The sequence below is a fragment of the Lutra lutra genome, chromosome 14, assembly GCF_902655055.1.
Source record: "Lutra lutra chromosome 14, mLutLut1.2, whole genome shotgun sequence".
Classification (NCBI taxonomy): domain Eukaryota; kingdom Metazoa; phylum Chordata; class Mammalia; order Carnivora; family Mustelidae; genus Lutra; species Lutra lutra.
The window spans coordinates 80059980-80346109 of NC_062291.1; the positions used below are offsets into that span (position 1 = coordinate 80059980).

A 286130-nucleotide genomic window follows, 5' to 3' on the forward strand; every position below is an offset into this window, starting at 1 on the left:
TTTGGTTTAGAATTCCATCAAAGCAGTCTGTTCTACAAAGCCACTGGGTTCCTCCCTGTCTCATGTGTGTGATGAGTGTCTGCCTGTTACTTAGAGGTGTTATAGAGTCTGCCGGGCAGAAACAGCACAGGCACAGCTGCGTGAAGATGTGTTGTTAGACACACTGTATTAACAAACATGGTTCATTAAAATCATCTGAACTAAGGCAGGGAGAATCAAAATTTTTATATATGAGAATCACATTCTTTCATGTTAAAATTCATTTTGAATTGAAGTATCTCTGGAAACAACTTCCCTTTTCCAACATAAGTCTTTCTTCTCCCACATATTCACAGAGACTGAGTACTTCAAGCCTGCTTTGGGTAAGTGCATGCTTTTGTTTTATCGACATGCCATTTTTCATTCTATGTGCTACCTGGCCAGGTAATACGTAGATCATAAAAGAAAAAAAGGGAATAATGGTGGAAGGGTTTGGATTGCCATATTTTAACAGTCATTATTTGCCATTTGCACACTCCTGGCCTATTAAGATGATCCTACCATTAAACTGAAAATATGGTTGGGCCACTTTCTTCCTTCAACAAAATTTAGCTTGATTTTCATTTCAGTCATGAGGGTTTTAATGTTTTCTCTGGTATTGATCTTTTCACCCAGTGGGATTGCAGTTAAAAGCATTGTTAAGGAAATACCTTGGTAAATTATTTGTGTAGCCTGTACAACTCTGCAGCGATGTTCTTTCCCACTGTGTGTCTTTTATGACTGGAGGAGGGAGTGAATACTTTCACAGGTTAACAGCCACTGAATTCTCAACCCCTCTCCCTACAGAGAATGCAGAGGAATCACCACCAGCACCCCAAGGTAGGAAGTATTTTCATATTGAATTTGCAGTATTTGTCCTTTCTTCATGCAAATTTTCCTTTTGGTTTAAAACCAGAAGGTTTTTTTTGTTGGGATTGCTGAACCAAACTTGAAGGGAGCAACATATCACATATTTTGTATCTAAAAGATCAATTTATCGGTGTACTAGGAAACTGGTGAGTTCTGAAACTAGTAAACCCAGGGGGAAAATGTTCAAGATAAGCCTGTGTAACCAGCCCCAGTGGGCCCTGGGATGAGGGAAGGACAATGGGTTTGACGAGAGGTGGTCCTCTCGTCACGGTGCCCCGTGCTTGGTATGACCCTGGGCAAGCCATTCTTCCCTTTTTTAAAAAAGAAGATAAAAACACTTCACAGAGCTCCATTTGAGTTAAAATGAAGTCATGTACTTGGAATGAAAACAAGAGCCAAATTTCATTGAGTGCAAAGGATATCCTAGGCATTTTTCTAAGACCCTGGCCTGCACAGTTATTGTTTCATTCTCTCATTCGGGGATCAAGAAAACTTCTCTGTAAGAGTCAGATAGGGAATCTCCAAGGCTTTGTGGCTGGATGTTCACTTCTCTGTTTCTGCTCCGCTGCTGCAGCATGAAAGTAGCAGCCAGCACAGTTGGTAAGCTGCTGGGGGGCATACCTGTGTTCCCAAATACTTTACTTGCAAAATAAGCACTGGGCTGGCTTCAGTGTCCCAACTCCTGTTTGAATGAATTAATTCTAAACGCTTTGCATGCATGACTTATTTAATTTTCATAACAACCTTATGAAGTAAGTATGACTATAATTCCTGCTTTATCTTGGTGAGCATAGAAAATGGAGCATAGAGAAGTTAGTCAACTCGAGTGCCCAAGGCCAAGAAGTTAGCAAGAGGCACAGTTGCTGGTCCGTTAGATTATGATAACTTGCTTGGTTTTCATGGAGGGTTGATGTTAAAAATAGACACATTCTTCCCACTCTGTTAATTTCTTGAACCAGAAGCCATCCCACCTGTTCGCTTTCCCTCCACACACAACCAGTGCCTCAGAAACTTCTCAGGCTCTACTTCCGAAATGTATGTTAAACCCATTACCATCTCCCAACTCCGCTGTTAAAACTATTCTCCAAAACCAGCATCTCAAATTACTGCAACGACTTTCTAAGTAGTCTTCTGCATTCTCTCCTCTCCATCACACATGGAATCTGTTCCTGGCACAGAAACTAGAACTGGCTGGTAAATCATAAATCAGACCATTCCTCTTAACTCAAAGCCCTCCAAAGGCTTTCTGTTATATTTGGAACGATGTCCAGATTTTTCACAGGGACCTGCAAGACTTGACAGGATCTAGTCCTCGTCTATGTTTCTGACCAGTGAGAAAACACCTCATCTTGTGCTGTGCTTCCTACTGGATTTTTTTTTCACCATCCCTTGAAACTGACAAGGTAGTACTCACCTTTGGGTCTTTGCACTGGCTCTTCCCTCTGTCTGGAAGGCTCTTCTCCCAGATTTTTCCTCAGCTGACTCCTTGTAATCAGGTCTCAGCTAAGACATCACTCCTTCAAGAGAATTCCCCCTGAATATACAATCCAAAATAGATTCCCTCTTAGTCATGCTCTGTTTTATCAACCTCTTGCTTATCTCCTCATAGTATCTAGACCATCTGGGATTGTCTTTAGTTTCCTTTTGTTCACCTACATCATGTGCCCTTTCCACTCCACTTTCCAGAACATGACTTTTATGAGAGCAGGCTTGGCAAGTTTATGTCAGAGCCAAGGACAGTTCCTGGCATGTAATAGGTTCTAAATAAATATCTACTTAATGGAAAAACAAGAGACACATGCTAGCATGCTGCCTCTCCTATAAAACTGGTGTTGAAGGCAATGTATTAGTCACTAGCCTGCTCAGTGATCCTCAAGCAAAGACAATAACTTCATTTAGGAAGATATCACTTATCAGGCAATTCTGCCTCCTACAAATTATTTATTAAGGATAATTCCATTGTGCACCATGAATTCCATCTCCCTTCAAATTCCAGGAATTTCAGAGCTTAGCCAAATAATCAGTTCTAATAATTAGCTAAGAGTTTTGTTGGTTAGCTATTGGCTGAATTAGTTAGTTGGTTGTTTTTCTACTAATTTCTCTTTTGTTCACGTAGTCACTAAACTTGTATTCCTATTTCTCTGGTTTTGCTATGAAGATATATATGTTCTACTATCAATCATTGGAAATCTGTGGGAAGATATATTTACTCAGATTAATAGAAATGTTCACCAATGGTCCAGGAAGAACATACCATGCCACTGGGTCCTGTGGGAAGCATGAGCTGAGAAAGCAGGTCAGAAGAAAAGAGGCCATGGCCTTCCTGCTTACTTGTTGTTGGGAACCACTTCCCTGAACAGGCAGGGGACCCCAGCTTCCAGGAATCCTGGCTTGCTCTTGATGTGTGGGCACCCTGAAGACTAGCATCACATATTAAAGCTATTACCTCCAGAGTCTCTTCAAAACAATCAAATCAGTAAATACTTCTGAGATTCTCTCATGTCCAAAGGACTATATTTTGCCAGTTCACTAAGTTTTTTTTTTTATTATTAACATATAATGTATTATTTGTTTCAGGGATACAGGTCTGTGAATCATCGGTCTTACACAATTCACAGCACTCATCATAGCACATACCCTCCCCAATATCCATAACCCAGCCATCCCATCCCTCCTATTCCCCTCCCCTCCAGCAACCCTCAGCTTGTCTCCTGACATTAAGAGTTTCTTATGGTTTGTCTCCCTTTCTGGTTTCATATTGTTTCATTTTTCCCTCCCTGCCCCTATGATCCTCTTGTCTTTTTTCTCAAATTCCTTATATCAGTGAGATCATATGATAATTGCCTTTCTCTGACTGACTTACTTCACTTAGCATAATACCCTCGAGTTCCATCCATGTCATTGCAAATGGCAAGATTTGAGGGTTTTTTATGGCTGCATAATACTCCTGTGTGTGTGTGTTGTGTGTGTGTGTGTGTGTATACACACACCACATCTTCTTTATCCATTCATCTGTTGATGGACATCTAGGTTCTTTCCATAGTTTGGCTATTGAGGACATTGCTGCTGTAAACATTGGGGTGCATGTGCCCCTTCTGATCACTACATTTGTATCTTTAGGGTAAATACACACCAGTGTGATTGCTGGGTCATAGGATAGCTCTATTTTAAACTTTTTGAGGACCCTCCATACTGTTTTCCCAAGTGGCTGTACCAGCTTGCATTCCCACCAACAGCATAGGAGGGTTCCTCTTTCTCCGCATCCTTGCCAACATCTGTCATTTCCAGACTTGTTAATTTTAGCCATTCTGATTGATGTGAGGTGGTATCTCATTGTGGTTTTGATTTGTATTTCCCTGATGTTGAGTGATGAGGAGCACTTTTTCATGTGTCTGTTAGCCATTTGGATGTCTTCTTTGCAGAAATGTCTGTTCATGTCTTCCGCCCATTTCTTGATTGGATTATTTGTTCTTTGGTGTTGAGTTTGGTAAGTTCTTTATAGATTTTGGATACTAGCCCTTTATCTGATATGTCATTTGTGAATATCTTCTCGCATTCTGTCAGTTGTCTTTTGGTTTTGTTGACTGTTTCCTTTGCTGTACAAAAGCTTTTGGTCTTGATGAAGTGCCAGTAGTTCATTTTTGCCCTTGCTTCCCTTGCCTTTGGCGATGTTTCTAGGAAGAAGTTGCTGAGGCTGAGGTCGAAGAGGGTGCTGCCTATGTTCTCTTCAAGGATTTTGATGGATTCCTATCTCACATTGAGGGTTTTCATCCATTTTGAGTCTATTTTTGTGTGTGGTGTAAGGGAATGGTCTAATTTTATTCTTCTGCATGTGGTTGTCCAATTTTCCCAAAACCATTTGTTGAAGAGACTGTCTTTTTTTCCATTGGACATTCTTTTCTGCTTTGTCAAAGATTAGTTGACCATAGAGTTGAGGGTCCATTTCTGGGCTCTCTATTCTGTTCCATTGATCTATGTGTCTGTTTTTGTGCCAGTACCATACTGTCTTGATGATTACAGCTTTGTAATAGAGCTTGAAATCTGGAATTGTGATGCCACCAACTTTGGTTTTCTTTTTCAACATTCTTCTGGCTAATCAGGGTCTTTTCTTTTTCCATATAAATTTTAGGATTATTTGTTCCATTTCTTTGAAAAAAGTTGATGGTATTTTGATAGGGATTTCATTAAATGTATAGACTGCTCTAGGTAGCACAGACATTTTCACAATATTTATTCTTCCAACCTATGAGTATGGAATGTTTTTCCATTTCTTTGTGTCTTCCTCCATTTCTTTCATGAGTACTCTATAGTTTCTGAGTATGGGTTCTTTGCCTCTTTGGTTAGATTTATTCCTAGTATCTTATGGTTTTGGGTGCAATTGTAAATGGGATTGACTCCTTAATTTCTCTTTCTTCTGTCTTGTTGTTGGTGTAGAGAAATGCAACTGATTTCTGTGCATTCATTTTATATCCTGACACTTCACTGAATTCCTGTATGAGTTCTAGCAGTTTTGGAATGGAGTCTTTTGGGTTTTCCACATAAAGTATCATATCATCTGCAAAGAGTGAGAGTTTGACTTCTTCTTTGCTGATTTGGATGCCTTTTATTTTTTTTTGTTCTTGTTGTCTGATTGTTGAGGCTAAGACTACTAGCACCATGTTGAATAGCAGTGGTGATAGTGGACATCCCTGCCATGTTCCTGACCTTAGGAGGAAAACTCTCAGTTTTTCCCCATTGAGAATGATATTCACTGTTTGTTTTTCATCGTTAGCTTTTATGATATTGAGGCATGTACACTCTATCCCTACACTTTGAAGCGTTTTTATCAAGAAAGGATGCTGTACTTTGTCAAATGCTTTTTCAGCATCTATTGAGAGTATCATATGGTTCTTGTTCTTTCTTTTATTAAGGTGTTGCATCACATTGATTGATTTGTGGATGTTGAACCAACCTTGCAGCCCAGGAATAAATCCCACTTGGTCATAGTGAATAATAGTATAGTGAATAATACTATAATAGTGAATAATCCTTTTAATGTACTATTGGATTCTTTGGCTAGTATTTTGGCAAGAATCCATGCTCATCAAGGATATTGGTCTATAATTCTCCTTTCTGATGGGGTCTTTGTCTCTGAGATTTGTAAATTTTACTATTAGATGATGGGGTGTTGACCAATTTTTATTGATTTTAAAGGGTGTTCTCTGTGCCTCCTGTATTTTGATGCTTGTTTCCTCCCCCAAATTAGGGAAGTTCTCTGCTATAATTTGCTCCAATATACCTTCTCTCCCTCTCTCTCTCTCTTTTCTTCTTCTGGGATCCCAGTTATTCTAATATTGTTTCATCTCATGGTATCACTTGTCTCTCAAATTCTCCCCTAATGATCCAGTAGTTGTTTATCTCTTTTTTTCAGCTTCTTTATTCTCCATCATTTGGTCTTCTATATCACTAATTCTCTCTTCTGCCTCATTTATCCTAGCAGTGAGATCCTCTGTTTTTTATTGCACCTCACTAATAGCTTTTTTTTTTATTTCGACTTGGTTAGATTTTAGTTCTTCTATTCCTCCAGAAAGGGATTCTCTAGTATCTTCTATGCTTTTTTCAAGCCAAGCTATCATTTTTTAAATCGTCGTTTTGAACTCTAGTTCTGACACCTTACTAATTTCCATGTTAATTAGGTCCCTGGCAGTTGGTACTGCATCTTGGTCTTTTTTTTTTTTAGTTGAATTTTTCTTCCTTGTCATTTTGTCAGAAAAGAATAGATGAATGAGAGAACAGAATACTAAAAGTGTAATAACGACCCTAAAAAAATATATGGTAACCAAATCAGAAGAGACCCAAAACTGGGAGAAGAAGAAAAGGAAAATAAATAAATAAACAAACAAATAAATAAATAAATAAAGATAGATAGATAGATATACATACAGATATATATGATTAGGCTGGTGAATAGAACAGAGCCACACAGTTGATTTGGGGTGTATTTTGGTCTGTTAGAAGAAACTGTCTCCCAAAATTTTAAAGAAAAAAAAACTTTTGTATGTGTGTGTGTGCGCATATGTGTAAACATGGAGAAGGGGTGGATGACTAAAAAGATGAAAATTTCAAAATATTTATGGTTGCCTGGGTGGCTCAGTCATTAAGCATCTGTTTTCAGCTCAGGTCATGATCTCAGGGTCCTGGGATCAAGCCCCATATCAGGCTCCCTGCTCTGCCAGAAGCCTTCTTCTCCCTCTCCCACTCCTCTCTTGCTGTGTCTCTCTCTGTCAAATAAAGAAATAAAATCTTTTTTAAAAGATTTTAAAAAAGGAATTGATAAGCAGTTGGTTGAAAAAGATAAGCAGTTGGTTGAAAAAAGAAAAAAATAATAGGAGAGAATGTGATCAGTCTGGAGACTAGAACAAAGCCATATATTAGATTTAGGGTATACTTTGATCTGTGAGAAAAAACTCTATCCCAAAATTTTAAATAAAGAAAAACATATGTATACAAAAAATAAGGTTAAAAACAATGAAGGGATAGAATACGACTATAAAATTGAAAATTTGTGAAAAAGATTTTTTAAAAGGTATTGATTGATAAGATAAAATAGTGAAAATAGGTTAAAAGGGGAAAGGGGAAAAACTAAAAAAATAGAAAAAGAAAAAATAATGAAAAATTTAAAAATTTAATTTTGAAAGTCTAAAGAATCATGGGGAAAAAGCTATGAATTCTATGTTACTTCCCCGAGCTCAGGAGTTCCGCAGTTCTCATTGATTGGTGAGCTTGGTCTTGGCTGGATGTTCTTGCTGATCTTCTGGGGGAGGGCCCTGTTGCCATGATTCTCAAATGCCTTTGCCCGAGGCGGAATTGCACTGCCCTTGCCAATGGCTGGGCTAAGCAATCTGTTCAGGTTCACTTTCGGAGCTTTTGTTCCCTGAATGCTTTCCGTAGAACTTTGGAGGATGGGAATGAAAATGGCTGCCTGCCATTCTCCGGCCCAGAGGAGCTGAGAGCTCAGGACCCCACTCCTCAGTGCACCCTCAGAGAGAAGCAATCAATCAATCCCTCCCATCTCCCTGATCTCTGGCTGTGCTCCAAGCTCACCCGGCCTGTGACCGAGCATTTCTGTTTCTGGAACATGGCCCCTTTTGGAGTCTCCAAACCCAGCAGACTCCTGCCATGTGCTCCTGTGCTACTCCTCCCAGTGGAGAAAGGGGGGATCTCTCCAAATCTGCCACTTCTGGGGTCACTGCTCCAAGAGCAGTGGTCCAACTGTGCCTCAGATCACATTTAAGGTAACCCTGAGCTGAGACCTCACTGCTCAGCTCTGTCTCTGCAGTCAGCTTCCCCACTCTAATACCTGGCAACTCTGCCACACTCAGCACCCTGGGTCTTTCTGTGACCCCCGGGATCCTGAGACCACACTATACCCACAAGGACTCCATCCCCAGCTTAGCCTCTGGAGCAATGTCCCTCAGTGGAACAGACTTCCAAAAGTTCCAATTTTGTGCTCCACTGTTCTACCACTTGCTGGGAGCCAGCTCCTCTCCCTGCAGTCTCTCTTCCCATATGTCACCTCAGATTCACTTCTCCGCACGTCCTACCTTCCAGAAAGTGGTCGCTTTTCTGTTCCTAGAATTGCTGCTCTTCTCTTTGATTGCCTGTTGATTTTGTCGGTCTTCAAAATGGTTTGATTACTATCTAGCAGAATTCCTGGGACCAGACGAAAATTAGGTCTCCTGCTCCTCTGCCATCTTGCTCCTCTCCACCCCCCGAGAGTTCATTATATTTTACACTTTTATATTTGGACCTGTCACATTGAAGTTTTGTTGAATATCACTAAGTATGTAAAGTAAAAGCTGTTCAATTTAATTGAATAAAAAACAGGTCCATTTATTTGTACCAATAGGTGATGGAAATTCAGCAACCATATTATCAGATAAGAGAATACTTTTGTGCTGTTTTCTCTGGGAATATTTCTGTTTACCCAACCAAATTCAGAAAAGAAATAAATGAGTCACTGTTGAGTTGTTTTGCTGAGTGACGCATTATAACCTGCCTCTTACTTGTGAGTATACGTGGAGCTGATTTCCAGGGTGTTGCCACCAATTGATTCACTAACTTCTTTTAAAAAAATGAGTTTACAATGCCATTTTTTGAATAAAGACTAGAAACCATTTTGAACATAGTGTTCTTCTAATTGTCTTTAATTTCATTTTGGCCAGCTGCTCTGAGAATATCCAAACTCTTTTAACTTTTATAAATGATATGTCTCAAATTTTCTTTGGAGGAAGCATCATTTGGTTACATGTAATATTTGATTATTGTAGGTGTTTTGAATGGCTGCTGTAACAAATTGTTAGTTAGTGGCATAAATAACCCACGGATATTATCTTGTTGTTCTAGAGGTCAGAAGTCCAAAATAAATTTCACTGAATTAAAATCAGGGTGTCATGTGGCACCTGGGTGGCTCAGTGGGTTTAACCTCTGCCTTCAGCTCAGGTCATGATCTCAAGGTCCTGGGATTGAGCCCTGCATCAGACTCTCTGCTCGGCAGAGAGCCTGCTTCCCCCTCTCTCTCTGCCTGCCTCTCTGCCTACTTGTGATATCTCTGTGTGTGTGTGGGTGTGTGTGTGTGTGTGTATGTGTAATAAATAAATAAAATCTTAAAAAAATAAAATAAAAAAATAAAATCAGGGTGTCAGCCATGTTCATTCTGGAGACTCTAGAGGAGGATCCATTTCCTTGCTTTTTCCAGCTTCTAGAGGTGTTCGAATTCTTTGGCTTATGGACCCATTTCTCTATCTTCAAAGATAACAGTGTAGTGTTTTCAGATTTCTCTCTGAGTATCTTCTTCTGCCTTTGTTTCCTCTTTTAAGAATGCTTGTGATTACATGGGGCCCACCTGGATAATCGGGATAATGTCCCTTATCTTAAGACAGCTGATTAGCAACTTTAATTCCATCTGCAGCCTTAATTCCCCTTGCTGTGTAACAGGACATAGTCATAGGTTCCAAGGATTAGGATGTGGACATCTTTGGGGATCCAGTATGCTGCCCCCCCCACACACACTTCAATACAATTCCATAGTTGCTACGCTCAGTGGCACAGAGGTGGACACATCTCTCTGAATGTACACTGAAATATGGTGACCCAGAAAGCAAGCAGAGAAGAAGGGTGCGATAAAAAAGGGGCAGCTTCTACCTGAGTTAATACAGGAAGAAAAGCAACGTTGGCATCCACGGTTGTTTCTTCTGTCAGCGTTCCTAAGGGATATTGTAGTAATTCCCAGGGCTACACAGTGCGCAGAGTCAGGTCTGGAGATAGGAGACATTGTGGGGTTGTGTGGATTTCTGGAGAGTTAGCATGCTGGGACAACACCTATCACAGCCGCAGAACCACACGTGAGTAACGAAATAGGCTGAGGGAGGAAACAGGCAGAGAAAACCAGTGCAAGTCATTCAGGGGTCCTGACAGTCCAGACCACCACCCAGCTCTCAGGGAGAATACTCAGATCCAACGCACATCGTTCTTGTCACAAAACACCAAGCACCTGCACCTAAACATCGAGGATGGGAGGGAGGGGATGCAGCTGACTGAGCTGGGGATCCACGGGGCCGAGGGTCAGCAGCTGAGAGGTGACCTAGGCTCTCTATCACTTATGTTATGGTCACTTCAAAGTTGAAGCAAAACGACCGTTTGCGAGACGACAGGGAGTCCCTGGTCATCCACATCTCCAAGCCGTTGTGAGCGGTTTCTTACAGCTAACAGACGTTTCTTCATTACAGTTCTACCTACTGCCAGCTCAGCTCAGCTCTCTCTCATGACTCTGGCACGTCAGACATCGCCAGGTAGGAAACCCCCCCCCCGGCCCCACCCACTACCACTGCCGCCATTACTGGATTTCTGGTTCCTCTTGTCATGAGAGTCAGCTGTTCTGCCACCACCAGTAGACCCTGCCGATGTTCTATTTGAGGCTGAACGATTCGAGAAGGACCCTGAGAGAGCTGGGATTTCATGCTGTTCGGCTTCATTTTATGTTTATTATCCATGGCTTTACAACCAAAAATCATCATAACATGTTTCACAAATTTCCCGTGTTTCACAAATGTAAGGAGTAAGAGGAAAAGAGGTAGCGGTGTTTGTGTGTGTGTGTGTGTGTGTGTGTGAGAGAGAGAGAGAGAGAGAAAGAGTAAGAGGGTGATAGTACTAAAAGCGTCACCTTCTACATTTTGAATTTAAGAAAGACAGCATCTGGCCTTATGTCTGGAAAGTGTCCAACCTGGAAAGACTTCATTATTTTCCGTATCAGTGAAAGGGACACCCTTCCTAGTCGTGGGGAGTGGTGGTCACGATTATTTTATCATTGGGCTCCTCGATGCTGACTCATCTGTAACTATTGACATTTCAATTATACCATCAAATAATCCATATTCTGCCAATGATGACAACAACCCCGAGGGAGCCCTCATACCTGCACTGTCCATGTGACTACTGACTCCTTGAAATGTGGCTCCGCAGAACGGACACCTGCTGTGCGTGTCCAATACACGCTGGGTCTTTCAAAGACATGATATGATAAAAAGAATGTAGAATTCCTCTGATTACCATCTTTATATTAACTACATGTTGAAATGATAATATTTTAGATATATTGGGTTAAATAAGACATATTGTTGGGGCGCATGGGTGGCTCAGTCAGCTAAGCATCCATCTCTTGATTTCGGCCCAGGTCATGATCTCAAGGTTATGAGATCAAGCCCTGAATCAGGCTCTGCACTGACTGTGGAGCCTGCTTGAGATTCTCTCTCCCTCTCCCCCTCCCCCACCCTACTTACACACACATGCACAAAGGCATGTGCACTCTCTCTCCCTCAAAAAAAAATATATTGCTGAAATTAATTTCACCTGTTTTTTTTAACTTTTTTAAATGAGGCTATCAGAAAATTTTAAATTACATATGTGGCTCACATTTTATTTCTAGTGGACATGCCGTCTTATGCCACATCAGACAGCATGACATGAATTTTCTTACCTGACCTTCCCAATACCTGGAGATGGAATTTCTATTACCCCTTTTTCTGAATGGGAGAAACTCATGCTCAGCTAGGTCAGATACTGTCTCCAAGGTCGATGGAATGATTAATATAGGCAATCTGACTTCAGAATCCTAGAGCTTAATCTCTGAACTATCTTAACTCTCTAAATCACTTTAAAATCCTCAAACTACTGGGAGCCTAGGTGGCTCGGTTGGTTAAGTATCTGCCCTTGGCTCAGGACATGACCCAGGGTCCTGGGATTGAGCCAGGCATCAGGCTCCCTGCTCAGCGGGAGTCTGCTTCTCCCTCTCTGTTTATCCACACCCCCTTCCCCCACTCATGCCCTCTCTCTGTGTCTCTCTCAAATAAATAAATAAGCAAAATCTTTTTAAAAATGCTTCAGTGTAAGCATTTTTAATAGTTTCTAAAGAAGACTGACCGGGCATGTTACCTATTTAGAAACCATGAGGATCCCTTTGTGGCAGCGGAAGCTGAGAGTCAAAAGATGGGCTAATATCTGAGCCAGGCCTGCATTTATTTTCTTATTCTTCCATTTCTCCAACACCCACATGGCCACTGCCTATCAGTGGTCCACTAGGACTCCAGTGTCTTCCTCCCTGCACACCTTGTCCAATCTTTCCCATCCCAAGCTGGCAGCAGTACTCCCCCTTCTAGATTCCCAGCTCTGTGTCCATCCTCACTTTGAGCTTTTATTCCTTTCCTGATTGTTCTTTGTATCCACTTGTTGCTCCAATGACATGGTCAGCTTCTTGGAGCAGAAAATTCGTATGTTTTTCATCCATGACATTGTCTCCACCCCCACTCCAGCACCCCCCCTCCCCCACACAGTCTCAAGAACAATGCCTACTCGCTGACGGGCATTCCGTGTTTGTTAAATGAAGAAATAAGTAAATGCTTGGATAAATGAATCCCATCTGACTGATCCCAGGTTGCATATCTATGTCTACTTCCAAATATTAACAAAAGAGAGATGAAACACATTAAATTCTTATATCTTATGTCTAAGTGACTAAGGATTCTTTTGAAATCTGAGTGACATATTCCATTCACTTGCCAGTACAATGGTCAGAGCCAAGTGCTGGACCACGGGGTTTGGGGCCACTCTCTCCTACCTCCCAGCTGTGTGGCCCTCACCAGTTTTTCTTTGCCTCTTTGCACTCAATTTTCTTATTGGAAATGGGGGTAATAACTATGCATTTCAAGGAGTTGTAAGGAGTGTATCAGTGAATTTGTGTAAAGTACTTGGAGGACAGTGTGGTGCAGCCGTGTGATGCGTGTAGCCGTGTGATGTGAGTATAGGCTTCTGTGCCTTCAGGTGTGTTCTATGGAACAGCACTGTTCAAGGAAGAAGGTTTCTGCTCCATGACTGCTAAGTTGGGTAATTTGGGTACAGCATTCCTCCTCTTCGCTTATAGTCATGGCCATTTTGTCCAAATTCCTCTCCCAGCACCTGGCAATCCCCAACTTACTTTTATCTCTACAGATTTACCTGTTCTTGATATTTCACATGAATGGAATCAAGCAGTGTGTGGTCTTTTGTGTCTGGCATGATATTTTCAAGGTTGCTGTTCCCTTTAAAATTCTCTATGTTGAATGAGCTCATATAGAGCTAATTGAATTCTTCTCCTGGAAACACGAAGCAGATGAAAAAAGTCCTTACCTTTCTATTTGGTGTCAAACATCAGGGCTCATTTTCCTTGTATTTTTTCCCCAACAGCACTCTCAACATCCACCATCCCAGAAAATGTTAATCGCCCAACCACATCATCGGGAAGGCCAACAAGCTATGAGCTACGAACCCCCAAAATGGGTATGATACCTTGTATTTGCCACTCGCAGCATTCAAACCCATAGGAAGGATGAACTAAAACTTAGGGCCAGGGAAAATCCACGACCAAGAGATCCAGGGGTAATGTGATGCTAGTGTTAGGTTCCATACCAGATTTTATGCTCCGTGAGAACAAGGGCTTTGTCTGCCTAGCTCAGCACTGTACCTCTAGCAGCTATCACAGTGGTTGGCACACAGTAAGCACCCAACAAATTTGACAGAATCAATAAATGAATGTACAAGTGGTGCACCTGTGGATCTGCAACTTAACCCCTCTTGGGGTAACTTCAGTCTTGGTTAAGAACCATCCTGCTAGTCAGTGCAGAGGCCAGCGTGGAGGCAAATCCCTCCAAGAAGCCAAATCCTTCTACCAAATATTTTTTCTCAAGCTCGGCAGATAATGCAAAGTTACCAACTATCCTATCAGGTAGAACAATGATTCCATCACCTGGTCCTTCAGACGGGAGGTACAAACAGACGGGTCATACCATTAGGTTATGTGATGTCCTCTGAGCAGTCATCCAAGATAATCAGCATCCTGATAAATAGAATCCTTTTAAAACTTTTGTGCAATTCAACAATGACTTATTTTACTGCTGCAGAGCATATGCTGAACCTGGAGTTGATGTAGGGCCAGAAAAGCGAGACATTTGGGGGCAGCAGGATCACACTTAGGAGCTTCCTATCAGCAGCCTGGACTTGACTGCAATCTCATTAAAAAGTCACTCTTAATCTCACAAAACAAACTGAGGGTTGATGGGGGGAGGGGGGTTGGGAGAGGGGGGGTGGGGTTATGGATATTGGGGAAGGTGTGTGCTATGGTGAGTGCTGTGAAGTGTGTAGACCTGGCGATTCACAGACCTGTACCCCTGGGGATAAAAATATATGTTTATAAAAAATAAAATTTAAAAAAAAAGGAAAAAAAATGTCAAAAAAAAAAAGTCATTCTTCTTGAGTGTGTGGCCAGTCCAGATGTTTTGGAAAGGTGTGGCATAGCTGTTGGCTCTTCACCAGTCATTAGTTGAGTCCTTTTCTGTATGTTGTCCTGTGCCTGTCTCAGGAAGAGAAATTTCAGTTCTTTTTTTCTTTGTTTAAGTAGGTATTCAATAATTTTTTATTTAAATTCAATTAATTAACATATAGTTTATTATTAGTTTCAGAAGTAGAGTTTAGTGATTCATCACTTGCTTATAACACCCAGTGCTCATTACATCAAATGCCCTCCTTAGGGGCGCCTGGGTGGCTCAGTGGGTTAAGCCGCTGCCTTCGGCTCAGGTCATGATTCCAGGTCCTGGGTTCGAGCCCCACATCGGGCTTTCTGCTCAGCAGGGAGCCTGCTTCCTCCTCTCTCTCTCTGCCTGCCTCTCTGCCTACTTGTGATTTCTCTCTGTCAAATAAATAAATAAAATCTTTTAAAAAAAAATGCCCTCCTTAGTGCTCATCACCCAGTTACCCGTTCCCCCATCCCCCTATCCCCCCACCCCTCCGGCAACCCTCAGTTTACTTTCTGGAGTTAAGAGTTTCAGTTCTAATCACTGTTTCCATGTTGTTCCAGTTCTACCTGTGGTTGACTCACTGTCTTCCAGCCGCAGAGCCAATGTTCCTTGGCCCAACCCATCAGGTCAGCAACCTTCCCCATAGGATGCACCATTGTAGGAATTGCCATTGCCCTTGAAGACCCAGGGGTTCACCACAATGGGGGAAGGAGCCTGGGGGCTGCAGCCAGAGGCCTGGAGAGTGCCCAGGGAAGACGACAGTGAGAGGAGGAAAGATCACCACCTCCAGGACGGGTCTGGGCCTCTTACCACTTTGGCACCTGATCATTCTCACTCTCCTGCTGTTCCAGCAAAGCATTCTAAAGTTCAGAAAATACAGAGATTAAGAAATCACATAGCCATGTCCCCTTTACCTACAGATGACTAATGCTTACATTTTGTTATATTGGTTTTCCAGCCTTACCAAAAAATAAAGCATCATAGATAAACATGAAGTTCCCCCAATTCCTCAGGCCCAGTCTCTGTTTTCTCCTCCTTCCTCAAAGACAAACACCCTCTTGAATTTTGGATGTATCTCCAGCTTTAGTATCTTTACAAATGGGAATTATATGATCTCTCCATATGTTATTTTGTGTTTTTCTTTCACACAAATTACCTTAACCCCTATATGTCATTCAGTACCTCTTATTCTTTACTCAGAGTTATGTTTTCGATATTCACCCATGTTGAGATATTTATGTATATTTCCCTGCTTTTAACTGCTGTGGTGTTACATTTTTTGAATAAGCCATTTAAATTTCCCCACTGATGGAAATGCATTTTCTTAATTTTTCATGTCTTCCCTGTTGATGTCAAGTCCTAAAACACCAGTGCTTGATAAATACATATTCCACATATGTGGAATGGAACGGAATATGTATTTTTATTATTATTTATTAAATATTATTTATTTTATCTAATCTGCTTTGTTCAGTGACTGGTAAAAAGCACATTGCACAGTGGAGTAACCACTAAGCAATATTCTCCTAGAATGCTCTTATATTTGTGGAGTAATCACAGGGTTCCCCTTAATCTGTAAGCAAGGCAGATGGGGTGAGTTCAAGAGGGAAGCTTCAAAAACTTACCTTAGTTTTCATTTCCACAGGAGACTGGCCCACACTGAGGCTGGTAAATGGCCCCGGGAGATGCTCTGGACGGGTGGAAGTTTTCTACCAGGGCACCTGGGGGTCCATGTGCAGTGATGGCTGGGATCTGAAGGAGGCGCATGTCGTGTGCAGGCAGCTTGGGTGTGGCCAGGCGGTGTCTGCCCCCTTGGGCGCCCATTTTGGTCCACGCTCTGGAAAGATTCTCCTGGACAATGTGCACTGCAATGGTGAGGAGAGCCACCTGGCCTTGTGCGTCCACAATGCCTGGTTCACTCACAAGTGCAGTCAGGAGGAGGATGTTGGAGCCATCTGCTCAGGTGAGAGGTCTTTGTGTGGTCTGAATGACTCTGAAAGAATGGGTTATTACAGAAACTGAGCAATGAGCCTGTGGTCCCATCCAGCAATGGTAATGGCTTCCTCTCTTTACACTAACAGGTTCTCTGATGACAACCTCCTCCCCTCCAGGTAAGGCTGACTCCAGCCATTTTTATATCCCATTCTTAGTTCTAGTTCTGGAAAGCTAATATTTTATATGTGTGATAGAAGTGAAATGAAAATGACCCCATTAAATCAAGCTGTGAGCAGTTTACAGAAGTTGCTTTGATTGGTCCATATAGCTTGAAACCTAAAAGGTTTTCCCAGTCTATAGTTCAACCCACCATAACACAGGGAACTCAGAATACAGGCAGGGTGCTGACCTTGCTCTGATGTGCTCAGGTTCTCTCTGAGGAAACCTGCTAATCCTGACCTGAATGACCCTTCTTCTGGGCAAATGCTTGATGGTAGATCTCAGGCACAATTTAGGTGCGACTTGGTGGAGAGCTCAATAGAGAAGAGCAGTATCAGCAAAGGAACCAGCTAACCACCCCATCACTCAGGTGTAGGAATCTTTCTAAGTTAGATTGAAATGACCAGGTTTCCAGAGTAATTAGATCAGAAAATAATCCTTCTGGAGTCTGTGGGACCTTGCCCTTTCCAACAGGTGAAGAAAGAAACAACAACAACAATAAAAATTTATCCTTATGTGCCTTTAGAGTTCCTCTGCCATTAGGAAGAACCCTGAGCCATTGCAATCTTTTTTCTTTTTTCATCCTAAAGCAGTTGGTGTTTTATTTTATTGTGTATCATAATTATCCAGAGGGCCTATGAAAACACAGGTTGCTGGGCCACAACTCCAGAGTTCCTGATGCAGTGGGTCTAGGGTGGGGTGTAAGAATTTACAATTCCAACAAGTCCAGGATGCCTATGCGGCTGGTCTGGGGATCACAGTTGGAGAACCACTGTCTTAAAAGAAAGAAGGAATCTTTCTTATCCTAATAAATAGAAGCAAAATTGCCATCATCTTCATCATCATTATCATCATTCTCACTATCGTTGTCATCATCATCATCACCACTGTCATCGTCATCATTATTGTCATCACCACCATCATCACCATTGTCATCATCACCACCATTGTCATCACCATTATTGTCATCATTACCATCAGCACCATTGTCATCATCATCATCACCGTTGTCATCATCACCATCATCACCTTTGCCATTGCCATCATTGCTGTCCTCATCACCATTATTGCTGGCATCGTCATCATCACCATTGACATCATCATCGTCATTGCCATCATCATTGTCATCATCACCATTATTGATGTCACCATCCTCAGTGCCATTATCCACATCCTCGTTACCAATACCATCACTACCATCAGCAAAAGCTATTCTATCTGGTAAGTCAAACTTTGTATTTATGCATCACATCTCTGGTTGTTTTTAGTTTACATGCTTTTTAACTGTTATGTATATACAAAGCTAAGCATCCAAACAAGAGTATGAGTAAATTATTAAGATATTTGCAAATATCTGGATATCCATGAATATGTAAGAAATCAGGTCTCTGTGGATGATTCATTTTCTATTTATAGCTAGGAGTCTGAGGTTGCATTCATGGCCTCTTCTTCATCTGATTGCTACTGTCCTAATCCAAATCCTCATCACCTCTTTCTCCCTGGATGAACACAGACTTCTTTTAACTGGCTTCCCTGCCTGCTTGCTCCCAACATTATAGTCCATTGTTTACATGCAATCAAAGTTACCTTTCAAAAGTAAAAGTCAGAGGACATCTGAGTGGCTCAGCCAGTTAAGTGACTGCCTTCAGCTCAAGTCATTATATCAGGGTCCTGGGATCTAGTCCCATGTAGGGCTCCCTGCTCAGTGGGGAGTCTGCTTCTCCCTCTCCCTCTCCTTGCTCATTCTCTGTCTCTCTAATAAATAAACAAGATCTTTAAAAAAAATAAAAGTCAGACTTATTGAGATCTAATTTATTTACAGCAAAAATCACTATGTAGTTTAAAGAATTTTGATAAAAGGTTAAAGTTGTGTAACCATCACCACCAAGATATAAAATATTTCTATTACCATAACGAGTTTCCTCATGCCTCTTTGTAGTCAATTCCCTCACTTAACACCTAAATCCTGGCAACCACCAATATTATTTCTGCCCCCATAGGTTTGACTTTTCCAGAATATTATCTAAGTTAGTCATATAATATGTAACATTTTGTGTTGGGCTTCTTATCATAATACTTTAGAGAATCACCCATGTAGCTCCATGTATTAGACGCCCATTCTTTTTTATTGCTGAGTAGTATTCTACTTTACAGATGAGCCAAATATGTGTATCTATTTGCCACTTGATGGATATTGAGTTTATTTTTAATTCTTGACTATTATTAATTAAGATGATTAAAACCTTCATATACAAATTACAAAACATTTTCCAAGGTGGGTATACCATTTTGCATTCCCACCTAAAATATATGAGATTTACAATTGCTCCACATACTTGTCAACACTTGGATTTTCTACTTTTTTTTGGTCATTATAGTCTCTCTCCTATAATGAGAATGATATCTCGTTGGGGTTTTAATTTGCTTTCCCCTATGACTAGTGATACTAAGTACATTTTAATGTGTTTATTTGTATCTCTTCTTTAGTGAAGTGTGTGTTTAAATCTTTTATTTTTTTAAAGATTTTATTTATTTATTTATTTATTTATTTATTTATTTATTTATTGGACAGACAAAGATCACAAATAGGCAGAAAGGCAGGCAGAGAGAGGGGGAAGCAGGCTCCCTGCTGAGCAGAAAGTCCGATGTGAGTCTTGATCCCAGGACCCTGAGATCATGACCTGAGCCGAAGGCAGAGGCTTTAACCTACTGAGCCACCCAGGTGCCCCTAAATCTTTTATCTTTTTTTAATTGAGATATCTTATCATGTTGTAAGATAGGTCTTTATATATCAAATATTATACATTTTAAAATACTAGATACAAGTATTTTCTCAGATGTGTGTGTGGCAAATATTTTCTCTCAGTCTATAACCTGCCTTTTCATTTTCTTAAAAGTGTTTTTTGAAAGACAGAATTTTTTAAGTTTTAATGAATTCTGATTTCCCAAGATTTTTTTTTCTTTAGCCAAATAGGCTTTTGTGTCTCATCTAAGAAATCTTCCCTTGACCAGAAGTCTGAAAGAGTTTTTTCCTGTTTTCTTCTAGAGGTTTCATAGTTGTCGATTTTACATTTAGCTCTATGATCCATTTTTGTTGATTTTTTAATTTGGTTCCAAGGACTTTTTCCATATACATCTTTAATCATTTCAATACCATTTGTCTAAAAGACTCTCCTAATTCCACTAAAATAATTTGGCACTTTTGTCAAAAATAAAATAATAATTAATACTTGGGCGTATTTCCAAACTCCCTCTTGTTCCTCTGACTTACGTGACAATTCTCATGCACATATCACACTGTCTCAAGTCCTGCAGCTTTAGAATAAGTCGTGAAATCAGGTAGTGTGGATGCTTCAACTTTACTCTTTTTTCTTCTTTTTTAAAAACTGTTTTGGTTAACCTAGGTTTTTGGCCTTTCATATAAAATTTTAGAGTCAACTTGTCGATCTCTACAAAAAATATCTGCTGGAATTTTTAGTTTGGATTGTACTGAGTCTATATGTAAATTCAGAGAAAATTGACATCTTAATAATACTGAGTTTCTGATCATCAATAAGGCATATCTCTTCATTTATTGAGGTCTTTCATTTATATCAATATTTATTTTTCCATGTACAAATTTTGCTCATAGTTATCAGACTTATCCATAATAATTTCATGGTTTTGGATGTTATTGTAAAACATATTTTTAAAACTTTCTATTTTGATATTTATCTTTGTGGTTATGGAATTAGTTCTTTTCCCAAAACAAGGAAGTATTTATCATCGGAGATACTATGGTAATTTTTGAATTTATTCATTTCTTAGTTTATAAAATTCTTTCCTGGGGCGCCTGGGTGGCTCAGTGGGTTAAGCCGCTGCCTTCGGCTCAGGTCATGATCTCAGGGTCCTGGGATCAAGTCCCACATCGGGCTCTCTGCTCAGCGAGAAGCCTGCTTCCTTCTCTCTCTCTCTCTCTGCCTTCCTCTCCGTCTACTTGTGATCTCTCTCTGTCAAATAAATAAATAAAATCTTTAAAAAAAAAATAAAATTCTTTCCTATCCATTATCAGATTTGATTCCCAGTTTTACAGATCAGAAAACAGATGTTCATTTGTAATATGTGGTAGAGTAAGAATCAGGTTCCAGAGTAGAACACTCCTGTCTTTGGACTGGAAATTCACTAAAGCCCTTTAGAACTGGCTTTTATATTTCACCAAGAGATACTAGAAATTGGTTTGGCGTGCCAGATAACTTTCCCTCTTCTCAGCTTCAGTTGTGCATCTATGAGGGGCTGTTCATCACTAATCGTGTTTTCTTTTTATTGTAGCTGCTGAAATGACAATGACACCCATTACCTCCGAGGAAGAGCAAACACCAATAGGTATTTAAAAATGCAGCTTTTTTGAGTTTATACTGAAATCTTTTATCTTATAATTTATTCAAGTTTCCAAGTTATTTTGTGTTTCTAGAAAGAAGAAGAAAATAAAAATTAAAAAATAAAAATAAAATTACAGATTAAAAAAAAAGAAGTTTAATAGCAAACATTGCTGGTAGTCTCCAGTCCCTACCAGAATCCTTTAGGCAGTTAAATAAAGATATTTCTGAGAATATGCTCCCAGAACTACCAGATCAACATGTTAAGATGAATTGTACACACATACACACACACTCCACATAGGCTCAATGGTCTGATGAATTTGGGAAACATTGCATTAAAAAAATTAAACAGGTTTCTTTACTACAGGATGTCTAGGAGCCTTTAATATACAGGTAATCCTATAAATGCCCACTAGAAGTCATATCAGGTCATGGTCATGAAATATACGTGACCCAAATTCCTTTTCCTTATGTATCATCTCTTAGGAAGTTTTCTGCATAATATCAGTAAGGAAAATGTAAAAATCCTAGTATCTGGGATGCATACATATGCTACCACATTATTCTAATCAAATTAAAATGCGGGGCACCTGGCTGACTCAGTCCGTGGGGGCAGGTGGCTCTTGATCTTGGGGTTGTGAGTTTGAGCCCCATGTTGGATGTAGAGATTACTTAAAAATAAAATCTTTAAAGAAGTACCTATTCCTTCATGTCCCTGAATGTCTGAATTCAAGGTCACTATCCTCTAATACCTGTGCTGTCTGAAAGAGGTCTACACCCTCCCCTTCCACACATTTCTCAAGGCAGCTTCTCCTGGTCTCCACAAGAGGACATTTCCTGTATATTTCTGTCTTTTCTGTTAACATCCCTCACAATCCACCTTATATTATGTTCCTTGTATACATATCCTAGCTTCTGAGTGAGATATAAGCCTTTTGAACGCAGGTACTGTGTCTCAGTTTCTTTGTATTGAATAAGTATTTGTTACAAATGGTAGCTCGCAGCATTATTAATTTGCAAAGCTGATTTTATTGCCTTTAGGTCTCCTTAACTATGATGTTCTTAAGTTTATCTTATTTCTTAAGAATTTATTTCTACTGGGCCAAGGAGTCAAAGATAAGTTTACCATGAATATCTAATGCATGTCCAAAAAGCTAAACAATCTTATTTGATGGTGATGATGGTGACTTACTTAGATGAATCAAAAGAAAACACAAAGTTCCAGAAGGCTCTTATAATGGATCCTTCCAGCAGTCTGCTGCCTTTTTTCTTCCTTCTTGACTGACTGATAGTGACCTAGCTTTGTGCTTCCTCCTACTTGAAAACGTCTCAGAGACCTCACTGATCATAGCCCCTGAAGACTTCACACCTCCACCCGCAGGTATGGGAAGTAGTTCCTGAGAATTTAAGGATGATGGAAATCATAGAGAGAGGCATTTCTCCAAGCTGGAGAGAAACCACAGTTAGAGTTAAAGTGGGAGATGGCCCACTTATAAGTCATAACATTTAGAGCAATTTTCTTCATCATTTTTCACCTTTTCTGTTGCCATAACTTCCTCATCTGTAAAATGGAAAACCACGCCCACCACATGGGGTTGAAAAGATTAAGAAAGAAATGTTTAAGTTAGTGGCTTTCTAAGACTCTGGCACTTCACAGACCAACAACAAATGTTAGTTCCTGTCTTAGTTTCCTGTACATAGCAAACCCATAAAGAAAGATTATGAGACAAAGGCACCAATTTGCTATAAGACTAATATAGTCTGACCAAAAAGGGGGACTACCTAGCAATGACCTACATAAGGATAGTCTAGTTTTCTATTTTGTCAATACATTAACATCTCATATTTCTACCCTTATTAATGGCAGAGGAATAACATATAGCTAAAATGATCAGGAGACCTTAGGAATTCTGAAAATTTCTTAAAGAGTTTCGTATTTTGAAGGGGCACCTGGGTGGCTCAGTTGTTAAGTGACTGCCTTGGGTTCAGGTCATGATCCTGGAGTCCCAGGACCGAGTCCCGCATCGGGCTCCCTGCCTTGCAGGGAGTCTGCTTCTCCTGCTGACCTCTGTCCTCTCATGCTCTCTCTCTCTCTCATTCTCTCTCTCAAATAAATAAATAAATAAATAATCTTTTTTTTTTTAAAGATAGAGTTTCATATTTTGATAGGAGGATTTAGTAAAGACTCATGTAAGTGATGTGAAATTGAAGACTGTTCTGGCTGTGACTCTCTGGATACATGAGAACTGTGTGATCTTGCATATTTAAAAGCGGGGATATGACCACAAAGGATAAAGGGAACCTTCCAGATGGGAAAGCCAGTACGCCACTGTTCCGCCTCCTTGTGCCTCCCCAGGCGCCTGGATGGCTGTGAGGCTGGTGAACGGCACAGGCAGGTGCTCAGGCCGGGTGGAGGTTCTCATCCAGGGCACGTGGGGAACCGTGTGTGATGACCTCTGGGACCTGGCTGAGGCCACAGTGGTATGCCGCCAGCTGCAGTGTGGCCGGGCCATGGCGGCCCCCACAGGGGCCCATTTTGGGGCAGGCTCCGGGAAGATCCTGCTGGACGTCGTGCAGTGTGCCGGCGCTGAGAGCCACCTGGGGCAGTGCGTGCACAAGGGTGAGGCCGGGCTCAACTGCGGGCACCTGGAGGACGCTGGTGTTGTCTGCACAGGTAAAGAGCTGGTTTTTTGTTTTGTTTTGTTTTGTTTTGTTTTTACCATGACATCACTTCTTTGTCTCTCCCCTCACATATTTCTCCATGATTATTTTAATGACACTTATGTTATAAATGGCACCATAGACCTTAGCATGTGTTTTTTCTTCTGGCAATTAGGTGGTGATGATTCACCAGGCCCCACTCTAACCACAGAGCCTGAAAGTGCCACCTCTTCATACACATTGTCAGGTAAGTCCATTCTTTGCTCGGTTCTTTTGCTTCAAGACTTTCCTCCCTAGAATGTCCCTTTCTTGAGGCGTGTTAGGAGGGTCTTCACACTGAACAACTTCAGGGGCACCACCCTCATAGAATGCACTGTGGAATTTTGTCCCCATGGAGGTCATCACATGTTATTTGTGAATGGTAATTCCTGGGGTGGTGCAGCTCAGTAGCCCACGTGGTTGAGTCACTCCAGGGTGGAATTGTTATCAGCCACTCTACATGGTACCACACCACACAGAGGGGCCCAGAGCAGAAGGGGAATCAGGTTTCTCACTTCATCACCTAGACCTCTTAAATAATTCCTGACGTTGCTAAAACGACGCCTGCATGTTGAGAATATTGAGTTGTCCCCAAAGGGTTCAGAGGCTCAGTCTATTAAAATTAATTCAGTTAAGTTTGAGTTAGTTTCTACCAAGTGTTATTTATGGTGATCAAGACATATTTTTAAAACTGCTTAAAGATTCACATATCAGTAGATATTTGTGTAATCATTGTATAGCATCCTTTTAATTTCAAGAATCTGGAAAATACAGGAACAAATAAGTGGTTAGAAGAAGACACAGCATATAAAAATGAATAGTTCCGGGGCGCCTGGGTGGCTCAGGGGGTTAAAGCCTCTGCCTTCGGCTCGGGTCATGGTCCCAGTGTCCTGGGATCGAGCCCCGCATCGGGCTCTCTGCTCAGCAGGAGGCCTGCTTTCTCCTCTCTCTCTCTCTGCCTGCCTCTCTGCCTACTTGTGATCTCTATCTGTCAAATAAATAAAATCTTAAAAAAAAATGAATAGTTCCTCTCTCTGTGGGAGAGCAGTGAAGCCTGTTTCCTTAAGTACACGATACATGGATGTCATCATAAAACTGTTGCTGGTGAAATTCTCACTGACATCAGCCAGACCCTCACGAGTCCTCTTCTTTACTCTGATTGGAACTGAGTCCCAGTTGCTTCACCATTAGGAGTAAAGCTTCTGGTGTTTTTGACATATTAAGACTGATTCTACATTATCCTATGGACAATGAACCAGAAGTCCAACTAAAAAAAAATAAGTTATATGTATTTTCCCTTTTCTATTCCAGACCATTTTAAATAACAAGTTTGGTGGCTTAACAATGTCTAGATAGTCTAGTTACAAATTATTTAAACAGATCACAATAATGAAGTGACTAGTCAATTGTTTTTATATATAAAAGAATATTATGAAAAATATCAAACTCACTGACAAATGTTAAGGACAGCATCATGGAACTCCTTGGTACCCACTACTGAGCTTTATCAAATTGCTCGAGATCTTTTTAAAAAGAAAACCATACAACAGCACAATTAAAGGGTCATACATTGTGATCAAGTGGGATTTTTTCCCTGAGATGTAAGGATGATTCAACATATACAAATCAATAAGAGTGATATGCCACATTAACATAATTAAAGATTTTAAAAATGGGTGCAATCAATGAAGGGGATTAAGAATACACTCATTGTGATAAGCACTGAGTAACATATAGAATTGTTGAATCACAATGTCGTACACTTGAAACCAATATATCACTATATGTTAACTATACTGGAATTACCATTTTAAAAAACAATTAAATAATTTTATTTTTTTTTAAAGATTTTATTTATTTATTTGACAGACAGAGATCACAAGTAGACAGAGAGGCAGGCAGAGAGAGAGAGGGAAGCAGGCTCCCTGCTGAGCAGAGAACCTGATGCGGGACTCGATCCCAGGACCCTGAGATCATGACCTGAGCCGAAGGCAGTGGCTTAACCCGCTGAGCCACCCAGGCGCCCCAAAACAATTAAATAATTTTAAAAAAAGAAATCACAGGAGGCAGGAAAAGCATTTGACAAAATTTACCACCCTTTCATGATAAAAATGCTTAACAAACTAAGTGTAAAAGGAAAGTACCTCGACATAATAAAGGGTATATAATGACAAGACCATAGTCAATATCATGCACAATGGTGAAAATTTTAAAGCCTTTCCTTAAAGATCAGAAGAAAAGACAAGGATGTTCACTCTTGCCACTTCAATTCCATATAGTACTGAAAATCCTAGCCAGAGCAATTAGACGAGAAAAATAAATAGAAGAAATGAAATGGGAAAGGAAAAAGTAAAATTCTGTTTCCAGATGACATGATCCAATTTGTAGAAAACTCTAAACACTCCACAGAGGGAAAAAAAAAAATGTTAGAACTAAAAGAAATCAGCAAAGTTACAAGATACAGAATCAACATACAAAAATCAATTGTGCTTTTCTACACTAACAATGAGTGTAGAAATTAAGAAGACAATCCCATTGCAATAGCATCAATAAGAATAAAATGCTGGGGCTCCTGGGTAGCCCAATGCTGGGATGCCTTCAGCTCAGGTCATGATCTCAGGGTCCTGGGATCAAGCCCCACATCAGGCTCTCTGCTCAGCGGGGAGCCTGCTTCCTTCTCTCTCTGCCTGCCTCTCTGCCTGCTTGTGATCTCTCTCTGTCAAATGAATAAATAAAATCTTTTAAAAAAGGAATAAAATGCTTAGGAATAAACTTGACCAAAGTGGTGAAAGAACTATACACTAAAAACTGCAAAACATTGGTGAAAGAAATTCAAAGAAATACAAATAAATGTAAAGACAACCCATATTCATGGATTGGAAGACTTACTGTTGTTAAAATGTCCATACTAGGGGCGCCTGGGTGGCTCAGTGGGTTAAGCAGCTGCCTTCAGCTCAGGTCATGACCCCAGGGTCCTGGGATTGAGCCCTGTGTCAGCCTCCTTACTCAGCACAGAGCGTGCTTCTCCTTCTCCCTCTGCCTGCTACTCCACCTGCTTATGCTCTCTCTCTCTGTCAAATAAATAAATAATTTTTTAAATGTCTATACTACCACAGAGATCTATAGACTCAATGCTATTTCCACAAAAATCCCAGTGGCAATTTTTATAGAAATATGAAAAAAACCCCTAAAATTCCTATGAAACTACAAAGACCCAGAATAGCCAAAGTGGTCTTGAGAAAGATCAAAGCTGAAGGCGTCACGTTTCCTGATTTCAAAGTGTATCATAAACCTGCACTATGGTACTGGTACAAGAATAGGCACGTAGACCCGTGGAAGAGAAGAGAGAAACAAACCCACACATAGAGACTCAACTGATCTTTGACAAGGATGCCAAGAACACCCAGTGGGAAAAGGATGGTCTCTTTGACAGATGATATTGGGAAAACTGAATATCTATAGGCAAAAAAATGAAATTTGACCCCTACCTTACAGCGTACACAAAAATTAACTCAAAATAGGTTAAAGAATTAAACATAATGCTTGAAAATATTAAATTCCTAGAAGAAAACAGGGAAGTCTTTTTCACACTGGTCTTAGCAATAACTTCTTGGTTATGACACCCAAAACACAGGTAACAAAAACAAAAATAAGTAAATGGGATTGTATCAACCTGAAAAGCTTCTGCACGGCAGAAGTAACAATCAACAGAATTAAAAGGCAACCTATGGAATGGGAGAAAATATTTGCAAACCATATATCTGCTAAGGGGTTAATTTCCAAAGTCTATATGAAGCTCCTAAAACTTATATTTAAAAAATCAAATAACCAGATTTTTTTAAATGGGCAGAAGACTTGAACAGACATTTCTCCAAAGAGGACATAAAAGCGTCCAATAGGTATATGAAAAGATTCTCAGTATCATTAATTGTTAGGAAAGTGCAAATCAAAACTACAATAAGGTATCACCTCACACCTGTTAGAATGGCTACTAAATTTTTTTAGTTTTATTTCTTTGAGAGAGAGAGACTGCACACATGCGACGCACATGGGGGTGAGGGACAGAGGGAGGGGAAGAGAGAATCTCAAGCAGATCTGCAACCTGAGATCACAACCTGAGCTGAAATCAAGAGTCAGACACTTAACCAACTGAGCCACCCAGGCACCCCAGGATGGCTACTATTTTTAGAAAAGAGAGATAACAAGTATTGGTGATCTTGTGGAGAAATTGGAGCCCTATACACTGTTAGTAGAAATGTAAAATTGTTCAGCTGCTATGGAAAGCATTTCAAAGATTCCTCAAAAAATTAAAAATAGGACTACCATATGATCTAGCAATCCCACTTCTGGGTAATATATCTAAAGAATTGAAATCATTCTTGCTGCACTACCATATTCATGGTAGCACTCACAATAGTCAAGATATAAAAAACCCACACGTCCACCAACAGATAACTGGATAAAGAACATGTGGTATTCACATACAAAGAAATATTATTCAGCCTTAAAAAAGAAGGAAATTCTGCCATTTGTAACAACATAGATGAACCTGAAGGACATAACACTAAGTGAAATAAAGTAGTCACAGAAGAATAAATACTGTGTGATTTCACTTATATGAAGCATCTAAAATAGTCAAACTCGGGGCACCTGGGTGGCTCAGTGGGTTAAGCCTCTGCCTTCGGCTCAGGTCATGGTCCTGGGGTCCTGGGATTGAGCCCCGCATCAGGCTCTCTGCTTGGTGGGGAACCTGCTTCCTCCTCTCTCTCTCTCTCTGCCTGCCTCTCTGCCAACTTGTGGTCTCTGTCTGTCAAATAAATAAATAAAATCTTTAAAAAAATAAAATAAAATAGTCAAACTCACAGAAGCAGAGAACAGAATGGGATTGTCAGGGGTTGAGGGAGGGGGAAACAGGGAGTTTACTGGGGAAGAAGTTTCAGTTATACTAGATGAGTAAGTGCTAGAGATCTTCCATACAACATAGTGCCTGTAGTTGTGCACAATACTGTATTGTGCACTTCAAAATTTGTTAAGAGGATACACATCATGTTAAGTGTTCACACGAAAAAAAAAAGGAGGGGAAAAACACAGAGAAATTCTGGGAGGTGCTGGGTGTGTCTGTTACCATGACTGTGGTGATAGCATCAAAGTGTTTTCATATATTCCAACCGAACAAGCCATACACATTGAACATGTGCAGCTCTCTGGATATCAAGGATACCTCGGTAAAGCTGCTTTAAAAAGGAAACAATACAGTATTCTATTACCGTTTTATGAGTTAATAAGATGAAAACAGGGCTGCCTTAATGTCCTATTGAAGGCTCATATGGCTTAGGTTACTCAGAGCCCAGATAAAGACCCCACAAATAAATGGAATTCAGCCATTCAGCCATTAATTGATTGCGTGTCCCTATGGTAGAACACATCTGGATTGCTCCTCAAAGGAAAAGAGGGAAAAATCCATAATTGTTTCTGTGGGCACTTAGCAAAATGGCCCACCGTCCAAGTATGAGCATTTTCATCCCGCAGTGAGTCTGAGATCCAGTGTTGGATGAATGTGGCCAGAAAGGAGGTGGGAATGATGACTAAAAATCCTAGTAGGACAGATTTGTGCCTAGCCTTCTCTTTGCACTTGTCAGAAATTCACTTTCTGGTGTTTTCTAGCAATGACAGGGTGTCTCTTTGTTTTACACGCACAGGTGATGTACTGACAGCAGCCGTGCCCACCACAGAGCCTGCTACGCTTCCTGTGACAACAACTCCAGCAGGTCGGCTGGCATTTCTTCTATAGGGAATAGAGGGAGGGCACCGTGGGCCAAACACTGGGCTGTCCCCTTCCCAGACCTGACACCATGCGGAGTGCTGATCACAGCCTTGGGAGGACTCCTTGCCTGCATAGGAGCAGAGCCAGGAAATGACATTCATGTTTGAATGTGACCTTCAAGCTGGGTTGGTGTTGGAACCTTAGTCTTTCTAAAGTTGAGATTCGGGGATGTCCCGATTACTAGAGATGCTTCTGTTTGTCCCCACCCACAGGTGATGGATTATTTGCAACCATAGTCACAGCAGAGCCTGCAGCCCCACTATCCACACCTACACCCCTGGCAGGTAAGTCCTTGGGAAAAATCCGGGAAGGAGCTAATGTTTGTGGAACAATCAAAAAGTGATGAAACGGAGAATCGGTGCATTCGTAGAATGGACAGTTCGTTGAGCACTCACAACAAGCCACTAGCCTTATTCTCCCCACAACTCCATCATTGTTCCACAAAACGAGAAAGGATCACTTTCTAGCATCACCCACCCACAACATGATGAAGTCAAGATTTGGGCACATTATCAGTCTGACTCCAAACCCACATGATGACTAGCCTTTTGGGTCAGGGGATAGCATGTCCAAAGCTACCTCTGGACTACTGAGAAGAGAACATTCTTGCAAGTCTCATTGCTATGGGGGAAGTTCATTAAGACCATAGCCAGGAAAGTGGGGATTCAGCTGTGGGTCCTCACTTACTCTGTAGTTTTTAGTACAAAAATCCTAATAGGAAAAACTTTCAAATTCACATTTTCCAATGTGACAGTTGGGCAAAATGGCAAAATATATCATTTTAGTATCCCTAGCACTCTGTATCGGAAATGAGCCCCAATCTGTTTCTTCCTTCCTCATCCTGGTGGACCTGCCTGCATTATCTATGATTACAAAGGGGAAACGCCTATTGTACCATTTTGGCATCTTTAAGATTGGTTCTGCAGTAATACACATCAGCAGTAACTGGATTTTTCCAGGTCAAGTGTAATCACGTGCGTGTGTTTAAAATAAATGCTATGGCAGAAGTTGGTGGCTGTGTGTAGTCATTCTGCTGCCTTCTAAAAGAGCATCACACAGCAGTTACATATGACCTCTGATGTTTCAGACCCTGGCTTGAGCTACTTCTTGACATCCTTGGGGCCCTTAGGCACTTTTGTCTTCAAGGACCCCTTTCTCCAATTATATGTATAAACATACACACATCTAATAATATTTTATGACTGTGTTGGTATAAAAAAAGTGGAAAGCAGACTAGATTGTAGTCATCTTTTTATTCTAATTTTAAAAGAAAATAGGACATTTGGGGGGCCTTTTAGAAGTCATATAGCCCCAGGCAGTGGGCCCACCACGTCCGATCGATGAAGCTATCTGCTGCTCTTGGTTGTTCTGAATATCGAGTGGTCTGAACCCACCACCAGCCCAAGGCTGTTTGGGGAAGAGGGAAGACATGACACTTTTGCCCATCACAAAGCTATTTCAAATTGGAGGAGAGGGGATTCTGAGTTATTTTACAGCTTCCTGGGGGAGCAGAATTGACTAGTTGTGGTAAGAGCCATTCCAAGTCCACAGACGCAGAGCTGGGCTCTGTAAGCCAGGCTGCCTATTAATAGCAGTGGTTCATAGCAAGGCAGCCTATTCTTGGACCAAGTTTGCTCACAGGAGCTTTGTTGAAAAGAGAGGTTCGTCTTTTAGGGAGCAGAGCACACAGTTCCTGGTAGGACCAAGTGAAGAACAGTAGGCAATAGTCACACTTCGGTGTTTCCATGATTTTCCAGAATGAGGTGGAGAGGAAGGTGTCCACAGAACAAATATTGACACCCCGGGAGAACTGGGACTTTGGGGAAGCTTGACCGACAACCTCTCAGCAGGCTTCCTCGCCTTCTTTTCTGAGCATAATCTCCTTGTGATTATACTAACAGTGCACATTCTCACCTGCGATTCTACTTGCATGTATAGGCTAACTGATCTCAAAAAAGAACCTGTATGTTAGAGAAATATTATTACTTCTGTTATTTGCATTATGTTGTATTATATTATACTGTATTATATTTCTACTCCTATTTTGTAAGGTAAAGAACTTCACACAATGAGACACAGAACTCTTAAACTTTTCATTTAACTAAGAAATCCAGTGAGGCAGTGGGTTCTGCTTCTTATCTCTTCCGTGTAGGGAACTGAGACATGCTGAAGATCACTGTTGACGTAACACAGAACCCACCAGGGTTTTGGGGTTTTTTTTGTTTTTTTTTTTAGAACATTCTAGAATGTAGAATGTCAATATCATGGCCAGGGCAACAACAACAACAACAAAAAACAACCATGAGAATTGCAGACCCTTTCACTTGACATAAATAATACAGATTATTTCTCCTTTATTAAAAATTTCATCTGTGAAGACAGCTTTATAATGCAAAATAGTATCTGTTTTTCTGTATCTAACTGAAAAAAAGGACTTTTTCTTCCTTTCTACCTTGCTGAGAAATTTCTCCCAGGCAGCACTGAGGAGCTGTTAGAATCCCTCTGGTTAGCAGTGAGGGAAAAGAACAAGTCTGAGTAACTCTGCACTTACAGTAAGGACCAGAAAACAAAAGAAAGAAAATGTTGATAAAAGGAATGTTAGCATATATATTTTGCATCTACAGAAACAGATCTTCATCTCTAATAAGTTAAAATTTATTATAAAAATTCTGTAGGCTGAGGGGTGCCTGGGAGGCTCAGTGAGTTAATCCTCTGCCTTCGGCTCAGGTCATGATCCTGGGTCCTGTGTTCAAGTCCTGCATCGGGTTCTCTGCTCAGCACGGAACCTGCCTCCCCCCACCCCGCCCCTCTGCCTGCCTCTCTGCCTACTTGTGATCTCTGTCTGTCAAAGAAATAAATAAATAAAATCTTTTTTAAAAATCTGTAGGATGAAAAGTTATTACTGCTTAATAAATTCCTACATATCATGGGCAGCTGCTCTCTCCAAAAAAAAAAAAAAGAGTGTCTTTTGTTTAAGTAAAAGACATTGTCTTCATTCCTTTTGACTCAGTTGTTTTTTGTTTGGTGTCTTGGTATTTCTATTTTTACCTTAGCTACTGAATTATTAGCTCTAAATTAGCCTATACTTAGATGTATAGTAATATAAATTTAAGGTATAATTTGGTACCTTATGTCCTGAATACATATTTATATTTAAATGTTTCAAAAATAAAATGCACCTTATTACTAAAGACAAGAACAGGAAAAAAAGAGCATTAGTCATTATTTCTTTTTTATCATTATTATGTTATCTTAGTCACCATACAGTACATCATTAGTTTTGGATGCAGTGTTCCATGATTCGTTGTTTCCATATAATACCTAGTGCTCATTACACCACGTGCCCTCTTTAATACCCATCACTAGGCTAACCCATCCCTTCTCCCCCGTACCCTCTGAAGCCCTCAGATTATTTCCCAGAGTCCATAGTCTTTCATGGTTCATATCCCCCTCTAATTCCCCCCCTTTCCTTTTTCCCTTCCTTCCCCTAATGTCCTCCGTGCTATTCCTTTTTTCCACCTACAAGTGAAACCATATGACAATTGCCTTTCTCTGCTTGATTTACTTCACTTAACATGATCCCCTCCAGTTCCATCCATGTTGAGGCAAATGGTAGGTATTCATCCTTTCTAATGGCTGAGTAATATTCCATTGTGTATATGGACCACATCTTCTTTATCCATTCATCTGTTGAAGGACATCTCAGCTCCTTCCACAGTTTGGTGATTGTGGCCATTGCTGCTATGAGCACTGGGGTGCGTGTGCCTCTTCTTTTCAGTACATCTGTATCTTTGATGTAAGTACCCAGTGGTGCAGTTGCTGGGTCATAGGGTAGCTCTATTTTTAACTTTTTGAGGAATCTCCACGCTGTTTTCCAGAGTGGTTGCACCAGCTTGCATTCCCACCAACAGTGTAAGAGGGTTCCCCTTTCTCCACATCCTCTCCAACACTTGTTGTTTCTTGCCTTGTTAATTTTTGCCATTCTAACTGATGTAAGGTGGTATCTCAATGTGGTTTTGATTTGAATTTCCCCGATGGCTAATGTCGTTGAACATTTTTTCATGTGTCTGTTAGCCACTTGTATGTCTTCTTTGAAGAAGAGTCTGTTCATGTCTTTTGCCCATTTTTTGACTTGATTATTTGTTTTTGGGTGTTTGGCAAGTTTGGCAAGTTCTTTATAGATCTTGGATACCAGCCCTTTGTCTGTCATGTCATTTGCAAATATCTTCCCCTATTCCATGGATTCCCTCTTAGTTTTGCTGACTGTTTCCTTTGCTGTGCAGAAGTCATTATTTCTAAGAAAAATTTTGCTTTAGTTTTGTTATTAGGGTATGTTGGTGTTTCCTGAAATGTGTTGTGTGGAGTCTGAATTTTGCAAGACAGTAACACTGACTCAAACCAGGGCTCCGTTTCCAAATCTCAGAAGTTTCTATTGCATTCATGGGATGAGTTCTTGGTTTTGTTGTAGTTTTACCTCAGGACATCTAAGGGATTTTATTCTGTGAATAAGCTTGTGGATTCCCAAAAGGGGTTAAGTATCCACCATTTTCCAAAATTATCTGGCCAGGGAACAGTTTCATTTTTCAGGAGGCAGCTCTTAAGACCAGTATTTGGCCTAATGTGTATTAGTGAATGGTTGTGTTCTAAATTATTGAATTCCTCCATGTGCGACCCTGAATTATTCTAAACAAATTTGGGTGAAAAAAAATTGCTTTCCAGCAGAGACACATTTGTAAAATTAGGCCTAGTTAATGTTGCAGTATAACAGGATTCTACCCCCCCTCCCTTCTTCCCCCCACTTCCTGCCTTCCTTCCTTCCTGCCTTCCTCTCTCCCCCCTCCTTTATTACTCTCTCCCCCCTTCTCTCCCTCCTTCCTTCCTGCCTTCCTTTCTTCCTCCCTCCCTCCTTTCTTCCTCTTGCTTTTCTTCCCACCCTATCTCCTTCCTTCCTCTCTCCCCCCCTTCCCTCCCTCTTTCTTTCCTTTCTTCCTCTCTCCCCTTCCTTCCTTCCTTCCTTCCATCCATGCATCCATCATGGTGTTCTATGCACATGTGCTAAAATTTCACAGTGTTAACAGGCTTACTGTCATATAGCCTTCCTTCTCCAACTTCACCCACTACCTTGGTTCAATACCTATAAAATATCAATCTGATTCTTTTGAGATTGCTCTCCAGTTTTCGTTTGTTTTGTTTTCACTAAGTAAATTTTACTAAGATTTCTTGCATGGACCGTGGAACCAAATGGCCTAATTTCAAATACTGGTTCCCCAGAACTGTGTGATCTTGGGCATGTTTTTCAACTGCTTTGTGCCTTAATTCCCTCACCCACATATAATAATAATGTAATAATAGAATATGTTTGTATATAACACATCTGTGAGTGTGTCTATATGCATGTATACACACTATTATTTATATACACACATCTACACATGCACATAGATACATAGATGTGGTTTGAGGACCATGGTGGAGGTTAAAGGAGCTGATGGTGTCAGTTACTTAGTGCTGGACACTAGAAAGTCTATATAAACATTAGCCTTATTATAACTGTCGTCATCATTGTTGTCATCAAATATTTGCTTTTTGCTGAAGTGAGAGAACTGGCCTAGAGAAATTTAAACACATTGAGAAATGGCTTTCAGATGTCAACATCTGCACGAGGCCTGGCCTTTCTCCCAGGGTGGTGGCCAGGTCCCAGGCATGTGTCCCTAGAGAAACAGAAGGTGAGTGCATGGCACTTCCCTCACTGTGGGGTCAAGAAAGTCACAACTCACCCAGGTTTGAAGGGATGATGCAGAAGGTCCTCCTTGGCACATGGGACTCTCAAGGTCCAAAAGGCCTTGAGGAATGGGAGATACTTTGTAGACATCTTTCAGAAACACAATTGACCATGATCCTCTTCTTCCTCAGCATCTCAGGCCTACGTTGGTTAGCACCCCATTGCTCCAAACATCACCCGCAAGGTTTCTCTGGGGTGAGTCTGCTCACTTCTGGTGGGTAGCCACCCCCACCTAGCCCACTACAGCCCAAGTTAATGCCCTGCAAACATCCTCCTGACCCCACCCTGTCTGCTCTCTAGTTTCTACAAAGAATGTGCTGAAACTTTCCATCAGCTCTTATTATCCTTCCGTCTTCTTTATCCTTGTAGATCACAGCGTTCACGTGCCTTTCTTATGCTTGGGGAAGGAGAAGCGAGGAGTTCATTTAATCAAATCATGTTGCAGTTGAAGACCCCACAGGTTTCCCTCCTATGTGAACTTGCCCTTCCCTTCACTGTGTCTGGAGCTAGCCCCCTTCCCTTATGATCAACCTGCAGAAATCGTCTTCATGTTTCAAAGCCATTTCTTCATGAACTGATCTCCCAAAATAGATAAGTGTCCATCACCAATAACACTATTAGACTCTTAGAGGTATTCCTCGTTATTTGTCCTGATAGTGCAATGTGTGTGGCTTCTCCATCCTGTCACTGGTTATAAATCCTGAGGGATGAACTTTATCCAGTTTTGCATCTTAATAGACCTTAAGTGAACATTCTGTGGTTAAAAGTACAACCATTCTGGTAAAAAAGAAATGTCTCTAGAGCTGAAAAGAGTGCCCTATAATCTCCAGATTACATCACACTGGGCAACTTCCATAAGAAGACTCTAGTCAACTGTCCACCAAGGCATGGCTGTCAAAGGGCCCCCATCCATGCAACCCTCAGGTTAAGGGTTCCCTGCAGTTCTTTTGCTATAGGTGGGATGAGGGGACATGTGTAAGGTTGAGAACCCAGGGCCTCTGGCTTTCCCCCTCTAGAAGTCAGATGCTGCTGCCTACTGGGGTCTTCCAGCACTTCCAGGAAGAAGAAAGACTAGCCTTGATGTTCCGAGACCGTAGAGGTCTCTATCTGCCCAACCCAGAGGAATTATGACATCAGCAGTATATCAGAGCACTATAACAGGATCAAGGCAATATGCTGACACAAAGGCCAATCTCATAATTTCCCATTGCTCTGTGCCTCCGCAGGAGATTGGATGGCCGTGAGACTGGTGAATGGCACAGGGAGGTGCTCAGGCCGAGTGGAGGTTCTCATCCAGGGCACATGGGGAACCGTATGTGATGACCTCTGGGACCTGGCTGAGGCCACAGTGGTGTGTCGCCAGCTACAGTGTGGCCAGGCTGTGGCAGCCCCCACAGGGGCCCACTTTGGGGCAGGCCCTGGGAAGATCCTGCTGGACGACGTGCAGTGTGTCGGCGCTGAGAGCCACCTGGGGCAGTGCATGCACAGGGGTGAGGCTGGGCTCAACTGCGGGCACCTGGAGGATGCCAGCGTTATCTGCGCAGGTAAGGGGTTGGCTGTCAGCCCTCATTAGGAAGGCTACTTCTATCCCCTCACTTCTCATTCTTCCACACACACAACATAGCATAGCCCAGAAAAGTCAGTGGATTGAGGCAGGCAACTGATGTTGTCTACATCCTTTCAAAGTTATACATCAGCCTCACCATCCCCTTGCCTCTTGTTGAGTATGGCTCACGATCACTGATCCAGGCTCAGAAGTGGCTTGATGGTTTGAAAATTTGGGCTGAACTTGAATTCAGCCAAATCAGAGTAGCTGGCATAAAAATCCAAATTCTTGCATTTGTGAAAAAAATAAAACAGAAGTTCAGGCTCAAAACAAGAAATTATTTGATTACATCAACTGGCTGGATCTGAGAAAGAGCTGACCCTTTGGTCAAGAAACAGCTATCTAGTTCACACAGTCCCCATCACTCAAATCCCTTATCTGTTTTATTCCCATGGCCCTTGGAAACTTTGGAGTTTGAGTTTGTGACTTCTAGGTGATGACCAGATTTGTCAGCTGATGTTCCAGGTCCTCCACATCTAGACCTGGTGACCTTCCCAAATCTATGGGTCCTGCTAGTTGACTCTCTGCCACACAGAATCTTTCCTGATTCCATCCTACTGGCAGCTGGAACAAATGTCCCCACAAATGACAAGCTCTGCCAGGCTGCACCTGGCCCTTCCTGAGCCTCTCAACACCTAAGAACCCTGGGGCAGGGGGTGGGTACTGCCTTCTGAAGCTCCCCTAGGGCACTCAACATTTGCTGCCTGGTCTTGTGTCTCAAATCCCCAGGGAAAATACTGAGACCCTCAAGGTCACGGTCTCTGCCTCTCCCTGCTTCCCACAGCTCCCTAAATCTAGGATAATCCCAATAAATAGTCCCTGAATAAGACATGATAACATGCACAATCTCTCTTCATGCTGACAGGTGCTGACTCCACAGCTGCTCTGCCTACAGGTAGAACCCGTGTTACATTTGGCATCATCTACTAGACCTGGCATGACGTAAGAAAGATCATGAGGTTTAGAGTCAGATCCTGGTTTGATTCTCAGCTTCATTTATTCACTCATCTGTTCATTCAGTGGATACTGACTGAGTGTCCACTGCGTACTACTCTGTGCCAGTAAGCACTGGGGCCACAGCAGTGATCAAACTCCCCCCCACCCCCAGCTCTCTCCCATCACAGGGCCTGCACCCTAATGGGAGGAACAGACATGATATAGGATCACTCTCAATTATGGGACCTCAGCCAAGTTATAGCATCTCTTGATCCCGTTTCATCTCATTTTTCTTCACAAGAGTAGGAATAACAGAGAATTGAATGATGGAGAATTAAGTATGACAATGCCCAAAGACACCTAGCACCTGACAAGCACTCACATAGTTCCTCCTTTTGGTCTAATGCCGACTAAGGGAGGTTGTGTGAGGGGTGCAAAGGGCCCTGGGCTGGAGGAATCTGATCCTGGCTGGTCTCTCTCCAGATGAATGACCTTGGCCCTCATTCTCCATGCCATTAGAGAGAGATGATGGCCAACTGATGAGCTTTCTTATGGCAAGCCACATGGGGCAAGTCGTCCATGAGCTTTGCTTTTCTGATGGCCATGTGGTGCATGTTCGTTTGTCAATGGGCAATAACACTATGTTCTGTCCTAAATGAAGATCTTGGGGCTATGAGGCCATTGGCCTTAGAAGGCAGTGTCATGGTTATCCCTGGTGAATCCTGGGAGGAGGCAGATGACCCCTTGAAGCAACTGCTTCAGTGTTCTGACTGCTCCCTGATGACAGCCCTTCCTTTTTACCCACCAATAGCCTATGAGAACCTGCTTCCCACATCATTGGTGATATCAGCAGCTCAACACCCACCTTCTTCTGCACCTCCAGGTAAGGCTGTTTCTTTTTATATTATGTCTTCTGAACAATTTTTTTCAATCTGACGATGGATGAGTGAATAAAGATGTGTCACTAAGGATATATAATGTCACTGGGGTTATATATAACAATAAACAGGCTGACCCTCAAGTCATCTAAGTTCATGGGGGAAGGAGGGTATATCCTGTTACAAAAAAAGTGTGGTGATTGCTCTGATAGGGGAGCACAAGGTGCCATAGGTGCTCAGAAGAGGGTCTCCATCTAGAGCCAAGGGGTCTGGGCAAGACCTGAAAGGTGAAGGGACAATAAAATTATGCCAGGCAGGGAAGAAACTGGACAAACTCCCTTTGGGCTTCAGGGTGGGAGACATTAACATGTGTTCCAAATTAGAATATAGGGCTGCCAATAGCATACAGAATTAGTGAACAGTTTGATGGTTTGAGGTGGTTTTCTGTGGTGATCAGGGATGAGTAATATTTCAGGATATTCCACCTTGAATTGGGTTTTTTTTTTTTCTTTTATGATTTAGGCCTAGTCTAAGGTCAGATAAGGTAGGAGTAAAACATTGAACCCCCGAGTCTTTTTTAATCTAGCTGTATAGTCAAAAGATTCAGGGAGGACAGAATGGAACCATTATCTCTCCCCAGGGTCTGAGCATCCCTGGTAGAAGAATGCCCAGCAGGTGCCATAGCTCCTAGACATGGGGCATGGTGTGGCAATTACCAAAGGTGCTGTTGTTGGCTGTGTGAGTTTCAGTCACCTGAAATCATATCTTTCTATTTTGTGTTTTTTATGTTAACATTATTTTTATATCTATCCAAGCTCTTTTCTTTGCATACAATTTTTATTGAGGTATAAGTGACATGTAACATTAATATTAGTTTTAGGACTACAACATGAGGATTCCATATTTGTATATATTGCAAGATGATCCCCGCAAAAAGTAACTTATCTAAGGAGGGAGTATGGATAATTGCCATTGCAGTGTAAAACCATCCCAAGATACAGTTGCTTAAAATGACCACCATCTGTCACTGCTTATGGTCCAAAGGTCAGCTGGGTAGTTCTGCCCCTCTGGGATGGGCTTGGCTGGTCTTGGCTGACTCTGCTGGGCTTGTCCATGCATCTGTGTCTAGCTGACAGGTCAGCTGAAGGCTGCCTGACCTAGGATGGACTCCCGTATATGTCTTACTGTTCCATAGCTCTTATACAGAGGTGACAGAGGTGATGAGGCCACCTCACTTTGGTGTCCTCAGCTGCTCTGACAACCATCTTTTAGCGCAAGCCCTGAAGTGATTCTCCAAGGAAGCTGAGCAAAATACTACTCCTTTGTCACCCACAGACTAGCTCAAGCTTCCTCACAGCATCCCTTCAGTGTTCCCACGGAATGAACTGAAGCCTGTCATGCCTCTGGAGGCCTCAGCTCCACAGGAGTACACATTACTTCTGTCCCATTCTGCTGTCACGTACCACAGCTTAAAGTCAAAGAGTAGGAAAGTAAACTAACCTCTTGACCGGCAGGGCAACAATGACACATTGTAGAGAGTGAGGATGTCAGGAAGAGAAGCAGTGTGGTCATTTTTGTAAACACTCTACTACAAGCAAACTGTCTGAAACACGAGTGTGGATAAGGAAGACATTACAGGCTTCTTAGAGCAGACTTAGCTGGAGAATGGCATGGGAGCTCACATGACTGCGTGAAAAGTGTGGATAGCAAAGTCATGGAAAATAAGAAAAGCTAGGTTGGGTAACAGATAGTCCAGTCATCGAAAGGCAGAGAGAGCAACCATCAGCCCATGACCCACCGTTCTTTCCCAGGAGGCGGGGCCCCCGTGCGGCTGGTAGGTGGCCATGGGAGGTGCGCAGGCCGTGTGGAACTCTTCTACCAGGGAGTCTGGGGGACTGTGTGTGATGACCTCTGGGACCTGCCAGAAGCAAACATCATCTGCAGGCAGCTGGGGTGTGGCTGGGCCATGTCAGCCCCAGGTGAGGCCCACTTTGGGGAAGGTTCTGGGAAGATCCTCCTTGACAACGTGCACTGCAGGGGAGATGAGCCGCGCCTGGAGGAGTGCTCCCACATCGGCTGGTTTTCCCACAACTGTGGGCACGGAGAAGATGCCGGCGTGATCTGTTCAGGTAAACCTCGGCTCCCCTCCCAGGCAGAGCCCAGCCCTGGCTCTTCCTGAGAGAACACTTTTCAAAAGGCCATGTAAATTTAGCTGTTGAAAAGGAACCCGTGCATTATTTGCTCACAGTGGATATTTTAACCCCTCGTGTTTACAGATGCTGAATACTCAACCGTCTCACCCCTGGGTAAGGAAGGCAATATTTACATGTGCAGTTTCCCAAAACCTTGGGGAAGAAGTTCTTCTGGAAGTTGGATGTGTCATCCTCCAGGCCCATGGAGTGGCTGGGACATGTGGAGTCACCTGACTGTCCAGTGGGAGAACTGGATAGTACCTTAGAAATCATTTGATCCAGCCTCACTTTCAACTTCTCCCCCATTCTGTACACAGGAAGCAGATTCTAAATTTCTCAGACATGTGTATAGCACTTGTTGCCAGCTCTGAGGGTCTATGGGTAGGGGGATGGTTAAGGATACTTCCTGGCCAGGGGCAAATGGCGGGTGGGCTGGACCTGGCCAAAGTCAAGGTGACCATTTCCACCCTCTCCCTGCTTCTGCTTTGTTCCTGGTGCCCACAGAGCTATTAGTTTTCCCACAAGGTCTTAATGCCAGCACCCAGAGTTTTCCATGCCAGTACCCCCTTTCCTTCATCAAACCCCCAGGTTCCCTGATGCCCTGCCCTCAGCTGGCTCTTGGTCAGAGAGTGAATCATGAATAAATCTGAGTAGAAAAGGTCTGATAAAGCCTCAGGCACATTCCTTCCTGGGTTGTCAACTCTAGCAGGTCGAAATGGATTGGTCACAGGAAAGGTCTCCAGTAGGGGTTTCTGGGTCAGGTGTCCCTGGTAGGAGATATGCAGGGGGCATAAAGGAGGAGCCACAGCATCCTTGGGTGTTGGCCTCCCATCTCTGAGCAACACCAGGTGAAAGGAAAGGGTGAATTGGGGTCTCTTCCTATTCTTACCTCAAAGTCTCCTAACTCCAGGCCTTGGGTCACTGGAATTGGCTATAGTTGGCAGAATTTCATGTCTTCAGTGTTCTTAAATCCCCATTTTTAAAAATATCTCATTTGTGTGTATAACAAGAGGATGATACATCAAAATCTGGAAAGGATCTAGATCAGTGCTTTTTCCATCCCACACATTAACGTCCCCTGCCTGTTCTGGCCTTGCCCCCAGAGAGGACTCAGCCATTCTGGGAGGGGCCCCACACTGTATTTGTTATGAGCTCCTCAGGGGATCATGTGCAGCTAGTACCAGGACCTCAGTGCCAGCTGACAAGCCACATGTCCTTTCTGTGTTTGACAGATCGCCCACTGGCTGTCATAGCAGGACCAATGGCCACAGGTGAGACTTTGGTGTCCTTGGTTGCTCTGACCACCATCTTTTAGCTCAAGCCCCAAAGTGGTTCCCCAAGAAAGCTGAGCAAATTACCACTCCCTGTTTGGGTGATCCCTTTGAACCCACGTTCTGAGTGAAGAGTCCAATAATGAAGGCAGATGGATTTATGGTTCCAGTTCCATTGCTATGTAGTCACAGAAGGCAGTCCAAATAATCAAGTGACACCCGCATGCTTGGTCTCCAGCATGGACAGTTCCTGTGAAGGGCAGGCACATGGCTCCTAACAGCAGTGTTGGCCGAGCGCTACCCAAGAGCATCACTGCAGAGGGCTGCCGCCATAACGACCATGTTCTTCTTCTCCACCCTTGTCCCTTCTCTGACAATCTCTTTCTTCCTTGTTCATCCTTTCTTTGCATCTTCCATTTCCCCCCCTCTGTTTTTGCCTATATCTGGGGCTTCCAGAAACTCCACTAAAATTTTCTTTCTTTTCTTTTTTTTTACTTTTCTTTTTTTGTTTTTTAAGATTTTTATTTATTTATTAGACAGAGACACAGCGAGAGAGGGAACACAAGCAGAGGGAGTGGGAGAGGGAGAAGCAGGCTTCCCGCTGAGCAGGGAGCCCGATGCGGGCCTCCATCCCAGGACTCTGGAATCATGACCTGAGCCAAAGACAGATGCTTAACACCTGAGCCACCCATGTGCCCCTCTGCTAAACTTTTCTTGACACCACTTGGAGATAAAGGGCTAAAATAATACCGATGCCTGGACAGCCTGGCTGGTCCTTCTATGGAAGAGCCGTAGGTAGATGACCAGAGCCAATCGAGTATAGGTCCAATTCTTGCACAGCCAGATAGTCTGATGGAGAAAGCCATTGCTACAGGCATTACTTTTAATTTTGCACTGAATACTGGACAGATGGATAGACAAGCAGATGGAAAACAAATGGACATGTGGTGAACAGACAGACACAGAATGATGTCAGTGTTGGTGGGGTAGATGACTCAGGGGAAGTCCTCTCCACTTAGTAGTGGATTTTTAATAGTGTAATTTTAATAAATTATAACAGATGGCAGATGGGACACTGACATGTTCATATACATAAAGACTCCATGTAGACTCAGCTTTACTAGGGGAAATGAAGCCATTTACTTGTTACTTCTGGTGGCCTGACAAAAGTCAAAGCCACAGAACCAACCCACAGAACAGAACCACGAGGGGAGCGACAAGCAGAAGGAAAGATTCTGGCTGATACTGGATAACTGCTCTGCCCACGGCCACAGCCACATCAGTGATAGATTTCTCAAAACAAGTGAGAGATGTGTCAAGATCCAGACACTCTCATGCCCTATTTTCCTAAGTTTATAAGAGTTTTTAGACTGGCGTATGCCTCTGACATGTCCTAAGACTTACCCACAAGGTTAATGACCAAAGAGATCTTTTTGGGAAAAAAAAAAAATGAAAGGAAAAGAAAGTGTGAATTCCAAAAGTAGTGAACTGAACAATGAAAAAAAGACCTGAAATCTTAAAATATTTTTCTTCTTTAGAAAAATCTAGGTGTGGCAGAGTAATTACCAACTCATCTGGAGCGATTAGGAATCCCCCGCAGAACGAAATGCATGACAACATAACCTGTGTGTGGGAAATAAAGGCCAATGCTTCTGATCACATACTGCTGGCATTTCCATATCTTAAGTAAGTCACAAGCACATGACTGAAGTACACCGTGTAGTTTAAAGGTCTGAGCATTTTCCTGTGCTTGATTCTCACAAGCAAAAAAATTCTTCATGCCCTTTTTAATTTTGAATTTTGACGTAATTGTAGACACACAGGAAGCTACAAAAATAATACATAGAGTCCAATGTACCCTTCACCCAGCTCCCCCCAATGGTGGCGTCATCTATAACTGTAGGACAATATCAACCCAGGAAGTCATGCAATACTGTGCTAAGCCACAGACCTTATTCTTTTTTCCCATCTTCCACATCCACTTGTGTGTGTGTGTGTGTGTGTGTGTGTGTGTGTGTGTGTGTGAGAAAGAGAGAGAGAGAGACAGAGAGAGAGAGAATGTTTCAGTCTCTGGTTAAAGATGCAGATTCCAGGGAACCCCCAGACCTCATAAATCAAGAAATTTTAGGTTTTAATATTATAAATAGTCAATGTTGATGTTATCGAATGTCCCAGGAGCAACCTAAATTATTTATTGCTATTGAATTTTGCTTAATCAAAAAATGACTTGGAATGGATGGGTCATGAGGCTGAGGCTTGGGGATGGTCTTCTGACTCTAACCCTAGGGGCATCTGGACAAAACTTCACCAGGAAGAAGAGTGGACAGATGGGATGGCTTGCACGGAGCAAGCTGGGCAGACTTGGTAGCTCGCTTCCCTCTAGGCAGGTCACCTGTGGAGTTCCTAAATAGGTTGATTGGAGCCTGAAGCCCGTCCTACAGGCAGGCTGCTGCCTGATCCCGCCCTTGGCCCTGGGTTTCCAGGTACCTGCAGCCCCAGGCCTCAGCAGGGGCCGACCTCATACTCCAGCCTCCTCTTCACTCTTCCAGTTAAGATCCCATCCCCTCAAGAAAAAGTGGGATGAAAGGATTTTATACTATGTTCAAATGACTGACGGGCTTTAATCTGTCCCCAGTTTTATTGCCGTGAAAGACAGATGCTGCCTCACAGCATCCCTCTGAGATCTGCTAATGGGGAGGCTAAGAGGTACCATCGGTCTTTGCTTCCCTAGCCTAGATTGCACCAATGAATATTTTGAAATCCTGGACGGCCCTCCATCCTCAACAAAGTCCCTGGGGAAAACCTGCTCTGGGTCTTACCTCACCTATGCGTCCTCCTCCAGCTCAATGACCCTCGTGTACTTCCGAAGCTTCAACAACATAGGGAAAAACTTCGTTGCTTATTATTACTCTGCACCCAAAGGTATGGACGGTGGTTAAAAGCAGGAGCTTTGGAGTTGCAGCTAACTGCCTTGGGGCCAGTTATAGCCCCATCACTTACTCTGTGACCCTGGACAAGAGACCCAACCTCTCTGTGCCTCAAACCATTCCCTGTGTAACAGGGATTAGAGAAGCTTCCTTCCTAGTCTTGTCATGGGGCTTACCTGGAATGACACAAGTAAAGCCCTTGCACAACGATGGTACATCATGTGCTCAGTGCTTGGCAGATTCAACCCCAAGCCTGCTTCCCCATAAATATTCGGTACAGTTTGCCCAATGGGACACCGCTTCTGGAGTTACAATGAATCTAGTATGAGGCGGGTGTTTCAGGACCTACAGAAGAAGCAGCTGTGGTCCCAGCCTAAGAGGGGCTCATGTACAATCTGGAAGCAGTTTAAAACAAACCCGTGTGATGCAATTAGAGGACAAGTAGAATAGACTAAATGAAGGCAAACAAATGGGATAGACTAGAATATACTAAATTGACATACACATGCATCTCAGCCAAAGACGTTAGAAAAGAGAGAGAGCCGTGCAGGCTAAAACACGAAGGAAACATAGGAAGAGACAGCCTTAGATTTGTCTTTAAGCCTGGCCAAGCTGTGAGTTGAGAAATGGGGAGGGGGCATGCAGGAGAAGGAGCAGCGTGAGTACAGAGATGGGATGTACAGGACATGCAGCGAGAAGCAGACAGAAGCTGAGCCAAGGTTTCAGATATAGCACAGGTACTCAAGGTTGGGTAATCACAGCAACAGTGATCAACATAGTAACGAACATTTACTGAATGCCGCTTTTATGCGAGGCAACCCCGTAAGCACTCTGCATGTGTTACTGCCTTTCATCCTCACACGAACCCATGGTTCTTCCCCTTGTACAGTCGGGGAAACTGAGGCTAAAGAGGTTCCATAATTGTTCTGAGGCCACCCAGCCATGGATCCTGCACTATTTACCACTGAGAGAAAAGAGTCTGTCTCATGGACCCCATGAGCAGTTCTATCATCTGTCTTGGCTGAGATGCTGTTCAGATCAGTCTCCAGCCCTATTAGGGAGCGCCAGGGTGGCTCAGTGAGCACCCTTGGGAAGTATGCTATGAAACGGGGAGGAGGCTCTCTGTGTCACAAAGTGGGTCGGAGAAAGTCATTGTCACTGTGATTGAGCAGTTACTGATGAGGCTTCCTTGTCGTTGCAGAGGCGAGTTCAAGGACCCCACATCTAATCAGTGAGTCACATTTACTGTTGCTTCTTTATCTTCATTCCTCATTTGTGTGTCTTCCTCTGCCCCCCCTCCTGGTGCTTGGAGTGTCATAGTTTGATCTCTGCTTCATATTTTTCCTAATTTCCTGCATCTTTCCAGCTAGCCGAGAGATTCTGTCTGTACATGTTTTGCACAAGCATAACTCCCATTCACCATAGAACCAAGTTCCACATACCAACCGTTGGGTGTCTGTAAATTGGTTATTGCCAATTTGATTTCTTAATTCCTTGCTTTTATCAAAAACAGTGAGACACACCCAATCAAGCCCTGCACACTTAGGGAAAGTTAACAAAACAGAAGCACATGGAAGAAATGGCTTTTTCCCTAGAGGGGCACCATACATATTTGCATTCTGGAACAGAATGGCACAATTTAAGTGTCATCATATTCCCAGTGACTGGACAGAAAGGAATATTACTTCTGTTGGATCCTACATGTCTGAGGAACAACATAAACAGAATGCCATTTGGGAGACCCTTTATTATAAAGATGCAAGGGAGAATGAATCAACCAGAATCTTGGTATTTAAGGGATGATGCCATCTTGACCCTTTTTATCTGAAGGGTGTCGTCTTGTATTCACAGCAATCCCAACAGCAACACCCAAGACAGTGACAGCAAGACCAGGTAAGCCCTGGGATGCATGCATTCACTTACCAACTATCCTTTCCTCTTGGAACCTGCATCTGTACCTGCTTCAGGGGCAGAAACTGGACCAACTGCGTGTACTTCATCTATTTGAAAAATGGACCAGTTGACTCTATGCATATTTTTAGGACCATCCAAAACTCTTGGGATCCTTTAGCTCTAGAATCATGAGCAAAGTTCTTTTTTATTTTTTGGTGTTTTTCAGTCTTCAAAGCCTGACCAGCTTCCAGGTGCCTTCTAGTGGGGTTCTCTATATTTTTTTTTTTTATTTGGCCAGTCTTGCTCTTGGTTAACCTGTATCTGTGTAACTAATGGGCTTTTTCAAAGTGAGTGGAGTGTCAAAGTTATTCCAGAGGCAGTGAGATAGAATAGCAGAGAAAAACAGTGAACTTTGGAACCAGGAGAGCTGACTTTAGATCTGCTACATCCCAGATGTGGGATTTTGGGTGAATAGTTTCACTTCTCCGACTTAAAGTCTCCTCATGGATAGAAGTGGCGTGCTGGTACTCTTCCGCCTGCCTTCTGAGTTATTACAAAGGTGAAGATGAGCACATACACACCCACCCATTCTAAGGCACTCCACAAAGCCACAAATCACTGTGAATATTATATATAATGTTTTTCTGTACTTAGCTGAAATAGATTGGCACATTCCTCTGGCCCAATACATACTCGATTAATGAATGTTTTAGGCTAAAGTAATTTTGACTATCTTAATTGCATATTAACCTCCAAGTAAGAGGTTGACCAGTTGGCTGGCTCTTTTATCAAGTTCCCTTCCCTAATAGAAGTGTCAGGGTGGAGAGCGTAACCAGTTCATGGGCAACGTGTAGTGTCCCTAGAAGACAATGATCACCAGGTCTCTGTCTGCAGGAGACTGGCCAGAGCTGAGGCTGGTGGGCGGCTCGGGACGCTGCTCAGGACGTGTAGAGGTCCTCCACCAGGGGGCCTGGGGCACCGTGTGTGATGACCTCTGGGACCTGAACGAAGCCGAGGTCGTGTGCCGACAGCTGAGGTGCGGACGGGCCGTGTCCGCCCTGGGGAAGGCCCACTTCGGCCCGGGCTCTGGAAACATCTTCCTGGACAACCTGCAGTGTTCCGGGGTAGAGCGCTACCTGGGCCAGTGTGCCCACTCGGGCTGGTCGGAGCACAACTGTGGCCACCACGAGGACGCCAGCGTCATCTGCTCAGGTAGCCCCTCCCCTCTCAGTTGGTCATTGCCAGTCCCACTGTCTACAAGACCACCCTGCTAGAACTCAGAGATGGCCAGGGACAAAGGGCCCTCAAACACATGGCATTTGATTTTTGCTTTATCTCTTCTAACCTGGTCAAAAATACAAGATTTTGGGTGCCTGGGTGGCTCAGTTGGTTAAGTGATTGCCTTCGGCTCAGATCATGATCTTGGAGTCCTGAGATCGAGTCCTGCATCCGGGCTCCCTGCTCAGCAGGAAGTCTGCTTCTCCTGCTGACCTCTCTCCTCTCATGCTCTCTCTCACAAATAAATAAATAAAATCTTAAAAAAAAATACAATATTTTAACTGCCAGCCTCCCAGAATAAAACCTACTGATTTTCTAATTTGGTAGTAAGATTTACCAAAGGCAGGTGGGCTTGACTGAAAACTAACATGTGCGAAGAACATATTTAACTACGGGAATGTTTAAGGAATTTATGTAAAGGTCTTTCATTCAGAGGCAGTGAGAAGACATCAGAGCTGAGCTGAGCAGATTAGGGTCTGGATGCCAGAGCTGGTGCCGACACTCAGACTGCATTTGGGCAGCACATAAGCTCTTAGAGCCTCAATTCCCCCGTCTTTAATAATGGGGACTGATGGCTCTCTTGCAGGAGTGCGGAAAGGCTTTGAGCCGTCTTCCGTAACGCACTTTCAGACACCTGACCAAAGGGCTGCATATCCGGTCATTTTTCCTGCCGTCTTCCTCACTCAATTCCCCATGGAAATCGGTGGACTGGAATGGCTCACTTTAATCACCCCATGACGTTACAATTTTTTCAGAGACTTTGAATTTATGCATGTGCACAAATTAGCAAGGAGCAAGGTAGTCACCTCTGGAACATCTACTAATAACCCCTCCCAACCCCAAGAAGCCTTTCGGCAGACCAGTGCCTGGTGAGGTTTAAAAGATTAGTACCTGCCACTCCAAGTGGTGTTCGTGATCTGGAGCTGCCCCGGGAGAAGCAGTACCCCCGCTCTCCAATCTGAGATGATACTTCCACGCACGTGCTTTGCTCCCTTCATCTGTCCGTTTGCTTCTGGGCGTCCTGTTCCATGTGGCAAGACTGACCTAGTCGCAGCCTCTCGGGCCCCCTGTGATTCCTCTTTCCCGGGTTCTGGAGGGTGATCATCTACATCTGAGCTGCCCCCAGTGACTCCCCAGAGTGAAACCCGTCCGCTACAAAGTCAGCAGTTCAAGTCGGGCCCCACACGCGCCCTTCGTGGCTGGCCGCTTCCTCACGGTGCAGGAGGCAACCAACAGCCCGAGAAAAGCTCTCCTTTATGTCCACGATGCACCTGGCTCGCCCAGGCCTGTGTTATTTAACGGGACTAATTCTTCCCAGATCAGAGCAATAAACTCTTGCAAAGATGTAGTTCAAACCTTTGTAGTCAGTCTCTGAAAGCAGGAGCTCTGAAACATGCTGACATAATTATTCTTTCTACAAACAGAGGCTGATGAGTCGCTCATGGAGAGTCCAGGTAGGTCACGCTCACCTTGATGGGACTCGAGCATTAGCTCTCCCTGACTTTTCCTTGGGCCGTTTGTTTTCTTCCAGCTCTAAGTTCACTCTCTGTCTGAATTGCCGAGGTTTTCACACCACTGAGATGCCAATGGAATTATTTCTATTGAAATTTTTGCATGTGGGGATGGCTCTGTGTGTGCGTGTGTGTGTGTGTACATGTGAGTCCGTATTTTTGGATATCCGTGCGTGAGGAAACGGCATGTCAGTGTCTTTCTGCATATGCTCTTCTCTCTGGCTCAAAGGCCTTCCTCACCCCACTTCCTCCCTCGCCCACTCCTCACTGTCTGGATTCTTCCCAGGTGTCGCCTCTAGCCTGTTCATGACACAGCACCTGTCCTCCCCTTCCATGTTTTTATCACACCGAGGAATAGCACCTTGTCCCGGTGTCTATATTTGATTAAAGGACTTTAGGCGCCTCAAGGGCAGGAACCGTATTTCTTTGGTTTATAGCAGTATCATCAATGTCTAACAGGAAAGACAATAAATTCCTTTGAAATCAGGTTAAACTGGTTCAAGACCCACCCCCACTCCCCCGCCCACAACCTGCAGCTCAGGAACACGCCTCAGGAAGGTGAGGACCAGGCCCCAGGATTCACGATCAGGCATGTCCCTCTGCAAACCCACAGTCCTGCTGGCCTCTGAGGCCTGGCACCGGTGCAACCCAGGTGGGTCATCTGGGCACTCACGCTCTCCCCCTACCTCTGTCTGCAGGGGACTGGCCAGAGCTGAGGCTGGTGGGCGGCTCGGGACGCTGCTCAGGACGTGTGGAGGTCCTCCACCGGGGGGTCTGGGGCACCGTGTGTGATGACCTCTGGGACCTGAACGAAGCCGAGGTCGTGTGCCGACAGCTGGGGTGCGGACGGGCCGTGTCCGCCCTGGGGAAGGCCCACTTCGGCCCGGGCTCTGGAAACATCTTCCTGGACAACCTGCAGTGTTCCGGGGTAGAGCACTACCTGGGCCAGTGTGCCCACTCGGGCTGGTCGGAGCACAACTGTGGCCACCACGAGGACGCCAGCGTCATCTGCTCAGGTAGCCCCTCTCCTCTCAGGCAATCACGTCTAACGTTGTTATTGAAGACATTTTGAAACCATGCATCCCAGATGGAATCTACCCATCTGCCCACTCACTCATGGTTTCATGAAACCATCCTTGAGCGTCTGCTCTGCGCCAGGCCCTGGGCTCACACACACCCTTGGGCAGCGCCGGGCTGCACGTGGGAGGTCTCAAATGTTCACATACCCCAGCACCACCCGAGGCATTGCAGTGCAGAGTCCTGGACTCTGGCCCCAGAAATCTCGACTAATTTGGGCAGGGATGTCGGAATCTACATTTTCACAAGTAGTCCAGGTGACTCAGCAGAAGACGGGCCATGGGTGATCCTGCACTGCTTGCCGTGGGGCAGAGATGACCCCCGTGCTGTGCCCCACCCCTCCCAAGGCCAGGGACCCTGCCAGAGGACGGCTGAGTCCTGTGCCCTGAAAGGCCAGGGTCCTCTCCCCTCATTCCCCGCTTGTACCCTCGTTATCCCGCCCCCTCCATGCTTTGGATTCACTAAAGAGAGTGACCTGTTGCCTTTCTTTATGCATTCAGACGCAGAAGAGCTGCCTCCCCCCACACCTCCAGGTATGTCCATATTTTTTTCTAGTCTGGACAACTTTCTGATAATAATAATAGTATCAAACTCACTGTTTTGAGCCCCTCACATATACAGCTCATTTAATCCCACAATAACGCGTGGAGGCAATTACTTTTCTAGATAGGTAAACTGAGGCAAAGAAAGTTAGCAGTGTACCCAGGGCTAGCCAGTGGATTTGAACCCTTGGCCACCAGTCTCATTGACCATATCCTTTCATTGGCCCTGGCTCCACAAAGATCAGGTAAAATTAGCACAAAGATGGGGAGACATTTTGCTCAGATTATTGCTAATCCTGCAAAACATCCTTTGCTTTACAGAAGAGAAATTTGAGGCACAGAAAGGGTGAGTAACTTTCCTGAGATCACTCAGCAAGTTAGTGGTGGAACGAGTATTGACACTGATCAGTCTGTCCACGAAGTACATGCTCATGGGGATCCTATGACTTTTGCCTGTTTTCAAAGATTTTCAAACTTAAGGACTGAGTGATATTCATCTGTAATAAAAGCCAAAGATTAGAAAAATCAGAGCAACATATGCATTGTAAATTCCGAAATGATACTGGAGGTAAAGGAAAAGGCATTTTGTTTCATTGCAATAGATGTTTCTGAGCACCTGCATGGGAGCAGGAATGATCTCTGTATGAATATATGTATCTAATTATCAGAGCTGAGGGTTAAGGAGATCCAAAAGCCTGCCGAAGATAACTCAGGTAGAAAGTAGTGGAACTGGGAGCACCCGGGGGGCTCAGTCAGTTAAGCATCCACCTCTTGATTTCAGCTCAGGTCATGATCTCAGGGTTGTGGTATCGAGACCCATGTCGGGCTCTGCGCTCAGCAGGGAGTCTGCTGGAGCTTCTCCCTTCCTTCCTCTCCCTCTACCTCACTGCCAACTTGTGCATGCTCTCCGTTTCTCTCTCAAGTAAATGAATAAATAAATCTTTGGGAAAGAGAGAGAGAGAAGGGGGGAAAAGTAGCAGAAGTGGACTTTGCAGACCCCATCTCTTGCTCTTTGAATGAACGTGGCTGCCTCCACATACACAAGTCATAAGTCATTGTCAGAAGCATCTCTCTTGGACACTTTCTTAGAGAAGACCTTGATGCGTTCTGGGTGTTCCTGGGATGAGTGGGAAGGAAGACCGTCCAAAGTTCAAAGGCCATGGATGGAGGTCAAGGGCAGGGGATAGTCAAATGAAGGCCTACCTAGAGTTCTCATTTTATATAACTCAGCTATGCTGAAGACTACATAGATAATGGGGAGATGAGGAAGACCATGTTGAGTGAAAGGAGCCATTCTGGTTCTCTGTTGCTACTCTAAAAGCAGAGTAGTTTACTACAACAGTCATTTAATGACGTGTTTGTTGTTGTGGGTCAGGAATTTGGGCATGGCTCAGATAGGAGATTCTTCTGCTCCATGTAGCTCTAAGCAGGGTCACTCAGTGGGTTTCACCTATAGGGTGGTCTGGAGAGTTGAGCACATGCTAGATGCTTGGAGGAGACAGGGGTGGGCTCCTCCAAGGCCCTCTTCCCCTCTGGTGGTCTCGGGACTTTTTCACACGGTCTCCCCAGCAGGCTAATCATTCTTACAAGGTGGTTCCAGGTGCACAAGTGAGCCAGTGTTTCCAGAGACAAGAAGTGGAAGCTTCCAGTCCCACAGTGTCACTTCCACCATATTCTGTTGGCCAAAACAGAGGCCACCCAGGTTCAAGCAAGGAGACCTAGATCAAACTTCGTGACAGAAGGCATGTCCAAGAATGTGTGGCCTTCTTTAATCTGCCCCAGGATAATAGAAATATTCACTCAGCACCTTCAGACCTTTCTCAGTTGGCACTAAGTACCTTGACATTTCAGAGAAAACCCTTTACATTTCACTAACTTGTAGATGAAACTCAGTACTTCTCCCCTGAATGTCAGCATGATCTCCCTTTTTCTTTTCCTTCTAGGTCTTTCCACAGCTTCTCAGGATCATATAACAGGTAGTTACTTGTTTAAACTGTGATGGTAACTCAACACCAAGAGAACCGTCATAGCAGATGCTAGGCAGAGTGCCCAGGATGTGACACAGAGAGGCAGGCACAGCACAAGTGAGGGGCTGCTTGTCTACCTCCCAGGCCAGTCCTGTCATGGCCCTTTCCATGAGAACACCAAGGGAGTCAGCATCCCAGCCAATGCAGCCCCTCTGTTCCCACTATAGCCTCCCCAAGGGACATGCATTTGCATGACTAAGGCCTGTAAATATTGACTTGCTAGCCCAAGGGGCAGGCTGGGAAAGGGATATGTGGATCTGCCCAGGTCAGAGTAGGCGGGAGGGTGACAAGGGACCTGAAGAGAATGTGGTGGTCATACCCAGCCTGCCTTCTAAGAGTGCAGTCCTGGAGGGAGCACCCACAATGGGTGTCAGCTCACCAGTAGAGGTTTCAAGAAAACCAGTCCCAGGGTTCTCGTGTCTGTCTGACCTGGCCCAGTTGTAACTACAACACAACTAACAGGATAGCTCCAAGCTAACTTGGTGCACCCCTACTTGCCAACATCTGTCACTTTGAAGACCAAGAATCTTGGAATTCTGAGAGCATGACAAGTTAGTCAGGCAAAAACAGAAAGGAGAAAATTAAGCAACTTGGTAATTTAGGAAACAAGGTCAACAACTCATGTTGTGTTTTCAAATTTCCTCTAAAATAATTTGATGATTCTAAGATCTCTGGTTTTTTGTGTGGCATGCTACATGTGTGTGTGCACGTGTGTGTACATATGCATGTGTATTGATTTATATGAATATATTTTATATAACAAATAATATATATACAAATATAATTTGTATTTATTTATATGAATATAATATATTGTATATAATATAAATAATATAAACATATATAATATATTTTACATAATATAATATAGAAGAATTAGATTTCACTTATGTAACTCTTACAAATCCAAAGACCTGTAAGTTCCAGTCTCTGTAGATACTGAGTTAAAGGAAACACAATCTACCCAGAAAAGGGGGTGAAAAAGAACTTAAGGGGACGGCCAGTCATAGCCTCCTTCAACAGGCCACGTCGTCCCCTTCTCCCCAGCTCATCAGACACCAAAGTTGTTCTGGAGCCTCTTGTTCTGCAAACCTTCCCAAACTCTCACTTTACCTAGGCTCAACAGCGTCTGTCCCTTCGTCCTTCCTTCCCAATTCACCATGTAGATCCTCTCTGCCTCTCTCCCCACAAGCAAGAATCCTTCCACCTTAGAAGAATGAGGGGATAGTGAATAGACCTGAAAAATATAATATTTTCTTTAGCAGAGGGTAAGGGGAGAGGAAAAGACAGGGACCTCCCATATATTAATATTCTTGTTGCATCAGAATGAGATCGAATGGACTCTCCCTCCCTGGAGACGTTTAGGCTAAAAATCTGTACAGACAGACTGTGTGTGCCCACTGGGGGGACCACTGCCTGACTCACCCAGGTGTGAGTGGGTCATGACTGGGGTCCCCTAGGGGCCACCTCAGGGACACATGCTGGCATCCTTCTTCCTCTGGCTTCAGGAGGAAGTAGCTCCTGTGGAGGGGTCTTGTCGAGTCTGTCTGGCTCCTTCTCCAGTCCGCTGTACCCGGAAAGCTACCCGACAGACATCCAGTGCGTCTGGGAGATTCACGTGGACAAAAAATTCCGCATAGAACTCATGATTCCGACTTTGAAGTAAGAAAACAACTTTTTCAGAGAAGATTCTTTTTAAATAAGTGTATTGGTTTGTGGATTCAAAATAAAGACATTTCTTTTAGTGGGAAACATTTGGGGAGGAAATTCTTCCCAATTTGAAGGTCAAATTAATTTTGTAGCCCTATCCAACGCGTTCCTTCTACTTGGAAAAACTGAGTAAATGGTTTACTGACAAATTCAACCTCATGAGGATAGCTTTTTCTTTTGACTTTTTTCCTAAGAATGTCATCCAAGTCCTCCTTACCAGCATTGCCCTTGTTATACAATGGGTACCAATACTTAGGCTCTTAGAATTTCTTTTTCCTTTTTCTGAATTTTAAACAAGCAGTAGGAGGCTTCCCATTCACCCACGTGAGCCGCCTACTCCAGCCCCAACCCCGAATCTTCTCAATGTTGCCTCCAAGTGAAAGGAGCCAGAGGAGGCCTGGACTTATCTCTGACACACAGGGGATTCATCTCTCTGAGGCACTGACTTTTTTTTTTTTTACCTCCACAGCATGAAATAACAGCCGACATTTCTTTTAGTGTTGCCTGTGCATCCAGGCTCTGTACTATGTATTTTGTTTTGTTGGTTTTTTTTTTTTAGATTTTATTTATTTATTTGATAGAGAGAGACACAGTGAGAGAAGGAACACAAGCAGGGGGAGTGGGAGAAGGAGAAGCAGGCTTCCTGCTGAGCAGGGAGCCCAATGTGGGGTTCGATCCCAGGGCCCTGGGATCACGACCTGAGCCGAAGGCAGACACTTAACGCCTGAGCCACCCAGGCACCCCTGCACTATGTGTTTTGTATGCCTTGTAATATTCCAGCATCACTACAGCCCAAGGGTATATGCCCCTGTCATCTCCATGAGAGATGAGGAGCTTGAGGCTCAGAGATGGTAACTGACTGGTCCAAGGCTGACCAGCTAGGTCTGTCCGGTTTCAGAGCTCCAGCTCTTCCCCAGCATGTGATTCTGTGGGCGGAGTCCGGCCCAAGCCCTCCCTGTTGTATATGACATGCTTCAAGCTGCTGACATTATGCAACATTATGAGATGCTATGAAAATCCAGCTTTAGCACACACTGACTTACTGCCCGGTCCGTGGAGTTAGGCAGGCCCTAGGCCAAAGAATATCCTAGAAACGTGTAATCTTTGTTGACTAAAACCCTAAGGACACAGAGAGCCCACAAGGAAGTGAGACCCTTGAGCCCACACCTCCAACGTCCATTCTGTTACAGGGAATTTGTTCCTTCAAAATCAGCCTCAGGCACATCCCTCATCAGTGCCTGCCAAAGTGCAGACACTCAACATGCTGACATTTTTACTTTAAAATCGAGTTTTTTCTCTCCAAGAATTTGAGTATGGAAAATGTTGTGAAATAGAGAGGTGGGAAAATCTGGCCATGATGTTGGTTACACGCTGATCGTTGAGGGACTGGCCTGGTAAGAATTCATTGGCCGTGGACACCAGCACTTTTAATATTCCATGGAGATGGTGACTGGCCAGAGCCATTAGGATTTTTAAATTTCTGTTCCTAAGTCATAACCACAGTCACCACAAGCCTCCCACAATCCTCAGACAAAATAAGACTTCTGTAATAAGGCATCTGCAGTTTACTGATACTTTATGTATGAATATGCAGTTTAAAGTGAATCCAAATATTTAATCCTATGGTTGTCATCCTTTTTTTAAATTTTAAGATCTAGGAGGTTTGAACCTGCCACTAACCCTCCACTTTGATACCCCCAGCCTGGAGGATATCCTTGGATGCCCCTACGACTCCATTGAAATCTTTGATGGCCCCAGGATTGCCTCACTGTCCATGGGGAAGTTCTGTGCCTCGGTGGCTGTGATATTTTTCTCCTCCTCAGACATCATGACCGTGGTGTTCCGAAGTGATTCTATGATCACCAACACTGGCTTTTATGCTCTGTTCAATGTAATTCCACAGGGCGAAGGAAAATCAGGTAGGAAGCTTCCGGTCCTTAAAAGGCAGAACAGTTTTCTAACTTGAGAGACTCCCCTGTTCGCAGAGGCCTGAGATTCACTTTTTAAAACACCCCACTATTGGCCCCATAAGCCCTGCTGTGTAGCTGTTAGATTTTCCCACTAAGAGCATCATGTGGGCAATTGAAATCAGGCAGTGGTGTGAGGCTGAAATGACACGATGATTTGGGGGTAATGGTAGCACCTGGGAAGACCTTTCTCACTGTCGCCTCTAAGGGGAAGAAGCTTTAAATGTGTAGATGAGAAAGGAGCTTTAAGTGTGTAGAGCCTGGGGGACAGAAGAGAATGCCTGAGTGGGGAGGGTGCTCCTGCGGCTTGAGTGGGAACGGATGACCTTACTCAGGGGACATGTGATGGGTGACAACGAGGAGGCATTCTAGGCAGAGAGAAGAGCAAATACAAAGGCTCTTGAGGATATGCTGGAGAAACAGAAACCAAAGTGAGTGTGGCAGAACTTGTGAACTCGGTAAGGGAAGGTCTCCAGGAAACAGCATGCTGTTCCAGCTGGCCACAGCCCATCAGCCCAGAAATAGCCATCCCCATGGGGCTTTATGAAGTCCTAGACAGGCTGGTGGCCCAAGTCCTTCAAAGCATTAAATTGACATTTACCCAAGTGACATCCAAAAACACAGGTGGGGACCCCTTCCTCCAGGGCCCCAGGATTGTGTCAGAGACCCACACGGTAAGACCTGCAGAAACCAAGATGTGCTGGGTGCTGAGCACTGTGCTTTGTATCCACACTCCCACACACTCATCACCCCTCTGAGATGCATGCTGCTGGAGTCCCCATTTTACAGATGAGGAAACTGAGGCCCAGGGAGATAAAACAACTTGTCAAAGGTTACACAACTAGAGAGCAGTAGAGCTGAATTCAAACCCTCTTCTGTCTCACCCTTATGCCTGGAAGCCCTATTAATGAATAAGACAGCCTTGGGCTTTGTTCTTGCCTTTATTTACCTGAGACACAAATGCAGGAGCTAGAAATCCTTCCTACTTAAAACTTCCCAAGTTTAAAACTAAAACCCTGCTCTATTTAGAAGATGGACCCGAGCTGCAGCTGGTGGGCGGATCTGGGCAGTGCTCCGGACGCGTGGAGGTCCTCCACCAGGGGAACTGGGGCACCATATGTGATGACCTCTGGGACCTGAATGAAGCCCAGGTGGTGTGCCGACAGCTGGGGTGCGGACGGGCCATTGCAGCCCCTGGGAAGGCTCACTTCGGCCCAGGCTCCGGAAACATCCTCCTGGATAACATCCAGTGTTCGGGAAGGGAGAACCACCTTGGCCAGTGCCTCAGCTCCGGCTGGTCAGACCACAACTGTGGCCACCATGAGGACGCAGGTGTCATCTGCTCAGGTAGCTCTCCTCCCAGGGCACGTTCTTTCTGACCTTTCGACCAGCGGAATTTGAGTGACGGATGGAGGGTATGCACAGAGCAGGGCCAGGGGAGCTGAGAACGGCAGCCCCACAGATGAGCGTCCCCAGGCTGACGAAGAATGCTGAGAGCCTGACTTCCCTCTAAAGAAATGCATACCAGAGCCATTCAGTTGGCAGGTCCTTTTCTCTGCAACCTCTCCCGGGTCCGAGCTCCTTTTCCAGAATCTAACATGCTCGTGTTCCTATTTATGTAATGAAGCTTACCTGTTTAAGACCCCCTCACACTAAGAACCCACCACTTGTCTTCATAAAATGTAACTTAGATTTCCTAAATTTACCTTTTTTTTTTTTTAATTCATGCAGATGCTGGGGCCTGGGCTCCAGATGTGATCCCCACATCTCCAGGTAGGTCCCATACCTCGAACTTCTAATATCTCTGCAAAGTGAATCAGAAATCTAATCTGTCTTGAGCTAGACGCTGCTGGACAGTGACCTAGACACTGATCTCCCAGGGAGCTTTGAAATCCTTGATGTCAGGCTACGCCCAGACCAGTCACATCAGAATCTCTGGGCTCACACCAGGCCGACTGGTCATCAGTAGTATGTAAAGCCTCCCATGTGATCCCAACATGCAGCAAGTTGAGAGCCAGTGGCTGGGACAGTAAGCTAAGAGCCACATTTCCCAAATGAGATGGCATGCAAAACTCCGTTCTGGACAGAAGAGCAAGGATGGACAGGAGGGGAAAGGGGGAAGAAGTTCCATCTCCGTGGCTGAGAAGAGGGTCAAGATGGAGAGGCGAGAAGGTAAGAAGGTTTGCCTTCCAAGAACATGAGTTGGAAAATGAGAGCATGGGAGAAAACACAGATGAGTCTATGCCACACTCTCCCAGTGGGTCAAGAACAGGCTGAGTATGAGAAGTGAAGCCATTTGGGGCTACTCTGGGAGACTTTGGACTTCACCGATAACTCAGGAATAGAGAAGGGTACACGTCTGGTAACCGACAACGAGTCAGTGTGTGGCAGTGACCTCCAAACTCAACACTCCACTGATATCTGAGCACATGTGGTCCTGCCTCCTGCAGCCGCTGGTCTCTCCTGGACAGGCTCTCAGCAGCCCACTTCCCCACCTGCCGGCGCCCTGGGCCCCACCCAGCCTCCTCCCCAGCCCTCCACAGTGGCTAATTCCACCCTCTGCCTTCACTGGGGGCCTGGGTGTGGGGAAGGTCAAGGTTGAGGTGCACCCTACAGGGTTTGGGGGCTGGGCAAGGTGGCTAGCAGCCTCTCCCTGCCAGGGTCTGGCACCACTGTGGCACACTTGGAAGGACACTTGGTGGGGGGTCCTTTTACCTACTCCAGTACAGATCTCAAGGGCATCCCAGGTGGAGGTCGCCATGCCCTGGAGACTGCCCACCTCATGTAGGATGCAGAAGTGAACCTACAGGAAGGGGCAGTTGACTTCCCCAGCTCCAGCTGAGGCCCCACATTTTCATTTTGCATGAGGACCCACAACGCATACAACCAGTGGGGGGGTGTTAGAGCCCACAGAACCATTTCTCAGGGACTGACAAGCAGCTACCTCCCTTTGGTGGCCTCTGGCTTTTCTTTTCTTTCCCAGTGAGGAATCTCCCAGAGTCTGGAGCCAGAGAGGAGGAGGGAGAGGGAGAACCCGGCTTCCGGTTCCTCAGACAGCTCTGTGCCGAGCCCACTTGCCATCTAGGGTTGCAGACCTCAGAAGCCAGTATAATGTCTCTTTTCTCCCTGCTACGGTATTCCTTTCCTGAGGCAGGTGTGCATAGCCCACTGAATAAGAGAAGGCATCATGGAATAAAAGACAGTACAGGGGAAAATGAAATCTTTATGTCAAGTACTATCCACCTACGGGTGAATCACTTCTCCATAAAGCATTATGTATTTGCAGGGACACACACAAAATAAGACTTTTGCCATTTAACTCTCTCAGGGAAACACTGCATCTCAAACATTTTAACAAAAGGGAATTGCCTCTTTTTTATGATTTATATATTTATTTGAGAGAGAGAGGGGGAGAGAGAGTGTGAGCGGCTGGAGATGCAGAGGGAAAGGGAGGAAGAATCTTAGGCTGACTCCTCGCTGAACACGGAGCCAGACGTGGAGCTCAGTCTCACCACCCCGAGATCACGACCCCGAGATCACCACAAAAGGGAATTGCTTCTGAGACAAATTTATGTCAGAAGAAATTTACTCCACTGCTGTCCCGCACCCTTCCTGGCGAAGGACTAAGAAGGAAGGACAGCAGAGGGGTCGCTGTCCTCACTGCTCTGCAGCCCAGGAAGGACCACGGAGACAAAGAAAAGCTCGAATGCACCTGACCCATAGGCTTCAAACTCCATGCCCTCTAATCCCTGGTGTAAAACTCTGACAAGCACCTGCTTTCAAAACCTGCCCTGTCCTCGACCTGCCAGGCAGTGGTGCCTAAGGACACATCTAGAATACAGAAATACATGCTTCACAGAAATCAAAGCCAAAAGGACGCCAGAAAGGAGGAAGCTCCCCCCACCCAACCCCCGGGGGCCCCACGACCTCAATGGAAGGCTTGTCCTTTCCCCACCGAGGCTCTCCGCTGTCTGGTTTTTGTCCTTTGTCCCTATGCATTTCTGCACGTTCTGCAGTGGTGTGCGCTCATAAGCCCAGTGATGTTACTGTGGGTGACACCTCGTGACTGATCGATCTCAGGACAGCCCGGGGCTTGGTGGACCCTAAGACAGAAGAGAAAGCAAGTCACGTAGCTGTGCGTTGTCTGTGGTTTCTTGGTGAATCACTGAAAGAAGGGGAGAGAAAAGAGAAATGAGGGAGCCCAGTGTAGTGGGCTCAAGGTAGTAACAGGTGCATTCATGTGTATGTAACGGTAAGATGCTTTTGTGATGCTGAGCTCCTTCCTGATCTTCTTTGGTTTCGGTGTTTGCAGCTCCCATCCCTCAAGGGCCTCCACCGCAAGGTAACTCTCCTTCATTGAAAGTATAATGTGTCGAGGATGGAATCAGTCTTGGTAATTCATGAGAGCAGACTAGATGTCCGCCTGTCCTGGCTGCCTGAGGGGAAGGAATCAGCGGGACGGAGCCCTCGGGGAAGGAGGGATGGTCTACGCTGAATTGAGCCGGTTTGCACGGCAGGAAGCTGGGCATTAATGATATAGAGCCTTAATGGTGTATCAGCCGGACACCCCACACCTGCCATGGACATGTCCCATCCCATTTCCAGTCTCACCTACAATCATGGGGTCCTGCCCTGGTACCAGCCACACATCTTTTCTTCCCCTCATTCCCTCTCAGAGGTACAACCACACACCAGCCAAGCTACAACAATGTCTACACCACCATGATCCTTTCCCATTTTGCGATTCCCTGTTGAGCTTGATGGAATTCTGGATTCTACTCCCGGGAAAAGACAAGGTGCACGCCTGGGAGCCAACCAGTGGTCTCTTGTCTGCCCACAGGAGGAAGTAACTCTTGTGGAGGACTAATTTCAGGCCTCTTGGGCTCCTTCTCCAGTCCTTGGTATCCAACGAACTACCCCACTGACATGGAGTGCATCTGGGTGATACGTGTGGCTGAGAAGTTCCACATAGAACTGGTGATCCCAAGCCTGAAGTAAGCAGCTTTGCCTTTTTCTACTTCAGTGTCCCTCGTGCCCCTACTAAGAGTTTTCTTTCCCAGATTAACCAGCCTCAATTCATTCATTCCTACTTCTTTCTCTACCTGTACCCATCTTTAAAGGAATGTATCCTATTTTAATGCACATTTATATGCATATATATTTACATATTCATATACACATCCATATACCCGAGTCACTCTTTTTTTTAAAGATTTTATTTATTTATTTGAGAGAGAGACAGTGAGAGAGAGCATGAGCTAGGAGAAGATCAGAGGGAGAAGCAGGCTCCCCATGGAGCTGGGAGCCCGATGTGGGACTCGATCCCGGGACCCCGGGATCATGACCTGAGCCGAAGGCAGTCGTCCAACCAACTGAGCCACCCAGGCGTCCCCCGAGTCACTTTTTAATGGAAATATTGCTTTTCTTGATAATGTTGAACCTGGTTTCATGTTTCTACATCAGGTTCCATCTGGGTCATTCCCTCTTCCTGACATTATTCACAGTCTGTGCCAAACCTCCACCACTGTTCCCACCCCGGCGTGTCAGCCTCAGGTCGTCCAGGAGCGGGATGATTAAATGCTGTCCTCAAAGGGGAAGTAGGTCTGTAGCGGAGTGAGGGATGCATCCGACCGTCTTACCCGATGGCCAAAGTTCCTTTCAAAGCAGGAGAACAAAAACCAGTATCAGGGAGCATTGCCTACTGTGAGGGAAATGCATTTTTCATTCCTTCCTTCCACACCCATGAATTCAGTGAAAGCAAGGTGAGCAGATTTGGTACGGTGGATGCAAACCTATGAAACCCACAGTTCTATGACTTGGGGGCTCAGAGCGTCGTTTTGTCACTTCGGGACTGTGCTTACTGCAAACAGCTGTACTGACCCACTCTTCCCATGGTCTCAAGGTGACTTTCCCAACATAAATTTCCTACTATAATTTCAGGGTTTACAAATCAAGGAGCTGCTTCCTGTGTTGCCTACAATCAGAGCTTAGTTACTGACTTCCAGGTTTTGTTTTTAAGCCTAGAATTATTGATATTTGCCTTTTGTGTCTAAGGACACGAAGTTAGTTATTTTGCACCAGTGAGACTCAGCTGACAAGGACAGACCCCACGGGACATCTGGCCGTGCCTGGAGGCATTTTTTCATTGTTCAGGACTGCCTGTTCAGGACTGGGCAAGGAGTACCAGAGTCACACAGTGGGTGGAGGCCAGGGACGCGGCTAAGTGTCCTGCATTTCCCAAGACAGCCCCCCCGACAAAGAAATCTCCAGCCCCAGATGTGGATAGCTCTGAGACTGAGAACCCCTGCTTGAAGCTTGCATTGTTTGGGTTTTGTTTTTTTTTTTTCTATTTCAGCTTCTATGCGGAACTGTCTTCACACTCGATCTGCAAAAATTATATCCATATTTAAAATATGCCATTTCATTCTTGCTAAGTCAAGTGTGTCCTGTTCTCGTGAAATCATTTCTCAGATTGCAGTGTCTCCTGTTGTGGTCACACTGTTGTTGCCCTACATATAAATGTTATCCTTTATTTTCTTACTTTAAAAATAGGTCATGGGGCTCCTGGGTGGTTCCGTCGGTCGGGAATCTGACTCTTGATTTCGGCTCAGGTCGTGATCTCAGGGTCCTGGGATGGAGCCCTGTGCTGGGCTCCATGCCCCGCAGGGAGTCTGCTTGCGATTGTCTCTCCCTCTCTTTGCCTGTTCCCCCTACTAGCTCGTGATTACCCTCTCTCTTTCCTTCTCTCTTGCTCCCTCTCAAAAAAAAGTTGGGGGAAGGGGTTGTTTTGAGGTACTTGGCTCTTCCTTCATTGAAACAGATGCGTGCTTCAATAAACCGGTTTTCAAATTCGGTGAATCTATAACATGTACAAGTGTAACTGTGTATGTCTTACACAACGAGCCCCTACAACGCATGCCTCAAGGGTCACTTACTATTTTAATGTCAACATGCACACTTCCCATTTTTATCCTGTTAGATTAGAGCTGATATTCTTTACAGTATATTTATTGAACCTGCTTTCTGTGCAGGCCCTGGTCTAGGAGCAGACTTCTAGTGTCAAACAAGACAGGTCTCTATCCTCACGGAGGATATATTCTAGATGGAGACACAAATAGTACTTGAATAAACCAGTAGTAACTCAGGGGACAGGTTCCATTAGTGTTAAGTTGATATGTGCTATGAAGAAGAATGTTTATACATATATGGTATAGATAGAGATAGGTATAGATAGATAGGTAAAGATGGTATAGATAGAGATATCCTATAGATAGGATAGAGAATAGAGGGGGTGAGGACCACATTTGGTAGGATGGTCAGGGACAGCTTGTCTGAACATCCAGGTTGGAACCGGACGGTCTGGGGCATGGGAGGGAAGATTCCTACTCAGCAGGCCCTGGGAGTTTCGACAGGAGGCACCATTCCTCCCTGCTCCAGATCCCATTATGTGTTTTACTCAATGAGACCCTGTGGATGCCTGCCCCCGCCCCAGGCAGTGGCAGGTTTGAATAAAGAGTCAGGGGACATTCAGGATACACTCAGGGTAGAGAGGAAGATGGTGGGAAAGACCAAAAACCAAAATACCAGAAGGCGGCCACTAAAATAGAGCCAGAGAGACACAGAGAAAGGCTGACTGACCTGAGCCAGTTCCCAGAGGGAAGGACAGAAGGACAAATTCAAGCAATATTTAAGGAACCAAGTCCACTAGCGGGACATGTGGTTGGAAGGAGGCAACAGCAGTGACTGCAAATGGTACAAATGATTTTATTTAAGTCATTTCTGCAGATCTCCTTGGGGAGATTTACTGTGCCTTTACCTCCTCAGATTAGAGGACATCTATGGGTGCCCTTATGACTTTATGGAAGTGTTCGATGGACAGCAAGTCGCCTCACTCTCCATGGGCAGATTTTGTGCTGGGACAGAGCTCTCGTTCCTCTCCTCTTCAAACATCATGACTGTGGTGTTCAGAAGTGATGCCATGATCACCAACACAGGGTTTTATGCTCTGTACAACGCCATTCAGCAAGATGAAAGGGAGAACGGTGGGTATCCTGATATGGACCTTCGAGGGAAGTTAGATCTAATTTGTGTCCTTTCTCTTTATGAGAGTAGATGCTTTCTAAATCTGACCCGCAGGGTCCACTGTCACTAATGACATCCTGAGCAATATCCACTCTGACACTAACAGCCCCAGCAGACCCCTCACCCTGCTCTGCCACTCGCTGTCATTTTCCACCACCACAACGTCCTGGCTGAAGAAACAGAGGGCTGGGTCTCATGCCTTGCGTTGGCTGGGTAGATAGAGGACCTGAACGAGGGTCTCTCTTTTCCAAAGGAAGGGAAGACGCACTAGGGCAAATCCTTCTACAACAAACCTACCTCAAACTACAACTACCAGCCCACCTGATTCCAACTTAATTCCATACAAAAACCACCCAGAACAAACCTCTTGGATTCTGTAGCAGGGCATAGGGAATATTCTAGAGCTCTCAGTGGTTTATGCTTAGGGTGACTGTGCAATTTATTCTCTAATCAGGATACTTGTGAGGGTTTAAAAGGGACTCTAGAATAATTAAGAGGCATTACCTGATCTGCAACCATTGTAAATCCAGATTATTATAGGCAAATCAGGACACAAGGCCACCCTACCTAGAATCCGATAGCCTAAGGTGAGAAAAATGTGCCCAGGTGCTGAGCATTCTGTAACTGCAGAAAGTCCTAGAGTTTGGAGACAGCACCACAGCTCAGAAGCCTCTGTTTTCCTGTCCTGTAGGTGCATCCCTGAGACTGGTGAATGGCAGCCACAGGTGTGAGGGCCGGGTGGAGGTCTTCTACAATGGCACCTGGGGCACTCTGTGCGATGACAGCTGGGACCTGACAGATGTCAGGGTGGTATGCCAGCAGCTTGGCTGTGGTGAGGCCTTATCAGCCCCAGCTCAGAGCTACTTTGATGGAGGCACTGGCCACATCATGCTAGACGACGTTCAGTGCACAGGGAACGAAGCCAAGGTGTGGCAGTGCACACACAACGGGTGGTTCTCCCACAACTGTGGGCACCATGAGGATGCCAGTGCCATCTGCTCAGGTGAGACCTGTAGGGCCCGGCACACCTGGGAGAGGGTCTCGCACATCAGCAGCCTCTGGGAAGGGAGAGCTCAATGCCAGAAGGCCATTACTCAGAAAGGACTGTAGGACTTCAAGCCAGCTTTCTAAGTCACTTTAAGAGTTAGATTTCCCTCTTTCCAATTAGTGTGTCTATAAAATGTGCCAGGTCTCCCCCCCACCGCTTAAAAGTTGTGATAATTAGATAGAGGATTTGTATCATCAGACATCCCATTCCTGGATAGACATGCCACAGTGTTGGGGACAGTCCCCTGTCCCTGAATAGGAGTAGTAGCTGGTGTCCAAAGACAGCTTAGCGTGTGCCAAGCTCCACGCTGAAACCAGTGCAATCAGACTCTCATTTGACCTTCCCAGTCTCTAATAAAGGAGACTATTACTTTCTCACCTTACTGACAAGACAACAAAAGCATATCTAAGGTCACACACGGTTCCTTCTCTGCTCAGTATCGTCTCCAAGATACTGTAGGGAAGACTGAGCTTGGCTCGGTTACTAAATGTCCTCCAGCCCCATAACTGAGCAAAAGAAAAGAAATACCGTATTTTTTTATTTGCTTTCAGTTTTAGTATCTCCGGCAATTAGATGAAATATCATGAGGCTGAAAAGCAGAGTGCGCCCCTGCACCCAGTGGGCCCTGACCTGGCTGCCAATCCTTAAGCAGCATTGATGGGTTTGGTACTACATTCTCAACTGCCCACAAAGAATGTGTTTGATCCTTAAAAAAAAAAAAAAAAAAAAGACCTGATTTTCTTTTGTGAACCACATGACTGTCTTACTCTTTCTTTCTTTCGGTCTTTGAGTAGGTGTGGATGGGAATCCGAAAGTAGGACCAAAAGGTACAGTCGCTCTTGTGTACATTTCAACTGCTGTCAGGTCTCCGAGTGACGTCTGTGACCCTGGTTACTGGTTAATCCTGTAATCCGGGCACAGGTGACAGCATAAACCTTCTTTTGCTAATGAACCAGAGCAACACAGCCCACTGGGGTTGACCTATTGGTGGCGCTGGCTGTCCGCAGAGGGTTGGGAGAGGGCGGGTTGGGGGGGGGGGTCAGCGTTCAGGTTCACCAGCAATGCCATATGTGGGCCCCAGGGCTGCGGTGAGTCGGCTGCTGCTGTGATAGAGGGCTAGCTGCTTGCAGGGATCATCATGCCACAGATGCTGCGGAGGAGAGCAAGGAAATGGGAACCCCAGGCCAGCCCTCAAGGAGCTGTATCCAACCTCTCCCATCCGCACCCTTAGTGCGCAGACGGCCCAGCTCTTAAAGAGACAGCCACCTCTGCCCAGAGCAGCCACAACTTTGAATATCAGTATTTTTGAGGAATATCCTGGATAAAAATCCTAGCTCACGTATCGTTCTTCCTCTGTGTGTTTTCACAGACTCCGCTGGTGATGGTCCTGCTGCAGGTGCGTCAACTTTACGTAAACCCTTCGCGTGGTTTTAGATTTGCCTTACCCTCAGTGTAACCCTTCCCGCAGCTAGATGGTGCTCTCTTCCTCTTCTATGTGAGAAGCTGCAACATCGAGGAGACTTTAATTTAAATTTCGCACCAAACCCAGTATTTCAGCCATAAAATGGATGTTTTATGGGACGTGGGTGTCTGACGTCAGCTGGGATTGATATATAATACAAGGCATCTTCCAACACAACCAGCCAGTGACGCACCCTGAGAAAGGATGCTTTAGGCTCGCGTTGTCCTTGTGACTTTCCACGAAAACACGCACTCAGCTCTGTCTGTGCATCTAGGTCCAGAAAGCCCTGCCAACCCTATGGCAGTGTCATTTCTCCTCACGAAGGCCAGAAAGCTCAAAGGGACTGGTGTAACCCTTTTATCTGACGGAGAACAGCATCAAAAACTCAGAGGGGTCCCCAAAACCAACTTTTCTCTTATCAGGCAAACCAGCCCTGGAGTAAACTCCCCTCGCTCCTCCTCCCTGTGCCCTCTGACCCCTCGGAAAACACAGCACGGGTCAGCGCCTCCTCCTGATGGGGTCTCTTCGCTCTTTCTTGCAGATGAAAACTTCCACTGTGGCGGTTTGCTCACAAATAATTCGGGCTCCTTCTCCAGCCCTTGGTATCCTAAGAAATACCCTATAAATGTGGTGTGTGCCTGGGTCATCCACGTGGACGCCAGGGCTCGTGTCAAGCTCACATTTGAAGTGGTGAAGTGAGTAACTGTCTCCCACTTTGCTCTGTTTTGTCAACACAGTTATTGTATGGTGACTCACATAACACAATAAAAAATAAACATAAAATAAAATAAAAATAAAAAATAAACATAGTTATCCTACCCACTGCCTCTAGCGCCACCAAGAAACAAACGAACAGACAATAGAAAAAAGCCACCTTCCACAGTTAATTCTCCAAAGCAAGGAAGGCATTAGAGGCCCATTGGGTGGCATTGATCGAAACTTTAAAGGCGAAAGTCTTTTGATGCTGCAATTCCAGTTCCAGAAGATGAGTCCACTGATAGTCTCATGTGCTGAGGGTAATCATGGCAATGTTCTTATAGGAGCATAGATTGGAAACGATCTAATCGCCGTCAGTAGGAGATTGTTAAACACATCTGGGTCCACCACACACTAGGGGTATATGGCCATGGAACGGTCTGCAAGAAAACCTTGGACAACAGGGCAGCGATTGACATCTGGACTTAGACTCTAACTGGAAGGAAGCTGTTTATAGTAGCTGCTTCTTAGAAGCAGAATGAAGCCAGAGGGACCAGTCAGGGGTGGGAGAAATTTTACTTTTCACCAAACACCTGTCCATACCACTTAAATTCTGGTCTCTGTGCTTATAATGCGTGCTTAGGAAATGCAATTTCATGGAAACTTTACAAAGTGGAAGGTTTTTATAAACAGGAAGATACGTACTGCCTGTCAGCAGGGTCATACTTCCCTCCGAACTGTGTGAAAAGATGTGGGTCTCAGTTGGTTCTTCCAGAACCATCCCTTCCTGAACCCATCTGTGCAGTGCTGGGGGAGGAAAAGCCCCAGCAGACAGATTCTGAGTGATGTTGTTCCTTCAAAGGTTGGAGAACTTCTACGGCTGTCCGTACGACTTCGTTGAAGTCTTTGACGGCCCGCAGAGTGAATCTTTTTCTCTGGGGAGGTTCTGTTCTGGTACAACCCCAACATTCACCTCCTCCTCAAATCGCTTGACGGTGGTCTTCCACAGTGACGCAATCATCACCAACATGGGCTTTTATGCATCCTATGAGTCCATTGTGCAAGACGAGATCAATACTGGTAAGTCCTTTGGTCATTTTGTTCCTGGCCCTGCCTGGTGGAAGGCGAGGGCGGGTGGGCAACTCGGACAGGACACCAGGGATGGCCAAGGGTCCCCCCGCTTCCTCGTTTACCCCTGAGGTCTGACTGGGGAAAGTACTTGAAGACCCACTTGTGGGCTATGGAACAACACATCCAGTCACATCTTCCAATACTAAAGCCCAGCACAAGGCGCCGGCCGGGGCTCGCACCTGACGCAGGCTTGGAGCCTGTTTCATTCCACACACGTGTCGTCTCTACACCTGCTTCCGGTGCTGCCCACCAAGAGTGGTCACAACCAGGGTCAGTACATGTGGTGCTGCCCACCCTACACCGCCCTTTCAGGGGCCTCCTTTTGCCTCTGTCAGGTAGACAATCCTGTCTAAGGGGAAAAGCTTTAAAAACAGCCTTCAGAAAATCATACAGAGGGGCACCTGGTTGGCTCAGTGGGTTAAAGCCTCTGCCTTTGGCTCAGGTCATGGTCCCAGGGTCCTGGGTCTCTGCTCAGCAGGGAGCCTGCTTTCTCCGCCCTCTCTCTCTGCCTACTTGTGACCTTTTTCTCTCTGTCAAAAAAATAAATAAAATCTTTAAAAAAAAAATCACACAGATGTGAGAGCTCAAACCCATATACCCTTGGCCCACTTTAACCCTCAGTGGCTCCCTCCCCACGTCGGAGCCGAGAGCCCTCGAAAGCTGGTCAACTCCCAGGAAATGCCCAGGCCCTTCCTCAAAGGCAGGGGCAAAGGTGGGGTGTCCAGAGCATGACCCAGGCGTGTCTCCTTTCCCAGATTTGGCCCTCAGGCTGGCCGGCGGCAGCCACCGGTGCGAGGGCCGCGTGGAGCTGCACTACAATGGCACTTGGGGGACAGTGTGTGATGACAGCTGGGACCTGCGTGACGCCCAGGTGGTGTGTGGGCAGCTGTCCTGTGGCAGGGCGGTGTCGGCCCCCAGCAGGGCACATTTCCGCCAAGGCTTGGGCCCCATTGCCCTGGACGACGTGGAGTGTAGGGGGACAGAAGCCAGGCTGTGGCAGTGCCTGCACCGTGGCTGGTTCTCCCACAACTGTGGCCACCACGAAGATGCCGGCGTCGTCTGCTCAGGTGGGTCTGATTCTGACCCAGGTGGGTGGGCAGAATGGCGTTCCCAACTGCACTCAGAGCAGGAAGGGATCTTAATGTCACTGTTTCCCAAGCTTTCGCCATTCCGACACTCCTGCATGGCTTCTGCCCATCCACCACCCACTGCACTTTCCCCAATACTTTCTTTCTCGTGAACTCTTCTTTCATTTACATGAAATCATTTTAAAGGAAGTTCTATATTCCCCCCATACGTGGACAGCCAGGATCACTTACTGTAAACAGACAATACATACCAATAGACACTGTGGCAATAAAACAATGTTAAAATGTTAAAAAAAAATTAAAACGAACAATGAACTCTCTAATCTGATCAATTCATGCTCATGCATATCTGAAAATATCCTTAATCAAAATGGAACTCAACTTAAAATTTTAAATTATAATGCTTTATAAATATATAACTCTTAAAATAGAAGATGCACCATCTCAAATTATCTCACGTCTCACCAGTGATGAGTCATGCCTCTGGGAAACATCTCTTTGGTTCATCCCCCTTGTTGCCCAGGTGACACAGAGATGGCTCTTAAAGTCACAGAGCTGGGAGCCCAGGTCCCAGCCCAGCGCAGTTATTCCTCAGTTTTATCCCAGTTGAGTTTCTGGAAATGAATTCCAAAGCCCCCATTTATCTCTGCTTCTTTCTGGGTCTGGCTGGGAAGCGGCAAAGTTGTTGATCAGCCAGACCTGTCCACGATGACCAGAGGATAGAAGAGTAAGCAGGGGTGGGGGGTATTAGAAGCTTCTGAGAGGAGAAGAGAGACATCAAGGGGCAGAGTCAGTGTTGAAGCAAAGCAGGAGTGGAAGTCATGTGCTGAGTATGACATCTGAGGACAGGGCTAGGGGCCGAAGGAGCAGGGAGGTGTGGAACCAGAACCGTGGACAGAGTCACAGGAGGTGGGTGCGAAGTGATGGGGACAGAGTTCACCTTCACCCTGGCTCTGCGGCTCCTTGGCTCCCTCCAGGTACTGATGCTCCCAGTGTGTGTCCTTGACACAAACCTAGTTCTGCATTTTGCAAACTGACACTTGCTCTGGGAGGCAAGATCCACATACCCAGGAAGAATTACAAAAATCAAACCAACTGGAAAGTTAGGACTCCACATAAGGCAACCAGCACTGTGACCAGTTTGGGGGTGAGGAAGACACTGTGATGGCCACCAGCTCGACAAAAATGAACCCAGTGACCCAGGACATCTAGTGCTTGCAATCATGGCAACTCAGGGCCATTCTCACCTGCCCAGATTGGGTGCAATTTCTCCCCAGAACAAGAGATGGACATTTCTGTTTCAAATAAGTAGATCAACTTCTCGGGTTTGAGAAGAATGAAAGGACATGACATATGCTCACCTTTTGATCTATGTCTCTCCTAGCCTCTCTGCCTCACTCAACACCATCGGCTGATACAAGTCACCCAATTTCAGGTAATTTCTATTATGCTTTATTGAGTAACTGTAACTTATCTTGGCAAAGTCACCGTGGGCAGTACGGCAGTGGTTTGGGAGCCAAAGGCCCTGGATCTGCCATCCTGGCTTCATCAGTTACAAACTGTGGGATCTTGAATAAATCTCTGAACCCCCTCATGCCTCCTCCTGTAGATATGGATGAGGAGGAGGATAATAGCCTTTGCCTCCTAAGGCCGCGCTGGGACACAGCGCTCTCTCTGTGTAGGATGGGCGAGGCAGTGCCTGCCATGGGTGGGGGACACTATTTAGAGGCAATGGCCACCTTCCAAGCACTGCAAGGAGTCATCTCTGTGTGTACTACTTTCTGCCTGACAGGATGACAAAGAATGAAGAGACTGAACACCTAACTTGGTCTTTCCCTGACTCCATGACCAGCTCAGTAGTTGTCATATTTTAAATTAGGTCAGCCCCCCTGTTTGTGGCAGAGTCTTCAAGAGTAAAATACAATATGCAGGGGAGTTAGGGAAAAAAAAATGGCCCCACACCTTCGAAGGAAACATCAGAGCAGGTTAGGCTAAAGGAGGAATGCTTTCTTTAAAATCTCTCTGCTTAAAAAAGAAAAAGAAATGTATTAACGACCATGCTCTGATTTTCTAGAATGTGCCTCAGTTGCTTGTCCTGCTGGTACATACACCAGCTGAGCGATGGCAGGGCACACCCCCACCAAGCGAGGACCAGGGAAGGGACTTGATCTAGAATCAGGAACTGTACGTGACCCACAAGGCAGAGGGCCCGCGGACAGTTCACCGGGAGTTCAATAGGTCTGGCATGTAAGATGTGGTATCCTGTCCTTTTGTGTTTCGCTCTGCCCTTAGCATCTTTCCCGGAGCCGACAGAAGTTCCCACGTCAGCAGGTAAGCTGTTCCTCTCTCCTCACTTGCCTTCGCTGACTCGCGTTTTAGCTCAGAAATGCTCCAGCGCGATGGCTGTGGGAGAAAATGTCGCCACCGGAGACACTCCCCGCCCCCCCAGCCTGAGGCGGGCGTGCAGGGGGCTGCTGCCAGCGGAGGGGGCTGAGGATGCCAGGGTTTGCCTGGAAAATCTGTGGTTGGCAAGTGAGTGGCAAGAAGCTAGATGCACATACGACTTCTGGGGACGGGTCTGGAGGGCTGAGGGTGGCCCGCTCAGCCCAAATCTCCCCCCCCCCGGACTCCCACCATGAGCTGTCCTTGGCTGTGTTCTCAGCATAGCTCACCTCTGTTCCCTTCTGCAGCCCTGCCCTTCGAGCAGGAGGGGCAGCCAGGCACGACCGCTCTGTGCGCTCCCCGGAGCATCCGCACGTATGTGCTGTGTTGTTCCCAGCGATGTGCTATGTTCCCACGTATGTGCTGTGTTGTCCCAGCGACCCTGGGAACAACACAGAGGAAAGCTATTGTTGTCAGATGACCAGCGTGTGCAAGGGCACACAGAGAATATCACACACACACACACGCACACGAAGTGGTATGTGCATGTTAGCTTCTCAGGAAAAACCCAACAAACCCTGTGAGTGCCAGAAACCAACACTTTGCCACATACCGGAAAGACACGAAGCAGCTTCACAGTGAGGCGGGTCCGAGCCAGCCGGCTAAGGAGCAAAACCTTCTGGCAAGCAACTGTAACCTCCAGAAACGCAGTCATACCCAAGTCAAGAAAGAATAAACGAGGGAGACAAAGTGAAGTGGGGAGTAGATCTGTTGTCACCGGTTATCAGCGGACACTCTCCAAGAAGTGCCATCGGAAGTGTCCACCAAGGTCCAGGCCTGCGGCTGATGAATGGATCAGGCAGGTGTGAAGACCACGCTGACACCTGGGGCACAGTGCGTGATGACAGCTGGTCCCTAGACAATGCCCACGTGGTCTGCGGACAGGTTGGCTGTGGCCCGGCTGTGTCCACACTCCCGGGGGCCAGCATCCGCCCTGGGTCAGGCAGCATCCTTCCAGACAATGTCAACTGCGCGGGAAGCGAGTCCTCCCTGGGGCAGTGTCCTCCCGGCGGCTGGCTCGCTCACAACTTGGGGGCACCACCAGGACGCTCGTGTCTTCTGCTCGGGTGAGGGTGGGTCCCTCGCGGGTGGGTCATGGAGCTGCCTGGGCTGAGCCTGAAATCTGCACGGGGAGTCTGGAAACATCTCCATGCCTTAAAGCTTCCCCGCATCCAGGACAGGTTCCTGTTCTCACTCCGGAAGGGTTGCCAGCTGCTTCAGATATGGGAGGGCCCCGTTCCACTCAAGGGACTCCAAAGGTTAATCTGCTGTAAAATAATCAGTAATGGTACTTATAAAGTTGTCGGTGGATGAAACGAGTCATCCCACATGAAGCCTTAGTCAAGCATATGACACACGGTGAATGTACGACACGTTAACTGTTTCACTGGGATTTTAGTTCCTAAGGCAAATTCTCGAAGAATCACTGTCTTGGAGGTTCGGGCCAGGCCGTAAACACCCGAGCAGAAGAGCCCAAGAGAGGAGAACAACTGTTTACACAGGCTTATTGGGCTGTTCTTGAACAGAGACAATGATTTTCAAACCACTCAACCATCCTCATTTCTATTATTTTTTAATCTTGATGAAGTCCCAAAAATTCATTTTTGTTTTGTTATTTTTTAAAAGATTTTTTTTTAATTTATTTATCTATTTATTTGGTTATTTGGGAGGGGGCAGAGGGAGGCAGAGGGCAGAGGGCTGCATCTCACGACCCTGAGATCCTGACCTGACTGAAAAGCAGAGTTGGACGCTTAGCAGGCCACACCCCCAGGTGCCTCACCCCATTTCTATTATTAACCCTCCCCCCATTTTTCCTTATCTCTGCAGATTCTGCAGCTGCTGGGCGTCCAGGGATCCGTGAGTTCACTCCCATTTTATCTGCCAATGGGTGACGAGCCACCTAGTGCCGGGGGCCCCCACACTAGGTCCCCCTCACCACCCTTCACTCTCCTTGACAATGCTCTTCGCTCCAGACCTTTCCCAGAGGGCGAAGGCCCGGAGCTGTTTCCCAATCCCATGAGGCCGTCCTCTGGCCCCCGAGGAAAAGCTGTCTGGGGTGTTGGCAAGTTTGAGGCCATCCTTCCCGTATAAGAGATCTGCGTGTCAGCAGGACTGAGACCCCGGCTCCTGAGCCGAAGTGGGGGCTCATCCACAGAGGGGGTTACAGGCCAGAGAAGGCAGGAGGCTCTGGGGGCAGGCAGTCCTGGTGGCAGCAGACTTTCCCGACTCCGCCACGCCACCTGGACCTCTGGATGTTACGGCTGAACCCTGGGTTCTGAGAAACCCTGTGGGCCGATGGGGCCATACCCTCCCAACCCCAACATCCACTTTATTTCTCTTGTTGTCTCACTCCTCACCAGAACAGTATGTACACGTGTGTGAGCCACCATCACGTTTTACATGCTAACCATTGGATTAGACTGGATGGGGTCGTTTAAAGGCAAACCCACGCCTGGGAAGGAGAGGCTGTTGAGACAACTAGGCAATTGCACGGATGGTTTGGAGTGTCCTTATGATGTTTTCTCTTCCCCACATGCAGCTTCTTCAGCTCCTGGGGAGCAGCCGCGTGTCTTCCATCCAACAGGTATCTTTTCCATTCTTAGATTTTGTGACTTCTTTTCCTAGGCTGGCATTGGTGGCCCACAGAAATGTAGCCAATGTAGTTTTCCTGGCCCTGAGGCTGTAGGGAATCAAGCCTGGTGAGATGGTGGGTTGTCCCCACACGGGGACCTTTCCAAGGAGAACCAGCCACCCCCCCAGCCTCAGTGGCATCACTGGACGTCTTGTAGGAAGAGCCTGACCCACACAGTACTCTTGGGGGCCCTACTCTAAGGGAACCCCAGGAACCAGATCAACTTCTGGGGCTCAGAATATGAGAACCAACCTCATTTGCTTTTGGTTCAGGGGCACGCTTCACCCAGTCACCATCCTACCTTCTGGTAGGAGCAATGCTCCCCCCTCTTCTGCTCAGTTTCCCAGCCCCAACCTTCTCCCTCAACCTCCAATAAATACTTCAACCTTTTTAAAATTCAAGTAAGGTGAAATTAATTTTGTTCTGAGAGCTCCATAACATTTTTCGAGACCTGGGTAAGAAATAAGAAGTCTGAACATCAAGTGTTCTGCTGAATGGTTTTGAATTTGTAGAGAAACCATATGGCAAATGACACTGCAGACAGGAAGAAAGCAGAAGGCTGTTTTTAAGTGTGTCTTCTACAAGGTCACCATTTGGCCCTGGTTCCCATAAAGAAGTGGCCCAGTGAGTGTGAACCACTGTAGAGATGGTGCTAAATTTCAGAAACCAGACGCAGTCCTGTGGTCCCCTCTGCATCTATGGTGTCCCCGTGGACACAGGCTATGCAACCAGTGGCCAGAGGGCTGGGGCTGGGGTAGAATTCTCTAGCAGGGAATGCTGTCTCATTTGAGAGTGGCGAGAACCTTCTCCAGCCCCTCTGCCCTTGGCCCCTGCAGATCCGCCCCTGGTGCGACTGGCGGCTGGGAGGAGCAGGTGTGACCGCCGTGTGGAGATCCTCTAGGATGGCCCCTGGGGGGCGGTGTGTGACACCTCTGGGGCCTACCTGCTGTGCAGGTGGTGAGCTGGCAGCTGGGCTGCAGCCTGGCCCTGGCGGTCCTGAGGGGCAGTCTGTTTGGTGGCAGCTTGGGCCCCATCTTCCTAGACACTGTGCAATGTACAGGCAACGAGAGAAGCCTGGGGCGGTGCCACCACCTCGCCCTGTCGGTCCATAACTATAGACACCACGAAGAGGCTGGGGCCATCTGCTCAGGTCCCTGAACTCTCCCTCAACCCGGCTTCCCACCCTAAGCAGCAGAGCTGGACCTGCCAGGAGGCCAACCCCAAAAGCCTCCTTGGGCTTCCAGGTCATGAAAACAGCTGGTCCCATCTGCCTGGAATTTTCCCAATTGTAGCGCTGGAAGTCCCCTGTCCCGGGAAGCCCCTCAGATTCGGCTAACCCAGGACACTGTTCGCACTAGTCTCAGGTGTGTCGGATATCACAGCCTGTTCCCCTGCTCCAAGGAGAGCAGAGATCCTCGGAGCAAAACCTGTGCCTGGGAAGGGGGAAGTTGCGCCCCTGCTCGGGACGGTTTTTAATTTCCAGGAATGATTTTCTGATGTGTGTCAATCCCATAAATTTCTCATGAAGCTATTTCTCAGAGAGAGCTCCATATGAACGCTCTCCTGATTTGCTGTTGCCCGACTAGGGCTTTTCTTACCATTAGGGACAATTTTTATTTCAAAAAAGCTGAATGAACACTTAAAAACCCTGTTTGATTACCTTCTCCTACTAAATGATACATGCAGCAAACATCTGTGACCCCCACGCCATGGCCCAGAGCCACGCCCTTCTCAGAGGGTGGGGGGAGACAAGGTCCCCAGGCAGGTGAAGAAGCAGACAAGGTGAGGATCCTTCTCGCCTCCCGTGTCATTGGGTAGTTCTTTCCGTCCGCAGAGGGAGCCTTTGGTGCTCCAAACACGTCTTGGTATCTCTCTATGAGACTCAGAGTCAAAATGCCATCAGACACTCATGTGTCCTATTTGTGTTAGCTTCAGGTCTAAGTGGCTATGGATGGCTCCTCCCTGGAAAAGCTCAGCTAGAGCCTTCGGATTAGTGTCCATACGCCAGGGTCTCACCAACGGGGGGAAAGGTGGTGGTAGAAATCCAGTCGCCTCTGCCAGTCCGTTCTGAACTGGCAACTGGCACAGATGTGGGTTCACACACCCACTCAGCTGGTGTGTCTGCTATCGTTTTGCAACTATGCACTGCGCTAATGTTAAGTGCCTTGGGTTTTCTCTTCCAGCTGCAGAAGCTGTCCCAGAACCCACAGAAACAAATCCTACAGCCGGTAATCCTTCTATTGCTTCTTTCAGGGCTTGCTAGTATTGACTCTTTCTAGTGGATTCCCTGAGGCTACAACCAGGAATGTCAACCACCAGAGGGTTCGGGCCCAACACTGTGGAAGAGGTTGCAAGCAGGGCTGGCTCTCGGTCTAGTCTCTGCTTCTAAAATTTATCTGTGAATCTGGTGTACCCGAACCAGTGTATAAGTTTTGACTAAAGAAAATAATGAAAAGTTGACTTTGACCTATTTCCATGCTGTTGCTTAGCAATTTAATGACCCAGTTCTAAAATTAGTATCTATCCTTACCCTTGCAATTATCCTATTTCTTTTTTTTAAGATATTATTTATTTATTTGACAGACAGAGATCACAAGTAGGCAGAGAGGCAGGCAGAGAGGTGGGGAGGAAGCAGGTTCCCCGCTGAGCAGAGAGCCCGATGTGGGGCTCCATCCCAGGACCCTGAGATCGTGACCCGAGCTGAAGGCAGTGGCTTAACCCACTGAGCCACCCAGGTGTCCCCAATTATCCTATTTCAAAGGAACAAGTATCTGAAATCAGAGCTAGCCCAGAAAAACCAGTCATTGCATTTGTGAGCAATAATGTAACTTTTCCCTGTGAGACTTGGGAAAAGGAAGCAAGAGATGGTAGAGTAGTGGACTTCAGGGTTGGCTAGGGTAAAAATTGCAGAAAAGTCCTATTAGAAATTACTTGCCAGAAGAGCTAATCCCATTCCAGTAACAACCTGAGTCTTGCCCAGACTTACCCACCATCAGGTTGGCGGATGGGAGGAGCCATTGTGAAGATACACCACAGTGGCACATGGGTGACCATGTGGGATGACCTCTGGCCACCGATGCAACCGATGTCATGTGTTGGCAGCCAGACTGTGAGGAGGGCATCGGAGCCCTGGGGAATGGCCACTCCATGGAGGGTGTGGGGGGCGTCCTCCTGGACAATGTGCAGGGCCGGGCAATGAGGCCACAGTAGGCCAGTGCTGGCACTGGGCTTGCCATGCGGCCACCATGGATGCCGGAGTCCTTGGTTCAGGCACTCACTCTTGACTTTCTCTTGACATTGCCGGAGCCACGGACCTGGGGGTAGGCAAGAGGGATGTGGAAATGAATATGCAGAAGCTCAGGTCCCCTTGGGGTCCTCCAGGCACCTGTTATGGTCCATTCTGGTTCCCAGAAGCCTCTGGGTCCTTCTTAGCCTCTCTTAATCTGCTAATTTACCCAACGTTTGAACCTACACTCATGGGTTCACTTTGGAGCCCTCAGTCTCTGCCCTCTTCAAAGATTTACCAGATTCCCTGTTATCCACCCACTGGGGTAACTGCTCTTCCTAGTCTTTGGCTTAAAATTATGTTTTGAGCCTGAAAGCTGCCTTTCTGGTGCTGCTTTGGGAGTTCCGTGAACAAAACCCAGTCCCTCCCACTTGGGCCCTTTGTGAAAGCATCGCCTATTTCCAGGTGGCCCCTGGTTTGAGATGGTTTCCCTTCCTCTTTTTTTTTTTTCAATTCAGCCCATGTACGCATTATTTCAGGCTGCCAAGCCAGTATGACTACAAAAGCAAATCAGATGAAATGAAAATACCCACTGCCCAGGTACTCTTAATTTTGTAGAGTAAAGACAAGAATAATGGGATTCAGCGAATGCATCCATTTACTTAACAAATAATTCCCGAGCTCTTTCCCTGCGCCAGGTGCAACTCTATGGGAAGACACAGAAGTGAGCATCGCAGGTGACTATCCTGCCCTCATCAGGCTTCCTTACCAGGGCGAGGGGTCAGGATGCCTTAGGTGTTTCAGCCATAGTAGGTCACTCACAATAGTGACATTGAATCTGATTACATTGAGGAACCACTCTCCTTTCCTATTCAGACATTGGTGCTATGGTATCAACTAGGTAGGTCACTGAAAATGAGCAAATCAGTGCTGGAAACCTAAGGTCAGAATTGGGAAGGTTTCTATACTCTGCAACCCCAGGAAATCTTTGCTCTGCACAGCATCAGAGAAACAGCCTTTCTGACCCACGCGGGGTGATTACACCATCCTCACGACCAAAGATGCTTCTCGCCTCCACCTTCACGCAGCCCTAGCTCCCATTCAGTCTCATCCAAGAGGCTTTTCTTATTTGTAATTTCACATTTCAGAAGTCATTTTTGTGTCTAATTTTAGTACATCTGAGGCATAAATGTTTCAAGTAAAAAGGTAGCTTCTAAATTTTCTGCTGGTGGGTGGGATTTTTGTTTGGATTTTCTCTTACTTTGGTTTTGGTTTTGCTTTACAGTTTCAGCACAAGCCGCAGAAATGACCACTTCGCCTGGTAATTTTATTTTCATTCTTGCTTTATAGAAATCATAGATGGCCAGATGGTCCTGCTTATGGTTAGGGTTAAAGTTTATCCATCACCAGAAACTAAATATTGAGCTCATATCAAACTAATATAAGGTGCTCACATATTCATTGAATGCTTAGTAACTTGGGCAGATACAGCTTACATCCCTTCTGTATGGAGGACATCACTTGCCCAGTGTGTGCTCTTGGCCCTTGGTGCACCTGCAGGTCTCTGAGATCATATTATAGTGACATGAGACTCCTTCAGATTCACACATTTGGGAATTCAATGAGTTCCTTTTTTGAACAGCACAGGACTTCGGGCATCATGGGCAAATTTATCCCTGTAATCTGCATTTTCAGAAAATAATAGAGTACCACATCTCCCGTGTATGTTTCACAATACAGTACACCAACCCAGTCATATGCAAATTTTAAAAAATAATATAAATAACTAAATAAGTCAGGGGAATATCATATCCTTCTCTTGAAGATTCTGTCTGTTAGCCCATTAACATCTCTGACAAGTCCTGCAGTAAAGGATCTTTTTAACACTTGTTTTGACCCAGGGTTTCTCAAAATTCTTTGACCACTGAAACCTTCCGAGTAGAAATACAGCATCACAGAATTTGGAGCTCAAGAATCTTGGCTTATGTTCTGGCTCTAGCCTTTACCAACTGGGTGACAGTGGGCAAGTGCCCTTACCACCCAGAGCCTCCTTTCTTCATCTGTAGAACAGGAAGAGGAAGCTTGTCCTGGAGATTGGGTGGCACACACCAGTGCAAGCACACACACCAGTGCAAGCACACTCACCAGTGCAAGTGCACACACCAGTGCGGGCACACACACCAGTGCAAGCACACACCAGTACAAGCACACTCCAGTGCAAGTGTACAGTGACGGGAGCCTGACAGTCACACTACAAAGGGATGTGTGTGCTGCTCTTGGCTGAGTATCTGGCTCTCTAGTTTAAGCAACACATGTGTCTTTTTGTGAACTTCCCTCTTGGGGACTTTGGGGATCATCCTAGAGCTTGAGTTAATCAATATATGGCTAAGTAAGTGGGAGACATGCCATCTCAGAACAAATCAATTCAAGTCAAGTTTTCTCCAACGGAAAATGCTCATGAAAGTAGTTCTTGGTCCATGTTTCCAAAAATCTCAGAACCCTCTGCCAGGCTCCGGAGAAACCGACCTCTAAGGAAATCAGATAATGAAACCTATTTGTCTCTTTGTGGTTGGGTTTGTGAGAATCCGCTGCCAGCGCTCTCAGGCAAGGTCAAGTTCAATATGGCAGCATCACCGTATAACGTTTTTTTCAAGATTTGGAAGAAACCTCAGAGACTGTTCAGACCTGAAATCACAAACAGGCAGCCCATTGAATAAGTTTGGACATGGGGGCAGTTTTGATTCAGATGAAAGAGTTTTGCCAATCAATGTTTAATTTTCTTTTAATACCACATTTTACAAATGAGTGATTTCATATAAAAGTCCAGATTTCAAGCTCTTTTGGAGAACCCACAGAATAGGAAATGCTAGAATGAATTTTGTCAAGACACCAATTGTCCGGGGTTGAGCAGGCAGGGGACCCTTTACATGGGCAGTGCTATCTGGTTTCTTCCTGGCCTGTGCCCATTATTTCTGGGGCTAGCAGCATCTCCGCATGAATGCTTGATACCTCCCAAACTTCAGTGTTCAAATAAATCACCTGGAGATCTTTTTACTTTTTTTAAGATTGATCGATCGATTGATTTTAGAGGAAGAGAGAGCAGAGAACATGAGTGGGAGGGGCAGAGGGAGAGGAAGAGAGGATTTCAAGCAGACTTCCTCCTGAGTGCAGAGCCCAGCCCAGGGCTCCATCTCATGACCTTGAGATCATGACCTGGGCCGAAACCAAGAGTCAAACATTTAACCTTTTAACTGACTGAGCCACCCAGACACCCAGCCTGGAGATCTTTTGAAATGCAGGCTCTGATTCCATTGTTCTGGGGTGAGTCTTGAGGGTTTGCATTTCTAACAAGGTGATACAGATGCTGCTGGTCCATGGATGGGCCATTCAGATGCAGCAGAGGAAGCTGAGAGATGCAATGGGACGTGTCCACAGCCACACACCTGGTTACACAAAAAGCAGAGACTCCAACCCAGGTCTCTTGGATCCCAGACCCAAATACCATCTTCCTCATTATTTATTTCCCTTAGCTTAATGATACAGAGAATAGGAAAATCAAATAGGAACGGAGCATAATCAAATATGAACACAGCTGAGGCAGAATTTGTAAACAGCATGATTTTTTTAAAAAAATACTATTTACCAATAAACTGGGTGGACAAGGATGGTATTTAATTAAAATTTCCTTGAATTACGCTTGCTTTGACAGTTCCTGATTCCACTGCTGCCACAGATTTGGTCCTTGGAACTGGTAACAATTCTTCTGCTGATTTGTCCTCTTCCCGCCTTTCAGGGATATTGCTGTGTTGAAATTCTACCTAGATAGTACACTTTTACTATTTGTCCAGGGTGGCTTGGCTGAGTTAATCTCTTGAAAAATAGACTATAATCCAGAAATAGACACAGAGGGCCTCTACACAGCCAAGTTTAGGTCCCAACATTCAAGCTCACATGAGAGTATCCACAGAGCCTGTGGTTCTCCCTTCCTACACACACATGGTGTCCCCACTGTGTATTATGAAAGACAACAAACCAGGGAGGGATACGGGGACAGGGAGGTAGAAGAGCTACTCATAGAACAGCCACAGTGGCAATAGCAGGAAATGCTAACAGATTGTCTGACAGCCATAGAAGTGTTCCAAAACCCAGTAAACATCACCAGACTCTCTAAATGTTACGATATGGACCCCAAATGCCTACTAACCTCAACATCCCTTGAGGTACCCCAGTATGACAGCCCTGAGCCACAATGATTTCTTCCCCAGGAGCCTCAGTCATGCAGGTTGGACTATGTCTTCTGCTTAAAAGGACAGGACAGGGAAATGTGCTCCATTTCAGGAAAGTTTTCATTTATAATGGTTCATGTTTTGCTTTGGGTGCCTCTACTTTTATTCAGGAGGTTGGGAAGTAACTCGTCCTCACACTTGAATTTTTCCAACAACAAAACCAGGTAGATGAGATCATAGGAAAGGCAGAATTGTGTAGAACTGGAAAATGCATAAAAACTTTCTGATCCATTGATTTTCCTGTTTGTGTTTCCTGTTTAGGCATAATGTCTACTTTAGCGGAAGTGACTTCTTCACCTGGTAATACCCTCTGCCCACTGCAAATATAGACAGATGGGTCAGCAAGACTGCCTGTGCCATGTCAACCAGGACAGCTTAGGAGGGGGGGAGTGCGGAGAGTGTCAGGTTGTCACTGTCTTTGAGCAGAGTGCCCGGTCTGGGCCAAGCCCTGTGACAGGCCCAAGGTGGTGGTGTTGCCTCTCATGAAGATAGATATGGGAACTCGCTGGCAGGTGAGATCACCTGTCATAGGTTCTCAGAGCATCACATATCTCCCCTTCATAGCACTGGTCACAGCTGCCTTTGACAGAGTAGGAGCCCTGTCTTGATTTCTTTGTTGTTTGACTCCAGTATCTAGCACAGTGTCTGCCATAGAAGGAAGGGATGAATCAAAATCCATTGTTAAATAAATGAAGTCCTTGATTCCTATGCTCCAGGGACAGAGAGAAGAAAACAGGTTAACTGTAAAACAATTATTTTGCCATTTGGCAGGTTTTGATCAATTGTCTTTTCTCATTTCCAGAATCTTCTACTATTACTGTAACCACCTCAACAGGTAATTTTGGTGTTATTGTGGGTTCTATTCATCTTACTTGCTATAAATTATCATGTTGGTTTTCCAGGGAGCTCATTTCACAATTGTTTCTGTCCTGATCAAATTATTTTATTCTTTAGACTTTAAATATGTTTCTATTGACCTGACTCACATAGGCCACCTCTGTACCCTGATGGGGAATGAGTTCCAGGAAGCCCAGCTAAATATGTGGGCCAAGGGAAAAATTAGTTTAGCCAATTCCCAAACTCAAAAATAAGTCATTCACTGGATAGACTGTTGATCTAACATCAGCTGCCCATGGTGGGAGTTCCTCCTGGAAACCAGTCTTGGCATGGGTGTTGGCAGGATGGTGGAGAGCCAAACCACGGCTTTGACTGATCCTCCTTAGACATTCGTTCAGCATTTGGTGAGGATGGTCATGTGCCAGGCTCTGTGCCAAGGTATTGAGAGATGCAGAGTTGACCATGGTAACAAGTAACTTTTGTCTTATACGATAATCTTGAGTGATGCTGGTTGCAATGATATCTGAGGAGTTCCTAATGTGACTTAGGGGTGAACAATTTTACAAATAGAGTGTTAGAGGTTTATTTGTGGGGAGGACAATAAAGAGGGTGCTCTCCCCTACTCTAGGTGCTAAAGCAATTAAGTAAGACATCAGAGTCAAGACCAAAATATGGCCCATACTCCTGAGAAGGCTTGGATGGAGGGCAATCCTTAGTACAAGAGGCAAATGGACCTGCCATCCCCTCCTTACCCTCAGTCTGGGTCTTGGGACAGTCCAAGAGCTCACCCTTTCCTGTGTCACTGCCTTCCAACCATTCAAGGAGAAGAGGGAGGACCAGGTGTAGGAATCCCTCCAATTACAGAATCTCTGTTAGATAAACACATATTGGGAGAAACTTGGACCAAGTGTTGTTGCCCTCTAAGTAGGTAATGTTCACCTTCTCCAAGGGGAGAAGTAAAGGGTGGGCAAGAGGAATGGAAACCCAAGAACTGGAGAGGTGGCCTGGAGGCAGTGGAGGATCTAGGGATCCCCCTGTCTGGAAAGCCGGAAGACAAGCCAGGCCAGTTATACTGATCTAGGATGGCCACCTTTATGTCTCTTGTATTTAGCAACACGTAGACCTGATATGGCTGTCTTATTGTTGCTTTATTTTTGTTCTCCTGTAGATTTAGTAGCAACCACTGTGACCTCCACACCAGGTAAGACACTGTCTCCTGCCCTATTAAGTGCCTCTTCTTGGACTTCCATTCTTCAGTCTAGGCTGTTCCATGGAAAGCTTATCCCCAGCCCAGCCTCAGTAAGAACAAACTCCCAAGTGTCCTCTCCTCTTGGCTGGTTTTTAGGTCTTCTCTTCTCTTTTTTACAGATACATCTTCATCCTCAGCAGAAGTGACCTCTCCCTCTGGTAAAATCTCTCTTGTCGTGTGGTTTAAATCATGAGACCAGCTTCTCACTTGCCATATTCGATTTTGAAAATGAGCCCACATAATGACCATGTTGACCACAAAGTAGACTGAATGAAAAGACACACTGAAGAGTCCTTTCTCCCATTTTTAAGTGTCCTATTTTCTCTGTCCCTATACAGATGTATCTTCAACTTCAGCAGAAGTGGACACACCCTCTGGTAATGTTTTCTGTCTGTCACATTTCTTAAGTTAAATATGATCAACTCTCCCTCTTTCTGTTGGACAAATGAACATAGGTAGTGAATATTTTGTCTGTGGCAGAAGCTCTGATATATAAACAGAAGTCCCAGCATACTTTTCATAGAAATGAAGCTTCATGTTCTCTTCATCCATCCATAGTCACAAAAGTGGTCCCTCTGCTAGGACATTCCCTCAGCTTGTTGGCTTGGTCCTAATCAGATGTGCTTCTGGGAGGCAAAGGCAGGGCCCCCCACCTCCACTAGCCTGGTGATCTGTGTTAGGTTACAGGTGGTGCTTTGACCCATCCCACACACCAAAATGCAAGAGAACTAGATTGTGATAGTGTTGGTTCTACCCATGTGCAATTCCATCTTCTACCACACTGTTGTTCAACCCAAAACTTTCCATTGTCTTTTCACTGATATTTGAGTTTGAGTCTTCTTTGTTTGCAGATACAACTCCCACTCCAGGAGAAAAGGCCTCTTCACCAGGTAGGGTCTCTACTTTCTGCAGTAGCCCTGGTGAGTGACTTTCTGAGAAACCACAGCCCAGCAGGAGCGGACACAACTCAGAGAAAACACACTCTTAATTTCCCCAAGAGCGGTCAGGAGAGAGGAGAGGGAGGTCTGGTTGGTTCCAGGCCACTGGAACCCACAGTGGTTATGATTCTGAACACAGTGGAGGCAGGTGCAGGGACAGGATGAGTAGGATAAAATAGCATTAAGCATCAATCCTGGATGACACGTTAGAGATGGCCCATGGCAACAATTCTCAAATGTTCATGTACAAGTGAATGGCCTGGAGAACTTGGTAAAATGCAGTTTGGGATTTCATGGCTCCAGATGGAGGCTGGATTCTGCATTTCTCACAGGCTCCCAGGTGATGCTTATCCTGCTGGTCACAGGCCACATTCGAGGAGTAAAATGCTGAACCACTCCCCTTGTTTTGGAGGAAAATGAGGCCCAGAGGAGGAGGAAACTTGCCACTGTTTTAACTCAGGCAGCCATAACTAAGTATCACAGACCATGTGGCTTAAACAGCAGAAATTTATTTTCCACAGTCCTGGAGACTAAAAGTCTAAGATGAAGGTGACAGCAGAGAATGACTGCCATGCCCACATTTTATGCTCCTGAAAAGCAGAGTGCTGTAGAAAGGGTGCATGTTCTGGAGTGTCCCAGGTCAGAACTGAAGATGTCCTGGGCATGTTTACAAGCTCTCTGAGTCTCGATTTCCTCATCTCTAACATACAGACAGTACTTCCCGGGAACAGCTGCTGTAGGGATTCGAGAAGGAAATTATAGGACACAGTATGGACGCTCAAAATGGGAATGGTTTGTCTCTCTGGCAAAGTGCCAACTTCTCATATACTGTTTTACTCCTGGATGTGTACGTCCACACGATAAATAAGCAGGGTGGGTTCTGTTCTATGCAGCTTATGGGTCAGACTTATTTTCATAAACTTGGAGTGTACAGTGTGAAATTTCAATGACATGCGATGTTAATGCTTTCTTTGAACTAGAAAAAAATTTTTTCTCTCTTTTTTTTGGCAGCCGTAAATCTGATTTCAACAAAAGTGACACCATCACCTGGTAAAGATCATATGCCTGTTGCTAGATTAACCCTTAGTTGTATAGTAATTTATACAACCGCACTCTATCCTAAAATTCACTGTCACTTTTTTGCTTCCCTCTGTGTATTTCACATGGAAGTACACCTCTCAGATATGATCTTTCTCTTACCTAAAAATGTTTCTGAGAAATCTGATTGGTTTGCTTCATTTAATTGTCCTGATCAATTATTTTATTCTTTAGAGTTTTAAAATACATTTATATTGACCTGACTCACATAGGCCACCCCAATAAATATTTTTCCTACAATATCTAACACTTTCATACTCTTCCTATAAAAATTCTGTATATTTGAAAGGCTTCTTTTCTGACCACTTATCAAATCATTTTCTTTTTGTAGAATAGCAGGACACACCACTTGTTACATTTCGATAAGAAAATAAAACTTAGTGGGCAGCATTTCTGCACCTAAACCCATGCAGAAACTCAAACAAAACGACTAGTGCCTAAACCTTGAGAAAATGTGTGGCTCCTTTTCAGGTTTGACTATAAATATCTGACTTTGATGATATGTACTTTTTAAGCTTGGCCTTTCTTTCTTACAGTTACAATTTCAATTGGCGAAGACATGACCCCTTTACCTGGTAATTCGCTTTTGTTCTCAGCACTTAAATGATCAAATCATTATTAATAAAGGGTTGTATTTTTTTTTTCAAAGTTGCTACTCTCTACAGAACACCCTTATGAGCTAATAAGTAGATATGTGCAGACACAGATGTGCATGTACACACACACACACACCCCTTTGGGGGTCAGAAGCCCCACATTCACTTCCTGGGACCTTGCAGAAAAGATATTTGCCTTTATTCGTAGTTCAGGCAAGCATGGTTATCTTGCTCCAAAATCACAAGCAACAAATTAAATGAGGAGCAAACAATTATCCTAAACCAGGATACCATAACCCACCGCCAGTGGCATTTATTAGCTATCACGAAACATCTTCTGTGGGCCAAGGAAAGCAGGAAGGTTGGAAAACAGTCACCAGCAACCACTTTATATGAAGACAAATCATTTTACACACATCTACAGGTGTGGCACCGCCAACATAATATAGATTTTTAAAATTATTTTTACTTTTTAAATCCCATTTTGAAGTACATTTATATACAATGAATTGCACACATCTATGAGATTTTTCTAATGCATCCACCTATGCGACCACCACAATCAAGACACAGAGCATTCCCATCACCCTGAAAAGTTCCTTTGCCTCCCTTTGCAGTAAATCCCCCAGGCAACCACTGGTCTGCTTTCGGTCCCTGTAGATTAGCTTTGTGTTTCTAGAATCTCATATAAATGGAATCAAATAATAAGTGCTCTTTTGTGTCTGACTTCTCTTGCTTAACAAATTGTTTCTGAGATTTGTCCAGATGGTTCCTATGGGTACTTTGTTCCTTTTTATTGCTTATTAATATTCCATTGGGTAGATATTCTGCAATTTATCCCCTCTCCTGCGGGTAGACAGGTCGGTGCTCCCCAGTTTTTTTCCTCCGGTGGAGAATTCTGCTGTGTGCAAATCTTTCAGTGCACATTTTCATTTATCTCCAGCAAACACCTAGAAGTGGAAAAGCTGGCTCACAGAAGACACATTTTACAGCTCCAATGTTGGCTTTTATTCATCAAGAGTAAAAGAAATTTCATGAGATAGATTTTGTTCACTAAGTCAAGCCAGTGACTCAACAATTCTACTCCAAAGATGGGAGGATTTTGCAGTTTTGTTTTCTTTCTTTCTAGTATTTTTAATGATTAAATTCTTAGGTATCTGGGCAACTAGGGTGACAATACCCTCCGTTCTTTGAGGGCTTTGCTTAATGTAGGTTTGGCTTTTTATGAGACAGGGAGTGCCATGCGGTGGGGGGAGGAAGAGAGACAGAGAGCGAGGGCAGCACCAACAGACATGGTGGGTCTCATCGCAGTGTCATTTCTTCCAGGGCAAACAATGCACCACGCGGAGGTGCACGGTAGCGGAGGTTGACTGTGGCGCCTGTCACCGCTGTCCCCTGACTTGCTTTCTCTCCTCCCGCAGACCTGCCCCTGCGCTTGGCGGATGGGCGCAGCCGCTGCGAGGGCCGGGTTGAGATCCGCCACGAGGGCGTGTGGGGCACAGTGTGCGACGACCACTGGGACATCAGGGATGCTCGTGTCGTGTGCCGGCTGCTGGGTTGCGGCCGAGCTCTCGCAGCCCCAGGGCGCGGTCGCTTCGGCCTGGGCTCGGGCCCCATCCTGCTGGACGACATGCGCTGCTCGGGCACCGAAGACGCACTGGACTACTGCGGCCACTCCGGCTGGGCGCAGCACAACTGCCGGCACCAGGAGGACGCGGGCGTGATCTGCGCAGGTGTGTCCCGGGGGACTGTGCCTCTTCCTCTGCCCGTGCTCTGAAGGTCAAGGGACTGCGTGTTGGCCAAGACGCCAGCTGCTAGGGTAGCAAGGGCGTATTTGTCACACAACTGCTGTGCTGAATATTTTCATGGCACAGCCTTGTGGTTTTATTCATCACTTTTGTCGAATTCCAATTCAGGGCTGTATTTGTTCTGAAATAGGGCTACAAGATTATGAGGTCAAAGGAAGAAGCGGCCGTATAATGCAATGATTAAGGACACAGAACTTGAGGCTGTCAGACCACAAAGACCCTTATTCAATTTCTGACAGGGTCATCAAGGGCACAATCTTAAGTGGACACCCTTGACCCCGCCCTCAGAAGTCAGAACCCCACAGTACCTTGGGCTGCCTTTGTGTCCCTTTCATCCAAGATGTGGCCTATCCCTCTCCTGGAGGACTTTTTATTACCACCCGATACCCATCTTGGCGTTTGACCTCCAGAGGTCGGCCCTCTTCTCTGTGGAGTAGTACTGTCTTATATTTGTCCTAAATTTACCCAGGTAAACCTCAAAAAGTCGCAGAATTCTAAGATTTGATGAACAAGTCCAAGCTCCTTTGTCTGTTTCATACTTAGTTTTTCACGGGCAAACAAAGGAATCACTCCCAATGCTTTTATCCTTGTGGGGGAGGTACTCTTGCCCTTCATAGGATTGATCATGACTAGAAAAATCATCAGAGTCCCCTAGACAAACCATCCCGCAGACAGCCTTATGAGCAAGTCAGCCTGGGGCCCTGGGATCCTTATCTCCCAGGCCCTCACTTTCACTGTGTGTATTCTCAGTTCCAACCTTTCCTTTTGCTATCAGCAGGCCCACTGGAAAGGGTAATTCGTTTTCCACTCTTGGATTATATGCCAAGGGGTTTCCTTTTCATCTGGGTATAGCCGCTAAAGGACCCGAGGTCTGGGGCCAACGGTATCTGAAGGGGTTGAGTGAATGTGGCCAGCCACGCTTCCTGAGCTGAGCCCCGGCCCTGGGTTGCTGTCCTGCCTTCCTTCTGAGCTGGAGAGGCCTTTGAGAGCCACAGACTGCCTGTGTCCCAGGCTGAGATCCCAAGCATGCCATGAGCATGGAAAGGGACATCTGCCAGATTCCTTCAAACGATGGTGTTTAGCACCTGCAAAGCCTGAATTGACTATTCTCTTGCTCTAACAAATGTCAGCATTGACGACACCAGTATTGTCAACACTGCACCCGCACAGAAATCCCTTTCTCGACTCCATGAGGAGGCCTCAGGCCCTCTTTCCCTCCCCATCGACCTGAAGTATGTTCAAGCCACTGTACTCCAGCTGCCATAGCTAAATCCAACGAGCCCATTTCCCGCACTGCCGTTCTGCTGCTGGCCACGGCCTCCTCCTCCAGGTCAGGGTGTCAGCACAGCTGACCTTGGCTTCTCACCCATCTCCCCTCACTAGGTCCGGCTGCCTCTGCTGTACCCAAGGACAAGGGTAAGCCCTCCCCTCCAGGCTGCGGGAAGTGGGAATGGAGAGAGCAGGTGTCCCGTGGAGAAAGAATGTGCTTTCCTGCGCCTCCACGGAGACCTCTGGCATCTCCAGCCACTTGTGGGCCTTAGGAGTTTGGGGAAGAAGCCTCTTCACACACACACTCCCTCCTGCTTTGCTGACACTCTTTTCCCAAAACATCTCTCATACAAAGTCTCGGATAGGTGTGCGCTCAACCTCGGGGGTCCTCAACATGGGAAGTGGGTTGTCCTTTAAATCGTTAGACAAGGCTCTGACTCAGACCGCAGGACACGTGCCGTGGGTAGGACTCCCAGGATCTGGTGTGACTTGGAGAATGAGGACATAAATTCAGTGAGAGTCAAGTCAAGGGTAGGGGGTGATGAGAGCTGAAGCAGCCCCCACCGGAGGCACCGCCCATGCTTTGTAAAGCAAGCGCACACCCGCATGCCCCTGCACGGCCGCTGGGCCAGACTGTCTTTGTGCGTTTCTTCCCGCGCTCCTGCAGCCCAGCTCTCCTGCCTGCCTCATCTCTTCCGAGTCGCCATTGACCGAGGCTATCTCCGGAGGCTGGGCTACTCCTCTTGGGACATCCACTTAAATGATGAGCTGTGCCGCCCCCAAGTCACCGGGCGCTACCTGATCTTCAACATCCCCTACGGTCGCTGTGGCACCGTCAGACAGGTAAGAAACTGCCGAGGGGGTGGTGCCCTTCTGCAGACGGAGGCCAAGGAGAGCTACTTGGAAAATTCAACCCCCTGTCCAAAACCTGACAGGGACAGTGGAAAGGCACAGCTGCCAGGACTTTGTTTCCGAGTTTGGTGAGACCTGGAGCACTCAGTAATGTGTCCGAAATTTTCCTTCCTTTTGGGAATTTGGAACACATGCTGAATTTGGAATACTCTGTAATAAGTGCTGAGAGCTGGTGGGTGCCTGGATGGGTAAACATCTGACAGATGGACGGACAATGTTCTCTTAGCTCCAAAGCCAAGCATTTCCCATGACATGCTTCTTTATTCACCTTCAGTGCACACCTCCTCCGGGCAGGCCACGGTGCTGCGCATGGGGGAGAACCAATGATCTGTCCATCTGACTGCTGGGTTCTAACCAGGCAACCAGCTGTATTTCCACACATAGAAAGCATATATCCAGCACAGGAGGGGATAATGAAATGTATATGTTTATTTCCTGTTCCTTAACCACCACCTTATTTCACAGAACAGTGTCATGGAAGTTAAGGAAACAAGTAGACCGAGGATATAGGAGAGTGTCTAACTATGAAATCTTCTTCTTGGTGTATCTAACAATGTAGCACATTCCACAGCAAGATCTCCAGGTTGTTCCTCTCTTCTTCTGTTTCCATATTTAGACGCACACACGAAAACAGCAAACCTTTGGCACTGTTGGAAGTTAATTCATTCAAACAGTCTGCATGGTGCCCAGTGAGCACGCTGACTCCCGACTTCACATTGTATCTATTTGATTATGTAGATCACGGTCATTCTTACCCTTTTTGCCCTGAAATGTCTAGTTTTTACCTCAGAGGTTTCTGCCCCAGGGGCCATGCCAGAAGCCCCCTGGTGTCTGGGAGGCGGGCACCCCAGAAACTTCTGGGCCATCGGAGAGAACCCTGCCGCTGTGTATGGCTCTGGCTGGCCCAGCTCTCACCGCACAGGAGCCAGACGACACAGCAGGTCAGGAACCCCTCTGGGTAATGGCCAGTCCTGGGCTACCCACGGCGAGCACACCTTCACAGAACTCGTGATTTCAGTCAGTGGCTGAACAACCTTCTAGGTGCTGAGGACACAATGGAAAATGGGACTGACGGGGTTCCTGCTCCACAACCCTCACGTTCGAGAAAAGGGAGACAGGCACTGAACAAGCGCACATAAGAGAATCATTTTACAGACGCTCAGAAGACAGCAAAACAAGGAAGGGAACAGGAGATGGTGTGGGGTGGAAGGAAGGCCTCTTGGACTAGGATGGCCAAGGAGCCGAGGCCTGGGGAGGAGTGCAGCTAGGGAGAGGGGAGCGGGAGGAGGGCCCCTGCAGCGGGCAGCCTGTGCCAGCCGCAGCAGCAAGCTTGGAGGGCTCGAGGAGGAGAGGAAGAGACCAGAGACCCTCCGCGCCAGGAAGCGCTGGGTCCCCTGGGAAGGGGCAGGGCCGTGTGGTCAAGGAGTTGAGCTTTCCCTCTAAGCTGTCCATCAGGGCAAGACCTGCTTCAAGGGGCAAGGCAGAAACTTGTTCTAGAGGGGAACAAGAAAAAAATCTGTTTTTCTGGATAAAGCACAGGTATTCGTGTGAGAACGCAGTGTCTTCATTGTATTAAAATTTCATACTGGGAACTGGGAAGGGGCAGGGGAAGGAGTAGGAAAGGAAAGTAAAGGTCTAGAAAGGCAGACCTGGCTGGAGCTGACGGCGGGGGGGGGGGGGGGGGGCAGTCCTCAGAGCTTCCAAGGCAGAGCGTCGAGGATCTGAGTCACACAACCAGGGGCTTCCTTGAACTAGCGTCGCGGGGCAGGCTGAGTCTCTGGGCCGCACACGGGGCCGTGGGGACCCGGCTTCCAGAGACAATGGCACTCTGCACGACAGCCGTCAGCACCCCCTTAGCCCTTCAAGTCACGCTGGATTTGAAGGAGCAAGGCTGAGCCTGAGATGAGCAGGGGCAGGCCCACAGCTCCCAAGGAGCCAGAACAGGTCTGAAGCCAAGAAAAGGGAGGAGCTGGAAGGGAGGAGACGGGCACCAGGGGGCCGTGGTCTGTGCTCTCCTGAGACTACCACAGGCTGACGGGAGGGCAGGTGGGGGAGACTTCAGCAGAGAGAGCACCAAGTAGCCAGCACGGACCTCCTGCCCACCTCACACCAGCACAGCTTGGCCCTCACAGGAGGGAAGAAGGGAGTCTCACGGGAGGCTCCTGGCACGCGCTCTGAACTCCCAGCATCGAGGACATAGCATCACCCCATCCGGGCCTGATATACCACAGACTGTGGGCCTGAGGCCTCCGGCTTCCTGCTCATCGTCGAGCTGGCGCCGAGCAGGGCTGTGAGGGAGAGGCCTCTGCGCCTGCAGAAAGGCGTCTGTCAAGCCCTGGCCAGCAGCTCTCCCCTTTCGTCCTCCCAGGAAGGGCTCGGCTCCCTCAGCTACTCCAACTCCGTCAGAGGCCGAATCCAGGGACACCCCGGCCGAGTCTTCATGAGGCATAGGGTACCTCAGCTCAAGTTCACCTGCAGGGTGGATGGCCCGTCTGCAGCTGAAGTCACTCCTGGGGCTGAGGTCCCCAGGGAGAACGCTGGCTATGACGTGTCCATATCCTTCCTTGAGTTGCCCACGTCCCAGCATGTGAGGAACCTGGGGCCACACTACGCCAGCCCGAAGAAAGCGGTCTTCCTTCAGGCCACACTCCACAGCCCCAACCCCACCCTGAGGCTCTTCGTGGATACCTGCGTGGCTTCTCCAGATCCTCATGACTTTACGACCGTCAAGTACGATTTGATCCGGCGAGGGTAAGGAGAATGGAAAGCCCTCCACGACTGGCTGATCTTCACGTGGCATTCCTTTGGGGGACCTGTGGCTTCTCAGCTGAGCAGAGTCCTTGTTGTCTGGGACCCTGGGGTCCTGTCTCACCCCTTCTTGCCTGTGCCTCCCTTCCCTTTGTGTTTTATGACTTTATTAGCTCACCATTTGTTTGTGGTTCAGGCTCTCAGGGCATCTGGTCTACCTTGATGGGTTGTTGGGTTTTCTCGGCCTAAACTCTTAGAGTGATGAGATTTATTCTGGCTCCTTTAGTTAAACAAAGGATTCACCAAATGAGGACTTCGGGAGGTTGTTTGCCTCTGTAGCTCCTTTGCCCTCTCACAGGAGCAAAACCCTTATTACGGATGGGTGATTGGCAACCAGTACGAAAGGACAAAATTGCATCACTTACTGGTGGTAGCTTTGAAGTGGGGAGAGCCACGGGAGATGCGTCATCGTGGTACCTGTTTCCAAAAGCCAGGGGCGGGGCAAGAAAGCGTGGTGTAGAGGAAGCGTGAGCATATGAAGTGCACAGATGAGGCGTTAAAGTGCACAGAGTCTCTGAACGAGAAAGCTCTTCCCTTTCAATTCTCCTTACAGAGAGATCAAGGAGGGAGGCACAGTTTGGTGCCAGAATATAACAACTAACACTTTATTCTTCTGTCTGCTTTAGGTTCAAATTACTCTTTTTTGGTCTAATTTCCTCCGGTAGAGTCTTAGGTTATTGACTTTAGATCTTTCTTCTTTTCCAATTCATGCATTTGATTTGATCCTCATAAATTGCATATTCAATTTCGCTCAGCTCAAAATGGCATGTAAATTTTTCTTGAGACTTTTTCTTTTACCTCTGGATCAGTTAGAAGTGTGTTGTTTCATTTCCAAATAAGAATTTTCCAACAACCTTTCTGTGACTGAGTTCTAATTCAATTCCACTGTGATCAGACTATGTCTTTGGTGTGATTTCTTTTCTGTGAATTTGCTAAGGTGTGCTGTGTGGTCCAGAAGGTGTCTGTCCCAGGAAATGTTCCGCATGGGCTTGAGAAGGATTGTATTCTGCTGTGGCTGGATGGAGTGTTGTACAGCTGTCAGTTAGTCTAGCTGATCAGTGGTCCTTTCCAGATCATTAGTGTCCTTCCTGATTTTCTGCTGGATGTGTCAGTTCTAGACAGAGGGGTGCGGAGCCTCCAGCCATCACAGTGGGCTTGTAGATTTCTCTTTGCAGTTCCCTTACTTTTTGTCTCAGACATTTTGACATTCTGTTGTTACATGTGTATACATTAAGGATTGTTATATCTTTTCATTTTTTTTTTTTTAATGTTAGTCCCCACACAATACATCATTAGCTTTTGATGTAGTGTTCCATGATTCATTGTTTGCATCTAACACCCAGTGCTCCTTGCAATCTGTGCTCTCCTCAATACCCATCACCGGGCTAACCCATCCCCCCACCCCACCCCGAAACCCTCATTTTGTTTCCCAGAGTCCATAGTCTCTCGTGGTTTGTCTCCCCCTCAGATTCTCCCCCTTCATTTTCCCCTTCCTTCTCCAAATGTCCTCCATGCTATTCCTTATGTTCCACAAACAAGTGAAACCATATAATTGACTTTCTCTGTTTGACTTATTTCACTCAGCATAATCTCCTCCAATCCCATCCATGTTAATACAAAAATGGGGTATTCATCCTTTCTGATGGCTGAATAATATTCCATTGTGTATGTGGACCATATCTTCTTTATCCACTCGTCTGTTGAAGGGTATCTCAGCTCCTTCTGCAGTTTGGCTATTGTGGACATTGCTGCTACATGTGCCCCTTCTTTTCACTACATCTGTATCTTTGGGGTAAATAACCAGTAGTGCAATTGCAGGGTCATGGGGTAGCTCTATTTTGAATTTTTTAAGAAATCTCCACACTGTTTTTCAAAGTGGCTGCACCAACTTGCATTCCCACCAGCAGTGTAAGAGGGTTCCCCTTTCTCCACATCCTCTCCAACACTTGTTTTTTCCTGCCTTGTCAATTTGTGCCATTCTAACTGGTGTAAGGTAGTATCTCAATGTGGTTTTGATTTGAATTTCCCATGATGATGAACATTTTTTTATCTGTTAGCCATTTGTATGTCCTCTTTTGAGAAGTGTCTGTTCATGTCTTCTGACCATTTTTTGACTTTATTATTTGTTTTTTGGGTATTGAGTTTGAGAAGTTCTTTATAGATCTTGGATATCAGCCCTTTATCTGTAGTGTCATTTGCAAATATCTTCTCCCATTCCATGGGCTGCCTCTTTGTTTTGTTGACTGTTTCCTCTGCTGTGCAGAAGCTTTTTATCTTGGTAAAGTACCAAAAGTTCATTTTCACTTTTGTTTTCTTGTGTTTGGAGACATGTCTTGAAAGAAGTTGCTGTGATTGCAAAGAGTTTACTGCCTATGTTCTCCTCCAGGATTTAGATGGATTCCTGTTTCACCTTGAGGTCTTTCATCCATTTTGAGTTTATCTTTGTGTATGGTGTAAGAGAATGGTCGAGTTTCATTCTTCTGTATATAGCTGTCCAGTTTTCCCAGCGTACTGTTATGTCTTTTGAGAGGACTGATCCCTTTATTGTTATGCAATATCCCTCTTCATTCCTGATAATTGTCCTGGCTCTGAACTCTGTTTTGTCTCAAATTAATGTAGCTACTCCAGCTCTCTTTTGATTAGTATTAGCATGGTAAATCTTTCTCCATCCCTTTTCTAGGGCTTTATATTTAAAGTGGGTGTCTTGTAGATAACAGTAGTTGGATCTTGGGTTTTCTTGTTTTTGTTTTCATTTTATCTGCTCTGGCAATCTGTATCTTTAAAGTGGCATATTTAACAATCACATTTAAAGTGATTATTGAGGGACATCTGGGTGGCTCAGTGGGTTAAGCATCCAACTCTTGATTTCAGCTCAGGTCATGATCTCAGGGCCATTAAGATTGAGTCTCAAGTAGGGCTCCACACTGAGCATGGAGCCTGCTTAAGATTCTCTCTCTCCCTCTCCCCCCAGCTCGCACTCTCATTTTCTCTCTCCCTCTCTCAAATAGATAAATAATTTTTTTTTAAAATAAAGTGATTATTGATAGAGTTGGATGAAAATCTGCCATCTTGGTAACTGTTTTCTACTTGTTGCATTTGTTCTTTGTTTCTACCCCCTCTCTCCTTTTGCTGCCTTCTCTGGATTTAATGGAGCATTTTATATTATTCCATTTTATCTCCTTTCTTGATGTATCATTTATGCTTCTTACTGAACTTTTTCCATAGTTGTGTTAGGGTTAACAAAACACATTTTTTAAAAAGATTTTATTTACTTATTTGGCAGAGAGAGAGATCACAAGTAGGCAGAGAGGCAGGCAGAGAGAGAGGGGAAAGCAGGCTTCCTGCTGAGCAGAAAGCCTGATGCAGGGCTCGATCCCAGGACTCTGGGATCATGACCTGAGCCGAAGGCAGATGCTTAACAGACTGAGCCAACCAGGCGCTCTAAGAAACACATTTTTAAATAATCTAAGTTTCACCATCAAATAATATAACCACTACCTTTAATCTCCCCTTTGGGCAAAATAGAATAGAATGGGCCTTCGGAAGGCAACAGCTCTAGTTAGAACTTAATTACGTTGTTTTTTATTACGTTTATTTTACTGTTAGCTTCTACTTCTGGTCAGAAACAGTGGTTTTTCTACTCCTGGTAGTATTTTAAGTTTCTTTATGAAAGAAAGAGTGGGTAGGGGGAAGAACTCTGTTTGGAATTAATTGGTCTGATTATTGGAGTCAGGGTGAATTCCCATCATACTTCAAATTAATCCTTGTGGCTGGGGGTTTTTCTCCTATCAGGTGCATCAAAGACAATACCTATATCAACCTGCACTCCCAACAGAAGAACACAGCCCAGTTCAAGTTCAACACCTTCAACTTTCTGAGCAACTATGATGTGGTCTACCTGCAGTGTGAGATCGCTGTGTGCAAAGTGGGGGACCACTCCTCCCGCTGCTCCCAGGGCTGTGTAGAACGGAGTAAGAGAGATGCAGGCCGTGTGGTGACCCCAGAAGAACAGACTGAGCATTTCCAAGTGGTGGGGCCACTGGAAATCCACAGAGGGACTGGTCGGAGTAAGACCCTTGTGTGATTTCTTCACTTTTCGCACAAATCTGTTATTAGAAAGAAAAGCCTATTTCCCTGAATAAAGTGATAAGTTTGACAAACCAGAAGCTGCCCATGGAGCCACAGGTAAAATAAACAGCTAAGGAGGTTCTCTCTGAGTTTCGATGCTACATAAACCTTCTCTGATTGTTAAACTTGTAAGGCAGTCACTCTGTTTGCAGGCTAGAGATGCTACATCTTCTAATTCTTCACTACCAAGAACTACATATGTTCTAAAGAACAGAGTTCTCTCTATATACCAAATTGTCAATTTAAAGATTTTGTTAAATTGACTCCTTAACGTTCAGATGCTAGTAGATGGATTTTTTTTTTCTGTCCCTCGGGTGGTGTGAGAATTTCTTTTCAGATCTTGCTAAGAGTCTTATGAAAAATAAACTTAAGTGTTGGGAAGTCACTGCTCTTTTTTTTTTTAAACCCTAATAACTGGTTAGTTGAATTGAATACGTCATTTGCTTGTTTATTCATTGTCACCTACTCAAAACAAGCTCTTCTTGCCCGTTCCAAAGGGAACACACCGTGCCTCGCTCGGCTTTGTTGGGTTTGGGTGACAGCTTTGACATTGACCACAAATGAGATTTGGAGACAAAATCACATGAACCACCTGTGACTGCTTTTATCACACACTCAGTCTGTGCCCCAGATCCTCAAGGCTTTATAGGAAACCTGAGGACACAGGAAACCTGAGGAACACAGAAAGAAAGGTTTGCATATCCCACACCCTCATAGAAAAAGCAGGCAGCACCACTTTATCCAAGTTCTCTTTGTATCTTAACAGAAAGAGGTCTGGGCTGTACTCAGTTCCCTCAAAGCTGTCTTTAAAGAAACTGTCTTGGGGCACCTGGGTGGCTCAGTTGGTTAAGTATCCGACTCTTGATTTTGGCTCAGGTCAATCATCTCAGAGTCATGTAAGTCCCCTGTGCTGGGCATGGAGCCTACTTAAGATTCTCTCAAAAGATGAAAAAGAAAGAATAAAGGAGGAAGGAAGGGAGGAAGGAAGGAAAAGGGAGGGAGGGAAGAAGGAAGGAAGGGAAAAAAAGGAAGAGAGGGAGGGAGGGGAAGAAAGTAAGAAAGGGTGAGTTGAGTCTTGGACATAGTTTAGTTTTGTTTTTTTGCTTGTCAAGAAGTATTCAATAGCAACACTTAAAATGAGTCCTCAAGTCCAAGAAATTGTTCCCATCTCTGCCATTCAATAGCATGTATAAGATGAGAGTACAGTATGGCCAAGGCTCCCAGAGGGGAGAGCAGAGTTGGGGGGAAGCTGGGAGCTAACCCTGAAGTCCTGATGAAAATCTGACATGTGACCCGAGGGTGGACATTGCCTCTAGAGGGGAACATCTCAGTCTCATGCCAGATGTGCCCTTTATCGGTAGCCATCTTGATAAATAGGATACTGACGGCATTTTGATGGTGTTCCCTGCTTCTACCTGGTAGAAGTTGATGAGATGTAGTTGCTGGTCAGTCTGGTGAAGGCAGCATCTTTAAGTCAAAAGGGAATCACTCGTCACCAAGCACCTTCATCTTCAGTCACGTGATCTGAGTGTCAGGCGTCTATTTCACACGAGCGCCCCAGATGAATTAAGGGGTTTTCCAAGGGCCTCTGAGCTGCTAGAGCTTCTCCTTTCCGAAGCTTACCTTCCCATTAACTGCATCTATCCCGTATGCGTTGAGGAAGTGGGAAGCCAACAGCTTCCAAAGTTAGCATCTTATAGCTTTTAACAAATGCCTCTTGTGAAAAGTGTTGAGAGTGAAAGGACTGATCTTTTAAGAATAAATAAATAAGTGTCCAGTGAGCTCCCGGTGAGCTTCTCCAGGTGTGGTTCAGCAGGCGGAAGCCAGAAAGCTGCCCTCTCCAACAGCGTTCCAGCGGATTCTGAGAACGCTGAAGTGTGAAGGCCATGGTCACTGCTGAGCAGCCATGCTTTATGGATCAAAAAGCACTCAACAGGGAGAAACCTGCAACCCAGAAAAAAGCCTCAAGAGAAGCCTGCGCTCTCTAGCCAAAGGACTGGTGAAGGGGTACCCAGGCAAGATCGTGAGCCATGGGTAAAACTGTGGCCCTACCTCAGCCCAGCCAACAAAGGTGAAGTGGGGAGCCTAGACTTCCTCCTGCCCCCAGGATCCCTTCCACCTTCCCTCCCCTCCCTAGGTGCTATCATCTCTGCGCAGTAACCGGGGCCTCCCCAACACCCCCATGTCAAGTGGAGACCAGGTGGGGAGGCTGGGCTTCCAACCCCACCAGGCAGGAAGACCACCCCTCTGAGACTTCTCTGGGGTGGTGTCAGAGGGGACCTTGTAGAGAGCCAGGACCTCTACCCCTGACCCAGAGGTAACAAGGCGATGCCACCTTCCTGGGGGGAGGGGCAGCAGAGGCCATGAAGGTAGCCTGGCTTCCGCCCTGCCCTGTAGAAATGAGGAGACCCTCCCATCTTGTCCGCACATGCTGGTATTCCATCGCACGTTTTGCTTTTAGCCTTGCTGAAATGCTCTGTTAAACATATCTCTTGGGGGCACCTGGGTGGCTCAGTCTGTTAACCATCTGCCTTCAGCTCAGGTCATGATCTCAGGGTCCTGGCATCGGGCCCCGCATCAGGCTCCCTGCTCCACGTGGAGTCTACTTGTCCCTCTCCCTCTACCCTCCCTCATGCTCTCTCTCTCAAATCAATAAATAAAATCTTTAAAAAAAAAAAAAAGCATGTCTCTTGAATACAGCAGAGTCAGAGTAGAATAGAGTCAGAGTGGAATGCTGTGGGACATTCAGAAAATCCTGTTCCTCTAGGAAGTGAGCATGGTGGCCACTCTGGTGTGATAGCCATATCTCCCTCCGGTAGAACCATTGTTCAGGCTGCCGGGAGTGTGGGTGGCTGATGGCTCTCAGCCCCAAGACTCTGTGGGGATTCCCTCAGCTCAAGGCAGCTGCCTTGGCCACGTTTGCAGCCTTCAACCAATGGCTGGTGGATAGAGGTGCGTCATGTGGCAGGGGTACCGAGCCCCAGTGTGGGGACGTCTCTGACAGGCCAGCCGAGCCCAGGATGCAGGGCGTTGGCCAGGCTTTTTGCTGCCCCTGCATCGCCACTCACCAACCCCCTGCCAGGCCTGCTTACCTTCCCCTGCCAGGGCTTGAGGCTAGGCCCATGCCCCAGGAACCCTTCGGCACACAAACCTCTCCACCAGAGGTTGTCTCCCAGGACCCAGCCCACGACGGTCAGTACCAGGCGTGGTCCGAGGAAGCAAATTCAGAAACAGGACTTGGGGGCTGCCCGGGAGGACTCATCACCAGCAGCGAGTGGTACAGAGGCAGCCCCTGAGCATAGCTCATCTCCTCATTCAACCCTCATGAGCACGAGTTGGGGGTGGGGGCAGCTGCTACCTTCCTCATTTTAAATTGTGGAAATCAAGGCTGAGGGTGACCTGGCCAAGGTAACCCACCAGGTAAGGGGAAGAACTAAAACCCAGGCCACCCACTTCAGATCTGGGACCTTTACTTACTTTACTGCCGTTTCTCCTAAAGAAAAACACTTTCTGCTGTGTATTATTTTCTATCCCTGATGCGCTGGTATAGCTCAGTAGGTCCACTGCAAAGGGTTTGTGACTCATGGTGATACAGTTTTACACTATCTCCCAAGTCACACTATGCAACGGTCTTCTTGGTATCACACTGCTGTGCCTGGCCACCCACACAGCTTCACGCAGTTCCTGACAGAAAGTCGGCGCTGGGCCCGGGACCACACTGCCTTGACTGAATCTGACTCGCCTGTTCTCATTACATTCTCAAGTGCTTTCACGTTAGGTTGGAAAAGAACTTTGCAGTAGCTCCCTTTAGTCATATAGACGAACACAGAGGAGACTGGACCACATGGCCACATGGGGCAAGGGCTTAGAAGATCCATGTGGAAATACTAAAAAGAAAATGGGGAAGATCTGTTTTCATTTGGAGGTGGAAACCCAGCAGGCCCCTAACAACTCGTGCGATAAGAGATGCTCTTACTCGTGGTGTACTCCCTGGGCATGCGTGGTATCAAATCCAAGTGTCCGGGAGTCAAGGAGTGTCCCTGGGTATTCAGAAATGTGGTTGCCTCTTTGGATGTGTATTAGAACCTGAAAATATGTTGGTGTTGGATGGTGGGGACGAGTTATACTGTCCTCCTAGGACAAAGAATTCAACATGTGTGGTGTGAGTAAGTTTGTGCACATGGAGACTTCTATACTGTGGATAGGAAAGCGTCAGCCAGAACGGACTTCTCCTTTTAGGGTTACATTTGGCTTTGGTGTTTGGTGGTAAATGGGAGGAGAATTGTTTTCATTCATTAACCTAGAAACCACACAGAAGGCTCTCCTTTTATAGTCAGTTTCTTCTTTCCTGTCCTTAGATCATGAAATAGCTTTTTTCTTTCCAGAGCCCTTCTCTGAGATGTGTTCAAGTTGTAAAATGCCGAGGCTCTGAATTAGAGTGAGGCATGTGAATAAACAAGATGTCAGTCTCTCTGTCACACTTAGTTTCAAAAACTGTAACCCTCGTGTACATTTCAAAAGGTAGCATATTTGCATCTAGGAAACAAATACATCTAATGCTGAAGATTTAAGTAAAAACAACCTTCTTCTTTTCACCTAATATTGATGGAGACTGTTTCATGCTTGTGAAAAAGGACGTTTCTAATTCATCTGGTATTTTGGTGGCTTTCGTTCTTAGCATGGACATAATGTTTGTTCACTTCAATCACGCCTGCAAGGCAGCGAGCTCTGACCACAGTGACAGCAGGAACGGTGTCATTTTTATGCGGCTCTCTCCAATTTATTCATAATGTGTAGCCAGGGGAAATTTCCTTTGGCATTTGGGAAAATGGGTCTCACTGAAGGCTGAACGGTCAGTTAATATTATGAAGCTTCTCGTATTTATAGTCTGTTCTCTGATTCACAAAATGCCTTGCTACGATCACGGCCACCATCACAACATTCAGAGCAAGGACCATGAATGAAAACAGATGCAGACTGTCAAAAGATTGACTCTGAGTTTCTTCTCTGTGTATTTGGTCCTGAAATCCTGTAAGTGGAAACCAGATAAAAATCATTTAAAGTATTACCTGGCATTACAAAATTTTTGCAAATGGGTATCTCTCCATAGCCTCCGAGTCTTAGGCATCAATGAAGGACCTTATGATACATAATGCCAAAACAGCCTACAGAAACTTCTAGCAACTCTTTCAATTAATGTATGTTTCTGTTTCATTTAAAAGACAAGATGTGTTTACATTTGTTTATTTAAATAGCTACTTTGTTGCCCTGACATAAGGAGAGAAACTTGTGGAATTTAAGCATCAAAACCAAACAGAAGTGCAGGTCCATCTACTGATGGTCACTATTTCCCAAAGTCCCCAAAATACATTTGCTCTATGGAGACACAACTAATTTCTTCTCTTCAAACAGGAAAAGGGTACTCTTCTAATGTGCATGATATTTCTATAACTTTCATTCACAAATTTTCAACTAATCTAGCCCAATATCCATAGATGCACTGTCTTTTTAATGACTATGTTTATAAAATTACTGGATTTAATTTTTGTTCTCTTTTGTTTTTGTCATAGAAATATTTTGCTACAAACTAGAATCCTACTCCTTCCCAATTCATTCAAATAACAATAAAGACAGAGGTCATAAGATTCTCTTATGCCAGGATCATTTTCATATGAGATGAATTCTCATAAACACTTTTCATGTAACTATGTAACTACGTAATTAAGTAACCATGTAACTATGTAACTACGTCTATCGAAGCCATTCAGCCATAGCTTGTCCTTGGGCATTCACTGTCCGGTGACCTGGCAGGGCTCATGTTTCCAACCTTTAAAAAGAAGCAGGGCTGTGTTAAAAATATGCTATTTTCTCTGTTTTAGAAAAAAATCTTTTTGTTTTCCCAAAAAGGTGATTTGTGTGAGATGCTGGTTCATCTGATTCAACTCATTTAGGAATTAAAATACATTGCTTTTGATTCTGTTATCTGCCATGGTGTGGCTATAATAAGTCAGAAAGCTAAGGGAAACTGTTGTTTTTAGAAGTGAGGACATTACATTTATCCTGAGAAGCCACAGAAATAATGGTGAATTATCAGAGCATCATATGCTTAAAATGTACATGGCTTTCATTTTATCCACTAACGGAAAGAAAAATTAACCTTGTGTGCTTACCTGATTACGGGCTTTCCTACAAATACTATAAATCTCTAAACTATACAGGCTTAAGAAGGAATACATTTGAGCAGAATTTTATGAACCATGAGGTATTCTTAGTTCACGAAATAGCTTTTTTCTTACCTGGATTTCCACTTGCACTTCGATCCCTTTTCAGACGAATAGGTCCTATGACAGAATCAGTCTTCCACTTGTACGAAGAAAGGTCTCTTTTCCTTCTAGAGACACAGCCTTGGTTGCAGCGAGACTGATGGTCCCCACTGTCACATATCAAAATCTTACACTGGAGATATACGGAGCCCAGACTTCTCAAGAATTTAAAGGCGTTAAATTGGAATCTTCCATAGTGTCCAGATAACGGATACATCATACAAGTGTCATCTTGAATACATCTAGAACAGAATTTATGGCACATTTAGAAAATTTCCAGTTCAGTCTTTTCAGTATTGAAAAGAGATGATACAAAGTTTTCTTTGAACTGTCTGATCTGTGGGTCAAAAATTTCTCCAGAAAGACAATGTCTCCCATCCAAGTACAAACCAGGCCTGACCCCGCTTAGCTTCTGAGATCAGATGAGATCAGGTGCATTGTATGTTAAGTGATGAATTGTTCAAATCTACTCCTGAAGCTGATATTACCTATATGCTCTAACTAACTAGAATTTAAATAAAAATTTGGAGAGGAAAAAAAATAGTAAAAAAAGATAGTCAGTGTCTTTAGCTCAGACTGTATTGAGCTAAGGCTATGGACCTGATTCCTGGGTAAAATAAAACTCCCTCCAGCAATAACATTTCTAGTCCACATGAGTTAGTTAGAAAATCAATTCAGATATATTAGAGCTCTTACACCTTACCTTAGACACTTGCTATGAAGATATCAATATGGTTGATATAGTTTAAGTCCATCAGCTTATAGAAAAAAAAGGAAACCTTTCCTTTAAAAAAAAAAAAAACTTAAAAAAATTTTTTTTTAAAGTAGGCTCACCCAATGTGGGGCTTAAACTCATAACCTTGAGATTAAGAGTCATAAGCTCTACCGATTGCAACAGCCAGCACTCCTTCACTATTTTGTTTTGTTTTATTTTTAAGGAAGGAATGTCCCATATACTTTATAAATTTCATTACCCTTCTGTTCTGAAGTTCAAACAAGTGAAATACTCTTCTGGGATTTTGTTGAAAATAACCAAAATGTGGAGAAAAAAAGTAAAAATGAAAACATAAATCATCCTCGACAAAAAATAAATTTGTTTCTACCAGCAAATAAATTTTGGAAATAGACTTAAAATTCTAGGGGATATGGGCTGTGGTTGTAGAAATGCTCTAACTTATCTGTAATTAGTGCACAGTAACTATATTTCATAAAATGATTACATTTACTAAATTCCAGGGTAGCAGTACTAGAAAAAAATTATACAGTATGCATAGATGAATTGTGGATCCATGCACAAACAACACTACCTCATTCAAATCACTGTTAATCCTCGGCAAAGCATGTCACCCAGCAGTACGTACCCACTCCTGATCAGGTCATAGGTTGGAGATGCAAAGTCAGGCGTGGGAGAGGCAATGCAAGTATCCAGAAATACCACCAAATTTGGATCGGAGGTGCGCAGACTGACTTGCACAAAAAGAGTTTCGTTCAAATCCACATAATATGGTGACTCCAGTATAGGCTTTTCGAATGAACTGGATTCAAAAAGAGCCATGCTTGTGTTGTATTTTCCCAGGGCGCTTTGATTTTGTATTACATCATCTTCCGTTACATACATCATCTCCACAGTAGAATTCGATTCCATTTCACACTTCAGAATGATCTGGAGATGCTTCTGGCGGGTGATCACTTCCGAAGTGGCAGACCGGATGAGAGTGATCATGTTGGTGTAAGTGACTGAGTGACCCTCCACCTGCAGTGACATGGAATTCAAACGCTGTACGGCAAGGCCGGTAATCGTTTAGAGCCCAGATATGAAAAACATCTGCAGACAGAGACATGATTTCCTGAAATCACAAGATAGCCGCTTTCCTATCAGGGTACTCTTAAGGCTCCAAAGTGCTTTATTTAAGAAACATTCTGGGTAGGAAGAAAAGGTGTGAGGTGAGAGATAGAGCTTGGCTTAGAAAGACCTGAAGATAGAATTGGAACCTTTTTCAGTTATATTAAAAGTAATTCTGAACACCAACTTCCACCCCTAGAAAGACTTGAGACCCAGTAATGCAAGGGCTTCTTCCATAAGTAGCTTTGTATTAGGGTGGCTCCCTGGGCAGTTTCCCAAGTGTGTGCAGACAGAAGTCTTGCTGTAGGTTTCCCCAGGATGCCTTCCCTCCGGGTGTACAGATAAGGGCCCGGGTGTTCATTTGGAGCAGAAAATGATGATTTACTTCTATTCTTATCCATTCTCTGCAGTAGTTGCCATTCTTCTTGATAAGGTTGTTGTCTAATGACATGAGTGGCAAGTTTAGGGTATACAGCCTAAAGGCACTTACAGGTTGCAAATGTTTGAGATCTTAAAGTTCTAGAAAATGGAAAACAAATCACAAACTTATGTTCTACACCTTTCAAACAAGGATCATGTTTTTACCTTCTCCCTTTACAGGGGAAAGAAGGAGATCATAACAATCCAACTAGATCTTTGCTAAATGTGAGCTCTAATCAGTTTCCACACAAGTACTGCTGCTGGGCTGCGACACCCGCGGCATCTAGGTGTCCAGACATTCTTCCACGAGTTCTCTGAGTTCTTCACCTTCCAGGAAAGAGAACCACCTCTAGTTACCCTGAGACTAAATGTGGTGACTTGGCAGTCATGTTTAAATGAGTGAGTGCACGCAAATGTTCCCACAGGTTTGCCATGAGTTGAGCCCTAAAGCTTTGGGACATGTTCTTTAGGCCACCAGAAAGCCCTGCATTGCCAGCATCACCCAACACACCGCTGGCATTTGACAAAACCCAGCTCAGTGCCTCACTTTACCTTTTTGATCGTACCACATCCATCAAGAGGAATAGAAAATTCCACCACATTTGAGATTTTCGGTCTGCAAGTTGGGTCATTCAGGTGTAAGTTATTCTCTCTGTATTTAAGTGACTCCAGGTAGGATTTACTTATGATAGCTCTCATCTTGTCAGAGGAGCAAGTTAAAGATGCTGTTCAGAAAAAAAAAAAAAAAGGATGATTATGTTTATGGCAGCTAGAACTTTGGATCTTGAAAAGCTGTATATACAGAAGACAATATAAAAACTCAAAACCCTTTTTGCTTTAAACCATAATCAGAAGCCTGAGCCAGCAGAGCAGTTCGTCCGCCTTCTACAAGGTTCACTGTGACCTTGTCTGCAACTTGATTCTGCAAATCTATTATTTTTGGTTGTGCCTTTAGGCAAGGCATTGCAGAAAACAGCTCATATTTTTTACAGAAATCTTTTTTAAGTTAATAAAACCATTCATTTCCTCTCATACTAAGCAACATATTTCTCAAGGTTCAGATTATGAGTATATATTCCAAAGGATCTATGACAGGCTTGCAAATAGGGATAGCCACATGTAGGCTAAGAATTAAGGAGCAGTTTCTATGGACACAATCTTCAAAGAGCTCCAAATAGCTAAGGAATGTGACTTACTAGTGTTGATATTTTCTGCATAAATGGAAGTGTAGGAAGCAGAGAAGCCCCGGTAGGAGTTGGCGTAATCTGTTGATAGCACCACGGTCAACGAGTCTGACGAGGATTCAAAGGTGGGCCTCGTGCGGCCACACACTTGTCCAATCAGGCCAGAGGAGGTGGAGGGACCGTCATAGACAGCAATGAAGTCAAATCTGCAGTGTTCATCCACTTCTAAGCTAGAGGAGTAGGGCCTCTGGTGAAAAGCTTTCCAAACCAATTCAATTCTCAGCGTCAGAGTCAAGTGATTAAAGAGTTTTCCTTGTGATGGTAGCTCAGGTTTAGGACAAACCTAGGGCTTTGCCAGTCCCTGATGTGACTTCAGAATCTTCAGCAAAATAGGCAAACAGGGCGCCTGGGTGGCTCAGTTGGTTAAGCAACTGGCCTTCGGCTCCGGTCATGATCCTGGAGTCCCGGGATCGAGTCTTGCATGGGGCTCCCTGCTTGGCAAGGAGTCTGCTTCTCCCTCAAATCCTCCCTCTTCTCATGCTCTCTCTCTCTCTCCCTCTCTCTCTCTCATCCTCTCTCTCAAATAAATAAAACCTTTAAAAAATTTTTTTAAAAATAGACAACCTAGTTCACTGTAATAGTATCGGTGTTTTCTCTATACACCAATGCTATGAAAAGTGCCCATCTATGAGGGGGCTCACATAATTTCTCTTCTCCAGGTTCCCCCTTTGCCAGGTGGGCTCTCTGCTTTTCGCCAACAGCAGAAATGGACCACAGTACTTACAAAATGTCTCTGAAGTTTAGTTTTATCTTGTAACCTTTCTCCACTTGTATGTGCCACACGCAGTAAGCCAGCTCAGGATGCGGGTTCGGGTAATTGGGGCTGGTAAAAGAGGCTTCCAAGGAGTCCAAGTAACCACCACAGTCTGGAACAGCTGAAAGGGGTGTGAGGGTGACCGAGAATGTAAATCAAGAGAGACTTCATTTAGTTTCCCTGCTGTTCACTGAGCTGAATAAGCCATTCCCTACCCCACCCAAATTTCACTCCATTGTCCTCTTTCGAATTGGGAAATTTTCATCCTTTATCACTGGATTTTCTGACCACTGCTCCAGGGCAAAGGGACACTGTAAGATCTGTCCCGGCTTTAGAGACCCTCCATGGCATGGACTAAGCCACAGAAAATGACATCATGCTCTCAGGACTGTCATTGGAGACTCTTCCTTACTTGGCTCCAGCCCCGCTTTTCAGCCTCATCAACACTCCTCGTGACCTGCTATGCCAGCCTGTCCTTTCTTCCCGCAGCTCCTCGGACTGTCGGTTTCAGCAGACAGGAGTCCTCCTCCTGTGGTTCTCACCTCCCCCTACCCTACACTCTCTTTCCAAGTCAGCTCAGATGTAGCCGACACGAACCCACGCTCGGTGGCCCCCTCTCCCGCCATCGGGAAGCAAGCAGCTGGACAAGAGAAAGACAGGCAGGCCACACCAAAGGCTCTCTTTCGGGGGACGTAAGACAGTCGAGGTCAGCTAAAGCACAGGAGGCACGTCAGGTAGTGGCCAGAGGTAAGGCCTGAAAAGGGGGCCTGGGTCTGTCTCCGGAAAACCATGCCTGCTCCACTCCCGAGATTGGCGTGGTTTAAGAGGAGAGTGACGCGATCGGCTCCGGGCCTCAGGAGGCAAACCAGAGTGGAGCTTTGCTCACGAACCCACTTGCAGAATTTCTTAGCGTTCTGCTTTGCGTTGTAGTGGAATCTGGGTGCTGGGAATGCAGAACCACGGTAACATCTGATTGCCTGACGAGTTAGGTCAGCATTTCTCATCGTTTGCTTCCTAATCTTTGTCAAAGATATGTGGGGACCTTGTCAAAGGTGAAGGTTCTCGAGCCCCAACACAGATCTTCTGAACCAGACCAGAGAGGGAGGAGCGGTCCCTGAATGGGGGTTTCAGGGGATCTCGTGGTTATTCTGAAACAGGCCGAACTTGGAGAGTCTGCTTTGGGCTGTCACGCAGTGCACCCCGGCGTGCAGCCATCTGATCAGCCCCGTCCGTCTGCCTCACTGGGAGCGAGTTAGAAAGGCAAAGTCATGGGCTCCATCCCAGAACCAGTGAAGCAGAGTCACTGGGGTGGGAGGGGGAAGCAGGGATCTGATTTCACAAGCTCTCCGGGTGATTCTCACGCACGCGAGTTAGAAAACCTCTGCTCTCACAAACGGAGAACTCAGACTTGAGGTTATGACAAACCACGCAGGAGCATGTGTAACTTTCTATGCTCATAGGTGGTCGGTGCGTAGGTTGCACAAGTGAAAACTCACAGCTGCCAAAAGAGAAGAAGTAGTAGAAGATGAAGACGCTTCTTTGAATTCTTACAGAGTCAGTGAGGATTTGAATCGTTAATGAATTGGAGGATGATTCAAAAACAGGAATGTAGTCATGTTTACTGCAGACTTGCCCCAGCAGAGAGCCCTTGGTAGAGTTTCCATCAAAAACTTTAATGTTGGGGAGGAGTCAAGATGGCGGAGAAGTAGCAGGCTGAGACTACTTTGGGAGGCGGGAGATCAGCTAAATAGCTTGTCTAAGGATTGCAAACACCTACAAATCCAACGGGAGATTGAAGAGAAGAAGAACAGCAATTCCAGAAACAGAAAATCAACCACTTTCTGCAAGGTAGGACTGGCGGAGAAGTGAATCCAAAGCGACGGGAAGATAGACCGCGGGGGGAGGGGCCGGCTCCCGGCGAGCGGCGGAGCAACGGAGCAAAATCAGGACTTTTAAAAGTCTGTTCTGCTGAGGGACATCGCTCCAGAGGCTTAACTGGGGTGAAGCCCAGGCGGGGTAAGCGCGGCCTCAGGTCCCGCAGGGTCGCAGAAGGATCGGGGGTGTCTCAGTGTCGCAGAGCTTACCGGTATTAGAACGGGGAAGCCGGCTGCAGAGACAGAGCCGAGGAGTGACTCTCAGCTCAGGGTTGCCTTGAACCGGTCGCAGGCTCGGTCAGCTCGGAGCGCGGCCGGAGGCCAGGGTGACGAGAGTCATTCGGCACTGTTCTCTGAGGGCGCACTGAGGAGTGGGGCCCCGGGCTCTCGGCTCCTCCGGGCCGGAGACTGGGAGGCCGCCATCTTTATTCCCGTCCTCCGGACTCTACGGAAAGCGCTCAGGGAACAAAAGCTCCCGAAAGCGAACCCGAGCGGATGACTCAGCGCGGCCCCGGGTAAGGGCGGTGCAACTCCGCCTGGGGCAAAGACGCTTGAGAATCACTACAACGGGCCCCTCCCCCAGAAGATCAACGGGAAACCCAGCCAGGACCAAGTTCACCTACCAAGGAGAACGGCGGAATTCCAGAGGAGAAGAAAGCAAAGCACGGAACTCATGGCTTTCTCCCCATGATTTTTTAGCCTTGCAGTTAATTTAATTTTTTTTTCTTTTTCAATTTTTTTTCTTTTTCTCTTCTTCTGCTAAATTTTTTTTAACTTTTACCGTTTTCTTTTTTTTAACGTTTTTTAAATAGTTTATCTAATATATATATATTTTTTCCTCTTTTTATATATTTTTTTTATCGGCTTTCTTTTTTTTAATAGTTTTTTTTTTTCTTTCTTTCTGAACCCCTTTTTATCCCCTTTCTCCCCCCTCACAATTCAGGATCTCTTCTGATTTGGCTAAAGCATATTTTCCTGGGGTTGTTGCCACCCTTTTAGTATTTTACTTGCTCCTTCATAAACTCTTATCTGGACAAAATGACAAGGCGGAAAAATTCACAACAAAAAAAAGAACAAGAGGCAATACCAAAGGCTAGGGACCTAATCAATACAGACATTGGTAATATGTCAGATATAGAGTTCAGAATGATGATTCTCAAGGTTCTAGCCGGGCTTGAAAAAGGCATGGAAGATATTAAAGCAACCCTCTCGGGAGATATAAAAGCCCTTTCTGGAGAAATAAAAGAACTAAAATCTAACCAAGTTGAAATCAAAAAAGCTATTAATGAGGTGCAATCAAAAATGGAGGCTCTCACTGCTAGGATAAATGAGGCAGAAGAAAGAATTAGCGATATAGAAGACCAAATGACAGAGAATAAAGAAGCTGAGCAAAAGAGGGACAAACAGCTACTGGACCACGAGGGGAGAATTCGAGAGATAAGTGACACCATAAGACGAAACAACATTAGAATAATTGGGATTCCAGAAGAAGAGGAAACAGAGAGGGGAGCAGAAGGTATATTGGAGAGAATTATTGGAGAGAATTTCCCCAATATGGCAAAGGGAACAAGCATCAAAATCCAGGAGGTTCAGAGAACCCCCCTCAAAATCAATAAGAATAGGTCTACACCCCGTCACCTAATAGTAAAATTGACAAGTCTTAGTGACAAAGAAAAGATCCTGAAAGCAGCCCGGGAAAAGAAGTCTGTAACGTACAATGGTAAAAATATTAGATTGGCAGCAGACTTATCCACAGAGACCTGGCAGGCCAGAAAGAGCTGGCATGATATATTCAGAGTACTAAATGAGAAAAACATGCAGCCAAGAATACTATATCCAGCTAGGCTATCATTGAAAATAGACGGAGAGATTAAAAGCTTCCAGGACAAACAAAAACTGAAAGAATTTGCAAATACCAAACCAGCTCTACAGGAAATATTGAAAGGGGTCCTCTAAGCAAAGAGAGACCCTCAAAGTAGTAGATCAGAAAGAAACAGAGACAATATACAATAACAGTCACCTTACAGGCAATACAATGGCACTAAATTCATATCTCTCAATACTTACCCTGAATGTTAATGGGCTAAATGCCCCAATCAAAAGACACAGGGTATCAGAATGGATAAAAAAACAAAAACCATCTATATGTTGCCTACAAGAAACTCATCTTACACCCGAAGACACCTCCAGGTTTAAAGTGAGGGGGTGGAAAAGAATTTACCATGCTAATGGACATCAGAAGAAAGCAGGAGTGGCAATCCTTATATCAGATCAATTAGATTTTAAGCCAAAGATTATAATAAGAGATGAGGAAGGACACTATATCATACTCAAAGGAACTGTCCAACAAGAAGATCTAACAATTTTAAATATCTATGCCCCTAACGTGGGAGCAGCCAACTATATAAACCAATTAATAACAAAATCAAAGAAACACATCGACAAGAATACAATAATAGTAGGGGATTTTAACACTCCCCTCACTGAAATGGACAGATCATCCAAGCAAAAGATCAACAAGGAAATCAAGGCCTTAAATGACACACTGGACCAGATGGACATCACAGATATATTCAGAACATTTCATCCCAAAGCAACAGAATACACATTCTTCTCTAGTGCACATGGAACGTTCTCCAGAATAGATCACATTCTTGGTCCTAAATCAAGTCTCAACCGGTATCAAAAGATTGGGATCATTCCCTGCATATTTTCAGACCACAATGCTCTAAAGCTAGAACTCAATAACAAGAGGAAATTTGGAAAGAACCCAAATACATGGAGACTAAACAGCATCCTTCTAAAGAATGAATGGGTCAACCAGGAAATCAAAGAAGAATTGAAAAAAATTATGGAAACAAATGATAATGAAAACACAACAGTTCAGAATCTGTGGGACACAACAAAGGCAGTCCTGAGAGGAAAATATATAGCGGTACAAGCCTTTCTCAAGAAACAAGAAAGGTCTCAGGTACACAACCTAACCCTACACCTAAAGGAGCTGGAGAAAGAACAAGAAAGAAACCCTAAACCCAGCAGGAGAAGAGAAATCATAAAGATCAGAGCAGAAATCAATGAAATAGAAACCAAAAAAACAATAGAACAAATCAACGAAACTAGGAGCTGGTTCTTTGAAAGAATTAATAAGATTGATAAACCCCTGGCCAGACTTATCAAAAAGAAAAGAGAGAGGACCCAAATAAATAAAATCATGAATGAAAGAGGAGAGATCACAACGAACACCAAAGAAATACAGACAATTATAAGAACATACTATGAGCAACTCTACGCCAACAAATTTGACAATCTGGAAGAAATGGATGCATTCCTAGAGACATATAAACTACCACAACTGAACCAGGAAGAAATAGAAAGCCTGAACAGACCCATAACCAGTAAGGAGATTGAAACAGTCATCAAAAATCTCCAAACAAACAAAAGCCCAGGGCCAGACGGCTTCCCGGGGGAATTCTACCAAACATTTAAAGAAGAACTAACTCCTATTCTCCTGAAACTGTTCCAAAAAATAGCAATAGAAGGAAAACTTCCAAACTCATTTTATGAGGCCAGCATCACCTTGATCCCAAAACCAGACAAGGATCCCAACAAAAAAGAGAACTACAGACCAATATCCTTGATGAACACAGATGCAAAAATTCTCGCCAAAATACTAGCCAATAGGATTCAACAGTACGTTAAAAGGATTATTCACCACGACCAAGTGGGATTTATTCCAGGGCTGCAAGGCTGGTTCAACATCCGCAAATCAATCAATGTGATACAACACATTAATAAAAGAAAGAACAAGAACCATATGATACTCTCCATAGATGCTGAAAAAGCATTTGACAAAGTACAGCATCCCTTCCTGATCAAAACTCTTCAAAGTGTAGGTATAGACGGCACATACCTCAATATTATCAAAGCCATCTATGAAAAACCCACCGCAAATATCATTCTCAATGGAGAAAAACTGAAAGCTTTTCCGCTAAGGTCAGGAACACGGCAGGGATGTCCGTTATCACCACTGCTATTCAACATAGTACTAGAAGTCCTAGCCTCAGCAATCAGACAACAAAAGGAAATTAAAGGCATCCAAATTGGCAAAGAAGAAGTCAAACTATCACTCTTCGCAGATGATATGATACTCTATGTGGAAAACCCAAAAGACTCCACTCCAAAACTGCTAGAACTTGTACAGGAATTCAGTAAAGTGTCAGGATATAAAATCAATGCACAGAAATCAGTTGCATTTCTCTACACCAACAACAAGACAGAAGAAAGAGAAATTAAGGAGTCCATCCCATTTACAATTGCACCCAAAACTATAAGATACCTAGGAATAAACCTAACCAAAGAGACTAAGAATCTATACTCAGAAAACTATAAAGTACTCATGAAAGAAATTGAGGAAGACACAAAGAAATGGAAAAATGTTCCATGCTCCTGGATTGGAAGAATAAATATTGTGAAAATGTCTATGCTACCTAAAGCAATCTACACATTTAATGCAATTCCTATCAAAGTACCATCCATTTTTTTCAAAGAAATGGAACAAATAATCCTCAAATTTATATGGAACCAGAAAAGACCTCGAATAGCCAAAGGAATATTGAAAAAGAAAGCCAAAGTTGGTGGCATCACAATTCCGGACTTCAAGCTCTATTACAAAGCTGTCATCATCAAGACAGCATGGTACTGGCACAAAAACAGACACATAGATCAATGGAACAGAATAGAGAGCCCAGAAATGGACCCTCAACTCTATGGTCAACTCATCTTCGACAAAGCAGGAAAGAATGTCCAATGGAACAAAGACAGCCTCTTCAATAAATGGTGTTGGGAAAATTGGACAGCCACATGCAGAAAAATGAAATTGGATCATTTCCTTACACCACACACGAAAATAGACTCAAAATGGATAAAGGATCTCAATGTGAGAAAGGAATCCATCAAAATCCTCGAGGAAAACACAGGCAGCAACCTCTTCGACGTCAGCCGCAGCAACATCTTCCTAGGAACATCACCAAAGGCAAGGGAAGCAAGGGCAAAAATGAACTTTTGGGATTTTATCAAGATCAAAAGCTTTTGCACAGCAAAGGAAACAGTGAACAAAACCAAAAGACAACTGACAGAATGGGAGAAGATATTTGCAAATGACATATCAGATAAAGGGCTAGTGTCCAAAATCTATAAAGAACTTAGCAAACTCAACACCCAAAGAACAAATAATCCAATCAAGAAATGGGCAGAGGACATGAACAGACATTTCTGCAAAGAAGACATCCAGATGGCCAACAGACACATGAAAAAGTGCTCCATATCACTCGGCATCAGGGAAATACAAATCAAAACCACCATGAGATATCACCTCACACCAGTCAGAATGGCTAAAATTAACAAGTCAGGAAATGACAGATGCTGGCGAGGATGCGGAGAAAGGGGAACCCTCCTACACTGTTGGTGGGAATGCAAGCTGGTGCAACCACTCTGGAAAACAGCATGGAGGTTCCTCAAAATGTTGAAAATAGAACTACCCTATGACCCTGCAATTGCACTGCTGGGTATTTACCCTAAAGATACAAACATAGTGATCCGAAGGGGCACGTGCACCCGAATGTTTATAGCAGCAATGTCTACAATAGCCAAACTATGGAAAGAACCTAGATGTCCATCTACAGACGAATGGATAAAGAAGATGTGGTATATATACACAATGGAATACTATGCAGCCATCAAAAGAAATGAAATCTTGCCATTTGCGACGACGTGGATGGAACTAGAGGGTATCATGCTTAGCGAAATAAGTCAATCGGAGAAAGACAACTATCATATGATCTCCTTGATATGAGGGAGAGGAGATGCAACATGGGGGGTCGAGGGGGTAGGAGAAGAGTAAATGAAACAAGATGGGATTGGGAGGGAGACAAACCATAAGTGACTCTTAATCTCACAAAACAAACTGAGGGTTGATGGGGGGAGGGTGTTGGGAGAGGGGGTGGGGTTATGGATATCGGGGAGGGTATGTGCTATGGTGAGTGTTGTGAAGTGTGTAAACCTGGCGATTCGCAGACCTGTACCTCTGGGGATAAAAATATATGTTTATAAAGCTGTAAAAAAAAAAAAAAAAGAAAGAAAGAAAGGATGAATCCCCAAGTTTTGTAGCAACATGGACGGGACTGGAAGAGATTATGCTGAGTGAAATAAGTCAAGCAGAGAGAGTCAATTATTATATGGTTTCACTTATTTGTGGAGCATAACAAATAGCATGGAGGACAAGGGGAGTTGGAGAGGAGAAGGGAGTTGAGGGAAATTGGAAGGGGAGGTGAACCATGAGAGACTATGGACTCTGAAAAACGATCTGAGAATTTTGAAGGGGTGGGGGGTGGGAGATTGGGGGCACCAGGTGGTGGGTATTGTAGAGGGCACGGATTGCATGGAGCACTGGGTGTGGTGCAAAAATAATGAATACTGTTATGCTGAAAAAAAAAAAAAAAAAAAAAAAAAAAAAAAAAAAAAAACTTTAATGTTTTCACTTTCGCATCTTCCGTCAGGATCAAGCCTGTGAACAGAACGCGCCACGGTTGGCGATGAGCCAGCAGGCAGGGGGTCAGGGTGTCAGCTGCTCCCAGCGGCACCCCTGGATGCCGACACCTGTCTGCATGGCATGTCTGTTTCATATCAACCTCCCCAAGACCAACCACCCCCCACCTCCCTCAACATCAAACCACACTCCATCAATCTAGAAATGCCTCAGGGGACTGAACTGCTTTGCCAACGATTCTATAAAGTCAGGGGTGGGGGAAGGTGGGTCTGGAACCCAAGACCACTCGCCTTCCACGTGCATCTCTCCTGTTCCTCGTGCACGTGTGGGAATTGTGGGGTGGGATCTTCTTATTTAGAATTCATTCCCCTTGAGGTTGGACATCCAAGGCTGTTGAAAGGGGGAGCAGCTCTTCCTCCCCGGCCCCCTCTCTCAAGGTAAAGCGGATTTCGCCTCTTCCCAGCCCCTTCCTTCCCTCACAGCCCCACGTCCTCATTCATAAGGACAGTCCCAGGCCCTGCGTCGGGCACAGCAGAGCAGGATGACTGTTTTCTGCCCGTTCTGACAGGGTCTGTCCAAACGCCCTCAGAATCCCGACTGAGGGCCGCGGTGCCCTAGAGGGAAACACGAGGGCGGACACACCCCAGTTCTCCCTCCAACCTGAGTCCCTCACTTGCCGTGGAAACTTGCACAAGCAATTCACTATTTCTTTTCCTCAGTCTCTTCTGTAAATGGGGAGTCACAGCCTTCGTCTGCTGTGGGGGTTCCCGTGTCTCAACGGGAAGCGCCTGGCACAGGCCCGGCACACAGGCAGCGTCTCAGTGTGAAAAGCTCATCTCCCCTCCCTCCCTCTGCCGCGCCGCCGTGCCCTCCCTCTCCACACACCAAGAATAATGCAGAGGATTCTCGGTAGCCCTAGAAGTCCAGGAAACGTGGAAGTCCCCCTTCCCCTCTGTTTCCGTCAGGGCCACAGAGAAGTCTGCTCCCCGGCCCGGGCATACAGTCTGGCGCCTCCCTGCGTGGCGCCTTGACCAGCAGGGGCGGCAGGAAGGGCCCCTGGGCTCGTGACCTCTGCACACCCGTTCTCGGGCCCCAGCTGCCCCCCCACGGACCAGAATCTGGGCCCAGGGCCCAGCAACCGCACTTTCGCAAAACCCTCCGTCGAGTTGCCCTGAGACTCCCCAGGTTTAGCACCACGGGGATTGGGTTAGACTTTGAGCCCTGGAGCCAGGTGGCTTGGATTCCAGTCCTCTCCCACCTGTAGTCATCTGTGACTTTGGGCACGTGAGGTGACTTCTCTGGGATTTCTTACGCACCGAGTGGGGATTACAGTGCATCCACCCTGAGAGCTGTTGAGAGGCTTAACTGAGGAAGTTGTCCCCGAGCCCTGAGGGAGGCTCCTAGAGCAGGGCCCTGTGCTCAGCTTGGCCTCACGCTGCTGCCGTGACCCGGGCACTTAGAGAAGGTGCTTGTGAGTACGTACTGATTTCAAAATGAAAAGTTAAAGAAAAAACACCCGATGGCCTCGTTCCCATCCCAGGGGATTCTGATCTAATTCTCTGATGTTCAGCCTGGACATCTGGGTTTGGGGGAGGTCCCTGCTGATTAGAATGCGTAGCAAAGACTGGAACTACAAGTTTAGAGTTTTAGGGCCTGGAATCTGGAACTAGACTAGCTGGGTACTAATGCCGGTCATTCTACTCACTGTGCGACCTGAGACAAGTTCTCCACCTCCCAGTGCCTGTGAAAACCACACCGACCTCCAGGACCTCTGTGACCAGAGCCAGGGGCCCAATCATCGGTCAGTACTATCAACCACTGTCTTCATCGTCGTCGTTATCATGGGAGTTACCTTTATCTCTAGGACCAGCTGATTTTTTCTGACACACACTCCCTCTTTGGCCAGAGTTCAACCATCCTCATTGGAAAAAAAAAGACTCTACTTACTGGAAATAGGAAAAGATGATTCTGATGCTCTTGTTTTCCGGTCTTTCTAGTGTCCAGGTGCAGTCCTCGTTGGGATTGAGTTGCAGGATTAGGGCCCTGTGGACATCTGACTGGCTGGAGCCTCCCAAGCTGGCCTGGCAGCTTGATTTGCCTGGGAGAGACCACAGGTCACAATGAAGAAAGTCAGCTGCCCCGGTCTTCTCCTTCAGCAATTAGGACTCTACCCGCCATAGGTAATATTCATACAAGCATGCACGTAATTGTGATGGTATTTAGTTCATTCCAAAGTAAGCCACCATCCAATGATTTCACCGTCTTAAAGCCCTTAGGGAGAAAAAATTTATGATTTCTCTATATGTGGATCATAAAAAATAAAGACTATAGGGGTGCCTGGAAGGCTCAGTCAGTTGAGAGTCTGTCTTCCGCTCAGGTCATGATCCCGGGGTCCTGGAATTGAGTCCCACATCGGGCTCCCTGCTCAGTGGGGAGGCTGCTTCTCATTCTCCATCTGCCTGCCACTCCCCCTACTTGTGTGCTCTCTTTCTCTGTGTCAAATGAAGAAACAATCTTTTTTAAAAAAATTAATTAAATAAATACTATATTAGGGCTTAAAGAAAGATGGTTTTACAAAGAAGCTATAGCTACAATATATAAAGAACTCTTATATCTCAACAATTAAAAGACAACCCAATAAAAAATAGAGAAACAACAAAAAGATATTTCTCTAAAGAACACATAAAGGCCAATAAACACATGAAGAAATACTCAACATCATTAGTCATCGGGGAAATGCAATTCAAAACTACAGTGAAATACGACTTCACACCATTGGTGGGTATTCGAGAGGGCACGGATTGCATGGAGCACTGGGTATGGTACAAAAACAATGAATACTGTTATGCTGAAAATAAATTTTAAAAAAATGATTATAAGGGGCGCCTGGGTGGCTCAGTGGGTTACGCCGCTGCCTTCGGCTCAGGTCATGATCTCAGAGTCCTGGGATCGAGCCCCGCATCGGGCTCTCTGCTCAGCGGGGAGCCTGCTTCCTCCTCTCTCTGCCTGCCTCTCTGCCTGCTTGTGATCTCTCTGTCAAATAAATAAATAAAATCTTTAAAAAAAATGATTATAAAAAAAAAGATGCGAAACAAAACTAGAGTGAAAAACACAAAGTAAATGAGTTTTGACAAGGATGTGGAGAAATTGGAATCCTCCTGCAAAGCTCATGGGAAGGTAAAATGGGACAGCTGCTGGGAAAACGGTCTGACAATTCCTCAAAAGATGAAACAGGGAGTTACCATAGCCCAGCAGCTCTACTTCTAGTTTCTTCTAGGCATATCTCCAAAGGAATGAAAACAGATGTTCACACAAAGAAGTGTACACTAATGTTTACTGATAGCAGCACTAGCCAAAATAACAAATAAGTGGAAACAACCCAAATGGGCATCAACTGACGAAGACGTAAAACAGGGTCTATCTATACAACACAGGATTATACAGCAATGAAAAGGAATGAGGTACTAATGTATGGTACGGCATGGATGAGTCTTGTAAATATTACGCTGAGCAAAAGACCGCACATTATAGGATTTCATGTGTATTAAAAGTCCTGATTAGGGAAATCTGTAGAGACAGAAAATAGATTAGTGGTTGCCTTGGGCTGAGAGTATTGGGAAAAATGGGGAGTACCTGCTAACGGGTACATAGTTTCTTTTTGGGATGATGAAAATGTTCTCAAATTAAAGAATGGTGACAGTTGCACAATTCTGTGTGAAGACTAAAAACCAGTAAATTTTACATTTTAGAAGAGTGGATTTTATAGTATATGAATTATATCCTAATAAAGCTGTTACTAAAAGAAAAGGAGGAGGAGGACGAGGGGCAGGAGCAGCAGTGGCGGCTGTAATGGAATGTGAACAAGAAAAGTAAATACTTCATAACGGAACCCAACAAAGAGTTAAAAACTCCACTTACAAACAAAAAGCTTTTCATTTCCCTTTTCATCGGCAGGTGATGGGTGATGTCCTTATAACAATAGTCTCTTATTTATTTTCCCCTAACAATAACTATTATGTTTATTAGTAAAAAATATCAGAAAGCAAAGACAATTAAAAAGTATAGGGTCCCTGGGTAGCTCAGTCATTAAGCATCTGCCTTTGGCTCAGGTTGTGATCCCAGTGTACTGCGATGGAGGCCCACATCGGACTCCCTGCTCCGCAGAAAGCCTCTTCTCCCTCTCCCACCAACCCCGCCCTGCCCTGCTGCTTGTGTTCCCTCTCTCTCTCTGTGTCTCTGTCAAATAAATAAATAAATAAATCTTTAAAAAAAACATAAAAGTATAATCCCACCCTCTCAGAAAAAAATCACCATTAAAACCTTGTTGTAGAAACTTCCAGAACCTTTTCTTTTCTCGTCTACTTCCAGATTTTTAAAGATGCTCCAATGTATATATTTTAAACATAAACACCATCATAGTGTACAAATGTCAGATAGTTGTTCTCTCTCTTAAGGTGGATCCTGGGCACCTTTCTTACGATTTGTAAGAAATCGCCAAAGTATTTACCTTTGTTTACCTTTACAACTTACAGAATAAATGAAGGAAATTTATATTGCTTTTTACATTAGGTAAATGCAGTGTGTTTGTGTGCACTTTTATAATTATTTCCAAAATATTTAATTCACAGGAGTGAAATTACTAGGTAAAATTCTTTACCCTTTTACATTTTTATGTATATTGTCATATAGGCCTGAAAAGCCTTAGTACTAATTCAAAATCATATCAAGAGCATACAAATAAATGTTCCCTGTATTAAGGCCATTAGCAGATATTAAAACTTGAAAAACTTTCAGCAGAGGCCTCTGGAAAGGAGGTCTCCTTATTTTGATAGGAAACAACGGGTTCAATTTTCTTACCTTCAGACTTGGTCCAGTTCAACTCTGCCAAACATGGCACAATTAAGAGGGCCAAGAGGACGAGCCTTCTCACAGCCTCCATCGTAGTCAGGGGAAGAACAGCCTGAAGGGCGCGCAGGCTTTTATACCTCCCTGTGCTCCGAATCTGGTTTCAGGGCTTTCTGGAGACTTCAGAGTATATGTCCCTTTGACCGCGTGAGGGCCAGATTCGTGTGAGAATGGAGCAGCTGGTGACTGATTTCTTATCAGCAACCCCTAACACTGAGTGTTTGCTCTCCCCGATTCACTCCTGGAACGATGACAGAAAGTTCCCAAGTAAAGCTCTTCAGAGGGGATCTCCAACACACGGTGCCCAGTAAGCACCGAGTAATTCTTCCTAGCCCCGACCTGGAGACAAACCTTGGCCCTCTTGCTTGTGCAGGTCATGGAGTGGGTAGCACTACTGCTATCTTGAGCCTCCACTGCTCTTCTCTAAAGACGAAAGTCAAAGGATCAGCTGGGGAAAGAGGTGACACCTGAGCAAAATGTGGGACCATGTAGGTCACTCTGATGCTGGCCAGGGTACTGAGACTGAGGGACAGGAGGAGGTGGCCCAGGATGGGGAGGAAAAAGAAGTACAAGTCCAGGTTGAACTTCCAGGAATTCAAACCATTATGCCTGGAGAGCCTGGAGCAAGTGAACTAAAGTCCCCTAGGCACTCTGTTTTACAGATGACAGAAAGGAATCCTGGTGTCCAAGGTGACACCAGTGCTGTAGTGGCAAGGCCAGCACCTGTAACATCAGGAACTTATGCTCACAAGAACCTATGGGACTGCCCTCTTTTCACTCATTCATTTATTCAAAAATATTTGTTAGTTACTATTCTACAGTCTGGGGATTTTGAATTGAACATGAGACACACGGTCCCTGTCCCCATGGAACTTCTAGGTGGAGGAGATAGGCAACAAACAACTGAAATAAATTACAAATAGTGAGAGGTACTACAAATATAAGGAAAGAGAGTGATGGCATAGATTGCAGGGGGAATACAGTATAAGCATGAAATTGAGAAAGATGATATTTGAGCAAACAGAAAGAGAGAGACATTCATTTGTAATCTGGACTTAGGAGAACCATTTTAGGCAAAAGAATGGGCAAGTGCAAAGGCCCTGAGGCAGGAATCAGTTGGGCATGTCTACAAAGTAAGGGAAGGCAGGCCAGTGTAGTGGATACAAGTAAAGGGGAGGGAAGTGGGCTGTAAGGTGGGAAGAGGCAAATAATGGTCCAATTGTGAAGTACTTGTAGGTCAGATGAGACATTTGGATTTTATTCGAAGTTTAATGGGATTTTTAAGCAGGAAAATGATGGCCAATTTTAAGGACCTTCCCAGCAGCTCTGTGGAGGTAATAATGATAGCTATAGATTGAATTTCTACCTTTAAACCCTTCCTGGATGCCCTCAAATTTCCATGTTTTTCAGACTGTCCTGAAGCCCAGAAACCCTTACTTGGCTCTAGGACACGAGTTCCCAGGCAGGGCTGTGACCCAGGAGGACTGTTCCCAGTCAGGCCCCCAGATCAGGCATTTGGCATCATACCAGTGCCACAGTGGCAAGGCCAGCACCTGTGACATTGGGAAGCTGTGCTCACAAGCTTGGACACTCACCAAGGTACCTGGCACCACTCCATTCGGTTCCTGTCAGCTCAGAGACCTCTGCGGCTGGCCACGTACCAGATGGGGACTGGGTGTCCTGGTGTGAGTGAGCCGGGGGCAGGAGTACAGGGTAGGGACCCTTCTGATTACTAAGGGCTGCTCACCCTCAGCTGTGTCCACAGACCCCCATGCTACCCTCACTAAAGCCATCTCCTTGTGTCCTTTGGATGACCTCCTAGCTCCCTGAGCCACCACCACTGGTATAAGAGCTCTGTGGTCACTCTCCTGGGAGGGGGACTAGCAGGGGTCAAAGAACCCTGGGGTGGTGATCGGGAGACCAGTGGTTCAGGCCGGCAATTTACCACACAGTCACGGGGTCCCAGGGCTTGTCAGTAAACTTTAGCTTGTTTAATCCTCGTGGTCACCTACGCAAGCCCCCAGTTTACATCAAGAAAAAGGAGGCTCAGGGGCGCCTGGGTGGCTCAGTGGGTTAAGCCGCTGCCTTCGGCTCAGGTCATGATCTCGGAGTCCTGGGATCAAGCCCCGCATCGGGCTCTCTGCTCTCTCGGGGAGCCTGCTTCCTCCTCTCTCTCTGCCTGCCTCTCTGCCTGCTTGTGATCTGTCAAATAAAAAAAAAAAAAAAAGAAAGAAAAAGGAGGCTCAGGGGGGTTAAGAAACTCTCCCAATGGCACAGAGCTAGTGAAAGGTGGAGCTGGATTTGAACCAAGAGTATCTGACTCTGAAAGCCACATGTTACACTCTGTCCCTACTGCCTACGAGAGGGGGTGTCTCTAAGAGTCCTTGGCCCATCCTGCCTCCTTCACGGACCTCGGGATGCCACGGAATTCCTGTACAGAACGTGCTCACACAAGGCCTCCAGGGTCCTGGGCTCTGTGCTGCCCACGAGGTGAGGTCCGGGGGAAACGGGAGCTTGCTGGCAAGGAGAAAATCGAAGCGCATGTGAATACCGAGACAAGGCCAGAGCAGCAAATGGCAGAGAGGCAGAGAAAATGCTTCAGGAACTCGAGAGAGGTCACTTTCAGATGGAAGGTCTCAGAGCAGGATCCAGGGAAGATGCAGCCTTGAACCTGCCTCCTGAAACTCATTCTGGGGATAGAGGACACTCAGCTGCCTTGGATTTTCTCAGCCATTCCACGGGCTGCTCTGTGAGAGCAGCTCCAGCTCCCACACTGCTTCTGGCAAAGTTCTCCACCACTCAAGTTCTAAGATGTCCTCATCAGCCAAGCCTTCGGCTGGAAGAACTGAAACCACTTATTTCATCGCGCTTGTCCCCCATCAGCCTAGAGGTAAAAGCTGTTTCCTTCATTCCTTCCTATTGTCCTTTTTCTCCCTCTAGTATCTAACTACCTGTTACCAGTTAACTCTTTATAGTAAGTACAACATGTGACGCTCACAAAACAAGGGTTTCGTTAACAAGGGAAAGTACAAGCTGCGGTTACAGATGGGGAGTCTGTGAAAAAAAAAAAAAAAGGGTCCACAAGCCTCCATAGAGAGATCAGGAACAGAAGGGTGCTGATGAGCGGAGGTGGAGAGGAGTACGTCCTACTGCCACTGCTCGGGTCAAGAGAATCCCGGGCTTTGCCATTCAGCGGAGATGCCTGTCCGCACCTCAAGGCACTGGCAGCTCGGTGAATCAGCACAACCTGTGTGAAAGTGACCGAAAAAGGAGGATCTGCTTAAGACTTGGAGAATGACAGAAGGAAGAATCTCAAGTTTTTTGAAATGTCCTTTAGACACCATCAGGCTCAACCCCATCCTATAAGGTCACTAAACCCAGGGATGTCCCACTCGCTTGTTCTTGCCCCAAGAGGACAGTTCTCCTTCAGGACAGTGTAACGTAAGCTTCCATAGCAGAGCAGCTAGAGGCAAGTGAATGAAGCCATCATAAGGAGAAGAGCCAAATGAACTATTCCAGCCTGAGAATTTTTGATGAGTCTGAAACTGGAAATGCTCTAAGAGCAATATACATATTTTTCTTCTGATGTTAGAGATGACCGAATGCTTTTATCTTCTACTCTAATTCTCCCCATACTGCAATACTGTCATATTGCAAGATGGGTGCCCCAAGTCCCAAAGTGGCCAGTACACATATGTAAGTACATTTATAACTGACATCAACACTGGAGGCAGAAGATTATTTTCAATATTGCATTTATTCAAAAGTACACAAATATGTTCTATAATACATAATGTAAACATTATAAAATTTGACTTGAATAATACTTCTACTAAAAAAGAAATTCTGCGCATGAAGATATTTGTGCCCACCCAAGTCAGAGTCCCTCATTTACGTCACAGAAGCACGGTGGCAGGTTATCAAAGTCGGCATATAAGTTACATTCGTCACAGCACTGGAGGTTGGGATAGGACCCAGCGGTGAGGGCTGCAGCCGCAGCAACCTTGTCCTGAGTGAGCAGGGCTGGATTACTCTTTAAGGCCAAACAAAGGGGTGCCTTTGGAGGTCTTGGGAAAAGACATACACAAGGCAAGGCATTAGAATTTTTCTTCTCGGTCCACTGGTCACAGTTATCCGGGGTATCTGCGAAGTTTAGGCCTAGGGCCAATCAAATCATAAGACCAGCCTGAAACTAGAGCCCGCTGCCCCTGTCCCTATCTGATCCCCACCTCTCCTAGGATTGCTAGAAATGTAAAGTCAGGTCACAGCAAACGAGGGAGAGTGACCTGCCAGCGAGGGTCCCCCAGCTGATCGCTGCAGGCCCATCAAGTGCACAGAGTGACCGGGAAGGCGCCACACCGGGCCGTCCCCCGCGTTCCGGAATTCTCCCTCTGGCTCACAGGCTTACCTGCCCGAGGATGGGAGCAGCACCGCTTCTAACGACCCATCTCTCCCAGATCGCAAGGTTCCTCTCCCCCAAAGTTAATTATCTTTTGTCTCATCTACACACCCTGGGCAGGTGTCCCCCAGGATCTTCACGCAGCTCGAACTCCCCATGGTCCCACAGGCCCACCTCACTGTCCCCATGGCCAAGCACAGTGAATGAGAGAACACCGTGAGAGCTCCGCCACCCAGCGAAGAGGAGGTCGGTTCAGCCTGTCCTCTGAGGGACTCTGAGGCACAGACTCGTTCCCAGCCTCTGCCACAGGCTGCGGTGCCTGGCACGGAGGGAGGGCCCAGCCAGTGTGCTGAGCAGGCCGGCCGAGGGGCCCCTCAGTGAGGGGAAGTGAAGCCAAGCAGCACAGAGCCACCCAGGCGAGAACATTCTGTTCATGAGCTCACAGCCCTAAGCCAGAGGGGAAAAAAACCAACATTCTATACTCACCCGGCTTTACCTTTTCAAACCCACCTGCTGTCCCTGACCTCTCCCTGGGTGGGACCACAGGGCAAGCAATGACCTTGCTCAAGCCGGGAGCCCCACGTATCCTATTTGAGGGGGGATTTGTCACTCTTACCCACATCACTCACCTCAACGCATCGGCTATTTTGTAGTAAAGACAGATGACAACACCCATCAGCACAAGAATGGCCACCAGGATACCGCCACCAATGCAGAACATAATTATCGTGTTGACTGTAGAAGACTTAGCTTTGTCTAGGCAGAGAAGTACAGGCTAGCAATGAATGTGGCTTCCCCCGACCCTTCCTCGAGTGGAAAAAGAACTGAATCCCAAACCACAGATCCTTGCGCATATAAAATACAAATGAGTCTTCCCAGGAAGGCACAGGACCCTTAACTGGCCCAGAGAGGGGAAAAGGATTTATGAATGAGACGAGACTGAAATGTAAAGCCCAGAGAGAAAGAAACAGGAGAATATCTTTTTCTTCCTTTCATAGGCAGTAATATAGAGCTGTAAGTAACAGGTCTCACTAAAACAAATGGTCTTACTCCCAAATACCTGGGCATCTTGAAATACAGTCACTTTCAGAATCAGAATTAACTCCTCCCTCTACATCAGGCTTAACAATCTCCTATGGGGATGGTTATGGGGATGACTTTTTTAAAATGTTATGTTCAACAACACTGAGAATATACAAATCCGTTTTGTAAATGATACATGTTTCAGGAAAAGTCTTCTGTTCTCCCACTGACAACTGCCAATTTTCCTCCTTAATCCTCCCAGGAAATCCAGTTTTTCCAGAAATAAGCAATTCGTTTAACCCCACTCCCTGAAACTGGGTAAAAGTGAGCAAGGGTTGAAGAACAATCCACTGCCAAAACATACTTACTAGCGTCTAATTCTTGCATGCCTGATGAATGCCGGCAGTAAAAAAAAATTATAATTAATATAAACTTTAGGGAATGGTACATCTTATCAGGAATTCCTCAAACTTTGAATTTGATAGAGTTCTAACTGTCCCTCTTAGGAGTGATTAAGATCTAAGTCTGAACAGCTTGCTTGGAGAGACATCGTCTCCGTGAGAGTGTGACCAGAGTGGACAGCCACTGTCCAGCTCCAACTTCCGTGCCTGTCAGGCCAGAGGCTGTGTGACATCAACACTCTGGACACCAACTCCTTCTCATGGAGTTCTGAATTCCATTCCACGTTCAGATATATTTTAGGACCAGTACTAATTTGAGTGTCCCAAAACTACTCTACATTATTTACTCTGTCTCACCTTTTCAAGTTTTGTTCCCTCAGAGAACCTTTTAAAGTCTGACTGTTAATCAAAAGCAAATCTCTGATTTCAGTAAAATAAAAGAACAGTAATGTGGAGAGGCTAATATCTAAAAACACTCATATATCTAAAAGTTCAACTATGAAGACTGGTTAGACTTTATGTTGTAGCAACTCAATAGAATAATATACAGCATAGTCATTTAACCAGACTCAGGTTAACCTGATGTAGGTCCACTGACTTCAGAATATTATCAGATTTTATGGCTAAGACTAAGATTTCAAAAAGCAGAATGAATAGAATGTCTGTTATACATCAGGTTTCTACTATTTTAAGGTATTCACACCCAGCAAAGCTGATTCAATTAAATGAGGAAATTATTTTAACTATGAAGGGCTATTCCTTGTTGCTCTGGCTAAACCCTGGGTTAAGTCACAAACAGCAAGGGACTCAGCAACAAAACTCGTGGCGTAAGACTCTGAAAATTTCTTTTCTCTATAAAAGCAATGAAAAATCTGACAGAATGTAAGGGCCTGCCCCTCCCAGAGGAACTGGCTTGTGGACTCCGGATGTAGGGGCGGGGCAGGCCAGGTGGAGACGTCCAATCGGTGGAGTGCGCGAATATCCACTGGGTGAATTGGGATTCAATTGGCCGCCTGTGTAGGGGTGGGGCTCAACCACCCCCATAAAGGTTGGTCTGCGAGGCTGTCGGGGAAGAAGGAGAGCTGTAGAAGGAAGAAGAAAAAGAGTCGGCAGGAGCAGAAGGAGGAGAGTCATCGGGGAGAGAGAAGAAGAGCTGTAGGAGCTGTGACAGCTCTTGTCAGAGCTATAAGCCACCAGTGGCCCCGAGCTGCCAGCGGTCCCGAGCCACCAGCGGTCCCAGCAGCCCCGAGACACCAGCAGCCTCGCCACCACTGAGACACCAGTGGCCCCGACGCCAGCGGCCCCGCCCACATACCACGACCCTCGGCAGCGGCGCAGCGGGGAACAGCCTAGACGCCAGCAACCTCGCCGCCAACCCTGAGCCGCTTGCCTCACCGGAGCTGCGTCATTCCGGGGAGCGGCTTCGTCTGGGAAGAGGCCTCCTCGGTGAGCGGCCCTGCGGGAGCAACATCATCAAGGAAGAGGCTTCCTCCAGAGTGGCCTCGCCGGAGCAGCTTGTCCGGGGAGCGGCCTCGCTGGAGCAGCCCTGTCCGGGGAGCGACCTCATTAGCAACAGCCTCGACTGGGGAGTGGCCTCGTTGGTGAGCGGCCTTGTCCGGAGCAGTGGCCTCCTCTGGGGAGCAGCCTTGTCAGAGTGGCATCATGGGGAGCAGAGTCTGTGTCATGGGTGTTGTCCTCCTTGTCATCATCGCTGTCGTCATCGCCTCTTCGTCATTCAGAGCGGCCTAGTCCTGGGAGCGGCTTCCTCCAGAGTGGCCTCTTCTTGGGAGCGGCCTTGTCTGGGGAGCGACCTCATCAGCAGCAGCCTTCTTGGGAGTGGCCTCTTCTTGGGAGCGGCTCCGACCGGGGAGCGGCCTCATCTGCGGAGCAGCCTTGTCCGGAGCGGCCTTCTTGGGAGTGACCTTCTTGGGAGTGACCTTGTCGGGATCATTGTCGTCTTTTCGTAAGAGCCCTGACCGGTCAGTTTGATTTTTGGTGCTTGGCGTGAAATAAAGCTTTATTTGATTTTCGCTTTATATCAGTCTCGTTCCTTTGATCACGGACCGTAACACAGAAAAACTGTCTTTTCAGTCTCTTCAACAAATGGTGTTGGGAAAACTGGACAGCCACATGCAGAAGAATGAAACTGGACCATTTCCTTACACCACACACAAAAAGAGACTCAAAATGGATGAGAGACTTCAATGTGAGACAGGAATCCATTAAAATCCTTGAGGAGAACACAGGCAGCAACCTCTTCAACCTCAGCTGCAGCAACTTCTTCCTAGAAACATCACCAAAGGCAAGGGAAGCAAGGGTAAAAATGAACTACTGGGACTTCATCAAGACCAAAACCTTTTGCACAGCAAAGGAAACAGTCAACAAAACCAAAGACAACTGTCAGAACGCAAGAAGATATTCGCAAATGACATATCAGATAAAGGGCTAGTATCCAAAATCTATAAAGAATTTAGCAAACTCAACACCCAAAAAACAAAGAATCCAATCAAGAAATGGGCAGAAGACATGAACAGGCATTTCGAAAGAAGACATCCAAATGGCCAACAGACACATGAAAAAGTGCTCTACATCACTCAACATCAGGGAAATAGAAATCAAAACCACAGTGAGATACCACCTCACACCAGCCAGAATGGCTAAAATTAACATGTCCGGAAATGACAGATGTTGGTGAGGATGCGGAGAAAGGGGAACCCTTCTACACTATTGGTGGAAATGCAAGCTGGTGCAGCCACTCTGGAAAATAGCATGGAGGTTCCTCAAAAAGTTTAAAATAGAGCTACCCTATGACCCAGCAATTGCACTACTGGGTATTTCCCCTAAAGACACAAATGTAGTGATCCAAAGGGGCATGTGCACCCAAATGTTTATAGCAGCAATGTCCACAACAGCCAAACTATGGAAAGAACCTAGAAGTTCATCAACAAATGAATGCATAAAGAAGATGTGGTATATATATACACAATAGAACACTATGCAGCCATCAAAAGAAATGAAATCTTGACATTTGCAATGACATGGATGGAACTCGAGGGTATTATGCTAAGTAAGTCAGAGAAAGACAATTATCATATGATCTCCCTGATATGACAAATTTGAGGTGCAGAGCAGGGGACCCTCAGGGGTAGGGAGGGAAAAAATGAAACAAGATGGGATTGGAAGAGAGACAAACTACCAAACAAACCGAGGGTTTCTGGTGGGTAGAGGGGTAGGGATAGGGTGCCTGGGTTATGGACATTGGGAGGGTAAGTGCTATGGTGAGTGCTGTGAAATGTGTAAGCCTGTGGTTCACAGACCTGTACCCCTGGGGCAAATAATACATTATATGTGATTTTTTAAAAACCTGTCTTTTTCAGACTCTGGAAATTAAAAGCTTGCAGCAGCTCGGGAAACATTTTTAAGAACAACTGAATCTCAGTATGAACTGCAGGCTTGCGGCATTGTTCCATCATTCACTGTCCAGCTCCATGGCAACCTTGAAAATAAAACCCAAGCTCCAATGCAGCCACCAAAGAGAAAGTAGAGGTAGAGCTCTTCTAAAGCCTCATTCCCAAAGAACTGTCATTCTTTGACCTGTCTTTTGGTCATCTGAAAATCCTCTCTTGCAAAGCTACCTGTATTTGACCTAACTTGGAGTTCTCCTAGTGCAAAAAGTCTTCCTCTAAAGGGATTTTGGCAAAAACAATTACAATTGTTTTAACTTCTTGGCTGCCTGAGGCAGTAGATAACATTTGGGGCAAATCACAGAGTAGCCAAAAAGCTTAAAGGAAAGCTGGTAAATCACCTTTCCATAGGAGTTTGAAAAGCCTTGACATATTCCTGAGACTCTAGGCCATGCATGTGTGCTATATGTGTGTCTAAGGCTGTTGAGTATCCTCAAGAAAGACACAACCATTCACCTCTGACTGACCCTAAGGTTTTTCCCAAGCAAAAAGTGAAGGCTATGGCAGAATTTTCAACTGCTCGGCTAATTGCTGAAGACGTGCCCCAACATGGAGCCCCTCATGAAAGACTAGGAGATTTACTGGTTCCAGGAATTTAAGGTAATCTTTGTTCAATCATTACCTGATCACGAAGCTAATCAACAGAGACTTAAGTGTCAACATACAACAAAGAATACAGACTTCAGAATTTGTCAAGAGAAGTCACTAACAACAAAGCTTAGAGAGCAGGGAGAAACTGATTTCGAGATTTCCAGAGTTGCCATATTCTATTAAATGTCTAGTTTTCAACAAAAGACTATAAGATGAAAGAAAAGAAAAGAAAAGAGAAAGGGAAAGGAAGTAGAGAAAGGGAAGGGAGAGAGAAAGAGAAAGGGAAGGAAAGGAAAGAGAGAAAAAAAGAGAAGTAAGACTGATAAAAGGTAAAGGAAAGCAATTAATAAACTTTTCCTAGGAAACCCAGGCATTGGCCTGACTAGACACAGTCTTCAAATCAACTATTTAAAATATTTTCAAAGGAATCCACATCTAAAGAACTAAAGTATGAGAACAATGTGTCCAATAGAGATCATCAGTAAAGAGAAATGGTTTTTTTAAAGAGTCAAATAGAAATTTTTGAGTTGGAAGGTATAACTGGAAAAATTCATTAGAGGAGCTTAACAGCAGATCTGAGCAGGCAGAAGAAATAACCCAGTGAATTCGAAGATAGATCAATAAAGATTATCCAGTCTGAGGAACAGAAAGAATAAAGAATGAAAAAAATAAACACAGAAATTCCAGTTCTACTACGACACATAGAGAGCTTGGGAGTTGTCACCCTTAAAACAAGAAAAAAGCTGAACCAAGTTGATAATCACCATGTCTTTCTAGGTCTACCAGAGAACTGACGTCACGAAGCAAACAGGTCCCGTGAAGGTGAAGAGACAGGTTGAGTATGGAGAATCACAGCTTCTCAGGAGCAGAAGCCACCGCCGGAGCCAAAAACTGGTAGGAATACTTAAGTGGTAAGTGATAAATTGCTGGAGGTTGAAGGAGGACCAGCATGAGAGAAAAAAATTCTTGGGGGCCTAGTTTTTCTAGTCGGGAGAGAGCCACTTTTCATGAATTTTACCTCAAGGAGCTCGATGAGGTTCTTATAGTGAAGACCAGAAAAATATCCTCATGGGAGATTGGACTCCACTGATACCACAGCAGAGGTGACCCTGTTGCTGCTGGGAGATGGTGGAAGTCCTCAGTTTCCAGTAGCCTCCTGATACCACCCCAGCAGTTAGGTGAATTGTGCAGCATTACCTCTGGGTCGAGGTGTAAGCTCACACTTCCCAGGATCTCCACTGACTGGGGAGGTGGGGGTGTTATCACCCAGTCTTCTCTGATCCTACTCTGGCAGGAAGGGGCGATTTGGGACAACTCTTTATAGGCTGGTGAGAGTGAAAGTCTAGGCTCTCCACTCAGTCTTGGCTGGGGGAAAGGCTGGGCTGGGGGTGGAGCCACAGGTTTTTCTGGGATATCTGACTGGAATACAGGTTCCCTGGCTTGTGAGGCTCCCTTTTCCTTGGTCCTTTGGCTGGAGACAGCAAGATTTTCTCAGGAGCTTTTCTGTCTGCACGCATTGGTGTTTCCAGGTCGCTGCCTTCTTCATCACCAAGTCTGGAAATTGAGGCAAAACAAAATCCAAAGAGTTCACCACCATGTTCCTTGGATTTCAAGTTTCCTAGCTAGTCTGTTTTCTTCCCTTCACCTATCAGGGTCCTGCGTTTGTTTTCTATATAATGTCCAGGATTTTTAGCTGCACTTGGTAGAAAGCATAACACAAAGTACATTTACTCCAACTTCCCAGAAGCAGAAGTCCCTCATCTGGGAGATTCTGAAATCAATCTTCTACTTGACCATAGCCACCGTGCCGACCCTGAGAGTGGATGCCTCCTTAAATTTTGTGTCCCAGGCACCTCACATATGTCATCCTAGGCTGGTCTGTCAAGGATGCCAACATAATTTATCTTTCCAGCTTCATCTCCCACTGCATTTCCCCATACCCCATGTATTTTTTATGCCTCTGAGCACTGACCAGCTCTTTTGGCCCCTCTCCTCCTCTACCTGCTGTAATGCTAATCCTGCAAGGCTTCACTCAGTGCCAACTCCTCTGTAAAATCTTCACGGATTCCCCTCTGTTCCCCATGCTATCTAACTGCTGCTTTTCCTCTGTATCTATGCCATTGCTTGTACCACTCTAAAAATTTGAACTTCATTTGTCATAAGGATCTCTGATACTTGTTCTAACTCTGAATAGATACTTGTCTTGACTACAGGAACCTATTATGCTCACCCTCACCGAAGCCAACACTCTGGAGCTGAATTAACTGTGGGGTTTTTTCCTACTTTTTACCTCATTCAAAAAGGTTTATTTTTCCAAGTTTCTTTTCTGTGCCCTCCATCAAAGCAGCATCTATTTATTCTGAGGGACATGGCCTTGAATGAGCTTCGTCATGATGAAAGAAGACAGGTTATGTAGTCCTCCCTACAAAGATGACCGCTTCATTTCTCGATTTCCTTTTATTCTTGCGGTTACTTGACTTCTCTGTCCAATGAGTCTATACAATTTTTTTCAAGGTGAGTTTCATGAGGCAGGAACTCTGCATCCCCAACATCAAACAGAGGGCCTAGCACCCATTAGGTGCTGACACATTTCATGGGCGATGACCCAAATATGAATCTTGTCAATCTAACAAAAACTTTCTTGATCCATGTCTCTAAATTCAGACAGAACAATAAATTCAGACATAACAGCAGTACCTGGGTGGCTTAGTAAAGTGTCTGCCTTCAGCTCAGGTCATGATCCCAAGGCCCTGGGACCCAGTCCCACACCGGACTCCCTACTCAGCAGGGAATCTGCTCCTCCCTCTCCCTCTGCCTCTGCCCTTCCCCTCATTGTGTTCTCATTCACCCTCTCCCTCAAATAAATAAAATTTTTAAAAAATCAGACATAACAGTAAACCAAGAGTATTATTACTTCACTTACTGATAAGAACATTTTGTTCATCTCTTTTAAATCCACAACATTAAGCTAGTCATCTTATTACTCCCAACATGTTTTAGCAATATCTTTGAGTTTCATTGCTGATAGCCAGAAGACAATGCAAGGACTAAGACTCTGACAGATGAAGAAACAGATGGTCAGAGAGCAGAAGTGATCCCCTAGGGTCATCTAGCAAGTCACTACAGGGCAGGAACTAAGGCCTGGTTCTGTGACCTACTCCTCCAGTCCCCTCCTCCTAGGTCCAGTGCCCTTTCACCCCCCTCAACCTTTCTACAACCCTCTGAAATGAAGTGGTGTTCCCCATTCCCAGTGCCCACTAACTCTATTATACAGAGGCTTTGATTTTGGCTCTCAGCAGAAAGATATGCAAAGAAATCCAGCTGCATTTCATTTAGGGAAGGGCCTGGTCATTGATAATATTTTCATCCTAAGTGTTCATTGGCAACTCACATGTAGTGATTAGCAAACGTAGTGAGTGTGACGGAAGGGGCCCGGGTTCCAGCCAGCAGAGAGGATGCAGCAACTGTGTTCAGAATCCACGAGCTGAACTCTGTGCTGTGATCCAGATTACAGGGGCATTTTCCCTGCGGCAAATTCTTAGTAATTCACGTACACAAAGACTTTCCCCCAGATCTCTCATTTTGCCAAGTGCCCATCCTGTGACTAACACCTGGGGGTGGGTGGCTGCAAATAGCCTCCTACCTGTAAACTGCGTATCTAGTGGCGGAAAGCAGCCCAGATCCCAGGCTACCGGAAGTAGTGCTGTGATGCCTCCTTACGTGACCCAAGTCCCATCTCTGTGCCTCTTCCACCGCTCCTGCTCTGCTCCCGGGATTTTCATATTTACCTTCAGACTCCTGCTCAGCTGAGGGCTTTACTGCGGTCCTGGCAACTGTCATGAGAATAGCCTAGTTTTGCCTTAAAGAGGGAGGATCTTCCAAATTGAAATCCTATTCTAGCAATACAGGCTACTACAGTATAGTACAGAATCTGTACATGGTAGTTATGTTAAATGTGCTGATAATTCCAAAATCTGCACCATACGTTAAACCTGGTTCTAATGCTTGCTTTATCTCTTTGGCATAAGTTTTTCTTGCCTTTTAGCATACACTGTAGTGTTTTGTTGAACGCCAGACATACTGCTAATGGAGATAAGCATAAGAACCTAGGTAATCACGTTCTTAGTGTGGAATTTCATGTTAATCTGGTTAGGAGTTCGGCTATGTTTAATGTCTGCTGTAACTGCAGGTGCCAGAGGCTTCAATTTCCTCTAGTAGTCTTGCTTTTGTCCCCCCTATTGTCTTTTGCTTTCCCTAGAAACTCCTTTTAAAATAGTCTGCATCCTAGTCTCTTCATTGTAATCTGTTTTTATACCGGTGCCCTGTTGATGTGGTGGTAAGGCACTGGGAAAGGAAAGCACTCCGTAATCTTAAGACTAAATCCGAGTCCCTAGCCTGTCATCTTCAAAAGTGTTTGTCTTCGTTTCCAGCCTCCCTCCCCCTACACGTGGCAGGAAGGCTGGAGCAATCTAACTGCTCACCACCCCCCCTACTCCTTGTTCTCAAAAGACTGGCAGTTCCCCTGAGAGTACACCTTTGTTGTTGTTGTTGTTTTTTAAGATTTTATTTATTTATTTGACAGACAGAGATCACAAGTAGGCAGAGAGGCAGGCAGAGAGAGAGAGAGGAGGAAGCAGGCTCCCCGCTGAGCAGAGAGCCCGATGCGGGGCTCGATCCCAGGACCCTGGGATCATGACCTGAGGCAAAGGCAGAGGCTTTAACCCACTGAGCCACCCAGGCGCCCCAGAGTACACCTTTGTTAAGGAGAATACTGTGGACTGTATTTCAACATGAGCCCCCCGCCCTGCCCCCACAGAGAGCCTGAGGAGATTCTTCTCCATCTCCGCTGTATAAATCTGGTGGGACTACTGGAAGTAAAACCCATAAAAGTATGGAGCCTCCTAAAAGTGGGCTCCCAGGAGTATCCTTCTCTCAAGCCAGTCCACACTCAGACTCCAGCAATTCATCAACGACCATTTAAGTGTCCCTCCCAGTTACTGCCTCCAGAGGGTTCTGTTCCTGGTAAGCGGATCCCCATTGGGATTTTCTGCATTTACCCACCTCTCCAATTGTCAGAGTGGTGTTTGCCCTGTGACATCAATTATCTGGTGGATTTTTAAAAAGTCATTGACTTTCAGTTTGTTCAGCTTTTTTGTTGTTATAAAGATGGTTGTGATAAATTCCAAACTCTCTTCATGTCAGAGCTGAAGTCACAAATGTTGATTTTTCTTTAAATTAGTAATATAAACCCACATAAACAAAAACTCTTTGATGTATTCAACATACAAGCACATAAATGATCCTAGACCAAAAGTGTCTGTGTACTACGCATGGTACAATACAGCATCAATCATGATTCACAGGGTAAATTCTAGATTGACAATAAATTGCTCTTTAAAATAAGCAAGCCCAAAACTTATATTGTGATACTGGTGGGAAGTTCTCAAAAACATGTTCTATTCTTTACTTAAAGTGAAAAAAAAAAAAAAAGAAGAAACATTTTCAATTCATGATAAGAATAATTTAGTACATTAAAATCACAGTAACCTCTGCACTACCATAATTACTCTGATATAAGATATCAGATATAAGGTTGAATTTACTGATTTCTCCTTTGCCTGCTCCTCTTAACACTGTAATACAGTTTGGAACCCATACTGCTTTCCTTATCAATTCCATTGAACAAACCTATTCTGAACACATCCACCAGGTATAAAATAATTCCTAATCTCCGGGCGCCTAGGTGGCTCAGTGGGTTAAAGCCTCTGCCTTTGGCTCAGGTCATGATCTCACGGTCCTGGGATCGAGCCCCGCATCGGGCTCTCTGCTCGTCAGGGAGCCTGCTTCCTCCTCGCTCTGCCTGCCTCTCTGCCTACCCGTGATCTCTCTGTCAAATAAATAAAATCTTGAAAAATAATAATAATAATAATTCCTAATCTCAATAATCACTCAAATAGTAGGGAACACAAATGTGAGAATTATTTTATAAAGCCCTGAAATGCAAGGGAATTAATAGTACCTGAAAATTCTTAGTACAGAAAAAGAGTAATTGATTCTGTAACACAATAAAGTTCTATACTTGGTTTTCATTAATAAATAGGTTTTCCCTGCTATGCAAAAGACAAGATATTATAGGTAGAGAGGAAAGCTCATGCAAAGGTAGAGGACCCTGGCATGTAGGCAAAAGTACCAGAGGCTTTATACACTGCGCTACTGGGCAAAGATGATGGTGGCTGAGGAGCAGGAAAATCAGAGGATAGTGCACAGAATGAAAAGAAGATGAAAATGGGAACTAATGACCAGTGAAGAAACTCCTGAAACTATCTGAATGAAAGTTAGTGCTTGGAAATAGAAGAGGCAGAGATGGAAAAAGGAAATTTTGCCTTAAAAAATTATATATATATATATATATATATATATACACACACACACACACACACACATATATATACACATATATGTGTTTATATACAATTTATACATATAGTTGTATATAATTTTATATAACATATATAATATATATATATATATATCAAGACTTGGGGTGATTTACTGGGTATATAGGAATGAAAGAAAGCAAAAGACTATAGCAGTCAAGTTTTCTAAACGGTGGCTTTCAGCTTTGTGTAAGGAAGTCAACACCCAGCTCACAGTATTCATCTTGTTCATTAACTTGCAGGTTGGTACTTCTAAAAAAAAAAAAAAAAGTCTATTTTCCTCTGGAGACTGTCCAATACATAAACATGGATCTAAGTTATGACCATAGAGGCAGGACTACAGAGGAAAAAAAAAAAAGAAAAAGAAAACCCACTACCGTAGGCAACTTAAAATAAGTCTGCAGTACTAATCTCTGAAAACATTAAAACCAGGATACATAAAATCAAGGACTTCTAACTTTTCTAACTTGCTGAATAGTCTACAGATCTGATCCTTTGTTGGGTTTTTCTTTCAAACTTGGTGAACCCATCTAATACAGAGTCTGGATAACAGATTACTTACAAAAAAAAAATACATTCCAATTTTTCTAACACCACTCCACGGATTAAAAAAACAATGAAACAGGTACTGTGTAAGTAACTCCTGATCTCCCAAACTTTGCAAAACACCACTTAGCTTTTATGAAAGACCTACATTAACACAGTAAGCTTTTATTTTCATAAAAATGAAATCCTGTTCCCCTTCCGTTTGGTTATCCAAAACCGGCACTAATGTAGGTCTTTGTAAAAAGCAAAGTGGAAATACTGGAACCTTTGGAAAGCAGAGGATACTCTTCCCTTTAAGCCATTTCAGCCTAGAAAAGTTTTTAAAAGAACGTTCTACTTTCAGGTATGAGGGAAGTCTGGGTTCTCACTAGGTACCTACCCTGACATAACACATAAGCCCTTAAGAAAAACAAAATAAAAATTATTTGGCACTGAAACAAACAAACAAACAAACAAAACAAAACAAAAAACCCTGAAAAAGAAGTCCTAAAAATTAACAGGAGACAGAGTGAGATTTCTATTTTCTAGAGAGAATACCACCATAAACACATGGCTGACAGCCCAAATTCGAAGACCGCTTACATTAGAGTTTTATTTGAATCTAATCATCGGCTTTTTCAAGATGAGGTTAACAGGAAGGAGCAGGGAGGTACCAGTTACCTTCCTACCCCGAGGGGCAAGTAGGAAGTTCCATCTGCTCCACTTTTCGGACCCAAACATTAAAGGTCCTTCAAGCCCCAGCTCAGAGGCTCCTCCACCAGAGCCCTGAAACCTGCTCCCGCGCGCTCCCGCCAACCCCCGCCTGCTACAGCCAAGCTGCCCGCAGCCACCCACCCACCGCCCGCTCCGCTGCTGCGGGCAGGAAGGCCGCGGCGTCCACCGCAGACCGGCCGGCGCTCCGCAGCAGGCCCAACGCGGCGCGTGCGGCGACCGCACCACTCCTACCTGACCACGGACTCTCCTCATTGGACTGACCCGCCAGGGCGCATCCGCAACCGTCGTCCAAAGCGCCCGCCTGCTTTGCCCGCCTGCTATGTCCGCGGGCCCACGTGCAAAACCCGCCCGGTTCCCGCGCGCCCGCACCGCGCCTGCGCACACTTCCAGCCCTAGGCCCGGGAGCCGTCGGGGCGCATGCTCCGCCCTCGAGTTCTTCCACCGCGCAGGTTTGGAAGCGCGTTGCCGAAGCCGCCCGGCGCGCGCATGCGTGTCTCCGGCACCCGGTTTTCTTCCCCACTGGGCGAGGAGCGGCCGGTCTTAGGTTTGAAGCCAGCCGAGCCGGAAGTCGCTGTCTTTCTTCGCCTCCCCTCTGTCCTGGCGGAAACGCAAGCCCCGGAAGAGAGGTTCCGGACTGGGCCTGGGCTGGCGGCGGCAGAATGGAGACCCGGGCGGAGGACGCGGGATTGACCCGCCGCCCGATGCTGGCCTCTTCCTGGGATGCGGCCCGCGGAGTCCTGGCCCACAGCCTCCGTCTCACCCGGGCTGACCTCGGCGCCCGGGACTTGGACTGGGAGGAACCGCTGACGCCGCCTGCCGCGGGGTGCGCCGGGCCGGCGGGGACTGGGGCCGCCGCTGCGGGACGGTCGCGCTCCTCGGGGGGCCGGGAGGGCAGGCGCGGGCCGTGCGGGGAGCGGGTGTGGGCCCGGGATCCGGGAGCGGAGCTGGCGGCCGGTGTGGGCGGGGAGCGGGGGCCGGGGGCGTGAGTGCCGGGCGCGGAGCCGGCGGCCCGGGACCCACACCTCCGCGGGGTCGGAACCGGCCCCCGCCGCCCCCTCCCCCGCGCAAACGCACCGGCCGAGGCCTCGCGTCCACCCGCGTCGGCGCGAGCGCGTGTGGCTGTCGAGAGTCCCCGTCAGCTTCCTGAGGGAGAAGATAGGCGGTGCCTCTCGGGGTCTCCCGCGTCCCGCTGTGGTGCGCACCGCAGGTGCCCGGGGACGTTCTCCGTCGGGAGAAGGGAGTGCGGGGCGTGGCGGCGGCGATCGAGGACGCAGTGGGCGGCGAAGGCCCGCTGTGCGGAGGGCGCGTTTCCTCGGGAATCCGTGCCGAGCGTCGGTCGGTGCTTGGGAAGGCGCGGGGCCCTCCGTGTAGACGAAGTGGGTCAGGAGGCCAGAGGGTCGCGAGCGGGGTTCGGACGCGCAGACTGAGGAGCGCGCGGGACGGTTTTCCTTTCAGCCACGATCTGGTGGTTTTGAAGAGCGGCCCGGGCGGCCCGGGCGAGAAGCCCTGCTTCCTTCAGCTGAGCTGCGAGCCCGGCGGGGCTGAGGAGATCGTGTCTGTCGGCCTTCTGAGTTCGGCCAGGAACATGGAGGTGTACCTGGGAGGGGAGTACTGCGGCACCAGCCGGGGCGAGGCCGTCGGCGGCGAGCCGGGTGACAGGTCTGTGAGCGGGGCGGGGCGGGGCTCTCCGCGCTTCTGTGCCGTGTGTGGACGGCCTGGCGCCGGCCGAGAGAAGCTGCCGCCGTGCCGGAGCGGCGGGAGTTTCCCGTGTGAGGGCTCTTGGAGAGCGTCCAGGTCCGCTCTTCCGCGGTGGTCAGTGGGCGGGTTGCCAGCTGATTGCGGCAGGGGACTGCGTGGAGCCGACCAGTTGGTGGAAGACTTTGATGAGAGCTGATGTTCTGAGAAACGTTTCTTATTTGTCTTCTTAACGCAGAGGAGTCTGTTTTCCAAAAATTAATTATTCAGTCAGTCTGGAACTTTGAACACATTTTCTCGTAGGAAGCCCGTTAGGAATAATGCAGGATCCCCAGACTGTGCCGGACCAGCACTGCTCACCTGGTATTATATTTCCGGGCTTTTGTTGGTGGTGGTTTGGGGGGGGGGGTTGTTTTTTTGTTTTTTGTTTTTTCTGAATTCTTCTTTTGGGGGGTGGGGGGCAGTGGCAGAGGAAGAGAGAATCTTAAGCAGGTTGTGTGGGGCCCAAACAGCTGCTTCTCACCACCCTGAGATCATGACTTGAGCAGAAATCAGGAGCCCAACACTTAACTGACGGCGCCAACCAGCCACCCCGGACTTTTTTCCCCTGAATTCTTAAGGTTCTGTCCTAGTCTTTCTTTAATAGAGCCCAAAATATGAACTTTTATATACCATGTATGTTGGAAATAATGGATAGGTTTGTTGAGCTTTAAAATGTGCTCTGCGGGGGCGCCTGAGTGCCACAGTCCATTGACCCACCGGCTCTTGGTTTTAGCTCAGGTCAGATCTCAGGGTGAGGAGATCCAGCCCCTCATCGGGCTCTGCGCTCAGCCTGGAGTCAGCTTAAGATTCTTCCTCTGCCCCTCCCTATCACACCTGCGTTCATTTTTTCTCTTTCTTTCTCTCGGATAAATAAATCTTAAAATATGCTCTGTGTGGGGCGCCTGGGTGGCTCAGTGGGTTAAAGCCTCTGCCTTCAGCTCAGGTCATGATCTCAGGTCCTGGGATCAAGCCCCGCATCGGGGCTCTCTGCTCAGCGGGGAGCCTGCTTCCCTGTCTCTCTCTCTGCCTGCCTCTCTGCCTACTTGTGATCTCTGTCTGTCAAATAAATAAATAAAATCTTAAAAAAAATTTAAAAAAAATATGCTCTGTGCTACATGATTATACATTTGTTACCAAACTGAACCATCTTATATTGGTAGTAAGTGACAGATGTAGACTTTTTACCCAGTGCAATTCAATATGAAGCCACAGTTCTTTATGCCTCCCCAGGAAAACTGAGTGTCAGGATTTATGGATTGTCCTTGCCTTCATTTTTAAATGTAACTATTAAAAGTGATAGTATCTGGAAGTTTTAAGAAATTATTTTTTTTTATTTTCAGTGAAGATGAAAAGATTATTTTGTACAAAAAATACCTAAAATTGGAGTCCTCCACACATGCTTGTAAAATAAAGGTAAGTAATCATTGAATTATAACTAATTTGAAAACTACAGTTGTTTTTGTACTACACAAACTTATTTTCTGATGGTTGTAATGCGATATGTCCCACATGGTCCCTGGTTTTAGCTGAGAAATATTTAGTAAACATGTAAGAAGAAATTCTCTAAAAAATTGTCAACATTCTCCTTTTAAAATTTGAACATTTACTAGCTATGGCAATGCCATGACGTATTACTGTTGTTCTTAGAGTAGTACTATACTTTTAAGCCTTGAAAACTGAGATTAAAGCCTGTTTATTTTTATATAAAACTTAGGTGAAAACCACAAGCAGGTTTTGTCCCAAAATACCCCAAAAAGAACACAGAGAAGTTTCAGGCAAAGGCACCACATAATTAAAGGACTTGGGAATGGTGTCCTCAGCGTGAAAACTGTTGTTAAATATTAATTAACTAATTAATTAATTCTTACTATTAAAGTGAACTTTAATGGTGTCATCAGAATCTAGGGAAAGAATCCCGAACTGAACATTGTAAGCCCTGATTTAAGTGCGCTTTGTTCCTAACTAGCAGGAAAGCCTTGAGCAAGTTTCTTCACCTATTTGGACCTACCTTAAGGGTTATTTTAGGAGGCTGAAGACAATAAATCCTTGCATTATTTTCATCTCTAAATATTTTATCTCTGAGCTTGTTATTAACTTAGAGAAGTTCACAGAACTGATGTTGTTTTAGGTAGTGAATGCTAGTAGTATCTAAAGTCATTTAAATGAAGTGATTCATTCATTCAACAAATATTAGAGTTCCATTTGCTCCCCTAAGCATTTAGGAATTAGCAGTAATAAAATAAATTGGAGCAGAGCCCTCACATTGCTAATATTTTAGGGAGCAAGGCAGAGAACATGTAGATTCAGTATGTGCTATATTTAGTAGAAATGCTTGGGAATTAAAAAGCAGGAAAGGGATCATAGGAGATTGGCATGTAGATGTATAAATTTAGTGAAATGATTACTTTATTGTTGATGACAGTCCCGTTTGGTGCCACGCAGAGTTTTTAGGCCATGGATCTGTATCCACCTGTGTCTCTGTGTGATATACGGGATTATGTGTCTGTGAAGGTGAATGTGTTGTAACGATTCTGTGGAAGTACATGGGAGCGCCAAGTCTTGTTTCATTCAGGGGGATCTTATGAAGACTTCTGGAGCAAGACTATGAGAAAGTTAAAATAAAAATAAGAGCTACTGCTGCATATTTTTGAGCCCTTAGTCAGTTGTCAGTACTGTAAATTTTAGCAGGTAGTCTTCAGAACAGCCATGTGAAACACGGTTCTCACTCTCCCTCATTTTGCTCCTCACTCAAGTTTTGGCATTTGCCCAACGTCACACGGGCCGTACATTGCAGAGTCATCATTGTATGCAGGTCTGTCTGATTCTAAATCCTGGTCCCTTTCCACTTTGCTAATTTGTTGTCCATGTCACACGGGAAGTGTCTTTTGGTTCAGAAACATGGACAAAATAAAGCAGCATAAAGTATTGGGAAAACGACTGGGGTCAAAGCTGGAAGAACTTGGTTCAAAGCTCCACCTTTCCTTCTTGGTGTCCTTTGACAAATTAGAAAATCACTCTTGAACTCATTTTTTGAAATAAGTAAACAGTCAAGCTATATAAGATCATTTTGACATTCCTTTACAGTTTTAACTTCTAAATGACTGATAATTAATATTTCACTAAACACTTAGCGTGGGTTCTCCACAGCCTTATTTTCATTAAGTATTTATATTTACACTGCAACTTGCAGTATGTTAAGGTCTCAGATTGATACAGTTTATTTTCAGTTTCTTAAACTAAGTGAGTAAATGTTATTTTATGTTCCTTACCCCCATTTGCTATTTTATGTGTAGTTTGTTAGTTTAAAAGGACTTTTTTATTTAAATACTTCTGAGCCTCATGATAACTTGGATTTTTTTTCTGACCATGACTATGCTAGAGAAAAGTTAAAAATGAAAATGTATTTAATTTTTTTATTCTCAAATGCTTCAATCTTAAGCAATAACAAGAAGTGACTATAAATGCTGATGGTTTTTAATATCATTATTTTCTGGAACTCTTGCTTTACGATAGTTGCTCTCCTTTGGTGAAAAGCAGCGTGTGTTCATCAGTAAAATTGTGGTACAGTTGAGGCGGGTTTCAGCAAATTCTTCAACAAGCTCTCCTGCTCTAGGATCAAGGATAGACCTGCAGAGGGTCCAAACTCTCATGGAGGCCATGGGGTCCAAGTTGTCACCTGGTGCTCAGCAGTTGATGAATATGGTTAAATTTCAGCAGCAGGTAGGTGGACATGGATTCCGTCCAGGTACCATTAATGATTTAAATGACAGCTTTTTCTAAGGACATGTATTGACTTAAGTTTTTTCTTTGAACTTTTACTGTTGATTTGACTGTTTTACCTTTATTTGCTCTTGTAAAATAGCATTTTGTAGACTTTCTCTTCTACAAAATATCTTGCTACAATCCTCACAATTTTCTGTGAATTTACTCATTCGTTCATTCATCAGATACTTATTAAGTACCTTCTCAGTGAATAAAGCACTGTTTTGAGCATTTTAGAAGGCTTTTCTCAAGAAGCTTAGAGATAAAGAGAAAATTAGAAGATGGTTGTGAAAAGGAATATTGGGAAGAATGGAAGAATTTGTCAAATTTGTGAGGCTTGAGCTGTTTAAAAGAGTTTAGGGCGTCTGGGTGACTCCATCATTAGGCGTCTGCCTTCGGCTCAGGTCTTGATCCCGGGGTCATGGGATCAAGGCCCACATCGGGCTCCCTGCTCAGCAGGAAGCCTGCCTCACCCTCTCTCACTCCCCCTACTTGTGCTCACTCTCTCTGTGTGTCTCTCTCTGTCAGATAAATAAAATCTTTAAAAAAAAAAAAAAGTTTAGGATGTTTTTAAAGTATGATCCACAGAACACCTGTATCAGAATCCTTTCCAGTTTTTACAAAATGGATATCCTGGCCACATTTTTGACTGGGATCCAGGGATCAGTATTTTAAATAAGTATGCTAGGTTTAACTTTATAAAAGCATGCTGTGGTTTGAGAATACCTCTTTCAGTGCAAAGATTCTGTGAAGAAACAGGTTGAAGATTTTAAAAAGAGGGGCACCTGAGTGGCTTAGTGGGTTAAGCCTCTGCCTTCAGCTCGGGTCATGATCCCGGGGTCCTGGAATCGAGTCCCGTTATCAGGCTCTCCACTCGGCGGGAAGCCTGCTTCCCCCTTCTGTCTCTGCCTGCCTCTCTGCCTACTTGTTGTCTCTCTCTTTCAAATAAGTAAATAAAAATAAAAAAAAAAAAAGATTTACAAAGGAAGAAATTTTCAAAAGCAAGATTTTGGAAGCAATAAGAAGAGATTAATGAATTAACTATAACTAGTTCACTGACTAATTCCTCTCTTTCAAAAACTTGACTTTGGGGGGGGAAAAAGACAGTAGATTTTTTTTGGAGGGGGGGGATACGTCTTTAAAATTTAATGTTTTATTCCTAAAATGCTACGTTTTCTTTGCCATGCATTCGAATCGGTGCAGAAGTATATTGAGTTTTCCCAGCTGTCATCCAGTTCTCCAGAGGTAACTACTTATAACAGTTTGGAATGTATCCTTCTTAGAATTCTGTGCATGTAGAAACAAACATAAACTGTCCCAGCCAGCACTCATGGGTTCATGCCATAGACACTGTGTTGTAACTTGCTTACAGTCAATAAGTTCTAAGTCTTACATGTGAGGAAATTTGGGGGACACCCTGGGGAAGAAAGGTGATCCTGTTCAGTCTCCTTTGAAACATTGCTAATGAAAGATCTCCCTCATAGAGGGAGAGTCCTTATTCATGGAGCGTGTCCTGATTGTCTAGGGTTAATTATTGTTAACAAACCAGAGTCTCTAGATGTCTACGGCATGTCTTCTTGGAAAATGCCACATGAACCCTTCAATAATCTGAGCATAAAATGGGATATTTCCTGACCAGAACTACTCATGGAAGTGGTTAACCACACGCATTGTTTAGAGCCTTCCTGTATTAATTGGGACTGTGCCTGTCCTGAAGGGGAAAGGGAGGACTTTGGGGTACCAAGTCCTAGACCTTTCCGTGCCTCACCTCTACCTTGGGATTACTTGTTTTCTTGAAAGTTTTATGAAAGGTTAATACTCTGAGTTATATAGGTCTTATTTGACAGTACAAACTTCTGTTTTATCACAGTAAATGTTAAAGTTATTCCTTGTTCCTTTGTATTTGCTGGCTTTGATTTGTTTCTGCGCTAGTACTTGAGAGATAACTGAGCAGGAATTCTGTATCAAAGTACCGAACATAGAGCTGATGCTTAAAATTATCTGAATGAAAGGATATGCCCCATTTTCTCAAACATTAAGTTGTTCAGGATTTGTATTGTTACTTTTTCCTCTTGAAAATAAAAATGGCTTCATAATTTTATTTTTTTCTGATTATTAAAGGTCTGCTACATGTTTGAGGTGTTTATAATAAGCAGTAAGAGAAAATTCATACGTTTATAAATCCTACAATATATGAAGAAATAAACTTAATTTTTCAGAAATCTGTGTGTATGTATACACACACACACACACACACACACACCATATAGCTCTTTATATATTCATATGTAAGTATATGGGCATAATTTTATCTGAATGCTTTTATGATGTATCTGTTGCTCAGTAACGTTTTTCATTTAACAGGATATTATGAGCCTCTTCCTAAGCAATAAATATATATCTCAGTGATGTTATGGTACATAATTAGTCCTTGATTTATGAATATTTATGTTTTTCAGTGGTATTAGTAGCAATACGTAGAAGATTTTTGAATATCTGTTTTTGACACTGGTTCAAATATCTCTTCAGGGTAAATTCTTCTTTTTAAGATTTTATTTTTATATGAGAGAGAGAGAGCATGAGCTGGGAGAAGCAGACTCCCCACTGAGCAGGGAGCCCAGTACAACTGGATCCCAGGGCTCTGGGAAAATGACCAGAGCAGAAGTCAGTTGCTTCAACTGAGCCACCCAGGTGCCCCTAGGGTAAATTCTTAGCAGTGAAATTATTTTGGCAAAGGCTAAGTTTTTAAAACTATTTAATATGTATTTAGCTGTTCACTTGCAAAAGGATTTGATATGATTTCAAAACAGTACACAACAAGACAAGTAAAAACAAGAATTGGACAAACGTGTATAAAATTGGGGGAGAATAGCCACAAGCACCTGAGGTTTGTACACTTATTATAGTGACATATAGACTTACCTGTGAATAATTTTATGTTTCATACAAAGAGGGAAAAAATCACCTGAAGAGCTCTGAGAAAAAAATGACTAAAAATCAGTCTTTTCTTATAATCAGAATATTAAGATGTGTCAGAAAAGGAAATTTTGCATAGCAAATACCTTTGCATTTGAGTTTTTATATTACATTTTTCTGCCTGATGAATGGTCATAGTTTTGACATTGACTCAATGTAAATATCACTACTATTAATGTTTATTAGTTTTCTTTTTTTTTTTTAAGATTTTATTTATTTACTTCACAGAGATCACAAGTAGGCAGAGAGACAGGCAGAGAGAGAGAGGGGATAGCAGGCTCCCTGCCGAGCAGAGAGCCCAATGCAGGGCTTGATCCCAGGATCCCGGGACCATGACCTGAGCTGAAGGCAGAGGCTTTAACCCACTGAGCCACGCAGGCACCCCTAGTTTATTAGTTTTCTGTTATACCTTTTTTCTTTGAGGTATAATAGAGAAGTGAGTTTTCTATTATGACTAAGTAAAGCTCTTTTCAGCTAAAGGAGAGTTGTCTAATTCAAAATTTTGGAAATGTACTTATGCATAATCCATCATGTGTCAGGAATAATTTCAGGTTTATTCAAAACTTGCATTCGGTGGAACAAGATCAGTTGACAAGATGAAATTTCCCTATAAAGAAGGGGCGCCTTGGGTGGCTCAGTGAGTTAAGCATCCAACTCTTGGTCTCACCTCAAGTCTTGATCTCAGGGTCATGGGATCGAGCACCTCTTTGGGCTCCATGCTTAGTGGAGAATCCGCTTGAGATTCTTACTCTGTCTGCCCCCTTCCTGCTCTTGAGTGTACACACACACACTCTCTCTCTAAAGCAAATAAATAAATCTTTTTAAGTATGTTTTTAGGGACGCCTGGGTGGCTCAGTCAGTTGGGCTGCTGCCTTTGGCTCAGGTCATGATCCCAGGGTCCTGGGATTGAGTCCCGCACTGGGCTCCTTGTTCAGCGGGGAGCGTGCTTCTCTCTCTGCCTCTGCCTGCCACTCTGCCTGCTTGTGCATTCTCTGTCTCTGACAAATAAATAAAATCTTAAAAAAAAAAAAGTATGTTTTTAAAATAATAACAAAATAAACTTCCCCATAAACAGCATTCCTCCAAAGTGCAGTTCAGTGTAAGGATTTCTTATGGGACTTAACATTACAGAGTCCCCCGTACACACACACGCACACACATGTCCTTTGTCCTCATTATTCACCTTTTCTGCTTTATTTTTCCCTAAAGTTTATCACACCTCCATCTATGGGATATTTTTTTCCTTCCTTCCTTCTTTCCTATCCTTTCTTCATTTCTTCAGTCTGTCCCTATGCTCTTAGAATGTTAGACTGCATGAGGTCAGAATTTTAATCTGTGTTGTTCGTTGCCATGTTCTTTTTCCAGTGCTTGAAACAGTTGTTTAGCAGAGTCGATTCCTGGCAAATACTGAGTGAGTGCATGTTGATTTAGCTCAGTCCAGAAATATTTTTTTCAAATATCTAGATAAATGTATGAACTGCATTTCCTTAGCTAATCTTGAATAATACTTTTCAATCTGTCTCTTACAAACTATTATTTATGTATTTATTTATTTTTAAGTAGGCTCCACACCCAGCCTGGAGCCCAGCATGGGGCCTGAACTCACAACCCCGAGATTAAGACCGAGCCAGAATCGAGAGTCAGACGTTTAACTGACAGCAAGGTGCCCCTCGAACAAACTACTGAAGAGCAGGAGCTGTGGGATGACACATCTCGCTGGGGTTCTGCAGTGCGGTTCTAGAGACCTGGCTGGTGCAGTCCATGGAGTGGTGACTGTGGATTGCAGGGTTATGAGTTTGAGCCCCACGCTGGCTGAAGAGATTACTTCAAATGTTTTTTAGAAAATCCACAGTACAGTTCCATTATTTTGATTTTAGGATAGAGCCTTATACACCTAGTTAACAGTTAAGCTCGAGGTTGTTTTGCTTTTCTCCTGTGGAAAAACTGAAGAGCATAACAGACTGATATTACAGCCTTCTCTTCAAGGTAAACCAGAATCTTCTCAGGGACTAATACTGCATGAGAACTCTTACTGTCCTGGAAATTCTGAAAGACACAGAGCCAAAAGGTAGCTCATTTTGGTCATTGGAAGTGTCAACAAATGTACCCAAAGTACATCTACTTTTAAAGGGTCTAACTATCTGTGTAGCCTCCATGAAAAACTTATTGCAAAAGATATGCCTAAGTAAAAATGAGTAGTTTACCATATGTGGAAAGTTGGTGAATGGTGTTTCTGAAAATTCTCAATTATTGTTCTCAGTTGTGAGTATTATATTTTATTGCCATAAATCAAGGAGGCCTTTGTAGTGAGAAATTAATGCTAATGCAGTTTTACTAAGCATGCTAGTATTTAATATTTCCTTTAGGGAAAATTGCAGTGAAATCATTAAAAGCCTTGACTCTGGAGTTCGGTGGTCTGTGTTCCTGTCCCAGTTCTGCCACTTACAAGCTGCGTCCCCATAGCCGGGTTACCTTTAGCCTTGGTTTCACCTCAGCTGTGGTCTCTTCAGCTTAAGATCTGGTAGTACTTGTAGCCTACTTCGTGTGGCTGTTCAGAGGATCAGAGAAAGAAGGCACCTTGCCTGACTCACAGTAGTTACCCCAAAAGTTAGCCGTCACCACTACCGATAGTAACGTGTATTTCTTTCCCTTGCTTAGAACTGTGTTCCCGTGGGAGAGCAGCTTCAGGCGGTTTTGGGAAATACTGGCTACAGACGAGTGGCGGACCTGCAGTCCTCAGCTGCTTCGGGAGCCTCCGACAAGTCCCCCTCCACGCCTTTCCCTTTCAGAACCGGACTGACGTCTGGAACCCTGACGGAAGACTTAAACGCTTGCGTCGATAAAAGTCCACAGCCACCGGGTGGAGGAAACACTACACACCTCAAAGACTATCACGTTGTGCCGCCAAACCATTCTCTTCTTGAGAATGACCTCAGAAATGCAGTTTCTTCTTTCCTGCCGAAGAAAGCAAGTGACGCCTCAAATATACCTAACTCTGAGTTGCTGCCTTTTCTCCAGAATTTATGTAGTCAGGTTAACCATCTCCGCGTGGGACATAGCGCCAGGTGGCAGGAAGGCAACACTAAGGCCGGGGAAGGCGTCGTTGGTGTTGCGTAAGTATTTATTTTGAGACAAACATGCTTTAGATTAGGTAGGTGTGAGAACCAACTGAAGGGAAACAGCCTTGTCTCAATGTATACTGCCTAAAAATCTGTTTTCAGAAATAATTTTAGGAGTTTATACATTTTACCATGAACTCACTTATAGGGAATAACCATTATGTGGAATAGAATTGGTTGCTTTGAAAGAGGTACCTAGGGCGCCTGGGTGGCTCAGTGGGTTAAGCCGCTGCCTTCGGCTCAGGTCATGATCTCAGGGTCCTGGGATCGAGGCCCGCATCGGGCTCTCTGCTCAGCGGGGAGCCTGCTTCCCTCTCTCTGCCTGCCTCTCCATCTACTTGTGATCTCTCTCTCTGTCAAATAAATAAATAAAAATCTTTAAAAAAAAAAAAAGAAAAGAAAGAGGTACCTAAAAGTGAAGGTTTTGGGCCCTTCCCAGGGATTTTGTGGACCACTTATGACCATCAGGTAGATGTTGGAGTAGAAAGTTATTTTTATGAGTGGAGAGGAGTTGTGGACTCATAAGCTTTACATTTTTTGTTTTGTTTTGAAAGATTTTATTTATTTGACAGGGAACACAAGCAGGGAGAGTGGCAGAGGGAGATGGAGAAGCAGGCTCCCTGCTGAGCACAGAGCCCAGTGTGGGGCTTGATCCCAGGACCCTGGACCATGACCTGAGCTGAAGGCAGATGCTTAATATACTGAACCACCCAGGCGCCCTGGCTTTACATTGTTTTTATTTATGTTTGTAATGTTCTTCAGCCGCATATGTCAAGCATGTCATTATAACAGAATTTCTTTTTAGATCATGTTTGGCCTGGGCTAGTTTTGGAATAACCAAAACTGTATTAAGATCGTAATTATTTATACTATATAGGATCTTATCTCCTGATCTTATAATATCATGCTTTAACAGCACCTGTTTGAATAAGAGATGGTTAAGAATTTAGTATGTTCCCTATGCTTTACATACAGGTAGTTTTCCAAAATAATCTATTAGACTAGAATTCAGGACTCAGGTCATCATTTTGGTGTACCTACTTTGTCACAGTTTTAATCTCTTGTAACCTAGAGTTTTCATCTGAAGATGACTAGTTTGGAACTAAACAATTCCATCCCAGCCATCAGGATCTAATTAACATTTATAAAAGGCTCCACCAAGAATAACAGAATACACATGTTTTTCAAGTACCAGTGGAAGAGTCACAAGGATAGATGATAAGTTTTAAAGTAACCTAACCAAGCACTGAGATCACACAAAGTATATTCTGTGACCATAAATGAATCCAACTAGAAACCAGTAACAAACACAATAACAACAAATTTCCAGACACTTGGAAACTCAACAACACATTCCTAAATCTGTGGTTCAAAAAGGAATTCCCAATAGAAATATTAAAAATACTTGAAAATGAAAGAAAATACAGTAGATCAAACTGTGGGAGGCAGCTAGTAAACAAGTGTTGAGTAGGTATTTATGGCACTAATACATTAGAAAAGGGGCGAGCTCAGTAATGCAAAGCTACAACTCAACAAAGATGAAATAGTCCTATATAACCATTAAAAGAAATTGAATTTGTCACTTAGAAGCCTAGCAAAATAAATCCAAATCAAGCAGAAAGAAGGAAATGACGAAGAGTGGAAATCAACAAAATTAAAAACAAGGGAACAGTAAAGAACATCTGTGAAGAAATTCAATGAAATTGATAAACTTTTAGTAAGATTGGCTAGCATGCCTGGCAAAGATGAACAGAGAAGACACAACTCACCAATATAAGGAATATAACTGGAGATGTCCCTACACATCCTAAGTCCATTTTAAAAAGGGAATATTGCAAACAACTTTATGCTCATAACTTTAACAATTTGGAAGAAAAGAATTCCTCAAAAGCCACACAATACCAAATTCAGCTGAGATAAAATAAGCAAAAAAGAGTCCTATAACCATGAACAGTTCTGAATTCATAATTTGCAAGCTGGCATAAAATAAATATCTAGACCCAAGCGATTCCACTGGAGAATTCTACCAAATCTTTACAGAACACCAATTGTAAACACTTCACAGAAAAGAAGAGGAGGAAAGACTTCTCAGCTCATTTTATGAAGCCAGTATGCCCTGCAAACAAAATTAGATTGCTCCAAAGAGAGTAAGATACATAAAAATACACGTAAAATATGTTGATCCATAAAAAAAATTACAAAAACATAAAAATTTAACAAGACATAGATAGGGTCCATAGACTGAAAATCTACAAGATGATGAGGAAAGAAATCAGAGAAGGCCAGAATAAATGGAGAGACATACCATTCATTAATTTGAAGATTCAATATAGTAACTATTTTCCCAAAATTAATCCATAGGTTTAATGCTATTCCCTCCAAAATTCAAAATACCTTTTATAAATTATTCTATAAAGTGGAAATGGAAAGAAAAAGGACTAGCTGAAACAATTTTGAAAAAGAAGAGTAGTGAGAGAAATCATTATTTCATTTCAAAACATACTATTACATAGCTACAGTATTTAAGACCATGGTATTGGGAGAGGGACAGAGACACAGATCAACAGAATAGAGCACATGGAAATAACCCCAAACAAGTATGGCCAACTGGTTTTTGACAATGGTGCAAAAGCAAGTCAGTGGGGAAAGGGTAGTCTTTTTTTTTTTTTTTTTTAACACATGCTATGCTCCAGCAGTGGGATATCCAAAGAGCAAAAAAAAAAAAAAAAAGAACTGTGACCTAAACATACCTCGAAATGGATCATTAGCTCGAAACGCATCAAGCACTTAAAACATAAAGCTACAATACTTTTGTAAAATGTTGGGGCGCCTGGGTGGCTCAGTGGGTTACGCCTCTGCCTTCGGCTCAGGTCATGATCTCAGAGTCCTGGATCAAGCCCTGCATCAGGATCAAGCTCGGCATCCAGCTCTACTCAGCAGGGAGCCTACTTCCCCCTCTCTCTCTCTGCCTGCCTCTATGCCTACTTGTGATCTCTCTCTCTCTGTAAAATAAATAAAATCTTAAAAAAAAAAAATCTTCTGTAATATGTAGGAAACATTGTGGGGACCTAAGACTAGAAAAAGTGCTTTGATGACACCAGAATCACAGTAATGGAAATGGTGATATATTGGATTCTATCAAATATAAAACTTCTGCCTGTAAAAGACTCTGCTACGAGGACTAAAATACAGATTACAGACTGAGAGAAAATATTTGCAATTACAAGTTTAACAAATGACTTATACTTAAATACCTGTGAGAACTCAGAAAAAAATTCAATCAGAAGATGGGCAACAGACATTTTAATAGAAAGGGTAACACGTGAAAAGATGACCATCATTGACTTTGTGGCTACTAGGAAAATGCATTTTAAAACCACAAGGTACTACTTCACAGTTATTCCAAGGCTAAAATTTTTTAAATGGTAATACCAAAAGCAGATGCAGATGTGGAGAAACTGGATTTCTTCTGCATTGCTGATGGGGAGTATAGAATGCTACAGCCACCCTAAAAATACGTTGACAGTTTCTTGAAAACTAAACATAATATTAACCGTGTGATCCAGCAATCCTACTTCTAAGCATTTATCCCAGAGAAATGAGAACTTATGTTGACACAAGGAACTATGCCCAGTTCTTCATGCAGCTTTATGTCTACATAACAGTCCCAAACTGGAAGCAACCAGAATGTCTTAAACTAGATGAACAGTTAAACAAACTGTGGTATATCCATATCACAGGATGCTAATCAGTAAAGAGGAACGGACCATTGACATACACAGCAACTTGGATGGCTCCTGAGGACATTCTATGCTGAGGGACAAGAGAATCTCAGGAGGTCACACACCAAGATTGCATTTGTGTAACGTTCCCAAAATGGAGTTGTAGAGATGGAGACTGTATTGGTGGTTGCAGGCATTCGGAATGGAGGGCGTTAGGGAGTGGCTGTGACAATGGGGAGATGTTTGTAGTGAAGGAATAGTTGTGATCTCAGTTGTGATGTTCACGTGAACGTGTGTACCTGTGGGAGGACGGCACCCGCGCTCACTGTCCCAACATCCGTTTTCTGCTTTTGTATTCTCCAGAGTTGGGTGAGATGTAACCATTGGGACCACTGGGGGAATGGTACGGGGGAACTCTCGTATCTTTACAACTTCCTGTGAAGCTGGAGTTCCTTGAAAAAAATAATGGTTTTTAAAACCGCTCATATATTCTAGAGTGGGGTTCTCAAACTTTTTGGCCTCGGCACTCTCAAGAGTAATTGAGGACTGTGAAGAAGCTTTATTTATGCAGAGTATATGAAAGGATTCATTTGTTTAAAAATAACAGACCCATTATATTAGTAACAATTTTTATGAAAAAGGTATTTTCTAAAGAACAACTCAGAATGGTGTTAGGTGACGTGTAGAATCGATGTTAGCATCTGCTCGCGTTCTCATCTGTGTTGCCCTCCAGCATGTGGCATCAGTAGCCGATGAGAGCGCAGAAGTGCTGAGGACAAACGGGGCTCATGCTGAAGACAATATTTAGACCCTAAATTGACTGCCCTCGGACAGTCTAAGACACAGAAGAACTCTTGCTCGACCACAGCTTCTGTTGCTCACCCGAGCGGTGACATCACACCTCGTGTAGCCTCTGGGAAATGTCACCGTATGTTCCTGAGGATCTGGGGGTGAAGGGTTCAGACATCATCTTGGTCGTCGTGTAAGAATGCTTGCTACTTGGTGGAAGCTGAACAAGTCACGGGTCCGCAGGGTGTTGTGGACCACGGCCTGAGGTTCACTGCCCTGGTGTGCATTGGTTGTGAACCTGAGAAACTGGACTTTTACTGTTGTTTATGAATTTATTTATTCATTTGAGACCGCATGCGTGGGGGAGGGGCAGAGAGAGCCAGACCCCCTTCCCCCACGCACCACCCCTCTGGAGCAGGGACCCTGAGCTCATGACTCCAGCTGAGGTCAGACACTTAACAGCCTGAGCCACCAGGCTCCCCTTCTAAGTATTGTTATTTCTCTCTGCCCATTCCAGTTACATTAGTTTTTATGTTTCCATATTAGGTTAGAAGAGAACCTTCCAGTGCTTAGTGAGGTTGTGCGGGTGACAAGAGACAAACCTTGAAATTGTGGGGTTGCTTGGGGAAGTTCTTGGAAGACATATGTGGAGACCTTAAGAAACATTGAGGCAGATCAGTTTTGATTTGGGGCTCAAAATCTAAGACCCTTTGTAGAGACTTGTTCTGTAAGGGGGGACATTCCCTCTCGTCGTGCCCTCATTTCACTTGTGTGCTGAAATGTGGAAAGAATCAGAGATGTGGCACGCTTTGGGCGATTAGGGCTGTGATTGCCCCTTGTAGATGGATTTAGCACCGGAAACCCCTCGTACCCAGAGGGCAGCGTTGCGGAGACAGATTTCCGCATCGTACTTTGGGGGCTCGTTTCGTATGGTTCGCTTGTTTCTGTTAGGCTATCAGGGATAATTGTTACACTGGTTTTTTAATTTATTTTTAGGACGGAAGAGCAACCTGTGTGCTCCTACTTGGAAAAGATTCTTACTAAAAATATGGAACTGCTGGAAAGGAAGCTTGTGGACTCCATCGATCAGCGAATTCGTCAACTCCAGGAGCACGTGGACAGGAAGATGGCTGTGTTGATGGACCTGCTGCAGAATCCCCCCTCCCCACCCCCCGGGAAGGCCCTGACGCAGTGTGACTCTGGGGAAAGACTTTCCAATGGAGAGAGATAAGTGCTCAACCCGTAGGATGTGCTACAGATATTTATTACGTATTTATGGCAAAGCCTAAACCCCCAGAGTTCAAGGCAAGGATTTAGTGTCATTTGGGTGCATCATCTTACGCACATCGAGCGACCTCAGTGTTCATTTTAATGTACTTGTTACTGTCTGTCCAGGGCTGTGCACGAGGATTAACCTGATCGGGTCATCCGTTATTTTTGTTCGCAATATTGTTTACTCTTAACAGAAATTTATGTATATTTCTGGGTTAAGTGTTTAAAAATGTTAAAGGTTTTTAAGGCCATTCGTGAGTCCCTATTGTATAACGTGTTTGATAAAGTCCATTTTTATTTATAAAGGGGTTTATATTGTAGTCTTAGGAGTATGATAAATGCTTAAAGTATTTGGTAACTTTTCTTCAAATTGATTTTTCATGGAAAATTGGATACTTAAAATCCTCTCACTCGGATCACTATATTTGTAGTGTTTAATTCAGAGAATGAGTAAGATGGCAGTGTCGATGACATGCAGAGACACGGGGACCCTCCTGTGGCTGCTCCTGTGTGTCTCAATTCACTGTAGCAGGAAGTTGGAAAGTCAAAATCAGACCTGGCCTATTCCTTGTTGGGATTATCTTAGATCTAGTGTTTGAAGTAAAATGGGAGAATGCCTCTTGTTTTAGCTCAGTAAACACAGAAAGTATAAGGAACTCTGCCTTTTCTGAGCGGAGGCGGGTGCCTCCCAGAGCTCTCCTCTGGGATGTTGAAACTGAGACGCACTATGCTTGCGCACGGAAAGATTTCGGCGTGGGAATCGAGAGGATTGTGCTTCTCTCCAGCAGATGTCATTTTCGGAAATTAGAACTGTCGTGTATGTGTTCAAGAGTGATGTATTTGCACTTAAAAATAAATGTATCTGCTTTGGAAACGACTTGTCTTAAGTAACGGAAATGCTATATTTTCAATGAATCTTTGCTTAAAATGCTTTATTTTTATGCAAGTGGGGCATTTCACACTAATGTAATGTTTTGGTGAATTTATTCTTTACAATAAGGGCTCATTTCCATACCCTGTTCATGTTTCCGTAGCACAGCAGTACTGCCCTCCAGGGAACAGGCTGTGACCCACAGTCACTCGAGGATTTGCATCTCACCTTTTCTAGTCTTTTCTAACTTAAGGGACATTCACCGCATATATCACAAAAGCATCAGATTTCCTTCGTTCTTCAGGAGAAATGTGTCTCACCCGGAAGAGTGCCCCAGGGCTCACGTTAGCCTCACAATTTACAAAGTAGGAAAACATCTGTCCTCATCGAAACCTCTCAAACCTTAACAGCTACTGTCCTCACCCCCTTGTCAACCACCCGGCATCTCTTCACTGTCCCGAAGAAGCAGGGCTCACACTGAACCGCTTTGCCAACGATTCTGTAAAGTCAGGGGTGGGGGAAGGTGGGTCTGGAACCCAAGACCACTCGCCTTCCACGTGCATCTCTCCTGTTCCTCGTGCACGTGTGGGAATTGTGGGGTGGGATCTTCTTATTTAGAATTCATTCCCCTTGAGGTTGGACATCCAAGGCTGTTGAAAGGGGGAGCAGCTCTTCCTCCCCGGCCCCCTCTCTCAAGGTAAAGCGGATTTCGCCTCTTCCCAGCCCCTTCCTTCCCTCACAGCCCCACGTCCTCATTCATAAGGACAGTCCCAGGCCCTGCGTCGGGCACAGCAGAGCAGGATGACTGTTTTCTGCCCGTTCTGACAGGGTCTGTCCAAACGCCCTCAGAATCCCGACGGAGGGCCGCGGTGCCCTAGAGGGAAACACGAGGGCGGACACACCCCAGTTCTCCCTCCAACCTGAGTCCCTCACTTGCCGTGGAAACTTGCACAAGCGATTCACTATTTCTTTTCCTCAGTCTCTTCTGTAAATGGGGAGTCACAGCCTTCGTCTGCTGTGGGGGTTCCCGTGTCTCAACGGGAAGCGCCTGGCACAGGCCCGGCACACAGGCAGCGTCTCAGTGTGAAAAGCTCATCTCCCCTCCCTCCCTCTGCCGCGCCGCCGTGCCCTCCCTCTCCACACACCAAGAATAATGCAGAGGATTCTCGGTAGCCCTAGAAGTCCAGGAAACGTGGAAGTCCCCCTTCCCCTCTGTTTCCGTCAGGGCCGCAGAGAAGTCTGCTCCCCGGCCCGGGCATACAGTCTGGCGCCTCCCTGCGTGGCGCCTTGACCAGCAGGGGCGGCAGGAAGGGCCCCTGGGCTCGTGACCTCTGCACACCCGTTCTCGGGCCCCAGCTGCCCCCCCACGGACCAGAATCTGGGCCCAGGGCCCAGCAACCGCACTTTCGCAAAACCCTCCGTCGAGTTGCCCTGAGACTCCCCAGGTTTAGCACCACGGGGATTGGGTTAGACTTTGAGCCCTGGAGCCAGGTGGCTTGGATTCCAGTCCTCTCCCACCTGTAGTCATCTGTGGACTTTGGGCACGTGAGGTGACTTCTCTGGGATTTCTTACGCACCGAGTGGGGATTACAGTGCATCCACCCTGAGAGCTGTTGAGAGGCTTAACTGAGGAAGTTGTCCCCGAGCCCTGAGGGAGGCTCCTAGAGCAGGGCCCTGTGCTCAGCTTGGCCTCACGCTGCTGCCGTGACCCGGGCACTTAGAGAAGGTGCTTGTGAGTACGTACTGATTTCAAAATGAAAAGTTAAAGAAAAAACACCCGATGGCCTCGTTCCCATCCCAGGGGATTCTGATCTAATTCTCTGATGTTCAGCCTGGACATCTGGGTTTGGGGGAGGTCCCTGCTGATTAGAATGCGTAGCAAAGACTGGAACTACAAGTTTAGTGTTTTAGGGCCTGGAATCTGGTACTAATGCCGGTCATTCTATTCACTGTGTGACCTGAGACAAGTTCTCCACCTCCCTGTGAACCGAAGCTGGGAGCACGTCTGTGGGCAGGGACTGTCAGCCATTCCCATCACCAGGGTTTTGGGATTTACTACCTCAGCTCTGGGAACAGCTGACATCTTTCCACAGGGATTCATCATATGGCCGAGACCTTAGCCATCCTCTTTAGAAGGCCACACCCTCGACTTGAAGTAGGAAAGGTGATTCTGATGCTTTTGTGTTCTGGTCTTTCTAGTGGGCAGGTGCAGTCCTCCTTGGGATTGAGTTGCACAACTAGGGCTTTATGGGTCTTCCCTCCTACATGGGATCCCCATACAATCCCTGTACAACCATGTAGGTAAGACTAAACTGTATTCGACTCATCACACAGTAAGATACCAGAAATGGATTTCCCCTCCATGAAGTTCTGAGGATTTCTCTAGGTAAAGACCATAAAGAGTAAAAGTATATTAGGCCTGAAGAAAAATCATTTCAGAAAAAAGCTTTGGGGCACCTGGATGGCTCAGTGTGTTAAGCCTCTGCCTTAGGCTCAGGTCATGATTTCAGGGTCCTGGGATCGAGTCCCAAATCGGGTTCTCTGCTCAGCGGGGAACCTGCTTCCTCCTCTTTCTCTGCCTGCCTCTCTGCCTACTTGTGATCTCTCTCTGTGTCAAATAAATAAATTCTTTAAAAAAAAAAGAAAGAAGAAAAAGCTTTGATTGAATGTGAATAAAAACATACTTCTTAAAAGGACATAAGAGTGATACTCCACTTTTAGAGGAATAAAGCTTTTAGTTTATTATTTCCTGGGCCAGTGAGTGATATCCTTACAAATATAATCTTTTACAGTAAAAATTAGTCTTTTTACTAAAATATAACACTTATTATTTTGTAGGTATTATTTTATTTTTGAGATGTGATTGACAAATAAAAATCCTTTGGTTTAAAGGTTGTATACCATGATGCTTTGATATATGTATATAATGTGGAATGATTACCCAAATCAAGCATATTAACTTTTCACCCCAAATATTTCCCAGTCTAAATGTACCTGTGGTGAGAACACTTAATATCTACACACTTAGCAAATTTCAAGTATACATTATAACCATCTGTAGCTATCACGCTGTACATTAGGAATGCAGTATTTACTCATCTTGGAACTGAAAATTAGTACCCTTTAACCAACATCTCCCATTTCCCCCATACCTGGTCCCTGGTAACCACTATTCTACTCTACTGTCTGTTACAATAAGTTCAACTTTTTTAGATTCCACACGTAAGTGATGTCACGCAGTATTTGCCATTCTGGCTTGTATCACCTTGCATAATGTCATCCAAGTTCACCCGTGTTCCTGCAAATGGCAGGGTTTCCTTTTTCCCTTTTTTTTTAAATTTCATATAGTTAATATACAGTATTAAGTTAGTTTCAGGTATAACAGTGATTCAATTATCTATACTACTCAGTGCTCATCAGAGGATTTCCTTTTTAAGGCTGAATAATAAACTCAAAATGGATTAAGGACCTAAAGGTGAGACCCGAAACCATAACAGTCCTAGGAGAGAGCACAAGCAGTAATATCTCTGACATCAGCCATTGCAACATTTTCTAGGGTTGTCTCCTCTAAGAAAAAGGAAATAAAAGCAAAATAAACTATTGGGAATACATCAAAATGAAAAATATTTGCACAGCAAAGGAAACAACAAAACTAAAAAGGAACGTACAGAATAGGAGAAAATATTTGCAAAAACATACCGAGAAGAGTCACTTACGGTTTGTCTCCCTCCTGATCCCAAACTGAGGGTTGCTGGGGGGAGGGGGGTTGGGAGAGGGGGTTGGGGTTATGGACATTGGGGAGGGTATGTGCTATGGTGAGAGCTGTGAAGTGTGTAAACCTGGCGATTCACAGACCTGTACCCCTGGGGATAAAAATACATTATATGTTTATATAAAAATAAAAATTAAAAAATAAATTTAAAAAAACATACTGATAAGGGTTATATATCCAAAATGTATAAAGAATTTATGCAATTCAACACCAAAAGAAAAATCCAATTATAAAATGGGCGTAGACTTGAACAAATATTTCCTCAAAGAAACGAAGAGACCCACAGAAACATGAAAAGATGGGCAGCCTCACTCATCCCCAGGGAAATGCAAATCAACCCCACAATGCGCTATCACTGCACTCCTATCAGAAGGGCTAAAATCAAAAAGACCAGAAATAACAAGTGTTGACGAGGATGTGGAGAGAAAGGAACACTTCTGCACTGCTGGTGGAAATGCAAACTGGTGCAGCCATGGTGGAAAACAGTATGGAGGATCCTCAAAGAATTAATAACAGAACCACTGTATGACCCAGCAATTGCACTTCTAGGAATACATGTGCACAAATGCTGTGTTCAAGAGATACCTGCTCCCCCACGTTCACAGCGGTGCCCTTTACCAGAGCCACGACATGGAAAAACCTAAGAGTCCACCCATGAATGAATAAAGATGTGGACACACACACACACACACACACACACACCCCGCACACACACAGGAATATTATGGAACCATAAAAAGAATGAAATCCTGATTTTTGTGACAAAACATGGATGAAACTTGAGGCCATTATAGCAAGTGAAATAAGACAGAGAAAGACAAATACTGTATAATTCCACATAGATGTGAAATCTAGAAGAAAAAGAAAAACCCAAACTCCTAGAAAAAGAGATTAGATTTGTGGGTACCAGGGCACCTGGGTGGCTCAATGGATTAAAGTCTCTGCCTTCAGCTCAGGTCATGATCTCAGGGTCCTGGGATCGAGCCCCGCATCGGGCTCTCTGCTCAGCGGGGAGCCTGCTTCCTCCTCTCTCTCTGCCTGCCTCTCTGCCTAGTTGTGATCTCTGTCAAATAAATAAAAATATTAAAAAAAAAAGATTTCTGGGTACCAGTAGTAGGGGTGAGGGAGACGTAACTGAAGGGAGGTGGTCACCAAAGGTACAAACTGGCGGTTCTAAGATAAGCATTAGGTCTCTAACATTCCATACATGACTCTCGTTAACCCTGCCACATGATGTGTGGTATGTATGAAAGTTACTAAGAGCTTAAATTTAAGAGTTCTCATTAACAAGGAAAGAAAACCTTTTTTTTTTTTTTTGCATATGAGAGAAGAGATAATAATCTTATTGTAATTTCACAATATATATAAGTGAAATCATCATGCTGTACATCTTAAACATATACACAGTGCTGTGTGTCAATTATATCAGTAAAACTGTGAAAAACCCAAAGGCTTGTTTCATATATTTTTTCTCTAGTTTTTTCTGATCTCTGTTTTATTATTTCTTCTCTGATTATTGTTATTTCTTTCCTTCTGCTCTCTTTGGGTTTAGCTTGGTTATCTCTTTTAGTTTCTTTCTTTTTTTTTTTTTTTTTTTTTGGCCTCTTTTTTTTTTTTAATTTATTTGACAGAGAGAGATCACAAGCAGACGGAGAGGCAGGCAGAGAGAGAGGGAAGCAGGCTTCTCGCTGAGCAGAGAGCCCGATGTGGGACTCGATCCCAGGACCCTGAGATCATGACCTGAGCCGAAGGCAGCGGCCTAACCCACTGAGCCACCCAGGCGCCCTCTCTTTTAGTTTCTTAAGGTATAAAGTTAACCTATTATTTAAGAGCTTTCTTTTTTTCATAACGTAGCCACTTATCACTATAAACCTCCCTATTAGGATTGCTTCCCTGCATCCTGTAAAGTGTGATATATTTTGTTTCCATTTCTATTGTTTTCAAGATACTTATTTGCCATTTGGATTTCTTCTTTGACCTATGGGCTGTTGGGGAGTGTGTTATATTTAATTTTCTTTTTTTGTGAATTTTTCAGTTTTTATTATAGATTTCTAATTTCATATCATCATGCCCAGAAATATGACCTTAGTCTTTTTAAGTTTCTTTTTTTTTTTAAATTTTATTTATTTGACAGACAGAGATCACAAGTAGGCAGAGGCGGGCAGAGAGAGATGGGGAAGCGGCTCCCCGCTGAGCAGAGAGCCCGATGTGGGGCTCGATCCCAGGACCCCGGGATCATGACCAGAGCTGAAGGCAGAGGCTTTAACCCACTGACCCACCCAGGCGCCCTGTCTTTTTAAGTTTCTTAAGACTTGTTTTGTAACCCAGCATATGATATGTCCTGGAGAATGTTTTGTGTGTGGGTGAGAACAGTGTGTATCCTGCTGCACTCGTATGTTTGAAAGGTCCATCTGGTCTAAAGTTCTAATGTCTCAGTATTAAGTTTCTGTCTGGATGATTTATCCATTGTTGAAAGTGAAGCATTTAATTACCCTGCTATTACTGTACCATAGTCTATTTCTCTATTCAAATCTGTTAATATTTGCTTTATAAGTTTGGTGCTTTGATATTAGGTGCATATATATTTACAATTCTTATATCTTCTTGAAGAATTAATTCATTTTTCATTAAAATGACCTTCTCATCTCCTGTTACAGTTTTTGCCTAAACTCTATTTTATCTGATATAATTAAAGCTACCCCTACTCTCTTCTTGGATGTCCTTGTCTAACTGTGGTATCAGGGTAATGCTGGCCTCCTGAAATGAGTTTGGAAGTATTCTTTCCTCTTATGTTTTCTGGAAGTATTTGGGAAGGATTGATATTAATTCTTTAAAAATTGAACTTTAAGAAGTAAAACACCTGCTAGGGGCACCTGGGTGGCTCAGTGGGTTAGGCCTCTGCCTTCGGCTCAGGTCATGATCTCAGGGTCCTGAGATCGAGCCCCGCATCGGGCTCTCTGCTCAGCAGTGAGCCTGCTTCCTCCTCTCTCTCTGCCTGCCTCTCTGCCTACTTGTGATCTCTCTCTCTCTCTCTGTCAAATAATGAATAAAAAAATAAAAAAAAAGAAGTAAAACACCTGCTAGAATTCTTTGTGCTTTTTATATTTTTACATATATTTATATATATTGTCATATCATCTGGAATGAACCTGGTACCAATTTAATGTCCTACTAAATATATATGAGTACTTTTTTCCATATGGAGAGTAGCAGAAGGTATTAAAACTAAAGACCTCTGGCAGGTGCCTCTTGAATATCCCTGTGTTGATGGGAAAAACTGGTTCAATTTTCTTACCTTCAGACTTGGTCCAGTTCAACTCTGCCAAACATGGCACACCAAGAGGACGAGCCTTCTCACAGCCTCCGTAGTCAGGGGAGGAACAGCCTGAAAGGGCGGGCAGGCTTTTATACCTCCCTGTGCTCTGAATCTGGTTTCAGGGCTTTCTGGAGACCTTCAGGGAATGCCTCTGTTTTACCATGTAAGGGCCAGATTTATGTGAGAATGGAGCAGCTGGTGACTGATTTCTTATCAGCAACCCCTAACACTGAGTGTTTGCTCTCCCCAACTCACTCCTGGAATGTAAACAGAAAGTTCCCAAGTAAAGCTCTTCAGAGGGGATCTCCAACACGTGGCGCCCAGTAAGCACCGAGTAATTCTTGCTGGCCCCGACCTGGAGTCGAACCTTGGCCCTCTTGCTTGTGCAGGTCACGGACTGGGTGGTACTACTGATACCTTGAGCCTCCACTGCTCTTCGCTAAAGAGGAAGGGCTTTGGGTTCTAAAGGCGGTGTGGCAGGGGCCCCTGGGTGGCTCAGTGGGTTAAGCCGCTGCCTTCTGCTCAGGTCATGATCTCAGGGTCCTGGGATCAAGCCCCGCATCGGGCTCTCTGCTCAGCAAAGAGCCAGCTTCCTCCTCTCTCTCTGCCTGCTTGTGATCTCTGTCTGTCAAATAAATAAAATCTTTAAAAATAAATAAATTAAATAAAGGCAGTGTGGCACGTGGGCAAACTCTGGATCCGGCTGGGTTGCTCAGAGATCCTGCCAGGGTGCTGACATGGAGGAGGGGGTTGGCCCAGGACGGGGAGGAAAGAGGAAGTGCAGGTCGGATTCAGGAGTTTCAAACCATTATGTCCAGAGAGCCCAGAAGCAGGTGGATTAACGTCCCTTAAGTGCTGTGTTTTGCAGACGATAGAAAGGAACCCTGGCATCTGACATGAATAAGTGGATGACTACGTGGTGCCGCCCTCTCCTTTCTCCTCCCTCCCTGCCTCCCTTTCTTTTTTTCTCTCAACAGATATTCATTAGTGTTTTAGGGCTGAGAATACTTGAACACGAGAGACACAGTCTTGCCTTCACAGAACTCATATTTTAAGTGGGAGAGACAGACAACAACAATAAAAAATTCAAATAGGGGGACGCCTGGGTGGCTCAGTGGGTTAAAGCCTCTGCCTTCAGCTCAGGTCATGGTCTCAGGGTCCTGGGATCGAGCCCCACATCGGGCTCTCTGCTCAGCAGGGAGCCTGCTTCCCACCCCACCCAACCCCCGCCTCTGCCCGCCCCTCTCTGCCTACTTGTGATCTCTGTCAAATAAATAAATAAATAATCTTTTTTAAAAATTCAAATATGGAGAGGTCTATGAGTATAATAAAGCAGGGTGAGGGGACAGTGGGGTGCAATATTAGAGTGGAAAGGGAATGCATCTTGGAGATGAAATCTCAGCAAACAGGCTCTCGTGTGTGATCTGAGCTAGAGGGGTGCATTAAGGCAAAAGAAAGATCAAGTGCAAAGGCCCTGAGGAAGCAGCGAGTAGCTTACTCAATACATGTACAAAATAAGGGCAGTGTGGCCAGTGTGGTGGGGGTCAGTGAAGGGAAGGGAGATGGGAGGTAAGGAAAGGAGAAGCAGATAATGAGCAAATGGTGAAGGAGCTTTGGTCAGATGATGAGTTTGGATTTTATCCTAAATTCAATTGGAACTTAGAGTAAGGAGAAAGCTGTAGGTACAGACTGGATATTCTAGGTTGAAATCCTTTCTGGTTGCCCTCAACCCTTCTGTGATAGACCATCCTGCAGCCCAGAACCCATCACTGGGCTCTAAGGATACTGGGGTTCTGGGGGAGGGCACAAGCCTATACTGGGACTCGAGGGGAATCCATTCCCAGTCAGGCCCCCAGATCAGACATTTGGCCTCATACCAGTGCCCCAGTGGCAAGGCCAGCACCTGTGACATTGGGAAGCTGTGCTCACAACAAGCTTGGACACTCACCAAGGTACCTGGCACCACTCCACTCGGTTCCTGTCGGCTTTAGAGACCTCTGCAGCTGGCCATGTACCAGATAGGGACTGGGTGTCCTGGTGTGAGAGTGAGCCGGGACAGGAGTACAGGGTAGGGACCCTTCTGATTACTAAGGGCTGTTCACCCTCAGCTGTGTCCACAGACCCCCATCCTACCCCCACTTTCTCACTAAAGGCCTCTCCTTGTGTCCTATGGATGTGACCTCCCAGTTCCCTGAACCGCCATCACTGAGTATGAGAGCTTTGTGGTCACTCTCCTGGGACGGGGAGGGGGACTGGAAGAGGGAAAACACACTAATTCCTTCCCCCGAAGAGGAGGTAAATAGGTTCAGTGATGTTTATTCTTTTCCTGGTATCCTATAACTTAAACACTATGATACAAAATTAAATACTACTTAAATACTGATATAAAGTCAATACATGTTATATTACATGATATGGGAGTAAAAGAAGAAAGAAAACAAAGATTTGCTTAATAATATGTGTATTATGTATATGTATACATAAATACAATGCATATGTATATACACACCAGGACGTTCATAACAAGGAGGAAATACCCATGTTAATTACAGTCCTTGGTTCTGTAACTGGCCACGTGGCAATAGGTAGAATTTATAACTACCTTCCACAGCTCATCCTGTATTCTTTTTGTTTTCACAGTTTGATGACCCAAACCTTCATTCCTGAAGGGTCTAGGTCATGAGTAGTCCTGCCTGGACTGTGTAGTTGTCCTTTTCCATTCACCTCATCCTCAAGCATGGTATTACGAAGGGGTGCCCTAAGGGGATCCTGCTTTTCAGACATACTCTTCACCTCGACTGTGTAATCTAGTTTCTCCTTGGAAGTCTGGATCAGTCACCCCTGTCAGCACTGGAACTCCCCTTCTCGGCCTGTTGAATCCCAAGGCCCGATGGCCCAGAGTGGTTGGGTGGCAGTCCTAACTTCCAGGTCACGGGAATCCTTGTCGCATCTCCTAGCAGAAGCATTCCTCCCTGCAAACTAAGACCTTTAGCTCCGCCGGCAGAGCAAACCGTTGCAGGAACAGGAGACAAAGCTTTCACTTAGAGTGATGGTGCTAGAAATGAGGGGGAGTGGTGCCACTCTCATTTCCTCCCCTTGATTCCTGGAACTGTGAGTCCTAGACACAGATTTGGAACACACACAGCCTTCTGGAGAACCTTGTCCTGGATCTGCAAGGTAATGCCACCCACCTGGTGTTGCCATCAAGTCTTCGAAGACCGCTCCACCACTCTGTGAAGCCAGCTGCTTCAGGGAGGGAGAGAAAAAGCCCCACCTAGGTTGCGACATGTGGCCTGAATGAGCGCTGTCCCTGGGAGGGAGCCAGGCTGCGGGCACACTTCCTTTGGACTTGACCACCTCATCTCCGGGGCCCCACAAGGCCCAAGGTGATTTGACTGCTGTTTGGTAAGCGCTAGAGGGTGTGGCGCTTTGTGGACTTTCTCTTATCAAGGTGTTTATGAGCGCCTGAGAGCAGGAACTGTGTCTTACCTCTGGAGTGCGTGCCTAACAGAAAGTCTGGAACCCATTATGTGTCATGGGCAACAACCCCAAAATGAACTCTGTCAATATGTAATAGCTTTGCTTACCCAAACCTCTAAATTCAAACACGACAGTAAGTTGAAGACACAGGAATAAACCCTCTGTTAAATTCTTTCGATTACTATTTTTTTAAGATTTTGTTTATTAGAGAGAGAGATCATGAGCAAGGGTGAGGGGCAAAGGCAGAGGGAGAAGCAGGCTCCCCACTGAGCAGAGAGCCCGATGCGGGTCTCCATCCCAAGACCCTGGGATCATGACCTGAGGTGAAGGCAGAGGCTTTAACCCACTAAGCCACCCAGGCGCCCCTGAAGTATCTTTTTTTTGAGTTCCAATGGAGATACGGTGGCTCAAGCCTCTTTTAGACAAGAGCAGACACTAAGCTCAGAGAGCAGAAGTGACTTCCACGCTCCGCTGAGTCAGGACAGATCAGGACCCAGCGCCTGGCTCTGTGATCTCGCTCGCCTTTCCCCCCACCCAAGTCCAGTTCCCTCCACCCCCCGGCCTTTGTGAGCCTTCAGAAATGTCCTTTCCCAGGCCTGGCCCTCGGAGGCTGTGAGCTAGAACGCTCTAGCTCTGAGTTGGAATGTCTGCAAAGAAATTCAGTTGCGGGCAATTTAAAGAGAGAAAGGTTTTTGGTTTTGTTTTTTTCATTCTATCTCCTAACTACTACCTTCCTGGCACTGCACGTTGAATATCTAGGAGTGTGGGCGGTGATGAAGTTTGGGGGTGTAACAGAGGCAGGGGGAGCGGCTTGTGTTCGGAATTAGGGAGCTGAACTTTGTGATGTGATACAGGTGACAGGGGCAGGTCTTCCCCGTGACAAATTCCTTGTAAGTCACACCCACTGGGACTTGCAGCTACATCACTTATCTTGCCAAATGCCAACCCTGTGACAACCCCTGACACCTGCAAAATTATGTCTCTGGTGCCAGAAAGGGGCTCTCATCCCAGCCTCCTGGGAGTAACCCTGTGAGCCCCCCTTACTTGGCCCGGGTTCCATCCCGGTGCCTCACAGCTCCTGCTCTGCTCCCAGGAGTCTCATCTTTCCCCTCAGACTCCTGCACCCCCGAGAACCCCGCTGGGCCCCTGGCACGGGCCATGAGGAGAGTTCGATTTTGCACATGGAAAGGGATCTCCTTACAGAAATCCTGCATCCACAGAGCCAAATTGGTGCCCAAGGGCCTGGACGAAACAGCGTCTGGACTGAACGGGCCCTCGGGTGTTAGCACGTGCCAGGTTTGAAAACTGGTTTTGAGTCTTTGTAAATCCCGAAGGAAGAAGAGGTCCCTTTCTTCCAAGTCTCATAGAGAGGGCTCCAAGTAATAAAATCCAAGCAGAATGAATCACTAATAGTAATCAGGAAAAGGTCTGTCGCTTAGAAATGCCATTTCCCTTTTGGTCCAGGCTGCCGTGAAGCTTAGTCTAAACTTAGTTTTCAAAGACTTTGAGTTTTCCATCCCAAGCACCTAGCACACTTTCCCTTCCTGTGAAATTGTTTACGTGCTCTTTTTCTTCTCTACTTTAACTCTCCTTATGCTGCAGCATATTACAAGCTAGCTGTCCCCAGACTCAAAGTGGGTAGTACAAAAATTTAAGTAATTTAAATACCTAGCCATCGGCACCAACAAAAATACCGCAGACATTTTCAGTAGTGCACATTTATTCAAAAGTACATAAACAATAATGTTACAGAGTATATAGGATATAAGCACTATTTGAACTTGACTTGAAAAATAAACTCGGGGCGCCTGGGTGGCTCAGTGGGTTAAAGCTTCAGCTCGGGTCATGATCCCGGGGTCCTGGGATCGAGCCCCACATCGGGCTCTCTGCTCAGCGGGGAGCCTGCTTCCTCCTCTCTCTCTCCCTGCCTCTCTGCCTACTTGTGATCTATGTCTCTCGGATAAATAAATAAAATCTTAAAAAAAAAAAAAAGAAAAAGAAACTCTACTGGGAAAGAAAGGACTGCGGATGAAGATCCTCGTGCCCACCAAGTCAGAGTCCCGGGGTTACGTCACAGAAGCACGGTGGCAGGAGTTCAGAGCTGGCATCTGAGCTACATTCGTCACAGCACTGGAAGCTGGGGTAGGACCCAGCGGTGGGGGCTGTGAGATCAGTGACTGTGGCTTGATTACTGCTGGTGATGAAAAGAGCAGCAGGTGCCTTTGGAGGTCTTGGGAAAAGACATACACAAGCAAGGCATTAGAATTTTTCTTCTCGGTCCACTGGTCACAGTTATCCGGGGTATCTGCGAAGTTTAGGCCTAGGGCCAATCAAATCATAAGACCAGCCTGAAACTAGAGCCCGCTGCCCCTGTCCCGAGCTCCTATCTGATCCCCACCTCTCCTAGGATTGCTAGAAATGTAAAGTCAGGTCACAGCAAACGAGGGAGAGTGACCTGCCAGCGAGGGTCCCCCAGCTGATCGCTGCAGGCCCATCAAGTGCACAGAGTGACCGGGAAGGCGCCACACCGGGCCGTCCCCCGCATTCCGGGATTCTCCCTCTGGCTCACAGGCTTACCTGCCCGAGGATGGGAGCAGCACCGCTTCTAATGACCCATCTCTCCCAGATCGCAAGGTTCCTCTCCCCCAAAGTTAATTATCTTTTGTCCCATCTACACACCCTGGGCAGGTGTCCCCCAGGATCTTCATGCAGCTCGAACTCCCCATGGTCCCACAGGCCCACCTCACTGTCCCCATGGCCAAGCACAGTGAATGAGAGAACACCGTGAGAGCTCCGCCACCCAGCGAAGAGGAGGTCGGTTCAGCCTGTCCTCTGAGGGACTCTGAGGCACAGACTCGTTCCCAGCCTCTGCCACAGGCTGCGGTGCCTGGCACGGAGGGAGGGCCCAGCCAGTGTGCTGAGCAGGCCGGCCGAGGGGCCCCTCAGTGAGGGGAAGTGAAGCCAAGCAGGACAGAGCCACCCAGGCGAGAACATTCTGTTCATGAGCTCACAGCCCTAAGCCAGAGGGGAAAAAAACCAACATTCTATACTCACCTGGCTTTACCTTTTCAAACCCACCTGCTGTCCCTGACCTCTCCCTGGGTGGGACCACAGGGCAAGCAATGACCTTGCTCAAGCCGGGAGCCCCACGTATCCTATTTGAGGGGGGATTTGTCACTCTTACCCACATCACTCACTTCAAGTCCTTAGCTAGTTTGTAGTAAAGACAGACGACAACACTCATCAGCACAAGGATGACAATCAGTAAGCCGCCATCCATGGCCATCATAATCTTAAGGTTGCGCATGTCACGCACACCTGGGCAGAGAGGTGCAGGGAAGCAGTGAGTGTGGCCTCCTTCCCTACCCGGCCACCTCCCGTCCTGGGCAGGCTTCAGTCAGCGGGGAAGCAGGAGCCCCAAACCACAGAGCTTCCACATGTAAGTGTGTGTGACGGCTCCTGGGGAGGCCTGGGGGCCGAGGCTGGCCATAGCAGGAGGAAAGGGTTTCTTCGTGGGTGGAAAGCAACCAATCTGGACTTGAAATGCCAAGCCCAGAGAGAAAGAAATCAGAGAAATTGGGAAGAATCTTTTTCTTTTTCACAGTCAGCAGCATGCGACTACAAAACACAGGCCAGCCCTCGCACAGGCAGCTTTATTCACAAACACCAGGGCCTCCTGACATCCAGGCCCTGAGTCAGGAGCGACCCCTTGCTGTTCATCAAGTTTAAAGTATTTTCTGTGAATGACTAAGGAAATGTCTTCTTTCAAAATGTCCTGCAGTGCAATGCCGAGAATCTGCAAATCCACATTATAAGTGATATGGTTTAAGGGAAAACAATGTTTCATGCTCCCACTGACAACTGTCATGCCATATTATGATTTAAGGAGATTCTAGGAGCCCTTGACCTTCATTCTGTCTCTCCAGGAGACCACAGGCCCTTTAGACATTTTTCCTCCTAAATCCTCTGAGAAAAATTTGTCTGGAATCTAGTAAGCTGTTTAACACTCTGAAATTAGGGAACAGTGAGCCAGGAAGAAAGCATAAACAAGTCAACTGCTAAGCATATTTAGAGTTAAACCGTCCAGATCTGGGTGAAGGCTAACTACTAAAAAAATTTTTTTTAATTGAGGGAACAGGATATTTTATGAAACCTGTAACTTGAGAAAGAAGGATGGAATCATCCTTGCTAGAAGGAATGAAGATCCCAGGTTGAAGAACTCACTTTTTTTTTTTTTTAAAGATTTTATTTATTTATTTGACAGAGAGAAATCACAAGTAGGCAGAGAGGCAGGCAGAGAGAGAGGAGGAAGCAGGCTCCCCGCTGAGCAGAAAGCCCGATGCGGGGCTTGAACCCAGGACCTGGGATCATGACCTGAGCCGAAGGCAGCGGCTTAACCCACTGAGCCACCCAGGCGCCCCAAGAACTCACTTTTAAAGCACAGCCACTGTCCAGCCCCACGTTCTATGTCACGGGCATGTGACATCCGCTCTCGGACAGTGGCTCTTCCACGGGGTTCTGAATTCCGTCCTGTGTGTAGGTGGTCTTCAGCCCCCAGGAAACAGATATGCTGTGTTGAACCATTTCATTCTAAGTCTTTTCTCTGCTCAGGTCTTAATTCCCTCACATTGATTCTCAGGATTTGACTGCTCCTCAAAAGCAGGTTTAAGATTTCAATGAAAAAAAGAAAAAGAAAAAGAAATATGGAGAGGCTAAAAATCCCTTAACTTTAAAGTTTAGAGAAAACTGAATAGGCTTTATGCTTTAGCTCCCTGATGAAATAATGCAATGCCATTTACAAGGATTTTTTGATATTGGAAGATTTCCACACTTGATCGGGAAGATACCAGGGTTAAAAGATGAAGGTTGACCAGGACATCTGTTCTAGTAGGTGTGTACAATACAGGCCCCAAACCAGCCAATCTAGTAGCCCTGCACGAGGATGAACAGCTCCAGGTGCAGGCGACATGGCTTAGACTTGTTTCTCCCTGGCTCTCTCCAAAGTACAACTGTAATCCCTGGGGGAAAAATACAAGAGTCAAATAAAGAAATACTCTGGAAGTTGGGAAGAGGAAAGCCAACAGGTTAGAGACCCCAAGCCTGGATGAGCAACACAGCTGCAGAACAGAAAGAGGCAGCCTGGGCCAAATCTAGCAGCAGAAGGTGGCACCAGTGGGTTTACTGCTCCAGGATTTAATTCAAGTCCTGCCCACACCACCACGCTAGCACAGCAACAATGGCAACACGTGTGGTGTGGGAGTCCCACTGACAGCAAAAAGCCAGGAAGAGTGATCTGCTTCCTTGCTGATGCCAAGATGTGTCTCTGCCGGGAGACAGTGAGGTGGCTAGGTGACAGCCCCAGAGGACCCACCATAAGAAGCTTCTCTGTCTCTATGAGCCAGATTCCCTTCTCCCACTTAGACGTACCAGATGGCTCTAGCCTGAGAATCCCCTGCTCCTCCTGGCCGCACTGTCAGGGCCCCAAGAGCTCCAGTGGCACCACAGAAACTGACCAGATCAGAACAGCACTGCAAAGCCTCTGGACATTAAACTGTCATTAGAATCTCATCCCACAGTCGTAGACTGGGACCTGTATGGCAAACCTAAGCAGGTGACTATCTGCTACAACTCAAGATTTACATAGGACTTTCCCAAAATATCCAAGATTCAACAATATTCTAACGGGTGGAAAATCACCCGTTGGACCAAGAACCAGAGAAATAACATCTGAATGAGAAAAGACCATGAACTGATGCTAACAGCAAGATGAATCAAATGTTGGAATTACCCAAAAAAGGACTTAAAGCAGCCATCATTTAAAAAAAAAAAAAAGGCTTCAACAATCAATAACAAATCTTCTTGCAACAATCAAAATATAGGAATCTCAACAAAGAAATAGATGTTATAACCAAAGAACCAAATGGAAATTACAGAATGGAGTGAGGGGGAGGCTCCCTGGATGGGCTCAGTGACAGATAGAGACGCCAGGACCAAATCAGTGAACTTGAGGACAGAGCAAGAGTATTCACCCAATCTGAACAAAAATCTAACATAACCTCAAGGACCTGCGGAACTATGACGAAAGATCCAACATTTATGTCATCAGAGTCTCAGAAGGAGAGGAGAAAGGGGATGGGGCGAGCTTCTGATGAAACAAGACAGACAGATTCAAGAAGTGGAGAAAACTCCAAACAGGATAAACCCGGCAAGGCACATTAAAATTAAACTTCTGAAAACCAAAGACAAAGAAACAAACTCAAAAGCAGCCAGAGAGAAACAAGACACTACCCACCAGGGGGACGCCGGTTCACACCACAGACCTCTTATCTGTAACAGCAGCCAGACAGAAGTAACACATGACGTCGCTTGAACGCTGAATGAAAAGAACTCCAAATTCTATATCCAGCAAAACTATCCTTCGGGAATGGAGGGGGAGAGAGACATTCTCAGATGAATAAAAAGAATTTGTTCTAAATATCTCTACCCTTTAAAGAATGGTTAAAAGAAAAATAAAGGGAAAACAGCCAATCCAAGTGATGGAGATGGAGAGGAGGAATTTAGGGATCATAGTCAAAAAAGGCCTTTCTGAGGAGGGTACATTCCAGCAGATGCCTGGAGAAAGGGAGAGATTAAAGTGAGCGGTGCAATCCAGGCAAAGCCAATATTGACAGAATCTTAAGGCCACAATGGGTTTGTTGTGCTCAAGGAACAAGAACAAGGCTGTTGGGGCTAGAGTGGGATGTGTGAAAGGGGTGGCAGCAGGACACCATTTGGAAAAATGAGCCAAGGATCCAATTTTGTGGGGATTTAAAGCCTTAGTAAAAAGCCTAGATTTTCATCCTGCTGGTTGTAGGACATCTTCGCAGTGTATCAACGGGGGTTTTAGGAAGGAACTCATGTAAGCTGGCTGCCGGGTGTGTGGTTTTAGACATAAAAAATGGTTCTCACTGTGAATGGGCACCCGAGTTGGCTGGTGGTCTTCAGGAAACGTGAGGCCTGGCCCCCCCCTCAGAGTTTCTGACTCCATATGTCTGATTTGGGGCCCGAGAATCTGCATTTCGGTAAGTTTCAAGATGCTGCTGTTGCTGGTTCCTGAACTAGACTCGAGAACCACTGCTCAATAGAATGATTGTGAGCCCTCCTGCACCTAAGGTAGGATAGAGAAGAGGGACTTTAAAATTGCCGGAATAATAATGATATTAAGGAACACGTGTGTCATTCCTGCCATTTCAAAAGACAGCACAGTAGAAAAAGGAAGAGAAAAATTTAACATTTGCCATTTAACATCTACTATATATATCAGAGGAGTCATGCTCAAAGTATCATAAGCTTTGCGCCATAGCATGAGGTAGGCTGTGATAGCCCCCATTTTACAGAAGAGAAAACTGAGGTCAAGAAAAAGGCAGAATCACTCATCCAAAGTTATGCAGCAGGTCCATGAACAAGGCAGAAGGAGTTCGGGTTTGTCCATCCTTGTGTGTTTTCCTCTAAGCCAACTTGGAAATACGTCTTCTAAGGAGATTTGGAGGGACAATGTCAAAACAGTAGAAAAATATGTAGAAGATGCCAAATTTGCTTTACCTTGAGACAGGGGAGCCATGGAAAGAAAGCTGCTTGACCTTACAACAGCTTTGGCTTTCAAATGTCAGAGGGGATCGATTCTAAGTAGGAAGGTCCCACCCCACAATCCACATGGGCCTGGAAAACAGGAGCAGTGGGTTCCAGGCCTGCCTCCCCACCATGACTTGTCATAGTCGTTGGCAAGGCCATTCCGCTCCCTGAGCACCTTTCAAGATAGAGGTGCTGTGTGGTCTGACAAGGGTGGTGGTGGTGGCTGTTGGTCTTTGAGAGGTTTCAACTGAAACAGCCATGTCACACTTTGTAAACTGAGACACTAACATAAGCAGTTGGCCACTCTGCTGGGCTCACCTCCAGCCACACGTGTGCTCTGTCTGCAGGCTGGATCTCAGTGGAAGGTGTAAAAGTGAACACATGACCATTTTTAATGGAAACTCTACCAAGAGCTCTCTGCTGAGAGAAAGTCTGCAATAAAACCAACTATGTTCCACTCAAGTCATTTCACAGTTCAGAAATCCGGACTCCCAAGAAGCCAGAGGTGCCTTAGTCCTCCATTACTCCTCTGGAATCCCTGGTTCTCATTTAAACAGAAACTTCCAGAAGCATCTCCCATACACACAAGGTTACACAGATACGTGTCCTGGGTGTTTGAAATTGTGGGTCTCTTTCTTCAGAAACATCCATTCTTTAAAGCAGAGGTTTTCTAACTCGCGTGCGTGAGAATCACCCGGAGAGCTTGTGAAATCAGATCCCTGCTTCCCCCTCCCACCCCAGTGACTCTGCTTCACTGGTTCTGGGATGGAGCCCATGACTTTGCCTTTCTAACTCGCTCCCAGTGAGGCAGACGGACGGGGCTGATCAGATGGCTGCACGCCGGGGTGCACTGCGTGACAGCCCAAAGCAGACTCTCCAAGTTCGGCCTGTTTCAGAATAACCACGAGATCCCCTGAAACCCCCATTCAGGGACCGCTCCTCCCTCTCTGGTCTGGTTCAGAAGATCTGTGTTGGGGCTCGAGAACCTTCACCTTTGACAAGGTCCCCACATATCTTTGACAAAGATTAGGAAGCAAACGATGAGAAATGCTGACCTAACTCGTCAGGCAATCAGATGTTACCGTGGTTCTGCATTCCCAGCACCCAGATTCCACTACAGCGCAAAGCAGAACGCTAAGAAATTCTGCAAGTGGGTTCGTGAGCAAAGCTCCACTCTGGTTTGCCTCCTGAGGCCCGGAGCCGATCGCGTCACTCTCCTCTTAAACCACGCCAATCTCGGGAGTGGAGCAGGCATGGTTTTCCAGAGCCAGACCCAGGCCCCCTTTTCAGGCCTTACCTCTGGCCACTACCTGACGTGCCTCCTGTGCTTTAGCTGACCTCGACTGTCTTACGTCCCCCGAAAGAGAGCCTTCGGTGTGGCCTGTCTTTCTCTAGTCCAGCTGCTTGCTTCCCGACCGGGGGAGAGAGGGACCGAACGTGGGTCCGAGGTGACTTGGAAAGAGAGTGTAGGGTATGGAAAGGAGAGAACCATGGGAGGAGGACTCCTGTCTGCTGAAACCAACAGTCTGAGGAGCTGCAGGAAGACAGGCTGGCATAGCAGGTCACGTGGAGTGTTGATGAGACTGAAAAGTGGGGCTGGGGCCAAGTGAGGAAGAGCCTCCAATGACAGTCTCATAGCCACAGTGTAAGGGGAGTCCTAGTGCAGCAGCATGCAAACTCGCTCTCTGCCCGGCACCCAGAGCACTGACAACCCAGTGGTGCGAAGTGGGATGGAAACCTCAGCACGCCGCCGCGGGAGATGTAATAACACCCAAAGTGCTAAAAATGTGGAAATTAAAATACATAACCTGGATCTTGATTCAATTTCTTGATCATCACACATCCCTTGCAGCTACTTCAAACTCTGGTGTTTACCCGTGAAGGTGATTCGCTAGCTCTTACTCCATACTAAGCTCTTACTTATTGGCTTATTACGTGTGCAGGAAACTTACAAGAAAAAAAAGACTTTGAACAGGGAGTTTTTAAGTACTACAGTCTGCTGCTTCTGCTGAGCAAATTCAGGCAGTATTTTCTTAGGAAATAATAATAAAGCAATAAACAGATTTATGCACAGCAGTTTATAAATATAAGAAAATCAGTACCTCTAAATTTCTGATACATATAAAATGTTAAGTATACTGTTACAGAAATACCACATCTAATTTTTTATCTGAAATAAACAACATAAAACGTAATTTGGTGACTGGAAATTAAAAGGTTACAACGCTCAAGTACTCTATCTAGGGTTCCCAAGAACAATCAGTTAGAAAGAGAAAAAGAAACCAAATACTGTATTTTCTTCACACCCCTAAAACATAAGCCCTTTGTATAAATTAAAATGGTAAACACATATACAATATAGACTCATGAATTAAATTAGAAATCCTTAAGTTTAAACACTAAACAAAAATAAAAATAAATACAAGTAAAAAATAAGAGTAAACAATATTGCGAACAAAAATAACGGATGACCCGATCAGGTTAATCCTCGTGCACAGCCCTGGACAGACAGTAACAAGTACATTAAAATGTACACTGAGGTCGCTCGATGTACGTAAGATGATGCACCCAAACGACACTAAATCCTTGCCTTGAACTCTGGGGGTTTAGGCTTTGCCATAAATACGTAATAAATATCTGTAGCACATCCTACGAGTTGAGCACTTATCTCTCTCCATTGGAAAGTCTTTCCCCAGAGTCACACTGTGTCAGGGCCTTCCCGAGGGGTGGGGAGGGGGGATTCTGCAGCAGGTCCATCAACACAGCTATCTTCCTGTCCACGTGCTCCTGGAGTTGACGTATTCGCTGATCGATGGAGTCCACAAGCTTCTTTTCCAGCAGTTCCATATTTTTAGTAAGAATCTTTTCCAAGTAGGAGCACACAGGTTGCTCTTCCGTCCTAAAAATAAATTAAAAAACCAGTGTAACAATTATCCCTGATAGCCTAACAGAAACAAGCGAACCATACGAAACGAGCCCCCAAAGTACGATGTGGAAATCTGTCTCCGCAACGCTGCCCTCTGGGTACAAGGGGTTTCCGGTGCTAAATCCATCTACAAGGGGCAATCATAGCCCTAAGCACCCAAAGCGTGCCGCATCTCTGATTCTTTCCACATTTCAGCACACAAGTGAAATGAGGGCACGACGAGAGGGAATGTCCCCCCTTACAGAACAAGTCTCTACAAAGGGTCTTGGATTTTGAGCCCCAAATCAAAACTGATCTGCCTCAATGTTTCTTAAGGTCTCCACATATGTCTTCCAAGAACTTCCCCAAGCAACCCCACAATTTCAAGGTTTGTTTCTTGTCACCTGCACAGCCTCACTAAGCACTGGAAGGTTCTCTTCTAACCTAATATGAAAACATGTAAAAACGAATGTAACTGGAATGGGCAGAGAGAAATAACAATACTTAGAAGGGGAGCCTGGGTGGCTCAGTCTGTTAAGTGTCTGACCTCAGCTGGAGTCATGAGCTCAGGGTCACTGCTCCAGGGACGTGGTGGGCTGGGGCGGGGGGTGAGAGGGAGGGGGAAGTCTGACTCTCCCTCTGCTGCCCCCATTCATGCAGTCTCAAATGAATAAATAAATTCTTTTTTTTTTTTTTTTTTTTTGTCAGAGAGAGAGAGAGGGAGAAAGCAAGCACAGGTAGAGTGGTAGGCAGAGGCAGAGGGAGAAGCAGGCTTCCTGCCGAGCAAGGAGCCTGATGTGGGACTCGATCCCAGGACGCCGGGATCATGACCTGAGCCGAAGGCAGCCGCTTAACCAACTGAGCCACCCAGGCGTCCCGAATAAATAAATTCTTAAACAACAACAACAACAACAGTAAAAGTCCAGTTTCTCAGGTTCACAACCAATGCACACCAGGGCAGTGAACCTCAGGCCGTGGCCCACAACACCCTGCGGACCCGTGACTTGTTCAGCTTCCACCAAGTAGCAAGCGTTCTTACACGACGACCAAGATGATGTCTGAACCCTTCACCCCCAGATCCTCAGGAACATACGGTGACATTTCCCAGAGGCTACACGAGGTGTGATGTCACCGCTCGGGTGAGCAACAGAAGCTGTGGTCGAGCGTTATTCTGAGTCTTAGACTGTCCGAGGGCAGTCAATTTAGGGTCTAAATATTGTCTTCAGCATGAGCCCCGTTTGTCCTCAGCACTTCTGCGCTCTCATCGGCTACTGATGCCACATGCTGGAGGGCAACACAGATGAGAACGCGAGCAGATGCTAACATCGATTCTACACGTCACCTAACACCATTCTGAGTTGTTCTTTAGAAAATACCTTTTTCATAAAAATTGTTACTAATATAATGGGTCTGTTATTTTTAAACAAATGAATCCTTTCATATACTCTGCATAAATAAAGCTTCTTCACAGTCCTCAATTACTCTTGAGAGTGCCGAGGCCAAAAAGTTTGAGAACCCCACTCTAGAATATATGAGCGGTTTTAAAAACCATTATTTTTTTCAAGGAACTCCAGCTTCACAGGAAGTTGTAAAGATACGAGAGTTCCCCCGTACCATTCCCCCAGTGGTCCCAATGGTTACATCTCACCCAACTCTGGAGAATACAAAAGCAGAAAACGGATGTTGGGACAGTGAGCGCGGGTGCCGTCCTCCCACAGGTACACACGTTCACGTGAACATCACAACTGAGATCACAACTATTCCTTCACTACAAACATCTCCCCATTGTCACAGCCACTCCCTAACGCCCTCCAGTCCTAACGCCTGCAACCACCAATACAGTCTCCATCTCTACAACTCCATTTTGGGAACGTTACACAAATGCAATCTTGGTGTGTGACCTCCTGAGATTCTCTTGTCCCTCAGCATAGAATGTCCTCAGGAGCCATCCAAGTTGCTGCGTGTGTCAATGGTCCATTCCTTTTTACTGATTAGCATCCTGTGATATGGATATACCACAGTTTGTTTAACTGTTCATCTAGTTTAAGACATTCTGGTTGCTTCCAGTTTGGGACTGTTATGTAGACATAAAGCTGCATGAAGAACTGGGCATAGTTCCTTGTGTCAACATAAGTTTTCATTTCTCTGGGATAAATGCCAAATACATTGCTGGCTCACATGGTAAATGTTTAGTTTTCAAGAAACTGCCCAAGTATTTTTTACAGTGGCTGTAGTATTCTATACCCCTACCAGCAACGTAGAAGAAATCCAGTTTCTCCACATCTGCAGCAGCATTTGGTATTGTTACCATTTTTTGTTTTTAATCTTCAAATAACTGTGCAATAGTATCTTGTTTTGATATTCATTTCCCCAGTAGCCACGAAGTCGATGATGATCATCTTTTCACTTGCTTATTTGATATATGCACCCTTTCTAATGTCTCCATGTCTATTGCCCATGTTCTGATTGAATTTTTTCTAACGTGAATTTTGGGAGCTACAGGAATGGAGGCCATTTGTTAAATGTGTGACTTGCAAATTTTGCTCCCACTTTGTGTCTATCTGTATTTTCATCCTCTTAACAGGGTCTTTCACAAGGCAGAAGCTTTAAATTTTGATGCGATCCAATAGGTCAATGTTTCCATTATTGTGATTCTGGTATCATCTAAGGGTCTTTTCCTAGTCTTAGGTCTCCAAATGTTCTCCTACATATTATCAGAAAAGTTTTATAGCTTTATGCTTGTTAATTTTTTTTTAAGGATTTTATTTTTAAGTAATCTCTACATCCAACATGAGTATCAAATTCACAACCCCAAGATCAAGAGTTGCACGCTATGCAAAAAAATAAAAAAAATAAACTAAAAAATATAAAAATTAAGTTTAAAAAATAAAAATAAAAATAATTTAAATAAAGAGTTGCACACTCTGCTGATTGAGCTAGCTAGGCGCCCCTATAACTTTACGTGTTATGTTTAAGTCCTTGATCTATGTTGAGCTATAGATCCTAAAAATACTGGAAATAGCTACAGGCAGTGGTGAGACAAATCTATTTTCCTCCAACTAATTCTTCCATCTATGAAACCTAAACCAGATTTGTCTGAAATACTTACGCAACACCAACGACGCCTTCCCCGGCCTTAGTGATGCCTTCCTGCCACCTGGCGCTATGTCCCACGTGGAGATGGTTAACCTGACTACATAAATTCTGGAGAAAAGGCAGCAACTCAGAGTTAGGTATATTTGAGGCGTCACTTGCTTTCTTCGGCAGGAAAGAAGAAACTGCATTTCTGAGGTCATTCTCAAGAAGAGAATGGTTTGGCGGCACAACGTGATAGTCTTTGAGGTGTGTAGTGTTTCCTCCACCCGGTGGCTGTGGACTTTTATCGACGCAAGCGTTTAAGTCTTCCGTCAGGGTTCCAGACGTCAGTCCGGTTCTGAAAGGGAAAGGCGTGGAGGGGGACTTGTCGGAGGCTCCCGAAGCAGCTGAGGACTGCAGGTCCGCCACTCGTCTGTAGCCAGTATTTCCCAAAACCGCCTGAAGCTGCTCTCCCACGGGAACACAGTTCTAAGCAAGGGAAAGAAATACACGTTACTATCGGTAGTGGTGACGGCTAACTTTTGGGGTAACTACTGTGAGTCAGGCAAGGTGCCTTCTTTCTCTGATCCTCTGAACGGCCACACGAAGTAGGCTACAAGTACTACCAGATCTTAAGCTGAAGAGACCACAGCTAAGGTGAAACCAAGGCTAAAGGTAACCCAGCTATGGGGACGCAGCTTGTAAGTGGCAGAACTGGGACAGGAACACAGACCACCGAACTCCAGAGTCAAGACTTTTTTCTTTCTTTCTTTCTTTTTTTTTTGTTTTATTTATTTATCCAACAGACAGAGATCACAAGTAGGCAGAGAGGCAGGCAGAGAGAGAGAGGAGGAAGCAGGCTCCCCGCTGAGCAGAGAGCCCGATGAGGGGCTCGATCCCAGGACCCTAGGATCATGACCCGAGCCGAAGGCAGAGGCTTTAACCCACTGAGCCACCCAGGCGCCCCCAGAGTCAAGACTTTTAATGATTTCACTGCAATTTTCCCTAAAGGAAATATTAAATATTAGCATGCTTAGTAAAACTGCATTAGCATTAACGCCTCCACTACAAACGCCTCCTTAATTTATGGCGATAAATACAGTACTCTCAACTGAGGCACAATAACTGATAATATATTTAGAATTAAATAACATCCATCAAGTTTCCCATATAACAAGCTAACCTAAGGAAATTTTTTATAACTAGCTTATCATGGAAGATACACCAGATAGCTTACATACTAGAAGTCTGAGGTTTTATCAGTACATTTGCAACATCTACAACGACTAAAATGAGCCTACTTTTGGTTCTGTCTGCTTTAATGATCTGTAGGATAACAGTTATGTTTTATGGCCTCAACTGAACTGGCTATGCCGTATTAGTTCATGACAACAGTCCGGCTCACTTCTGTAATGAAGTCACATGGTTTCCCATGCAGGGGCATGTTCTTGCTATGCTCTTGCTATACTCTTCAATTTCTCCACAACAGCAAAGCAAAGCAATTACTTCTGGCCCACTAAATGGTTACATTACAGGGCTGTATCCCAAATTATAAACACAAAACTCTATTCTTATTCAGGAAATACCATCACATCCTTACTGCTGCTCAATACCTACTGAAAGAGACTGAGACCAGTATTATACAGGTCAGCTGAAGAGACTCAGTATATACATTGTCTAGACACTCGAAAAAATGATTTCTGGACCAAATGACCAAAATGACCAAAACTCATTCAGTCAACAAACATTTACCAGAAATCTATTCTGTGTTTCCAGCAGAGGAAATATGTGCATGAACAAAACAAATGAAAATTACTGATATGTGGAACCAATACAGGAGCAGGGAACAATGGAAAGAAGGAAGGAAGGAAGGAAGAAAAGTCGGAAGGAAGGAAGGTAGGCAGGCAATGCAGCGCGTGGATGGAGATGGTGGTAAATACTTTGGGGGAAAATAAAGGAGGCAAGGAGAATAATGAGAGCCAGGGAAGTTGGTGGGGTAGGAATGGGAGGGTCTCCATGAAACTTCTTTTGCTAAGCTGTACTTTGGAGGAATACTCTTTGTAAAGAAATGTTATCTTCTACTGAATGCAAGTTTTGGATAACTCTTAAATTAGTCCTAGAAGATGGACTGCATATAATTATGTAATATATATAATTATATTATAATTTTGTATATAATTATACATATATATTTTGTATATATAATTATATATAAAATTTTAAAATTCAACAACTCTCCTTGAGCAGAAAGGAGCCTTAATCATGATGACAAAGCTAAACTATTTTTGGTAGTAGTAAAAAGTCCAAAAAAACCTTAATGACAGAAAATTGAAAATACTTTTTTTAACTGTATTTTATTTTTAGAGAGAGAGATACCATGAGTTGGCAGGTGGCAGACGCAGAGAGAAAGAGAGAATCCCAAGCAGGCTCCATGCCAGGTACAGAACCCAACTCAGGGCTGGATCTCATAACCTGAGCCAAAATCAAGGCTGGATCTCATAACCTGAGCCAAAATCAAGAGTCAGATGCTTAACAGACTGAGCCACTGAAGCACCCCAGAAACTGAAAGTTCTGTATAAATAGCAGTGAAATCAATGTCAAAATTGTATATGATAATTAATTTGGCAGAAATTTTAATTAAAATCTAAATGCAAATAAGGTATTTGCTCTGTGAGGTTTTCTTTTCTAATATATCAAATTTTGACTAGAAGAAATTCACTGATTATAAAAAGTGGTCATATTTTTCTCAGATGACAGCTCTTAAGGTAATTTCCTTTTCCTCTTGGTATTACATATCCTGGAATTTACAGGTGAGTCTATAGGGCAGTAAATAAACCAACTTTGGGTGCTGGTGGCCATTCTTCTGTTTCCTTTGTTTCATTTGCTTCAATTCTTAATTTTCTTGTGCTGCTTGTCACATGTTGCCTTGCATGGCCCACCAAACCCTTTTAAAAGTAGGCAGGGGAGTGGGGAGGAAATAATTTATACGTATCTATTGCTTAGGCTCCATGTTACATGTTATATAGAACACAAAGAGTAGCTTAAAAGAACATAAAATCATTCATGTGGAATTATGTCCATATACCTATACGTGAATACGTAAAGGACTATTATCTGTGTATACACATAATTTAATGTATGTGTACATTTACCCCCAGACTTGTGAAAAATTAAGTGTTTATTTCTATCTTATCAGATATCTGAAAGGACTGTCTAACTTTTATTATAAAAAATTTAAACAAGTATCGGGGTGCCTGCATGGTTCAGTGGGTTAAAGCCGCTGCCTTCGGCTCAGGTCATGATCCCAGGGTCCTAGGATCGAGCCCCGCATCGGGCTCTCTGCTCAGCAGGGAGCCTGCTTCCTCCTCTCTCTCTGCCTGCCTCTCTGCCTACCTGTGATCTCTGTCTGTGAAATAATTAAAATCTCTAAAAAAAAAAAAGGTCTCTACCATTAAAAAAAAAAAAATTTAAACAAGTATCATCTTGAGAACGCAAGAAAAAAGATATTTGTATTTCAAAGGTGAAAAAAGTAAACTGTGTAAACCCTGCATAACTGAGTATGTTTTCTTCGAGAAAAATGGGGTGCACCCTTTCATTCAGGTAACATTAAATGAAAACTATAGGCTAGGCACTTTGATATATAATTCCTATTCAATTTCTGTAAATTTTAAAGCAAAAACAAATCAGAGCCAGCAAATTTTAACTTCAAACTTAATGAGGTAAGAAAAAACTTTAACAAAACTTTCAAGCACACAAGCAACCCCAAAGCACGAGTGAAGCAGGGAAGGTAGACGGCTTCTAACAAAGCTTCCCAGGTAGCTTCTCTCCCCTTCACGACAGGCGCGGCCCAAACTAACGTAGGGGGGTTCTAGTGTATGCAGTTACACAGCTTCCACCGAAGGAACAGTTCTGGTCATAAGACAGCCCTACTTTATTTATTTACTTTTAAGATTTTATTTTTAAGTAATCTCTACATCCAACTTGGGGCTCGAACTTACAAGCCCAAGATCGAGAGTCACACACTCTACCATCTGAGCCAACCAGGTGCCCCAAAACATCCTGACTTTAGACTTAACAAACGGTTACACAGCTTACATGACATTTTCCAGGGAGGCAGTCCATAGATTCCTGCTTGTTAATAATATGCAATCCTAGAACCAGGTAAGCCCTGTAAGAATCATCACATAAACAGAGCCTTCCCACCTGGAAGAGGTCTTATGTTGGAATGTTTAAAAGAAGATTTAACTGAATCACCTTCCTTCTTCCCAGGTGTTCCCCCAAATGTCCCCATATACAAGGATTTAGTGGGGGGAGGGGACAGGTCACAATAAGTGCACTGGAGGGAAGGACCTGCATGTGTTTCTACATACTCAGAAAACTCTAGAATACGCACCAATCTGGGGAACACAATGAGAGCTGGGAGAGCACTTTTATGATTTACTTAATGCACTTCTGAATGGATTAAAATCTCTGGCAAAGAGAACATGTTATTTTTGGAATTACACCAAAAAACTTAAAGACATGGCAAAAAACAAAAACAAAAAACAAAAAACCTATCCATGTCATCTCTTTTTCCAAAGTGAAGTTTTTAGAACATAAAAATCGGTCCATGAGCTGATTTAATTTATTAACCCTCTCTGATGTTTCCAAAGAGTTGCACACAAAAAAATAATTTCTTCTGTTTTACATTTTCTATCTCCATGGGATCCTTTTCCTCAATCATTTGTTCTCAAAGTATACTATGCATACGACTTATCTGGGAACGTCTATTTGATAAACGGATTCCTGGATCCCACCTTCTGGGTTTCAGGTCATTGGCGCCAGCCAGGAATCTGCAGTTTATAAACATTCCAAGGGATTCTGATACAGGCGAGCTCCTTATCGCTACCATTCCCGAAACAAACCCATTTACCCTGGGTACCTCCACATTTCAACTACCCCCATTTACTCCCTACTCCCTCCAAATCTGGTTTCTGTCTCATAATCATTCGATCTGACCCTCTGAAGACCTCCAAGAAGCACTTAAACTTGACCATCCAGAAGGCACATACATCATATACTTATTTGGAGCCACAAACAAGACAGACCAGCTCCCTGTCGGCAGGAAGCTTACATTTTAAAGAGATAAACAGACCGATATGTAAACAACAGCAAAGGAGTCAAGAAGGCTCTGACAAAAATATGCAGACTTGGCGGGAAAGGCTATTTTAAACTGGTGGTTGGGGAAGGTCTCTAAGGATGTAACATTTAAGCTGATATCTTAATAAAAAAGAGAAGTCCAGGCTCGCCAAGGTCTGGGGAAAGGGCTTCTCAAGAAAGAGAACAGTTAAGAGTGCAAAGGTCCCGAACACACCTGAGTATCTGAGGACTAACACGCCAGCGTGCCTGAGTCCGCGGAGCTGGGAGATCTGGCCAGAGATGAGGCCCAGATCTTAGATGCCAGGGTAAGGAATCTTTGGGTTAATTCTAAGTGTGATGGGAAGCAGGCAGACGGCTTTACACAGGGAAGGATGGGTCTGTTTTACCCTCCGAGATTATTCTGGTCACCTTGTCGGGAATGGATGCAGTGGAGGAGGACCAGTGAGGGACTTCTGGAGGGTCAAGGTGCAGTGATGGTAGGAGAGAAAGAAAAGTATGGAACCGGTACTTTTTTGAAATCCTCCTTTCCAGGGTTCCCATGATCACCATCGACGCTCCCAATTTCCCTGTCTTGGCCCATTGCATCGGTGACACTTGTACAAAATTACCACTGGTAAACTTCACAAAAGGTACATAAGTTGCTTATTTAGACTATTTCTTTTCAATATTCCCATTAATCTTTTGATCTTAGCAGTATTATCATTTAGATTTTGAACACAAAGAAATTCATGTAAAAAGATGAAGCACTGCCAAATTACACAACTACTCATGTCAGCACCACACCCTGAAATCAGGTCTCCTGACATTAGATTTTGCCTCGTGCTACTCGGTCACATCCGGTCTTCTGCTGTTCTATTCCTTTTCTTGCTCCCGATATCCTTACCAAACCTAGCTACTCCCCCACGGACCTTTCTTGCTTGCTCTGGCTCTCCCTCCACCACTTTCCCTGCTGTCTATTGGGGTCCATCTCTCAAACCTCCCTTCACTCCCCCATGCCCACGCCCACCTATGCTTCCAAATGCTCGCACTCTACAATTCACGTCTACAACTTAACATTCCCAAATCAAACTCCCTTTTTCCCAAGCAGTCTCCTCCCTTGGGTTCCATTTATATTGTTGGTATCACCATCTTCAAAACCGCAATACCCCTCTTTAACTCTATTTTTCTCCAGCAAACCAATATCAAGTAGGTTGTCCAGAGCCAATGGCACCATCGTTGTATTATCTCACAATCCAGGATGTCTAATTTAGACCCTCCTTGACTCTCCTCTGGATGAGGGAAGGCACATGGAACTGCTCCCCCTGGAGTCACACATCCTACTGATTCATTGTTTCTTCTCATTCCTGTTACACGCATAGCATGGCGTCGGGTTAGTTTCTCAAAATGTAAGCAAAACTATGTATGAACTTCAAAAGTAACATTCAAAGCCCTCTATGATCCAGCCCCAAACTAAACTCCCCCAACCACTTCTCCACCCAGAGATGTGAACTTCTATTCATTTCCTAGCTATACCCTGTTCCTTTTGGCCCTGAAGATTTAAGCCATGTTATCTTCTCTCTCCCAAATTGCATCCCTCCAAATTTACTTGTCCAGTCCCACCCTTCTTCCTTAAAGGCCTAGATAAAATGAGACTATAAATATCCTTAAAGATCCTTAAACTAATTAATCTTTGAACTTTCTAAAGTGTTCAAAACATTATCTGATTCACTAAGAAGGTGCTTAATACTTACTGAATGAGTGAGTAAATTCACAGAAAATTGTGAAGATCTGTAGTAAGATATTTTGTAGAAGATCAAAAATCAACAGTAAAAGTTCAAAGAAAGAAAATTTTAAGTCGATACATGTCCTTAGAAAAAGCTGTCATTCTGAAATCGTTAATGGTATCTGGACAGAATCCATGTCCACCTACCTGCTGCTGAAATTTAACCATATTCATCAACTGCTGAGCACCAGGTGACAACTTGGACCCCATGGCCTCCATGAGAGTTTGGACCCTCTGCAGGTCTATCCTTGATCCTAGAGCAGGAGAGCTTGTTGAAGAATTTGCTGAAACCCGCCTCAACTGTACCACAATTTTACTGATGAACACACGTTGCTTTTCACCAAAGGAGAGCAACTATTATAAAACAAAGAAGTTCCAGAAAAAAAAAATATTAAACAATAATCACTATTTAAGGTCACTTTTCTATATAAGCTAGCAATAATAATGTATTTAGGAAAATAAATATAAACTTTAAATACACTTACATTTTTAAGTTTCCCTGAAAATTTTAACGATCAGCACTTCTAATTTACCATGAGGCTCATAAGAACTGTTTAAATAAAAGAATATAACTTCAAACTGAAAAAATACACAGAATTACAAAAGGAACTAGAGTAAAATTTCATTCACTTACATTAATGAATAAAAATAAACGATACCAATCCAAGAAGCTGGCACAGCTAGCTAGAATACTATTTAATACAAAAGAAGGCTTTACAAAAGCACTTCCAAAGTATTTACTGAAATATGAAAGATAAATCAGTCTTGTAGAATTTAGAATTAAAAGAGATAGTTAATACGGTCTAACATAACCTTCTGGTTCACACACAAAAAAGACGAGGTTGGGGTGATTTTCTGACTGTCAAAATATTATGTAAACTGGTAAAAGTTAAGCTTGGAATCTAGACCTCTGGCTTCTGTAGCAGTGTCCTACCCAGTGCTTTATGCTGCCTTATTTCATCCATGTTTCTGAACCAAAAGACATTCCTCGTGTGATACGGACAACAAAGTAGCAAAGTGGAAAGGGACCAGGATTTAGAATCAGACAAATCAATGATGACTCAACTTAGAACCTGTGCTTATCTCGGGAAAAGGCAAAAACCTGAGTCAGGAATAAAATGAGGGAGGGTAAAAACAATGATTTTACATGGTGTTTATGAGGACTAGGTGTTAAAATTCCCAGTACCTACCACTGAGTAAATGCTCAAAAAAATGGGTCATTTAACTATTAACTTTCATATACTATTGCCCCAGAAGAAGCTTCTCTAATGAGACTACCCTTAGCACTCCCATAGAACTTCTATTGAACAGTTAACAAAAAACACTTACCTTCAGAGACACACATAAAACCATATGTAACATGACAACACAGGTCAAGACCCATAATCTAAGAACTCTGTGTGTGGTACCAAAAAGGTGACTGTCCTCAACAATTAAGGAACTTCCACATTAAATTTATACACCTACCCTAATAGCCCTTTCTGCTTTTTTTTTCTTTTAAAGATTCTATTTATTTATTTGACAGAGATCACAAGTAGGCAGAGAGGCAGGCAGAGAGAGAGAGAGAGGAGGAAGCAGGCTCCCCGCTGAGCAGAGAGCCAGATGTGGGGCTCGATCCCAGGACCTTGGGATCATGACCTGAGCCGAAGGCAGAGGCTTTAACCCACTGAGCCACCCAGGCACCCCCCTTTCTGCTTTTTTCATCCCCACTGCCCCACCACAGAATTAGGGACATATCTTACTCACTGAGTCAACTTATAATCTATTTCATCACACCAGAATGTGAGCAATAGGAGGTGGGTCATTCATTATATTACTGCTAATTCCAACATGTCTAGTTACAGTACCTAGCATCAGTAGGCATTCAAATATTTGTGGAATGCATGAAACACTTTATTTAAATAAATTTGGAAGCTATTAATATATACTATACATCTGGAAGCTATTAATATATACTATACAAAATAGTATCTTAGAATAATCAGTTCTGTAAATTTGTTACCAACATGCTATGAGATTACTTATTTTTTCTTATTCTAAAGTCTCATAACCTTATATAAACTAATGTGGAGATAAAAGATAGCAAGGATTTATTTCCTTTTAAAAAAATTTAAATTTAAAAACACCTTTATTGAGATATAATTAACATGCCAAACAATCAGATGGTTTAAAGTATACAATTCAGGACATTTTAGTATATTCACAGAGTTGTGTAGCCATTATAGTTTTATTTTACTCTATTTTTTTTCTTTTCATATTTTTTTTTAAGTTCTAGTTAGTTAACATACAGTGCAATACAGGTTTCAGGAGCAGAATTCAGTGTTTCATCACTTAGACACAACACCCAGTGTGCATCATAACAAGTGCCCTCCTTAATACCCATCACACATTTAGCCCATCTCCCACCCACTTCCTTCCAACAACCCTGTTTGTTCTCAATCTTTAAAAGCCTCTTATGGTTTGTGTCTCTTTCTTCTCCCCCATACATTCATCTGTTTTCTTTCTTAAATTCCACATGAGTGAAATCATATGATATTTGTCTTTCTCTAACTTATTTCGCTTAGAATACACTCTAGCTCCCTCCATGTTGAAATGCAAATGTCAAGATTTCATTCCTTTTGATGGCTGAGTAATATTCCATTGTATACATATACATCTTTTAACCATTCATCAGCCGATGGACATTTGGTCTCTCTCCACAGTTTGGCTACTATAAACATCATTGTTGATAACGCTGCTAAAAACACTGGGGTGCATGTACTCTCTGAATCTTTATTTTTGTATCTTTTGGGTTATTACCTGGTAGTGCAATTGCTGGATGGTAGGGTAGTTCTATTTTTAACTTACTGAGGAACCTCCATACTGTTTTCCAGAGTGGCTGCACCATTTGCATTCCCACCAACATTTCAAGAGGCTTCCCCCTTCTCCACATCCTCACCAACACCTGTTATTTCTTGTGTTGTTAATTTTAGCCATTCTGACAGTTATCAGGTGATATCTCCTCACGGTTTTGATTTACATTTCCCTGATGATGAGTAATGTTGGGCATCTTTCACATGTCTCTTAGCCATTTTTATGCTTTTTTTGAAAAATGTCTATTTTTAAAAATTTATTTATTTATTTATTTGACACAGAGAGAGAGAGATCACAAGTAGGCAGAGAGGTAGGCAGAGAGAGAGGAGGAAGCAGGCTCCCTGCTGAGCAGAGAGCCCGATGCAGGGCTCAATCCCACGACCGAGATCATGACCTGAGTGGAAGGCAGAGGCTTCAACCCACTAAGCCACCCAGGCCGCCCCCAAAAATGTCTATTTTTGTCTTCTATTTCTTAACTGGATTATTTGATTTGGGGGTGTCAAGTTTGGTAAGTTCTTTAAAAGACTTCGGATTCTAACCCTTTATCAGATGTCATTTGCAAATTTCTTCTCCCATTCTGTGGGCTGCCTTTTAGTTTTGTTAATTGTGTCCTTCACTGTGCAGTAACTTTTTATCTTGATGAAATCCCAATAGTTCATTTTGTCTTTTGTTTCCCTTGCCTCTGCCAAGAAGTTGCTCTAACCAAGATCAAAGAGGTTGCTGCCTGTGTTCCCCTCTAGGATATTGATGGTTTCCTGTCTCACATTAGGTCTTTCATCCATTAAAAAAAATTTTTTTTTTGTATCTGGTGTAAGACAGTTGTCCAGTTTCATTCTTCCGCATTTTGCTGTCCAATTTTCCCAACACCATTTGCTGAAGAGACTTTTTTTTTTTTAAGATTTTGTTTATTTAATTGACAGAGATCACAAGTAGGCAGAGAGGCAGGCAGAGAGAGGAGGAAGCTGGCTCCCTGCTGAGCAGAGAGCCCAATGTGGGGCTCAATCCCAGGACCCTGAGATCATGACCCAAGGTGAAGGCAGAGGCTTAACCCACAAAGCCACTCAGGGGCCCCGAGACTGTCTTTTTTCCACTAGATATTCTTTCCACTTTGTTGAAGATAAATTAACCATATAGTCGTGGGTCCATTCCTAGGTATTCTGTTCCATTGATCTACATATCTGTTTTTGTGCCACTACCATAGTGTCTTGACTACAGCTTTGTAGTAAAGCTTGAAGTCCGGAATTCTAATGCCTCCAGCTTTGCTGTTCTTTTTCAGGAGTGTTTTTGCTACATGGGGCCTTTTGTGGTTCCATACAAATTTTAGGATTGTTTGTTCCAGCTCTGTGAAAAATGCTCACGGTGTTTTGATAGGAACTGCATTACATGTATAACTGCTTTGGGTAGTATAGATATTTGAACAATGTTTGTTCTTCTAGTCCATAAGCATGGAATGTTTTTCCACTTCTTTCCATCCTCTTCAATTTTATTCATAAGTTTTCTAAAGTTTTCAGAATATAGATTTTTTACCTCTTTGATTAGGTTTATTCTTTGGTAACTTAATGGTTCTGGATGCTAGTCATTGCAATTTTAGAACATCACCCAAAAAGTGGCCATATATCATTGGCAGTCACTCCCCATCCCACCAATACCCACCCCGTAGCCCTAGATAATAACTAATCTGCTTTCGGTCTCTATGGATTTGCCCATTTTGGACCTTATGTATACATACATACAGACTCATACGATATTATGATTCCAACTTCTTTCAAACAGTATGCTTCAAGCTTCATCTGGGTTTCTATATGTATTTCTATATGACTGAATACTTTTCCATTGTGTGGATACAGCATATTTTGTCTACACATTTAGTGATGGATAGTTGGGTTGTTTTCTTTGTAACCTTTTGGCTATTAGGAATGATGATGAACGTTCATGTACATATGAAGAATTTTTTTTTTTTGGTCAGCTAATTTATCCATAAGGTAGTTCGAAAGAAATAGAGATTTGCACCAGCTCACTTGACTAGGCAACAAAACAGGAAGAATATCCTGGCCTATGCCTTCTTGCTCAGTAACTTTTCTCTAGGCTCTACTGAGAACACTAAAGTTCACTTCTATGATATTTTTCATATTCAAGACATAAGTCCGAGTCCCTTTAACTTCTGGATACTCTTCTCTAAAACGTCCCCAATTCCCTTCTTTCTTGATAGAGCTCCCTATATCCTTTCCTATAAGCCAAAACTGCTTATAGTTTTCACGATACATATATTTATATAAAGATAATCAGAAACAAAGTTGGACTAACCATATTACTGAACCAACAGAAAACAAGTACAAATTATACAAAAACATTTGCAGTTGTCAAATTAGTTAAAATCTAGTGATGACTTACCTTTATTTTACAAGCATGACTGGAAGACTCCAATTTTAAGTACTTTTTGTAGAAAATAATCTTGTGCTCACTAAAAAGAAAATAAAATTTAAATTACTCTTAATTCTATTATTTTAAATAGTTACATTTAAAAATGAATTATTCCAAATGAATACATAAAGAAACAGCAAAATCAAAAAATTCAGAAAACAAACTGATGGTTGCCAGAGGGATGGGCAAAATGGATGAAGGCAGGTGAGAGATACAGGCTTCGGGTTATGGAATGAATAAATAGTTGGAAGAAAAGGTACAGTATAGGAAACTTAGTCAATGACACTGTAATAGCCTTGTATGGTAACAGATGATACTGTAATAGCATTATCTCACTGATACTGTAATAATACTGTACGGTAACAGATGGAAGTTATACTCCTGGTGAGCACCTCACGACCTATAAAGGTGTTGAATCACTATGTTATACCCCCGAAACTAGTGTAACGTTGTATGTCAACTGTACTCAAATAAGGAAAAATTGTCTCTAAGCCATTCCGTAAATCCTGAGATTGAATCGGGTAGAATCTTTGTATCAGAACCTAGAGAAAAATCACACTGTAGCAGGCTGAACTGTGTGTAGGTCACAGACTGGTGTGGCACAGTCTTGGGCCTGGGCACCACCTGTAATGGGCTTCCTTTCAGAAAAATGTGCTCACTCCCAGACTAACTGCCAAATTGGCTCTGAAAACGGACCACCGCGTGTTCAGGGAGACCGCCAGGAAGCAGGAATAAGGAAGGACTGACTGCCTGTCGTCCGTACAGCCCATACGGTCTGCGAACTGGTCGGCTCCACGCAGTCCCCTGCCGCAATCAGCTGGCAACCCGCCCACTGACCACCGCGGAAGAGCGGACCTGGACGCTCTCCAAGAGCCCTCACACGGGAAACTCCCGCCGCTCCGGCACGGCGGCAGCTTCTCTCGGCCGGCGCCAGGCCGTCCACACACGGCACAGAAGCGCGGAGAGCCCCGCCCCGCCCCGCTCACAGACCTGTCACCCGGCTCGCCGCCGACGGCCTCGCCCCGGCTGGTGCCGCAGTACTCCCCTCCCAGGTACACCTCCATGTTCCTGGCCGAACTCAGAAGGCCGACAGACACGATCTCCTCAGCCCCGCCGGGCTCGCAGCTCAGCTGAAGGAAGCAGGGCTTCTCGCCCGGGCCGCCCGGGCCGCTCTTCAAAACCACCAGATCGTGGCTGAAAGGAAAACCGTCCCGCGCGCTCCTCAGTCTGCGCGTCCGAACCCCGCTCGCGACCCTCTGGCCTCCTGACCCACTTCGTCTACACGGAGGGCCCCGCGCCTTCCCAAGCACCGACCGACGCTCGGCACGGATTCCCGAGGAAACGCGCCCTCCGCACAGCGGGCCTTCGCCGCCCACTGCGTCCTCGATCGCCGCCGCCACGCCCCGCACTCCCTTCTCCCGACGGAGAACGTCCCCGGGCACCTGCGGTGCGCACCACAGCGGGACGCGGGAGACCCCGAGAGGCACCGCCTATCTTCTCCCTCAGGAAGCTGACGGGGACTCTCGACAGCCACACGCGCTCGCGCCGACGCGGGTGGACGCGAGGCCTCGGCCGGTGCGTTTGCGCGGGGGAGGGGGCGGCGGGGGCCGGTTCCGACCCCGCGGAGGTGTGGGTCCCGGGCCGCCGGCTCCGCGCCCGGCACTCACGCCCCCGGCCCCCGCTCCCCGCCCACACCGGCCGCCAGCTCCGCTCCCGGATCCCGGGCCCACACCCGCTCCCCGCACGGCCCGCGCCTGCCCTCCCGGCCCCCCGAGGAGCGCGACCGTCCCGCAGCGGCGGCCCCAGTCCCCGCCGGCCCGGCGCACCCCGCGGCAGGCGGCGTCAGCGGTTCCTCCCAGTCCAAGTCCCGGGCGCCGAGGTCAGCCCGGGTGAGACGGAGGCTGTGGGCCAGGACTCCGCGGGCCGCATCCCAGGAAGAGGCCAGCATCGGGCGGCGGGTCAATCCCGCGTCCTCCGCCCGGGTCTCCATTCTGCCGCCGCCAGCCCAGGCCCAGTCCGGAACCTCTCTTCCGGGGCTTGCGTTTCCGCCAGGACAGAGGGGAGGCGAAGAAAGACAGCGACTTCCGGCTCGGCTGGCTTCAAACCTAAGACCGGCCGCTCCTCGCCCAGTGGGGAAGAAAACCGGGTGCCGGAGACACGCATGCGCGCGCCGGGCGGCTTCGGCAACGCGCTTCCAAACCTGCGCGGTGGAAGAACTCGAGGGCGGAGCATGCGCCCCGACGGCTCCCGGGCCTAGGGCTGGAAGTGTGCGCAGGCGCGGTGCGGGCGCGCGGGAACCGGGCGGGTTTTGCACGTGGGCCCGCGGACATAGCAGGCGGGCAAAGCAGGCGGGCGCTTTGGACGACGGTTGCGGATGCGCCCTGGCGGGTCAGTCCAATGAGGAGAGTCCGTGGTCAGGTAGGAGTGGTGCGGTCGCCGCACGCGCCGCGTTGGGCCTGCTGCGGAGCGCCGGCCGGTCTGCGGTGGACGCCGCGGCCTTCCTGCCCGCAGCAGCGGAGCGGGCGGTGGGTGGGTGGCTGCGGGGAGCAGGTGGAGGTTTGTGCAGCGTCCCGGACTCGTAGGAGTAGCCGCGGCGCTGGCCGGACGTGGCCGAGTCTGTGAGCCGCTGGCATGAGGGCCAAACGCCAACGGGGCTGACCTCGCGTCCAGTGGCCTCATCGCTGGAGGGGAGGAGAGAGGGGGACCGGGTCCTCGGGGCTCTGGTGGAGTAGCCTCTGAGCTGGGACTTGAAGGACTTTTAACGTTGGGGTCCGAAAAGTGGAGCAGATGGAACTTCCTAGTTGCCCCTCGGGGTAGGAAGGTAACTGGTGCCTCCCCACCACCTCCACCCAGTCCTCTTCCTGGAAAGGCTTGTACAGATGAGTTTTTCATCTTTTGAAATAAAAAAGGGAATTATATCACAGATAAGTTCCAGAGCCCCTAAATGTAAAGGTCCTAGGACGTTTATGAAGATTTTCAGTACTCCAGATTCATTTTAGGTCATCTCCGTCAGTATTTCCATTCTATATATCCTGCTTCCTGTGATCATAAATTTCCATTCGTGTTAACAATTTGGGGAGTCCTAAGGAAAATATGCTTTTCTTCAAAAACACCTATCTTCAATTAAAGGAAAGAGATCAATGTTATCAGCTGGATTTTGACTTCCTTAAATAGGCTGAATGACCAGGAGTCAAAAAACTAAAGACTCTGTGGTTGACCCTTCTCTCACTCCCATGCATTCAATAAATCAACAGGTCTTGGTTTTCTTTCTCATTCTTTTTCATCGATGGGTCTTTTGTTTTCAAGCACTAGCTTTCATCTGAGCAATTCCTGGAGTTTCTTTACTGTCATAAGCCTTCATTCTCATAACCTCCATTCCATCCTCTGCACTGCCCTCTTTTTCTTCTAGTGCTTGATGTCATCGTTACCTTTACTGCTTAGCATGACTTACAAAGCCCTTTGTACTGTGACTCTTGCCTGCCTCTTCCCACATACTGCCTCCCCGCCACACGCACACATACTTTCCCCTCCAGGTGGAATGCCCCTTTTGCGGGTATGTAGGGAATATCGTGGTTTTTTTTTTTAAAGATTTTATTTATTTGTCAGAGAGGAGAGCGAGCGAGCACAGGCAGACAGAATGGCAGGCAGAGGGAGAAGCAGGCTCCCCGCCAAGCAAGGAGCCCGATGTGGGACTCGATCCCAGGACGCTGGGATCATGACCTGAGCCGAAGGCAGCTGCTTAACCAACTGAGCCACCCAGGCGTCCCGGGAATATCGTGTTTATCATTCATAACCAGCTGATATTCCTTTTCCTACGTGTTTATCATTCATAACCAGCTGATATTCCTTTTCCTATAGAATTAAGCTAATTCCTCTGTATTATGCTTGCCCTTTTTAAGTATGTCAAGAAAAACCAGAGCTGGATGGTAAAAACATTTTATTCAGAACTAGGACAATGAGAGAAAGAGGTCCATATGGAAAGAGGCTCCATTCTGAATATAGTGTGGGCAAGTAGGAATTTATGCCCAAGGAACAGGTGGGGAGTCTGGTTGAAAATTACTAAGAGAAATCATCAGGGGTTAGGGGAGTTCTGGCTAAGCCAGCCTAACAGAATTTTTGATGTGATGCCAGGATGATCAGACAGCACCTGGGGGATGATGGAGGATGAGGAATCTGGAGCGTACTCCCCATCAAGGTGGTTATAGGAACTTAAATCCTTAAAAGGATTAACTTGTTCAAAACTTGCACATTTCCAAAAAAAGACTTGCAGTTGCCCAGCTCCTGAAAATATCCTCTCAGCTGTTGGAATATCCTGCTTGATTAAACTGTCTTTTAACTAGGGACTTGGGGGCCCACCATCTCTAGGTCATGCTAAACAATACGATTTATGATGAAGGGTCACATTCTATTAGATTGACTTCTGAAAGGGTTGAAAACCGAATAACGTCAGCACACGGGTGCACTCTGCCTACATGACTGACCCCCAACGACTCTGAGATCATGACCTTAGCCAAAATCGAGTTGGATGCTTAACTGACTGAGCCACCCAGGTGCCCCTGTAGAGTTTTATTAGGGGATAGTGTTCATGGCTTTAAAAAAGAACCCCATGCTATTGTTACAGGCTTTTCTTGCTTCCCAGTGCTGCCCACCATCACTACCCAAGAGTCTTAGTAAAGAGAATAATTTAAAAATAAAACTAAGGGAAGAGATTTCTTTAAAATACAAATAGAGGTATTAGGGATAAGGTAGGTAGGAATCACATAACTATGTCTTGTCGCTGTGTGTGCCTTACAACAGATTCTTAAACACTTTCATTTTAAGACCCCTTTATTCCCTTAAATTATTGAAAACTGCAAAGAGGTTTTGTATGCTTTATCTTCATAATTTAAAAAAATTAACTTGTTCTGCTTGAATCTACAGTGATGTACACTGATGGGAATGAATCCAGTAAAAAGACTGAAGAAGTAACCAGCATGACTAATATGGGATCTGTGGAAAAGTCCACACCAGCTTCAGAATAACTGACTTAACATGAACTTTTGTAAATGGACCTGTTGCATGGGACTGTTTTATCCCACATTCTTGGAGACTCAGCAGTGACTTCTGGGTGAACCATCTCTTCTTTTGGTAAATTTATAATGAAGGAAAGTAGCATCCAAGCTAAATGAACTATAAGATGTATTTTGCAATTTTTTGTTTTTGTGACACTTGCACATTCTGAATAAGTACACATCAAAAATTCTACATAATATGCTCATAACTCATTTTTGAATATTCCTCTTAAAAGTATCCATCTTTATGCAAAATTACAGAATTTTGAGATATGTTAATGTTCCTCCAGGGATAGGTTATAATATTGGATTTCAGGATAAGGGAAAACTATAAAATCCTTATACCAGTTTTACTTCTGATAGCTGTACTTTTATATATACTATAACGTGAACAGCCAAGGTAAATTTTCTTAGTTGATAGTTAAATTTATCTCCAAATGCTGTGGACATTGTACTTTTCTCACTTTCCTCAAATAAACTATGAGGGGTTTTTTTTGTTTGTTTTGTTTTTTAACTGCAGAAGATGTCTTTACATGTGGATACCCAGCATTTAACACAGTATCTGGTACACAAGTACCAAACATTGAGTAATTTTCAGTGTTAAAATATAGCTCATTTATTGGACTGTTGAGTTTGTTTTAAACATCTTTTTAACTATTTAAAACAGAACAATTGTAGGAAGTAAGGAAATAGTGAGAAAGCTCATTGGAATTTTCTTCCAAGGGAGTTGGTCTGAAAGCTTAAGAAACCACAAAGGACACTGAAATCTGTTCCATCGTTGTTACTATGAATCCGATGTTGCCCCAGATCCTCCTTTATCTTAGCAGAACTGCTTTTTGTACCTGTGGTCTTTCCTCAGCCACTTTGGTGGTTCTTAGAGTTAATGAGATTAATGATTATTCTGGTCTCAGTACCCACTTTCAGTACAGTAGATCATTTACACGCTTTCACATACCACATTTACTCACCTCACCATACCAGGGGCAGAATGGTCTTTGAGAAATCAGAAAAACACTACATATTTTAAGATTAGTTCCAGATCTGGTAACATTTCAGTATCTGGCTCACATTTTAGGTTACCTTTGTTAAGTTTTTTAAAAACTCAATAGGAAGATAAGATTGGTGATGTGAAGATGATCCAACTGGAAGCGATATTGACAGTATAGAAAAAGGAGCCAGTAAGCTTGCAAGTTTTACACTGGCCTGAAATTTACAGAAGTTTTTGAAATGGGTATGAACAGATACCTTGCTGGAGAGCAAAGAAAGTTCGTTTTCACAGGCCTCTGAGGAGGTGGCAGCTGAGGGGACAAGTACTTCCTAATTGTCTACTGGGTTATGGAATAACATGTCTTAGTTAATCTCGTAATGGGAAGTGAGAGTTTGGAGAGGTTGTGAGTGTCATGTTTGCAATGCCATGTTTGGGTTAAGGTAAAGCAGGTCAAGGTACTTTTTTTTTTTTTTTTTAAGATTTATTTATTTATTCGAGAAGGGCGGGGCAGAGGGAGGGAGAGACTTCACACTCCGCACTGAGCAAGGCGCCCGATGGAGCTGATCCCACAACCCTGAGATCATGACCTGAGCCAAAATCAAGAGTTCTGACACTTGATAGACGAAGCAACCCAGGTGCCCCAGGTCAAGATATTTTTAAGTCTGACTAGAAAGGGGTTCCAGAAGGCTTAGCTCTAGGAATTAGTAAAGAAAAAAGAAATTGGCAAAAGAGGTGAGGAATGAGGTTTTACTCGCATTACTGTGATTAAGGAAATCAGGGCTTTGTCAAACTAGATTGTTAGTGTTTCTGTTAGCAACTGAAGAACTTGAGTGCTGAGTCGGCAGAAAACAGTGTTAACCACAGGACACCTTCTGAAGATACTGGGGATGTCAAAAGGTGGAATCTCAGAGTTTCTAAGCGCCCCTCTGCAGACTTATACAGATCAGGAGACTGAAACCCAGAGGAGTCACACATAGCTCTTTAAGTTCACTTGCTCTCAGATGAATATAGTTCCCCTTAAGGACAGGCAGCTGAGTCAGAATGAATTGAAAGCTCTCGTGAGAAGAAACAAATGAACAGCTTCCAACATGGGACAATTAGCTGAGGCAAAAATTGAAATTGGGTGCTGAGCACTTCCTACAACCTATGTGGTAGTCGGTCCCAGCAAAGGTCCCGGGCAATGCCCAGGGCTCTGAGGGCCATAACTGATGGACTAGAACTAGGAAGGGGAGGCATGTCATGCAGTCTCACCCCAGGGTTCAAAGCAGACTGCCTGCTCCAGCATGAAGGTTACTGACCAACCTCCTTGCTTCTGAGGATCAGAAGGAAGGGAATGAGGACAATTGAGGCTGCACTTAGAGTGCCATGTGACAACCAATCTAAGAGTGATTTAAATCAAGTTTAACATCGTAAATAGGAGGGATCTGTCCCCTTCAAATTATGTAGGTGAGGTAAAATGGGCCACAAATGTCTCCTGAGGATGGGATTGCTTTTTGGTCCCGTCTGTTGTCCCCTGTAACTACTACAATGACACCAACAATCAGATCAGTCTGAATATAGGTACTAGATCTACCAGCAATGAAAGTTTGGGTCCTTTTCCTCCCCAAAGTTCTGAGTATACCCAGCTTTTTCCTTAAATCAGCTGAGGTGGGGGGCGCCTGGGTGGCTCAGTGGGTTAAATCCTCTGCCTTCAGCTCAGGTCATGATCTCAGGGTCCTGGGATCAAGCCCCACATGCGGCTCTCTGCTCAGCGGGGAGCCTGCTTCCTCCTCTCTCTCTGCCTGCCTCTCTGCCTACTTGTGATCTCTGTCTGTCAAATAAATAAATAAAATCTTTAAAAAAAAAAAATCAGCTGAGGTGGGAGGGAAAGGAGGTGTAAGCAAGGCTTTTAAAGTTCCAAATAGCTACCTACTCAGGCTCAATAAATGAACTAGATTTCTGCCCAAAGTACTCTATCTTCATTGCTAACGCCGTTTGAGCTTTGGGCACTCTGACTCAGCAGCCACCCCCATACTCACTCTCAGCTGGGGACCTTGGGCTTGCTGCCCCACTGACATAACATTCCTTTCTCGTTCTTGCACTGGACCGATGACCAAATCCTGAAATGACTATGTTTAACTCACGGCTCACCTTCAAGAGAAAATGTATGTGTACATCCTCTGTAGTCAAACTATATCAGATTTAACATTGCGTTATTGATTGTATCCCCCCTTTATTGATTCTAACCTCTGCACACATTTTGAACACACCACTTTGTGACTAAGAAGTAATCCCCTTTAAAATAAAATGAAAGTTAGAATCCGAATTCAGCTTCTCTACATCACAACTCCAAGGAACTTTCTACCTCCCCACAGCCTAGTACGTCTCCTTTAACACTAAAATACCTACGGTCCTCTGCATGAATACACTGGAACGGAGGTCTCGGGATGTTCCTGTCCTGCCTCCACCTTTTCGCACTTGCCGCCAACTCCGGGCGCAGTGACCAGTGTTTACCCTGCCCTCCACCTGTCGCATTTAGGAGGGGCAGCGGAGCGGCGGCGTGGGACTGTCGACTCCGCCTTACATTCTAACAGCAATTGCCCTTTCAAAGACCGCTGGGGGAAGACGCTCAGAGTCTCTTCCGGGATTTTCCAAGCACCTCGCCTTAATGAAACCGAGGTGCAATTCTCGATGGCTTGCAAGTTTCCAGGAGGGAGGATAAATCTGACCACTCCAACTCTCTGACCCTTTGGGTAATGTCCAGGAGTCAGGAAACGCATCGCCGTGGTCCCCAGCCTAGACGACTCGCCCCACAAAGAGCTCGGCACCAGCGGTTCCAGTGACCACGAGGAGATCGCGGAGCCCGCAGGACCGTGCACCGTGTGGGGATCGGAAGACGCGCCGGTCTTTCCCTCCCGGCCCCAGGCGGCACAACCACTGCGCGTGCGCGCTGCGCGGACGGTTTCGGAGACGGAGCTCCCCGCCGCCTTCCGTCTCCCGCTACAGCATGAAGACCGCGGAGGACGCCAGCGGAGCGCGCAGCGAGAGGCCGCGGGAGGTAGGCCTCTGCCTTCTCTGCGGCCTGCCGGCAGCAGGAAAATCGACCTTCGCGCGGGCCCTCAGCCACCGGCTGCGGCAGGAGCGGGGCTGGGCCGTCGGCGTGGTCACCTATGATGACGTCATTCCGGACGCGTTCCTGGAGCAGGCGAGCGCGCGGCCATTGGTCAGTACGGAGGGGGCGGGGCCGAGACCCCGGTTGTGGAAGGAAGGGGGGCGTCCTACTAAAATGCGGGGCTACACCTAGTGTGGGAGGGGCGCGCCTGATAGAGCGGGAGAGACCTGGATTCGTGGAGTTGGTTTAGCACAGACTGTGCTGACTCCATCTTAGAGTAATTCGTTGTAGAGATTTGTGTGTTTCTGTGGGGCCTGTTTGTACTGTCCCTTCTACAGAGGGAGGCTCAAGGCAGCGCAGGTGTCGTCAGCGTGCAAGAGGGAGCCCCCACCCCCGTGGTCAGGAATGCTCTTGAAAGATCCTTCAGGAAGATTGGCCTTAGGAAGGGGCGGAATCTCTTAAAAATGTCAACACAGCCCGTTTAACATCCAGCCACGGGCAAATCTTTGTGGATCTATTCTAAGTTTATACAATTTGCAGGAAAAAAAAATTTTTAAGAAAAAAGATACAGAATTATAAATAAAATTCCTAGGGTCCCTCCCGTGATAGTAGAAAGTGGCTGTACAAATGAAGGGTCAGGCCTCTGAAGCTCACTCTTCATTCATCTCAGGGTGAATCTGCCTCTGCCAGCATAGGAAAACATGGTGGTCCCTTAACTGGCCACAGATGAAGTAATGGGCTTCTGTTCAGTAACCAGCTTGTACGTTCCAACTGCACACTTTAGGCCTTCAGATCACACTCAGCACAGTGAGGTGCATCCCCTTGGAGAAGCATATAAAAACAGAGCTCTGGGCGGGGAGAGTAGATTTGTATCTCCCACCTCACTCTCACTCTATAGCAGATCCTCTGACAGATTCTGAAAAATGAAATTGTGTTTGTCGTTTAATACCCTAGTGTAGATGGATGCACGTAAATAACGTGCAAATTTGATGTGATTCCACTCTGTAAATATATATGTACAAATGTACATTTGCTAGATGGAGACATTTTGGACTGCTCCAGCAAGATTATATATACTTTTCCTATTCTTTTTTTTTTTAGATTTTATTTATTTATTTGACAGACAGATCACAAGTAGGCAGAGAGGCAGGCGGGGGCGGGTGCGGGGGGGGGGGGGGGTGGAAGCAGGCTCCCTGATGAGCAGAGACCCCGATGTGGGGTTCAATCCCAGGACCCTGAGATCATGACCTGAGCCAAAGGCAGAGGTTTTAACCCACTGAGCCACCCAGGTGCCCCATACTTTCCTATTCTTGTTTAATTGTGAGGCAAATGCAGTATCAAATCCTGGACAGTACGAGATTTAGTTGGACGGTAGTATTTTCACCACTTGAGGGAAAGCTGAAAGCTGTTGATAGGGATTGTTGTATTGCTGGGCTTTTTCCTCGCTTTTATTATATTTTTTTCCACTCCTCCCTACAGATGAAGCCCGTGGGACTCATCTAGTCACCATGGGCAGGAAATCTCACCTTCTAGGAAATGATCTTGTTTCCTTTTCAGTAGGTTTAGGCGATGTATTTGTTGTATATGGTATAATCTCAGTTGATGTGGCAGGGCATGGACAGGTGGGAGAGGGATCCTTTTCTGGTGTTCCTATGTTTTCTCCAGCCTAGACCTCATAACTCTGTCCCTGCTATCCACAGTCCTTGAGCAGCACAAGATTACCTGTATTCTCAAGTTATTTATTCTCTTCCCTCCGTCTGCCTTCTCTGTCGTTCCCCATCCTGTTTCAACTCTGTTGTTAGCCTGAAATCTTTTCATCTTGACCCAGGCACCTTTGAGCTGATCTTTTCCGTCCACAACTTTCCTCATTTCAACAGCAAACCAGCATAGCTGTATCTAAGCCAGACTATTTTTATTTCAGCAGGATATTGATTTTGGCTCCTCATTTCTCCTGGAGGGTAACAGCGGATGATTGATCTAGCAGAGAAATAGAGATGTGAAAACAAATGCCTAAACCCTCTGCTAGAGCAGGATGCCATGTAGGCAAGGGAGATTCTGAGCTGCCTCCTGTGTGACTGAGTCTGAGGAGACTTCAGAGGACTAACATCAGGGAGTAGGAGTTTGTGGGCAGAGGAAACCATGTATACTGAGATACAGAGGCATGACAGAACAGGTTGTGCTCAGAGAATTCCAAATGGTGCAGCGCTGTGAGCTGAAATGTTCATGTGCGGTGGGTGGCAGTTAATCGTGACCACCCTGCTGGCCAGAGCCCGGCATAAATTGTCATTCTTCCATCTTTTGCAGCCATCGCAATGGAAATTGCTTCGACAGGAACTGTTGAGGTATCTAGAATACTTCTTGATGGCTGTCATGAACACGTGTCAGATGTCTGCCCCACCCAACAGGACCGCAGCCATGTGGGAGGATTTTATAGCCTGCTTAAAGGATCAAGATCTGTTATCTTCTGCTGTGCTGGAAACCCAGTCTTGCTACCTCTTAACGAAGACTGCTGTTTCTAGACCTTTGTTTTTGATTTTAGATGACAACTTTTATTATCAAAGTATGAGATACGAAGTCTACCAACTGGCTCGGAAATGTAATTCAAACATTTTTTTCTTACACACAGACACTTGTTTGCCTATCAAAATCATTATCATTCTTAGTGAGAATTTAATTGGATGGGGAAGTTAGTATCGCTTTACTTAATTTTTGAAGCTATTTTATGTTCAGCTTTGCAAATGGTTTTTCCTGCTGCTGCCGGTATCATTTTTCTAATTTGTTTATGTCACATTTTGGAAAAAAACAGTACATCAGTAATTTTGTGGTTTAACGTTTTCAGATTCATTAGGCTTCTGCCAGCTCTTTTTAGACTGTTCTCTCGAGACCTGTTTGCAGAGGAATGATCAGAGACCCCAGGCTCTGCCTGCCGAGACCATCCACCTGATGGCAACAAAGATAGAAAAGCCCAACCCTGGGAAAAATGCTTGGGAACACAACAGCCTCACAATTGAGAGTACGCCGTGTTCTTCTGAGGCCAGGTACCCCACACAAAGCTGACCTTCACCAGCTGCCTCCCTGAGCCCGGCCAGCTGTGCTCCTTGCTTGACTCCTGGCCCCTTGGTTAATCCTTCCACAAGCGCTGGAGAGAGATTGTTGTCTTCCCTTTATGGAGAGGAGGCAACTGAGTGAGAAAGTTACTTTGCCCAGAGTCCTCGAGCTTGCAGCAGCTGAGATGTGAACCCGAGTTTGTGTGCAAACGTGGACTCTCGTTAAGACTGTGTTGTCGTGAGAGGTCAGAGCAGGGAATGCAGAGTAGGGCGCATCTTTGAAACTCTCGCTACAACGTTAGCACAGTCTAAAGAGTTTGCCTGGTCATTTTCCTCTAGAAAGAAAATGGGTGGGAGGGGCAGGGTCCGAATTTTGCCTTAAACCTCCCTGTCATTATACTGCTGCATGTGTGTGAGGCTTCTGGGCTGTAGTGCTAGTGCTTCCGTGCATGGTCTGTGTCTTGGGAGTTCTACAGCAGCACATTTCTAATGGAATTTTCACTGCTGATGGAAATGGTCTCTATTTGTACCATCCAGAGTAGTGCCTGCAGGGCACCTGTGACCGTTGAGCTCTTGAAACACAGCCAGTGCCTCTGAGGGCCGAAATTTAAAATTTTATTTTAATTGTTTTAAATGTAAACAGCCTCTTGTAGCTAGTGGCTGTTGTGTCCGACAGCAGAGTTCCAGAGCTGTATTCCCCACGTTTCCTCAGCCCCTAACTGTTGTCCACGGGGCATCAGCAGTTTTTGGGTTTTTTTTTTAAAGATTTGAGAGAGAGCATGAGTGGCGGGGCGGGGGGAGGGAGTGGCAGGCAGAGGGAGAGAGAGAAGCAGACTCCCCACTGAGCAGGGGGCCCAAGGTGGGGCTCCATCCCAGGACCCTGAGATCATGACCTGAGCGGAAGGCAGAGGCTTAAGCAACTGAGCCACCCAGGCGCCCCAGATCAGTCATTTTTAAAAGGCTAATTTTTAAAATTCATTCCTCAAAATGTTTAGTTCTAAGATAACGTTTCCACCCATTTCTTAATACATACTTGAACATGCTAAAAAAAAATTGGATTTAAGTGACTATTGTTTATAGGTTTATGAAATAAGCTACTGCTGAGTTTTCTAATTTTAACTTGTAATATCCTGAAACTTTGAGCAGGTGCATAAACAGCTGATTCTTGCTCACTCTGGAATACTTGAAATTTTTTCCTTTGGAAGTGAATGGCTGGTTGAGGCCTCCAGGTGTCTATCCCATGAGAGTGGCCTAATGTTCTCAATGCTCTGAGACCAGGGAGGGCCAGTTCTTGCAAAAAGGAAGGAAGAGTGTTTCTCCCATGCTTTTGCCAACGCTTAGCACAGTCTGTTTTGTCTTGGGTCTTTGGAAGCTGGCCACCTGTTCTCGCATGTCCAGAATAGTCACAGCACCAGTGAAGGGGTTGTTTGAAGCCTGGTAGCCTTGTATTAGAAGTTGAAAGATGATCTGACAAGCATACATTTTCCAGGCTTCTATAAAGTACTACTTCACCACCACTGCCGCTGGTAGTGTTACTGCTCACAGGAACGGCTGGTGAGCAGATACTCTGTATTGGGCATGTACTGAACGCTTCCTATGTTTAATCTCATTCAATCCCCACAAACAACTCTTGAGGATAAATAGAATTATCCCCATTTTATAGATGTGATGACCGGCAGGTAAGCCGGTTGACACATCCAGGTAGTAAGTGGCAGACCCCTGGTTTGGACCCAGCACGATCTCACTCACTCCAGAAGTTGGCTCTTTTCAGCGTGAGAAAGATCATCTTGAAGTTGAGCTTTAACTCCCGCTGGCCTAAATAGCTTCAGTGGTTCCCTCTGTACTCGGAGTAGTAGAATTCAGACTCCTTACCATAAAGTACGTGTTTTCACCCCAGTTCACTTTGCAACCTCCTATCCTACTACTTTCCCCCTTTGCCGCTTTTCAACCAAACTGGCCTTTGTTCCGTGAACAGGGGGAGCTTGTTCTTGCCTCCGGGACTTTGTACTTGCTGTCGCCTCTACCCTTCGCACTCACTATGCGTGATTGACTTTCCTGCCCATCCTAACTAATGTGGGGAGTGTTCGTTGGACTAACGGGCCACACTCTTCACACCATCATTTTGTTTATTGCCTTCATTCATCCACTCATCACTGTCTGAAGTTATAACTTTTTGCTGAAGTAATGAGACAGACAACGTAGCCATCACCAGGCTTAGAGACAGTGGGGGTTTCACTGCACTTCCTGCTTAGCGCACAACGTCTCGTACGGTGTTTGTATTTTTCATATAAGAAGATACTCAGTAAAACCTCGTTAAATGAATGAATGAATTCACCCTCAGCCCTCCGTGGCCCCTTGACCAGTGGGGAACTTCTCCAACCTACATCAGGTAAACAAGCAGAGGCCAGAAGTACAGACTGAGTATCCTCCTTCAGGGCACGGAGTGGAGCTATGGCGGACTGACATTTAGCACTTGATGAGGGAAATAGGAGAATGTCTTTTTCAAAGCTTATTGAAATGAATCTTAAGAAATTAATATTTTTTTCAAATAAGAGGATTCTTTTGCCTTATAATTTGTTTTAAGCTTCTACTTTTAGACTTTGAAAGTAGAAGGTAGCTTCCAAATTGTTTCATTTTCCCCCCTTTGGCTTAGGGCCTTTGGGTTACACCACTTTTATTCCTCTAGACTTCACTTTAGTGTTCATAAACACAAGTTTTTGGTTCTTTTTTTAAAGGATGTTTGATATAGGGATTTATTTTATCTCCCCTTCTCTTTCTTGCAGCCTGGAGTTGACTGATTTATTGCTTACTGCTTTGGAGAATCCAGTAAAATATATTGAGGACAATGTGGAACAAAAGGTAAATCTTCTGGATACATTTAGCATAAATGGGAAGGCACCACTTTCGGAAGGAGGGTCTTTTTGAGCTGAGTGGGTAAAATATGGAAAATGCGTGGCCACTGCCTTGGCGTCTCCACGGTGCTCCCGCTTCTCTGCTCCAGGCTGTGGTGGGGCATCAGCTGGCCAGAGCCATTTGTCCAACTCTCAGGAATATCGGAGCCTGTTGCCATCATGCTGGTGTTGGTGACTTGAAATGGGCAAGGACAGAAATACGTGCACTGGGGACACGGACAAACACTGGAAACGGGGTGTGTTGCTGTTGTTGCTGGAGAGCCCGTGTCTAGACATTCACCAGCACCTGCGGTCTAGATGGGCCCATCTTCTAGGGAAGGAGATTGGGAACCGAAAAGCCACCTTCACTTATCTTTTCGTCCCATCGAATACGCATCCTACTTTAGCCATCTCTCTTACAAAACTTCCCATAACAATGTCTGTGTTCCATAGGAAACAGACAGAATCATTTGTTCAACTAATGTTCTGCATCAAGCCGACCAGACGCTCCGAAGGATTGTCTCTCAGACGATGAAAGAGGCAAAAGGTATGCTGGGTGGTTTTCTGGGGTTTGGTTGGTCCGACGCTGCTGCTGTTCCTGTCCCCTTGACACAGCGGGTGGCTTATTAGCTCTCAGTCCTAACATTCACATCATGTTCCGGTTTCAGTATGCAGCTTGGTTATGTAAAAACTAAATATCCAACCCCTGGAACAGGGTCTTCGTCCGTCCAGTACATTTTTATTGAGTGGCTCCTCGGCACTAGGCTTTATTCTAGATGCCGGGGCATCAGTAGGGAGCAGCGCGTTATACTGAGCAGACAGACGACAGATAGTGAGTATCGGCTGAGGCGCTGGAGAAACATAAAGTAGGGAAGGGTGATGCAGAGTGATGGGAGAGCTTCTCTTTAAGGATAGTCTGGAAGGCTTCTCAGCGATGACATTTTAGCGGAGCTACGAATCAACAGAAGGAGCGAACACGCAGTCATCTGGTGGCAGATCGCTCTAGGCTGTGGCCACAAATGCAGAAGCCCAGAGGAGAAGTTGTCTGGTATGTTCTAGAGCAGAAAACGGGGCTATTGAGTTGGGTGGAGGAAGGAATGGGGAGAGGTGCTCAGGGGCCACCTGGCAGATGGGCAAGCTCAGTGTGTCCTCAGTCTGAACTTAAATGGAGTATGTGCTAGTTCTAGAACATTAACTCCTTCAGGTTTTAAATATTTAAATATCAAACTCCTTGCTATATTTAAATTTTGATTTAAAAACTGATGTTAGCTTAACATTTCTTGAGTTTTTATATGCTAAGTGTCCCCATGAGGTGAGTGTAATTTTACAGATAGGACATGAAGGTTCTGGGAGGGTCAAGTAACTTGCCCAAGGCTGAACAGCTATAAGGCACTTGGACAGCCCGGGTTCAGAGTCAAGTCTCCCTCCCGTGTGTGCTTTCTGTGTTAGGCTCCCTGCATCACCGCTTTGATTATTAATACCTTTACAAAAGCTTAGAAAGTTGGAAAAGCAAACAGTACACTAACCATACGGTATTTTTCATACTTTTTTTTTTTTTACCATGATCCATAAGCACATTTTCTCTTGTATCCTGGCGTGTAGTCCGGTACAAGAACATGTGCGTGCGTAGCGACAAATTTCACAAAGCCCTCACATGTGGAGCGAGCTCTACGACATTCTATTTGACTTTATTTTAGAAAACGGCTGCCTGCAACCTGCATCTCACTTGTAGGTTACAGTCTGGAGTTTGGAAACCAGAGGCCTGGAACAGAAGCAGCAGCATAATTAGAATAGAGACGAAGATAGTTGTAGGAGTTCTCTCTCAGCCATTTGCCTTTATTGCTTTCTATATAAAATGAAGAGAAGAAGGGGGAATAGGATTATGCCCAAATCACTCTTGACTCATTTTTCACCCATTAAAATGACACTTTTATTTGTCTGTTTATTTATTTATGTGAGGGAGGTGCTTCTAGCTCCTGGATCCATACCTAAATGAAATTAAAAACTCAGTTCCCCTACCACCCAGAGAACAGGAAAAGACAACCCACATATCAGGAGAAAGTATTTGCGGATCCTTTATCTCAGAAGAGACTTGTATCCAAAATAGGTGAAGGACCGGTACCACCCACTCAGCGTTAGAGACAATCACATTTTAAAAATGGGCAAAGGATCTGATAGACATTTCCCCAGGGTAGATACAAAGATGGCCAAACCATAAAGAAAACACAATTATCAGTAGTCCGCAGGGAGGACTCCCGAGCACACCCGCTGGGCCGGAGGGAGTCCGGAAGGGCCTGCGCGGGCTGGACGTGGAGGAGCGCAAACCCGCCCGGCTGGTGGGGATGTGGTGGTGCAGCTGCTCTGGCATACAGCCAAGCAGCTCCTCAAATGGTTCAATGCGTTACTGGGGGGGCCCAGCCTGCCCACTCCTAGGTGTCTGCTCAAGAGAATTGCCAACATATGTTCGTACCAAAATGTGTACACAAATGTTTGTGTCAGCATTATTCCTGGTGGCCAGGATGAACCCTGAAAACAGTATGCAAAGTGGAAGAAGCCACCACCCAAAGCCACGCTGCTTGAGTCCCGGCCTATGAGGCGCCCAGAAGCGGGACATCGGGAGCCCCACGAGCCCATCAGTGGTGGCTTAGGGATTCGGGGTGGGGCCGAGGCTGGGGTAGGCAGGTGGGAGTAAGGGACGCAGGTTTCTGAGAGGATGAGCCATTCTCGAATGGACCGTGGGGAGAGTGGCAGGTGCCTGCAGGTAGCCAGATCGTAGTTTAAATCAGTGAAGTGTATGGTTTGCCAGTTTTATTTCAGCAAAGCTGTTTAATAACACGACAGTCTTATTTTAGTCACATTACCCACGTGGCTGGTGGCTGCTGGGTGGGGTAGGACAGAACATCATCATCGTAGGAGGTTATAGATCATATGGCCCTGCTAAAGAGAATTTATCAGCTTCAAACCGAAATGTCATTGCCTCGTTCTGCTTTTTGGCCTTACTGCCTCTTAGTTCACAAAGACTCTAAATCACTATCTTGTCAACAACAAGGAAAATCCTTTTCAGGTTTATCTTTTCTGCTCTTGCATTTCGTGGTCAGGTACTGAAAAGATCTGTGTGCTGTCACATGAATGTGACCTTTGTTTCTATAGGACACCTACTGGACTGTGATTATTAACAGAATAATCTGATTGGTTTGTCTGAAGTATTCAAATTCATTTCCTGATGTTATTAGACAGCCCAACCTGATTAGTTTACACAAATAATTGTGAGAGTATCTTTTCATTTTAGATGAACAAGTGCTTCCTTTCAACTTGAAGCTCCTAGCAGAGGAACTCAACAAGCTCAAAGCAGAGTTTTTGGAGGAACTAAGACATGGAAACAAAAAATACCTGTGTTCTCAGCAAACCATCCACATATCAGATGTTATTTCTTTTTTTCATTATGAGAAAGACAACATTGTCCAGAAATATTTTTCAAAGCCGCATTAAAACTTCTGAACTTCCAATCAAATGTCTGATTTTGGTTAAGATTTTTTTTTTTTTTAAGATTTTATTTATTTATTTGACAGAGAGATCACAAGCAGGCAGAGAGGCAGGCAGAGAGAGAGGAGGAAGCAGGCTTCCTGCTGAGCAGAGAGCCCGATGTGGGGCTCGATCCCAGGACTCTGAGATCATGACCTGAGCCGAAGGCAGTGGCTTAACCCACTGAGCCACCCAGGCGCCCCATGATTTTGGTTAAGATTTTACAAACTAAAACAATTTTGTGTTCCTGGATGTCTTCTTACCCAGTGATGGGAAATGCCAAAGACTTACTTTAAAAAAAAAAAATAGCAACAGTCCATTCTAAACACCCATTTGTCATAACAGAAATAACTTCAGTCATTTGTCAGACATGACATGGGTAATTAGGCATCAGAAGCAGGCAGGCTTCCTCGTTTCTGTGCCAGAAACCTTAGGGTGGGGCTGGTGGGATAGGGGTCTTGCTGAATGGATCCTCAGGAAAGCAGAGAGACTAGGAAGGAGACGAGATGTGGGTACATGGAGCTGTTTTTGTCTTTAATTCATGTGACCGATCGTCTCATGGGTAAGGCATTCTACAGATTCAAACCAATGCAGCCATAAAACCGTTTTTTTTTTTTAATTTATTAACAGTTTACATAGTGGAAAATTACTAAGAAAATTGGATCCTAGTTTTCAAAGAAGAAAAATCGAGATCAATAGAAAAGTGTTATTTTTTTTTTTATTCATGTATTACAAAAGCAAAGCTTCATTCACAATAGGAACTACAGTCTGGATAGTTATTTCAGCATTGAACTGCTCTCTGGAATCCCTAAACAATATAGTGTTTTGCAACCATACTCAAGTTTTATGTTTTGCATACAAAATATGTTCTTTACATCAAAGTACATATTAACAAAAACAAGTCCTAGAAATCATATACCCTCTAAGACTATTTAAGGAAAAAGTCCTTAGCAGGGATTTTTTTTTTTTAATAATACATCCACTTGATAAATATTTTTGTAGAACTTAAAATGAGGTTTAGCTCAACATTTTTAAAGTAATATTCCCTTTGTCAAACGATTCTGCAGATGAATGGCAAACACTTATTTCTAAAATGAAATAGCACTGGAAAATATTCAAAGCAAAAGTCTAGCCTTTACTTGAATTTCAAGAAGTTGTAGCTACATACTATATTAGTAAAATCTGAAATGAAATTATTCCGTTAATCTCTTCACAGTTTCTTTAAAAAAATATTAGTGGAGATAAATTATCTACCAACTTTAAAAATCTAAACTTATGTTCACTGAACAAAAATACATTTAGTTTCAGAACATTGCCTGTTAACAGCAAAGTACTATAAATAGTTCACGTTCAGCTTTTCCTAGCAGCTCATTTCTATAAAATATCTAATTAAAAATAAAATGGGAGAAACGTATTCAACACTTAATGGAAGATAGTATCATCTTTCCATGTATAAAATTTTAACTCACAGAAAATTTAAATAAAATCCTAAATCTTTTTAAAAATACAATACTAAAAAAGTTTATAAGGTAGATTTGATTCAAAAACTTTAGTGCATTTAGAATTTATTGTAGCTCTCAAGCATTGACACCTTTGGAATACCAACTGTGCTCTTTTTAAGTCATAAGAAAATTAGAATTATACATTCTAGTTTGTAATTATGAAAAAAAGATATTTTCTGTTTAAAATGTACCTTCAAAACGTCTATCGTTAGTTGCCAGAAAAGAAGTGTTTGTCACTATTTGGCCCAGAATATAAAGTTAATAAACTGGTTTTAACAAGAGGGTTCTTTCTCTTTTAATGAAAGCCTTCATTTTTCTATCTTGGGGTATTGCTTTTATGTGAAAAATAAGTGAGAAGGAAGAAAATAATCACAGAATCTTCCAAATGACAGCAACCTGTTTCTTTCTGGCAATAAATAAATACTAGAGCCAAGTTCCACATTTGGAAATGGTTGCATTCAAGCTGATCTAAGCAATGAGTGATTTAAGCAACAAGAGAAACTCAACTGTAGATTCAGAAGCCTCAGGCAAGGGAAAGAGTTAGAGGGACCGACTCCTCGCTGCTCTTTGAACAATGCTGTTGAGGTTAGTTTCGACTGGATGTTAAACCATGAGAGCTCATTTTAATGGCTTTCTAGCATTTGGAAGGGAGGGCAGAAGATCCATTAACTTGGCCCGCGCGGGGGGTTCTGGTGGACCTTGTTCTGCCTACCTTCCCTTTTTCTTTACTATAGAAGAGTGGAGGTCCTGTTTGCTTAATAAATGCTTCATAGTTGGGGTATTCTCTTTAAGAAGCCAATTAGCAACACTTTCAAGATTTGAACCAAATTAAAAATGAAGCTTTTGCAAAGTACACAGAAACCACAGTTAGTAACAATATATTTTATTGTTTGACCAAGCTCTCTTCAGAGTAAGCTAGTTATTACACAATATAAAAACAATAGCCTCCTATTCAAAATTATTCTAGATTTAGCAAGTCTTATTTTTGTAAACAATTATCACATTTAAATGCATTTTATATCTATTCTCCCACTTCTATACCCTTTCCTACTAAGGCGACGACTCAGTCTCCATATAGTTTTGTCTCTGTCCGTGAAAAATGGGCAGAACTGCAAATAAGCATTACAAGCTGAATTCACAGAAAATATTTTAAATGGCCAATTCTGAAGGGAAAACCGGAATTTGTTTTGGACACGTTTTCATTTTTTTAAGTATTACTTCGCCATCCTATTTGCCCATGTATTTCTATACCCACCTCTTCTTGGAAATTATAGGCAGTAAGTGGACAGAAGGCAGGAAATGGAAACTTCAGAGATTTTTTTTTTCTTTTGAAGGACTGCATTTCCAAGGAATAAGATGCATGACTCCTACTGTACCTCTTTGGTCATCAAAGGAATAGGAGGAATAAGAGATTCTCAGTGTACTTATCAAACTCACCCGACACTAATGACGTCAGAGTGAAGAACTTAAAGGTTCAAATTAAAAGGAAAAAACAAAAAGGCATCTTTAAAGATAATCCTCTGATGTTTCTAGCATTCTCATGTGGTTTTTACAAGAAATCAGAATAAAAAGAATCCAATGGAAAACTTGACACATACTTAAATTAGAAATTAAATAAACGGGTATTTTAAGTATTAAACCCATTCCATTTAGGTTTCGTTTCTCTTCAGAACTTTTACTCATATTTTTGTAACTTGAATTTTAAAAGAATGACCTGTTTTACATTTCCCCTTAAGGGGGAAAAAAAAAAAAGGATCTGCTACCCTAAATAGCTCTGTGATCCTCAGGTGAAAGGAATATACTGCGAACATTCCGCAATGTGAACAAAACAGCACGTTGACAGAGAACGAGGTTAAGGGCAATTCCTCTACCAAACACTGAAATCAACTGTTTATAACAGACTTTGTAAGAGACGGTAATTCGACCATGTTGAAATATGGCAGAAATAATATCTAGCTGTGATGTGTATGTTGAATACCAAGTATCAGTAAGCTCTGAAGTGTTTACGGACCACAAGCATGGGGAATTTAAATGATACCTGTTAGGGTTACGACTGCACTCCAGTTCTCAACCGTCTAAGTGAAAGAAAGAAAACAGACTCCGGCGTGTCTCACTGCTCTAATACATAAATGAGCCTGACCAGATATTTATAGAAAAAAAAAATTTGTTTCCACTGTCAAACTTTTCTATAAATATATAGACTTTAAATTAGCAGACACCTTATTAGAATGACCCCCTCGAAAAAAAACCAATAAACAAAACTATAAAACACAAAATGGTAAAACCAAGTAAAGCATAATGTGATTAGTTTCAATCAGTGTTGGTTATGCTGTCCCCTTGCAAAATGACAGGCAAAATCATACTTGTTTTTACATTTGCAACCACATATGTTACACTGAAAAGGATTTTCATACCCATGACATCCCATATGAATAGTGTAAAGGATATTGTCGGCAAAGTACATATCACAGTGCTGGCAGTGGTGCAGAAGCTGCGGGTCCTGGACCGGCAGGGTCGGAGCTGGAGTGCTCGGCTGGCTGTTTCCTATGCTGGGAGTACTCGTGTGGGCACTTGGTTCACTGCTCGGACCCGCCACTGGACTGTAGTTCCTCTGACTATGTGACGGCCGAGGTTCAGGGCTTGTGGGAGAGGAGCTCTGAGGGATACTTGCTGACACAGCAGCAACCACTGCTTGGGCGGAGGGCTGCTGCATCATGAAAGGCTTCTCATCGGGGCAGGGAACTACATCAGGAGATGCAGGGTTTTGGTTTTCCGGTGGCAAACTAGACAACTGTCCTGCCAGAGTTGAGAGCTGATTTAAAGGGTTGTCAACCATGAGTTCTTGGGGGTCCCTTGGTAGGCCACCAGCTGATGTGGTTTTTGCCATACTTTCATAGGAGTCCGTCTGGATATTTGGGATTTCATGGGTAAAATCATTAAGGTAGTCTGGCTTCTGAACCACCATGGAAGGTGGACTTAAGTTGATTAATGCTCTTCTGCTATAGCCCAGATTGCTTGTTTTCTTCTGTAAAACTCCCCACATTTTCTTGCTGCTTAAGGAAGACCTAGTACCTTTAATTGGTACCATTTTATGCTTGCGCCTTCGATGATGGGACAGGTTACTTCGATCACTGCAGCGGAAGGAACATAATTCACATTTGTATGGTTTTTCTCCTGTATGGGAACGCATGTGGGCTTCCAGATGACGCTCATAAGCAGATGCGAATGGACATAAGTGACATCTATGAGGTTTCTCACCTGTTTAAAAAGAAAAATGGGGAGAAACTGCAAGAGTAGCTCATTTATGGACAGCTTCGTGTGCTGCCCATTGATTAGGAGAAATCTGTCAACTTAAAGCTTAACTTATCAGCAACAATTTGAGATCTGTAGGTATGTTCCATTAGTCAATACAGTGTAAAAATTGTTATGGTTTCAACTGGCATCTGGGGAAAGGAGAGCAAAACTGACGGTAATATTCCCTCCGTAATAATGACTTTATCAAAGTACGTGTCAGTTACATGTTTATGGACACATCTATACATGAACACTTCTTCATACATATCCACACACCAATACCCCTTCCTCTGGAAAAAATACAAAAAACCTTTTCTGAAAAGTCCTTCTAGTAAACAGAAAGCTCAAAATGGAACGAAATGCAAGTATGAATTATGCTGTGTCCCTTCAAAATGGCCGAGTGCTTCACCTCTATCTTCCTCCTCTCCTCTTCAGTTGCCAAAAGGGACAACTGTGGGTCAGTGCCGTTAGCTGAAAATGGCACAAATATATAAAATAAATATCTGGAATAGGAGATTTGGTCATTAATGGAACAAATAAGTACTGAGTCCTTCCTATGCTCTGTTAGGCTCTGTGGGCACAAACATGGCCCTGGCATGAGCCTTGTCCTCAGACACAGCACAAGACCCCATGTGGCACAAGGGTGAGACACCCGCCCAGGTCTTGCGCCGGGGTAGGGCAGTAAGGAGGGCTTCTCAGAAGGTGGGAGGGCAAAGGAGCCCTGAGGATTAGCAGTGTAGTCTGCAACTGTATAAAAAAAGCCTTGTCCCTGGTCGGCAACTGAAACATACTTAGTAAGCATAAAGATAAAAACATTTTATCACTTCACACTATCTTCAGCAATAACCTGCCCAGCCTAAAAAGCAGACAGATGTTGAGAGATAATGTGAATCAAGAAGAAAGACTGCTAAGGAAGGGGAAGCTCTAGATGGGGCCTTACTTCCCATTTCTATGTTGTTATGCCATTGTTTGGAAAATATGGAGTAACTTCCTCATTTATTCATACCTTAAATCAATCTTCAATTTTAAACTATCAGAACTACTTATATGTCATACCAACTTGCCTCCCTTGGCCCCTCTCCTGCCCCCAAAGAAATGCTTTCTCCAGACATTTTGCCATTACCTGTATGGATTCTAATATGTTCGATAAGCCGGGCTGTTCCTTTGCTGGCATAGTTGCAGTACCGACACTTGAGCTTTCCATCAAAGGTCCTTTCAAACCCGTCTACTAACATTCCTGAGTTTTCATCCAGGGAAACTTCAACAGATGGGTGATCAAGTCCATTCTGATCACCATCTGTTCCAGCTATAAACAAAGTGTAGCAAAAGAAATTATGCATCTCAGAATCAACTCAATTTAGCATTTTAGTCTTGAGTGGCAGAAAATCTTTCATAAATTGATAGTTTATTTAGCACAAAAGCCAAACTCAGAAAATAGAGACTTTCCAAACAGAGGTCAATTTCATACAAAAGCAGTAGTATATTCTGTTGAGAACCTTTTACAGGGGGACCTCAAATTACTTACACATCAATTTTATCAGTCTTCAGCATGCTGTTGAAGAAGAGAATAGGGTATTTGCCTTATCTGACGGGTCTGGAGGACCGAGGGAGTAAACAGGAACGGCAAAGCTATACGTGTTTAAGACGCCGGCCCGCTCTACCAGGATTAGAACCGGCAGTCACGGTGATCTCCCCAAATCCTAACTCTGTATGCTACTGTCTAAAGCAATTAATGTTGAGTTTTGCCCTGTTTCATTTGGTTTATACATGTTCTAGATACTGGGATGCATTTAGGATCTTAAAATTTTAACTAGGCACATAAAGGAAGATACTGTATCTGATAGCCTTGAATGTTAGAACTGTAAGAATTTGAAAGCTACAAGATATTCATCTAGACTTTTACTTTTAATTTAACCCAACTACTTTTTTGTATCTATAAAGAAACTGAAGGGGCAAAGTGCTTGTATCCAGAAATCCAGCAAGCAGTGGGGAATACAACCCTGGTCTGTTGAATCCCAGCCCAGGAACCTGTACACTAGTGTCAGGAGGGGCATTTTATTCCTACAACTTCTTGGGGGAAACACTTCTACTCCATCCACAGGAAACAGCAGTACTGGTATGAACAAGTCAAGCCCCCTCTTCCACTGCCCGCCCCCGCCCCTCACTAGGAGAAGAGAAGTGATTTTGCTGGTTGGTGCAAATCCAATATCCAAAGGAGCCACTGCACTGGAGGAACAAGGCTCAGTGTCCCCATCTTCGACTTCTCTCCCAACCCAGTGCCTCTCGAAATTCAATGTGTATATTAATCATGTGGGGAGCTTACTAAAACAGATTGATTCAGCAGATCTGCAAGGGGGTCTGACAATTTATACTTCTAACGAGCTCCCAGGTGATGCCTAGTCTCTGCTGCTAGTCCCTGGAAAACAAGGCCACAGACCATCTACGTCAGGGGGCAGCAAACTCTTCCCATGAGGATAAGATACTAAATAACTTAGGCTTTGTGGGGGCATCTGTTCTCTACGAGATCTACTCAGCTCCGCTGTTCTAGCACAAAAACAGCTCTAGAAAATATGCAAACAAGCAAGTGTGCTTCTGGTTCAATAAAACTTTAGGGATGCTGAAGTCTGAATTTTGTACAATTTGCATATATTATAGTATTCTTTTGATTTTTTTTCCCCAACCATTTTAAAATGTAGAAATCACTCTTAGTCTGCAGGTCATACAGAAACAATTCACAGTCCAGCTAGGGCCCACGGGCTGTAGTTTGTTGACCCCTGAGCTACGTTCAGGAACAGATTCCAAACCGTGTGGTAAGCAAACCAGACTAAAGTCTATCTGGAGCAGGCTCAAGTGTGTCACCGCCTTCTCTGTGTGGATTCTCTGTCTAGAGAAGTAAACATGGTCAGCCCTTTCTTCATTTAAAGAGAGAAGAAAAAGGAACCCCTATTGTGTCTCTGATTGAATCCAGATTTCCCACTGGCCAAATCCTTTGTGTAGGGAAGCTAATGCTGCAGCCGTTTGGGTTCCTTGTGTCTACTGTTAGCTCACAGAACTTAGAAGATGGGGCGGGTATTTAGAATTCCTAACCTTCCAACAAGACCGTAATGCCTCTCTAGACCATGTTAGGCCCGGGGGAAGTTTCATTCTCCCTCAACAAAAATCTGACATGTTTAAAAAGGAAAACAAATTGCCCTGTGTCTAAGTAAAAATGGAATGACACACATTAGTGAATAGTGGTCTTCACCATATGGATAACTACATATGAGTATTAATATATTTATGAAAAATGAATTATTTAATAGTATTAAGATGAGTCTACCTCCCTGAAGAGCCTCTGCTTCTTTGTCCCCACTAACTGAGCCAGAAATCATGTTCACATGATGAGTCTGCTGAGTCAGATATTCCTGGAAATCTTTCACGAAGTCCAAAGGCTCTGGTTTCTTTTCACCCATCTTTGCTTTATCCTTTTCTTTTTTTTTCTTTCGAAGTTTACAATTTGTTATGCCTAGGGGAAAAAAACTGAAATAATTTCCACTATTTAGGAAGATCCAGTATGTATCAAAACAACAATGACAAAAATTAGTATGTGCAAGGTATACAAAACAATACAGAATACAGTACCCGCCATTAAATATCTTATTTTCTTGGTGAACTAGAGAACACATAGAGAAAATTGTAAAAATTTACTATATTTAGTATTTAAATAAACTGGGACCAAATTCAGTCTTAGTGGATGGAAAAAAGTTACAAAGACTGCAAAAAAGAGAAAATAAGTCCACATGAAAGAAAGAGGCACAGCAGCAGGGATTATCAATGAAGGAGACAAAAAAAAAAAGGTGGCTCAATTGAGGCCAGAGAATTTTCTAGATGGACATGTTACATATCTCTGTTGTCCAATAGAGTTCTGCACGCCACACACAGCAATAAGCACTGCAAATGTGGCTAATACAAACAATGTTTTTTATTTTCTTTAATTAATTTAAATGGAAATAGCTACATATGGCTAGTGACTATCATTTCAGACAGCAAAGACTCTCAAATCATAAGGGTTCTCATGAATGCTCTAGAAATAGGTGCACTAGAACAGGGGCTGGCAACCCTTTTCTGTAAAAAAGGTCAGAGAGTAGTATATTAGGTTTTGCCCATTATGAGGTCTCAGTTGCAACTACTCAACTCTGTCATTATAGCTAAATGCAGCCACAAATCACGTGTGAACAAATTGAGTATGGCTATGTTCCAAAATAAAGCTTTATAGAAGCAAGCCTTGAGCCAGGATAAGGCTGTAGGCCATAGTTTCCTGACCTCTGCCTTAGAAATCCGAATCACCGTCTCTACCACCATGCATCATCTTATTCACTCTGAGAATGAGGGGAAAAATTAAGAAAGAAAACAAAAAATAAATCGCTGAACACCACATTAAAAACATGCTATGCTATATGCTGGCTAACTGAACATAATAAAAAACAAATAATTTTAAAAAGAAAATTTAAAACACAAATTCTAAACTTTATATGCACCCCTATGATTATAGAAAAAAAAAAAAAAAAAACAAAAAAAAACCAGAAATATCTGATCCTCATGTAGAGGGAAATCTCCCATGAGATTTTGTAACCACAAACTAAACTGGACTTCACCTAAGTTTATGGCCCAAATTCAGAAATCAAATAACCAAAAAGTTTCCTAATAAGAACAAGATAAGAAAATCTAACACCTAGGAGACAAAGGTCTTTTCTCCCAATAAAAATTTTTATGCAAATGTGTAAGATCTTCATAAGTATGTCTTCTGCTCATTTTTTCCCCTAAACTCCAACTATTTAATAAATAATTTCTACCTTAAAAAGTCCTTATCTTTAAAAGCCAGTAAAATGGAATTTAAGCTAAGAATAGTTACTTCTCAACATATATGCTTAACTTTTTCACAAAGCACAGCATACACACAGAAGAGCACATAAAGCTCAACGAGTCATCACAAAGTGAACATATCCATGAAGTGAACAAACATATCCAGAAGGCCACGAGCATCCCAGGGTGGACCCTTCCAGTACTGGTGCCCCAGAGCCCGGCAAGGACTCGGCTACCCTGACTTCTGAAACCGCTATGTCACAGGGCTTGCATATATTCAGCTTTGGACAATGCAAAATGGCTTTTCAAAGTGCTTATGCCAATTTACACTCCCACCAGCACTGAAGAGGAACTCTGTTCTTCCATATCCTCCCCAATATGCAGGTATTTTTTGCCTTTTTCATTTCAGCCATTCCAGTGAGCTTGTGGTGGTATCACATTGGTTTTCATTTCTAGTCCTTGATAACTAATGAAACTGTATACTTTTTATGTGAATTAGCCACAGAGATATCTGCTATTTTCGTACCCAATGAAATATCTGTTCAAGTCTTTTGTTATTTTTTTATTAGGTTTTCTGTCTTTTTCTAGTTAATATGTAAGAGTTCTTTATAATATTCTGGATATGAGCTCTTTATTGGAGACGTATATTTTCAGCGGCTTCTCTCACTCTGGAAGTTGTTAACATAGTCCAATTTACCCATTTCTTTCCTTTACATTTAGAGTTGTATCCTTGCCAACATCTTCTCTGAAGATGTTCTGCAATTTCTCCTAAAAGCTTTACTATTTTTAACTTTTCATATTTTTATCTGGAATTGAGCTTTGTGTATGTATACTGTGAGGTAAGAATTGAAATATACTTTTTTCCAAAGAGAGAGCCAACTGTCCAGCAACATGCATTTCATAGACCAGCCTTTCTCCACTAGACTCTGTTACCACCCTTCTAAATCAGGTGATTGTATTATGTGACCCTATTTCTGGATGCTCTACTCTGTTTCACTGGTCTATTTTTGTCTGTCTTCACACCAATACCACCCAGTCCTAATAATAAAAATCTTAATATCTCAGTCTTTTAAGTCCAACAGTTAAGCTTTTCTTGTTTGGGAATGCCTGGACCACTCAGAGTACTTTTCAGCCTGTTTTCCAAAGAAAGAACTATGGAGTTGAGAAATGAGAGGGCTTCAGTGACAGCACGTTTCCCAACTGACTGTAGCTTGACTGATGTTTTAAGACCCAAACTTCTGTTTTTAACTAACTTAACTGGCATTCTACTAGATACAGACTAACCCTTGACTGTGATATGGTGAGTGCTGTTCCTCATAGAGAGAGCCGTACTGTACAACAGTGCAGTGATATATTTCAGGAACTAATGAAGGACATAGGGCTGTTTTTGGTTTCCCTTGTTTACTGGCCCCAGACTGATTTATTTAATTTCTGTATTTCTTGTCTTCCTCTCTCTTCACAGTTAACTTGTTCTTTATTTTGAACATACGTATCCAAATAAGAACGTGCAGGTGACAAAATTATCATTGTTCTTAATGCAACATTTGTGAAAAGTTCTTTCCACCCTCCTGAGAAGATGTCTAGGGGTTTTTTTAAGGTATTATTATCACTACCACTTTTCAGTTTTCAGTTAGATGAACAGAGTATTACAGTATTAGCCCAAACTTTTCTAGCTTGAAGACTCTGAAAGAAACTTCTCTCAGCTATAGTTTCTTATTTTGTAAACCAGAATAATATTAACACTGGCAGTGCGGCTGTAAGTTTTACAAGTATCTGTATGTAAAGTATCCCCCAACACCTGTAGCATACGGCATGTTCTCAGCTATTTTTGCAGCAAAAAATGGTTATACCTCGGGTCAAAACATTCCTCTGTCCCAGATTCAGTATTTTTCCCTTTTTCTATCAATCACCTCATCAACTGAGCATGCTAAGCTCTCCTTTAAATCCATTCTTCAGTTACAATGAAACGAACATGGTCTACCTTTGTCTCAGTAACCCATAGGGTCCAAATTGCAGTCGCCCAAACTCATACCTTACTTTACTCTTTTAGGCTCTCTATTTAAATCACTTGCTTTGGTCTGGCTCAACTTTCTTAATTTTAAGGATTACTGTTGGTTTCTGAACAAATTTGTTTCAGTTGCTTTTTTTTCATCTTACCTGGCTTATCTGAACTGGTTCTCTCTGCTTCCTAATCAGTGTATTACTATTTGTTCTATGACTCCTGTTGATTCTATTCATTTGTCCTTTAAAATTTGCCCTCTGGTGGCACCTGGGTGGCTCAGTTTTTAAGCCTCTGCCTTCCACTCAGGTCATGATCCCAAGGACCCGGGATCCAGCCTGCTTCTCCCTCTCCCACTCCCTCTCTCTCCTACACACCCCTGCTTGTATTCCCCCTCTCGCTGTCTCTCTCTGTCAAGTAAATAAATAAAATCTTTAAAAAAAAATTGCCCTCTGGTTGGGGGGAAAAAGTGAGCCAGTCAGATTATGAAGAATGAGATCAACAATAATCTGTGGTAACACTGTATCTCAATAAAAGGAAAAGGAAAGGACAACAAAACACACAAGAGTGGGAAACAATGTAAAATATACACATTAAAAGGTAAGAAATAGGAATGCCTGGGTTGCTCAGTTGGTTAAGCAGCTGCCTTTGGCCCAGGTCATGATCCCAGGGTTCGGGACTGAGTCCCACATGGGGCTCCTTGCTCACAAGGAGCATCCTTCTCCCTCTGCCTGGCACTCCCCCTGCTTGTTCTCTCTCTCTCTCCCTGATGAATAAATAAATAAAATCTTTAAAAAAAAAAATAAAATAAAGTAAATGAGAATTCTTTTTTCTTTTTAAGATTTTATTTATTTATTTGACAGAGAGAGAGATCACAAGTAGGCAAAAAGGCAGGCAGAGAGAGGGGGGGAAGCACGCTCCCCGCAGAGCAGAGAGCCCGATGCGGGGCTCGATCCCAGGACCCTGAGATCACAACCTGAGCTGAAGACAGAGGCTTAACCCACTGAGTCACCCAGGCATCCCAGTAAATGAGAATTCTTAAAAAAAAAGAAAAAGGTAAGATATGTAGCAGATAGAGTTCTAAAATGAGTTTCAGAAACACAGAAATGTAAACAAAGAGAAATCTTTTTTTAAAAAAATAGCAATCAAGAAATCTCCAAAATTAAAGATCCCTTTCAGATGGAAAAGGATCATAGAGTGCAAAATAGTATATGATACTAAAACAACACTTAGACACATTTGAAATTTTAAAACCTTGAAGAGGACAAAGAGAATATAAAACTTCCTAGAGGAAAAAAGACAGTCTACCCACATAGAAAAACAATCAGATTGACATCTGAGTGCCAAAGACAACACTAGGGGCAAGAAAATTACAGTAATCATTTATTCAAATTTGGAACGTTTAAACTTCCTCAAGCTGATAAAGGATATCTTCCAAAAACCTACACCAATTAATGGAGAAAATTTAGTTGCATTCCCTTTAGAATCAAGGATAAGACCATGATGATTACTATTTCTACAGCTACTCAATATAGTACAAGAGGAAGAGGCCCCCACAATAAAAGGAAAAAAGAAATAAAAAGTATGAGGACCAGTAAGGCCCTTATAGATTGTCTGTGTCCTAACTATAAAAGTTATAATTAAGAAAGAAATTCTGATATTTGAGATGTTTCCACTTTGATAGGCTTCAATAAGCAAGATAAATCCTACCAATTCCTGATTAGAAAGCCTAACAGTGCTAGAGGAGAACATGTGACAGTGCAGAAAAAATGCATGAGATTGCCAGTAAGCAAGCAGAAGAAAATGGTATTTTTATACATGCATATCAAGTTTTAAGAACACAAATGAGCCTAATTACAGAGGATGGCTGGCATATTTTGACAGTCTTGGCTATCATCACATTGTCACATTATAAATTTTACTGCATTCTCTGCCATAAATTGTGTGCTGATTTTCAATCATAATGCATGATGGACTTAAAAAAAAACAAAACAAAGAATGCCAATGAAAAAAGGGACGATTACATTGTAAATACGAAAAAAAAATCTCTTCTTAAAGAGTTTTTAAATATACTGATATGGTTTTCAACCTCAGACATTCTGTAATGACTTAAAAATTAAGTGTCCCTCCATTCCTAAGCATTTTTTGTGCTCACTTGACTTTTTTCACATCTCTCTCACACCACACCATCCTCCCACCCCCACCCCACAAACGACAGGCCTTTGCCTGAATGTACATGGAGCCTTTGGTTCAAAATCCTATTTTGTTCATCTCAAGTCACTATTTCTAAGTGACAGTAAACAGGAAAAGAGCAATAACTGTGAAACTACAGAAGACTTCCTAGTATCAAAAGAAAATAAAGGTTTTATATCCAAGACATCTTCCTGTCTTTAATAATCATCAGTCTCTGACTGAAAGTTTAATCTAAGAACTCCACAAATTAACTGAAATCCAAAAATGCCCCAAGACACGGATGAATTTAAAAACCTTTGCAAACATACCATAAAAATCTACTTTAGGACATCAGCAAACTGTTTTTATTGAAGGTATCTTTTCCATGAGCCATGAATTCAACATCTTGGAGCCAAAAGATAACTTACACAAATTTTAATATGTAAGATCATGTCTTCAGAAAAAGGAACATATTTGAGTTCTCCAATATTTATTACAGATTTGGGTGGTGTATTCCTAGCCTGATCTACTCTTTCCACTAACTGATATCTAATTACATCAACCAGAGAAGAATTATTCCCATACCGTATGATTATCATTCCTTATGATAAGGCAAACTGTTTGAGTCCTCCCTGTGATTACTCTGAGCTGGGTTTAGTATGGGATTCCGTGAGATATAGGTACATGTGTGTATAAACTGGGTAGAATGTACCTGAACTATTTTCATGCCAACAGTTTCTCCCAAATTATTCATTCAAGGCTCAAAAATAAGGTTCTTACAAAACAACCAGGTGCTACACACACTAGTGAAGGAAAGAAATATTTAAGAAAATAAGCTTCGAAAAAAAAACAAAAAAAAGAAAAGAAGCGAAGCTTTGATATCCCAGAAGAACATGAAAACCTCTTCACCTTTAAACCACTCACTTAAAACTATTCTCTTTCCTTGGTTTCTGATAAAGCATTTATTTGCATGAAGACTTCTGATATTAGTTCTTCAGTCTCACATTATAAATAGGAAGTTATTGACACACATACACACACATACACACACACCCTCTCAACCAAGAACTAACAAAACAGGCATCATGATGTGAATTAGAAGACAGCCAAAACTACAAAAGAGCAGTGACATGAGAACCAGAAGACTCTCTCTAACCTACTTTCTTCCCAAAGTCTATCTTTTTTAAAAGCTATGGGAGAATTTTGAGAACAACATGATTAGAGAATAGAAAGATCTATTTTATTCACCTACCATCTGGGGGTTACTAACCCTAAGGTAGAATACTTAGCAACTAACTTACTGATACAAAAGTTTAATTTGGCGGTTAGGTAGGCCTTCATAAATAAAGTGACTACAGTTCAATAGATATGCTTATTTTTATAGCCCAGTAATTATAGCCACTGAAAGATTTACTCTGCCATAGAATACACATCAATGAAGAAGCCTTACAAATAAGGACTGATTAGTATAGAGAGCTAACACAGACCTTCAAAGACAATTAGAACATATTTCCTCTGATTATAGAACTGTCCAAAAAAAAAAAAAATTCCTTGAATGCAAAAAGGAATATTATGAAGCTTTGAGAAATCAAAAAACATAACATAAAAGTAAAACATATAGTCAGGAGATATCCAAAACAGGAGCTACACACTCTAACCTTTTCACCCCAAATCAGTTCCTCCTTTTTCTTGCCACTCCAACATTGATGAAATGTAGAGTAATCGAAATTTACTCTGGAGACACACCAAGGGACTCCAAAAGGCCATGGAGGGAATTTCAACTAAAATTGAAAAGCCATACAGAGGTCTGCAAAGAAAAGCACACCACAGATCAAAACCTTTATGAGAAAGTTAATTAGCATCTACAGGTTTAATAAGAAAATAACTTCTGCCAATTTTACCATTACCAGAAAAGAAAACTAACAGATAATCAAAGAACAAAGCAACAGGTTCATGTCAACAAAAGGTCCAAAGAATCACCAAAGAAAAACATGCACTGTTATGACTCCCCACTGCCTCCGTGGATTTCTAAAGATTTCATATTTGGCAAACTCTTAATGTCTTTCTTAAATTTAAGTTATTAATTTCATTTGTGCACAGTACTGTACACTTAAAGGGTCAGGCTTAGTACTTCTGAACAATTACAGTCGCATAAAAAATGCACTAGCCTTGTGGGAAGACATTCATGGGAAAGGGTTAAAAAGAAAACCTCCAGGCACCCCCAGCAAAGGAACATTTGATTCTCATCCTTATTATGCTCTCTATCACAACCTCAAACACAGGGTTTTCTGGGAAACAGTTTGAACCCCGAGGGGCAAAAAAATACCAAACATTTCAATTCCCTGTAACGATTTCCCAATGATAAACTGTATCTGTGAAGGCACCTCATCAATTAAAATTAAATGGAATTTTAATACCATTAATCCAGACGTTTAAAATTTTGTTTTAAATAAGTTTTGTTTCTTCTAACCTGAATTTCCTTAGGTCTCACAATTTAAAGTGCCTTTATTTCTTCTCCCGCTTGTCACTCCTCATTAGGGTTGTGAACAGCACATTAAGGGGACACTAAATGGGCCACGTGGTTGGTAGTGGTAGCTGGAACCGGTTTAACTTCGATTCAAATTCAGTTAGAGGAGCACTTCATAGGTGCACGGCTTGGCTACCTGCACTACAGTTTACTGACAGACTTAAACCTGTATGAACCTGAATAGGTCTTTGCTGCAAAGCCCTCCCCAAACCTCACATGTCCGCTGAATTAGAGGGCACAAACAGTAGAAACTAACCCAAGCTGGACCACTAGGTAACAGACAGAGGTTTTAAAAGTCCTCCCAAGGAGCAGCCCAGGACTGGCGTCTGGTCAGCATCCTCATCAGAACTCGGAGCACCCAGGAGACCCGCGCCTCCGCTGAGTCCCAGGATGTGGGACCCGGTGAAGACGCAAACCTCGGGGAGACCCCCATACGACCACCTGTCAGAGCGAGAAGCAGGTCCCTACCCAGGAGTCTCCAGCCCCTGCCCACAGAACCTGTTCCCTCGGGGCTCCCGGAACCGAAGGACCACACATTCCGCACTCGGGCCAGGAACGTCCCGGGTCGTGACCCTGCCGACCGACCGACCACGCCCAACCCTCCGCTGAGACTGACTCCTGGGTGGGGTCAGCCGGCCCGCCGCGAACCCCGCTCTCCCCAGCAGCCGCTCCTTCTTAACCGTCCTGCTCAGCTGTGTCGCCGCCGTCCGAGCCGGAAGCCTGCTACTTACCACCTGACCACCGCACCGAGTAACTCCCACTGCCTTGTTTAACGCCGCTGCCGTCGCCAAAGCCGCCGCCGCCGCTGTCTTCGTCACCGTCACAGCCGCTGCCGCCGCCATGTTTGTTGTGTTTCCGATTCTCTTCCCGCCCCACTGCCCGGTCCAAGTCTCGCGTGAGCAGTACGCAGGGCAAAGGCGAAGAGGGGAACTGTGTGTCTCTCTTGCGGTTCCGTAGGCGCGAGGGGGCGGGGCCAGAGAGGTGCGCTGGGGGCGGAGCGGAGACAAGGCCCTGGCTCCGCCCCAAAGCGCTGGCGCTGGGCCCGGAGGCACTGAGCAGCGACTTGTTGGGATTGGCACAGCTACTCGGTCTGCAGCACCCATGGAGCAAGCGGCGGTTCGGCTGCTGCGTGGCAGCGCGCTGGTGAGTGCGCTGGCGCCGGACGTCCTAGGAGTCGGGGACGACCTTGGCACTGGCAGCGGGGGCTTCTGATATAACGGGTCCGGAGCCTCCTCTCCGCCCGATCGGTCTCAGACCCTTCACCCGGGGCTTGATCGCGACTCCGATCTCCCTCCAGGCCTCTGGCGGAGCCGGCCTCCGCCTCTCTTAGGAGGGGTGACAGTAGCAGCTGGTGAGAAAGGGGCTGGGAGCTATTCTAGAAGCTTCTTTACGCACCATGAGTGGAATCGGAGCCACTGGGCCATGGGAGCCTCCGAGTTTAGGATCTTTAGGGGCATTTTGCAGAGATGTTACCTCTCTATTGCCACGTTTCCCCAATTACTACATTTCAACCCCACTCCCAATTTTAACTGAAAAGATGGTTAAAATACAGTCACGGTCTCTTTCTGAGCAGAGCGTTTCCCTGTCTTGTGCGGCCCATCTCCAACGTTAGGAAGGGACCTCGGAGTTGGTCAGACTTACCGACCAGTTAAAGAATTCCCTCTGCCCTTTATCTCATGACTGGAGCCCCAGCATCTCCCATGGGTGAGCTCTGCGCGGTTCAGGGGTGCCCATTCCCGCCCCACTGCCTTGAACTTGAGCTGAAAGCTGCTTCCCAGGATTATCATTCCACCTGTTGTACCGAATTCTGCTCTGGGGACTCGCCCAAACTGTAGATTCTTTGATACTTCGTCAGGGTTTTCTCATCACATTAAGCATTCCCACTATCAGCTTTTCATCCTAGGGCATGCTTTCCAGAAAACCCGCACACTTTTGGATATGCGGCACTTCGTTGTCATCTTGACTTCTGCTTCGTTGTAAACGTTTTCACATTTGCTTTAAAGGCTCTTCAGAGTGCTCCTTCAGTGAGTGTTATGCCCAGAGGCAGAACTCTTGTTTGTTTAATTAGGAGTAGTTAATGTTATTTGATTGTTTTACGGGCTTGGGGTATTAAGAAAATTACTAAAGTCATATTGGGTTATTGCTGCAAAGAAATAAGCCTTTATGACACTGTCAGTACTATTTTATACTTGTTATTTTAACAGTTTAGTAAAGAAAATTCCCAGGGCTTTGCAGTTTGACTCTCCTTTTAGAGTCAGCCTTCATTGACCACATACTGTGTGGCAGGCTTGTTCTGGGCTCTACCTGTGTCATCTCATTTGATTCTTTTTTTCCTCAAGACTTTATTTATTTATTAGAGAGTGAGTGAAAGAGAGCACAAGTGGGGCTGGGGGAAAGGGGAAAAGGGAGCTGAGCAGGTTCAGCAGGGAGCCTGATGCCTGGTTCAAACCCAGGACCCTGGGATCATGACCTGAGCCAAAGGCAGACTTTTAGCCAGCTGGGCCACTCAGGCACCCCTGATCTTACTTAATTCTTATGAACCATCCCACAGAGTGGTAGTTTAATCTGTTGGCTACAGAGGCTGAAGCTGAAAAAGATCATGTGACTTGCTCAGGGTCACTCAGCTAGAAAGTGGGAAGAGCTGGTGTTCCGATTCCGGTCTGCTGCTAAGTTTCATGCGCTACTGCCTCCCTCCCTTAGAGGTAGTGGAGACTTACTTCGGGTGGCTTTGTTTTGGATTTTGTTTGGATTTGCTTTGGATTTATTGGGGCTTATCATCTTTCATAATTTTTAAAGCTCATTTACATTAATTAGCTAATGTGATTGATGGGATGGTGACTCTAGCACCGTGGTTAAGAATGTGGTTTTGCAGCCAGATTGCATGGGTTTGAGCACAGGCTGTGTCACTTCGTAGCAGTATAATCTTGGACAGGTTACCTCTGTGGATCTTAGTTTCTTGATCTATAAAATGGGGGAGAATAATAGCATCTAGCCATAGGGGGATGTGAGGCCTTTAAATAGTGCCTGGTGGGGCGCCTGGGTGGCTCAGTGGGTTAAACCTCTGCCTTCGGCTCAGGTCATGATCCCAAGGTCCTGGGATCGAGCCCCACATCGGGCTCTCTGCTCTGCGGGGAGCCTGCTTCCTCCTCTCTCTCTCTCTCTCTCTCTCTCTCTCTCTCTCTGCCTGCCTCTCTGCCTACTTGTGATCTCTGTCTGTCAAATAAATAAATAAAATCTTAAAAAAATAAAATAAAATAGTGCCTGGTATATGGGGCACCTGGGTGACTCAGTGGGTGAAGCCTCTGCCTTCGCCTCAGGTCATGATCTCAGGGTCCTGAGATCAAGCCCCGCATCAGGCTCTCTGCTCTGCAGGGAGCCTGCTTCCCCCTCTCTCTCTGCCTGCCTCTCTGCCTATTTGTGATCTCTCTCTCTCTCTGTCAAATAAATAAATAAAATCTTTAAAAATAAATAAATAAATAAAATAGTGCCTGGTGTAGAGTCAGATGTCATTAAATGTTAGCTCTTACTATTGCCATGCGTGAGGCATCATGTCCTATGGCAGATACATTAAGACCCTGAACACTTAGCTTTTAGAAATTTCTCTTTTAGTGGAGAAGTTAGAACTGTATCCAACAAATCTGCTGTTATGTAGGCATACAAATCCCAGGGGTCCACAGTCTGCCTGTGGGTTCGGAGGAGGGAGCGATGATCAGGACCATTAGGGGAGAAAGAGGCTCTTTGGGAGCTGGGTTTAGATTTTAGGAGAAGAGAATTGGGGGAAAACACTGCAACAGAAGGAGACTGGGGGCATTGTAAGGAATGCTGGCGTTTATCCTTTGGATTGTCCAGAGCCTTGAAAGGTTTTGAGCCTTGGTGGTAGAGAATCATGTATGATCTAGGGTTATTGCTGTCATAGCAGGTGCATGGAGGGTAGAGAATTGCAAAGTAGGGCCAATTTTGGTCCCTCTCAAAGACCAGTGGAGGGGCGCCTGGGTAGCTCAATAGGTTAAGTGTGTGCCATCCTCTCAGGTCATGATCCTGGGATCAAGTCCTGCATGGGCTCCCCGCTTAGCTGTGGGTCTGCTTCTCCCTCTCCCCGACTGGTGCTCTCTCTCACTCTCTCTCAAATAAAAGTTTTTAAAAGAAAAAGATAAATGGAAAGGCAGAATTTAGTGAGAATTTACAGTAGGCCAGGGAGAGCATTTTATATCCTGCACCCAATGCCCTCTTTTCTATCGGGCAGGTATCAGTGGCTTCATCTCACCAATGAGGAACTGGGAGGTAGTGAATGTTCAGTGTGCCCTTGACATCCAGCAGTATGGTCACAGCGTGGACACTCAGCCACGCTTGCCTTCTCAGAAGGACTTTGTTGTCCCTGCAAATACATCGGGACAAACCTGTCCCTTATGTTTGGGCAACCCAATTTGTAGAGAATTGACTTGGTCACCCCGTGGTTCCAAAACATTTTAGGCAACTTGATACTTCACAAAAGGTCATTCTTTTTTTTTTTTTTTAAGGATTTTTATTTTATTTATTTGACAGACAGAGATCACAAGTAGGCAGAGAGGCAGGCAGAGAGAGAGGGGGAAGCAGGCTCTCCGCTGAGCAGAGAGCTTGAGGCAGGGCTCAATCCCAGGACCCTGGGATCATGACCTGAGCCGAAGGCAGAGGCTTTAACCCACGGAGCCACCCAGGTACCCCACAAAAGGTCATTCTTGAAAAATATTCTTGATGCGATACTTCCTTGTTAGGTTAATCCTATAAAGGACTGCGAGTTGTTGGAACTGCTAAACTAGATACATATCTTGTTCAGCTTTTTGTTATTCAAGAAAACCGACAGCACTTTTTTGGACATCTGTGGCATCTGGGCAGTGAGAGCTGAGTACGTGCATAAGCAGAAATTATTCACCTGCTGTAAATCCAGGCCCTGGAGTCAGAGCACCTCTCCACCGCCTCATAGCGGGACAACCTCAAGACAGGTTACTGCCCCATTCTGCTTCTCTTTCCTTTCCTGCAAAGTGGGGAGGACAGTAGTATTAGGGCTATGTTAGATGTTAAGTGCTTAGAACGGCCCTTGGTGCATAGTAACTACTCAGTAAACGCTCACTGTTCATACAGGCAGAGTCCATTACTAGTAACTCCAGGAGGAGGGGGTGGGGTGTCTTTGTGCAAAGTACTCTGATTAATGTTGGGGGTCTATACATTTACAACAGGGTCTTTGACCTCAGGGAAATTACATTTTTAGTTGGAGAGACAAGGTATATGTGTTAAGAAATGCCATTAAGGCTATAGAAGATTTGATTTATTCCCAGTGTTACATAAATAGCATGGACAGATGTACTTATAGAAGGAGGGGCTGGAACTGAGCGTCAAAAGAAGGGATGGCTTAGGTTTAGGGAAAGCAGCAGAGGGGTGGAGATTATAGGCCAAGGGAGCTGTGTGCACCAAGGTATAGCGTAGCAATATACAGCACTAGTTTAAGAAATAATTATTCTAGGACTGCTGGTGTGGTAAGTTCGCAGTTTGATGGAGTGAGTTAAAATGACGAGTCTCTATCATGTGACGTGGTTATGTCCATACTTGTTCCTGCAACAGTGAGAGTTGCTCCAACAGGGTTGTCCACAGTCCCAGAGAAGAGCCCTTTTGTCTACTAAAACACAAGCATTCATAACGTTATTACTCATCAGTACAGAGATACATTTTTTTCAAATGGAAATAGGGCCTTGTTTCCCATCCTTCTTTCTTTCCAGTGCCAAGAAGACTTAAGTAACCATAATGATCTTCTCTGGCAGTGGTAAGATGCTCCCTCCTTTCTTCCAAGATCCTTTCACCAGACTTGCCTTGGGCTTACATGGCTTTGACTCCTCCTTTCCTAAGTGCTAGACCAGGGGTTCTCAGTTTGGGCGCTGTTGACCTCTGAGGCCGGATCGTTCTCTGTTGTGGGAGGCTGCCCTGTGCATCCCAGGGTGTGGAGCACCCCTGGCCCCTGCCGCAGCTCAACCTGTCTCCAGGGACTGCCAACGTTCCTTGGGGATAAAAGGGTGCCGCTCTTCTGAACCACTGGTATAGACCGTGCTCCATGTGTACTCCCGAGGGTGGGAAACTGTGGCCCTTCTCCTTATAACCTGGTAGAAAACTCCGTCTCATCCTACTATTTGCCCCACCCAGTTTCTTGACCATAGAAATTGGTTTTCAAGATCTCAGCAGGAGCCACTGAGATCCTGAGCTGCTGTTGGCCGAAGGGTCTCAGCAGATAAAACAGGTAGTACCTTGCAGAGGGAACCCAAGAGGTTAGGTCCCACTTAGACTATTTCAGAAGTTCGTCTGTGGCGGGACAGGCCCTCAGCTAAGGTGATACCACTGAATGGGGCATTCATAAAGGAAGCCTGGAGAAGATTGGGTCATTATCTTGAAATGGAGGAATTAGATGGACACCGTGTTTTCTGAATAGAGTAGCTGAGTGATGTGCAAAGATTGGGGCATCTGGAGGAAAACAGTTTAGAGGGAACAGAATGAAAGATGATTCATTCTGCTTTAGACTCCAGACTTCTAAAAGTGTCAGTTAAACTTTTGACTGGAAGCACTTTGGAAGCTGAGCAGGAGAGGGACCTGGAAACTAGTAGAATCAGAGCCAGAGTTACAGGTCTGAGCCTTTGGTGTCTATCACAGACCATTTGGGGGGACTGTTGAAGACAAGCAAGGCAAAGAGAATTATTGTGGGGTATCCCTTAGAGGAGGATTTGTGACAAGTAGGCTTTATTCAGAACTGGAGCAAAAGAAGGAAAAGGATGTTTAAGTCCAGGCGTAGGAGCAAAAGTACAAGCAGAACTTGAGCCAGCTAGAGTAAAGAAAAGAACCCCTAGGGAGCAGGGGCAGGATGTTTTCAGAATTGCAGAGGAACCCAGGGCTAGCCTTTGGAGATGCTGGAATGCACATTGAGGCAGGGTGTGAACTGAGTCTATTTAAGGAGAGAGAACCGCTTCAGGTTCTTAAGCTCCAGTCGTTCCTTTCAGTGTCCACCAGCCCCTGCAGGCATTTAAGTGTGCAACTCCGTGTCTGGAACCTCAGGTCTCTTGACTTCTGTGTTAACTGCTCTCTCTGCTGCTAACCTGGTTTACCCGCAAAGGAAGGCAGTTCCCATACCTGGTAAGGTGCTGGATCCAAGTTAATTGCACAATTAAAAATTGTTTTAAAGGGCTCCTGGGTGGCTCAGTTCATTGAGCATCTGACTCTTGATCTTAGCTTGGGGTTGTAGGTTCAGGCCCCCGCATGGAGCCTACTTTAAAGAAAAATTGTTTTAAGTTCATTAAAAACCTCATCTTACAAGTTTTCTTTAGAAATAGGGATAGTTTTGGAAAGAGAGTTGCTGACCTGGCCAGGGCCATATGAAGACGGACAGGTTTCCTCTATGCTGATGCCCTGGCCCTGGGCCCCATCTTGCTTTATTTTGCTCTCTCCTGAGACCAACCATCTCTGTGTGTTCTTCTCCTAGAAAGTGGTGGCGTTGTTCCGAACCAGTAGATACTGGAAGGAGGAGCCCCAGACTGATGGAAGGAAGGGCTGCCTTTTTAATAGCTCCAGAGAACTCCTAGCACAGAAGCTACTGGTTATGGAGAAGGCAAGCAGAGGTCAGAGGGGTTCTGGCGGAGAAGTTTTGGCTCAAGGATAGGAAAGCAGAGAAAGGATCCGCTTAAAATTTGAAGTGGGATATGCAGTACTTAAATGAGATCTTAAAATGGATATCCTGGATTTAGTTAGAATTCAGTAAAAGATCTGTCTAAAAGATGAGAATCCTCCTTTAGAAAGTGGGGAAGATGGGGTGCCTGGGTGGCTCAGTGGGTTAAAGCCTCTCTCTGCCTTAGGCTCAGGTCGTGATCCCAGGGTCCCGGGATGGAGCCCCGCATCGGCCTCCCTGCTCCGTGGGGAGCCTGCTTCCTCCTCTCTCTCTGCCGGCCTCTCTGCCTACTTGTGATCTCTGTCTGTCAAATAAATAAATAAAATCTTAAAAAAAAAAAAAAAGAAAGAAAGAAAGTGGGGAAGAAACATTACGTCATCGAGTCTACGGAAGAACCCAGAAGCCATGGACAATACAGCAGCATTCACGAGCAAATCTCCTTACCGCTCCCACCGCCTCTCCTCCCCTTGCCTAAGGAAGACTAGCCAACTTTGCAGGGCCCTGCCTCCCCCTACCACAGAGCCTGAGGCAGTAGAAGAAAAGTGTGGCCAGCTGATTACATAAAAGGGTCCTATCTGTATCAGTTACAAGTTCTGTGTTAAATATTTAGTCCAGTAAACCTGCAAAACTATTTATATACTAAAGTGATCCTTATGCCGCAAGGAGCATAAAAACAGTACAAAAATCACTGTTTTCATTTTGATTAGGTTAATTAAGCTAAAGCCATAACAAGCAGTGAGCATAATTAAGCACATCAGCATTTAACCTTGCCTTGTATTTATTCATTTTCTTTTTTTTAAGATTTTATTTTATTTATTTGACAGACAGAGATCACAAGCAGGCAGAGAGGCAGGCAGAGAGAGAGAGGAAGGGAAGCAGGCTCCCCGCTGAGCAGAGAGCCCGAACCCCGAACCCCAGGATCATGACCTGAGCCGAAGGCAGCGGCTTTAACCCACTGAGCCACCCAGGCGCCCCGTATTTATTCATTTTCTTAAAGGTTTTATTTATTTACTGGTCAGGGAGAGAGGGTGCGTGTGTGCACAAGCAGGGGGAGCAGCCGGCAGAGGGAGAAGCGGGCTCCCCACTGAGCAGGGAGCCTGATGTGGGACTCAGTCCCACCTGAGCCAAAGGCAGATGCTTAACTGACTGAGCCACCCCGTGGCATCCCGCCTTGTACTTACTATGTAAAATCTTGGCAGAAGGGACCTTTCCCTCTTCACTACTGCTTCCTGCTGGAATATGTCTTAAATTTACATGTTTTAGAAAGAGGTGCAAATTTTAAGAGATGTGATGTTTAGCTCTTTATTCGTTCTTCTAAATTGTTGACAAAATTCTCATAAGCCGTATGAATTTCTATAATGTAAAGCTATGACATTTGGTTTCTCTAATTTTAAGATTTATCTATTTATTTATTTATTTATTTATTTATTTATTTGACAGACAGAGATCACAAGTAGGCAGAAAGGCAGGCAGAGAAAGAGGAGGAAGCAGGCTCCCCACTGTGCAGAGAGTACGATGCGGGGCTCAATCCCAGGACCCTGGGATCATGACCCGGGCAGAAGGCAGAGGTTTTAACCCACTGAGCCCCCCAGGTGCTCCTGGTTTCTCTAATTTTAAAGCAGTCTGTTTAATTTAATTTGGGGGGGGGTAGAATTTTTTAAAACTTTATTTTCAGTAGGTAATCATAAACTCTCACGCAGCCGTCAGAAGCAACACAGAGAGAATCCTGCATACTCTTCATCCAGTCTGCTAGTGGTATCATTTTACAAAAACGCCAGGACAATTACACAGCCAGGACACTAACATTGAGACCATCCATCAGACTTACTCAGGAACCTGCGGCTTTGGCTGTAAATGTATATATTTAGTCCTGTGCCATTTCCCCACATGTGTGTTTATGTATCCACCTCCACAATCAAGCCAGAGGACATTCCCAGCTTCACAAAGATCCCTGCGTTCCCCTTGTTTAACTGCATGACATCCCTGAGCCTGGTGACCTAGTGCTCCTGTTCTCCTTCTGTATAATTTTATCATCTCAAGAATGTTGGATAAATGGGGCGCCTGGGTGGCTCAGTGGGTTAAAGCCTCTGCCTTCGGGCTCAGGGCTCAGGTCGTGATCCCAGGATCCTGGGATGGAGCCTCACATGGGCTCTCTGCTTAGCGGGGAGCCTGCTTCCCTCTCTCTCTCTGCCTGCCTCTCTGCCTACTTGTGGTCTCTGTCAAATAAACAAAAATCTTTAAAAAATAATTTTAAAATAATTAAAAAAATAAAAAGAATGTCGGATAAGTGAAATCATAGCTCTGTAACCTTTGGGACTGGCTTTGTACACTCAGCATGATTCTCCTGAGATGCGAACCAGTTGTTTCCCGAATAAATAGTTTGCTCCTTTTATTACTGAGCAATATTCCCCTTTAGAGGAGGAAAATCTCTTCTGCCCTGTTGGGTTCAGGAGCTGGAGTCTGGGAATTAGACTGACAATAAACATTAACTCGAGGAAAAGGTTTATTTCATCTGTATGGGGGACCCAACAGAAGGAGCCGGCTCTTCCAAACGTTGGGATTAAAGGCTTCCATTCCTTAGTAGGGACAAGGGAAGGGGCAAAAAATGGACTCAAAGGGAAAAACAAAGAGGGTTCTTTTAGGAAAGACACGGCTTTTTAGGAAGGCAGGCAGGAGATAAAGTTGTTGATAACATTTGTCTCTACAGGTGTCGGTACTCTTTCCATGAACCCCCAAGAAGGGATTTCCGGCAGCCTCCTTTCCCAGAACTTACTGCTTTTAGACAGATGAAGGATACTCCAAGAAGACTTTTTTCTGCATCTGTTGAATCTCAGATATCTTCAAGTTAAAACCAACCTTTCTGCCAACCCTGGGGTTCCAAGTGGATTCCCCACCATGAGCCATACACTGTCTGTGCGTCACTGTTCACCTCACAAGACATAGTTGAGTTGTTCCCAGCGTTCGGCTCTGAGCAGTAAAGGTGCTCTGCACATTTGTGCGCAGGCTTTTCTTCAAACTTTAGTCAGGAATGCAGGTGCTGGGACACATGGGAAGTGCACAGTTGTGTGAAACTGCTGGCCAGGTTTCCAGGCAGTCCTGTCTGCTGTGCTCGCGTGTGAGAGCTACTTCTGCCTCATTCTTGCCATCGGTTGGCAATATCACTATGACTTTTTTTGTTTTAACCAATCTGATCATCTCTCACTACGTTGATTTGCTTTAAAATGTGTTTTAGTTTCCAGCAGGATCAGAAGGAGAGGGATTCTGGTTGTTGACGGTGAAAAGATCCTTTTTTTATGGATTATACATATTTAATTATATAATAAAATAATATTATTTTATCTTTTCTGGGTCTGTAAAGTTGAATCAGTACTGTGAACGAGAAAACCGGAGGCCCAAAATGGTATGGTTTAGGTTAAGGGCCCCAAGGCGGGGGACCAAGAGTTAACACCTAACTTAATTGTACCCCCAAGAATGTAACCTTTAATGGGTCAACTTAGAATTTCTTGGTCCAACTAGGAAAGGTACTGAGAGACCCCTTCAGCTCCCCTTAGGAGGGAGGGCAGCCTTGCCTAAACAGTGCATTCCTTGATAACAAATTACTTTCTTCTTTTTTTTAATGTCTTCTCTGCCTTGTAAACCTTTCTCTTGTTTAGCTCAGTGGCGCTCCCCTCTGCTTGCTAGATGGGATGTTCCCCATTCATGACTGTTGGGTAAAGCCAGTTAGATCTTCAGATTTACTTGGTTAAAAACACTTGTTTCTTAATAGTGCAAAAGGACATGAAAAATACCATCAGGGTCTGTCTACCAAGGGTGAGCACTTTATCTAGCTGTAGAATCATTATATGATTTTTATGGACTTGGAAACCAAAAAGGACTTAGGGGGTGCCTGACTGGCTCAGACACTGGTGCATGCCACTCTTGATCTCAGGATCATGAGTTCCAGCCCCACACTGGGCATAGAGCTCACTCTAAAAAAAGGTGGGGGGGAGTACTTAGAAAAAAAATGAAATCTATTCATGCAACTGTTGTCATTAGCCAGTGTTAAATGCCTATTAAATTAGAAAATTAAATGTATAAAATACTAAAAATAAGCAAGGGCAGATCCCTTTATTATCTTAGAGTGAGGAATGTCATCCTCATTAAAAGCTGGGTGTCATCACCCAAAAAAAGAGTAAGAATTTTGACAACAGAAAAATCACAGACTTCTGCATGACAACACAGAACAAGTATAAGCGAAGTCAGAAGACAAACGGCAAACTGGTTTTAAAAAATTGATTTCCTGCTCCTGGAAATCAGGGAAGAAAAAACAACTGAATAGGAAAATGGGCAAAGGACATGAATAAACCGTAAATAGAAGAAGAAGGACAAATAGTTCTTAAACATATGAAAAGATGTGCAAACTCATAGGAGAAATACAGTATGAGGACACTGCGATACAGTTCTCCTCTGTTAGATGGACGCAGAAGTCCGAAAGTTAAGCAGCGTGCTCTGCTGGCCTGGCCCTAGGGAAGTGGGCACCCTTTCACACTTATCAGTGGGAGTAAGTGTGGTGTCACTGCTGCCAACGACAACCTGGGAAACACTTAATCCGAATTTTGAGTTCCGTTCGTGCTCTCTAAAATAGAATTCCCACTTCCAGTGTGTGCCACAGGTAGAGTCCCCAGGGAGGGAAGTCCTACAGGTCAGAGGTCTCTCGCTGTAGCAGTTCTTTGGATTCTCAGGCGCTTATTTGAAATTCGTAGTTAGATGCCAGGAAGTCACATCAGTTAGAAGTAGAGATCCACCCACCATCAATCAGATCAGATCGGATCAGCACCCTTCTGCCACCCATGGTTACCTCTTAACAGCAGTTCTCAGAACCAGAAATGAGTATGACAGGCTGAAGGAATTAGCCCACCTAAGTGGTGCAGAAATTATTATTGTGAACTTGAAAAGCATCCGAGCAGTCCGGCAGCCACAGCCACGAGGAATGCTGTCTAAACTTAAGCCTCTGGAAAACAGATTTCGGATAAAGAAACCGTCTTTTCTCCTGTTAATCTGTTTATTGTCAGTTCCCAGCTGCCCACTCCCACCCACCCCGCCCACCCTTCCTGTAGGTAAAGGAAAAGTTTCCTTTCCAAGAAATGTACTATGTGTGTATAAATCTGTGGTGTCTAACTATGTGTGTATAGATCTGCAGTGTTCTATTGCCTTTAGATTTGTGTAACCTTGTCCACAATTAAGACATGCACTGACACAGTGACACTGAGGACCCCCTTGTTGCAGCATTATTTATAATGAAATTATTTTTTTATTAAATATTTTATTTATTTATTTGACACAGAGAGAGCGATCACAAGCAGGCAGAGAAGCAGGCAGAGAGGGAGAGGGGGAAGCAGGCTCCCTGCTGAGCAGAGAGCCCGATGCGCGGGGCTGGATCCCAGGACCCTGAGATCATGATCTGAGCCGAAGGCAGATCATGAGCCACTGAGCCACCCAGCCGCCCTATAATGAAATTATTTATAAAGAAATTACGGTTGCACTGTTCCCATCCCTGCTCTTTGATAGTTTTGTTGGCCCCCCAAAGCAGTCCTGGTTTAAAAAAAACAAAAGTGCTCTTGTACGCAATGGATTGTTTTACAACTATGAAAAAGGGGGACTGAAAATATTCTCTAGGTCCTAAGGTGGAAACATCTCCAGAATAGGAGGTGTACCACGTGATAGGATACATAGTGTGCTTCCTTTCACAGAGGACAAGGAGCAAAATAAGGAAATGTATTTCTATTTGCTTAGATTTGTATATAAAGAATGCAACAAAGGTAATAAGCTAATCAAAGTGGTCACCTGTGCGGGAAGTTGAGCAGTGGGCCAGATGGGGATGGCGCAACAGCTTTGGGATTGGCACAGTTTTTTTGAACCTTGTTACTTGTTTAACACAAAGAAATTTTAAAGCCAGACACTTTGGGGGAAGAGTGGGGAGGGTTGGGGAGGGGAGCAGGGAGGCACATTCATGAGTCATGACTACAAACAAGGAAATGGTTTAGCTTTTGAAAGTTTGCTGCAAGAGAGGTTGAGTTTTTACTCTCCAAGTCATGCATGTAAGCCAGGTGCCAGCCCAGGCTATGTCTTAGAATCATCCGGGGAAGCTTTTTAGAAATACAGAAACCCAGGCTTCATCTTGGGTCTCTTGAATCAGGGTCTTAGTTGGTAGGGCTGTACTCTCTCTTTTTTGCTGGAAGCTGCCCCAAGTGATCCGGGCCTATAACCAAGAGTGGCAACCCCTGATTTAAACATACTTGTTTCCAAGATCTTAATAGAGTTGGTAAACGTTCCCAGAATAAACCATTTTTTTAGTTTAATTACGTGTAACTGTATTTGACAGTTAGGTTCTTAAGAAATCCATAAAGTTGTTCCGTGGTGTGATGCTGAGCACCTATCTGAAACCTGTACCTGGCATTTTAAAGGCGAGCCTACTTCGGAAATCCAGAGCAGACACGGTTTGGGCAATTACACATACTTTTAGAAAGGCAAAACATTAAATATTCTTAGAAAATATTTCTAATATACAAAAAAATGCAGGGAACAATATAACTGGCAACCTACCTTTGCTCTAGTTCTGGGGTTTTTTGTTTTGTTTCGTTCTGTATTTAAGAAGCAAAACATGTGGGGTGCTTGGGTGGTTCAGTCGTTTAAGCGTCTGCCTTCGGCTCATGTCATGATCCTCGGGTCCTGGGATCCAGCCCCGCATCAGGCTCTCTGCTAGGGGAAGAGGCTGCTTCCCCCTCTCCCTCTGCTGCTCCCCCTGCTTGTGCTCTCTGTCAAATAAGTAAATAAAATCGAAGGAAGGAAGGAAAGAAAATACGTTACACAAACCCCATACTTCCACTCAGAGGGAACCATAATCCTGATGAAGGAAGGAAGGGAGGGAGGAAGGAAACACTTTACACAAACCCCATACTTCCACTCCTTCCGCAGAGGGAACCATAATCCTGACTCTGATGTGTGTGCTTCTTGTTCATGTTTTTAAACTTTTACTGCATCTCTGTGTCTCCCTAAGAATATATACTATCATTTGGTGTGTTTTTAAAGTATCCATAAATGCTATCATCCCAAACAAATCCTTTTGCAAATTGCTTTGTTAACTCAATATTATATTTTCAAGGTTTCTCCGTGTTGATATATGCAGCTCCCCAGCTCACTTTAAGTGCTCTACAATATTCTGTTGACTTATAGGGGAGGAAAAAATATTCTGCACTATACCCTCCTATGTTCTTGGCTCAGATCCCTCTGTCATAAAAGACAGATTAACAGGGGAGAAAAATACAAACAGAAATTTAGTAATCTGGGGTGCCTGGGTGGTTCAGTGGGTTAAGCCGCTGCCTTCAGCTCAGGTCATGATCTCAGGGTCCTGGGATCGAGTCCCGCATCGGGCTCTCTGCTCAGCAGGGAGCCTGCTTCCCTCTCTCTCTCTCTCTCTGCCTGCCTCTCTGTCTACTTGTGATCTCTCTCTGTCAAATAAATAAATAAAATCTTTAAAAAAAAAGAAATTTAGTAACCTGTATATCTTATGTATAAATGGGAGAAACCCAGGAAAATGGAGTGATTCTGAAATGGCCCAAGCCACCATCCCCTTAAATACTGTTACCAGTTAAATACAAAAGGTGGAGGGACGAACGGGAAGGGAGGTACAGTTATGGGAGATTGCCAGGAAAAGCACAGTAAATAAGGGTGGGGTGGTTATGCAGGTTTAAGTCCTTGCCTTTTCTAGGGATCTGGTCACCTGTTCTGGCACAGAGAGGAAGACATGCTTACACAGGGAGATTTCTCTTACACACGTAGAGCAGTAATACCTCCCACAGAAGTGTGACGTCTTCTCAGTTTCCAGAGCTGCCCTGCTGTTTCTTAAAAATAACCAGCTCGAGAAAATCCTTCTGTCAAACAGATGCATTTTTGCAGTGGCAAATTCTTCTCCTCTTCAGAATCCGTATACCACAACTTACGCATTCCTTTGTTGACAGAAATTGGATTTTTAATTTGTCACCTTTATAAATTTCACTGCATTGTTTGCAAGCATGTACTCATGCGTATGAACTAAAGGAGAATTGCTGGGCCTTGGTCTTGACTGTCACTTAAGTAGTGATTCTACCTGTTTTTACACTCAACCCGCAGAGCAGGAGAGTTTCTTCCCACTGAAGGAAAAATTATTCATGACCTGTGTTGAAGACGATAAGGAAGACTTGATTCAAGAAGGGACTTCTGCATGGAGATTTTGCAGTAGGGAGGTGAGATCAAGCTCAGTACCAAAGTACAACAAGGACAAATGGAGATTTCTAGCCAACAAGTTAGTGGATAGAAAGTCACTAAGAAGGAACGGCACGGCTAAGCTGGATTCTTGGGGGCGGGGGCGGTGGGGGGCGGGGCTGGGGACAGGCCACCCGAACACGGACCACCTTGGCATGAACATTATTACGAGTTAAAAGCAACCAAAACCCACCAGGTTCAGGAAAAGCTCTCTACCTCCCCCTCACCGGCCTGCTTGTACCAGGAAGAGAGCTATTAAGATTACATAGTAGAGTAACCTCTTGGGTGCCTGGCTGGCTACGTCAGTAGAGCATGTGACTCTTGGTCTTGGGGTCCTACATTGGGTGCAGAGCTCACAAGAAAAAAAAAAAGGATATCTTTTGTTTTCCAAACATCTTTCTCCTCCTTCCTGCTAATGGTCTTCTCCCCTTTGTACCCTCTGCCGTCTGCCCCCTCCGTAGCTCATAGAAACGCCATGTTGCCTGTCTTCGCAGTTTCCGTGTCTCTGTGGACTCCCTGGGCTTGTGCCATTCCTTTTATTTTCTCCTGTTAATCTGTCTCTTCTCAACTTGACTCTTGGTCCAGCTAGAAGGACCCTGAAGAGTAGAAAAAATCCTCCCTCACCAGCACTTGCTGGATTCATTCACACTCACCAGGATTCTTGCTGGAGGCAGACCGAGGGCTGGTGTTTTCATTAAGCTGACCCAGCAGGGTTCTTGCCAAAACTGAACTAAGCGGCCCAAGGGCACTGCCCAAGGACAGTGCCTAAGATCAGGGCCTAGTTAGAGAGACTCAGGAGCTGACTCACATTTGGTTTAGGGCGAGAGTCTTTGTCAGACATCCTCAGCACTCGGGGGTCAGGTGGTTGGGGCAAAGCTAGAGCAGGAGACAAAGACTGGCAGGAGAGAACGGGAAGAAAAGGAGAAGAGAGCATTTGGAAGGAGGAGGATGTGCCCACCTGAACTCCATCTGTGGAGAACAAGCAAGCCGGAGCCCGAAAAGCATGGAGAGCTGGTGGAGACCCTGCGGAGAGGGTGCTGGTGACTGGTGGGAGGCACTCAGGAGGCCAAGAGGGCAAGGAAGGCACGGCTTCAGCAGTGTCTGCTCTGCAGGGGCGGAGGGAGAGGGCGGTACCCGAGGTGGAGGACGGTTGGAGGATGATTAACAGGCTAAGAATGTGAGCAGACCAAGGGGATGGCTGAGGGTCCTGCAAAGGTGAGAGGGGTGGGACACATAGGGAGCCAGAGGGACGGGTCTTTTTTTTTTTTTTTTTTTAAGATTTTATGTATTTGAGAGAGGAAGAGAGAGGGAAGAAGCAGGCTCCCCGCTGAGCAGGGATTCCCCAGTAGGACTCGATCCCAGGTACCCGAGATCATGATCTGAGCCCAAGGCAGACGCTTAACCAACCGAGTCCCCCAGGCTTCCGAGCACAGGCCTTTCTTAAGAGGAGGGACGTCATTTATATTGTCCCAGGAGGGGAGAAGGATGAGGACACCAAGTGGGTTTGGTGGCAGCAGGCTGAGGTCATTCCCATTTGTTGGCATTTATGTTTGCCATAGAAGGTGAGTCATTGGCTGACAGGGGTGAAGCTTTGGGGGGTTTGAGATCCTGTAATCATTTTAGAGAATGGGAAAGGGTGTAAGTGGAGGTCAGTGACTAAGAATTTATAGTTAAATGAGGCCACATAAGTGTCTGTGTCTCCTGACCATGTCCCGTATGTGGTCATGGCTAGAGTCACGATCGGAAGTGCAGTGAAACAGATTTGGGGAGAAGTTGATGGCAGAGGGGCAGCGCCAGGAATCTGGGAGCATGGAAGTGCTGGGTGGTGAGCGGGGGAGGTGGGCACACAGCTCTATGCCTTTGTCAAAACCCTTTAAAGCGTATGCCACAAAGAATCTATTTTATTTTATGTATAAAAGTAAAATCAAGCCAGATATAAGGGGGAAATGGAAAGCCACTATGGCTGATGACTCTTAACTGTATTATAGTTGTGATACTGAGATTTGTAAGAAATATATACTGGGTCTTCTTCAGGGTTCTTGGTTCACAGCTCCCAAAACCTTGGGAGTTTTCTGGGCAATAAGAGCAGAGAGCATCTTTTGTTAAAATATTTGGTTTCCTTTTTTTTTTTTTTTTTTTTTTTTTAAGATTTCTTTATTTGGGGAGGGGTGGGCAAAACAGGAAGGGACTGCAGAGGAAGAGGGAGAAGCAGGTTCCCTGCTAAGCAAGGAGCCCTACCTGGGGCTCCATCCCAAGACCCCAGGATCATCACCCAAGCTGAAGGCAGATGCTTCACGGACTGAGCCACCCAGGCACCCCAAAGCATTTGGTCTCTTGTTTGCAGTTCCTGAAGTCCTCTGAGAACCTTGAAGGTGAAATGGGTACCTTGTCGTTCATACCAGACCCCCTTCCAGTCACTTGAGTTTATGCTAATGAGGTGACCTCTGGACTGCAACTAAGGGTGGGGGCTGGGTGCTGGCAGCCAACCTCATGATCAGAGGACCTTTCAGTTTGACCCCCCAGCCTCCTGGGAAGGAAGAGGAGCTAACGGTTGGATTCCTTGCCGCCAGCCAGTGATGTAATCAATCTGGCCTCCATAATCTGTGGCCTCCATAAAAACCCACAGGGAGATGCTGGGAGAGGGGTGCCCGAGCCGACGGTATGGAAGCTCCACTCCCTGTCCCCCAACCTGGCCCTGTGCCTCTCTTCGCATGGCTGTTCCTGAGGCCTATCCTTTGATGATAAACCAGTAATCCAGCAAATAATCTTCTCAGTTCTATGAGCTTCTCTAGTAGACTGAACAAGACTACCCCCAAGGAGCAGGTAGTAGGAACCTGTAGTCTATAGCCCGTGGGTCTGAAGCATGGGGGGCAGCCTGGGCTTGCCACTGCGCTGTGAAGTGGACCAGGGACCCCTTGACCTGTGGGACCCGATGCCATCTCTAGGTAGATAGAGTCGGAATTGAGTTGAATGGAAGGACACCTGGCGGGTGTGGGAGAATAGATTGTTGGTGCAGGGGAGAGGGGAAACCCTACACATTACAGTTGGTCCCACAATTATCACAGGAGACACATCACCACACAAAGGGGGTAGGGAAGGAAGAAGGTACAGAAACAGTGTTTTGAACGAGTACCCCAAGGCCACAGATGAAAAGAGCTGTACATGAGCACCGCACCATAACAGGTATATCTGTTCTCAGAGCGGCACGGGTAGCACTGCTGAGACGGCTGTACGTGTGCCCAGCTTCGCACAGGGGAGTCATCCTAGATCGTGAGAGCCAAGCTTCTCACCACCAGAAAGTTACCAGTGAGGGGGCACCTGGGGGGCTCAGTCGGTGAAGCGTCTGCCTTCAGCTTAGGTTGTGATCCCAGCGTCCTGGGATCGAGCCCCACATCGGGCTCCTTGCTCAGCGGGGAGCCTGCTTCCTCCTCTCTCTCTGCCTGCCTCTCTGCCTGCTTGTAATCTCTGTCTGTCAAATAAATAAAATAAATAAAATCTTAAAAAAAATTTTTTTTTTAAAGTTACTAGTAAGAAAAGAAGACAAGATAACGTGAACTCTGGAGTGCTGGGATGGAATCAAAGGGGGAAAAAGACCACACCTTAGTGCACACATGCAGAAAAGAGACCCAGGAGGGCATATCTGGTAGGAATCCCTGAGAATAGGCATTTAAGGTGGAGCCCTCTGTGTTCTATCAGAACATTTCCTTTGGAAAAGTCTAAGAGGGACTTTGCAGGTCAGCAAACTTCTCTCCTGTGTCCTGTTTTACCTTTCGGGCATCGTAAAAGCCTGTAGACTTAAGGCACTCAAAGAATGTTTGGAAGGATATTCCATTATGCTGGGACATAATGGAGAAGGGTTATGACTCTCAACAGCTAAGCTTAATGAGTTTAGCAAAAAATTTACCAGAACATTCAGCAGTCCGGGGTTCTTTACCTTTTCGTGTGCCGTGGAGGAAAGGTATCCAGCAATATAGTGAAGTTTAATAGACCCTTTCTTAAAACGTTTTAAAAGGCATAAACTACGCAGGATTACAAAGGAACCCAGTTATAAAAAGCCATAAAAATGTTTTTAATTGCAATAATAGTAATAAGTAGAAATAAGTAAATAAGTAATAAGTAAAAGTGTTTCTTAAATAAGATCTGGTAACAGGTCAGTAGGTTTGAAGTCGGGAGGTGCCTCAGATCTGTGCACCAGCTGTTATTTGATATAAAAATACCTGTAATTTCTCTCCGTGACAGTCGCAGACAACATGTAACTTGGGGCCTCCGTTTCGCGACTGAATGATATGTTTGACTTAGGTTAGAGGTTAGTGAAATAAAGATATTATTTCCCCCACCCAAGTTCACAGGCTTCACTGTTCTGCCCACAGGAGTCTGCAGACCCCAGGTTTGATCATCAGTACTAGTAAGGGCAGCAGAACTCTGGTCCATTGAGTGAGAAACAGATCAGACTTGAGCTACAAGAAGTACTTGGCAAGGCATAAATAACTAGGATTCCACTCAAGTAGCGATTGCTGCTCTATACAAAAAAATGTGATGATGTGGTGCAAAGGGTTATAACTGTGGAAAATCATTTTGATGGAGTGGATCCCAGCGCTGCAGAGGCTGAGGTCAACACCGAGGGGCAGGGACGGTTGAAAATCATCATCGAAACCTCGGACTGTGGGTTTAAAGGCAAGGCAGGGAAATGTTTCCTTTATTAAAGACTGTCCTACTCCTTCAGCTCAGGTCATGATCTCGGGGTCCTGGGATCAAGCCTGGCATCGGGATCGGGCTCTCTGCTCAGCAGGGAGCCTGCTTCCCCCCTCTCTCCTGCCTGCCTCTCTGCCTACTTGATCTCTGTCAAATAAATAAATAAAATCTTTTAATTAAAAAAAAAAAGACTGTCCTACTAAAAGGAACATTTTTTTTTTCTGCCCAAAAGGATAGGACATAATGTTCAGTTGTAACGTTTGGTTAAAAGGGATCCCATCTTCTTAGGGTATAGTCGCTGTGTTATATGATGGCATCTTCAGTAAGCTCACCCCTGCCTCCGTACGCCGCTACCCACTTTGTAAAGCTCATTCACCTCTGTGGTCTCCTGAGTCTAAAATAATTCTTATGTGTCAGGGCACCTGGGTGGCTCAGTCAGTTAAGCATCCAGCTCTTGATTTCGGCTCGGGTCATGATCTCAGGGTTGTGAGATCGAGTCCCACCTCAGGCTCTACGCTCAGCGTGGAGTCCGCTTGGGCTTCTCTCTGCCTCTCTCTCTCTCTCTCTTTCTAAATGAATACATAAAATCTTTAAAAGAAATAAAGTAATCGTTATGTGTCGAACAGTCATACACAATTTTTAGACTAAGCAGTTTTTTAGCAATTTTTAGACTAAGCGGGTCACAGCTGTGTCAAGCAGGAACAGATGGGTATTATCGTAGTACCTGCTGGCTTCTCGGGTTTCTCCGTGGTGGGCTTTCTGTGAAACTCAGTACAAAGGTGATAGGTTGACTCAGAGAGACAAAGAACTCTGTAGGGGGGTCTCGTGAAGTAAATAATCTCCTCTAGAAAGAAGAATAGAGGGCAATGTGTTGGAGTTTTCAAATGTAACCGGCTAGTTTCCTGATCATTTTGTGGAGGAGATTAGTTGGCTCCTTGTCTCAGGAATTCCTAAGTCTGTTGAGGGCCCCATGCAGGACTCGCCCACCCACTGCTTCCTTCTCGTAATCCTCCCCCCGCCCCCCAGGCCCATCTGTCCTTGGTGCCTTCTGTACTGATCACATTCTGTCCTGATGGTTCTTAGCACCACTGCTCACCTCCTAAAGTCCTAAAGCCCCTCTGCACCTCCATTTCTTGCCTCCTTCCTCCTTACCCGTGGTTCTTCCATCTGTTCCGTCGGGGAGAAGACATTACTACCTTCCTTCCTTCTGGTCCAAAGTGTTCCTTGCCCAACTAGGTGTTTTAACAAGGTGAAAATGTTCCATGCAACTTTGCCCTGAACTATCTGCCTCCTACTTCTGCAAACAAAACAAAATTAATTACAAAATTGAGAGACACACATTTTTCTTCTAACTGGCCAGTGTTTGTTTTCGCTTCTGAATCTGGAGCAGAGTACACAGACTCCTGGGCGTATTAACCACAAAGATTGACTCAAGTGTGGGAAAGGTCAACAGCGGTTTCAGACATAGTGACTCTTGTTTTCTTTTGTTTTGTTTTTATCAATAAGCGTTTCCATGTGTAAGCAAACTATTGAGAAAAAATATATTGCAGTATACTGTTATATTTGCTTTTTTTTTTTACATGTATGGTTTTAATCCTGCAAAACTTGGCTTTACTTTTTGCCTGTACCATGAGTCTTATAGAATTCCCCCTGGTACCCTGTGCTCTCAGGCAGTTGTCAGATGCCCAGAATGTTTGTTTTGAAATCTTGTTGAATGAAAGGAAAGCATTGATTCTTTTTTTTCCAGCAGCTGTATTGAATTATAGTTTACATACTGCCAAATTCACTCTTTTAAAGTGTATGATGCAATGCTTTGCTGTTCGTTTACGGAATTGTAGAACCGTCTTCCCCCACCCTCCACCCCAGCATGAGGCTGGGTTTCTATCTCTGTGGGTTAGCCTTTTCCGAAAATTTATATAGATAGGATGCTATAAGATGTGATCTTTGGTAGCTGGTTTCTTTCACTTAGCCTGTTTTTAGTGAACCTACGAAGACTAATAGCTTATTTGTTTCCCCTGTAATAAAATTCTACAAAATAAAATTGGAAGAATACAGCAAGCATTTCAAATGGGATGGTTTCTTTTTTCAACGAGATGGGAGTAAATCCATTGTTTGAACCACAGTTGGCAGGTTTGAAGCATCAGGGACGTTGCAGCAGGGGGACACGCCCATGGCTGGAAGAGCCAGCCTTCCAGTTGGACTCTGCGGCGGCGGCTGGGCCTGCCTCCATTAGGACTGCCACCCCCGTGTTCTCCCAGGTCCGAGTAGAAAGTCATTACCATCTGCCAAGCTCTTGCTGTACGGCCGAGGCCTTACCAAACCCTTCACAGCATGGGTTATTGCATTAGTCCTCACAAGACTCAAGATGATTGTCTACACATTTCAGGGTAAGAAACAGACAGAGAGGTTTTACCTGAGGTTGAAATCATTGGTCCCAGTTCACTTGGCTGGTAAATACCAGATGCCCGATTGGAAACTAGTTCTTTCAGCCGGCAGAGCCTGTTTCCTTAGCCCTGATGCTGTACCTTCTCTTACTGATGAGAAGCTGAAACACAGAACTAGTCAGGAGAACCAGGAGAGCCCTGGTACCTGCAGCCACCCTGGACAGGTCAGGGCAGCTCCCACGCCCTCACCTGTTCCCGCGCCACTCGATGACGCTCTTTGCCATGGTCCCCCCCGTACTGTTGTTATATTCGGGTTCCCCTCCAAAGAAGTCCATGGAATGCGACATTTTGAGAATGAGTTCTGGGGCACCTGCGTGGCACAGTCGGTTGAGCCTCTGACTCATGATTTCGGCTCAGGTCACGGTCTCAGGGTTGGGGGATCGAGCCCCAAGTGGGGCTCTGTGCTCAGCACAGAGTCTGCTTAAGATTCTTTCTCTCACTCTGCCCCTCCCCCGCAATAAATAAATAAATCTTTAAAAAAAGAAAGAAAGAGTTCCACCTAGAAAGTTGTTTTCTCTTTTTTATTATTAATTTTTATTTATTGTGTTAGTCACCGTAGTGTACATCATTAGTTCTTAAAATAGTGTTCCAGGATTCATTGTTTGCATGTAACACCCAGTGCTCTGTGCAATCCGTGCCCTCCTTAATACCCACCACCGGGCTCACCCATCCACCCAGAACTTCATCCACCCAGAAGTTCTGTTTGCCAGAGGGTAAAAGGTAATACTCTGGGAAATTTGTTGAGTTAGAAGAGCTTACTGCTTGGATAAAGGACGTAATGTTAAAAAGGTATTGTGTTTTTGTTCACAAGACAGTGAATTTTAAAATGTGCCAGCTTCCGCTCCTCTTTTTTGGTGATACAAGAGGTAAGAAGGGGTTATAAAGTTAATTCCAAAGAAACCGATGTTCACGTACTTCTCTTGACTTTTGGTATGTGTGTGTCCCCTGTTCAATGGGACTGTTCCCACAGCTAAGAAGAAACTTCCCAACTTGCCTGTCTTCTTGGAAAAGTCCGCCTCATGTCCTAAAGTCTTCCCAGTCAGAAGCTCTCCTCAGTACAATAAACCCCGGGCTGTTCTGTGCTCCCCTGCAGATGTTTACAGATGAGGAGATGATGATAAAGGATGCTGGTGAGTACACGGCCCAGTGTGCCCTCCGGATCCCTCTGGTCACCAGTTGGGTCTGGTGTGAAATCCCATGGCGGGCCTAGGGGGTATGGTCACCTCAGTTTGTAAATGGAATTTTTTTACATGAATTTAAAAAAAAATTTTTTTTTTTTTTTAAAGTAAAACCTATCCTATTAAAAGAGTAAAGACTTATCAGTATTTTTCCCCCTACAGTTAAAAAATTTGCCCAGGAACGGGTTGCTCCTCTGGTTTCAACCATGGATGAGAATTCAAAAATGGACATATCGATAATACAAGGACTGTTTCAACAAGGGGTATATACTTTATAATTCTTCCCATTTCAAACTTTCCTGTAAGTACTGTCCAGCATTAAAATGTCTGCATGTGACTAAATTCAGGAACTGTAAGGACGGCTTAATGAACTCTTCATTTCCTAGTCAAAATTATCTGTGTTCTCTTTTAAGGATTTTTATTTTTTCTTTTTGAGAGAGAGAACATGAGCAGCAGGGAGGGGCAGAGAGGGAGAAGCAGGCTCCACTGAGCAGGAAGCCCGATGCGGGGCTCAATCCCAGGACCCCGAGACCCTGGAAGGCGGACACTCCACAGACTGAGCCACCCGGGTGCCCCTCTGTGTTCTCTTTTAGTTTGAGATCCTGGCTCAAAGTTTCTTTTAAATTGACTTAGCGTTTTGAGTTAGAAATACTGTGCTTTTTAATAAAAGGGCTTGGAAGCAAGAGTGAGTGATTTCTTTACACCTGTGGTCCCCAACCAGAGGCTGGTTTTGTCCCCCAAGAGACATCTGGCAGTCTCTGGAGACATATTTGGTGGTCACAACTGGGGGTGACACTGGCATCTGGTGGGGTAGAGGTCGGGGTCCTGCTAAGTGTACAGGACTGCCCCCCAACATAGGGTTGCCCCCCTCAACAACCACCAGGATTAAGAAGAGGATTTTAGGGAGACTTCACAGTAGACTCTGTATCCCACCCAAGTTCCTCTGCACACCACAAACCTAGAAGCGGAGGTGACCTCTGAATTCCACACCAACCAGGGACCCCGGCTTCCAGTGCCCGAAGACCCAGAGCCCTTGACTAGAAGCCCAGTCGACACCACGGGTGACAGTAGAGCCGCCCCAGTAGGTTAGCTGCATGGTGGCTGAAGGAGAACATTTTCAGAGTCACTGCCCTCACTCATCATCTCTCCCTCTCCATAGCCGTCGAGTGACGTTTCCCTTTCATTTTGAATATGGGATATCCCAGGGCGGGTAGTTCCTCTTCGGAGCCATGGGGTAAAATTTTCTCTGTCATCCTGCTGCAAAAATACCTCCTTTTCCACCCGACGGGAATAGTTTTTGCTTCGTCCTGTTTTGAAGAGACCGGCTTTGTGATATCCTGACTAGTCGTGATTTTTCCACCTTTTCTTAAGCAATGAAATGCTTGGGAACGTGGCGTCTTGTATGGAGCCCCAGGGTCGGTGGCATCTGGGGGTCCCGTTTCTCGGGCCGGCTTCATCTTCATCGTTGGCAGAGCCCCTGGGCTTAGGGTTCTGCCCGCTGAACCTCACTCTGCTGATGGGGCGGCTCCCTGGGGGCCGGGTGCTCTGAAGCCCACCAGCTGCCCTGGCTTAGGGGTCGCGCCAGCTGCAGTGTCCACTTGGTGGCACCTCCCACACCAGCTCTTCGCCGCCGCCTCCTGTCCCTGTGCGGTCCCCTGCTGTAGCAGTCGCCGACAAACACAGTCTTTCCCACGGAGGGAAAACCGGTGACTTTTTGGGAGAAGCAGTGTGGGGACAGCTCTTCGGCATCCTGATGATGGCAGCTTTGGACCGCCACCGCGCCCTCTTCCTTCGGCGTTTCCTCGTAGAACCTCATTCCTGGATCTCACCCCGGCCTTCCCCCTGCCTTCCCCTCTGCTGACCACGACCGCCAGGACCCAGACCCAGCTCGCTGTGATTCCAGAAGCGGCAGGGCAGAATAGAAAGCTGCATTATCCTTTTATCTGTGCACAGCTTTGGGGCATGAATTACACGTACACACGTGCTCTTTCTGAAATGGGGACTTTCTGGGAAAAACAGAACTGCGGGAGTTTCGCGCTCCAGACTTAGGAGTAGCTGCTGAATACTGAGACAGTCCTTGGAAAGCTTGGCCACATCTGGTCCTGTTCACCACGCCCCTTCCGCCTTGTCTGGTGGGGTTTGGGGAAACACCACCAGATGTCTGCTAACCACCTAGAATGTCCCAGAAGGCGCGATCCTTCAGTTGCCAGCTTGGCTGAAGGAGTCAAGGCAAGGGGCCTGGCTAGAAGGGATTGTGTCGTACTGCCTTCCTCCAGGTCCTTGCTGCAGGAGACACTTTCTCCTTCTTCCGCTCCATCATCCTTCAAGGCATTTTACAGATTCTTGTGTTTCAGATACCACAAGGAAACAAATGGCAGTTCTAGCTTGTAACCGCTTCCTTTTCAAAGAGGTACAGCTTCCACTATAGTTTTTGTTACTTACAAGATAATACAAAAGCCATACCAAATCAAAATAAAATGTACAAATAGGCTTTTTTTTTTAAGTTTTTATTTATTGATTTGACAGACAGAGATCACAAGTAGGCAGAGAGGCAGGCAGAGAGAGGGGGAAACAGGCTCCCTGCTGAGCAGAGAGCCCGATGCGGGGCTCGATCCCAGGACTCTGGGATCATGACCCGAGCTGAAGGCAGCGGCTTAACCCACTGAGCCACCTAGGCGCCCCTACATACAGAGTTTTAAAATTAGGAATTTAGGGGCACCTGGGTGGCTCAGTGGGTTAAGCCGCTGCCTTCGGCTCGGGTCATGATCCCAGGGTCCTGGGATCGAGTCGCCCATCGGGCTCTCTGCTCAGCAGGGAGCCTGCTTCCCTCTCTCTCTCCCTCTGCCTGCCTCTCTGTCTACTTGTGATCTCTCTCTGTCAAATAAATAAATAAAATCTTTAAAAAAATAAAATAAAATTAGGAATTTATATAGTTAAAATTTAATTTTGAACTTGTTCTTGCGAGAAATTTTCCCATATGAAAATTAGCTGTCTTGGAGCATCTGGGTGGCTCAGTGGGTAAAGTGTCTGCCTTTGGCTCAGGTCATGATCCCAGGGTCCTGAGATCAAGTCCCACATCCAGCTTCCTGCTCAGTGGGGAGTCTGCTTCTTCCTCTCCCTCTGCTGCTCCCCCTGTTAGTGCTCGCTCTCTCTCTTTCTCTCTGTCTCTCTCTCTGTGTCAAATAAATAAATAAAATATTTTTAAAAAAAGGAAATTAGCTTTCTTAATCTGTTTCCTTGTTTTTCCTTTCAGTTGATGGGTATTGAAATTGAAACAAAATATGGAGGAACAGGAGCTTCCTTTTTTTCCTCTATCCTAGCGATAGAGGAATTAGCCAAAGTCGATGCATCTGTGGCCTTGGTATGTGACATCCAGAACACAGTAATTAACAATCTGATTAGAAAATATGGAACAGAAGAACAAAAGGCTACCTATTTGACCAAGCTTGCGACAGAACAAGTGAGTCCATAGGAGTTGTTTAAATGAATCTGATCTCTATTAAACTTGGGACACCTCCAGCTGCAGTGTTGACTCTGCAATGTTGACAGCACGGTACCATTCAATAATCAAGCAATGCCCAGTAAGTTACTGCTACTAGGAAAATACACTCTGCCTCTTATTTCTGCTTGGAAATTCAGAGAATAATCAGCAGACAAAAAATATATATATATATATTTTTTTTTGGCCCCAGTTCTATTTCCTTCATACTTTGGTTGGTGGTTTCATTTACAGTGAGATGTCTAGAAAACTGCAATTATTAGAATGAATTTAATTAAATTTAACATTGAATCTGTGCACTTATATCTTTAAATCTTAGACAAGTACTAGGGTATATATTAGAAAATAACGCTTTGGAAATACAATTATGATTCTGATAAGTACAGGCTTTTAAAAGTGACTAAAGCTTTAAATGACACTTTATTTTACTAAAGTATTTGTTATGCACAGTACAGACACAGTTATTAACTTGGAATTTTTTCTGCTTGCATATGTAGGTTGGAAGTATCTGTCTTTCAGAGGCTGGAGCCGGTAGTGATTTATTTGCTTTAAAGACCAGAGCTGATAAAAAGGGAAACTATTACGTCATCAGTGGGTCAAAGATGTGGATCAGCAATTCAGAATATGCAGGGATCTTCCTGGTGATGGCAAACGTAAACCCTGACCTTGTAAGTTGGAAAGCAGGAATTTTCCCCCACCCCAGCCTCTTCTCTCCGTAGCTCTTTCCTGCCTGCATTTCCTTTTTACAGCTTTGTCTGAAAGTCCTCATTCTCCTCAGTACTGAAAAGTTAGATAACTGACATTTTTCAGCCTCTTATTTACTATTCTCCCCGAATATATACAGTTGATATGATTAGTAACTACACAGAGTCTGTTTATTAATTGCCACCAAATATGTTGTATCAGAAGCTAAACTTTCATTTTGTAGGATTTCACATTTTCTATTTGAGGATGAATGTAAGTACCTACTTACTACATTCGTTTTAAGAATATTTGGTTTAGTTGGAAAATAGATATATGACAAAAAGGTAAGTACATTTGATTGTCCTTTCTCTGACATAACATTTAATTGGATTAAATTTTGAAACTTTAACATACTTAACAAATGAAGTTTAAAACATGGAATGCTCATGATCACATGATACTTTAGTGTATCTTAATAATTTTAATAGCCATAATGCTTTCTGGAAAAGTAAAAGAAATTATAGACTTCTTAATTGAGAATCTAGTGTTTTCCAAGTTTCCTAATGCACGTGTTGCAGCTCTGAGCCCATTAATATTAATGCCAAAGTTCAGTTTTAGTTTTCTGTCAACTTTCAACTCTTGGAAACAAGGGATCTTATGAGTTCAAGTGTGGCAATAGCATTTTTTTTTTAATCAGCATTTTGAATCTTCTTTTTAGGGGTATAAAGGAATTACCTGCTTCTTAGTAGATCGTGACACTGAAGGCCTTCACATAGGGAAAGCAGAAAACAAAATGGGGATTAGAGCTTCTTCCACGTGCCCATTAACGTTTGAAAACGTCAAGGTGGGTATCTTAGAATTTCCAGCAAAAGACTGGCATGAAATAAGCTATGCATGGAACTGTAGATGCATGAGAAAAGGGTCACCTTATTGAGCACGTGTAGGACAACGTTCTTAGGTGAGCTCTTGACTAAACGTACTTTTCACAAGAGTTTAGGCAAAGAGGGGAACTTCTCTGCCTAGCAGCTGGCCGCAGAGCCAATGCTGAGGATTAATCCCGTTTATACTCTTTAATTTATATGCTTGTGAACCATTTATACTTTGTAAACTTGATACTGACTTCAAAGACAGACGTGTGGTGTGGGTGTGGGGATGTGCATGGGTGGTTCAGTGGTAGAACTCTCGCCTGCCACAAGGTGGGGATGTTGCTCAATGAGCCTGAGAACCGATGAGGCAGTGCCCCACAGTTTAGAGTGGAATCTGTTAAAAGTGAGGGAGAGAAATAAGAGGAGATCAGAGAGGGAGACAAACCATCAGAGACTCTTGGGGCACTTGGGTGGCTCAGTCGTTGAGCGTCTGCATTTGGCTCAGGTCATGATCTCGGGGTCCTGGGTTCCAGCCCCGCAGCATTGGGCTCCCTGCTCAGCAGGAAGCCTGCTTCTCCCTCTCCCCGTCCCCCTGCTTGTGTTCCCTCTCTCACTGTCTCTCTCTCTGTCAAATAAATAAAGTCTTAAAAAAAAAAAAACAACCATCAGAGACTCTTAACTCTAGGGAACAAACAGAGCTGCTGGAGGGGCGAGGGGTAGGGGAATGGGGTGACTGGGGGGTGGGCATGAAGGACGGCATGTAATGGAATGAGTGCTGGGTGTTACATGCAACTGATGAGTCACTGACCTCCATCTCTGAAACTAATAATGCAGTATATGTTAATTACATTGAATTTTTTTTTTAAAGCAAGAAAGAGAAGACTGCTAGAATGTTTATGCTTTAGAACTTGACATGGGTGGAACAGGTTGTGACAGGCTTTTTATCACTCGTATTACAACTTGATCCTTTGGTTCACGAGGGAGCGTGTGTGCGCGCACGGGCTGACTTTGCAGACGGATGGTCCAGCCTCACTAATTGCCCCAGACTGGCTTCCTTCCTGCCTGCCCTCTCTTTCTCTGTTCTGCCCACTCCCTCTCCTGAGGCTACAAAGCTAAATGGATTGTTTTATTGTTCCCAGTCTACATTTTTTTAAATTACGAATAAACATTTTAATCTGTTTCTTCTCTCCTTCCGCCCCTCCCTCATATGCTCAAGCGTGTGTGCGCGCGCTCACCTCAGGTGATTTTTACAGGGATGATAGTCGCCGCAGGAGAAAGGTTGGATACCCTTGATTTAGCCAAGTACTTACGTGTTTTGTGTAATTCCCAGTATGTCCTATCTCACCATAGCATACAGGTAGGAATTGGGGAAAGTGATTATTCATCTGATATTGATGGATTGTATGAGAGTCCCTTTTTCTAGATCCATTCATTTGTTCAACACGTGCCTGTGCTGGGCGCTAGCAGAAGCAATAGCAAACAGCACTGACGTGAGTCCTGTCCTCTCCAGAGCTTTGTGGGAAGCCGAGGAGGAGACAGAGACGAGGGGTACCCTTGGAGTTCACGAAGTCCTGGGCTAGAGTCCTGTCACACAAATTGGGGATGTTGTGTATATAAACCTGTGTAATCAAAACGAATTATGTAAAATTAAATGTAGAAATAACTGCACGTTTTTCCTTTCAGGTTCCAGAAGCCAATATCCTGGGACAAATTGGACAGGGCTATAAGTATGCCATAGGGAGTCTTAATGAAGGCAGAATAGGAATTGCTGCACAGGTTAGTCACATTTTAGCCAAATTGCTCGACTCTTCCACAGTGTGGGTCAATTAAAAGGTAGAAAGAAAAAGTGCAAAGGAAGGAAGAGAGGGAGGGAGGGAGGGAGGGTAAGGAAAACTGATGCATGTTGGAAGCTTGTGAACACAAGATGGCGCCCTTCCCTTCCGTGAGGGGAAGAAATGGCTTCTGACTGATTTCTTTCAGATCCTGGTTGGGTCAATTATGTAATGTCCTGTGAACCAAACAATGGCTCAGTGGTGACGCTTTTTCTGCTTTGAGAATGTTAAGTATTATCCAACACCTGGGTCGATAACTTCTTAAATATATTGTAAATTAAATGTGCCTTTAAAAAAATCGCCTTTTCAGTTTTTGAAGTTCATTCTAGAAGAAAATTTTTTTAATTAAGAATACCTGATATTCTGGGGCATCTGGGTGGCTCAGTGGGTTAAGCCTCTGCCTTCATCTCAGGTCATGATCCCAGGGTCCTGCGATCGAGCCCCGCATCAGGCTCTCTGCTCAGCAGAGAGCCTGATTCCTCCTCTCTCTCTCTCTGCCTGCTTCTCTGCCTATTTGTGATTTCTGTCTGTCAAATAAATTTAAAAAAAAAAAAGAATACCTGATATTCTGTGTAGTGAGGGTCTGTAATCTGTAAAGAATGAAAGATTTGCTGCTTAGCATTTTGCCTGTGAAAATCAGGCAATCTTGTGTTTGTGGTGCTTGAAATAAAATAGCCATAATTAAACAGATACATACGATGAGAACTATTCCATTTTTTTAACCAAATTTGCCCTTTCTAATGCACATTACATTGTTCTACGAAGTGAGATCAGTTGGTTTCTTGATTAACAAAATTAATAGCATCTGGTTTTATTGTAAATGTCATTTTGGGGGCGCCTGGCTGGCTCAGTCGGCGGAGCACGTGATTCTTGATCTTGGAGTTACAAGTTCAAGCCCCACATTGAACGTAGAGGTTACTTAAAAATAAAATCTTTTTTTAATGTCATTTGGTAGAATATATTTGTTTATTTTTAATCAACTAATATCCCAAATTAAAAAACTAACAGCATTTAGATTTTAAAGCCTTTGGTATAGTTAGATGTTGTAGTATCCCTCTAGATTTTTTTTCTGCTGCTGCTAATTTGCTAACAAAACATCCTTAGATCAAAACTTAACCCATGTTTCTCACAAAGCTAGATAATGAGAGAAATGGCTTATTTGTTCTTTTTAATGTTTTCCTGTGATTCAGTTTCATCAGATACAAAATTAAAAACTGTAGGACTGGATCTCCTTGTTCTCAGATATATAAATAATATAGATGTTCCGGTAGTAAAATACACAGCCTGGACTTTCATCTAATTACCCCAAGTTATCTTATAACCTAATTAAAAGTTAAGGTCAGGTAGTTACCATTTCTTGGTTAACATTGTGGATCCCTTTTAGAGAAAGAGTCACAAATAATAGCAAACTGAAGGTATCTGTCCTCGAAACTGCAGCCAAAGACCATTTAGTTTTTCATTACTGATAGTGAAAACTATCAATAATGTGACTGACAACGGGTCATTTTTAGGATATTATCCACACGCCATAAACATCAGTCCTGAGTTTGGTGACCTCATCTCAGCCCCAAGTGCAGTGGGTTGGTGCCTCACCGAAGTTTGGGTTTTGCGGGGGATGGTGTCCTTTAATCAGTTTTAGCTCGATATTCTGTTCTCCAGGAAATTCAAAACAAAAGGCTGAAGGAAAATGTGAATGAACACTGATGAAATCTTGATAAGTTTGTGGGCATTTCCCCCAAAGCTTTCACTGTTGATTTTTTCTTTTATTCTTTTTCTAAAACCCATATAGTTTGACATCATGCAGGACAGTGACTTCATGGCCACCTAGTGTTGGAAGGGAACAACCATTTCTGAGCTTGAAGGGTTCAGTAGGTCGGTTAGCAGTGAGACCGTTGAGCTGAGCTCACCAGCAGGCCTGACTGGTTCCCATGCAGAAGTCCCGTCTTTACTGGGTGCTCTCAGTGTAACCCTGCAGGAAACCGTTCAGGTCTGAAAACGCTGACGCCTCGGCCACTCACGCCCTCCACTCCAAACCTTCAGTCCTTAGACACCTCACGTCGCTTTTTTTTCTCAAGTTCCCACAGATGGACCTAATGTGTAGCTGGGGCTGGGAAACCCTGTTCTTTTATGTTCTAGTGCCCTTTCCCTGAAGCGTTTATTAATCCTGATAGTATGCAACACGGATAGGAAGATAAAAGGTTAGGAAGTGACCTTCCACACTGGCCTTCTAGAAAGACTAGAGGGAGCTACTCTGTAGTCTTCAAGGCCAGTTGAGAGCTGCATTTCCAGGGCTTGCTTTATGCCCGGAGAAGCAGAGTTTAAATGAAGAGCTCCCTTCGAAGTAACCTCGTGGTAGGAGCACAGCCAAGCCTGAGACTCACCTCTGCTAGAATTAAATAGACCCCTATTGATAGAAACCCACTCAAATGATTTCTCGAATCTTCTCCCAGTCCCTGGAAGTTAAGTTCTACAAATGCAGTGGGTGAAGGTACCACTTGGTGCGTCCAGTTCTTACCCTGCCCACAATGACTCAATTTGCCTGTAAAAGGAACGTATACCCTGAATAATTAAAAGCATAAACTTAATAACAAAATAAGAAATCCTGCTCTTTTTTTTTTGAACAGATGCTGGGACTGGCTCAAGGGTGCTTTGACTACACTATTCCCTACATGAAAGAAAGGATGCAGTTTGGCAAAAGGATATTTGATTTTCAGGTATGTAATTATTAGCCTCTTCGTTCTGAGCCATCCTCTCGAGGCTTCTGCTAATGAAGAGCTGTGTCATAAAGCTGTGGAGGGCGTCTCCTCGGGGCAATCTTAATGGGAGAGGTGGGGAGGAGGAAGGAACAGGTCTCAGGGTGCATACCTGTGAACGCCTTGACCTTCTCCAAGGGCAGAACAGTCGTCCTTGCGGCCCACCTGTGGCATGACTCCGGATTTCTTAGTGAGAACTTTACAGTTGTCTCCGCACTGCTTCCCAAGTTCTAGGGCATGGGGTCTGCAGTCAGGCACCCAAGGCTCAAATCCCAGCTCTCTCTTACCAGCTGTAGGCCGTGGGCCCCAACTGCCGCATCTCTAAACTAAAGGTAATGCTAGGGTGACTTGGCCTCAGAGAGGTGTGTGGAATATGTAGCACGTTGCCTGCGTGGGACGAGTGCTCGGTAAATGGGAACACTTGTTAGGAGCCCTCTGTGCGGGAACCACACAATAATCCTCCGAAGACTACACTTGGACACTTCTTGAAAGCAGAAGGTACGGTTTGCTGCAGTGAGTCAAATGAGAAGTTTTCAGCCAAGTGTGCATTGAAAGAAGCTCGCCTGGTCTAATGATGTGGCTCCTCGGAGCTCCCCAGATACGGGGGCCGTAGGGGGCCATGGCATCTTCCAGTCCATGTGGAAGCCTTGCCAGGTTAGGGAAGGCCCGGAGCCGCAGCTTACTCAAGCACTTTACCTAAAAATCCAGAGTAACTGTTTCACATGTTCGTGAAACCTCCCTGTAGGCAGCTCTAGGCTCCACATCTGATTTCTTACTACATTTCTGGCTCTGTTGTGCTGCGTCATCTTCAGGTGCTGTGATAAGGACTTGGCCTTACACAAGGACGCACAGATTGCTTGTGCATACAGATTCTAGGCACAGTGTGAGCGTACGCGGTCAGTTCAAGGTCTGGAAAGACTGAGCGTGGCAGGCCTGGCCAGGGCCCCCCATAGCCCGTGCTGTCCTTGCATCTTAGCCACGGGAAACGAAGCACCTGGAGATTGAGTTCCCAAGGACATCAGGTGTCAAACCATAGGCGTTTCGTCTTGGCTTCTGGTCCTATTTTCATTTAATTATGCTAGAGTACTTTCTCAGAGCCAGCTGCCACAGAGATCGCAAGGAAAGGGACAGAATATGAAGACAGTTTGTGGGAAGCTTTAGATCTCCTATGTACAGAGGAAACAATGTTTCTGTGTCTGTGGAGTTGGCGAGGGAGGGATACGGCGTCAGGTGAACCGATAGGTGTAATCATGACACTTCTAAAGATGCCGGCTATGGGTAATTAAAAGAAAACTGTGAAGCTTCATTTTGATCATAAAACGGGTTTAAATTAATTATTAAATATAACAAATTGTTAAGCCTAATTCTGTGATTTTTTTTTTTAAATCTTGACAGTTACACAGAATTACATGAACTTTGAACGTTTTCTAGATCCGTTTCCTTGTAGATTGCAGATTTTTAAGTATTTCTACAAAATGAAAGCAAATTCCATTTCGGGGGTATATTTTCATCCTGTCAGTGTTCCACATCCAGGCAAGACTTTGAGGATAAGCTATTTTTTCAGAAATCATAATTCTCTAACTTGGGCCCGAATTTCCAGGGGCTCCAACACCAAGTGGCCCACGTTGCCACCCAGCTGGAAGCTGCGAGATTGCTGACGTACAACACTGCTAGGCTTCTAGAAGCTGGAAAGCCGTTCATAAAAGAAGCATCGATGGCCAAATACTATGCATCAGAGGTAAAACAACAAACAACCGAAATCCGTAATTCAGCCTCCTTCCCCTCCCCCCCCATTGTGTATGTATGAACCTTTCCACTTGGTATTGATTGAGCATTTGTTTTTCAAGTAAAATAGCATAGACTGCGGTTCCTACAACAGAAAAGCAAAATCGCAAGCCTTCCATGGAAAAGTGCTTTAATTCTATGAGGTCTCGGTGTTTTCGCGGGCTCTTCTGTGGAAACTGAGTCACGCAGTTTGGGTAGAACACGCATCAACGGTCCCTCCGTGAGCCTTATCTGAATGTGGCATCCCACCCCTGGTGCCTCTGGTTCGGGCAAAGTGAATACCAGGGGAGATCACGTGAAATAAAAACCCCAAGAAGAGATTGTTCACGTTTTGAGGGAATGCTTTCTGTTGATGCCTCACGCATTCTCCCTTTAAGCCGGTAGACGCTGGCCGGAGAACTTGCCAGATCACTGAGTGCTGCGTCCCAGCCTCTGTCGTTTGTCTTCGTCACTCCGTAGCCTGGAGTAGTTCCTTACCTCTCAGCCCCCAAATTTCACCTCCCACCTTTGCCTCCCTTCTGAGTTCCAGACTAATAGATCCGGTTTCCATTGGACCTGCCCACCCCGTTGTACCCATTAGAGGCCTGAGCCGCCTTGACACCCTCCTCCCCCTCATCCACACCTTGAATCCCGTCATCCATGCAAGTATTTCTCACACTCACATGTTTCTCTGCCTTTCTGCTGCTCCCTTTGTCCAAGCCATGGCATTTCTCGGCCAGAGGACCCCGCTCACCTTCCGGCTGTTCCACTGGGCCCTCTTGCTTCTTCCTCTAGGCCAGTCTTCCCTTTCCAGAATGTCCAGGAGCCCATGTCACCCCAGCTTAACTTTCGTGGCTTCTCCCAGCAAATGGAACAATATTTGTATTCAATTCCTGCTGCTTTTAACAATTTAACCAAAAGTTTAGTGGCCTAAAGCAATACAATTGTATTAATCTCATGGCTCTGGGGTTCCGAAGTCTGAGTTATCACTGGATAGAATCAGAGTGTCAGCAGAGCTGCCTTTTGGAGGCTCTGGGGAGAATCTATTTCCTCGCTCTTCCCGCTTCTAGAGGCTGCTCGCCTTCTCCCACTCACAGCCTCGACTCCGCCTTCAAGGCCCTCGGGGTAGCATGTTCAAATCTGGCTCTGGCTCTCCTGCCTCTCTCTTTCCCTTAAGAGGACCCTTGTGATGCCGTTGAGCACACCCAGGCTATCCGGGACCATCTCCCATCTCAAAGCCCTCAACTTAGCACAACTGTGGGCCCCCATGGCCACGTAAGGTAACAAACATTACAGTTTCTGGGGATTAGCATGCAGACGTCTTTGGGGTCCATTACAGTCTTCAGCCTGCCTGCCATCGTGAGGCCCGCCTGCCTGCCTCCCCATGGTCTTCACAGTTTACCCTGACCCCAGCGCACTGCCCCCCTCAGGTCCCTGAGGTTGATAAACCCATTTTCCTCTTGAAGCCCTCCCACATGTTCCTCAACTTGAAATGTCCCCTAACTCATCCTTTGGGGCTCAACAAAGCTGTCATTTCCTCACACGTTCTCCCCACCCCTAAATCACATCAGCTTTCCTAACCAGCTCTTCTATTACGCCGTAGAGTTTACTTGTTTCTGTAATTGTTAGTTGGACGTGTGAGCCAAAAAGGGCAGTGACCGGCCACCCCCCCCCCACCACACCGTGGTTTACCAGCAGCTGGCAGAGTGTGTGATGGAAAGAAGGCCCTGGATGAATATTTGCTGAATAAACAATGCCTGTTGGTAGCATGTGATTGTGTCTGATCAATACCCTAATTTTCCTAAGAAAATGGGAATTTTGTGAATTAATAGGACAGTTTGCATTAGTGCCATAGGGAAGGAGACTGAAGAGACCATGCTGTCTTATAAGGTCACTTCAGTCCTTGCACTTGCCGGTAGCGGGGACCCTGCGTCACTAGAATATTCCGCAGGAGTGTCTCTGGTGCACAGGTTTTGTGGTTTCAGCAGGTCGTCTGCCGCTTGGCTTTGGCAGGTGGCGGGCCTCACCACCAGTAAGTGTATCGAGTGGATGGGAGGAGTCGGCTACACCAAAGATTACCCGGTGGAAAAATACTTCCGAGATGCGAAAGTCGGTAAATATATTTTTTTACGTTTTATCTTGTTTTCTTTTATTCGCCTCTGTGGCTGTCAGGGCTGCTGTCTGTGTTTGATTTTCTGCTACTGAAATCTTGGGCAAAGGCAGTGTCGTCTCTTCCATGTTGTGTTTACTGGCTGTCGTCTTCTCTGTGGTTGGTTTTCCTTCCCCCCATCCGTCCTTCAAGAAAAAAATGGATGTATATTTTTTTTAAAACCTCAAATTGCCTTTTTAAATGACTCCACAGGCCTTTTAGTAGAAGTGCAACAAAATCAGCTGTTGTAATTTTTCTTTTCCTAAACACATTAATGCATTTGATGCGTTGAATGCCGATCTTTGAAGCGAAGTTCTGATTCCGGAAGCTTCTTGCCTGATCAAGCCCGAGTGTTCTGATGCTCCACTACCAGGTGGGGAGCCCAAAACGAGGGGCTTTCAAAGCTGCCTGTTCCTGAGGGACGGTCCAGGCTTATACACGGATAGCCGAGGAACAACTTCCGTGTTTCCTACTGATTCTGGAATCAGAATCCAGTTTTCAAACGAATATTATCATCTCATAGGCAGAATGACTTTGTCATACAGTACCATATTCAGGGGCATGGTGTGTCACTAGGGACAGTTTGGGTGGTTTTTTTTAAAAAATTTATTTCATTTTTAAGAGAGAGATAGAATGAGCCGGGGAAGGGCAGAGGGAGAAGCAGGTTCCCAGCACCCTGGGATCAGGACCGGAGCCAAAAGCTGACATTTAACTGAGCCACCCAGGCACCCCAATTAGGGACCGTTCTATAGCAATCACAAAGGTGACATGTGAGAGCGATTTCTTGTACAGATGTGTGGCCATGGGAGCACTAATTGTTCCTTTCACTCCATTTTGTTTAAGGCACAATATATGAAGGAGCTTCAAATATCCAGCTGAACACCATCGCAAAGCACATCGGCGCAGAATACTGACATCAGAGGGAATGGGGCCTCTCCCCCGATCGCTGGTAGAACATTCTAAGCTATTGTGCCTTGTTGGGGAAGTAAACCTCCACAACATGGAAGCATTCTGTTTAGATCCTTAGTCATGATGCTTGGGGTAGACCTTTGCTGTTTGATCTGTTGTTCTGGGCTGCATCAAAGAGGCACAGGAAATCATTTTTCAAATTTGGGAAGAAAGGCATCTGTATTTTTCCAGAACTATTTTTAGAGTTGTGTACATATTAATCATTCCAGCTTCAGGGCAGGCAGACGTTTCACTCTGTCAGCATTTGGAAAAACACACTTGAAGTATTACTTACAGACATGGCTATTTTATATTCCTGTTAAATTTTTATTTTTTAGAATCAGTCAGAGAAGATTTTGTCACAGTTGGCAATTCTATAGATCAATTCTAAGTTTCTAAAGTAGGTAGCAACCGAAAATGTATTTAGAAAAATCTAAAAAAAAGTTGTAGTTAAAAAAAGAAAAATCTGAAAGTTCTAGTTTTGAATGTCTGGAAGTGGGTGGAAAATAAGTGTATGGTTATTATTTTAAGAGAGTAAAGCAATATAATTTGTTACTGTAATTGACCTGCATAAAGGATGCATTTCATGATGATTTCAGCAGATCATTTTAAAAACAAGTCTCTCGGGGTACCTGCCTAGCTCAGTTGGTAGAGCAGCACGTGACTCATGATCTCAGAGTTGTGAGTTCAAGCCCCGTGTTGGGCATGGAGCCCAGTTTAAAAAAAAAAAAAAAAGCCCCAAACAAGTCTCTCTATTAGTTTTCGAGCATAAAGTTAAATAGTTTGGTATTAGTATTATAATCAGAACATATTCAATATTACAATATTCATTTTTATTGTGCATTATTTTTCAATGTCATTTCTTTCTATATTTGAGTTTAATAGTGTTTCCTCAAACTTAATTATTGGGCCTGATCATGAGTAGTAATGGAGAAATTATTTCTGGTTCAGTGATGCTCAAGAGGGAGAAACCTTAAGAGCTGTGCGGCGAGGAGAGGGGCTGAGGGGGAGAAGTGGTGCTGCTGCAAGTCTGCAGACATGATGCCCACCCTGAAGCCGAAGCATCGCCCCTTCTGCTTCAGCGTAAAAGGCCACGTGAAGATCCTAAGGCTGGCGCTAAGTGTGACATCCATGACCTTTTTTATCATTGGACAAGCCCCTGAACCATACATTGTCATCACTGGATTTGAAGTTACTATTATTTTCTTTTTCATAATTTTATATATACTGAGACTTGATCGATTAATAGCCTGTTTATTTTGGCCTTTGCTTGATATCCTCAACGCAGTAATAGCAGCAATATTCATGGTAATTATATCTGTGTTGGCACTGTTACCAGAAACCACAAGAGTTATAGCCCTTGGAGGGGTGTTTGGAATCCTGGCGGGAGTGTGCTGTATTGCTGACGGGGTCCTTATTTACCGGAAGCTTCTATTTAATCCAAGTGGTCCTTATCAGAAACAGGCTATTCATGACAAAATATAAGTTTTGTAATTTTATATTACTCTTTAGTTGATGCTAAGTATTAAGTATATTAAATGTATTTATTATTTAAAAAAAAAAAAAAAGAGGGAGAAACCTTGTTCCTGTAAAGAAGTATATCAAAACCTTACAAGGAATGAGAGAAGGGGCCTATAGGATTTGAAAAAAACATATTCGGTGATGTAAAAAATAATATAAAAATAATTTTATATCTGGGAAGGCAAATATCTATTGTTTCACAATACAGATTATAGAAAGGCAAAGTTCAACAAAATACTGGCAATACCATTTCTTCAGTATTGGGGATTCTCAATCAGGAGAAGAGGACCCCGTCCCCCTCCCACCCAGGGTGCATATCCTAAGTCCCCTCAGGGAGGTAGACATTAGAGTGGTTAGAGTTTTGTGTTTTCTGAAAAGGTGACATGGGTTAGAGATAGTTGAAAAATGTTTCAAGGCTCATAATCACTACTGTTCAATGGGAAGCATTTTAGTACATAAATGAGAGTATCGTGTTTATTAAGAAAATGACATTTTTAGAGTAATCTTGCTTGGCACAATTATGTTTCTTGAATTGGCTTAATTTCTATAATGCAAAACACATTTAAATATTCAGAATTGGTAAATACAATAGAGAGAGGATTACTTTAAAATATCAGGAAGAAATAAAGACAAATTTAGACCTTGGATCAAAAGAGATAAAGTCTACTTGACTTTCAAATAGAGAGAGGATAGAAACTAATTCATTCAATCTTTCCAAACAAAAAGACAGTCTGGTCTGATGAGGAAAGTAGGGGAATAGATAAAATGCCCTAAAACAGGACTGGACATCTTTAATTTCTATGATTATATTAAAAGGTGAACTTTACAGATAATGCTATAGAAGCCAACATTAGTAGAAAAAAATCCCAACGGGCTCCTGTGCAGTCATAAACGTGAGAAACTACAATACACCTCGTGTTCAAGTTAGCAGTGTTGGAGAAACTCCTGTGTAGATCCAGACCTTGAATTTGTATCTTGTCCTGATAAAATTCTAATGGTGTGTATATATTGTGCATGTTCACAAAATCCAGTTGAAGATTAATTGGATATTATATTAATGTATCTACCTTCTTTTATTAAAGAATCATCGTGTTATTTTACCTTCTACCAAAGAGGATGTTGTGGGGTTTCCCTGTAGCTCTTCCCTTATGCAGGGCTTGAACTCATATCAAGACCTGAGCTGAGATCAAGAGTTGGACCCTTGGGGTGCCTGGGTGTCTCAGTGGGTTGGGTATCTGACTTTTGATTTCGACTTGGGTCATGGTCTCAGGGTCACGAGACCAGGCCCGTGGCAGCCTCAGCGATCAGTGGGGAGTCTGCTCGAGATTCTCTCCCTCTGCCCCTCCCCCTTCTCTCTCTCTTTCTCTCTCTCTCAAATAAATACATCTTTAAAAAAAAAAAAGAGAGTTGGATGCTTAACCAGCTGAGCCACCCAAGCACCCCATCCCTTATATCTTTTCTTAATAGCCATGACTTTGGGGTCTGTAAACTATCTGTCCCGAGTTAGTGTCTCATGGAGGATGAACGTGTTCACCTCCTGAAGGCTGTAGCTTTTCTTTGTTAATTTGAGGGTTGGGCCTCCGTGGTTCTCGGTGAACCCAAACACCAAGGAACCGCTTGGGCTGTATTTGTGTGGGGGAAGCTGGACTCCCCCCAACAGCCAGGTCAGTATTGTTAGAGATTTTACTTATTTTACAACATGAAAATGAGTCCGTGTCAAAGGCTTCAGAGTCAGGGAAAGTTAAGCCTAGAAAGACCTTAGAGAACGATCCAGCCAACTCGCTCATTTTAAATGGGAAGGATTCATAGCCCAGAACGTTCGCCCTTGGTCCTCCAGCGGGGACAAAACAAGATAAGAGTCCAAATATACCGGCTCCCAGTACAGTGCCCTGCCTCCAATTTATCATCATCTCTGTTCAACAGATTTTGGATTTCAGTCTCGTTATACTTCAGTATTCTTGATGATTTATTTTAGGTTTAACTGATAAAGAGTTAACATTTTGAAAGTATTGCCATTGATCGCTGTCATTATTTATATATATAATCACCTGCCAATCACCTTGCTGATGTACTTTTGCTGATCTTTCATAAATTGAAAGTTTTGTTTTCATGGTATGTATCAAGCAGTCTGTTCAGTATTACAAAATCAGAATTCTATGGAGAATTAAAAAATATAGCACTCGTTAACTGGAGGGTTTTGCTGCTCTAACGAAACAAAACTGTCTGTTAAGCATACGGATGAAGTAACAAAATAAGGTCATCTTCCTGCAAAATACAGAACACCTGTGTTTCCCAAGCTGCCATCTTGCCTCTCGTGTAAGCCAGTTTCATCTGTTTTCTGAGAAAGGGTCTTCCGATGGAGGCCAAGTTTAGTTTCTGAAGCTAAAGAAAAGTGTACTGGAGCATCCTTTTGTTTATTTATTTATTTTTGCTGAAGCAGCTCTCCAGTAGAGAGGCCCCATCTTCTGAGCACATTTTCACGGTATAGACTATAGCTAGCTGACATTTATGCCCGTGCTTTCTGGTGCTACTTTTGGAAACTTCGTATTTGTTGTGCCTGGTACTCAGTGATACGCCTTAGCCTCACGCCATCGGAGGCTTCAGCTTGTCTGTTCCCCGTTATTTCCTACATTAGTTTAGAAATCTAAGTGTCAGTCCCTTTCTTCCTTTGTCACTCAAGGGCACGTGCCAAGCATTCACAGCCTCCGAGGGTCTCAAGTTGTCACACAGAGCTGAGAAAGACTGGATAGTTACTGGAACGTGTGTTCATACCTGGTGTCGTCTTTCTGTTCTCATCAGTGCGTCCTCACGCAGAGATTGAATAGGAAAGGACCAAGGTCAACCCCACGCATAAGTATTTCTTCAGATCCTTTAGAAGGATGACACTGAGTGCCAACATCTCTTGGGCTCTCATCAGCCATTACTCTACACTCTTGGCACATGCGGTAGGCTTTCCTGTCAGCCCATTTGACAGACCAGGAGACTGAGGTGTGGGAAGCTTAAATAAGATGCTGGCTGGCCCATGACAGAGATGATGCAGACTTGGGCAGCCTGGCCGATGAGGTTCTTTTCAAACGGAGAAGCTAGCTGGGAAGAGGGGTGCGAGACAAATCAGCAGGGGTGGTGGGAGCCCACATGTCCTGGGAGAAAGACTGGGGAGTGGGATGGGCAGGGCGATGGAAAGATACAACTGGAAGGGGAACAAAGTACTGAAAAGGGCACTAAAGCAATGCCAGAAGACGCCCTCCCCTCCAGAGCGACCTGGAAGTTACCTTGAGGAAGGAGGAAGGACAGAGCAGGACAAGAAGCTGAGTGGACGGGCGGATGGCACTGCGGTTTGTACAGAGAGCCACCGCATCACGGAGCAAAGCTGACTGGACAGAACTTAGTGGTAACTAGGAAACAAAATAAGGTAGGCCAGCATAGCAGTGCTTATGGGTATGAATGGGTTAAACTCACCTATGAAAAATGAAAGATGTCAGGATGGGACCAAAGGAAAATGTAAATCCCAGCTGCACGCAGTTAGAGACACCAAAGGCACAGCAGCGCTGGGGAGTTGGAAGGATGGGGCAGAGGTAGGACTAGCCTGGAGGAGGAGCAGCACAGCATTAAAGGCGCACACAGTCGGCCGTAAAGGGTAGCCGCAAGCCCACCAGCAGATCTCACCGGGAAGGCACCGTAGTCGTGAACTTGATGTCTAACAACATAACTGGGAACTATATACAGCAAAACAAATAGAAATACGATGAAAACCATTGACAAAGCCATCATCACCGCACCGACTCGGGAGTCAGCAAACCCAGTAGAAGGTGAGCAGGGATCCAGAGGGCTGGGATGGTGTGATTAACAAGTTTGAGGTCTGCGGGGGAGAACATTCTTTTCAAATGCAAATGAACAGCCCTGTCGGATTTGCCACAAAGGACATTTCTACAGCTTCCAAAAAACAACACAAAATTTTATAGGCAACACGCCCACCATACCCAATGAGAAGTAAATACATGGCAAAAAGGTAGCGTACAAAAGAGCCAACCGTGAACTTTAAATAACTACGGTTAATTCAATATACAGAAATAGAGATGACAGATTACGGACAGTGGTATGGGAAGCCCCGCTTTCTTGGTCCTTACTTGGTCAGACAAGAAGGAATGTCACGGACTTTGGAGCAGCAGGGTTGATAGTAGTGAAAAGTTAGAGATGCTTAAGAGAATAAGTAAATGATGGAACTACACACTCTACATCCCATGTGGCAGTTTATTATTATTTTTTTTATTTTTTAAAGATTTTATTTATTTGACAGAGAACACAAGTAGGCAGAAAGGCAGGCAGAGAGAGAGAGAGAGAGAAGCAGGCTCTGCACTTAGCAGAGAGCCCAATATGGGGCTCGATCCCAGGACCCTGGGATCATGACCTGAGCCCACGGCAGAGGCTTTAACCCACTGAGCCACCCAGGCGCCCCCCATGTGGCAGTTTAAAAGAATGAGGTCCACGTCCTGAGTTGAAATCCTCACCCAATGTATCGTTAAAAAAAAAAAAATCAAATATTTGTGCTCAGCGGTACAGGTCTATTTCTATAAAACCAAGCGCGTATAGAAATTTTTATCATAAACTCAGGAAGTGTAATGGCCACATCGATCACTGCATTGAGGGCCTCTAGGGCCAGCGCTAGGGGTCAAGCAGCACCGCCCTTGAGGTCATTGGGGTCACCTCTACTGCTGGAATTTTTGAGAGGTAGTTTTTTTTTTTTTTTTTAATTTATTTGACAGACAGATTACAAGTAGGCAGAGAGGCAGGCAGAGAGAGACAGGAGGAGGAGGCAGACTCCCTGCTGAGCAGAGAGCCCGATGCGGGACTCTATCCCAGGACCCTGAGATCATGACCTGAGCCGAAGGCAGAGGCTTTAACCACTGAGCCACCCAGGCGCCCTACTGCTGGAATTTTTATAATGGGAGTATAATAGGACTTGCATAATTGCCATTAAATAAATATAAGCATATTATTTATAATAATTAACAGCATTAAATAAATATAAGCATATTTCAATGTGTCATTGAAAATAAAACAAAACCTACCTATGTGGTTGCTGAAATTTTTCCCTTTTGTACATCATTTGACATTTTACTGATTTTTCTGCTTTTCTCAACTAGCCACAGCCAAGTAGGCTGCTCCATCCTGCCACCCAGGACACTGGACTGATGGACAGAGAACCAAAATGGGGTCTGAAACCTAGTCGCTTGAAGGGTTGGCCTCCGTGGGTAAATCACACAGGCCCCGTGTAGACAGCTATCCTGCACGGGCCTTGTGTGTCTTGCTCCGCTGAGCAGGACTTTCTGGGAGGGCTTCTGGCATTCAGGTACAGACTGGGCCGTCGACACTAGCCTAGGGATTAGCATCTGATCTTTTTGTCGTAATTTGATTTTATGGGATTTGACCTGAGATCTCCAAACATAATAGTTACAACCTGCAAACGAGAAGAATTTTTTCCATGTGAAATGGTGTATCCATCCGTACGTAACACCCTCAGCTTTGCCTCTTGCCCACAAAATATTTACTGTCTGGCCCTTAGGAAAAAGTTTCCCAGGCCGATTAAGTTATTGCCTCTTAAATCAGATTCTGCGAAGGTCAGTCAGTTAGTCTGTTTAGAAAACACCAAAAAAAAAATAATAAAGCAAGACACGCGAGTCCCCCAAGGAACTTGGGTCATTCACTCCATTTCGTTCGTAGCCTGTCTGGCCCGATGGACTCCTTCCTTCCAGCTACAACAGTGTTCATGTCTCCCGTCCTTAAACACTTGTAAGACCCTGTGGGCCACTGCCCCACAGCACGGCTGGGTCGCCACCTGCAGCCACCTCTCCTCTCAGGGTGCACTCCTTTCATCTCTTCTTAACTGCCATTCAGTTTTGTCAGTGCACTTACACAGTGCTCTCAAGAGTTATCTTTCTGGGGCACCTGGGTGGCTCCGTCGGTTAAGTGCCTGACTCTTGCTTTCAGCTCGGGTCATGATCTCAGGGTTGTGAGATCGAGCCCCACGTCGGGCTCCATGCTCAGCGTGGAGTCTGCTTGAGATTCTCTCTCTCTCTGCCCCTCCCATTGTGTGCCCTCTCTCTGTCTCTGTCTCATAATAAATAAAAGCTTTTTAAAAAGCTTTCTTTTTACCTTTATTGGTGACCTCTAATATCCATTCCAAACTATTGTTTTAGACACCTCTCTTCCATCTCAGGCTCTCTGCTTCCTTTGCTTTTTGGACAGAACACCAACTTTGGGGAGAGTGGAACAGACCTTTCAGGGGCCTTTTGCCCCCCACACCCAGCACCAAGTCAACTGAGACCCTGATCTACCAGTCAGATTATGGGGCCTGGAATCTGCCTGTTTCAGAATCCCTTGGGGGATTTTTCATTGCACACTCCAAGTTGAGTGTTACACTGATTCTGGCCCCAGAGTCCATGTTCCTTTTCAACTTCCCAGCACCCCAGTGTAGCAGGACCAGCTGACGAAACTCCGGAACTTTCTAAACACCCACCTGCTTAGAAGGGCAGAGAAGCAGAAGGCAGAGCGGGCAGGGCACCTTCCCCTTCGTCCTCCTGAGTTCAGAGGTGACTAGCTCATTACAGATTACCCATTCTCTCTCCTAATGTGCAATTGAGAAGCCATGCACCAGCTGTTTTCTTAGTTCCGTGGAACCAAAAGCAATTTAGGTCAATGTGTTCATCACAATTCTCCCACCCCAAAATAGGAGGCTCGGTGAGGCTTGCTTTAATGAAATTTTACCTTTATTAGTAAGAGAGTTAATAAGGAAACTACTGATAAATTACCTTAGATTCAGGGCTTTAAAACTAATAATTTTTCCTAGAGAGAAATGGATTTTTTTTTTCCCCTCTCGGAGATGTAAACTAACAATAAAGAAATTCCAGAGTTGTAAGGTTTTGCCCCTTTGGAGGGTCTAGGAACCGGAGGGAATTCGTCTGGTTGAGCGGATGGCCCTCTGAGTCTTGCTTCATTTTGTGCCCAGTCGTGTAACAGAGCCCTGTCGCAGTATGAGGTAAGTACAGGTCCTTTACACATTCGTCCTCCATCTGATCAACCCCAGTGATTTTCCAAGTAGACAAAGGCTAAGGATATGCTTATTGACTGCCGCTGAGCTGATCTGAGGTGTATTTTATACTAAAGAGCATTTCTGAGACTGAGACAACCCTGTGCTTACCCAATGGGCAAGTCTTGGGAATTACTCAGATTGAAATGTACCAGTGTAAAAACAGTTGCCAGATACAGAAAGTTGTGTTTTTTGTGTTGCCTTTATTTTTTTAAACATTACATGGAAATTTAGGCTTCGTTCATCTGGTCATGTTCTTGCAAGACGGGTCATGGCTAGGTATGGACGTTTGTGCTGTCTTTGGGTTAATACGTTTCTCCCCTCAGGTGGCCCCAAGTTTATAGAGATGTTTGCCTCATTCCAGCTGATTTTTTGGTCTGAAATTTGTACTGGGCCTCAGCAATTCAGGGCAATTTTCCAGAAGAACAAAAGTTTCAAAAAAGTTTGCTTTGTCACCTCTGACTAATAGTTTAGATAATGAAAAACCGGAATCTAAATCAGAGACTGAAGCTATCAGCGGCAGCCCCCTGGGGGAAGGAATTGCACATTATTATCGCAAAAGCCAGAATATTCCACAAGCATCTTTTAAAAGGAGGATCACTTGAAAGAAAATCCTCTACTTCCTTGTTAATGTCCAGCAGAAGAACGTGCCCTCAGGGTGGGCTCATTGGTTGTGTGGTTTGTTTTAAGGCTTTTATGTTATTTCTCTCAAGACTCATTTATGTTCTTCTGGAATTGTCCGAGGCCCTTAATGTCTAACAGTTTTTGGCCCCCATTCCTCTGGTATTTTGGTGGTATTTTGCCATTACCTCAGTCTGTGGGTTTCCCCTCTAAGACCCCCATGGCAATTTCAGCAAGCCCTACTTGGTTAGTTTACATCTACAAGAGGGAAAAAAATCAATTTCACTCTAAGAAAAATTATTAGATTTAAAATACTGAATTTAAGGTAATCTATCAGCAATTTTTTCATTAACTCTCTTGGTAATAAAGATAAAATTTCAGGACTTCCCAGCATCTCTGCAAATGCCCTCTGAAGGGTGAGCAGATGAGTCCTGAGTGTTCATGGGCCTGGAACTAGCCTACATTTGGAAGCCCACCTGTGGTCTTACTGCGTTGATCAATAATTAACATTTCTAACTAATGAAGGGGGAAATTGCAGGGATTTCCTTCTCCTCACATGGATCCACTGAAAATGTTTTTCATCTACATTTTCATTGTTCTGATTGGCAATTAAATCTTCATTAAAGAATGTGTAAGGGGCTCCTGGCTGGCTCAGTTGGTAGAGCACGTGACTTTTGATCTCAGGGTTTTGAGTTCGAGCCCCATGTTGGGTGGAGAGATTACTTAAAAATTCTCACGTTGGGTGGAGACACTACTTAAAATCTTTAAAAAAAAAAAAAAAGAATGAGTAATGTCCTGTTTGTGCTCCCCTGATTATTATGAGTTTTAAACCCTTAAGTGGACCACCTCTATGGAGATGTTCTATTTCTCATTTCTTCCTAGCTTTTGTGTGTTCTCACATTTATGTTTTTATGTTCTATTCCTACTATGATCTTGTAGGTACTCATGACACACAGGATTTTTTTTAAATAATTTTTTATTCACAGTGTGCAAAAGTGGAATGTATTTTCATAAATGCAAAGAAAAATTAATGCGAAATTTTAAAATTATTTTTATCTGTCTTCAAAATTTATTTTTAAAGTATTTAAAGTCATTAATACAAAAAGGCAAAATAACATTCCAACCATAAAACTTTAATTTTAATTTTTGGAAATATTAATTATTAAATACTTTTTATAAAAAAGACCATTCACAGTTCTAGCATCCGGTTGCCGTCAGCTGATGTAACGCATTGGTGTCACGTGCCATGCAGGTTCCATCTAGAGCTACATAAAGTTAAGAGTCATGTGAATTATTAATATTGCATAACATCAGCCACCATGGAGAACTTTTGGAAAACCATGCCAATTCATGGAAAGTTCTGAAACTGCCCACTGGAACACAGAGGGGCCAGAAAGGGGAAGGTCAGTGCTCTGGGAGATGACCATTGGCTTTGCCAAGAATGTATTGTGCTCTTGTTATCTGGGAGGAAGGATTTGACAAGCTAGTGAATTTGTCTTTGTCCCAAGCAAATCCTCCTTACCTCCAAAGCAGTATCTGAGAAGTGGCTTTCGGGTGTGGGGATAAAAGGGAGCCCAACTCTTAAGAGCAAGCAAAGTGGCAGCCTGAGGCACTACCCAGGGATACTGAGTGTGGGGCTAGCAGAGGAGCAGCACAGGCAGAGGGAAGGCCTCCAGCAGTACAGGCCCTGGGGAAGCACCATGGCCCCAGGCAGGGTCCAAGGGAGACTGCAGGCAATGATCTGCATGTTTGCAGCTGTGCTGAGTTCATGAGGGTGCTGGGCACGGGGAGACCAAAGGATGACTGAGTGCCTCTTATCAGTGAAGAAAAGAAGTGGAGAGATGGTCAAAATAAGTTGGCAGAATTAAAAGTCAGGTGGTTTGTGAGGTCTTCTGAAATTAGGAGATGCATTTTTTCCCCCTGGGTGAGAGAAATTTTGGGGATAGCCAGGGACAGAAAGGAGACACTAGAACCCTGAAAAGCTTTGGTGGAATCACCTAATTGGTGGAACACTTCCCATCTGATATGTGTCCTCCTAAATTCATATATTGAAATCCTAACCCACAAGGTGAGAATGTTGGAGGTGTGGCCTTTGAGGGGTGGGGAATGAATGAGTAGGAACCCCAGAGTGAGCCCTGCCCATTCAGGCCATGTGAGGGCACAGTAGTAGGGTTGCCCTCCTCTGTATGCAGCCATCAGAAAGCACGAAATCTTGACATTTGCAATGACTTGGATGGAACTAGAGGATATTATGCTAAGTGAAATAAGTCAGAAAAAAATACCATATGACTTCACTCATATGTGGAATTTAGGAAACAAAACATGAATACAAGGGAAGGGAAGGAAAAATAAGATGAAAACAGAGAAGGAGGCAAACCCTAAGAGATGCTGAACTCTAGGAAACAGGGCTGCTGAGGGGAGGGGTGGGGGATGGGGTAAGTGGGGGATGGGCATTAAGGAGGCACTTGGTGTAATGAGCACTGGGTGTGATATGCAACTGATGAATCACTAAAATTTTACCCCTCAAACTGGTCCTACAGTTCATGATAACTGAATTGACTGTAAATAATTTTTTTTTTTTTAGATCTGACGGTGCCATGATGATCTGGGACTTCCCAGCCTCCAGAACTTTGAGAAATAAATGCTGCTTCTAAGACACCTCCCCTGCCCCAGCCTCCAAAGAGGCTGAGACCAGGCACCCACAAAACGGGTCTGTGGGAGGGATGGCCAGGTAGGAAGCACGAGCTGGTCAGTGCTTTTTCTTTATCGTTTCTTTTAGAAGGGGAATGAGACTGGGTCGGGGAAGGGAGGCAGAGTAGGGGGGAGAGAGAGAATCTTAAGCAAGCTCCACACCCAGCACAGGGCCAGATGTGGGGCTTGATCTCATGACCCCGAGATCATGACCTGAGCCGAAATCCAGAGTCGGACGCGTAAAGGACTGAGCCAACTCTGATGCCCCAGTTAGCTCTTTTTCTTAAAAGGGTAGCAGCTTAGTGAATTTTTCTCCTTTCTTTTATGCATTGTTTCCATTCAAGGGCTGTGTGGGGAGGGTCCCCCTGGGAATTGCTGGAGGTGCTAAAACAGCCAGATGGAGACAATGGTATTTGCCCACACTCCCTTCTTGGGGTTTGTACTTGGTTGATAAACCACGTGGACGAAGGAGGTGTGAGCCTTGTCTCAGTTATGTCACATGACTTGAAAGCCCAGGACTCAGGGCGACTTGACTCAGCAGCTTAGCAAGGTCAACGGGCCCGGGTTCTTCCCATCTCTGGGCTCTGCCATCCTTCCATGGACATCATCCTCAGGCTGGCACCTGGCTTGCTGCAGCAGCTGGAGGTTCTTGACAATCAACATAATCATGTCCAAGGGAAGAAGAATGTCTTAGAACCCATGGAAGCAGATGGCCTCTACTGACTACTCACACCCTCCTGGCTAGTGTTGGGGTCACATGCCCACTCCAAAATCATCCCTGGAAAGAAGAAAGGATTACCTCTAGGTCAACAGCCCCCTCCCAAGAAAGGTCTGCTTCCTTAGGTCTATGGCTACTGGAGGAGGGATAGTTGCCGGAACAAAACCTAGGTCTGCTTGGAAGAAAACAGGGAGTCGATACTGGCTCAGGGCATCTACGTCCCAGGCTGCTGTAACAAAATACCATAAACTGTGGCTAGAAAACAGCAATGCATTCTATCACGGTTCTGGAAGCCACAGTCTGAAATGAAGGTGTTGGCAGGATCATACTCCCTCTGGAGGCTCTACGAGAGGATCCGTCCTTGCCTCATCTAGCTTCTGGTGACTGCCGGCCGCCCTTAGGTTCCTTGGCTTGTGGCAGCGCAGCTCCAACCTTAGCCTCATCGTCACCTGACCATCTTCCTTCCAAGAGAATGTCTGTGTCCAGATTTCCTTCCTCTTCTAAGGACACTGGTCCTACTGGATTTGGGCCCACCTTAATTCAGTATGACCTCATCTTGATGAAATCTGCAAATAGGGGCACTGGGTGGCTTAGTGGGTTGGGCCTCTGCCTTCAGCTAGAGTCATGATCTCAGGGTCCTGGGATGGAGCCTCGCATCGGACTCTTTGCTCAACAGGGAGCCTGCTACCTCCTCTCTCTCTGCCTGCCTCTCTGCATATTTGTGATCTCTGTCAAGTAAATAAATAAAATCTTTAAAAAAAAAGAAAAGAAAAGAAATCTGCAAAGATGGTGTTTCTTAGGAAGGTCACATTCATAGGTTCTTGGTGGACATGGATTTGGGGAGACACTGTTCAAACCAGTGCGTGTGGTAACCAGCCATGCCCACCCCTGAAAGGAGACCTCTCTGTGTCAGGGTGCTATGTGAGGACTGATGCATGGTTCAAAAATGACTCCTTTACAGTGACTCTGTTTAGCTGCAAATGTGGTCCTCAGGGTGGCCTGTGGAAGCCCGGTCACCAGGGGCCTCCTTCACAGGCTCTACCTCCAAAACAATCTTCATCTGTGCATCTTCCTGTCTCTCCCAGTGCTTTAGTCCAGTCCAGGGTGGAACCTCAGTCTGGGAACAGTGCTTCCTAACTAGCTCTCTGCTTCCTCTCTTCCCCATATCCAACCCGTTTTCTATCTATCAGCCTTAGACAGTCTCTTAAATGGAAGTTGGAGTAGATCTCTCCTCTTCAATGATTTTTCTAGAATTGTGCTGTCCAATATGCTAGCTACTAGCCACATATGGCTATTTAAATTTAAATTAGTTTAAAATAAAGAAAATTTAAAATACGATACCTCAGTGGCACTAGCCGTGTTCCAAGCGCTCATGGGCCATGTTTGGCTAATGACTCCCACATTGGGCCGCCTGGATACAGAGCATTTTCCAATCCAGTTGGTCTGGGCTGATCTAGAAGACGCAGCAGCCGCTCCCTCAAAAGAGCATGTGAAGGGCGTCCAGGTGGTACAGTCAGCTGATGTCCGAATCTTGGTTTCAGCTCAGATGATGATCTTGGGGGTCGGGAGCTCGAGACCCGCGTCAGACCGCGCTCAGTGGGGAGTCTGCTTGAGATTCTCTCCCCCGCCCTCTGCCCTTCCCCCCACCCATCCCTGCTCACAAGTGCTCTCTCTCTTAAATAAATAGATAAATAACCCTTTGGGAAAAAAAACAAGAAGTGATGCCCAGAGCGCCTGACTAAGCAAACATTATTGTTCTCCAAGACCTTTTGGCTTTGAAGCAGTACGCCAGGATTAATTTTTGGAGCTTTTTTTTTTTTTTAAGTATTTTTCTCCTTTTTCTTCTCCCCGTTCAAGTAGGCTCTACGCTCCTTGCCTCACACAAGGCTGGTAGCAGCACTTCCTGACTTCTGTTCCTGTTTTCAGTGGAAACAGAGTTTGAAGGCCAGGGGAAGCCTACGTCCGATGTGGAGAAGGCTTGAGGAGAAATAAATTTGCCTCAAACTAAAGAACACCTTCCAAAGTTGGGAGACGAGAGAGGTCTTCGTGCTCCACACATCGCCATGTGTGCCAGAGGAGAAGGTGTAGGGGACAGGAGGAGACTGCATCCCAGGCACAGCCCTCTGACCTTGATCTCAGGCACGTCCCAGACAAAGCAGAGAAGCCAACCAAGAAAGTGCCTGGGGCCGGGAGAGGAGACCTCTGTGTTGTGGAGGTGGGCAGTGCCATAGAGGACGGAAGCACTTTGGAGCTGCGGGAAACCCCAGAACCGAAACAGAACCCCTGGGAGACCCCCCCCACCCCAACACGTGCCATGGAGTTGCTGGGCCGGCCGGGGCTCAGAGCTGACGTCACACGGACTGCAGGTGCACAGGGTGTGGGGCATGAGTTTGCCTTTTGCAGACCTGGAGCTGGAGGCCAGAAGTGCTCAGGGTTGGGGGACCGTGGGTCCCAGTTTCCCCAGACAGTCCCAGTTTATGCCTGTTGTGTCAGAATAATTATCAACAAGACCATCTTTCACTTTCAAAAGGGCCTCCCAGTTTGGGCAATAAATTACAAGGTCACGTACCTAAGTACCTCATATTCCAAGTTCAGAAAACCACCAGAAGGACCGGCTACCTCCTCACAGGCCTTGGGGAGGCTCCAGTCCCATAAGCCATTGTCAGTGTGGGGAGGCACAGGCTGAGGGGGGGTGGAGAGGGTGCTTACCTCCCCAAAGCCAAGGTGCAGGGTTCATACGAGGAAGGAGGCCTGGCATTTTGCTCACAGCTGAATGCATTACTTGGTCCGTGAAATGTTGATTTTTCACCCAAGAGCAGGAAGGAAAAAAACAGGGAACGATGGCGCCACGAGAGAACCCCCTCCCTGCCCCCAAGAGAGCCAGGACCACCCTACCTTAAGTTCCTTGGTTCCAAAAACTGAAGGCAGATGGGTTCTGTGTGTGCCTGAGAGCTGGTTCCGGTGGTAGATGAGACTGGTAGATGAGATGAGACACCATCTTCCTGGAATCTTTTATCCTGAGGACAAAAAGGTATGCACAGGAAAGGAAAACAAACAGCCCGCCCGCCCCGGGGGCCCAGAAAGCAAGTCCCATGGATAGCAGGACTGGTAACCTGTGCACAGAGAAGGAACTAGCACAGTAAGGGCGATGAGGGACCGCACCCCAGCGGCCACACGAGGAGGCAGAGCGGTCTTTGTTCTTCCTCTTCGCTCCCCGACACCACAGCCAACCCCAGCCCCAGATGAGGAAAGGGAAAGTCAAGAGACCTTGCGCGCTCTCTGCTCCACCACACTCATACACACGCACGCACACACGCACATACACACACATACACACATACACGCACGTATGCACACATACACATAAGCAGCTGCCTTCGGCTCAGGTCATGATCCCAGCGTCCTGGGATCGAGTCCCACATCGGGCTCCTTGCTCGCACACATACATGCACGCACACATACACGCACGCGTGCACACATGCGTGCAGACATACACACGCATACACACATGCACGTGCACACACAGGCACGGGCAGCACTGAGGTTCAGGACACAAAGCTGACACGAGGCTGCGGTTTCTAAATGAGGGGGGCTAAGCCTTAAGAACTGAACTGAGGCCGCTCAATGAACGGGAAGTGACTGAGAAGCTCTCACACTGAGCTGCGATCCCCTGTTGTCAAGAGAGTCCCCACCCTAGCAGGAGTGAGGGCTGGGTCCCAGGGTAACTGGGGATGATTATTACAAAAGATCCCCAAACACAGCAACCCAGTAAGTTTGTCCCAATCAAAACTAAAGGGAGGCGCGATTTCCTTCTTGCTCACCCGCAGAGGTGCCCAGGGGTCCACACCCACCGCCCCGTCTTCGGACCACCTCTCGGCATCGCCAGCCGCCTGCGATCCCTGCGCCCCGGGATCCATCCCCTCTCTGCCGTAGAGACTCCGTGTGGGGAGACCCCAAAGCAAACTGCCTGCTTGGACAAGATAACCTGAAAAGTCTCTGGAAAATCACGTTGTCATAAGCTGCTGCTTGGGACGCTAAGGGCTTGTCAGCTACCCTCTTATTCACATCGAAGGGACCTGAGCCCAGAAAGGGGAAGGCCCTCGCTCCCATGATCACTGAGTGGACGACCAAGATCTTGAACCAAATCTCAGCCTAGGGGACTGAACTGGACCACTTAGGCAGCTTAGATGACTTCCCTAATGTTTTATGTTCCAAACTGTAAAATGGAAATCCTGCTCGAAAGCTTACCGTACGGAAGAAGGTATACAATGTGTGCAAGCCCCAGGAGAGAACTTGGTATACAGTAAGCCATTAGGGTAAGCCCGGTTTCCGGGCTCCTCCCGTCTCATAAAGTCAAACCAACCGCTAAAGAGCCGGTCCAAAAGTAAAGTCGAAAACCTCTGAAGTCCCCCTTTTCTCAAATTACAGCAAGTCCCTCAGGCAGAGGTGAAGTACCCTGACCCGAGTGGTGAGAGGTTGGGCATCGCGGCCCCTGCCGCATCTGGCTGTGCAGCGAGCAGAAAATACGGAGCCTGTTCAAGCACTTTGGCTTCCGCTCCAAGATGATCTGCATGACATTTGGGTCAATCAATTTAGAGATAATGATTCTTGCCGCAGAG

The 286130-nt window shown here is 44.7% G+C and overlaps 9 protein-coding genes and 1 long non-coding RNA gene across 22 annotated transcripts in view; 6 read left to right on the plus strand and 4 right to left on the minus strand.

The window, feature by feature from the left end:
• The first annotated feature begins 23614 nt into the window (after nt 1-23614).
• Nucleotides 23615-99453, plus strand: LOC125084416 (deleted in malignant brain tumors 1 protein-like). Its single transcript, XM_047701642.1, has 51 exons — nt 23615-23936; nt 24099-24170; nt 29662-29730; nt 29999-30070; nt 36795-37112; nt 38040-38069; nt 38922-38993; nt 40800-41117; nt 41265-41294; nt 42413-42451; nt 43990-44137; nt 45183-45373; nt 46580-46609; nt 47230-47271; nt 48166-48483; nt 49974-50003; nt 50759-51076; nt 51638-51670; nt 53623-53655; nt 55215-55368; nt 57118-57335; nt 58413-58730; nt 59115-59156; nt 61696-61725; nt 62224-62377; nt 65208-65425; nt 66157-66468; nt 67308-67340; nt 67883-67909; nt 68517-68670; nt 69534-69751; nt 70558-70869; nt 72275-72325; nt 73183-73221; nt 75160-75189; nt 75872-75916; nt 78148-78192; nt 82900-82941; nt 83738-83776; nt 84279-84311; nt 85482-85514; nt 85682-85720; nt 85901-85944; nt 86392-86452; nt 87512-87550; nt 88135-88173; nt 89616-89927; nt 91386-91418; nt 91939-92114; nt 94552-94934; nt 98784-99453. Exons 1-51 carry the CDS (start codon nt 23627-23629, stop codon nt 99073-99075), a joined length of 6438 nt encoding a protein of 2145 aa, XP_047557598.1. The 5' UTR covers nt 23615-23626; the 3' UTR covers nt 99076-99453.
• A 4195-nt stretch (nt 99454-103648) lies between these two features.
• On the minus strand, nt 103649-125070 carry CUZD1 (CUB and zona pellucida like domains 1). Its single transcript, XM_047701838.1, has 11 exons — nt 124622-125070; nt 122979-123163; nt 120069-120219; nt 118106-118139; nt 111200-111380; nt 109674-109824; nt 108902-109119; nt 108258-108430; nt 106804-107195; nt 105416-105684; nt 103649-104148 (listed from the first exon to the last, which is right to left on the minus strand). The coding sequence occupies exons 2-11, from the start codon at nt 123058-123060 to the stop codon at nt 103973-103975; spliced, it is 1827 nt and encodes a 608-aa protein (XP_047557794.1). The 5' UTR covers nt 123061-123163; nt 124622-125070; the 3' UTR covers nt 103649-103972.
• A 1694-nt stretch (nt 125071-126764) lies between these two features.
• Nucleotides 126765-141124, minus strand: FAM24B (family with sequence similarity 24 member B). 2 transcript variants are annotated; one of them, XM_047701843.1, is made up of 3 exons: nt 140833-141124; nt 128055-128181; nt 126765-127093 (listed from the first exon to the last, which is right to left on the minus strand). In XM_047701843.1, exons 2-3 carry the CDS (start codon nt 128144-128146, stop codon nt 126904-126906), a joined length of 282 nt encoding a protein of 93 aa, XP_047557799.1. In that variant the 5' UTR covers nt 128147-128181; nt 140833-141124; the 3' UTR covers nt 126765-126903. The 2 variants fall into 2 exon arrangements, with proteins under 2 accessions (XP_047557799.1, XP_047557800.1); XM_047701844.1 differs by lacking the exon at nt 140833-141124 and adding an exon at nt 128817-129727.
• A 136-nt stretch (nt 141125-141260) lies between these two features.
• Nucleotides 141261-158853, plus strand: LOC125084498 (ATPase PAAT-like). 4 transcript variants are annotated; one of them, XM_047701839.1, is made up of 7 exons: nt 141261-141424; nt 142057-142260; nt 142600-142659; nt 143679-143751; nt 145852-146058; nt 151735-152189; nt 157703-158853. In XM_047701839.1, exons 1-7 carry the CDS (start codon nt 141261-141263, stop codon nt 157935-157937), a joined length of 1398 nt encoding a protein of 465 aa, XP_047557795.1. In that variant the 3' UTR covers nt 157938-158853. The 4 variants fall into 4 exon arrangements, with proteins under 4 accessions (XP_047557795.1, XP_047557796.1, XP_047557798.1 ...); XM_047701842.1 differs by lacking the exon at nt 141261-141424 and adding an exon at nt 141666-141795; XM_047701841.1 differs by lacking the exon at nt 141261-141424 and adding an exon at nt 141676-141808.
• A 20474-nt stretch (nt 158854-179327) lies between these two features.
• LOC125084471 (ATPase PAAT-like) lies at nt 179328-197528 on the minus strand. Its single transcript, XM_047701772.1, has 6 exons — nt 197010-197528; nt 196174-196377; nt 195154-195223; nt 190057-190263; nt 183043-183497; nt 179328-179927 (listed from the first exon to the last, which is right to left on the minus strand). Exons 1-6 carry the CDS (start codon nt 197171-197173, stop codon nt 179693-179695), a joined length of 1335 nt encoding a protein of 444 aa, XP_047557728.1. The 5' UTR covers nt 197174-197528; the 3' UTR covers nt 179328-179692.
• A 2298-nt stretch (nt 197529-199826) lies between these two features.
• Nucleotides 199827-230990, minus strand: IKZF5 (IKAROS family zinc finger 5). Of its 9 annotated transcripts, XR_007122627.1 has the most exons (7): nt 230841-230986; nt 229241-229389; nt 221889-222088; nt 219693-219875; nt 215988-218533; nt 201176-201178; nt 199827-199837 (listed from the first exon to the last, which is right to left on the minus strand). XR_007122627.1 is itself a non-coding variant. In XM_047701777.1 (5 exons), the coding sequence occupies exons 3-5, from the start codon at nt 222019-222021 to the stop codon at nt 217590-217592; spliced, it is 1260 nt and encodes a 419-aa protein (XP_047557733.1). In that variant the 5' UTR covers nt 222022-222074; nt 229241-229389; nt 230841-230986; the 3' UTR covers nt 214474-217589. The 9 variants fall into 9 exon arrangements, 8 of the variants coding, with proteins under 8 accessions (XP_047557733.1, XP_047557731.1, XP_047557734.1 ...); XM_047701777.1 differs by lacking the exons at nt 199827-199837; nt 201176-201178 and having other exon boundaries at nt 214474-218533; nt 221889-222074; XM_047701775.1 differs by lacking the exons at nt 199827-199837; nt 201176-201178 and having other exon boundaries at nt 214474-218533.
• On the plus strand, nt 203717-217553 carry PSTK (phosphoseryl-tRNA kinase). The gene is made up of 7 exons (XM_047701784.1): nt 203717-204424; nt 206618-206909; nt 207153-207351; nt 210144-210219; nt 210705-210798; nt 213541-213774; nt 213986-217553. Exons 1-6 carry the CDS (start codon nt 204209-204211, stop codon nt 213738-213740), a joined length of 1077 nt encoding a protein of 358 aa, XP_047557740.1. The 5' UTR covers nt 203717-204208; the 3' UTR covers nt 213741-213774; nt 213986-217553.
• Nucleotides 230991-231106: 116 nt separating the features above from the next.
• Nucleotides 231107-269295, plus strand: ACADSB (acyl-CoA dehydrogenase short/branched chain). The gene is made up of 11 exons (XM_047701773.1): nt 231107-231252; nt 254171-254330; nt 254541-254641; nt 257632-257838; nt 258375-258545; nt 259280-259405; nt 261111-261203; nt 263884-263973; nt 265613-265750; nt 267790-267889; nt 268769-269295. The coding sequence occupies exons 1-11, from the start codon at nt 231211-231213 to the stop codon at nt 268837-268839; spliced, it is 1299 nt and encodes a 432-aa protein (XP_047557729.1). The 5' UTR covers nt 231107-231210; the 3' UTR covers nt 268840-269295.
• A 616-nt stretch (nt 269296-269911) lies between these two features.
• Nucleotides 269912-270441, plus strand: LOC125084475 (chemokine-like factor). Its single transcript, XM_047701785.1, has one exon. It carries the CDS (start codon nt 269912-269914, stop codon nt 270356-270358), a length of 447 nt encoding a protein of 148 aa, XP_047557741.1. The 3' UTR covers nt 270359-270441.
• Nucleotides 270442-282198: 11757 nt separating this feature from the next.
• Nucleotides 282199-286130, plus strand: part of LOC125084476 (uncharacterized) — a 4128-nt gene continuing 196 nt past the window's right edge. The window contains exons 1-2 of the long non-coding RNA XR_007122628.1: nt 282199-283726; nt 285339-286130. The exon at nt 285339-286130 is cut by the window's right edge and continues 196 nt beyond it. This is a non-coding gene — a long non-coding RNA (uncharacterized LOC125084476). The remainder of the gene's footprint in view (nt 283727-285338) is intronic.

Bases quoted from the DNA above. Each gene is read 5' to 3' on its own strand.
- LOC125084416 (XM_047701642.1), top strand. From the start codon at position 23,627: ATGGCTGTGAGGCTGGTGAACGGCACAGGCAGGTGCTCAGGCCGGGTG. The intron at 67,910-68,516 runs GTGCGTCAACTT...TCTTTCTTGCAG, and splicing joins TGGTGATGGTCCTGCTGCAG to ATGAAAACTTCCACTGTGGC. The intron at 72,326-73,182 runs GTAATTTCTATT...CTCTGCCCTTAG, and splicing joins TACAAGTCACCCAATTTCAG to CATCTTTCCCGGAGCCGACA.
- CUZD1 (XM_047701838.1), bottom strand. From the start codon at position 123,060: ATGGAGGCTGTGAGAAGGCTCGTCCTCTTGGCCCTCTTAATTGTGCCA. The intron at 111,381-118,105 runs ATTAAAGTTTTT...CTCCTCCCCAAC, and splicing joins GAAGATGCGAAAGTGAAAAC to ATTAAAGTTTTTGATGGAAA. The intron at 107,196-108,257 runs GTAAAGTGAGGC...ATGTCACTGCAG, and splicing joins GATGTGGTACGATCAAAAAG to GTGGAGGGTCACTCAGTCAC.
- FAM24B (XM_047701844.1), bottom strand. From the start codon at position 128,898: ATGTACCATTCCCTAAAGTTTATATTAATTATAATTTTTTTTTACTGC. The intron at 128,182-128,816 runs GTAAGTATGTTT...TTCTCTGCCTAG, and splicing joins CATGCAAGAATTAGACGCTA to ACAAAGCTAAGTCTTCTACA. The intron at 127,094-128,054 runs GTGAGTGATGTG...TCTTTTCCCAAG, and splicing joins AAAATAGCCGATGCGTTGAG to ACCTCCAAAGGCACCCCTTT.
- LOC125084498 (XM_047701839.1), top strand. From the start codon at position 141,261: ATGGAGACCCGGGCGGAGGACGCGGGATTGACCCGCCGCCCGATGCTG. The intron at 146,059-151,734 runs GTAGGTGGACAT...TCCCTTGCTTAG, and splicing joins TGGTTAAATTTCAGCAGCAG to AACTGTGTTCCCGTGGGAGA. The intron at 152,190-157,702 runs GTAAGTATTTAT...ATTTATTTTTAG, and splicing joins GAAGGCGTCGTTGGTGTTGC to GACGGAAGAGCAACCTGTGT.
- LOC125084471 (XM_047701772.1), bottom strand. From the start codon at position 197,173: ATGGAGACCCGGGCGGAGGACGCGGGATTGACCCGCCGCCCGATGCTG. The intron at 196,378-197,009 runs GTGCGCCGGGCC...TTTTCCTTTCAG, and splicing joins CTGACGCCGCCTGCCGCGGG to CCACGATCTGGTGGTTTTGA. The intron at 179,928-183,042 runs GTAAGTATTTCA...ATTTATTTTTAG, and splicing joins GAAGGCGTCGTTGGTGTTGC to GACGGAAGAGCAACCTGTGT.
- PSTK (XM_047701784.1), top strand. From the start codon at position 204,209: ATGAAGACCGCGGAGGACGCCAGCGGAGCGCGCAGCGAGAGGCCGCGG. The intron at 204,425-206,617 runs GTCAGTACGGAG...CATCTTTTGCAG, and splicing joins AGGCGAGCGCGCGGCCATTG to CCATCGCAATGGAAATTGCT. The intron at 207,352-210,143 runs GTACCCCACACA...TCTTTCTTGCAG, and splicing joins CCGTGTTCTTCTGAGGCCAG to CCTGGAGTTGACTGATTTAT.
- IKZF5 (XM_047701776.1), bottom strand. From the start codon at position 222,021: ATGGGTGAAAAGAAACCAGAGCCTTTGGACTTCGTGAAAGATTTCCAG. The intron at 219,876-221,888 runs GTAGACTCATCT...CTTTGTTTATAG, and splicing joins AGCAGAGGCTCTTCAGGGAG to CTGGAACAGATGGTGATCAG. The intron at 218,534-219,692 runs GTAATGGCAAAA...CTTTTTAAACAG, and splicing joins ACATATTAGAATCCATACAG to GTGAGAAACCTCATAGATGT.
- ACADSB (XM_047701773.1), top strand. From the start codon at position 231,211: ATGGAGCAAGCGGCGGTTCGGCTGCTGCGTGGCAGCGCGCTG. The intron at 254,331-254,540 runs GTGAGTACACGG...TTCCCCCTACAG, and splicing joins GATGATGATAAAGGATGCTG to TTAAAAAATTTGCCCAGGAA. The intron at 258,546-259,279 runs GTAAGTTGGAAA...TCTTCTTTTTAG, and splicing joins CAAACGTAAACCCTGACCTT to GGGTATAAAGGAATTACCTG.
- LOC125084475 (XM_047701785.1), top strand. From the start codon at position 269,912: ATGATGCCCACCCTGAAGCCGAAGCATCGCCCCTTCTGCTTCAGCGTA.